The sequence below is a fragment of the Coregonus lavaretus genome (genome assembly GCF_964263955.1).
Source record: "Coregonus lavaretus genome assembly, chromosome: 22".
Taxonomy (NCBI): Eukaryota; Metazoa; Chordata; class Actinopteri; order Salmoniformes; family Salmonidae; genus Coregonus; species Coregonus lavaretus.
In genome coordinates this window covers 32,752,697-33,041,054 of record NC_140009.1, presented here as the reverse complement: position 1 = coordinate 33,041,054, position 288,358 = coordinate 32,752,697, and the positions used below count along the sequence as shown (strand labels likewise).

Sequence of the window (288,358 nt, the reverse complement as noted above, 5' to 3'; positions counted from 1 at the left end):
CCTCTCGCTATGTTTATGGCTACTTGTTTGTTAGTGTTGTCACACAGGACTCTTATGGTCTGTTCACTGAAGAACAGCTTGAATAAGTTCAGAACTAAGAACAGATATAGCCCCTGGTTCACCCCAGACTTGACTGCCCTTGACCAGCACAAAAACATATTGTGGTGTACTGCATTAGCATCGAACAGCCCCCGCGATATGCAACTTTTCAGGGAAGTCAGGAACCAATATACACAATCAGTTAGGAAAGCAAAGGCTAAGCCTGTACTACCACGGCCACCAACTATGCACCCTACGCTGCAACTTGCCCATGCCCCCCCCCCCCCCCCCCCCCCCCCCGCTTCTCCTTCACCCAAATTCAGATAGCTGATGTTCTGAAAGAGCTGCAAAATCTGGACCCCTACAAATCAGCTGGGCTAGACAATCTGGACCCTTTCTTTCTAAAATTAGATGCCGAAATTGTAGCAACCCCTATTACTAGCCTATTCAACCTCTCTTTCGTATCATCTGAGATCCCCAGAGATTCAAAAGCTGCCGCGGTCATCCCCCTCTAGATCTAGATCCAAACTGTTACAGACCTATATCCCTCCTGCCCTGCCTTTCGAAAGTATTTGAAAGCCAAGTTAACAAACAGATCACCGACCATTTCGAATCCCACCATACCTTCTCCGCTATGCAATCTGGTTTCCGAGCTGGTCATGGGTGCACCTCAGCCACGCTCAAGGTCCTAAACGATATTATAACTGCGATCAATAAAAGACAGTACTGTGCAGCCGACTTCATCGACCTGGCCAAGGCTTTCGACTCTGTCAATAACCGCATTCTTATTGGCAGACTAATTAGCCTTAGTTTCTCAAATGACTGCATCGCCTGGTTCACCAACTACTTCTCAGATAGAGTTCAATGTGTCAAATTGGAGGGCCTGTTGTCTGGACCTATGGCAGTCTCTATGGGGGTGCCACAGGGTTCAATTCTCGGGCCGACTCTAGTCTCTGTGTATATCAATGATGTCGCTCTTGCTGCTGGTGACTCTCAGATCCACCTCTACGCAGACGACACCATTTTGTATACATCTGGCCAGTCATTGGTCACTGTGTTAACAAACCTCCAAACGAGCTTCAATGCCATACAACACTCCTTCCGTAGCCTCCAACTGCTCTTAAACGCTAATAAAACTAAATGCATGCTCTTCAGTCGAACGCTGCTTGCACCCGCCCGCCCGACTAGAATCACTACTCTCGGCGGGTCTGACTTAGAATTTGTGGACAACTACAAATACCTAGGTGTCTGGTTAGACCGTAAACTCTCCTTCCAGACTCACATTAAGCATCTCCAATCCAAAGATAAATCTAGAATCGGCTTCCTATTTCGCAACAAAGCCTCCTTCACTCATGCTGCCAAACATGCCCTCGTAAGACTGACTATCCTACCGATCCTTGACTTCGGCGATGTCATTTACAAAATAGCCTCCAACACTCTACTCAGCAAATTGGATGTAGTCTATCACAGTGCCATCCGTTTTGTCTCCAAAGCCCCATATACTACCCACCATTGTGACCTTTACGCTCCCGTTGGCTGGCCCTCACTACATATTCGTCGCCAAACCCACTGGCTCCAGGTCATCTATAAATCACTGCTAGGCAAATCCCTGCCTTATCTTAGCTCATTGGTCACCATAGCAACACCCACCCATAGTATGCGCTCCAGCAGGTATATCTCACTGGTAATGCCCAAATCCTTTGGCCGCCACTCCTTCCAGTTCTCTGCTGCTAATGACTGGAACGAACTGCAAACATCTCTGATGCTGGAGACTCTTATCTCCCTCACTAACTTTAAGCATCAGTTGTCAGAGCAGCTTACCGATCACTGCACCTGTACACAGCCCATCTGTAATTAGCCCACCCAACTACCTCATCCCCATATTGTTATTTATTTTGCTCATTTGCACCCCAGTATCTCTATTTGCACATCATCATGTATGGAGTAAAAAGTACACAAACATAAATAGTACAGATACCCAAAGAAACTACTTAAGTAGTACTTTAAAGTATTTTTACTTAGTTCTACATTTGTTTGTGTGCATTGAAATGGAATGGACTGTTCCACGTGTAAAATCCTTACTACACCACTGGTAGTTCTACATTTGTTTGTGTGCGTTGAAATGGAGTGGCCTGTTCCACATGTAAAATCCTTACTACACACACAATGCCTAGGCCTGACCTCCTGCACACCCAGTGTTACTATCAATCACCAACAGCAGAAAACGTACAGGTATTCGTCGGATTCCCCGTACATCGCCGTGCACTCATCCTCGTCGGATCTTGTCAGAATTTCGTACATTTCCTTTCCCCCGGTGCTCACCTCCTCCTTTACTACATTAGCAACCTTCCTCGCCCTCACAATCTTAAATGATCTATGGAGACATCTATCAATTTGCCAAACAACGTTTTAAAAGCATCATACCATCCTTTGAAATAAATATTGAATCATGAAACTGTAGCCAAAATGTTAGAAAACCGCTGCTAAGCTAAGACCACAACAATGGCGTTGAGTAGGCGTTTTGTCTAGTACGCATTCGCAACGCCAGCCTCCCTGGAAATGGACAAATAGCAGGTTGGCGCCTGATTTGAAGCTACGGAACGGAACGCAGAATGGGACAACACAGCACCTGTTTAGGATTCGCGGCGCGCACCCATGTGTACAGTAGTGATGGGCATTCGAAGTTTTTTTGGTGATCCGGCTCATTTGGCTCCGTTTACGTTAAAGAGATGGCTCATTTGGCTCCCAAACGGCTCTTCGTTCAAAATGCTTAAAAATCGACAAAGAACCATGATAAAAAAGTACATATCCTGTATAAAGCCCAAAGGGTAGGCTACCATTATGTCAGATCGTGAAATGTGCAGTCAAATACATTTTTACCTGGCCAAATTATTAGATGGCCTGAAATAAGTCACCCTCTTTAAATAATTATTTTCAAACTTATCTGCAGAAAATCTGTTGTTTTGAGGTCAAAAAGCAGTAGTAGCAGTATCAGGGAGCCAAATTAACGACTCTTTCACCGATGCGATTCAGCTCCCTACGTTCACCAAAAATATCTGTTCAAAAAGAGCTGTTTGTTCGCGAACAACCAATCACTAGTGTACAGTACAGCTAGCAGTGCCGAGGATACTGCCGCTAACTCCCAGTGACTAAAAGTTATACATGTCATCTTAATCATTGACATGAAAAACACTGAAATGTATAGCTAGCTTCTCTAGCTCTGGTCAGATAAAAAGCTGTTTGTGAGTTACTTTGTGCCTAGCTTCACCCCGCAACGTTAGCCATTTAAATTAACATTTATATTAAGAATTTTTACTTTCACTATTAATGTTACAGATGGCCATACAGAACATTAAATGTCAAAGTCAAAATTCTTAATATAAAGGTTAGTTTAAATGGCTAGTTACAGGAAGAAGCTACTTTGTGCCTAGCCCATTACTCCTTAAAGTCCAAGGACCTGTTATGTTCAGAGGCAAATTGGCTCTTGCAGCCAAAAAAGCCAAATACTCCATCTAAATGTGAATAAATTCTCAATTGTGGTATGGTTCTAGAAACATAAAGCTCTCTACTTTCATATCACAGCAAAATAATTTCGGAAAAATGCAAAAGATATACACTGTTTAACTGCAGCAACAGTAGTTTTCAGTGACAACACGTTTGTGGAGTCCGTAGTCCGTTTACACATAGGTGTTCGGAGACGCAGATAGCTAATTAGCGCAGATAGTCGACTGTGTTTTGTCTGTTTTCCATAAACAAGCGCTGTAACATGGAAATATGTCAGTGTGTTCTTGACCTTTTGTCAAAATTACAGCAGAATTAAATTTTCGGAGGCTGAAAAATAAAATGTATCTCAGCATCTACGCAAGTAAAAAGAAAAGTAATGCTTTATCGAAGCTGTTCTATGCAAGGTACAAAAACGACGTGTTACAATATATCTCTTTGTTATTGTTATTTTATTGTGTTCCTATTTCCTTTTTTTATTTAGCAAAAATGTCATACTTTTTAACTCTGCGTTGTTGCGAAAAGCCTCGTAAGTAAGCTTTTCACGTTAAAGTGTTGTATTCGGCGCATGTGACCAGTGGTGTAAAGTACTTCAGTAAAAATACTTTAAAGTACTACTTAAGTAGTTTTTTGGGGTATCTGTACTTTAATTTTTATTTTTGACAACTTTTACATTTACTTCACTACATTCCTAAAGAAAATTATCTACTTTTAACTCCATACATTTTCCCTGACACCCAATAGTACTTGTTACATTTTGAATGCTTAGCAGGACAGGAAAATGGTCCAATTCACGCACTTATCAAGACAACATCCCTGGAGTTAAAAAAATATACAGTGCATTCGGAAAGTATTCAGACCCCTTGACTTTTTCCACATTTTGTTATGTTATAACCTTATTCTAAAATTGATTAAATGGAGAAATAAATCCTCATCAATCTACACATAATACCCCATAATGACAAAGCTAAAACAGGTTTTTAGACATTTTTGCAAATTTATTAAAAATAAAAAACAGAAATACCTTATTTACATAAGTATTCAGACCCTTTGCTATGAGACTCGAAATTGAGCTCAGGTGCATCCTGTTTCCATTGATCATCCTTGAGATGTTTCTACAACTTGATTGGAGTCCACCTGTGGTAAATTCAATTGATTGGACATGATTTGAAAAGGCACACACCTGTCTATATAGGGTCCCACAGTTGACAGTGCATGTCACAGCAAAAACCAATCCATGAGGTCGAAGTAATTGTCCGTAGAGCTCCGAGACACAATTGTGTCGAGGCACAGATCTGGGGAAGGGTACCAAAACATTTCTGCAGCATTGGAGGTCCCCAAGAACACAGTGGCCTCCATCATTCTTAAATGGAAGAAGTTTGAAACCACCAAGACTCTTCCTAGAGTTGGCCGCCCGGCTAAACTGAGCAATCGGGGGAGAAGGGCCTTGATCAGGGAGGTGACCAAGAACCCGATGGTCACAATGACAGAGCTCCAGAGTTCTTCTGTGGAGATGGGAGAACCTTCCAGAAGGACAATCCTCTCTGCAGCACTCCACCAATCAGGCCTTTATGGTAGAGTGGCCAGACGGAAGCCACTCCTCAGTAAAAGGCACATGACAGCCCGCTTGGAGTTTGCCAAAAGGCACCTAAAGGACTCTCAGACCATGAGAAACAAGATTCTCTGGTCTGATGAAACCAAGATTGAACTCTTTGGCCTGAATGCCAAGCGTCACATCTGGAGGAAACCTGGCACCATACCTACGGTGAAGCATGGTGGTGGTGGCAGCATCATGCTGTGGGGATGTTTGTCAGCGGCAGGGATTGGTAGACTAGTCAGGATCAAGGGAAAGATAAACGGAGCAAAGTACAGAGAGATCCTTAATGAAAACCTGCTCCAGAGCGAAGGTTCACCTTCCAACAGGACAATGACCCTAAGCCCACAGCCAAGACAACGCAGGAGCAGTGACGCTCCCCATCTAACCTGACAGAGCTTGAGAGGATCTGCAGAGAAGAATGGGAGAAACTCCCCAAATACAGGTGTGCCAAGCTTGTAACGTCATACCCAAGAAGACTCAAGGTTGTAATCGCTGCCAAAAGTGCTTCAACAAAGTACTGAGGAAAGGGTCTGAATACTTATATAAATGTGATATTTCCGGGTTTTTTTTTTTATAGATTTGCAAACATTTCTAAAAACCTGTTTTTGCTTTGTCATTATGGGTATTGTGTGTAGATTGATTGGGGGTGGGAAACAATTTAATCAATTTTAGAATAAGGCTGTAATGTAAAAAAATCTGAGGGAACATAGAACTGAGGGAACATAGGGCTGAGTTAACATAGAGTTGGTCCCATGGCTTTATAGCTAACAATTTAGTCACTTGTTACCAGTACAATGCAGTAATTCTTTAAGTTAAATTTTCTGAAAAAATGGAGGCATGCATTTTGTTTTTTTTGTTTGCTAATGTAATAAATCTGCTAAATGTATTGTTACAGCATAACAAGTAGTTTTATTATGTATTATTGGTATATTGGATTGATTGGGTTACATAACAGTATGGGACACAGTATGGGACTGGGGCAGGCTACATAATCGCATGGCCTATAGGTGACAATCTAAGCATGAGGGATATTCAACTCTAAGGTTCAGAAGTAGGCTATACTTCAATGTAGCTTGATGCACTTGATGCACTTTGACTTGGCGAACAAGCTTCTCTTATAAATTCCCCCATCATGTCTTGTGTTTGGCTGTTGTTCTTGAAATCACTTTCAAATCTCAAGAATCCATGCCAGACTATACAGGCTGGGCTGGGTTGAGGTGAAATACTGGTGTTTTAAATGAAATGGTTACAGATTTCAATAATGTCTGGCAGAGGCAAGCACAGTTTGGAGGAAATATGCTAGTTACATTTGAACGTCCAATTGTAATCTTGAGTCAAATTTTTACCATGTGTTTGCACCGGCTCTATGCACACTCTGCCTGCACACTCACACATACTACACTGACACTCCAACACACACACACACACACACACACACACACACACACACACACACACATTACATACACACACACACAAAACACACACACATGCATATTGACGCCACGCACACACACACACACACTCACACATAGACACACTTTCACACGCTTTCACACTCTTCAAATACACTGCTACTACTCTGTTTATTATCAATCCTGATTGTCTAGTCACTTTTACCCCAACCTACACGTACATATTACCTCAATTACATCGTACCCCTGCATATTGACTCAGTACCGGTACTCCTTGTATATAGTCTCGTTATTGTTATTTTATTGTGTTACTATTTCCTTTTTTTTTTTTTTTTTATTGTCTTACTTTTTAACTCTGTATTGTTGGGAAAGGGTTTGTAAGTAATAATTTCAGTAAAATCTACACCTGTTGTATTCGGCTCTTGTGAGAAATACAATTTGATTTGACAAGCGTTACGGAATATTTTTCTATGTATTGCACATTGCCTCAACAAATCCAGTCAAGTCATTATTCAGATTGATTGCTCAAAATCATTGCAAACAAATTTAAAATAAACAAGTCAGTTGGACAAGAGTGGGGAGGGAAAACCTTTAGAAGTTACTCTGGAGTTTGAAAATGTTGAACAAATCCAGTGCAGGAGATGAAACATTGGATTCTGTCCTGCAGACATCTTGGCCCAATGATCAAGAGGGTCTGTACGTTCCTGGAGTACAAAACTTAGACAGTCAATTTTTTAAACAAACTCTCCTGACTTGCCCTCATAGGGTGCCAACTCTACAGGCATTCCCCCACAGGCATGATGGTTACTGTCTATTTTACTGTCCATGTGTTTATTGACTTCAGGCCAATATAAAAGCAGACCACACTTTGCCACAGAGTCTCCCCTGATTGATTTCGTTAAACAGCAACATGTGTACAAAGTACTACTACCAATTTTGTTTCTCTATTTGTGTACCATACTTGGAGAGCAAGGTGGCAACAGTGCTTTTTTTTCTTTGAATATGGAATATACAGTGGGGGAAAAAAAGTATTTAGTCAGCCACAAATTGTGCAAGTTCTCCCACTTAAAAAGATGAGAGAGGCCTGTAATTTTCATCATAGGTACACGTCAACTATGACAGACAAAATGAGAAAAAATAATCCAGAAAATCACATTGTAGGATTTTTTATGAATTTATTTGCAAATTATGGTGGAAAATAAGTATTTGGTCAATAACAAAAGTTTCTCAATACTTTGTTATATACCCTTTGTTGGCAATGACACAGGTCAAACGTTTTCTGTAAGTCTTCACAAAGTTTTCACACACTGTTGCTGGTATTTTGGCCCATTCCTCAATGCAGATCTCCTCTAGAGCAGTGATGTTTTGGGGCTGTCGCTGGGCAACACAGACTTTCAACTTCCTCCAAAGATTTTCTATGGGGTTGAGATCTGGAGACTGTCTAGGCCACTCCAGGACCTTGAAATGCTTCTTACGAAGCCACTCCTTCGTTGCCCGGGCGGTGTGTTTGGGATCATTGTCATGCTGAAAGACCCAGCCAAGTTTCATCTTCAATGCCCTTGCTGATGGAAGGAGGTTTTCACTCAAAATCTCACGATACATGGCCCCATTCATTCTTTCCTTTACACGGATCAGTCGTCCTGGTCCCTTTGCAGAAAAACAGCCCAAAAGCATGATGTTTCCACCCCCATGCTTCACAGTAGGTATGGTGTTCTTTGGATGCAACTCAGCATTCTTTGTCCTCCAAACACGACGAGTTGAGTTTTTACCAAAAAGTTCTATTTTGGTTTCATCTGACCATATGACATTCTCCCAATCCTCTTCTGGATCATCCAAATGCACTCTAGCAAACTTCAGACGGGCCTGGACATGTACTGGCTTAAGCAGGGGGACACGTCTGGCACTGCAGGATTTGAGTCCCTGGCGGCGTAGTGTGTTACTGATGGTAGGCTTTGTTACTTTGGTCCCAGCTCTCTGCAGGTCATTCACTAGTTCCCCCCGTGTGGTTCTGGGATTTTTGCTCACCGTTCTTGTGATCATTTTGACCCCACGGGGTGAGATCTTGCGTGGAGCCCCAGATCGAGGGAGATTATCAGTGGTCTTGTATGTCTTCCATTTCCTAATAATTGCTCCCACAGTTGATTTCTTCAAACCAAGCTGCTTCCCTATTGCAGATTCAGTCTTCCCAGCCTGGTGCAGGTCTACACTTTTGTTTCTGGTGTCCTTTGACAGCTCTTTGGTCTTGGCCATAGTGGAGTTTGGAGTGTGACTGTTTGAGGTTGTGGACAGGTGTCTTTTATACTGATAACAAGTTCAAACAGGTGCCATTAATACAGGTAACGAGTGGAGGACAGAGGAGCCTCTTAAAGAAGAAGTTACAGGTCTGTGAGAGCCAGAAATCTTGCTTGTTTGTAGGTGACCAAATACTTATTTTCCACCATAATTTGCAAAGAAATTCATTAAAAATCCTACAATGTGATTTTCTGGATTTTTTTTCTCTCAATTTGTCTGTCATAGTTGACGTGTACCTATGATTATTATAAATTACAGGCCTCTCTCATCTTTTTAAGTGGGAAAACTTGCACAATTGGTGGCTGACTAAATACTTTTTTTCCCCACTGTATATATATTTTTTAATTTAACCAGGCAAGTCAGTTAAGAACAAAAATTCTTATTTACAATGACGGCCAAACCCTAACCTGGACGTCGCTGGGCCAATTGTGCGCCGCCCTATGGACTCCCAATCACAGCCAGTTGTGATACAGCCTGGAATCAAACCAGGGTCTGTAGTGGCGCCTCTAGCTGCGCCACTCTGGAGCCCCATGCCTGTTTATGCTGTAGCCTACATTCTAGACTGTTGAAGAGTGTCTGGTGTGACAGAGGTGGAGCCTATATAAGCCTATATTTTACCTGCCAAACCTCTTCCCTGAAGGCACCAGCTGCTGATGTAGCCAGGGTGAAGAAGAGAGAGCTGGCTAACATGAATGCTGTGGCTAAGGGACCTCAAATATAGTTTTTGTAAGGTTTATTTTATGTTCCCTAAAGGTAAATACTGGGGCCATTCAGTGTGCAGTGATTTTCTGTGCTGTGCCTTTGGCACTACCTAGACACTACGAGGTCACAGTGTGCTTTTGTATGCAAGGCCACAGTCAGCTCCGTCTAGACCCAGACAGATGATGTCATATTGCAGGGCCAGGGGGTGGGATTGTCTCTGGCCTGATTGTTTGGTCTAGGGTTCATCCTCCCAGGCTTCAGTCCGACCCACTTCAAACTTTCCTGAAGAAAGGTCAGGTCAGATTTATTGGACAGTTAGCCATGCTTCAGCAGAGTTCCAAACCATAAATCACCAGTCCAGACCTGGGCTCAAATAGTATTTAAAATAATTTCAAATACTTGAGCTGTGCTTGATTGAGCTTGCCAGTTGCAATGGAACAAATAGAGAACACCCGAAAGTGCAAACCTCACCCACCTGCCACTCCAGACAGGCCAAAGTAAAATCTCAAAGTATTTGAAAGATTTCTAATCATTTGGACCAAGGTCTGTACCAGATTTAGAGCCTGGTGTTATTCATTGGTGTTTTAGGTTATCACCTATTTGACGACTAAATGACACAACTTTTAAAAGAGCAGTAATTTTAGCCTTAGGGATTGTGTAGTTTGATCATATATATGTAAAAAAATAAAAAATAATATTGTCACATACACCTGATAGGTGCAGTTTCACAGGGTCAGCTATAGTAGTACTGCGCCCGTGAAGCTAATTAGGGTTGAGATTTTTCACCTTGGGTACTCGAATCAGCAAACTCACGGTTAATGGCCCAAAGCTCCAACCAGTAGGCTACCTGCCGCCCTAGAAGTATGATTCGAGGGGGACTCAAAACAGCTTTAGCAGTGTGTGCCACCTAGAAGCGATGATAAATAAATAAATGAATTTCACACAGTTTGAACTTTTGGGACTATTCTGTTGGTTCCATTGTACCATGCCAACTAAATCAAGCACAGCTCAATTATTTGAAGTATTTGACATAATGTATTTGACCCAGGTCTGGTACACATTATAGCCTAAAATTATGCTGATTATTTCAAGTCCAAATGTAGCTTTCAACATAGTTTCCTCTCTACAACAGCCATTTACATTTTTGAGGTCAGTCTTAACACACACACCACCACACTGTCTCCAACTTGCGGTGTTGGGAATAACAGCGTCTTGTCTTTCTAAAGGTTACTGACGTACGTAAAACGTAAACAATAAATGTTGAAGAGGTAGGCCTTATTGTGTGCGAAGGATTACGTTCTATAACATTGTCATTTTTGGACCTTCTTAACACCTGTCAAACCATTTAATTGTGGCTACATGCCTGGCTGAAAGTGTATGCTAGAAAGCAGAGTTTTCAATTCTTTCAATTCCTGTAAATTCCATCAGGAACGCCGTTCCAATTGTCACTGTTTCCCTCAGTCCCTCTATGTATCACCGGTCGGTCCGGGAAAAGCTCACTGCTACAACACTGGGTACATTTGTTTTCTGGCTGCCAAAACAAAGTTTGGACAAAGTTTGCAGACATGAAAAACCAATGGCTCATTACATGGCAGCAGCAGGAGTAGAAAGAGCAGGCCTTTCTTGTATTTATGCTAAATGACGTGCTTCACGCAGAGACTGCTCATATGTACTGACTGAGGGAATTCGTTTATTGTCTGAGGACTTTTTCCCACAACCGTGTAGCCTACATTATACACAAACACACCAATAACACCATCACCCAACATTTCCAGTTCCATAGGCTACTACTGCGCAGGTTTGAAGGATCCATTTTATATTGCCGCTCAACATTTTTCCTCTCCTTTGATGTGTGATGACAGAACTGGTAACTCTGTGGTAGAACTGACATGGATGTGCTTGTTGCTATATATAAATGCTAGGCCTGAAAAGGCTTTGTTGTCAATCATAGACCTGGCACTCCTGTGTACTCATGGTCATCCATCATTCTATCATAACCAACACCAAAAAATGCCATTAATGGAACTCTAAAGATAACATTGATTATCAGGCCCTGTAAATGGAAAAAGCCAATAGTGTAAAAATGGTGTGCAGCAATAACTGTATCTTTGTTAAACAGCACTGAGTGACCAATAGGTCCGTGTCTATTGTATAATTATGCTGCTGTTTGGGAACTAAATTACATTTAGTTTTTCATTGCTCGATCTCATTTCATAGCAAGCCATTCAAACAAGCAAGGATGCTTTGTAACCACACAATTAATCAACCTTGAAGAGCACCAACAAGACGTGACTAGAAAATAAAAAATAAAAATTGCCTAGCTTAAACTCATGCGTAGATGCACGTCATCGTGTCTAACTGTGGTCTCGCTCCAACCTGCGCATGTGCAGGCCGTCGAATAAAAGGCACTCCTTTGATATAAAGTTGTTTTTGACGAAAATTTAAAAGTGTCAGTTTGTCACTTTCACGAGGTTGGAGTAATAACATCTTCAACTACTTAAGACATTGTCTCGAATCTAGGATGTGCCTTTAGATTAAAGAATAATTGAAGGAACAATTTTTCACTTCTACTCGACTTCACAAACCCCAAATTCCGCCCTGGTCTGTTTCTCAAGCATTCCTGGAAGTCTCGCGATGTTGCGCCTCTGGGTTTAGAAACTGTGCTTATACCATGGCATTGTTGAATACCCGATTCTGATTGGCTAGAAGGGCATTCTAGAGCGTGCATTATCAAATGAGGGGCTATTCGTTCTATGGAAAATAATGAAGGAGGTGTTCCAAGGCGCGCTAGAGGAGTGGAACTAACCTTCCACAGAGTTGCATTATTTTCCAGAGAACGCATAGAGCCCGAGTTGATTATCCCTTTTATACCATGGCTATAATTTAACACATTTGCCACTAGAAATGTGTTCATTTGAAGGTAGAAATGTGTTCAACATCGACTGAAGTAGCAAGTTTACTACATAGCTACAGTAGTTGCCTTGGTAACCAAACAAACCGAATGGCTAGTTTAGCTAACCAAACCATCAGTCCACTCCTCATACATTAGCTTGCTATTTATGAACATCGAATTCAACAATGCCAATAATGTTTTCAATTCATCTTTTGCTTTCAAAAGCAGCTCAAACATAGAACATGTAAGCGATAATCAAAGAGGGGCTACGTTCTATGGAGAAAAAAAAGTACGTTGTGGAAGGTGTTACACGAACAGTTTTCAATGCCAAGTCGAATTGAAAACATTATTGAATTCTATTTTTATAAATATCAAGCTACTGTACGAGGAGTGGACTGATAGTTTGGTTAGCTTAACTAGCAAGTTTGTTTGGTTACCAAGGCAACTACTTTAGCTATCTGAACTTGCCAGCTACTTCAGTGGAAGTTGAACCGTTCTTATTATACATCGGTGAGTTTAACACATTTCTACGGCAAATTAAGACATTTCTAGCTGCAAATATAGCCTTGGTATGTAAGGGATAATCAACGAGGGGCTATGCGTTCTATGGAAAATAATGAACGACGTGGAATGTGTGTTCCACGACGTGCTAGTTGACTGGAACTAACCTTCCAAAGAGTTACATTCTTTTCCAGAGAACGCATAGAGCCCCGAGTTGCTTGTCCTTTTTTTCAACAGGTGGGTCTAATCCTGAATGCTGATTGGTTAAAACCGCATTCCAGCCACAAGTTACCACCAACTACATCTATGAAGTTAAATTCCGATTTACTCTGTTCCATCAGCCCAGCCAGGAACTTTATAAAATTGATCTCCACTATAAAAAGCATCTAGACAATATCTCACATTTCTTTTAGACTAACATTTAGGGTGCATTCGTAAATTCACTCCGATTTCAGGGCGCTTTCGTCTGTGTGCCAGAGCGCAGAATAACTGATGAATTTACAAACGCTCAACAATCCTTGAATATGGCCGGTGTCAGTAAATGTAATTAAATTGTTGCCAGCAACACAGTTACAGCCAACAAAGCTCTGAATAACATGAAAACAGCTCTGCTAGGGCGAGTAAAATGGTCAGAGTGAGGTGTTCTCTCGTTTGGGTCTGGAAGTAGCTAACAAGCTAACCAGTTAGCTTGGATGCTTGACTGCAGTTGTGAGATCAGAACACTCGGATCAACCCTACTCCTCGGCCATAGCGTCCAGTAGTCCTTAGTTTTCAACAGCGGAGATTTGTATAAACCTTGATGTCTGTCTCTCCGACATTTGCAACATTGTTTCAATATTTTAATTAGATCTCCAACGGTCCCATAGTAATAATGGTATAGTAATAATCGTGTGGGGAGTCTCTGGACGAGACAGGCAGGCAGCATTTTTCAGCCAGTCGAAATCATGAATCAGCTGGCATCATTTTTATGGATATATACAAAGAAATGTCAATTGAAAAAAGGTAAACGAAAGGAAGTGCAGCTAGCTTGCAGTCTTTCCAGCTTCGTTTTGAAGTGATTGTGTTAGCTGTGTTGTTGGCTAGCTCCTCTGAACAAGTGTCCTGATGAGAGAGCACATTTTATACGCCAGGCGAAATCGCTATGGATGTGTCCAAATAAATGTCACTAGAAAACAGCTTAAACAAATGCAAATGCGGCTACTTTGCTGTTATTCTGGCTGGACTTTTTGACGTGACTAAATTAGCCGTAGTTGGCTAGCTAGCAAGCAAGGGATAGGCACGTTGCCAGCCATTATTGCAATGGATAATTTAGAACGAACGACATAGATACAGAACTAAAAGACTGAATGACTGGATCGCGTCTCTAGCAACCGAACCGATAGAACGAACGACCAGCCGGCTTGGGTAGCAACCCTAGATATTTGTCAGGACTATATCTTGTGGAAGGATGAAATAGTATGAATACATTCATCAAAATAACGTTTTTAATGAAAATATGTCAATTATTATTTGAATATGTTGGTAACATATTGTATAAAGTGATAATGCCTTCGAAGCCGGTGTTTGGAGGATATATTGGCACGGTTTGCCGGGCCTCGACAACAACACCCTTGCCAATATATCCTCCAAACACTGGCTTCTCGGGCATTATCACTAAAATACCATGGCTATAATTTAACACCTTTGCTGCTAGAAATGTGTTAATTTACAGGTAGAAATGTGTTCAACATCCACTGAAGTAGCTAGCAAGTTTACTAGAGAGTTACAGTAGTTGCCTTGGTAACCAAACATACTTGCTAGTTAGCTAACCAAACCATCAGTCCTAGCTTGCTATTATGAAAATCAAATTCAACAATGCCAATAATGTTTTCAATTTTACTTATGGTTTCAAAAGCAGCTCAAACATAGACCATGTAGGAATGAACTATAGACCCCTTTCCAGTACAGGACACACTCACAAATGCGTGAAAGCCATTGCCACCTGCGCCCATTCAACAAAGCCTAGATTTACGTTTGGTATTACTTCTAAACAAAATAACTTTTTTAGAATCTCATATGCTTACAATTATGTTTTGATTCTTGCTTGAACAGTAGCTAAGATTATATTTGTTTGTGATCTTTGCAAAATAACTATTTTGGATGCAGCATTTAGCTAGAATGCTAACGCTCATTGACATAGGCTGTAGCAAAAGCTAGCCAAAGAGCAATTTAACTGGTTTAAGTTGAAGTGTTTTTTAAGTATAATGCAGTTGATTTGCGATGAAGACACAAACATTATATTAAGCAGGACATTCATATGAGCCTTAAAATCCAATTATAATCCCAAATTAGTGTGAAATGCACTCATAAACAACATGTAAATAGTAGCTTTTTTTTTGCTGGCATTCTATAAGAACTCCCCCGAGTTCTGCCACCAACTTGCGCGCATCGCCCTCATGCGGCAATGTTTGCAAACACAAAAAAAGGGGTCTATAGCCATGGAATTCTACCATGCTGGTATACCGTGCGTTATAGGAACATTATGTGCTCTCTATAATGCCCTTTAAGCCAATCAGAAACAAGTATTAAACAATGCCAAGCAGGATAATCAACTCGCTAATGTGTCATGCATTTTTTCCATAGAACACATAGCCCCTTGTTGATTATATAACCCTTAAAGCCATTTTATGCCATATGGAGGGTGTGACGCAATAGCAGCGCCCACAGAGGCAGAGGCTTAAATTGAGCTCAGTACGGCATTGCTGTGCACCTCCGACATTTTGTAACAATGTGGATGGCTCCGCATTGACGTGATTGGTTGACACCAGGTGGGGGCGGGTGGTCCTGTATAAACACAAACTCACTTCCTTGACAACTTCCTTCACACCAGCTCTGCTCAACAGCTCTGCTCTGTTATGCAAAGCGCAATAAGTATGAATGCCCTGCCTTCTGCAGAGGCCGTATTGCAGTAAATGCTGTATGCTGTAGGTCACTACAGACGTCAGATTGACCATGCAGAACCTTTTACTTGACTCACAGATAGTTCATCTATTGGCCACTAGGGTCCGACACAATAGCAACACATAAATCACATATCTCATAAGAAAAAAAGAGCAGAATATAAACTATTTACAATGCATACACAGGAAAAATACATTTTAACGTAGGAAAATGGAATAGTTTAAATTCTCATTAAACAACCTATATATTTTGAAACAGACAGACAATATACTGAACATTTCTTCACAAGCATTATTCTAAATTAGAGACATACAGTTGAAGTCGGAAGTTTACATACACCTTAGCCAAATACATTTAAACTCAGTTTTTCACAATTCCTGACATTTAATCCTAGTAAAAATTCCCTGTCTTAGGTCAGTTAGGATCACCACTTGATTTTAAGAATGTGAAATGTCAGAATAATAGTAGAGAGAATGATTTATTTCAGCTTTTATTTATTTCTTCACATTTCCAGTGGGTCAGAAGTTTACATGCACTCAATTAGTATTGGGTAGCATTGCCTTTAAATTGTTTAACTTGGGTCAAACGTGCTTCACGGTTGGGATGGTGTTCTTCGGCTTGCAAGCAACCTCCTTTTTCCTCCAAGCATAACGATGGTCATTATGGCCAAACAGTTATATTTTTGTTTCATCAGACCAGAGGAAATTTCTCCAAAAAGTACGATCATTGTCCCCATGTGCAGTTGCAAACCGTAGTCAGGCTTTTTTACATTTACATTTACATTTACATCATTTAGCAGACGCTCTTATCCAGAGCGACTTACAAATTGGTGCATTCAGCTTATGATAGCCAGTGGGACAACCACCTTTTATTTATTAGTATTTTTTAATATTATTTTTTTATGGGGGGTGGGGGAAGAAGGATTACTTTATACTATTCCAGGTATTCCTTAAAGAGCTAGGGTTTCAAGTGTCTCCGGAAGGTGGTCAGTGACTCCACTGTCCTGGCATCGTGGGGGAGCTTGTTCCACCATTGGGGTGCCAGAGCAGCGAATAGCTTTGACTGGGCTGAGCGGGAACTGTGCTTCTGTAGAGGTAGGGGAGCTAGCAGGCCAGAGGTGGATGAACGTAGTGCCCTCGTTTGGGTGTAGGGTCTGATCAGAGCCTGAAGGTAAGGAGGTGCCGTTGATCTCACAGCTCCGTAGGCAAGCACCATGGTCTTGTAGTAGATGCGAGCCTCAACTGGAAGCCAGTGGAGTGTGCGGAGGAGCTGGGTGACATGAGAGAACTTGGGAAGGTTGAACACCAGACGGGCTGCAGCGTTCTGGATAAGTTGTAGGGGTTTAATGGCACAGGCAGGGAGCCCAGCCAACAGCGAGTTGCAGTAATCCAGACAGGAGATGACAAGTGCCTGGATTAGGACCTGTGCCGCTTTCTGTGTAAGGTAGGGTCGTACTCTGCGAATGTTGTAGAGCATGAACCTGCAGGAACGGGTCACCGCTTTAATGTTAGCGGAGAACGACAGGGTGTTGTCCAGGGTCATGCCAAGGTTCTTTGCACTCTGGGAGGAGGACACAATGGAGTTGTCAACCGTGATGGCGAGATCATGGAGTGGGCAGTCCTTCCCCAGGAGGAAGAGCAGCTCCGTCTTGCCGAGGTTCAGCTTGAGGTGGTGATCCGATATCCACACTGATATGTCTGCCAGACATGCAGAGATGCGATTTTGCTACCTGGTTATCAGAAGGGGGAAAGGAGAAAATTAATTTTGTGTTGTCTGTGTAGCAATGATAGGAGAGACCATGTGAGGATATGACAGAGCCAAGTGACTTGGTGTATAGAGAGAATAGGAGAGGGCCTAGAACTGAGCCCTGGGGACACCAGTGGTGAGAGCACGTGGTGCGGAGACAGATTCTCGCCACGCCACCTGGTAGGAGCGACCTGTCAGGTAGGACGCAATCCAAGAGTGAGCAGCGCCGGAGATGCCCAACTCGGAGAGAGTGGAGAGGAGGATCTGATGGTTCACAGTATCAAAGGCAGCGGATAGGTCTAGAAGGATAAGAGCAGAGGAGCAGAGGAGGAGGAGCGAGAGTTAGCTTTAGCGGAGAACCGTTTTTATGGCGGTTTTGGAGCAGTGGCTTCGTCCTTGCTGAGCGGCCTTTCAGGTAATGTCGATATAGGACTCGTTTTATTGTGGATATAGATACTTTTGTACCCGTTTCCTCCAGCATCTTCACAAGGTCATTTGCTGTTGTTCTGCGATTGATTTGCGCTTTTCGCACCAAAGTACGTTAATCTCTAGGAGACAGAACGCGTCTCCTTCCTGAACATGATACCTTCAGGCGTTTGGAAATTGCTCCCAAGGATGAACCAGACATGTGGAGGTCTACAATTATTTTTCTGAGGTCTTGGCTGATTTCTTTTGATTTTCCCATGATGTCAAGCAAAGAGGCACTGAGTTTGAAGGTAGGCCTTGAAATACATCCACAGGTACACCTCCAATTGACTCGAAAGATGTCAATTAGCCTATCAGAAGCTTCTAAAGCCATGACATAATTTTCTGGAATTTTCCAAGCTGTTTAAAGGCACAGTCAACTTAGGCGTATTTAAACTTCTGACCCACTGGAATTGTGATACAGTGAATTATAAGTGAAATAATCTGTCTGTAAACAATTGTTGGAAAAATTACTTGTGTCATGCACAAAGTAGATGTCGTAACCGACTTGCCAAAACTATAGTTTGTTAAAAAGAAATTTGTGGAGTGGTTGAAAACAAGTTTTAATGACTCCAACCTAAGTGTATGTAAAGTTCCGACTTCAACTGTAGTTAGTGCTTCAAAAGGAGAAACACCTATTTTGGGACTAGGGTTTGAGGTGAACCTTACATTTACATTACATTTAAGTCGTTTAGCAGACGCTCTTATCCAGAGCGACTTACAAATTGGTGCATACACCCTATAGCCAGTGGGTTAACCACTTCACAATAAATAAAAATTTTTTTTTTTTTTTTTTTTTCTATTTATTTTTATTTATTAATGTACTTTTATCTATTTTTTTTATTATATTTTGTTCTTTTTATTTATTATTATTATTATTTTTTATTTTTTATTTTTTATTTTATGGGGGGGGGGGGGGGGGTAGAAGGATTACTTTATCCTATCCCAGGTATTCCTTAAAGAGGTGGGGTTTCAAATGTCTCCGGAAGGTGGTGAGTGACTCCGCTGTCCTGGACCCATATGCGGGCCAATAGCTCTCTGGTGACCTCCTATGCCTTCTTGAGCTTACACAGACTCTTTGAAGGAGCACACTGCACATTTTAGACACTCAATGACCAAGTCTGATATACTGTAGGCTATATCTGAGTGATCCGGTTCTAAACACATATGAAATTTGCTTTGGTTCAAGAATGTGGTCCTCTGTAGCTCAGCTGGTAGAGCACGGCGCTTGTAACGCTAAGGTAGTGGGTTCGATCCCCGGGACCACCCATACACAAAAAAAAAATGTATGCACGCATGACTGTAAGTCGCTTTGGATAAAAGCGTCTGCTAAATGGCATATTATTATATTAATGTTTATTTTGCATATATTTGACCATTGCTGAAAAAAAAAAAGGAGGAAATATTTAATAAAGCAACAATTAATGCACCTTGCTTTTCATAACCTACATACTAACATACAGGTAACTGCCAAAATAGAGGAATCACCAACATAAAGTGTCTTAATAGGGCCGACACCATTCTTCCACAAGAAATTCCATAATTTGGTGTTTTGTTGGTGGTGGTGGAAAACGCTGTCTCAGGCGCCGCTCTAGAATCTCCCATAAGTGTTCAATTGGGTTGAGATCTGGTGACTGTGACAGACACACACCCACACACACACACACACACACACACACACACACACACACACACACACACACACACACACACACACACACACACACACACAAACACACACACACACACACACACACACACACACACACATACATACACACACACACACACTTTAAACCCCTCTTTCAAAATGGTAACCATAATAATGGGAAACTGGGCATTTTTATACATGACCCTCAGCATGGTGGGATGTTATTAATTGCTTAATTAACTCAGGAATCACACCTGTGTGGAAGCACCTGCTTTCAGTATACTTTGTATCCCTCATTTACTCAAGTGTTTCCTTTATTTTGGCAGTTACACGTAGATCACAAGAGCATGTAAGATGTAACTTACTAACTTAGAATTTTTCAATTTAAATTATTATATAAAATTCTTGCTACCAATAGAATGTGATTTATATGGGGGATACAATCTTCCCAGCTCTGTAGATTTTGCTGCGAAGAAACAGAATCATTAGATTATTTGTTTTGGTACTGTCCATTTGTAGCTTGTTTTTGAACACAGGTCCAGGAATGGCTAAAGGATTGCAATATTTACCTGGAGCTAACCCTGCAGATAGCACTACTGGGTGACCTGAAAAGTCATAGTCAATCGATCAATAATATAATAATACTTTTAGCAAAAATCTTTATTTTCAATTTACAATCTGTAGAAACAATGAGAATAGAAGGGTTCAGAACTTTTGTAAAACATCACAGTACAGTTGAAATATATATGGCAAATAGAAATCCAATATGGACGGTGTTAAGAGATAGATGGGTGGTGTTGAATGGAGTTGAAGGATGGGACTTATAACAACTAACAACAACTAATAACAACAAGATAACTAATGTAAAGCATACTGTGTCCATAATAAGTATATAGGTTATAGGTTGAGAGCTTTTGTGACAGAGCACAGTTAGAAAGATATGGCATATAGAAGCAAATTGGATGGACATCATGAAAATGATCGGAGAGGTTGAGGGTAGATAGAGGAAGTTCATGAGTAAAAACAAACCAAATATAATTATTGTAAAATTGACTGTGTCCATAAAATGTATATAGTATGTATAAGCCGGAAGTAGAGGCCTATGCATTGTTGTTCACTAGTTTACTCCAATTCTAGCAGTGTCTGAATCCTGGCTTAGGAAGGACACCAAAAATTCAGAAATGTCCATCCCCAACAACAACATTTTCCGTCTCGATAGAACTGCCAAAGGGGGTGGGTGATATCTATGAGGGTGCCCATGTTTACAGATTTTGGGTTGTACCTGGTAGGTTCGTTGATAATTTGTGTGAGATTGAGGGCATCTAGTTTAGATTGTATGTTGTTAAGCATATCCTAGTTTAGGTCACCAAGCAGTACGAACTCTGAGGATAGATGGGGGGCAATCAGTTCACATATGGTGTCCAGGGCACAGCAATCTACTGTAAAGATAGCCTGCAGAGCTCTATCATACTATCCAGGTCTGTGCCCAAACAGTTTTAGCTTCTACTTCTAAAAATCCATCTTTCGAGAAATAAGTCTCTCACTGTTGCCGCTTGCTACAGACCCCCCTCAGCCCCGAGCTGTGCCCTGGACACCATATGTGAACTGATTGCCCCCCATCTATCCTCAGAGTTCGTACTGCTTGGTGACCTAAACTGGGATATGCTTAACAACCTACAATCTAAACTAGATGCCCTCAATCTCACACAAATTATCAACGAATCTACCAGGTACAACCCAAAATCTGTAAACATGGGCACCCTCATAGATATCATCCTGACAAATTTACCCTCTAAATACACCTCCGCTGTCTTCAACCAGGATCGCAGCGATCACTGCCTTATTGCCTGCGTCCGTAATGGGTCCGCGGTCAAACGACCACCCCTCATCACTGTCAAACGCTCCCTAAAACACTTTAGCGAGCAGGCCTTTCTAATTGACCTGGCCCGGATATCCTGGATGGATATTAACCTCATTCCGTCAGTAGAGGATGCCTGGTTGTTCTTTAAAAGTGCTTTCCTCTCAATCTTAAATAAGCATGCCCCATTCAAAAAATTCAGAACTAAGAACAGATATAGCCCCTGGTTCTCCTCAGACTTGACTGCCCTTGACCAGCACAAAAACATCCTGTGGCGTACTGCATTAGCATCGAACAGCCCCCGCGATATGCAACTTTTCAGGGAAGACAGGAACCAATATACACAATCAGTTAGGAAAGCAAAGGCTAGCTTTTTCAAACAGACATTTGCATCCTGTAGCACTAACTCCAAAAAGTTTTGGGACACTGTAAAGTCCATGGAGAATAAGAGCACCTCCTCCCAACTGCCCACTGCACTGAGGCTAGGAAACATTGTCACCACCGATAAATCTACAATAATCGAGAATTTCAACAAGCATTTTGCTACGGCTGGCCATGCTTTCCACCTGGCTACCACTACCTCGGTCACCAGCTCTGCACCCTCCGCTGCAACTTGCCTTGTTCTGAAAGAGCTGCAAAATCTGGCCCCTACAAATCAGCTGGGCTAGACAATCTGGACCCTTTCTTTCTAAAATTAGCCGGCGAAATTGTCGCAACCCCTATTACTAGCCTGTTCAACCTCTCTTTCATAACGTCTGAGATCCCCAGAGATTGGAAAGCTGCCGCGGTCATCCCCCTCTTCAAAGGGGGTGACACTCTAGATCCAAACTGTTACAGACCTATATCCATCCTGCCCTGCCTTTCGAAAGTATTTGAAACCAAGTTAACAAACAGATCACCGACCATTTCGAATCCAACCGTACCTTCTCCGCTATGCAATCCGGTTTCCGAGCTGGTCATGGGTGCACCTCAGCCATGCTCAAGGTCATAAACGATATTTTTACCGCAATCGATAAAAGACAGTACTGCGCAGCCGTCTTCATCGACCTGGCCAAGGCTTTCGACTCTGTCAGCCACCACATTCTTATTGGCAGACTAAATAGCCTTGGTTTCTCAAATGACTGCCTCGCCTGGTTCACCAACTACTTCTCAGATAGAGTTCAATGTGTCAAATCGGAGGGCCTGTTGTCTGGACCTCTGGCAGTCTCTATGGGGGTGCCACAGGGTTCAATTCTCGGGCCGACTCTATTCTCTGTGTATATCAATGATGTCGCTCTTGCTGCTGGTGACGCTCGGATCCACCTCTATGCGGACGAAACCATTTTGTATACATCTGGCCCTTCATTGGACACTGTGTTAACAAACCTCCAAACGAGCTTCAACGCCATAAAACACTCCTTCCGTAGCCTCCAACCGCTCTTAAACACTAGTAAAACTAAATGCATGCTCTTCAACCGAACGCTGCTTGCACCCGCCCACCCGACTAGAATCACTACTCTCGGCGGGTCTGACCTAGAGTATGTGGACAACTACAAATACCTAGGTGTCTGGTTAGACTGTAAACTCTCCTTCCAGACTCACATTAAGCATCTCCAATCAAAAGTTAGATCTAGAATCTGCTTCCTATTTCGCAACAAAGCCTCCTTCACTCATGCTGCCAAACTTGCCTTCGTAAAACTGACTATCCTACCGATCCTTGACTTCGGCGATGTCATTTACAAAATAGCCACCAACACTCTACTCAGCAAATTGGATGTAGTCTATCACAGTGCCATCCGTTTTGTCACCAAAGCCCCATATACTACCCACCATTGTGACCTGTACGCTCTTGTTGGCTGGCCCTCACTACATATTCGTCGCCAAACCCACTGGCTCCAGGTTATCTATAACTCACTGCTAGGCAAATCTCTGTCTTATCTTAGCTCACTGGGTACCATAGCAACACCCACCCGTAGTCTGCGCTCCAGCAGGTATATCTCACTGGTCATCCCTAAAGCCAACACCTCCTTTGGCCGCCATTCCTTCCAGTTCTCTGCTGCCAATGACTGGAACGAACTGCAAAAATCTCTGAAGCTGGAGACTCTTAACTCCCTCACTAACTTTAAGCGTCAGTTGTCAGAGCAGCTTACCGATCACTGCACCTGTACACAGCCATTCTGAAATTAGCCCACCCAAATACATCATCCCCATATTGTTATTTATTTTGCTAATTTGCACCCCAGTATCTCTATTTGCACATCATCTTTAGCACATCTATCATTCCAGTGTTAATGCGAAATTGTAACTATTTTGCACTATGGTCTATTTATTGCCTTACCTCCATAACTTACTACATTCACACACACTGTATAAATATTTTCTGTTGTATTTTTGACTTTATGTTTTGTTTACCCCATATGTAACTCTGTGTTGTTGTTTTTATCGCACTGCTTTGCTTTATCTTGGCCAGGTCACAGTTGTAAATGAGAACTTGTTCTCAACTGGCTTACCTGGTTAAATAAAGGTGAAATAAAATAAAAATAAATAAAATTAGGGAAGGGGTTGGAAAGTAATAAAGGGAAATATATTTTTAAAAAGGATATGTATATATATGTATGCATATGTTTTTGTATGTATGTATATGTATATATATATAAATATATATATATATATATATATATATATATATATATATATATATATATGCGAGAGAGAAAAAACATATGGGGGATTGGAAGTGATGCAGACAATTACATTGATGGAAGTTACAATCTATCTGCAATATTAAAGCTGATCTACCCCCTAAAAAAAAGGAGAAAAAAAAGAAGAAAAAATAAAGATGTAACTTACAGGTGCACACAGTGCAGAGTTCTGGAACTCTCTGGAACCTTATCCAGAACCTAATCTGTCACCATGGTGATCCAACTGGTCTATATCAACCTGGAGGTAAGTCTTGATTTACAGAATAAATAAAAAAAAACTCTGAAGTCAATCGGACACACATCAAGTCAAAATATGATGAGAACACTGAATGTAGAATGCTGATTCTGCTTTCTGGTATTGTACCAAATTCTGCTACAGTGGGGAGAACAAGTATTTGATACACTGACGATTTTGCAGGTTTTCCTACTTACAAAGCATGTAGAGGTCAGTAATTTTTATCATAGGTATACTTCAACTGTGAGAGACGGAATCTAAAACAAAAATCCAGAAAATCACATTGTATGATTTTAAAGTAATTAATTTGCATTTTATTGCATGACATAAGTATTTGATACATCAGAAAAGCAGAACTTAATATTTGGTACAGAAACCTTTGTTTGCAATTACAGAGATCATACGTTTCCTGTAGGTCTTGACCAGGTTTGCACACACTGCAGCAGGGATTTTGGCCCACTCCTCCATACAGACCTTCTCCAGATCCTTCAGGTTTCGGGGCTGTCGCTGGGCAATACGGACTTTCAGCTCCTTCCAAAGATTTTCTATTGGGTTCAGGTCTGGAGACTGGCTAGGCCACTCCAGGACCTTGAGATGCTTCTTACGGAGCCACTCCTTAGTTGCCCTGGCTGTGTGTTTCGGGTCGTTGTCATGCTGGAAGACCCAGCCACGACCCATCTTCAATGCTCTTACTGATGGAAGGAGGTTGTTGGCCAAGATCTCTCGATACATGGCCCCATCCATCCTCCCCTCAATACGGTGCAGTCGTCCTGTCCCCTTTGCAGAAAAGCATCCCCAAAGAATGATGTTTCCACCTCCATGCTTCACGGTTGGGATGGTATTCTTGGGGTTGTACTCATCCTTCTTCTTCCTCCAAACATGGCGAGTGGAGTTTAGACCAAAAAGCTCTATTTTTGTCTCATCAGACCACATGACCTTCTCCCATTCCTCCTCTGGATCATCCAGATGGTCATTGGCAAACTTCAGACGGGCCTGGACATGCGCTGGCTTGAGCAGGGGGACCTTGCGTGCGCTGCAGGATTTAATCCATGACGGCGTAGTGTGTTACTAATGGTTTTCTTTGAGACTGTGGTCCCAGCTCTCTTCAGGTCATTGACCAGGTCCTGCCGTGTAGTTCTGGGCTAATCCCTCACCTTCCTCATGATCATTGATGCCCCATGAGGTGAGATCTTGCATGGAGCCCCAGACCGAGGGTGATTGACCGTCATCTTGAACTTCTTCCATTTTCGAATAATTGCGCCAACAGTTGTTGCCTTCTCACCAATTCTTACTGGTTGGTAGGTGATCAAATACTTATGTCATGCAATAAAATGCAAATTAATTACTTAAAAATCATACAATGTGATTTTCTGGATTTTTGTTTTAGATTCCGTATCTCACAGTTGAAGTGTACCTTTGATAAAAATTACAGACCTCTATGTCACGAACGTCTACTAAGTGAGTGGACCAAGGCGCAGCGTGCGATACGAACATGACTTTATTTACTTAAAGTACTCAATGCAAAACAACAAACAATGACGAATCGTGAAGTCCTCAGTTACAATGACTGATACGGAACAAAAACCCACAACACTAAGGTGAACACTGACAGTTTAAATATGGCTCCCAATCAGAGATAACGAGCCGACAGCTGACACTCGTTACCACTGATTGGGAGTCACACGACCAAACAAGGAAACACAACCAAATACAACACAACCAATACCAAACACAACCAAATGAACACACCCTGGCTCAAAATACACAGTCCCGGAGCCAGAGCGTGACACTCTACATGCTTTGTAAGTAGGAAAACCTGCAAAATCGGCAGTGTATCAAATACTTGTTCTCCCCACTGTATATACCCTGTGTTTCCATCATCTCACATCTACTATTAACGGCAAAGTTAACAGACATTTAAACTGTCACTTAATTATATAAGGTTTTCATGAGTAACGGCTGTACATTTGAGTGTTTAGATAGTGACCTCAAGTATCTGAAACTTCACCAAAAAGATCCCCCTTATGTTACGCCCGTGAAAAAGGGGAGAAATAATCACGAGAGTGATGCAGTTATGTTTCCTCAATGAAAACTTTAGTATAATGAGGAAAAAGACTGCAATTTCCCCGGGAAGTTGGGTGGAGACCAGAGCAATCGATCTCAGGCTCATAGATTAAGAGCATTTAGTAGATCACAGATTAACACTTTTACCCTTAAATTAGGCACCACAAAATAAAGTAGTCAATATAACGTTTACACATTCCTCTTACAATTTTTACCCTTTGTACACTTGATGGATTTTAACCTTTTAACACAATTATGAATTTTATCAATCTCTATGAACTAGTACTGAATGCATGATCTTTTTAACCTTAGATATTTTAAGATCCTTACATACCATGAACTTACTAATACTTTTTAGTGTATAACAGGCTATGAATATGTCCTTTAACCTGTCACACTCTCCCCGACAAAATAAATGTTGTCCCAACATTACCAACATTGTCTTCTTAAAGTCTATAAGCACTGGACGTAGAAAATCCTCTTCTGTAAGCTAGTCCTTGAGCAGAGGTCAAAGTTCACAGTTCAAATAGAACCAATAAGTTATATTCACAGTCCATATCTGTTGACCAGCTGTATAAACAGTCCATAAGCAGTCTTTTCTCATACTATTGTCAACAGTCCATCAGTTTTAATGATCTATATGCATAGTCTGCTAATTGTCTCGTGAAAGTCTGTGAAATCAGTCAGTAGTCCATGGTGAAACATGTCAACTCTGTAGCCTCAAGTTTGCTGAAGTCCATACATGTAGGGTGGCTGAAGATAATATCGCTGTAGTGATGGCAGCCATGGAACCAATCCTGGTGCAGGGTAGACAGGGAACAACTGTGGCTGTGGCTGGATACTGTAGCAGGAAGGGATACCAAGCTGATCATAGGTGATACGTCTTGGAGGGTGTCTCTGTCTTTGTGGCAGCTGGTAAGCTGGTTCCTCAGGTTCAGCAGCAGCAGTTAATGAAGGAAAGGCACTTAGTGAACGATCATCAGGCACATTTTCAGCAGGCAAGTTCATCTCCTCAGCAGGCAGTTCTTTAACTGTTGTTGTCTCCTCCAGCTGATTTTCAACAAGAGGCTGTGCTGGTAGCATATCAGGAACTGGCACCGCAACTGTCTGTTTCACTGGTGGGGGCCTGTTTTCCGACTCTCTCGCTGGTTCAGCATACCTCTCCTCAGGTACTGTAGGAGATGTGGGGACCTGTAGCGCCTCACGATGAAGGTCATATTCATCCCCGCTGTCTTCATCAGAATCTAGAGGCTGTGATGCAGGCTGATGTCTCTTTTTCTTACTTTTGTCATCTTTAGTCATTTCTGGTTGTCTCTCAAAAGGTAAGTGGTCACAGGACAGACATGAGCAGGTTTCTGTGCAGGACCCGGGAGCGTCCCCTACCCTTTTCTGGTCTCAACTCATAAATCGGCAGGTCTGAACCCATTTGTCTCACTACTGTGTGAATTTGATCTTCCCAATAGTTACGGAGTTTGCCTGGTCCTCCTCTTGGTGTCAGGTTTTTAATCAGAACTCGCTCGCCAGGCTGTAGCACTGAACTCCTAACTTTAGTGTCATAGTACTTCTTACTTCTTTCAGCAGCTTTCTGAGCATTTTCATTTGCAATGGCGTATGCTTCTTCCATTCCTCGTTTCCAGTTCTCCACGTAGTCTCGCTGGTTACTGGAACCTGCCTCTGTGCACAATCCAAAGAACATATCAACTGGAAGCCTGGGTGATCTCCCAAACAGAAGATAAAATGGTGAATAGCCAGTCACTTCGCAACGGGTGCAGTTATAGGCATAGACCAGTTTGTTTAGAGACTCCTTCCAGTTTGACTTTTGTGTCTCAGTTAGTGTCTTTAGCATTTGCAACAATGTTCTGTTCATTCGTTCCACTTGACCGTTCCCCATCGGGTGGTAGGGTTTTGTTCTGGACCCCGCCATGCCACTGAGTTTCTTTAATTGATGGAACAACTGATTTTCGAATTCTCCCCCTTGGTCATGGTGGATGCGGGAGGGGAACCCAAACTTCAGGGCAAAGTCATTGAAGATGAGATTTGCAGCAGTTTTTCCTGACTTTGATGTGGTGGCGTAGGCTTGAGTGAAACGTGTAAAATGATCAACAATCACGAGGATGTACTCATATCCCCCTTTGCATCTGTCGAGATAGAGGAAATCTATACATACCAGTTCAAATGGCTGTGTTGTCACAATGTTTGTCAGAGGAGCTCTTGTTTCATGGCCTGGCTTTTTCTGCTTGACACAGCTACAAGTTTTAGTCACATAGTGCTCGATGTCAGATTGCATATATGGCCAGAAGAAGCGGTCACGTACTAGTGATACAGTGCAGTCAGTACCTTGGTGTCCCATGTTATTGTGCAACTCTTCCATCACTTTACCTTTGTACTGCTCTGGTAGAACTAACTGCTTGCGGGCTGTAGTGATTCTGTACAGAATACCATCACTGTCGATTGTCAATTTGTCCCATTCTCTGAATAGGCATTTTGTCTTTGGACTGAATTCCTTTTGCTCTTTAACTGGCGGTTTGGAACCAGACAGTTTGAAATCGAGCACAGGACGGATGACCGGATCAGACTCTTGTGCTTCTCTTATCCCCTCTTTTGGGATCGAGCTGATTGTTGCAGTAGTTGTCTCACCTTCAGCTGATACTGACATAGATGCAGCTGAAATTGACCAAGGCACAAAAGGCTCTTTCTGTACCTCTACTGCTTGTATCGTGGCGGCAATGGTGTCTGGTGGAAGCTCCTCAGAACATTCTCTCATCAGTGACTCTACATCCAGTGGCATCCTCGACAAAGCATCTGCATCACTGTTCTCTCTGCCTGGCCTGTACTTTATTGTAAAGTGGAAATCAGCCAATTCTGCAACCCACCTGGAAGTGGTTGCGTTCAGTTTTGCAGTAGACAGAATGTAGCTGAGCGGGTTGTTATCGCTGTATACAGTGAAGGTCGGAGCATAGTACAAATAATCATGGAACTTATCAGTGATTGCCCATTTTAGAGCTAGAAATTCTACCTTGCCAGAGTGGTAGTGATAGTTCTTCTCAGCTGCTGTTAAGGTTCGAGAGCCATAAGCAATGACCCTAAGCTTCCCATCTTGCTCTTGATAAAGAACTGCTCCCAAGCCTTGGTGTGACGCATCAGTGTGTACAACAAATGGCTGAGTGAAGTCAGGGAAACCTAAAACTGGTGGGTGAAGCAGACACTCAATCAGCTGTTCAAGTGCCTGTTGATGCTGGTCAGTCCACAGGATTGGCTTGTTTGAGGGCACCACATGACTTACTTTCTTTGTTTTTGCTTTCCGTGGGTGGTCAGGTAATTTCTCTGAATCTGCTTTCAGGAGGTCATACAGACAGCTGGCCCTCCTAGAAAAGTATTTGATGTACTGTCTGTAGTAAGTGAGTAAACCAAGCATTTTTCTGAGCTGGCCCACAGTCTGTGGTCTGATCTCTTTCAATGCTCTTACTGCTTCAAAATCGGCTGGGTCAACTCTGCTGCCGTCTGCAGACACTATTCTGCCCAAATAACGGACCTGGGGTTTAAAGAGATCACACTTACTTGGCTTGAGTTTGATGCCATACTCTCTGAGACGCTGCAAAACTTTTTGCACATCATTCACATGGCTGTCGAAAGTTTTACTGAAAACTAGCGTGTCGTCCAGATAAGGAATGCAGATGTTGTCCCGGAGCCCTTCCAAACATTCCTCCATACAACGCTGAAAAGCTGCAGGAGCGTTCATGAGGCCGAATGGCATACGTATCCACTCATAGAGTCCCCATGGGGTCACAAATGCTGTCAGTGGTCTGCTTTCTTCAGAGATGAACCCTTGGTGATATGCTTTTCCCTGATCTAAAAGGGAGAACCAGGAATTACCACCTAAACTGTCCATGATGTCCTGGACCCGAGGGATGGGCTGGCGGTCGGGATGTGTCTTTCTGTTCAGGTCTATACACAACCGGAGGGTCCCGTCCTTCTTCCTAACGCACACGACAGGTGAAGAATATGAAGAGTTTGACTTCCTAACCCAACCCTGGGCTATGAGGTCATGAAGGTAACCCTTCATCTCCTGATACAGTGGCCTGGGCACTGACATGTATGTGCGCTTGACTGGTTCAGAGTCCTTTAGAGAAATAGTCATTTTCAATCGTTCAATGCAGCCAATGTCATTGTCTGATCTGGAGAAGGAGTGACACTCTTCTCTAAGCATTTTCCTAACAACCTCTCTCTGTTCTTTGGTTAGGTGACTTAAACCTACTGGTGGATCCCACTGTTCAGTAGCAGTACATGGGGTTTGAACACTAGTGTGATTCACTGTGGCTGGGGTGACAGCTTTTTCAAAGACTTGGGCAGGTAACACAGTCATAATGGTTTGTACTGTACCGATTATGGTGCGTCCTAGCAGGGCAATGTCGTGGTCAGTGGGGTTAGAGACATCAAGCATGATAACTGGAAAAACACCTTTCCTAACTCTGACTAGTGTGTCAAAGAACTCAAGTTCATCTGGCCACTGCGGGTTCAGGTCTGGCTGGAAAAGCATTGTCATGTCGTCTTTGAAAGGCTGGGAAGCTACACAGCACTCAATCTGAATGCTACTGTGTTTTGGTACAGCAACCTTCTCTTTCTTGGTTTTCACTGCGTATTCATCTGTCTGTTCTGCGCTAACAGCCTGTATAAAAGCTCTCACCTTATTTCTTTTGAGGCTTGGGAAAGCTTTTTTCACTGTACTGTACCGTTTAGTCTTTTCGGTCATTGTCAGGATGTGCTCAATAACATTGAAACCTATGATGGGATGAGATAGGTGACAGCCTTTCATTACCAGCACTGGGATGATCAGTTCCTTCGTTTGGTCAGTTTCAGAGGCTAGCCGAAAAGTTGTTTCAATCCATCCCAGGTACGGCATTTCAGTCCCATTTGCTGCCGTCAATCTTAGATCATCAGGTGAGTCCAGAATTTCTGAAACATCCCTCAGCCTTGCGTTTGGGAGAGATTCCGCTTTCCATCGTTCATCAATGACCGATACCTGAGAGCCTGTGTCCCATAGGGCTTGGAGGTGGTGGCGATTCAGGTGACACTCAACAAGGCACTGTCTACCGACTAGCGAGGTGACCTTATGGGGGTGGCAACCTTGAGCTAGGGATGGTAAAGAGTGGGCATTTTCCTCTGTACAGGAAAGCTTTTCACAGGTAGAGTCAAATTTCAGGTGAGTGCATTTTTCCTTATGTTTAGTCCAATGTTGGTTTTGACATCCTTTGGAACAGTACAGTGTCTCTTTACATGATGAACATTGTTTCAGGTTCTCAAATGAATCTTCTCTGGCACAATTTGCACATTTCTGGGACTTTTTGGTAGCTACGGTTAACACTTGTCCCTCAGCGGTAACCCTTCCCCGTTTAAAGGGGCCTCTTTTGATGGTCTGACTCCCCGGATTTTACATCCAGCTTGAAAATGTTCTCCACTCCCACATCGGAAGCAGTGTGTGCAGTGTGCATCTGTTCTGGCCTGCTGGCAGACAAAACACCTCCTTGGAGCGTGAGCAGAGCGGTTGGTATACAGGTTAGGTGCATATTGATGCTGCGCAGGGTCAGGTGCTTTGGGCTGACTGTAGTTGCTGTAATACTGCTGCTGGGAAACAGGTGGCTGGGGGTCCCTATCTGGCCTCCTAACTGGAAGTGGGGCATGGGCATAAGGCGATGACTGAAACATAGGCTGCTGTAATGTCTCCTTAATCTGAGCAATCTCTGCAATGAGACCTTTTAGGGAAGCTACACCTGTCTTAAGTTCAGCTAACTCTGTTAACAGTTCTGCAGGTATCTTAGCTTTGGCTTCCTTCACAGGACACTTTGCAGATGGCGTATCTTCTAACTGGACTACACTTACAGTTGTAGCAGGCTGTGGGGCATTAAAACGCTTTTTGTTTCGTCTTTCTATCTCATTAGCACAAGCAATGTGTCACGGTTTCGGCCGAGGCTGCTCCTCCTCCTGGTTCGGGCAGGCTTCGGCGGTCGTTGTCCCCGGAGTACTAGCTGCCACCGATCTATGTTTCATGTTCGTTTGGTTTTGTCTTGATGTTGTACACCTGTGTCTTGTTAGTCCTCGTTAGTGTCCTATTTAGTTCTCGTTGGTTGTGTTTGTCTTTATGAGTGATTGCTCTTCTGTTTTGTGTTGGAGCTACTATTTTCCCTCCAGTGTTTTGGAGAGGTTCTTTTTGCACATGTTAGTGCGCCGTTTATTTGACGCCTGTGTGCGCCGTGTATTCGCCTTCGGGCTTATTGTGCTTATTTCTTTTCGTGAATATTGCACTAAAGTCTTTTGGACTGAGCCTCTGCGTCCTGCGCCTGATTCATACACCACACCCACCTTCAGCACCCATTGACAGAATCACACACCCCTTTATGGAATCAGCAGGATCGGCAGTTACGCCTGAGTCGCTCGAGGAGCATATCCGTGGGCAAGATGACCAGATAAGACAACTGGAGACCGCTCTACAGGACGTAATCAACACCTTGCACCGATGGGAGGCCAGCAGGGTACCCACACCTCCACCTACCCTGCCCACCCCATCGGCCGGTCCACCAGTCCCAGGTTCGGAACCCAGGGGGATTCAGCTCTCGCTCCCGAGGGCGTATGACGGAACAGCTGCCGGGTGTCAGGGGTTCCTCCTGCAGGTGGAGCTCTACCTGGCCACTGTACACCCGGTGCCCTCGGGACACGAGAGCGTTTCCGCCCTCATCTCCTGTCTCACGGGCAAGGCGTTGGAGTGGGCTAACGCCGAGTGGAGGAAGATGGACGCCAACACCATCTCCTACGCCGAGTTCTCCCGTCGCTTCAAGGCCGTGTTCGACCATCCACCTGAGGGCAAAGCGGCGGGGGAGCGTCTAGTCCACCTGAGACAGGGGAGGAGGAGCGCACAGGCGTTTGCTTTAGAGTTCCGGACTCTAGCGGCGGACGCAGGGTGGAATGAACGGGCCCTCATCGACCATTTTCGATGTAGCCTACGGGAGGACGTTCAACGTGAGTTGGCCTGCAGGGATACCCATCTTACCTTCGACCAGTTGGTCGATATGTCCATCCGTCTGGACACCCTGCTGGCCACCCGTGGACGTCCCGAGGGGGGTCTTTCCATTCCGCCCTCCGGCACCTCCGAGCCGAGCCCTATGGAGCTCGGGGGTGCCGGCGCTAGAGAAAGGAGGAGGAGGAGCCCGAAGGGGCCTGTCTCCTGCACCAAGTGCGGTCGTGGAGGGCACACTGCGGCCAGGTGCTGGGGAGGGTTCTCCGGGGGAGAAGACAACAGGCCACGCACTGGGGGGGCCTCCCAGGTGAGTAGACGTCCCACTTACCCAGAGCTTTCTGTTGCGCACTTTTGTATACCTGTTTGTTTTCCACAGGTTGCACCTCATTCCCAGCATAAGGCGCTAGTAGATTCAGGCGCAGCTGGGAATTTTGTTGATCGGAAGTTTTGTTTAGATTTAGGGATCCCTCTCCTACCTGTTGAAAACCCTTTTCCCGTTCATGCCTTAGATAGCCGCCCGTTGGGGTCGGGGCTGATTAGGGAGATCACAGCGCCACTTAGGATGTGTGCGCAGGGGGGTCATGAAGAGACTATACAGCTGTATCTGATCGACTCTCCTGCGTACCCGGTGGTGCTGGGAATTCCCTGGTTAAGCACCCATAACCCTGCTATTTCGTGGCAACAGAGGGCTCTCGATGGGTGGTCTGCTCAGTGCGAGGGGCGATGTCTGGGTGTTTCCGTGGGGGCGACTTCGGTGGAAAGTCCAAACCAAGTGCCCGCACTGCACATTCCGCCTGAATATGGGGATTTAGCTCTCGTGTTTAGTAAAACTAGGGCGACACAGTTGCCTCCTCATAGACAGGGGGATTGTGCGATTGATCTCCAGGCAGGAGCAGCGCTCCCATGGAGCCATGTGTATCCTTTGTCTCAAGAGGAGAGAAAAGCTATGGAGACTTACATAGCCGAATCTTTGAGATAGGGATACATTCGGCCCTCCACTTCTCCCGCCTCCTCGAGCTTCTTTTTTGTGAAGAAGAAAGATGGAGGGTTGCGCCCGTGCATTGATTACCGTGGTCTCAATCAGATTACTGTGAAATACAGTTATCCACTCCCTCTGATTGCGACCATGACGGAGTCATTGCATGGAGCGCGGTTTTTCACAAAATTGGATCTCAGGAGCGCATATAACTTGGTGCGCATAAGGGAGGGCGACGAATGGAAGACAGCGTTTAGTACCACGTCAGGTCATTTCGAGTATCTGGTCATGCCTTATGGGTTGATGAATGCTCCATCAGTCTTCCAATCCTTCGTAGATGACATTTTCCGGGATATGCAGGGACAAGGGGTGGTCGTGTACATTGATGATATTCTGGTGTACTCGTCTACCCGAGCCGAGCATGTAACCCTGGTGCGTCGTGTATTGAGGAGGCTGTTGGAGCGCGACCTATATGTCAAGGCAGAGAAATGTCTGTTTTTCCAGGAGTCGGTCTCCTTTTTGGGTTATCGGTTGTCCGCGTCAGGGGTGAGAATGGAGGTGGATCGTGTGTCCGCTGTGCGTAATTGGCAAACCCCAACTACTGTAAAAGAGGTGCAGCAGTTCTTGGGCTTTGCGAATTACTACCGGAGGTTTATCCAGGGTTTTGGACAGGTGGCAGCTCCCATCACGTCCCTTCTGAAAGTGGGTCCGGTGCGCCTGCAGTGGTCAGCTGATGCGGACAGGGCCTTTGGGAGACTGAAGGACCTGTTTACGTCGGCTCCGGTGCTGGCGCATCCGGATCCCGCATTACCCTTTCAGGTTGAGGTGGACGCGTCTGAGGCAGGTATAGGGGCCGTTCTCTCTCAACGGTCTGGCACGCCACCTAAACTCCGCCCCTGTGCTTTTTATTCTAAAAAGCTCAGCCCGGCGGAGCGTAACTATGACGTTGGGGACAGGGAGCTGTTAGCTGTAGTTCAAGCCCTTAAGGTGTGGAGGCATTGGCTTGAGGGGGCTCAACACCCTTTCCTCATTTTGACTGACCATCGGAACCTGGAGTACATCCGGGCAGCGAGGAGACTGAACCCTCGCCAGGCTCGATGGAGTATGTTTCTCACCAGGTTCGTATTTAAAATCACGTACATCCCTGGGTCCCAGAATGGTAAGGCAGATGCGCTGTCCCGGCGGTATGACACGGAGGAGAGGTCCGTTGAGCCTACTCCCATACTACCGGAGTCTTGCCTTGTGGCACCGGTGGTGTGGGAGGTCGATGCCGAAATCGAGCGAGCGTTGCGTACCGACCCCAGCCCTCCACAGTGTCCTGAGGGTCGGAAGTACGTTCCGCTCGAGATTCGGGATCGACTCATTTACTGGGCTCACACGTCCCCCTCCTCTGGACATCCGGGTATTGGCCGGACAGTGCATTGCCTTAGCACTAAATACTGGTGGCCTACTTTGGCTAGGGATGTGAGGGTTTATGTCTCCTCCTGCTCGGTGTGCGCCCAGTGTAAGGCGCCCCGACATCTGCCCAGGGGTAAGTTACAACCCCTGCCCGTTCCACAACGACCATGGTCCCACCTCTCGGTGGATTTTGTGACAGACCTTCCCCTCTCTCAGGGGAATACCACCATCCTGGTCGTTGTGGACCGGTTCTCTAAGGCCTGTCGTCTTCTCCCTATGTCGGGTCTTCCTACTGCCCTACAGACCGCTGAGGCCCTATTTACCCACGTCTTCCGGCATTACGGGGTGCCCGAGGATATAGTGTCTGATCGAGGCCCCCAGTTTACCTCCCGTGTTTGGAGAGCGTTCATGGAGCGTTTGGGGGTCTCGGTTAGCCTTACCTCAGGGTACCACCCGGAGAGTAACGGGCAGGTAGAACGTGTCAACCAGGATGTGGGTAGGTTTCTGAGGTCGTATTGCCAGGACCGGCCTGAGGAGTGGTCAAGGTACCTTCCCTGGGCCGAGATGGCCCAGAACTCTCTCCGCCACTCCTCTACCAACCTAACCCCCTTCCAATGTGTATTAGGTTACCAGCCGGTTCTGGCACCGTGGCAGCAGAGCCAGATCGAGGCCCCTGCGGTGGATGATTGGATGAGGCGCTCGGAAGAGACGTGGAACGCTGCCCACGTCCACCTGCAGCGGGCCGTCCTTCGTCACAAGGCGAGCGTCGATCTCCACCGCAGTGAGGGGCCGGTGTACGCACCCGGAGATCGAGTCTGGCTCTCTACCAGAAACCTACCCCTCCGCCTGCCCTGCCGGAAGCTGGGTCGGCGGTTTGTGGGGCCCTTTAAAGTCCTGAGAAGATTGAACGAGGTGTGTTATAGGTTACATCTACCTGTTGAGTATAAGAATATTAACCCCTCGTTCCATGTGTCTCTTCTCAGGCCGGTGGTAGCTGGTCCACTCCAGGACAATGAGATAGGAGAGACTCCTCCGCCCCCACTGGACATCGAGGGGGCTCCGGCGTACACCGTTCGGTCCATCTTGGACTCCAGACGCCGGATGGGGGGTCTCCAGTATCTCGTGGAGTGGGAGGGGTACGGCCCGGAGGAGCGGTGCTGGGTGCCGCGGAGGGACATCCTAGACCCATCTCTCCTGTCGGAGTTCCACCGGGACCATCCCGCGCGCCCTGCTCTGCGTCCTCCTGGTCGTCCCCGAGGCCGGGGTCGGCGCACGGCTGGAGCCGCGCGTCAAGGGGGGGGTACTGTCACGGTTTCGGCCGAGGCTGCTCCTCCTCCTGGTTCGGGCAGGCTTCGGCGGTCGTCGTCCCCGGAGTACTAGCTGCCACCGATCTATGTTTCATGTTCGTTTGGTTTTGTCTTGATGTTGTACACCTGTGTCTTGTTAGTCCTTGTTAGTGTCCTATTTAGTTCTCGTTGGTTGTGTTTGTCTTTGTGTGTGATTGCTCTTCTGTTTCGTGTTGGAGCTACTATTTTCCCTCCAGTGTTTTGGAGAGGTTCTTTTTGCACATGTTAGTGCGCCGTTTATTTGACGCCTGTGTGCGCCGTGTATTCGCCTTCGGGCTTATTGTGCTTATTTCTTTTCGTGAATATTGCACTAAAGTCTTTTGGACTGAGCCTCTGCGTCCTGCGCCTGATTCATACACCACACCCACCTTCAGCACCCATTGACACAATGTTAAGCTTCTCTAGCAAAACCTCATCTGATGTTTCGCTATCAAGCAGGAGAGGCTGCATGTCTATCCTGATACTGTCACTCTGGAGACCTGTAAGGACTGTGTGTAAACACATGCGCTGGACTAGAGCAGGGTCATACTTAAGCCCTGATTCTGACTCCTGGGACGCAAATAGTACTTTCTGCCTCAAATCTAAGATGCGCATCAGGAAGCTTTGAGGGGTCTCCTTGCTATGCTGTGCTTCTGAAGCTAGCTGTTTGTAAAGCTCTGTTGCACTCTTCTCTTGGAAGTGGGAACGCAGGATGCATCTAAGTGTGGGAAGAGTTAGCTGGGGTTTACCTTCCAAGTAGCTGCGTAGCTGTGAGCCTGGAGAAATAGCCCTGATTACTGCGTCTACTATTTCTACCTCAGGATAGCCTCTGTTAAGTCCATTGTCAATCTGATGGGCAAGGCTGGAAAAAGTCAGTTTATCTTTCTGGCCCGGTTCACCTATCTGACCAGAAATGTTTAACTCTTTGCGCCAGTATGAGCCGGGCTGTGCACTGGGTGAAAGCTGCATGCTCCTCTGAAGATGGGCAGGGGGTTGGGGCTGGCGCAGAGAATCACTGTCTTTGTCTGCAGTACTCTGCTCAGTTCCCACCCCTTGTTGTGGGGTTACAGTTCTCAGTTCCTCTATTCTGTGATGTGTTCTGGCTGTTTCAATATCATGGTCAGTTTGCCCTGTCTTGCTATCTATGCCACTGGTCATCTCTGTCATTTTGTCTTTAAGTAGCAATAATTCCGACATGCCGCCATCTTCTAACTCTGCAACTTCCTCTCTTTCAAGGAACATCATAATGTGAGTCATCAATGATATGCGGGATTTGTCTTGAACATCTCTTCTCTGTTCGCCTGATATGTCAAGGAAATCACATACGTCTAGTAACTTGTCTTTAGTCAGGGTGTGCAATTCTCCTACTACCTCTTCCTGTAGTTCTTCCAAGGCGGTTGTCATGTTGACAGGACAGGAGGAACCTTTACTGTGCAGGAGTTGACTCTGAATTAGATGGTCCTTACTGTCTCTGATGGTCTCTCAACGGCCTCAGTTGACACGTACTTAACCACCAACTTCCAGCTCCCCTCGAACAGCAACACTTTCCTCACTGCAGCCTGCCTGGGTTGTTATGTAGGGATTTAGCTGGCTCGGAATTCAGCGACCAGGATGTGGAAGCCGGACATCTGAGCAGCAATCTCAGCGGAGCCTCCAAAATGTTACGCCCCTGAAAAAGGGGAGAAATAATCACGAGAGTGATGCAGTTATGTTTCCTCAGTGAAAACTTTAGTATAATGAGGAAAAAGACCGCGATTTCCCCGGGAAGTTGGGTGGAGACCAGAGCAATCGATCTCAGGCTCATAGATTAAGAGCATTTAGTAGATCACAGATTAACACTTTTACCCTTAAATTAGGCACTACAAAATAAAGTAGTCAATATAACGTTTACACATTCCTCTTACAATTTTTACACTTTGTACACTTGACGGATTTTAACCTTTTAACACAATTATGAATTTGATCAATCTCTATGAACTAGTACTGAATGCATGATCTTTTTAACCTTAGATATTTTAAGATCCTTACATACCATGAACTTACTAATACTTTTTAGTGTATAACAGGCTATGAATATGTCCTTTAACCTGTCACACTTACAGGTTCCAAACATCTTGTGCACACCTGAGGTAGAGAGGTCACAGAAGTTCCACAACAGCTTTACTGTATTTTGGTTTCTAAACACCATAGCTTTGTTGAATAGAAAGGAAAATGGGGATTACATACATACAGTGCATTTGGAAAGTATTCAGACCTTATTTACAGAAATACCTTATTTACACAAGTATTCAGACCCTTTGTTTTGAGATTTGAAATTGAGCTCAGGTGCATCCTGTTTCCATTGATCATCCTTGAGATGCTTCTACAACTTGATTGGAGTCCACCTGTGGTAAATTCAATTGATTGGACATGATTTGGAAAGGCACACACCTGTCTATATAAGGTCCCACAGTTGACAGTGCATGTCAGAGCAAACACCAAGCCATGAGGTCGAAGGAATTGTCCGTAGAGCGCCGAGACAGGATTGTGTTGTGCACAGATCTGGGGAAGGGTACCAAAACATTTCTGCAGCATTGAAGGTCCCCAAGAACACAGTGGCCTCCATCATTCTTAAATGGAAGAAGTTTGGAATCACCAAGACTCTTCCTAGAGCTGGCCGCCCGGTCAGGGAGGTGACCAAGAACACAATGGTCACACTGACAGAGCTCCACAGTTCCTCTGTGGAGACGGGATAATCTTCCAGAAGGACAACCAGGTCTGCAGCACTCCACCAATCAGGCCTTTATGGTAGATTGGCCAGACGGAAGCCACTCCTCAGTAAAAGGCACGTGACAGACCGCTTGGAGTTTGCCAAAAGGCAACCTAAAGGACTCTCAGACCATGAGAAACAAGATTCTCTGGTCTGATGAAACCAAGATTGAACTCTTTGGCCTGAATGCCAAGCGTCACGTTTGGCGGAAACCTGGCACCATCCCTATGGTGAACCATGGTGGTGGCAGCATCATGCTGTGGGGATGTTTTTCAGCGGCAGGGACTGGGAGACTAGTCAGGATCGAGGGAAAGATGAACCGAGCAAAGTACAGAGAGATCCTTGATCAAAACTTGCTCCAGAGCGCTTAGGACCTCAGACTGGGGCGAAGGTTTACCTTCCAATAGGACGACGACCCTAAGCACACAGCCAAGACAACGCACAAGTGGCTTCGGGACAAGTCTCTGAATGTCCTTGAGTGGCCCAGCCAGAGCCCGGACTTGAACCCGATCAAACATCTCTGGTGAGACCTGAAAATAGCTGTGCAACGACGCTCCCCATCCAAGCTGACAGAGCTTGAGAGGATCTGCAGAGAAGAATGGGAGGAACTCCCCAAATACAGGTGTGCCAAGTTTGTACCATCATACCTTAGAAGATTCGAGGCTGTAATCGCTGCCAAAGGTGCTTCAACAAAGTACTGAGTAAAGTGTTTGAATACTTATGTCAATGTGATATTTCAGTTGTACATTTTGTTTTGCAAATTTATTTTTGCAAACATTTCTAAAAACCTGTTTTTGCTTTGTCATTATGGGGTATTGTGTGTAGATGGATGAGGGAAAAAAACAATGTAATCAATTTTAGAATAAGGCTGTAATGTAACAGAATGTGGAAAAGTGAAGGGGTCTGAATACTTTCTGAATGCAATGTATATTCGCAAGCTATGCTGCCATGCTCCTGGACAGACGGACCACCTGTTTTTATGATACCAAGAATCTTCTTTCTCAAGCTTGCTTTATTGAATTTGACATCCCATATACACACACTACTTTCATACTGTCTGGCCTATTCTTTTGGCCAGGTCACTCATTGGGAAAGTATATGTCCATATACCATAAATACCCTATGTACAAATGTATGGGGTTTATTTTCATTTTCTATTCATTTTTCCATCATATGGTCTGGATACTTCTTGTTCCATGAGTCTGTCACATTCCTGCCATACCAATATGATGTCAAGATGAGCCAATGGAGCCAAAGTTTAGGGAGAGTCAATAATGTCACCACAGAGTTCACTGGCTTAGGTCTGGTTAGTACCTATAGCAGGCATCAGTACGGTTGTACCTGAATGATTCATTCGAAAGGGGATGTTTTTGATACTAAAGTGAGTTTATAAGCTTTTCAGGAAGTCTATTATATTTGCCTGAGAGAATTGGGTGCCTGACAAAATGATGGGTTTTTATCTGCATGAAAAATCTAAACTTATTCCAGTTTGCATTTAGGCCATTTTGACTGAAATCCTGTGGTGCTTTCCCATCCACTCAATGTGAGAGAAAGACTCATTGGAATGCCTAAGTTAAAGAGTGCTGGTCATTCTGTACACAGACCATCTTTTTCGTTGGGCATGGCATGGGGGTAGAGGGTGGATGGATCCTCCACAAAGTAAAGACTTTTCCATAGGATTCCATGGCATACATCCAGGGTATTTCCCAACGGTGACATTCATTATTCATCGCATACATTCAGAGGTTTGGGTGGTCAATGGTTAGACTATGATGGTTTTTTAAACTAAAGTATTGAAACTAAAGTTATTGAAACTAAAGTACAGTGTAGTGATTCTTGAAAGCAATTCATACCATCACACACAATACAGTACTTAATGTACCATATACTGTAGACCAGGGGTGTCAAACTCATTTTAGCTCAGGGGCCACATGGAGGAAAATCTATTCCCAAGTGGGCCGGACCGGTAAAATCATAGTATATATAACTTAAAAACAACAACTTCAGATTGTTTTCTTTGTTTTAATACTATCAACATAAAACATAAAGCTGGAGCCTGAGGACAGTGTGTCCAAAATAGTACAAGCACAACATCACTATTAATCATAAAACACCTCAAGTTTATTTGAAAATTCTAAAGAAAAAGAACACATAAACACACAATGCCTCAGTGATTCACATAACTGTTTCACAGATCACAGAACTATATCAGGGTGTCATTTCTCAGGCAGAAATGTAGATACAAATAATGAAATCCTGTTCCCCAAACAAGTGCAAGAACCACAGAGTCAAGAATAGGTTAAATATACAAATAAAATAAAATCAATTAAAAACAATAGCACATCAACATAAAAACATATAAACATAAAGCTGGAGCCTGAGGACAGTGTGTCCAAAAGCACAACATCACTATTAATCATAAAACACCTCAAGTTATTTGAAATTCTGAGGACAAACAACACACAAACACACAATGCCTCAGTGATTCACAGAAGTATATCACAGATCACAGAACTATATCAGGGTGTCTCATGCAGCACTTTAAGTGGGGTTGCATAGTTTATTTGACTCATGATACCTGGCATCTTTTAGCTTTCACCAGCGCATCAATATCAGGCGTCACATCCTGAGTGGCAGCCAACTTCAGGATGTGATTCAAGTGCTTGTGCGTGAGCCTTGAGCGCAGCTTTGTTTTATTTATGCTCATTACAGAGAACTTGCTCAAAAAGATATGTGGTTCCAAACATGCACAACAGTTTTGCAGCGAGGGCTGTCAAGTTGGGGTAACCTGGCAAGAGATTCTGATAAAATGTGTCCAAGCCAGCTGCGGCAAATTTGCCCTTCAAATCCGAGTCACACTGCAAGTCTATTATTTCAAGTTGGATGCTGACGGGCAGATCAGAGGGATTCACGGTGAATGGCGAACAAAAAACTTTGAAGTCTTTCTCCAGTTCACCAAAAATCTGAAAGCGTTGCTCAAACTCCCTTAACAGTCCCGTTATTTTATCTTTGAACCGCTTCATGTCTGCCACATGTTGGGTCGCGCACACATTTTTCAGACAGGGGAAGTGAGCTGCATCACCACCGGCGAGTTGCGTCTCCCACAATGACAGCTTCAACTTGAAAGAACGTATGCTGTCATAATACTGCGTGGCAACTTTGTTGCGCCCTTGCAGCTGTTTGTTCAAGTTATTCAGGTGCTCTGTAACATCCACCATAAATGCAAGGTCCTGCATCCATTCTGCGGAATTAAATTCTAACACTGGTTTGCCCTTTTCTTCCATGAACTGTTCAATTTCTTCTCGTAAATCAAAGAAACGCCTCAGCACAGCACCTCGGCTTAACCATCTTACCTCAGTGTGGTATGGCAGGCCATAGATGTGGTCTTTCTCTCTGAGAAGGCTGTCAAACTGACGGTGATTCAGGCTTCTGGATCGGATGAAATTAACAGTTTGGATGACCACCTTCATGACGTTATCCATCTTTAATGACTTGCAACACAAAGCCTCCTGGTGCAAAATACAGTGAAAAGTCCAGAAATCACGTCCTCCATTTTTAGATTGCACTTTCTCTCTGAACTTTGTCACAACGCCTTCTTTTTTCCCGATAATTGAGGGCGCACCATCTGTAGCCAGGCTGACAGCGCGGGACCAGTCCACTCCGACCCTGTCCAGCGCGCCAACGAGTGCAGTGAAAATATCAGCTGCTGTCGTTGTATCTGTCATCGGCACCAACTCCACGAACTCCTCGTGACGGTCAATGTGTCATCAACTCCGCGGATGAAAATGGCCAGTTGTGCAACATCTGTAATGTCCGTGCTTTCATCAATTGCAACCGAAAACGCAATAAATGACTTTACTTTTTGCTTCAACTGGCTGTCCAAATCCACTGAAAGATCGGAAATCCTGTCTGCAACTGTGTTTCTTGTCAGGCTGATATTTGCAAAAGCCTGGTGCTTTTCAGGGCACACAATCTCTGCTGCCTTCATCATGCATGTTTTTACAAATTCACCCTCACTAAATGGTTTTGAAGCCACTGCGATTTCATTAGCAATGAGGTAGCTAGCTTTCACTGCAGCATCACTGATGTCTCGGCTGTGAGTAAACACAGACTGCTGTTTCTTCAGACCCACCAACAGTTCATTCACCTTCTCTCTTCTCCGCTGTCCTTGAAAGTTGTCATATTTGTCGGCATGAAGACTCACATAGTGGCGACGAAGGTTATATTCTTTCAGCACTGCAACATGCTGTGAACACACCAAACATACAGCTTTCCCATTCAATTCCGTGAATAAATAGAAGGATGACAATTTTTTTTGGAACACTCTGCACTCTGCGTCCACTTTTATCTTTTTTGACAGAGACATATTGGGGCAATGAGGGTGCCAAAGCACATAATGTTAAAAGTAGAAGCCGTAATAAATATCGCGGGCAAAACAAAGTAGCTCATCCGGACTGGCTGCACTTGCTTGACCTATTTGCTCTGCCCCGGTATAAACAGTTTGCTTGCTTAACACAATTGCTATTGCGCCATCCAGTGGACACAATTGGAACAGCAGTTTCTTTTATTGAAAAATTGCAGCTCATTTTTATACTTTACAAAATCATCTCGCGGGCCAGATTAAACCCGTTTGCGGGCCTGATCCGGCCCGCGGGCCGGACGTTTGACACCCCTGCTGTAGACAGTCTCCTAGAGAGAAATATAATATGCAATTGTAACCATTTGACATGCTAACTGTATGTGTATAGATGGTATCAAAACCTTTTGATTTAGTGCCTAAATACCACTGAATTAATCAGAGTGCTCCCACTGGACAGTTACTGTACCTCTCTTTTGCCATTATATATTTGCTCCACTGAGGAGGTGTGTCTTGGCGATGTGTCTTGGCGATGTCTTTGACCCCACGCTGCTGGTAGAGTTTTGCCAGTTGGTGCTGTGTACCTTGGCAGTGCCATGGCAGTCGAGAGGTATAGTATATTACAAATGGCAGAGGTTCTAGGAACCTTCTTTCCTGGAATCCACTAGGACAGCTGGAGATGAACGCTGACTCCGCAGTGTCAGGGACTTTCAAAATGGGACCTTTTAATGCTTAATATGCATTATTCTCTCCTTTCATTCCCTGAAGGCATGCTTCTTATTTATTTAAACGTTTTATTGTGTTTTATTAAAACAACTTGGGGATAGCTGGGGAGATAGAGGGGCAGCCAAAGCATGTGTTCTATGATTACAAACGGCTCTTTAGGCAGACCTAAGCACTCAAATAAAATATCACTCAAATAAACATGTCCCTAACCCCCAATTATTTTGATGGAAAACTCTCATTGTATAGTTCATCTATATGGAATGATGAACCACAAATGTTGATTTAAAAAAACAATCTTTATTATTCAGGGCTAAAAAAATTCCAAGTAATACAGTATTAACAATACATCAAAACAAGAAAATAAAAGAGAAGAAGCGATATTAATGTGCAATGAATTCTATAGAAACAGAATATATAAATATATATAATTCAATGATTACTAGAAAATCTTTCTTGTGTATTTTACAGGGCTGGGAAGTTTTCATAATGAGTGTATTAAGAAAGCTAAATCACCTATCAAATTGTTTTCTGGCTCCTGGGTAGGAACCCCCTGTGAGAGAGAAAAGAGAAGGAGAAGACAGGAGGGCTTGTGAGTGCGTCAGATACCCTGTGAGAGAGTTGGCCCAGTTCAATTTCCCTGCCACATATGTCAAACGGTCTTGTTTGCAAAGGCTAGTGTTTAAGTGTGGATCTGCTGAGCTTCTCATCTCCTAGCTGGCTGCTCTACTCTGCTCTACTCTGCTGGGCTGGAAGAACTGATGAAGGTATGTACTGTCTGGGTCTGGGGCATTGCTGCTTTGTGTACATGGCATTTTCTATTTATTTAATATAATAGACTATGATACATTTTAGATTAATTAAGCATTAAGAATGGTAATTGTACTTTTTCATTGATGCTAGTAGAGAATATTACATGTATAACTTTCCATTGTGAATTCAATTGTCAAATTCAATTATTATATTGATTACAGATACTTGTGTAAAAATATTGTTTCAGCTATAGGCTTCCTATAATTTTTTTCACAGTTTAGGCATGACTATGTGTGTTAAAATGGAAAAGTTTCATGATAACATTCTTACTGTACAATTTACATATTAATTAAATATGAATAGTTATATGGATATATTATATTGTCACTATATAAGGTTCTATGTATCGGTATCTACTGTATATTTTTTGCCTAACTACAAACAAACTTCAGTTAAGAATGTAACATTTTTATTCTCTTGATCTCCTCTGTAAACTTGATTCTGACTTATAATCATTCATTAATTCTACATTGATAAGTATGTTCATAGAGTTCAACACTTTGCACAGGAATTAGAAAAACGACTTAATAGACGCTTTCTCCCCAATAATTGTAGCCCTTTTGACTCCTAATATTGTAGCTTATGACATTCTCTTTAAAAATATATATTTATTCAACATGCTTTCCATCCTCTCCCCACTCAACAGAAGTCTACTAGAACCCTGTGCTGTCAGAACCCCATCCAGAGGGTAGAGATGGGTGCTGCTTGTGCTCAGCTCCTCTTCGCTGCCATCTTCTGGTCAATGCCTTACACTGGCGCTGCTGTTGTGCTGTCCGTATCCAAATCCAACCAGACAGACCTTCTCTACCTAACCAGACCTGGCTTCGAGGCAGACCCTGACTCTGACTGGAGTAATCTGAATCTTATCAGCATCAACGTGCCTCGTAGCCGAAAGAGGCGAGCCATCTCTTCCAGAGAAATGAATGCCTTGTTGGATTATCACAACCGTGTCCGCTCCCAGGTCTTCCCTCAAGCTGCCAATATGGAGATCATGGTGAGGCCCCTGCATAAACTGTACCAAGGCAGGAAAACAAGGGACTGATGCATGACTGACTGACACATGCTAAGGCAGGGAATACTAACACTCAATCAAATCTGAAACATAACTTTGGTGTTCTTGCTCTACGCTAGATTTTATATTTTAGAAATATTTTTTTGTTTGTTTAATCATGTATATTTATTGAATAAGTCAAACCTCGCGTAAGTATGAGCACACAAGTAAAACAATGTGGCGAAGAGACGCTAGATAGATAGGACCAGCGGACATCTGTAAAGCCTTCCTCATTTGAGAGGTGTTAAACTGCAGCTCTCTCTCCATGCTTTAGGTGTGGGATGGGAAACTGGCAAAATCCGCAGATTCCTGGGCCTCCCGCTGCATATGGGATCATGGACCCTCACAGACCATGAGATATATGGGCCAAAACCTGTCCATCAACTCTGGCAGGTACTTTTGAACTGTCCCTCTTCTTTCCATGTTAAGAACTGGTTGCTTATGTGAATGTTTGGTTCAACAATGACTGCTATAGGAACACTGTCTTACTGTATATCTGGTCAAATATGAAGTAGGGTGTTATTTTAAGAAACATGAGAGTGAAAATCCGAAATGTCTCTTCCTTCTCCTAGATACCGATCAGTCATTGAGCTGGTGAGGTCCTGGCAGGATGAGAAATACTCCTTCTCTTACCCCAACACATGCAGTGGACCAGTTTGTTCCCACTATACACAGGTGTGTGGCTTAGATATTGCACTAAATGTGAATGTATTGACTGTGGTGTGTTCTATCCATAGTCTTCTATTTACAGAAGATAAGTACTATGCTGGTATAGTTGATATTTTTATTGGTAAGAAATTGGGTGACTGTGTGTGGGAACTTGTCTGCAATTAATCATGTTGACCATGAGAACTACACATTGCATCAACAAATTGATACACTGCATCTTTCTGTTTCAGATGGTATGGGCCAATACCAATCGGATGGGATGTGCCATCAACAAATGCTCAAACATGAACGTGTACGGGAGCTCTTGGAGGACAGCAGTGTTCCTGGTTTGCAACTACTCTATCAAGTAAGTAGTGTACACACGAATCCTTCTCTGTTCATAGCAAGAGCAAGCTGTCTTGTTATAATGAACACAAAAAAGCCAAATCTATAGTATATACCCAATATAGATTAAAATGTTTCTTTTTCATTGTATAAGCTAAATTCATCAGAGCCTTATATTGAAATGAATATTATTTAATAATGAAAGGAAACAAACAAATAAACAAACAAGATCAGTAGTTAACCATGTTTTATTGTTCTTCCAGAGGGAACTGGGTTGGAGAAGCTCCCTATAAGAGTGGCAAGCCATGCTCTGCCTGTCCATCAAAATATGGAGGTTTGTGTAACAGAAACCAGTGTTCCTCCGCTGGTTCAAAAGCCAAAGCAAAGAAAATAAAAAGATATTAGAAACATATTGCACGTCAGTCACATTTTCCCTGTTTTAATGGAAGACTTTAAATAATTAATTGTTTCTGTTGAATCATTCCATTTATCTCATCAACAAAAAACAACTGCAAGAGAAGATGTGTGAGAAACGAAGAATTTCTAAATTAAAAAACAATAACTGGTTTTGCAAAGTTGGAAATTACAAAAAAATACTAAAAAGTTTCAGTGATTAAATTACAGTACCACTATTTCTGTGTTTATTATTAACAAATGTTTGATGCACCATCCACTGGATGTTTAGGCATCCCCGGTCATGATGATGTCGATTCTCCCCTCTGCATGGAAATAAGCCTAATTATAAGCCTAATGAACTTAAATCTACATAAACTCTTGGGTTGCAAAGCTCCATTTGGGACCAGAACATACAGAACCCAGCTACCTAAAACCAGACAGAAATTATGTTTTATTCATTTGATTATGTCCTTTATTGAAAATGTTGAGAAGATGAGTTCAACGTATTTGTAGGTCTATGCCAATGTGTTTGATAAGTCCACAAACTGTTTGCACTGTTTTTGGTAGATTATTTGGCTCTTGAGTGACATTTTGCGAAACTATTTGTATTGAAAATTAAGCACTTTTATAGTTCACTGTTTTCTATTTGTTAGTTTTTTTAAATTGTATAATACATTTGTTTACTGTAAATTTAGGGACAGATAATGTTGGTTATTTGTTCTGTTGTAGACCAATTATCTTTTATAACATTCACTTATTAGAGCTCATGATTGGTCTGAAAAGGACATCACTGTCAAGCATTCTTTGAATAAAAAAGAAAAGAGTTTAACTCAGCAGTGGGTGTTTTAATAAACCTTACAGTTCCTGGGTGCTTTTTCACCTCTATCTGTCTTAAAAGGAGGACTTCAAGAGACAACTACTTTTAATAGATTTTCTTCCGATTTTCTTCGTATGGCCGTTTGTTACTAGCAACAGCCAATCAATCCCATTACTTACTTTTACAGTTGTGAGATGGAAATTCATGTACAGTATATTCAAGTATGCATGACAGCATAGATATTATCTCATTGTGGACACAGTGACAGGCTATATTGTGCATATTCTCTCAAATGGCTCCTGGCCTGCATCTGTGCTTATTTAACTAGGAGGCTAAGGGAGGCTAGGGGATCTGCTCTGCTGTCATGTTTTTCCACCTCATTGAGTCTCCATATTCATCCGGAGAGAGAGTCCATCTCTGCTATAAAACTGGACTAATGAGGCTTTTATGGTCATAATTACAGGGAAATCTGCGCAGTGGACCCTCCGGAACTATACAATTCAATTGGTTCATAGCCATTAACAATGAGAAACTGGGAGGCAAATATAAAGTGATTTGTATCTATTATTTAATGGCCACAATGGTTCATATTAATCCAAATATTCTACCACGTAGTCTGTGTCACAAATGTCAGTTTGATGAATATGCACTGCATGCATCATTCCTCTTTACATGTTCATGCTCATAAAATATTATTGAGGAGTGAAATTATATGACACATACTCAATCAATAAATATTTCAATGTTTTCAGAGGACATCTGATTCCGTGGGAAAACTCCTTTTCAGGACAGCAACATGGGAAACTCCTTTTCAGGACAGCAACCGATCCATACATGCAACCAAAAGTGAAAGTTCCCACAAGGGAAACAAATGCACTATTTTGAAATAATATCAGTGTGAAGCCTGTACATGTTGTCAACTTGCTGCTATCCACAGGGATATTTGTATCATAATGTATTTGTGCAGTGTTTGTCTGTGCATTGCATAACCTGGACGGATGATTTGTTTTTTCAACCAAGACATTAACTTCATTCACACTCAGCATCTGAGGTGGTGAGGTAACACCCTCTGTACATGCTCCAATCCAGCTTTCTCTTTCATGTCCCTCTCTCCGCCTTCCCCCTTCCTAGGGGGTGGTTGAACAAATGCAGTCTCCCATTCTTCCTAACTTCCTTTACTCAATGCACACTAATAAAATGTTTGGATATTGAATAAAGAAAAAATACATAACTTGTCTACAGACAGTGTTTGAGCTTCTATCATCTAGTTGCTATAGCGACAGCTGCCTGTCATATAGATCTGGTCTCTATACGAGCCTGGTTACTGTTTAACCTCTCCACCCACATTTGCCCAGATTAGGAAAATCAATAAGATAACAGCTAGGAGTACCTACCTACCTACGGCTGGGGCCTTACCTTGCATCAACACCACCTTTCTCACTATAACGCAGGCGGGCGCTAACTTCCATATTTGAAACCCTAGAAATTGAGGAATACAGGAGAAAAAGAAAGATACATTTGAAAGAAACAGGGGGAGGAGATGGTCAATGTAAACTCACAAGTCAGTACAACCATGGAGATTCCATTCACTGATGGTGAGTACACAGTTTCTTTTATCATCTCACGGTTTCGGTGCATATGGTGGAGCTCACACCAGCTGTTGACATTGTTTAAACTGTGGTTTGCAATACTCACTGCAGAGGGTTTCTCTTTTGGCAGGCAGGTCCATTCAATGTAGAAAATATAATCGCCATTTGTGTCTGTGTTTTTGACACGACTGCAATCTAGGAGGTGTGGAGAAGATATGAAGGTTGTTAAAAAGGGCCCCATAATAAGCTGAGACTGACTGATGAGACACCATTCAGACTGATATGAGCCTGGGGAGCTAGAGAGTAGAATGATATGAATAAAGACCCACTATAGGCAGTTGATTGTATTTGATGATTGTTAAAGACTGAGTCAGAGTGAATCAGAATGGAATCATTGCCAGGATAGTAGAAAGGTGTGAAGAAGAGCAGACTGAAACACTGGGCTTTCACCTGAAAAACACATGGGAACCACCTGGGTAAAACTGGAAAAGCATCCAACTACATTAGCAACCTCTGCATGATCCAGTTACACTACAAAGTTGCCAAAACATGCCTTTTCAGGAGTGTACTGTGTAAATGGCTTGGGGTTGGTTTTCATTATGTCATTCACCACACATCGTATGATTTACATATGACTCGGGGAGATGTAAAACTCCCCAACCAAACTGGGTATATTAGTTGCCCTAAGAAGGGCACACAAGAGTAGCATCATTGTTTATTCAAAACTGTTGGGTTCGTTCTGGTTTTATATACTTTTACATTTTCATTTTAGTCATTTAGCAGACGCTCTTATCCAGACTGTATATCTTTATACTATGTTTCTTTGTGCAGACATAAGAATGCTGCAAATCACAATGTTTGATGAGGTCACTCCCCCTAATTTGAAATAGTGCTGACATAATGTCTCTCATGCATCAGGAGATTTATGAATAATGACATTAGCATGTCACAGGCATGACCTGCAGTTATGAGTTCTTTTCCCTGGTGGACATTACCTGGGCTGCACCTTATTCCCTACAGCAGTGTCTTCAGCCTTTTCTTGCCCAGGCAAACTCGCGACCCAGGGACTCCCATCATGTTGTCTTATCTTCCGGTGAATTATAATGGCAAGGACAAGTAATCAACATTTCAAAATGAATAGATTTGGTAGATCGTTTTTCATTATTTTGACCTCCCCACATTCTAACTGGAAGAAGTGTAAACTCTAAGATCGCCAATTAGCTAGAAAGGTAACTCGAAACTAGGGCTGTGATGATAATGGAATTTGGGGTAATGATGAATTGTCATGCAAATGGTCAGTTTCTGTCATAATTGTGTTATTTATTTTTATGTTTTCAGCTTGTAATGCATCATAATGCATCTTTGAAATACATACCTACTGAATACAATTACGACATACAGTACTTAATTAATAAAACACAGCTTTGGTAACACCAGTCTCAAAAAAAAAATGGTTTTGAACGCTTAGAACTTTTGGAAATGAAGCTTCTCCTCCCAACGGTGCCGTTCTGCTCGTAAAATGATTACTTTACCCACTTCATGTAAAAATGGAAAAACTGCTATTGGGTAAACTATATCTACTTGAATATAAAGTTGAATCCCCCCTTCTCCTAAAATGAATGTATTAAGACGATTATGACGACTATTATACAATAATTGTGCCAGCCCTACTACAAATATATTCGCTAATAGCAGCTGTTTAGCTGGTTAAACAATGGTAAGCAATGTGTTGGCAAAAATGTATGTCCAAGTCAGCATCACTTGCCACTACTGGTACTTTTTCAAAGCCTATGTTATTTACTCCAGTGAGTGTAATTAGCTCCAATGAATGTAATTTGATCAATATTAGAAGTTGAGAAATAAAGTTCACATAATTAGAAAGAAGATATTCCCCTCTTTTCTACTGTAGGTATGCAATTCAAAATGTGTTTATTCTGTATATACAGTACCAGTCAAAAGTTTGGACACACCTACTCATTCCAGGGTTTTTCTTTATTTTTACTATATCCTACATTTTAGAATAATAGTGAAGACATCAAAACTATGAAATAACAAATATGGAATCATATAGTAACCAAAAAAGTGTTCAACAAATCTAAATATATTTTATATTTGAGATTCTTCAAAGTAGCCACCCTTTGCCTTGATGACAGCTTTGCACACTCTTGGCATTATCTCAACCAGCTTCATGAGGTAGTCACCTGGAATGCATTTCAATTAACAGGTGTGCCTTGTTAAAAGTTAATTTGTGGAATTTCTTTCCTTCTTAATGCGTTTGAGGCAATCAGTTGAGTTGTGACAAGGTAGGGGTGGTATACAGAAGAAATCCATATTTGGTAAAATACCAAGTCCATATTATGGCAAGAACAGCTCAAATAAGCAAAGAGAAACGACAGTCCATCATTACTTTAAGACATGAAGGTCAGTCAATCCGGAACATTTCAAGAACTTTGAAAGATTCTTCAAGTGCAGTCGCAAAAACTATCAAGCGCTATGATGAAACTGGCTCTCATGAGGACCGCCACAGGAAAGGAAGACCCAGAGTTACCTCTTCTGCAGAGGATAAGTTCATTAAAGTTAACTGCACCTCAGATTGCAGCCCAAATAAATGCTTCACAGAGTTAAAAAAAACAGACACACCTCAACATCAACTGTTCAGAGGAAACAGCGTGAATCAGGCCTTCATTGTCAAATTGCTGCAAAGAAACCACTACTAAAGGAACCAAATAGAAGAAGAGTTGCTTGGGCCAAGAAACATGAGCAATGGACATTAGACCGGTGGAAATCTGTCCTTTGGTCTGATGAATCCACATTTTAGATTTTTGGTTCCAACCACTGTGTCTTTGTGAGACGCAGAGTAGGTGAACGGATGATCTTTGCATGTGTGGTTCCCACCGTGAAGCATTGAGGAGGAGGTGTGATGGTGTGGGAGTGCTTTGCTGGTGACACTGTCTGTGATTTATTTAGAATTCAAGGCACACTTAACCAACATGGCTACCACAGCATTCTGGTTTGGGCTTAGTGGGACTATCATTTGTTTTTCAACAGGACAATGACCCAACATACCTCCAGGCTGTGTAAGGGCTATTTTACCAAGAAGGAGAGTGATGGAGTGCTGCATCAGATGACCTGGCCTCCACAATCCCCTGACCTCAACCCAATTGAGATGGTTTAGGATGAGTCGGACCGCAGAGTGAAGGAAAAGCAGCCAACAAGTGCTCAGCATATGTGGGAACTCCTTCAAGACTGTTGGAAAAGCATTCCAGGTGAAGCTGGTTGAGAAAATATCAAGAGTGTGCAAAGCTGTCATCAAGGCAAAGGGTGGCTATTTGAAGAATCTCAAATATAAAATATATTTTGATTTGTTTAACACTTTTTTGGTTACTACATGATTCCGTATGTGTTATTTCATAGTTTTGATGTCTTCACACTATTATTCTACAATGTAGAGAATAGTAAAAATAAAGAAAAACCCTTGAATGAGTAGGTGTGTCCAAACTTTTGACTGGTACTGTATATATACAGTTGAAGTCAGAAGTTTATATACACCTTAGCCAAATACATTTAAACTCAGTTTTTCACAATTCCTGACATTTAATCCTAGTAAAAATTCCCTGTCTTAGGTCAGTTAGGATCACCACTTTATTTTAAGAATGTGAAATGTCAGAATAATAGTAGAGAGAATGATTTATTTCAGCTTTTATTTCTTTCATCACATTCCCAGTGGGTCAGATGTTTACATACACTCAATTAGTATTTGGTAGCATTGCCTTTAAATTGTTTAACTTGGGTCAAACGTTTCGGGTAGCCTTCCACAAGCTTCCCACAATAAGCTGGGTGAATTTTGGCCCATTCCTCCTGACAGAGCTGGTGTAACTGAGCCAGGTTTGTAGGCCTCCTTGCTCGCACACATTTTTTCAGTTCTGCCCACACATTTTATATAGGACTGAGGTCAGGGCTTTGTGATGGCCACTCCAATACCTTGACTTTGTTGTCCTTAAGCCATTTTGCCACAACTTTGGAAGTATGCTTGGGGTCATTGTCTATTTGGAAGACCCATTTGCGACCAAGCTTTAACTTCCTGACTGATGTCTTGAGATGTTGCATCAATATATCCACATAATTATCCTTCCTCATGATGCCATCTATTTTGTGAAGTGCACCAGTCCCTCCTGCAGCAAAGCACCCCCACAGCATGATGCTGCCACCCCCGTGCTTCACGGTTGGGATGGTGTTGTTCGGCTTGCAAGCCCCCCCTTTTTCCTCCAAACATAACAATGGTCATTGTGGCCAAACAGTTCTATTTTTGTTTCATCAGACCATTGGACATTTCTCCAAAAAGTACGATCTTTGTCCCCATGTGCAGTTGAAAACCGTAGTCTGGCTTTTTTATGGCAGTTTTGGAGCAGTGGCTTCTTCCTTGCTGAGCGGCCTTTCAGGTTATGTCGATATAGGACTCGTTTTACTGTGGATATAGATACTTTTGTACCAGTTTCCTCCAACATCTTCACAAGGTCCTTTGCTGTTGTTCTGGGATTGATTTGCATTTTTCGCACCAAAGTACATTCATCTCTAGGAGACAGAACGCGTCTCCTTCCTGAGCGGTATGCCGGCTGCGCGGTCCCATGGTGTTTATACTTGCGTACTATTGTTTGTACAGATGAACGTGGTACCTTCAGGCGTTTGGAAATTGCTCCCAAGGATGAACCAGACTTGTGGAGGTCTACACATTTCTCTCTGAGGTCTTGGCTGATTTCTTTTGATTTTCCCATGATGTCAAGCAAAGAGGCACCGAGTTTGAACGTAGGCCTTGAAATACATCCACAGGTACACCTCCAATTGACTCAAATTATGTCAATTAGCCTATCAGAAGATTCTAAAGCCATGACATCATTTTCTGGAATTTTCCAAGCTGTTTAAAGGCACAGTCAACTTAGTGTATGTAAACTTCTGACCCACTAGAATTGTGATACAGTGAATTATAAGTGAAATAATCTGTCTGTAAACAATTGTTGGAGAAATTACTTGTGTCATGCACAAAGTAGATGTCCTAACCGACTTGCCAAAACGATCATTTGTTAACAAGAAATGTGTGGAGTGGTTGAAAAACAGGTTTTAATGACTCCAACCTAAGTGTATGTAAACTTCCGACTTCAACTGTATGTTTGTCTACATTTTTATAAATGAATTACAAATGAAAAGCTGAAATGTCTTGAGTCAATAAGTATTCAACCCCTTTGTTATGGCAAGCCTAAATATACTGAACAAAAATAGAAACGCAACATGCAAAGTGTTGGTCCCATGTTTCGTGTGCTAGTCCCTCATCAACAGTCATATCAACATTATAAACAGTTATCAACAGCCACATAACAATAACAAACAGCGAAGATGGAGGGTTTTCTTGTCATTTATGATCCCTCCTCTCAAGCCGATCTTACTGCTGCCTGAGGCAACAAGCCACCATACAATGTGTTCAGTGTAAAATTCAAATGTACATTGCCTTCAGAAAGTATTCAGACCCCTTGACTTTTTCCATATTTTGTTACGTTAGTCTTATTCTAAAATTGATTAAATTGTTTTTTTTCCCTCATCAATCTACACACAATACCCCATAATGACAAATTTTTGCAAATGTATTAAAAATAAAAACAGAAATACCTGATTTACATAAGTATTCAGACCCTTTGCTATGAGACTCAAAATGTAGCTCAGGTGCATCCTGTTTCCTTTAATCATCATTGAGATGTTTCTACAACTTGATTGGAGTCCACCTGTGGTAAATTCAATTGATTGGACATGATTTGGAAAGGCACACACCTGTCTATATAAGGTCCCACAGTGGACAGTGCACGTCAGAGCAAAAAACTATCCATGAGGTCGAAGGAATTGTCGATAGAGCTTCAAGACAGGATTGTGTTGAGGTACAGCTCTGGGGAAGGGTTCCAAACATTTCCTGCAGCATTGAAGGTCCCCAAGAACACAGTGGCCTCCATCATTCTTAAATGGAAGAAGTTGGGAACCACCAAGACTCTTCCTTGAGTTGGTCGCCCGGCCAAACTGAGCAATCGGGGGAGAAGGGCCTTGGTCAGAGAGGTGACCAAGAACCCGATAGTCAATCTGACAGAGCTCCAGAGTTCTTCTGTGGAGATGGGAGAACCTTCCAGAAGGACAACTATCTCTGCAGTACTCCACCAATTAGGCCTTTATGGTAAAGTAGCCAGACGGAAGCCAATCCTCAGTAAAAGGAACATGACAGCCCACTTCGAGTTTGCCAAACGGCACCTAAAGACTCTCAGACCATGAGAAACAAGATTCTCTGGTCTGATGAAACCAAGATTGAACTCTTTGGCCTGAATGCCAAGCGTCCCGTCTGGAGGAAACCTGGCACCATCCCTATAGTGAACCATGGTGGTGGCAGCATCATGCTGTGGGGATGTTTTTCAGTGGCAGGGACTGGGAGACTAGTCAGGATCGAGGGAAAGATTAATGGAGCAAAGTACAGAGAGATCCTTGATGAAAACTTGCTCCAGAGCGCTTAGGACCTCAGACTGGGGCGAAGGTTCACCTTCCAATAGGACGACGACCCTAAGCACACAGCCAAGACAACGCACAAGTGGCTTCGGGACAAGTCTCTGAATGTCCTTGAGTGGCCCAGCCAGAGCCCGGACTTGAACCTGATCGAACATCTCTGGAGAGACCTGAAAATAGCTGTGCAGCGACGCTCCACATCCAACCTGACAGTGCTTGAGAGGATCTGCAGAGAAGAATGGGAGAAACTCCCCAAATACAGGTGTACCAAGCTTGTACCGTCATACCCAAGAAGACTCAAGGCTATAATCGCTGCCAAAGGTGCTTCAACAAAGTACTGAGGAAAGGGTCTGAATACTTATGTAAAATATTTCAGTTTTTAATTTTTAATACATTTGCAAACCTTTCTAAAAACCTGTTTTTGCTTTCTCATTATGGGATATTGTGTGTAGACTGAAAACAATTTAATCAATTTTAGAATAAGGCTGTAACGTAACAAAATGTGGAAAAAGTCAAGGGGTCTGAATACTTTCCGAATGCACTGAATATTTCACTTAGCTTCAGGTCATATATTGAGATTAATTGCTCAACCGTCACAACTTGGACAAACTACTACTGGTGCTCGTATGCTTGCAGAATCAGTTGGCAAATGTAAACACAACAAAAGCCATAGAACAGCCCTTCAGCGAACGGATCTGTTTACCCAAAATACTGAATGACTTTGTGGTGGGCCCTGATTGGCCAAACCAGTCATCTCTCTGCCCTATCAGTGACAGGAATAGAATGAACTAAAGCAACTAAAGTCAACAACAGGCCAACCCTCCCCTTTGCTAACATATAAATAAAGTGAGTGGAATGCAATATAATTCACCTCTCTATTGCTTAGGACTGGGTGCAATCTGCAATTTCTGTATGTTTACTGTCAGTCAGAATAAGGTTTGGCATACAGGCCATACATACAGTATGACCCATATACACCTTGTTGTCTGCTAAGAGGCAGTGCTTGTGAATGCTGATAGTGTCAATCACTTCAGTTTACAGTAGTACACACTGTCATCAATCAAAATAAAAACAAATCTCTCTAACGAGACTGATAGGATGTGAATGCAAGTGAAGAATTTTTGGAAAGAGACACCTTGGGCTCAACCCAGTTCTAAGGTAGAGAGAGTTTTCTAATCTGGGGCAGTAGATGAATGCTTTAGGTCACAGACAGACAAATCCTGTTTCTCTCTATTCATCATCTCTAAACCATCTCATTTGTCATTCTTCAGCTATTTCATGACAGCTCTCTATGCTTGGATAGGCTACATGCTAGAACTTTTCCTCCTCATATATATGTTTTATTGATCCTTTATTTAACCATAGAAGTCACATTGAGATTGGCATCTCTTTTTCAAGACCTGGGCTCAACTCATATAATGAGTTAACACGGTCTAGATGTTTTTATTTATTTCTGTTTATTTTACCTTTATTTTACAAAATGAGTCTCATTGAGATTAACAATCTCTTTCGCAAGAGAGACCTGGCCAAAATAGCAGCACACAAAGTTGCAGACATATTTACATTTAGATGTGTTTTAGTGTTAAACCCAGGTAAGTAGTGCTGCCCATTAGCAGTGTGCGTTGACGAGGCTATTACACACTCAATACACTTGACACTATGAAGCCCAGTGTTCAAGACTCCAATCAAATCTCATTGTGCCAGGCATTATAGGATTATCCCGGCTGCTACAGCCCCTGCCCCCCCCCCCCCCACACACACACACACACACCACACACAAAATCGTATTTTCCCTAAACCTAACCTGTACTCTTACCCTTACCCTAACCCTAACCTTAACCCTAACCCTAACCCTAACCTTAACCCAAAAACATTAACCCTAACCCTAAACCTAACCCTAGCTCCTAACCCTAACCCTAGCTCCTAACCCTAACCCTTAACGTAATTCTAACCCTACCACTAATTCTAACCTTAACCCTAAACCCCCTAGAAATAGCATTTGACCTCGTGGGGACTAACAAAATGTCCCCAGTTGGTCAAATTGTTGTTAGTTTACTATTCTTGTGGTCCCCACAAGAATAGTTAAACACGTCCACACACACACACACACACACACACACACACACACACACACACACCCTCTGGGTAAGTGGCTTAGAAAGTTTACGGCCCTACATCCCCACCGGCTACATCCCCCTAGCTCTCCGTCCCTCACACACACACTCCCACACACACTCTTTCACCCTCACTCTGCTCAGGCCGGGCCGGGCCTGGGTGAGCACTGCAGCGTGCTCCCAGTGAAAGGGGAGAGAGAGGCTGATTGGCCTACGGTCTGGTCACTGGGCCTGGTCACTGTCAGGGCTCAGCTATCCACAGTCAGGAGGATGTATGGAGAGAAGCATGGGACACTGCACGGTCACTTCACCACTCCAGGTACAGTCAGGAACACATGTAACAGGGAGGTATTCTGTAGTTCTATAACTGTTGTGCTATAACTGTAGTACCGTAGCACTATAACTTTCAGAATACAACCGTACAACAGATATTGACCATATGACCTGTTACACATACTTTTACATAGCTGATGGATACAGGGAGAGGAATTTCATTAGTGCGTACAGTAGATTAACTCCACCACACAACAAGCAACTTGGTTGTTTGTTTACGTTTCAAACCATGGGACTATATTCCAAGAGCAGTCGAAGTAAAGCGGCGGACGGACTGCTCACAGAACGAAGCTTTGTGTTGTTCATTAGTTGAATTAACACATTCTGATTTTATCATTTGATCTGTGTCTGAAAATGGACACATTATTATAGATCCATACTTATTGATGTGGTGATACCATATTGGTAATGTAAAAGGTACAGTTATACAGTGTATTATTGTTGCTGTGTATCAGTTTACCTTCTATGTTGAGATTATTCATACAAAATTGTGAAAACAGCCGATTAATTAATTTGCTCTGAAAATTGAAAGTCACCCACAAAGTTGTATTTTTGGGCAACTATCACCTACAAAAATCATAGGATACTGCATATTTTGTCCACAAGGTGACACTGCAACCCAGTGATTCTCTTCCCTATTATCAAAATCAAAAAAATCCAATCAAATTTGATTGGTCACATACACATGTTTAGCAGATATTATTGTGGCTGTAGCGAAATGCTTGTATCATACGGGTCAGCCTGTGACATCTACCTCATCATTAGGCCTACATTAGGCCTTCTCATCATTAGGCCTGCTCTTTCAACTCCCAATAGAGTTGAACTGTTCATCAAGCTCAGTCAGTCGAATATAGGTGGAAGGGTGATGAACTGTCATACTGGTGCCAATGAGTTTGTTTGAATATTGAAACTGTCCTATAAGATTATATAGAAGGCAAATAGCAGAGTTTATGAAAGAGGCACCAATGTCCGTTGCTGTCTAGCTTCTGCTGCTACGTATTTGTTTATTTTAAAACAATTATTGTGACGATTAAGGATATGGTTGAATTCCTTCTCTTATAGTATCTTGTGATTCCTTCCTGATCATGAGGTCAAATGACTATTGATTGGTTGATGACAGAAGAGCCTATTACAGCAGACAGAGATAACTGGTCACGGCAGCAGTGTGCTGACAGATAGGATTGAGCTAGGAGGAGGCAAAATGAATTCTCAGCAAAACAGCAGTTAATGATTAAAGGGCTTTATCAAGACACTGTGATTGATTTACGTGGAGCATCGGGCTAAATGTTTATTGATGCAATTGTTTACTTATTTAGTGTACAGACATGGGGCTACTTGAGTTTTCCTCTCGCATGGTGGAAAAAACCACTAGGGGTGGATGTGTAAGAAAATATTCCAATGGTAGTCTAAGTTTTAGTTTCTGAAGTTTTGCATGTAGACGGTAGTCTACATTTTATATGTAAAATCCTTGATTGTTGAAAGTTATCTACAGTGAAGAATATTCCCTCACAAGTTTTATAACTGCAACTGTTATAAATGTTTTCTTTTGTAGAGAATGATTACCTAGTGAAAGTCTAAACCTTACTTTTACAATAATATGAGTCTGTGTATTGTTTAGAGATTTCCAGTGACAAACAAATAGAATTTCTCTGTGGTAAATTGGAGTGTGGGACTGTGAGCAAAGAATAATCTTTCTCAATTCCTAGCTAATTTTAACCTCTATTTGCAAATGTCTTTATTGCCCAATAATTTTGGGGTTATGGGGGCTGAGCAAAATTAGACCCTAGTAGTTTATCGTTACCCTAAGAACAAACAGTCATGGGTCAGGACTATGATAACTTTTCAGTTGTTTCAGATAACTATTTTAACAATCTCAGTTGTTTTTCATTTGAAGATGTATGGATTTTCACCTTTTCTTGCTGTAAATTCACAAGGAGGCTTTGAGTACTTCAAGTTTGTGAATTTTATGAGTAATTGAAAGGTCTATCATGTGGATAGCACTAGGCCTACATAGCATTATTTTGATTGTGGCTTCCTCCCCTGTACCTGAATCAATGATAAAGCTCTGGACCAAATTATAGACGTTCAAATCTCTGAAGTCGACTATTGGTGCCACAATCATAACTCTCTGTTGTTCTCTACTCCAACCTGAGGTGGCAGACTAAAAGCAGTCTAAAAATAAAGGCACATTGAAAAGAGTGTAAGTAACATGTTCCTACAGTGTAGGCTCTGAGAGTCTACTACCACTTCAAGTTTTAGCTTCAATGTTGTTCCAGACATTTGCACAAAATTATTTTGAGTCAAAACATTGATTTCACCTCAGCTTATCTGGAAAAATGAACTTTTTCTTTACTGACATCTGTTTTAACAAACAAGACACAAGAGGTATATGTGTTGGTCAGTGCTAGCTAAAACAGAGGGGAGGAGAATCAAGTCAACAATGTTACTTTCACTGGTAAACATAACATTTCAATTTTAACATCAACACTAAAGCAACCACTAAAACAGCAAATATATGAATCATTTCAACCAATGTCAACATGAAGACATGCAGTCAACAATTTTCCAACAGTACAGACACAGTGATAATCCTACTGGTCAGCCAAAGGGGCTTGTAGTTGCACAAGATGTGTGATTTGCAGATAGTTATCATCTGTTGACATGGTCTTCGCCTGCCATGACACTACTACTACTCACATCATATCTCCTACATCTAACACAAAGACAGACAGAGCAGGCCTAAAATATGCTGCAACAAGCACATTGCCTCCTTGTTCTCACTCTTCTTATCAATATCTACAGCACTGTATCGTACACACATCATAAACACTTACATTTTCCCTGCGCTGAAGCTCTCCTAAAAATAATATGTTCCCATATAGTATATTCCAAATATCATTGACTCTTGGTTTCCCCCCAGTTGTTGCCTCCAGTTATTTGTTTTTTTTCCCCACTAGCTCTTTCCATTGGGATCGAACGTGTGGAATGAAAAAGAGTCATTCAGTGGAAGGTACAAATAGGCAGTGGTTAACAAATGGAGTTTGGTCAGTGGTCGGACTATTCAGATTCCTATTCAGAAGACAGACAGGACTTTGTTCACAAACTGGAGTTTGAAGTTAGTTTCAAAGGGGAGAATCACACTAGTGTTACATCAGGTCTCAGCTGCAGTCAGTCCTTTGACTTTTAGCCCCGGGCTGTTTCGGTGACTGATTATAAGACTGACTTGACAGGACTTCCATACACACGTCATACACAGATGAACATGGCTACTTCATACACTACCGTTCAAAAGTTTGGGGTCACTTAGAAATGTCCTTGTTTTCGAAAGAAATGCAATTTTTTTGTCCATTAAAATAACATCAAATGGATCAGAAATACAGTGTAGACATTGTTAATGTTGTAAATGGCTATTGTAGCTGGAAACGGCTGATTTTTAATGGAATATCTACATAGGCGTACAGAGGCCCATTATCAGCAACCATCAGTCCTGTGTTCCAATGGCACGTTGTGTTTGCTAATCCAAGTTTATCATTTTAAAAGGCTAATTGATCATTAGAAAACCATTTTGCAATTATGTTAGCACAGCTGAAAACTGTTGTGCTGATTAAAGAAGCAACAAAACTGGCCTTCTTGAGACTAGTTGAGTATCTGCAGCATCAGCCATTTACAACATTAACAATGTCTACACTGTATTTCTGATCAATTTGATGTTATTTTAATGGACAAAAAATTTGATTTTCTTTCAAAAACAAGGACATTTCTAAGTGACCCCAAACTTTTGAATGGTAGTGTATGTGTGTAACGAGGACTGCCTGTGTCAAAAGGGAGCGTGAGGGAACATGTTATGTCATGTTAACCCTTCATAAATCTTTTTGAATAACCTTGTTCAATACATTTTTCTGTGTGTTCCACAGAAATAAACTATTTGTCTAGAATACATTTCACTTTGGCCGTTATATGGACTGCATGTTACTGCTAAAGGTCTAGTCTTCTGACTGTTGTGTTAGGTCTGTGCCCAGTGCAGGTTAAAACAGGTTAAAGTGAACTAGTTAAATCAGCAGGCTTCTCTGATTACTCTGTGATAAGGTACTCAGGAGGCTACTTTGGCTGCTCTATGATAACCCCCTGCTCTGCCCATCCCATCGTTGCTGTTTGTGTGCCGTGGGAATGTACGACATACAGGTTAACAGGAACTATTGTTAAACATACAACCTCATATAATAGCACTCTCCATATTTGAAAAAGCATGACAGATCATATAGTTATACTAAGATGATATATTATCATTGAAGATTATATTTAGCATACTATGACATGGAATCCTGTTAGCATCATGTAAATGATATGGAAGCCATGCAAATAATCAATATTATCCAGAACTCCCACATTTAGTTAAAAATCTCCCATCTGCATAAATGATCATTAGTAAAATACTGAAAGTTACTAAAAACGTAGACCAGTTATGTGAGTTTAAGGTGATGATCCAAAAAGTTGCTATCAGTATCTTTCTAAACCTGAACAGTCTGTCACTGCCTGAGTGTGAATACGAAAGCCTTAACCTTGCAGATTACACTTTATAGAGCAGTATATGACTGTTCTTGGACGAGTTCACAGAAAAGGAAGATGTGAGCTGGCGATAACAAAGACGTTTAATGGCTAAGGAGATAAGATTTGTTCTAAGTGGCTCATTCCCCTCATCCCTTCACACAGATTTCCCTCTAGCTACTAGGTTCTTCACCATCATTACTGCCGTGGTGACTGAGCAAATATGGGCACTTAGGGGGCGTTCCAACAGAGTCTTTGTATGTGACCCAAATGGCACCCTATTCCCTTGTGCAGTACTTTTGACCAGAGCTCTATGGGCCCTGGTCAAGAGAGTGCACTGTATAGGGAATAGAGTGCTGTTTGGAACTCAGCCGAAGTGCTTCATGATCATTACTGCAGTGGTGCTCAAGCAAACATGAGCAAATATGGGCACTTGAGGGGCGTTCCACTAGAGTCTGTGTCTACCAAAGATGTGGAGAAGTAATCAATTGTAATGACCTCTGTTCAGACTTACTTGTATGATATACACCCAAAAGCTCTGGCGAGGCCCTAGATTACTTGCATGTTCTATTTGACCACCTCTTGTCATCCATTGATAAAACAATTTGTGACAGGCTACAAATATTCCTATCTAAAGCTCAAAGAAAAGTGAAGATTCTTTAGTGACATTTTCTTTGTGATTCTAAATCGATGTTCATCCATCTGACTGGTTGTACTGTACTCTCTACACTCTCAGGCGGATCACGGTGACCGACTTAACCACAGGAATGTTATGACTCGGAAGGAGAGATTTTATTTGTTGAATCCTATATATGCTCTGGGTGGGTGATTATCAACTTCACCAGCCTGCGTTTTACTGCTCTGAGGTCTAGGTGAACCCAAGATCATTGACCTATCGCTTTGTACTGGCACCTTCCCTTCTTCAAATACAACACTTCTGTTTGCCATGACACATTTACTTACACAGTGGGGCCACCTTATTTGCGTATTCTGCAACATTTTATTTTTTCTAAAATCAGTTGCTTTATATAAGTGTTGACTGTATTAGACCTTTAAAGATGATGTCATCTTATGAACTTATAATAGTAATACTTTAGAGTATTATAATACTTTTCTCGCAGCGCATTCTGTTCTCAAATTCTTGTTAAGCCACTTTCATTTGGTAAATCCTGCTGAAAGCTTTCTAGTAGGTAGCTTAGTGGTTAAGAGCGATGTGCCAGTAACCGAAAGGTTGCTGGTTCTAATCCCCGAGCTGACGAGGTGAAAAATCTGCCGATGTGCCCTTGAGCAAGGCACTTAACCATAATTGCTCCTGTAAGTCGCTCTGGATAAGAGTGTCTGCTAAATGACTAAAATGTAAATGTAGTACAGTGCTTGCTTTCCTGGAGTCCCCAAAATGAACCTGTATGGCTTGAGACTCATATCCCAATCCCAATGTGTTCCTAAAAACATACCTCCTACCAAATTAAAACACATTTTTGTTGGGTTCCAAGCTCCAACAGTGCAGTAGTATTTAACAATACACAACAATACACATGATTCTAAAAAGTAAAATAATGGAATTTAGAAATATATAAGTATTAGGAGTCCGGAGTATAATATATCTACAGTGAGGGAAAAAAGTATTTGATCCCCTGCTAATTTTGTACGTTTGCCCACTGACAAAACCCAGCGCCGTCCGGGTTTGGCCGGTGTAGGCCGTCATTGTAAATAAGAATTTGTTCTTAACTGACTTCCCTAGTTAAATAAAGGTAAAAAGAAAAAAAAATGTTTTGTAATGATAAAATGATCAGTCTATAATTTTAATGGTAGGTTTATTTGAACAGTGAGAGACAGAATAACAACAAAGAAATCCAGAAAAACTCAGTGTCGCAAATGTTATAAATTGATTTGCATTTTAATGAGGGAAATAAGTATTTGACCCCTCTGCAAAACATTACTTAGTACTTGGTGGCAAAACCCTTGTTGGCAATCACAGAGGTCAGACGTTTCTTGTAGTTGGCCACCAGGTTTGCACATATCTCAGGAGGGATTTTGTCCCACTCCTCTTTGCAGATCTTCTCCAAGTCATTTAAGGTTTCGAGGCTGATGTTTGGCAACTCGAACCTTCAGCTCCCTCCACAGATTTTCTATGGGATTAAGGTCTGGAGACTGGCTAGGCCACTCCAGGACCTTAATGTGCTTCTTCTTGAGCCACTCCTTTGTTGCCTTGGCCGTGTGTTTTGGGTCATTGTCATGTTGGAATACCCATCCACGACCCATTTTCAATGTCCTGGCTGAAGGAAGGAGGTTCTCACCCAAGATTCAGTCCTTCACAGCGTAGTGTGTTACCAATTGTTTTCTTGGTGACTATGGTCCCAGCTGCCTTGAGATCATTGACAAGATCCTCCTGTGTAGTTCTGGGCTGATTCCTCACCATTCTCATGTTCTTTGCAACTCCACGAGGTGAGATCTTGCATGGAGCCCCAGGCCGAGGGAGATTGACAGTTATTTTGTGTTTCTTCCATTTGCGAATAATCGCACCAACTGTTGTCACCTTCTCACCAAGCTGCTTGGCGATGGTCTTGTAGCCCATTCCAGCCTTGTGTAGGTCTATAATCTTGTCCCTGACATCCTTGGAGAGCTCTTTGGTCTTGGCCATGGTGGAGAGTTTGGAATCTGATTGATTGATTGCTTCTGTGGACAGGTGTCTTTTATACAGGTAACAAACTGAGATTAGGAGCACTCCCTTTAAGAGTGTGCTCCTAATCTCAGCTCGTTACCTGTATAAAAGACACCTGGGAGCCAGAAATCTTTCTGATTGAGAGGGGGTCAAATACTTATTTCCCTCATTAAAATGCAAATCAATTTATAACATTTTTTACACTGAGTTTTTCTGGATTTTTTTGTTGTTATTCTGTCTCTCAATGTTCAAATAAACCTACCATTAAAATTATAGACTGATCATTTCTTTGTCAGTGGGCAAACGTACAAAATCAGCACTGTATGTGTATACACTACCAGTCAAAAGTTTGGACACATCTACTCATTCAAGGGTTTTTCTTTATTTTACTATTTTTTACATTGTAGAATAATAGTGAAGACATCAAAACTATGAAATAACACATATGGAATCATGTAGTAACCAAAAAAGTGTTAAACAAATCGAAATATATTTTATATTTGAGATTCTTCAAATAGTCACCCTTTGCCTTGATGACAGCTTTGCACACTCTCTCAACCACATTCATGGGGTAGTCACCTCGAATGCATTTCAATTAACAGATGTGCCCTCTTAAAAGTTAATTTGTGGAATTTATTTCCTTCTTAATGTGTTTGAGCCAATCAGTTGTGTTGTGACAAGGTAGGGGGGGTTTACAGAAGATAGCCCTATTTGGTAAAAGACCAAGTCCATATTATGGCAAGAACAGCTCAAATAAGCAAAGAGAAACGACAGTCCATCATTACTTTAAGACATGAAGGTCAGTCAATAAGGAAAATGTCAAGAACTTTGAAAGTTTCTTCAAGTGCAGTCGCAAAAACCATCAAGCACTATGATGAAACTGGCTCTCATGAGGACCGCCACAGGAATGGAAGACCCAGAGTTACCTCTGCTGCAGAGGATAAGTTCATTAGAGATACCAGCCTCAGAAATTGCAGCCCAAATAAATGCTTCACAGAGTTCAAGTAACAGACACATCTCAACATCAACTGTTCAGAGGCCTTCATGGTCGAATTGCTGCAAAGAAACCACTACTAAAGGACACCAATAATAATAAGAGACTTGCTTGGGCCAAAAAACATGAGCAATGGACATTAGACCGGTGAAAATATGTCCTTTGTTCTGGAGTCCAAATTGAAGATTTTTGGTTCCAACCGCCGTGTCTTTGTGAGATGCGGTGTGGGTGAATGGATGATCTCTGCATGTGTATTTCCCACTGTAAAGCATGGAGGAGGAGGTGTTATGGTGTGGGGGTGCTTTGCTGGTGACACTGTCTGTGATTTATTTAGAATTCAAGGCATACTTAACCAGCATGGCTACCACAGCATTCTGCAGCGATATGCCATCCCATCTGGTGTGGGCTTAGTGGGACTATCATTTTGTTTTTCAACAGGACAATGACCCAACACACCTCCAGGCTGTGTAAGGACTATTTTACCAAGAAGGAGAGTTATGGAGTGCTGCATCAGATGACCTGGCCTCCACATTCCCCCGACCACAACCAAATTGAGATGGTTTGGGATGAGTCGGACCGCAGAGTGAAGGAAAAGCAGCCAACAAGTTCTCAGCATATGTGGGAACTCCTTCAAGACTGTTGGAAAAACATTCCAGGTGAAGCTGGTTGAGAGAATGCCAAGCGTGTGCAAAGCTGTCATCAAGGCAAAGGGTGGCAATTTGAAGAATCTAAAATATAATGTGCTTAGGGTCGTTGTCCTGTTGGAAGGTGAACCTTCACCCCAGTCTGAGCACTCTGGAGCAGGTTTTCATCAAGGATCTCTCTGTACTTTGCTCCATTCATCTTTCCCTTGATCCTGACTAGTCTCCCAGTCCCTGCCGCTGAAAAACATCCCCACAGCAGGATGCTGCCACCACCATGCTTCACCGTAGGGATGGTGCCAGGTTTTCTCCAGATGTGACGCTTGGCATTCAGGCCAAAGAGTTCAATCTTGGTTTCATCAGACTAGAGAATCATGGTCTGAGAGTCCTTTAGGTGCATTTTGGCAAACTCCAAGCGGGCTGTCATGTGCCTTTTACTGAGGAGTGGCTTCCGTCTGGCCACTCTACCATAAAGGCCTGATTGGTGGAGTACTGCAGAGATGGTTGTCCTTCTGGAAGGTTCTCCCATCTCCAAGGAGGAACTCTGGAGCTCTGTCAGAGTAATCATAAGGTTCTTGGTCACCTCTCTGACCAAGGCCCTGCTCCCCCGATTGCTCAGTGCCCAGCTCTAGGAAGAGTCTTGGTGGTTCCAAACTTCTTCCATTTAAGAATGATGGAGGCCACTGTGTTCTTGGGGACCTTCACTGCTGCAGAAATGTTTTGGTACCCTTCCCCAGATCTGTGCCTCGACACAATCGTGTCTCGGAGCTCTACGGACAATTCCTTCGACCTCATGGCTTGGTTTTTGCTCTGACAACTGTGGGACCTCATCTAGACAGGTGTGTGCCTTTCCAAATCATGTCCAATCAATTGGATTTACCACAGGTGGACTCCAATCAAGTTGTTGAAACATCTCAAGGATGATCAATGGAAACAGGATGCACCTGAGATCAATTTCAAGTCTCATAGCAAAGGATTTGAATACTTATGTACACTAACGTTCAAAAGTTTGGGGTCACTTAGAAATGTCTTTGTTTTCGAAAGAAAAGCAATTTTTTCTGTCCATTAAAATAACATCAAATTGATCAGAAATACATTGTATACATTGTTTATGTTGTAAATGGCTATTGTAGCTGGAAATGGCTGATCTTTAATGGAATATCTACATATTCGTACAAAGGCCCATTATCAGCAACCATCAGTCCTGTGTTCCAATGGCACGTTGTGTTTGCTAATCCAAGTTTATCATATTAAAAGGCTAATTGATCATTAGAAAACCCTTTTGCAATTATGTTAGCACAGCTGAAAACTGTTGTGCTGATTAAAAAAGCAATAAAACTGGCCTTCTTGAGACTAGTTGAGTATCTGGAGCATCAGCAATTGTGAGTTCGATTACAGGCTCAAAATGGCCAGAAACAAAGAACTTTCTTCTGAAACTCGTCAATATATTCTTGTTCTGAGAAATGAAGGCTATTCCATGCGAGAAATTGCCAAGAAACTGAAGATCTCTTACAACGCTGTGTACTATTCCCTTCACAGAACAGCGCAAATTGGCTCTAACCAGAATAGAAAGAGGAGTGGGAGGCCAAATACATTAGAGTGTCTAGTTTGAGAAACAGACGCCTCACAGGTCCTCAACTGGCAGCTTCATTAAATAGTACCCGCAAAACACCAGTCACAACGTCAACAGTGAAGAGGCGACTCCAGGATGCTGACCTTCTAGGCAGAGTGGCAAAGAAAAAGACATATCTCAGACTGGCCAATAAAAAGAAAAGATTAAGATGGGCAAAAGAACACAGACACTGGACAGAGGAAGATTGGAAAAAAGTGTTATGGACAGACAAATTGAAGTTCGAGGTGTTCGGATTACAAAGAAGAACATTTCTGAGACGCAGACCAAATGAAAAGATGCTGGAGGAGTGCTTGATGCCATCTGTCAAGCATGGTGGAGGCAATGTGATGATGTGGGGGTGCTTTGGTGGTGGTAAAGTGGGAGATTTGTACAGGGTAAAAGGGATCTTGAAGAAGGAAGGTTATCACTCCATTTTGCAACGCCATGCCATACCCTGTGGACGGCGCTTGATTGGAGCCAATTTCCTCCTACAACAGGACAATGACCCAAAACACAGCTCCAAACTATGCAATAACTATTTAGGGAAGAAGCAGTCAGCTGGTATTCTGTCTATAATGGAGTGGCAAGCACAGTCACCGGATCTCAACCCTATTGAGCTGTTGTGGGAGCAGCTTGACCGTATGGTACGTAAGAAGTGCCCATCAAGCCAATCCAACTTGTGGGAGGTGCTTCAGGAAGCAAAGGGTGAAATCTCTTCAGATTGCCTCAACAAATTGACAACTAGAATGCCAAAGGTCTGCAAAGCTGTAATTGCTGCAAATGGAGGATTCTTTGACGAAAGCAAAGTTTGAAGGACACAATTATTATTTCAATTAAAAATCATTATTTCTAACCTTGTTAATGACTACATTTCCTATGCATTTTGCTATATTTCCTATTCAAACTCATTTCATGTATGTTTTCATGGAAAACAAGGACATTTCTAAGTGACCCCAAACTTTTGAACGGTAGTGTAAATACGGTATTTCTGTTTTTTATTTTGTATAAATATCTTAAAATTGCTGTAAACGTAACAAAATGTGGAAAAAGTCAAGGGGTCTGAATACTTTCCGAAGGCACTGTATATATAAATATATATATATTATACTACGGACTTCTAATATTTCTATATTTCTTAATTCCACTATTTTTCTTTTTAGAGTTGTGTGTATTGTTGTGTATTGTTAGATATTACTGCACTGTTCGAGCTTGGAACACAAGCATTTCGCTACACTTGTGATGGGATGAATAGACATTATGGACAGTATGTGGATAGAATATATAGTATACCTGAAGAATATGTAGGATAGAATAGTATATGTACAGCAATAGCTAAATAGGATGGCCTAGAGTAGAATACAGTATATACATATGAAGTGGGTAAAACAGTATGTAAACATTATTAAAGTGACCAGTGTTTCATTATTAAAGTGACCAGTGTTCCAAGTCTATGTACATAGGCAGCAGCCTCTAAGGTGCAGGGTTGAGTAACCGGGTGGTAGCCGGCTAGTGACAGTGACTAAAGTTCAGGCCAGGGTACTGGGTGGAGGCCGGCTAGTGGTGACAAACCAATGATATTAGTGACCAAAAAGTGTTCTAAAAAGCATTACATTTGACTCTACGGAGCAATTTCTTTGAACAAAAATGTTTCTGAAGAGTTGGGTCACATGCTTTGTTATGTAACGTGCGTACAGAATTTTATGAAACAATGAACTCTTTAACATAAAGGCAACAATTTGTTATCAGCAATAGTTATTTATCTTGTTTATTATGCAAGAATTAACTGAAATTTACCAGAGACATATTACACGTGGACATAGGTCTGAATCTAGACTGTTGGCCGAGGCCCCCTCATGATACACTACTTCCAGTTGAGCTGCACCTCTCTTCATGTTGAGTATAGATTTGATTAAAACATCTAGCTAAAAGGCAAAATAATCGGTTGTGCTCTCAGATTGCAATAATAATTAATATGATAAGATGCTCTTTGGTGCCCTGATTAAGGCGTTGGCTAAGAGTGCCTTGGCCTACAAGTTGAGCTTCCAATTCTTTGGTCAAAGACATTTAGTTATCTGATGGTTATAACTGGCAGGAAACAACAAGAGGATTTCAAGCAAGTAAAGCACAATGATTTGGCTGAGATTCAACATTAATTTTATGTCTCTCATGATATAATTGTTGATCCATTACTGACAGCAGGGTGGAAAGAGAGAGAGTGTGAGAGAGAGAGAGAGAGAGAGAGAGAGAGAGAGAGAGAGAGAGAGAGCGAGAGAGAGAGAGAGAGAGAGAGAGAGAGAGAGAGAGATAGTGAGAGAAAGAGAAAGAGAGAGAGAGAGAGAGAGAGATAGAGAGAGAGAGAGAGAGAGAGAGAGAAAGAGAGCGAGAGAGGGAGAGAGAGAGAGAGAGAGAGAGAGAGAGAGAGAGAGAGAGATGAGAGAGAGAGAGGAGAGAGAGAGAGAGAGAGAGAGAGAGAGAGAGAGAGAGAGATGGGGAAAAGAGTGTGAGATCCAAGTTATGTTTGAGAGAAAAACAACCATGATTTACCAATAGAGGAGTCTAGTTAATCATCAACCAGACTTCCACCCCACCCCTCCTCTGGATAGAGGGCCAGCCTGTGAGGAAGCTTCTCCTGTCAGTCAGACCCGGACTTATCATGGCCACCTCCAGAGCTCTGGAGGAGAGACTGTCCCCATCGCATACTCAGGGGTATCTCTATCTACTTTTAGGAGGAGGAGCTTGGCCAAATATGGGGGGGGGGGGGGGGGGGGGGGGCACTTAGCTTCTTGGACAAGTCTTTTTGCCCAGCTGTCAGGTAGCTGAGAGGGCATTTGTTTGTCCAAAGCACTGGAGGAAATGGAAATGGCAGACTATAGTGACACCCTGGACCCAGCCTACACCACATTGGAGTTTGAAAACATGCAAGTGCTCTCCATGGGCACAGGTGAGTCAGAGTCATACGTTGCCTGGTTGAACTTTGAGACTTTTGGCTACTAAACGTTTGGACAGAGGGTTTTAGTTGATGTTATCAAGAGTAGCTGTCATTTGCCCATCTTGTATTGGATGCAAAAGGATGAGAATGTGATTCTTTCCTGATAATATGATCACCTCTTGTTGCAGTAGTAAAACATTCAGGGGTTTTGGACAATACACTTAATGCATCTGGATGATTTGGTGGTGAAACAATTGTTTGGTAGAGAATTACCTTATCCTGTTTAACTTGTACTGTTATGGTATATTGGTCATATTTCACCTAAGATAGAGTTACAACGAATAGATATTCATTCTCGGCGATAGTGACTTAAGTGACATGGACATCCATCTCTTGTTACCTACATCTATGTTCCCACGCATTTTGAGGTCCATACAATGAGAAAAGCGTTTCTCAGAGTTCTTTGACAGCATGATAGGCTTTTTGAAAGTGAAACATTGGCCTTTCTAGTCTCCCATGACGTTTGGCCGTGAACTTGATTCTGAAATGAAACAATTTCCTCTGAGGAAGAAAAGGCAATGACCCTTGAAAGATAATCACATTGCATGGCCAATATCATCTTTGCTAGCCCTTACTAATTGTACTGGCTTATCCACATAAATATTCCGATTTTTTATGATACGTAAACAGCATACAGTTCAATTGTATATGTGTTGTTTATTTCAACAATAAATGTTTTTACTAGTGTAATTACAGCTTTACTACACAGGTATAACTAAGAGTAACTTAATGTAAAGTGTTAGCAGAAACGTTCCATACTGTATGATTGATTGAACCAGTCATCTCATTGATGACTTTGAGGGAGGGTGAGACTGAGATTAAGACTGTCTGTCTCCAGTGATTGCCTTTTCTGAGGTAATCAAGCCTAGATCAGTTACTGTTTACCTTGACTGGGCTTTCAGCTACTACTCAGATAGGCAGTATATACTACTGTAATAGACCATAGCCTGATCAGAGCCGTATTAGCCCATTTGATCAATCAGCAATGACACTGACTGACTTTAATGTAATCACTTGATGCCTGTCGTTCTCACCTTTTAAATGAAACCAGTATGTTAAGTTAATGACTGAATATAATATTCAGTCATTCTATTGACCAATTAGTCAATAAATGAGGACTGAGAGAGCTAAGAGTAGAAACGTGACTTTTTCACATTTTATAGCAGTAACAAATATTTCAGGATCACATAACATTTCCTTCAGTTCTATCCCTTCTAACTGTTTTCAACTAGTCACTCCACACCATCCATCCCTATCCTCACAGGATACCTTCCACCAAGTTCCAAGCTGTGAATTATTTCATACAGTCGTCAAAAATGTCTAGTAACTACTAATACCACTGCACACATACATATCCTCTTTCCTAAGTCAAACATTGATGACCCAAAGACCTCCTGACCTGATGAGGAAGATTGAATTTATATAGCACTTTTCCACAGCTCAAAATGCTTTACATAATGTAGCACCCACAATATCTCTCTGTCTGTTGTTTCAGACTCCTCACCGGCTGAGAGTGCCAACATGAACACAGCCAACCACCTCGGGGCGACCGCCCTGTGTGCCATCTGTGGGGACAGGGCCACGGGCAAGCACTACGGGGCCTCTAGCTGTGACGGCTGCAAAGGCTTTTTCCGCCGGAGTGTTCGCAAAAACCACATGTACTCATGCAGGTGAGGATCAGGCTTACAGTACATTATACACAAGGGTAAACAAAAGAACCACCATATTCTGGTCTATTTGGTAAGAATAATGACAAAGTTGCAATTGCTGATTTATGCCTCTAGAGCCAGAGATAACAATGAAAGCATGACATACAGATGGTTGCAATAATGATACTGACATATTCAACAACAGTTTTCTCTCTACTGCAACACAATTCATCATAAAGCCTTCTTCTAACTCCCTTCTCCAGGTTCAACAGACAGTGCATTGTGGACAAAGACAAAAGGAATCAATGCAGATACTGTCGATTGAAGAAATGCTTTCGAGCTGGCATGAAAAAAGAAGGTATACAATTAATTCCACTTCATTCAAATGGTAATTTATAAGAGTGAAAGAGTGAAAAAATGATTGAGATGATTGAGATGACTGAGATGATTGAGATGATTGAGATGATTGGAGATGATTGGAGATGACTGAGATGATTGAGATGATTGAGATGATTGGAGATGATTGAGATGATTGAGATGACTGAGATGATTGAGATGATTGAGATGATTGGAGATGATTGAGATGATTGGAGATGACTGAGATGATTGAGATGATTGAGATGATTGGAGATGATTGAGATGACTGAGATGATTGAGATGATTGAGATGATTGAGATGATTGAGATGATTGAGATGATTGAGATGACTGAGATGATTGAGATGATTGAGATGATTGGAGATGATTGAGATGATTGGAGATGACTGAGATGATTGAGATGATTGAGATGATTGGAGATGATTGAGATGACTGAGATGATTGAGATGATTGAGATGATTGAGATGATTGAGATGATTGAGATGATTGAGATGACTGAGATGATTGAGATGACTGAGATGATTGAGATGTTAGAGATGATTGAGATGATTGAGATGATTGAGATTGAGGTAGTACGTATTATGCTCAATCTCTACTTTTTGTACAAGAATGTGATGACACTAGCAGTTATTATTTCATAATCTCTGGTAAAGGATATCCTAGAACTAGAACGTCCCATTGTTATCAGCCAGTCCCTATCATAGTGTTGTAGAGCCAAGCAGAGCCTTGTCATGAGGTATGTTGCAAGAGCCAGGAGACCAGCACTTTGTTAATGTTGACTCCATGATGCACTGAAGTCTATGACCGGCTTATGCTAAGCAAACAGTTCTGTGGGGGAATTATAGCCACACATACTGATAAACACATCTACCTTGGGAGACTTTTGTCTCCCTCAGAGTCAATGCTAATATGAGTCAATGATAATATCCCCCTAAGAATTATTAAAGACTGTCAGATAATATTGTATGCACCGTTGATTACATGTGTTTTACTGTGTATGAAAGGAATGGCATATTTGAGTTGTATGACTTTGTAGGTTTGTCAAGTTGAGTCAGAATGACAGTATGGGGAGTGTTTTGACTGAACAGTTTCTGGTGAACAATAGATAATAAAATATATACTCTATTCTGATAGCCACGGTTTATTTGTTTCTCAGCTGTACAGAACGAAAGAGACAGAATCAGCACCAGGAGATCTAGCTATGAAGACAGCAGTTTACCATCTATCAATGCACTCATCCAGGCAGATGTACTCTCAAGACAGGTAAGGCCCATGGATATGGCTATTTCGATCGAAATCATGTAAGCATTTTAAAGTAATTTTTAATTGCCCCAGAGGGGGTAAAAAGTTGTATTGAACGGAATGGAATTGAATTTATTTGGGTTAAATAAGTGGTGTTTATAATTAGGGCACACATTTATTTATTATTGTGTGTGTGTGTGTGTGTGTGTGTGTGCGTGCGTGTGTGTAGATATCCTCACCTGGGCCCATACTGAATGGTGACATCAGGACGAAAAAGATAGCGACCATCACAGATGTGTGTGAATCAATGAAACAGCAGCTGCTGGTGCTGGTAGAATGGGCCAAGTACATCCCTGCCTTCTGTGATCTGCCTCTGGATGACCAGGTAAGACATTGCACTAGACTTTACAGTGATAGACTAAGGTTGGACTAAACCATACTACTCTCATTCTAGGGTATTGCACTTTATGGCCCATTTTGTCTTGGACTAAAAAGCCTGCAATATAGGGCAGGAAACCAGTCTGATAGATAATGAAAGTATTTTATTTAACCTTTATTTAACCAGGCAAGTCAATTAAGAACAACAATTATATTTACAATGGGGGCTTAGCAAGATGCAAAAGGCCTCCTGTGGGGACAGGGGCTGGGATAAAAAATAATGTAGGAGTTAAATATAAGTATTATTGTCATTCTTAAAAATAACAACTTAAAGCTATGTGTCCAGGGAATATACATCTTTCCAATCAGCATTTTGAGTAGGGAGTGCTGCTGCGGTTTTTAAAGACCTCAGAATCCAAAGAAGTGGTTAATGTATTTGAATCACCAGTTAGAATATGATGAGCTGGTTTGAAAGTTCTATCTGTGCTCAGAACCATTCCAGAATCATTAACACCATGATCACCAGGGCTTGGTAACTGATTTGCTGATGTTGAATTAGTGAGGGATCCAACAAGTGTATCTTCACACACTTACTTGACTCTGGTCAGCTCTTCAGTGACCTAAAAGGTGGTGGGAAAGCTTCCTTGTTTAATGGTTAGGTATAAGTGGCATAAGTGGTATAATATTTCCAGGGTTGGGTAGGTTACTTTCTAAATGTAATCCGTTACATTTACTAGTTATCTGTCCAAAATTGTAATCAGTAACGTGTAACGTCATCAGATTACTTTCAGTTACTTTTTGATTACTTTCCCCTTAAGAGGCATTAGAAGAAGACAAAAAGAAATCCATCAAACTGTGAAGATATTCCTCCTAAACATAATTACAGGGCTCTTCTGTAAAAGAGACATTGGTCTCAGCATGACTCCCTGCTGCTAAAGGTTCAATACATTTTTTTAAATAAATCAAATGCATTTGGTGTGTCATCATAGTGGTCTCTGACTTGTGGTCAGACTCGCTCAGGTGGAACAAACAAAAACTTTCTCAATGCTGAATTCAATGTAATTGAGAAAACAGAAAGGTGTCATAATGTATTCTTTCCACAAACATCCTTTCTGAATGTAAAAGTAATCCAAGAAGTAATCATCTAGTTTTTCACAAGTATTTGTAATCCGATTACAATATTTTTTGCTGATAACATAACTGATTCCAGTAACAGTTATTTGTAATCAGATTACATGTAACTGCCTACATGTAATAAGTTCCTCCCCAACCCTGAATATTTCCCACGTCTTATCAAATAAATGGTTTTGTAGAAAAGACAGTTAACATGGAGACTAGCATGTATGCTGGTAAGAGGTGTTTTGCTGCAAGACAGTGTCAAGGTTAAAGCTAATCATTAAATGACTTTACTTTGTTTCAGGTGGCGTTGCTGCGAGCTCATGCTGGAGAGCATCTTCTGCTTGGAGTTGCAAAGAGGTCTATGTTGTACAAGGACATCCTGCTGTTAGGTAAAGTCAAGATAACATCTTAGCTACAGTACATCACATATGTCATATAATAGACTAGTTATAATAGTCATAATAGTTTATGCTAGCAATTATATATGATACTTGTTTGGGGGGGGGGGGGGGTGATCAAACACAGAGTGATCCTGCCCTACAAGACAGTTATTTGTTTATGTTCTTTATAGGAAACGACCACATTATTCCCCGGAACTGCCCAGAGTTGGAAGTGAGCCGGGTAGCAGTGAGGATTCTGGACGAGCTAGTGCTGTCCTTCCAGGAGCACCAGATAGACGACAATGAATACGCTTGTTTGAAGGCCATTGTTTTCTTCGATCCAGGTACTACATGAAACACAACATCACTTTTAAAATAAACAGACTATCATCACATTCAAAGTGAGACATCATATGACACATTCTAGGGCAGTAACGTTTGTGTTGCAAAATAAAAATTATGTTACCCGTGAGTAACAAAACTATTGACTAGAAATGGTTGTTCTATGAGCAATATGACCAGGCAGTGAGTGACCAAGCTATTGACCAAACACCTACTCTCTCCTGCTCCAGATGCCAAAGGTCTGAGTGACCCCAGTAAGATCAAGCGGATGCGTTACCAGGTTCAGGTCAGCCTAGAGGACTACATCAACGACCGGCAGTATGACTCCCGGGGACGCTTCGGAGAGTTGCTCCTGCTGCTGCCTACACTACAGAGCATCACCTGGCAGATGATCGAACAGATACAGTTTGTCAAGCTATTTGGGATGGCCAAGATTGACAACCTGCTCCAAGAGATGCTCTTAGGAGGTTAGCCTTCTTGATATTGTTACTAAGAAAGAAAAATTCTAAATCTATGGCCAAAAGTAATGCCAAAATAATTGAGTACAAACAAGTTTCCATGAGTTCTATTGGCTAAAGAAGTTTACACTCTTCAATAGGATAAAATGCTAGTTGGTTATCATACTGTATTACCAATGGACAGTGTCACAGTGAATGAGGAAACTAACTGTTTGTGGTATTTTTGTATGTTGCGTGGTTTTCCTCAGGTTCTGCAAACGAGGCACCTCACACACCTCACTCTCTGCATCCACATCTGGTTCAGGAACACCTCAGCAACAATGTCATCGTGGCCAGCAATATGGCTACTCCCATCCATAACGGCCAAATCTGTGAGTACCAATAACATCATATGCCTCACTCTAAATGTCCAACTCTGAGGGCAGGTTCCCCAAAAACAGATTAAGCCTAGTCCTGGACTCAAAAGCACTGAAAGTTGTGTCCGGGACACCGACCACAAAATGTACCTAAAAATGCTTGAGACTCTCAACGAACGATGGGCTCAGTGGCATCAATCCACTCCCATTTGCAACAGAGTCAGGTAGTTGGAAGGACAAACAAGCTTGGCAGAATAATCCACTAAATTCTTCAGAGAGACTAATCAGGCTTACTTTGTCAAAGAAAACGTCTGTTATTTTTTCTTAACATTTTTAATGCCCTCAGAAATTTCACAAAAGTGCTTATTCCTTGTCTGAAAAAAAAAGTGTTTTCTTTCCAAGTAATGTCATGCCACAAGGTAAATATGCTGCTTTGTTGTGTACCTGACTGACTGTGTAGTTTAGTGAATTCCTCCAATAACTGAATCTTTCCGGTTTGTTGCAGCCACTCCTGAAACCCCAATTCCCTCTCCTCCCACAGCCTCCAGCTCAGAACACTATAAGATGGCTCAAGGGGTTATAGCCACTGTGCCCAAGCAATCTAGCTCCATCCCTCTGCCAACCATCACCAAACAAGAAGCCATCTAACACAGAACTGGACCCCACAAACCCCATCCAACAAAGCATTCACAATTTCAAAATCTTCACTAGTATCTCTGTTTCTTTATACATACTCAGTATAAAGGTGAAAAACAATTCAGATGTGAGAAATACGTATTCTCAACAAATCTCAGGAGTGTACTGTACAGTTGGGATACATTAGTCAACTGACCCCCACCAGAGGTACATAGGCCTACTTATATTATTGCATGTACAATGTAGTATCAAGCAGACTAGAGATGAGAGCGACATTGTCATGTTTTTAAATAATGTAATTATGTGACAGACATAGCTATATAATAGGTAGTCAATTGGTTCAGATTTCTTTCTTTTTTTTTATTCTTTTTTTTTTATAGTTCTCTTCAACTTGCTGTATGACAGTTGTGTTTCATTGAAATCCAGGTTTAATATGTCCCTGTCTATATGTTTTAGAAATCGCTATTTAGTTCTGTAGTAACATGCTTAAAGGTTTGAATTAAAACAGCTCAGTCCATTTAATACTGTATACTTTCTGTGGAGCCACTTTATAAAAGCTTAAGGCATTCACAAGTTGAGGAATTCACAATGTTTTCCAATTTCAAATAAATGCATTGCATTGGTGTTTAGATATAACAAATATTTACAGTTTTACTGTAAAGACATGCTAGTGTATTTTGTTTGACCATAGAATCCTTTTGTGTAATGGTATTATAACTACTAAATGACTGAATAAACTGCCTTTCATTGAATACTGCCTTACACTGGAAAGATTGGCAATATGTTTCACCTTACAATGTGAAGATGAATAAAATGTCAATGTTTATTTTTACATCACATTGCACTGCCCGTTATTTAAATTACACAATACATGTACTAATGGAACATATGGAACCTTAACTTATATGGTATGAGACCAATAACATCAAAATGTAAATGTAGACAGCATAGCCTTTCCACTGTTAAACCCTGATTTTATGTCAGTAGGAAAAATATAATTTGCTACATTATTTCAGAGGTCTCCTCCTGTCACCCTCTATCTATCACACACTTTGCTGGCGAAGTCAATATTGTACAAAAAGTTAAGTGAACGAGCAAACTAGATGGTTTGTTATCTTCATTTTACTGTTCTTAGTTATTACTAAACTTTGATATTGAAGATGAAGATAGCCTACAATCATGAAGATGTGTATTTCTCAATTATTATTAGCATACTATTATAATATGGATAATGGTCAATGACCATAATGCTATTCAATGTTTCTTTACCGAGGACAGGTTAACCCTGGCTAAAGAATTAAAGTGACATTTCAAAACCAGTTCGAATTGCTTGTAAGCAGTTTTAGTCTCTGACGAATGAAAAGCTGTGGCCTACGTGGCAGTGCATGGTCAGGATAAATAGTACATGGGGTGTTTCTTCAAGCTGATAAAATGTCATAAAGTAATTGCAGATAACTGTGATTAAAAGCTTCTCATAGCTTATTTTTCTACTCGAGTAGGCTAAAGAAAAAGTCAGTAATATCTTCATCGATGGGTTCAAGACACACGTTTTTTTTGCACACATTTCTAGCATGTTGTATTGGTTATCTCTGCCACCTCCCCTCCATTTCTCGTTACAGTAATACGCCAACTTCGAGTTTTGTGAACAGGTGTAGTGAAATAAAGAGTTTACCAGTTCATTGCGGTCCAATGTGTGGAGTAGTGTGGTCTTACAGGCATGTTTAGGAGCGTGTAGAAGCGACAGTGCAATAGAAAAGGCTACTGTCTATTTATCATTTCTATGATCTGTCCATTGAAGCCAAAAGAGTACAGCTGTAACGCAAACGTTTAATACAATTTGCTCAATCTCTAGGCCTACCAACCGACGTTTGTGGTGCAATTGCACCATCTATCGGATGCAATGACCGCAGAAAACCTGTCCATTATCAGGCGTGTATATCATAAATTATATTTTAATTTCATCTGCATAAATATGTAGGCTAATTGAAAATAAAAAACTAAAGCCAACACAATTCATAATAGCCTATTTAGGGGTAGATATATACTACAAAAGACAAACCAAGAGATTCAATACAGTAGTAGGCTACCAAGATCGCAATGTAGTAAGTTTTGATGATGATTTGTTGTTACAATGAAGCAAGTACTGAATGACGCAGCTCATCACATGCTACAGAGTAACCAAAGAGAGAAAGAATCTCGAGCCACCCGGAACTGGCTGCGGAACGCTCCAGAAATGTGGTCGTCACTAGTTATTACAGCCACAAAGTTATTAACCCCGCCCATTTCTACAATTTATCTTCTCAAAATGTGATTTTAAACCTAACCCTAACCTTAACCACACTGATAACCTTATGCCTAACCCTGACCATAAATTAAGACCAAAAAGCGAATTTTGGTTGAAATGAATTTTTACGATACAGCCAATGTTGACGTTGTGGCTGTGGTAACTAATGGAAACCCAGAAAGGTTTGTTTGTTTTTGGCAGCTTCTGTTATGGTTTGCCAAGCAGTCGTCTGGATAACACTTTCGACCCTGGAAATCCAAAGATTATTTATTTTTTTACCCTGTGGAAATACTAATTCAATTGTCGTTCCGGTTGGTATTCAGAAGCTGCAGTGTCTTGTAAGCACAGCTTCTCGAGTGCAGCGCTGTCAAAAGCAGAATTTATGGGAAATACAGGATAATGTTTACAAGACAGTGTTTTCAAGATATTGTCGTAACATTTATGTTGTTTAGGTCACTGCTGTTGCTGTAGACTAGACTAGAGAATACACACCATTTTGTGGCTACAGCGTATGACTAATTGCTGATAACAACCTTAGAGATGGCCTGTGGTAATTGTGGTATTTCTCATGTGGTTCTACTGTCTTGTGATGCTCTCCAGTCCAGGTTTTCTTGTACCATGACTATTTCTGCTGTATTGTTTTATATTTGTTTATATTTTAGTGGCCAAAATGATGTCTGAAGAAAGCGCGCCTATGAGGCACATTGATCTTGGGTCTCCGCCTCCTCTGGAACCACCAGTGGCTGGTTACAGGTTCCCCGGCCCTCCGCCACCCATCTACTCCTGCACTCTGACCCCTGAGCTGGTGGCCAAGGCCCGGGAGGAGCTACAGGAGAAGCCAGAGTGGAGGCTGAGAGACGTGCAGGCCCTGAGGGACATGGTGCTGAAGGAGCAGCCTAACCTCCGGACCAGGCTGGATGATGCCTTCCTCCTACGCTTTCTACGGGCCAGGTATAGCATGATGTACTACAGTACCTACCCATAATGCTCTGTGCAATGCTCTGGGAAACTGTCCCTAAGCGTCTCAGAGTAGGAGTTCTGATCTAGGATCAGGCCCCCCCTGTCCATATAATCATATAATTATGATTTGAAAGTCAAAACTGATCCTAGATCAGCACTCATACTCTAAGACTCTTTATGAATACAGGCCCTGGTTTCTTCTTATTCAAGATGTTCTATCTTAATGCTAACATAATGTTGCTCTGTCCCATCTCCTTGTCCAACCACCAGGAAGTTTGACTATGACCGTGCCATGCAGCTTCTCCTTAACTACCATACCAGTCGGCGGGCCTGGCCTGAGGTCTTCCAGGACCTGAAGCCTTCCACTATCAAACATGTGTTAGACCTGGGCTTCCTCACTGTCCTGCCCCATCCAGACCCTAATGGACGCTACATCCTCTGTCTCAGACCTGGTCAGTGTGTTAGCTTGCACTATTTACTGTCTTTCCATGTCGAATAAGCTTTCTATGTCCAAGAAGAGCTCTAACTCTATTTTTTTTCCATCTTTATTTGGTAACAGTTCATATGAACATACTCTTCATAGAAGAATAGAACAATATAATAAAATATTATTTAATCCATAGGAGACGGAAATTGGTCTTCTGCTTTACCCAAACCTGCATTATAAGCGCATTTACAATGCCCTGTGAGCTATGTATAATTAAGCAGTAAGGCACGAGGGGGTGTGGTATATGGCCAACATACCACGGCTAAGGGATGTTCTTAGGCATAACGCAAAGCGGAGTGGCCATATACCACAAACCCTCCGAAGTGCCTTATTGCTATTACAAACTGGTTACCAATGGAATTAGAGCAGTAAAAATAAATGTTTTGTTATACCCTTGGTATACTTAAGCAATAAGGCCTGAGGGGGTGTGGTATATGGCCAATATACCACGGCTAAGGTCTGTTCTTATGCATGACGCAACGCAGAGTGCTAGGACACAGCCCTTAGCCTTGGTATATTGGCCATATATCACAAACCCCCCGAGGTGCCTTACTGCTATTATAAACTGGTTACCAATGTAATCAGAGCAGTAAAAATACATGTTTTGTCATACCCATGGTATACGGTCTGATATGCCACAGCATTCAGCCAATCAGCATTCAGGGCTCGAACCACCCAGTTTTTAATGTCTGATATACCACGCCTGTCAGCCAATCAGCATTCAGAGCTCGAACCACCCAGTTTATAATACACTATAATGCATGACATAGGAGCTAATAGCTGCTCATAAACATCTATAGCAACAACAAAAAATCTGAATCTTGAAAACATGTCTGCCAATAGCAATAGCCTAACAGATTAAGATTGTCCTATGCTTGACCTTTTTCAGTGTTACTATATACTCATTATTTTACAACAGGAAAATGGAAAGCGAATGATTATCCATTTGAGGACAACATCCGGGCCATTTACCTGACTCTGGAGAAGCTGATTCAGCCAGAGGAGACTCAGGTTAATGGGATCGTCATTTTAGCAGACTACACTGGGGTGGGCTTGTCTCAGGCATCCAATCCGGGCCCATTCCTGGCTAAGAAGGTTGTCAGCATCCTTCAGGTAACCTTATTACTGTTCTGATATTTAAGTTTTTATATTATCACCCATAACAGTGTGATCAAAGTACATTCAGATCAGATCTCAAATATTGATCTTATCAAACCCCCTTAAGAAAGATACTATTGGCTTGTGTATTGTGTCAATAATATAAATAGATTTTAATTTCAATGTTGCATTTTAGGATAGCTTCCCAATAAGAATCAAGGCTGTTAACATCATAAATGAGCCCCGGATTTTCAAAGGGATCTTTGCAATAATGAAGCCTTTTTTGAAGGAGAAGATGGCAGAGAGGGTGAGTCTTTCTTCATATCCTCCTTTTTCTCTACACAGTAGCCTGTTGAATTTTGATCACTGTATTCAGATTAAATGTATCTCATATCAAATCAAATCAAATTGTATTTGTCACATGCGCCGAATACAATAGGTGTAGACCTTACCGTGAAATGCTTACTTACAAGCCCTTAACCAACAATGCAGTTTTAAGAATATAGAGTTAAGAAAATATTTACTAAATAAACTAAAGTAAAAAATAAAATAAAAGTAACACAATAAAATAACAATAACGAGGCTATATACAGGGGGTACCGGTGATATGATTTTCAGTGATTTCAAATGTATTTAAAGCCATTATGAATAAACTTTATCAAATGAACAGGAGTACTTGAAGTACTGTATGCTCCTTTGTGATTCTGTGACACATCAGCCTAACATAATTCCCTTTATTTTTCATACAGTACGTTCTCCATGGGTCAGACCTGCGCTCTCTTCACCGCAACATCCCTCGATCCGTCCTGCCAGAGGAGTATGGTGGGGTGGCCGGCCACCTCGACATGTCAGCCTGGTCAAAGACATTACTGGACTCTGAGGAGGAGTTTATAGTGGAGTTCTGCCAGCCAGATCCTCTAGAGGGCCTAGTTCTCCCAGACTCCATGCTGTTAGAAGGGCAGCAGCCCAGTGGTGCTGCCCAGGATGATGACACCTTCAGGGGGCTACGCTCTCAGCTCTACTACTGTTACTGATACTGACCATTACGTCTCTCTTGTTTAACTATTGTGAGGACACTAGCCTGGTCCCAGATGTGTTTGTGCTGTCTTGCCAACGCCTATAGTCATTTATGTGACAATGACCATAGGAGTTGGTAAAACAGCACAACTAGATCTGGGACCAGGCTATGAGGACACTACTGTTCCTTTTGAACAATGTATTTATGTTTTATCGTAGTCCCATGGGGCAAGTTGTCAATGTTATTTAGTAGAAATCACTACAGGAGGAGCTAAAGAGTCGTCTGGGGCCATAATCAAAAAGCGTCTCAGAGTAGGAGTGCTGATATAGGATTAGTTTTACCTTTGAGATCATAATGAATAATATTATATGGACACAGGGGACCTGATTCTAATTACTGCTACTCTGAGACCCTTTACGAGTACAGGGCCTACTACATGGCCAAGCATAAGGCAGCTTTAGGTTCTGGCAAAGAGGCTTTATAGGAGCTGCCTCTCGGTTTTAAACAATTTCCAGTGTTTCATTTATTTCCTATAGAGGAAGACGATCAACTGTGCCCATTTGAAATGCCACTCACTTCCGCTTTCTCCTTAATTTCTCAGAATACACGTACTGAGGCTGTTCCTATTAGACTTCCTCTGCATGGTCATATTCAAACACCATGTTGTAGCAATACCGGATCCATACTTTGCCTTAATCTATTTTCGATAATGATAGATGTGCAAGGGGTTATGAATGGGGTTTAATTTGTAACCATACAAGGTTGCCACTTTTATCCAAAGCAACTTACAGTGCAGTGAGTGGATAGCCTACAATTTTAGCATGTGTATGTGATCCCTGCAGGAATTTAAACCAGTGATGAACTTGCCATTGCTGGTGCCACGCTCTTACTAACTGAGCCACTCAAGACCAGTAATGTCAGAGTTACTGAGAGCCCTAGCCTACAGTATGACACGAAAAGCGATATTGATGTGCATTCGTTCTTATTAACGTTTACGTTTACGTCATTTAGCAGACGCTCTTATCCAGAGCGACTTACAAATTAAGACTCATTTTACTAGCCTGGCTTCAAAGACGTAACATAGTAAACATACATCTGTGACCCTCCAATTAGTATGATATGTTACATTTGGTATGGTTACATAAGACAGAAGGTTACTTAAGGCAAAAACAAAAGTAGGGAGGTTGGTCAGGGAGGATGGGTGGACGTATAACGCAAACATCTAGCAACCCAAAGGTTGCGTGTATCGAACCACATCACAGACAACTTTAGCTAATTAGCAACTTTGCAACTACTTACTACTTTTTAGATACAGTGGGGAGAACAAGTATTTGATACACTGCCGATTTTGTAGGTTTTCCTACTTACAAAGCATGTAGAGCTCTGTAATTTTTATCATAGGTACACTTCAACTATGAGAGATGGAATCTAAAACAAGAATCCAGAAAATCACATTGTATGATTTTTAAGTAATTAATTTGCATTTTATTGCATGACATAAGTATTTGATACATCAGAAAAGCAGAACTTAATATTTGGTACAGAAACCTTTGTTTGCAATTACAGAGATCATACGTTTCCTGTAGGTCTTGACCAGATTTGCACACACTGCAGCAGGGATTTTGGCCCACTCCTCCATACAGACCTTCTCCAGATCCTTCAGGTTTCGGGGATGTCACTGGGCAATACGGACTTTCAGCTCCCTCCAAAGATTTTCTATTGGGTTCAGGTCTGGAGACTGGCTAGGCCACTCCAGGACCTTGAGATGCTTCTTACGGAGCCACTCCTTAGTTGCCCTGGCTGTGTGTTTCGGGTCGTTGTCATGCTGGAAGACCCAGCAACGACCCATCTTCAATGCTCTTACTGAGGGAAGGAGGTTGTTGGCCAAGATCTCGTGATACATGGCCCCATCCATCCTCCCCTCAATACGGTGCAGTCGTCCTGTCCCCTTTGCAGAAAAGCATCCCCAAAGAACGATGTTTCCACCTCCATGCTTCACGGTTGGGATGGTGTTCTTGGGGTTGTACTCATCCTTCTTCTTCCTCCAAACACGGCTAGTGGAGTTTAGACCAAAAAGCTATATTTTTGTCTCATCAGACCACATGACCTTCTCCCATTCCTCCTCTGGATCATCCAGATGGTCATTGGCAAACTTCAGACGGGCCTGGACATGCGCTGGCTTGAGCAGGGGGACCTTGCGTGTTCTGCAGGATTTTTATCCATGACGGCGTAGTGTGTTACTAATGGTTTTCTTTGAGACTGTGGTCCCAGCTCTTTTCAGGTCATTGACCAGGTCCTGCCGTGTAATTCTGGGCTGATCCCTCACCTTCCTCATGATCATTGATGCCCCACGAGGTGAGATCTTGCATGGAGCCCCAGACCGAGGGTGATTGACCGTCATCTTGAACTTCTTCCATTTTCTAATAATTGCGCCAACAGTTGTTGCCTTCTCACCAAGCTGCTTGCCTATTGTCCTGTAGCCCATCCCAGCCTTGTGCAGGTCTACAATTTTATCCCTGATGTCCTTACACAGCTCTCTGGTCTTGGCCATTGTGGAGAGGTTGGAGTCTGTTTGATTGAGTGTGTGGACAGGTGTCTTTTATACAGGTAACGAGTTCAAACAGGTTTAGTTAATACAGGTAATGTGTGGAGAACATGAGGGCTTCTTAAATAAAAACTAACAGGTCTGTGAGAGCCGGAATTCTTACTGGTTGGGTAGGTGATCAAATACTTATGTCATGCAATAAAATGCAAATGAATTACTTAAAAATCATACAATGTGATTTTCTGGATTTTTGTATTAGATTCTGTCTCTCACATTTTTTTTTGTATTAGATTCTGTCTCTCACATTTGAAGTGTACCTATGATAAAAATGACAGACCTCTACATGCTTTGTAAGTAGGAAAACCTGCAAAATCGGCAGTGTATCAAATACTTGTTCTCCCCACTGTACTTTGCAACTACTTAGCATGTTAGCTAGCTAACAATTTGTTGTAGCTAGCTAACCCTTCCCCTAACCTTAACCCTAACCTCTAGCCTAGCTAATGTTAGCCACAACAAATTGGAATTCGTAACATATCATACGTACTGCCGATTTGTAACACATTGTACGAATTGCAATCATTAACATATCATAGAAATTGTAATTCATAACATATAAGAAATTATCCACAAATGAATTCATACCATACTAAACGTAACATATATTAAATGGAGGGAGACAGATTTACATTTACTATGTTACGTCTACCCCTGAGTCCAGGTTGGTTATTTCTCTTCATCCTGATTTGATGTCACCCACAAGCATTGTAAATAGTGGATAGTTGTAAAATAGTAATAACTAACTACAATATTACATATTAACGTCAACATAGCTGACATTTATCTACATGAAACGGCCTTGTTTATGCATTGTTCTAGACAAGTTTGAATCCACAGACAGATAATTATTTTCATATGTACAAATAGATACCTGCTTTATGTTTTCTTTGCATTATACCAATATAGACAACACTTAGGGCTGGTTTCCTGGACACAGATTAAGCATAGTCCTAGACTAAAAAGCATGTTCAATGGAAATTCTCCATTAATACAGAACTAGGCCTAATCTGTGATTGGAAAACCGGCCCATAATGTTCTGTTTTACCTATTTTAATCTCAACCCAGGGTACAGAAGCCAGTTCTATTGGGATACCCACCCAGCAACACTGGAGCTATATGTCATTCTTTGCCAAATATTTTATTATTACCACAGGTCATTTAGAGATTAGGTAATATTGTGCAGATGAACTTTCTCTCTCTCTCTCTCTCCCTCTGTCTGTCTGTTGGTCTGTCTGTCTGTCTCTCTGTCTGTCTCTCTCTGTCTCTCTCTGTCTCTCCTCTCTCTCTCTCTCTCTCTCTATATATATATATATATATATATATATAGGCCTATAATTCATTATTTTAGGAAAGGCCAAAGTGTTTTATAAATATATTTTATTTTGTCATTGTTACATTGCACAATGTTATATTGTAATTAACTAAAACATTTCTTTTTCTAAGTATGTCTGCAGTATCCTCCCTCATATTACAGAGTAGGCCTATATTGATCAAGAGATTAATAAACTAATTTCAAATGCAGATGTTGTGTATTCTGCAAAACCCTTACATGTCCATTAGGCCTAGAAAGGATGGTTTGCACATAGAGATCCTAGGGCAGTGTTCCCCAACTATCGGCCCACGGTACGAATTTGGCCCCCGGGTTATTGTATTTGGCCCCAAAGTATTCTGAGCAAAAAAAAAGTGTTTTATTTTATTTTATTGTTGAACATAAAAGACTGTAAAAACACCAGCAAATCCTCTCCAAGTGATTTTAATTTTGGAAATCGGTTCCAAAGTATTCCCACACATAATAGCGAGATATATGTGATCGTATACAAATGTAAGCAAGGTTTGAAATGATTATGTTTTAGTCAAATCTTATATATGTTTGGGCTTCTTGCAGTCAATTTGCAGTCTACAAATTATTTGTAATTATGTTCTGGCCCCCTGACCATCCACTCAAGTAAAAATTGTCCCGGGGCTGAATCTAGTTGATGATCCATGTCCTAGGGAATGCATGGGTAGAATAGAACAGGGCCCGGCTTCCCAAAAGCATATTAAGGCTAAGTTCATCGTAAGAACCTCCATAGGCACATCATTAAATTCGCTGAGCTGTTTCCCAAAACCATCATTAACGTTGCACTTGAAAACGTCATAATCTAATGAAAACCGAGATGAATGCATTAAATTATTAACAGTACACTATAGGCCTATTTCAATCATATTGAAATACATTGCATGTTGAATTGAGTTCTATTTGAAGTTTCTCGTTTTAATGTCAGGTGCACAAGTAGGCCACACTGAAATGCCTTTCTTTCTACTTGTAGGCTACTGTCTGTAATTTGTCTCAATAACATGTGCGCAATGATGTGCCAAATCGGGAAACCAGGCCCAGAACGATCCATATCGGGAAACCGGGCCCAGAACACAATAGAATAGAATATAAAATTCTATATTTTTAAATATAATAATCAATGTAATCACAATAGGCGACCATTTACATGCGATTTGAGAATTAGTCTAAAACTTTGTTGTCACATTCTACTCGTTTACATATTTGAAGTTCTGAAGAGTTGCACTGAAATTATTGGCAGTGACAACGCTTGAGTGAAATTTAAGCCTGAATCTGCACACGATGTTTGATTGGCTATGGGATGGCTAACTCCATTTTGGAAACAGCTGTTTGAAGACGTACCCTTCCTTCATTGTTTCCCGAGGTTGCCAGAGAAACATCCCGCTTTCGGATACTTTTTATCACTAATCCAGACCAACATCGTTACAAGATTTATACTACGTGTTGCAGATGAGCCCGGAAACTTAATTGGTGTTTGATCCGATTGTAACAAGTGGATAAGAAAGGCGAGCGAATCAAGGTTAGTCATGTCTTTTTGTTACAGTATAACAAATTGTTGTGAAAATAATTGTAGCGGCACGACCTCGGCCGATGCGCATTTGGACTACGAGCAATTAGCCTACAATTCTGATTTTGATGCAGGCCCTGTGTTCTTCTAAGTGGCCAACATTTTGGGACTTGAGGGACGTTTTATTTGATTCTTTGCTCATTGGAATTCATATCTATAGCGTACATGAACAATGTAGGCTATATTCTCTGACCCGAAAATACTGTATCGTCTGGTGAAATAGATAGCCTATCAATGCCTAAATCCCTATTATTCTCCTTTTAGTATTCTGGGCGATTTATGTAAAACTGTATTGTCCAATATTTCAACCTTCGATTCAGTTTTGCGTATTGCGCACCATAATCAGATAAATACATAAATAAGTTCAGCACTCATCAGCACCAATAAACTGATCCTGTAAAATGACCATTTCAAAAGAAAGGGCGTTTTCACACTTGGTCCCTTTCAGCCAATTTGTTTGTTAGCCAATTTGTGAGTAATTTTTTTGTGCAGCGTGAACATTCCAAAGGAGCTCAGAAAAAACGTGTGCTGTTTTGGGTTATTGATTAGCGACTGTCAAGGATGCACAGAAATTCCAAAATATGTGTGGAGTTTTGATTAATACATTCAGATTATTTGTTTGCAATATTTGTTGTATTGGCTAAACGAGCTTCATAAACTGTTTATTCGATTGTGGGGTTTAAATAGTGTGAGAAGACGACAACATATTTGGTGAGAATCACAACATCGGGTACAAAATAAAGGTAATTGCTATCTGGATCCCAACTCTGACGTTACCACATTTGAAGTTGACATTTTAAATGGTTAGAGTTAAGGTAAAATAACCTAGGAAGAAACCTAGAGGAACCAGGGGGTGGCCAGTCCTCTTCTGGCTGTACCGGGTGGAGATTAAGAGTACATGGCCATTAAGGCCAGATTGTTCTTCAAGATGTTCAAACCTTCATAGATGACCAGCAGGGTCAAATTTTTTATTTATTTTTATTTCACCTTTATTTAACCAGGTAAGCCAGTTGAGAACAAGTTCTCATTTACAACTGCGACCTGGCCAAGATAAAGCAAAGCAGTGCGATTAAAAACAACAACACAGAGTTACATATAGGGTAAAACAAAACATAAAGTCAAAAATACAACAGAAAATAGAAAATATATATACAGTGTGTGCAAATGTAGCAAGTTATGGATGTAAGGCAATAAATAGGCCATAGTGCAAAATAATTACAATTAGTATTAACACTGGAATGATAGATGTGCAAATAGAGATACTGGGGTGCAAATGAGCAAAATAAATAACAATATGGGGATGAGGTAGTTGGGTGGGCTAATTTCAGATGGGCTGTGTACAGGTGCAGTGATCGTTAAGGTGCTCTGACAACTGATGCTTAAAGTTAGTGAGGGAGATAAGAGTCTCCAGCTTCAGAGATTTTTGCAGTTCGTTCCAGTCATTGGCAGCAGAGAACTGGAAGGAATGGCGGCCATAGGAGGTGTTGGTTTTGGGGATGACCAGTGAGATATACCTGCTGGAGCGCATACTACGGGTGGGTGTTGCTATGGTGACCAATGAGCTAAGATAAGGCGGGGATTTGCCTAGCAGTGATTTATAGATGGCCTGGAGCCAGTGGGTTTGGCGACGAATATGTAGTGAGGACCAGCCAACAAGAGCGTACAGGTCACAGTGGTGGGTAGTATATGGGGCTTTGGTGACAAAACGGATGGCACTGTGATAGACTACATCCAATTTGCTGAGTAGAGTGTTGGAGGCTATTTTGTAAATGACACGCCGAAGTCAAGGATCGGTAGGATAGTCAGTTTTACGAGGGCATGTTTGGCAGCATGAGTGAAGGAGGCTTTGTTGCGAAATAGGAAGCCGATTCTGGATTTAATTTTGGATTGGAGATGCTTAACGTGAGTCTGGAAGGAGAATTTACAGTCTAACCAGACACCTAGGTATTTGTATTTGTCCACATACTCTAGGTCAGACCCGTCGAGAGTAGTGATTCTAGTCGGGTGGGCGGGTGCCAGCAGCGTTCGATTGAAGAGCATGCATTTAGTTTTACTTGTGTTTAATAGCAGTTGGAGGCTACGGAAGGAGTGTTGTATGGCATTGAAGCTCGTTTGGAGGTTTGTTAACACAGTGTCCAATGAAGGGCCAGATGTATACAAAATGGTGTCGTCTGCGTAGAGGTGGATCTGAGAATCACCAGCAACAAGAGCGACATCATTGATATACACAGAGAAAAGAGTCGGCCCAAGAATTGAACCCTGTGGCACCCCCATAGAGACTGCCATAGGTCCAGACAACAGGCCCTCCGATTTGACACATTGAACTCTATCTGAGAAGTAGTTGGTGAACCAGGCGAGGCAGTCATTTGAGAAACCAAGGCTATTTAGTCTGCCAATAAGAATGCGGTGATTGACAGAGTCGAAAGACTTGGCCAGGTCAATGAATACGGCTGCACAGTACTGTCTATTATCGATCGTGGTTATAATATCGTTTAGGACCTTGAGCGTGGCTGAGGTGCACCCATGACCAGCTCGGAAACCGGATTGCATAGCGGAGAAGGTACGGTGTGATTCGAAATGGTCGGTGATCTGTTTGTTAACTTTCAAAAACTTTCGAAAGGCAGGGCAGGATGGATATAGGTCTGTAACAGTTTGGATCTAGAATCTCACCCCCTTTGAAGAGGGGGATGACCGCGGCAGCTTTCCAATCTCTGGGGGGGGGGGCATGGGCAAGTTGCAGCGGAGGGTGCAGAGCTGGTGACCGGGGTAGTGGTAGCCAGGTGGAAAGCATGGCCAGCCGTAGCAAAATGCTTGTTGAAATTCTCGATTATTGTAGATTTATCGGTGGTGATAGTGTTTCCTAGCCTCAGTGCAGTGGGCAGCTGGGAGGAGGTGCTCTTATTCTCTATGGACTTTACAGTGTCCCAAAACGTTTTGGAGTTAGTGCTACAGGATGCACATTTCTGTTTGAAAAAGCTAACCTTTGCTTTCCTAACTGCTTGTGTATATTGGTTCCTAACTTCCCTAAAAAGTTGCATATCGCGGGGGCTATTCAATGCTAATGCCGTATGCCACAGGATGTTTTTGTGCTGGTCAAGGGCAGTCAAGTCTGAGGAGAACCAGGGGCTATATCTGTTCTTAGTTCTGCATTTTTTGAATGGGGCATGCTTATTTAAGATTGAGAGGAAAGCACTTTTTAAAGAACATCCAGGCATCCTCTACTGACGGAATGAGATCGATATCCATCCAGCATACCTGGGCCAGGTCAATTAGGAAGGCCTGCTCGCTAAAGTGTTTTAGGGACCGTTTGACAGTGATGAGGGGTGGTCGTTTGACCGCGGACCCGTTACGGACGCAGGCAATAAGGAAGTGATCGCTGAGATCCTGGTTGAAGACAGCGGAGGTGTATTTAGAGGGTAAGTTGGTCAGGATGATATCTATAAGGGTGCCCATGTTTACGGATTTAGGGTTGTACCTGGTAGGTTCCTTGATAATTTGTGTGAGATTGAGGGCATCTAGTTTGGATTGTAGGATGGCCGGGGTGTTAAGCATATCCCAGTTTAGGTCACCAAGCAGTACGAACTTTGAGGATAGATGGGGGGCAATCAATTCACATATGGTGTCCAGGGCACAGCTGGGGGCTGAGGGGGGTCTGTAGCAAGCGGTAACTGTGAGACTTATTTCTGGAAAGGTGGATTTTTAGAAGTAGGAGCTCAAACTGTTTGGGCACAGACCTGGATAGTATGATGGAGCTCTGCAGGCTATCTCTACAGTAGATTGCAACTCTATCCCATTTGGCAGTTCTATCTAGACGGAAAATGTTGTAGTTGGGGATGGACATTTCTGAATTTTTGGTGGCCTTCCTAAGCCAGGATTCAGACACTGCTAGAAGATCAGGGTTGGCAGAGTGTGCTAACGCAGTGAATAACTCAAACTTAGGGAGGAGGCTTCTGATGTTAACATGCAAAAAGACAATGCTTTTATGGTTACAGAAGTCAACAAATGATAGCTCCTGGGGAGTAGGAGTGATACTGGGGGATGCAGGGCCTGGGTTAACCTCTACATCACCAGAGGAACAGAGGAGGACTAGAATACGGATACGGCTAAAGGCTTTAAGAACTAGTCTTCTAGTGCGTTGGGTACAGAGAGTAAAGGGGGAAGATTTCCGGGCGTTGTAGAATAGATTCAGGGCATTATGTACAGACAAGGATATGGAAGGATATGAGTACAGTGGAGGTAAACCTAAGCGTTGGGTAACAATGAAAGAGAGAGCATCACTGGAGGCACCGATTGAGCCGGTCTCCGCGTGTATTTGAGGCAGTTTGAGAGGGACTTGGTGCTTTACAGTGAAATTGTATAATAAGAACTAACTGGAACAGCAATAGGCAAGGTATATTGACATGGGAGAGAGGCATAAAGCAATCACAGGTGTTATTCGAGAGAGCTAAGACAACAACTGGTAATGGTGATGAAAGTTTGGGCTGGGGCTAAACAGATAAACAGGACAGGGTACCGTGTAAAGGAACAGTCCAGCAGGCATCAGCTGTGCAGGTGAGTGATCATAAGGTCCAGTGAACAGCAATATGTGAGTCCGAGAGCAGTTCGAATTGATGCTACAGCACTGGCTAGCAGGAAACAAGGCTGTTGTTTGCGTGTGCTAGTGGGCCGGGGCTAGCAGATGGATCTTCGTGGTCGTCGCAACGGGAAGCCTGTTGAAACCACAGACGATTACGTCGGCAGACCAGTCGTGATGGATCGGCGGGGCTCCGTGTCGACTCTAGGAGGTAGAGTCCGGTTGACAGAGAGGTAGATAGCCGGGAGATGGGCCTGACTCGAGGCTAGCTCAAGGCTGATTAGCCAACAACAACATCCATTTGGTTGCAGCTAGCTAGTTACGATGATCCAGAGTTAAAGGTTCAGTGATTCCGGCAGAAAAACCGATATGTTCTGGGTCGATAACGCGCTGTGAAGACAGTGCAGACTGGCCGATAATCTCCCGAGTGGCGCAGTGGTCTAAGGCACTGCATCGCAGTGCTAGCTGTGCCACTAGAGATCCTGGTTCGAATCCAGGCTCTGTCGTAGCCGGCCGCGACCGGGAGACCCATGGGGCGGCGCACAATTGGCCCAGCGTCGTCCAGGGTAGGGGAGGGAATGGCCGGCAGGGATGTAGCTCAGTTGGTAGAGCATGGTGTTTGCAACGCCAGGGTTGTGGGTTCGATTCCCACGGGGGGCCGGTTTGAAAAAATAAATAAATAAATAATGTATGCACTAACTGTAAGTCGCTCTGGATAAGAGCGTCTGCTAAATGACTAAAATCTAAAATGTTAATGTAATAATAGTCCAGGCTAGAGCTGGCTGGTAGGTAGTGCAGTCCACGGACAATGGTGAAAAACCGCTAACGGTGGCTAATAGCAAGTAGCTAGTTAGCTGGCTACTCCCGTCCGGTAGACAGAGAGGTAGATAGCCGGGATATGGGCCTGGCTCGAGGCTAGCTCAAGGCTAACTGGTGCTTGCTTCAGGGGCAGTGGTGATTAGCCAACAGCAACATCCATTCTGTTGCGGCTAGCTAGTTGCGATCCGGTGTTAATGTCCAGTGATTCAGTTATTCCGGCAGAAAATCCGATGTTCTGGGTGAAAACCGCTAACGGTGGCAAATAGCAAGTAGCTAGTTAGCTGGCTAGCTAGTTTCAACTGGAGATTCTAGATAAAAGGTAAGTCAATAATAGAATCCATTCCACATTGAGTGAGGCGGGTTGCAAGAAAGTATATTTAGTAGAAGGATGAAAAGAAAAAACAGGCTATTTACATGGACACACACATAGTACACCACCGCACTGCTACGCCATCTTGGATACATCTTGGATACAATAATAAGTGCAATCTATTAGCTTCCAAAATGTAAGTAGGTATATCTAGCTGTCCAATTACACGTTCTGATGGAATAGCTTGTTCTGCACTTTAAAAAACCCAGAGTGCATTGAGTGAATGTTGGAAAAAGATATTGGTTTCTTTCTAAACATAGTAAATGCAAAGGGTACTCGGCCCACAAAATAGGTGAAGTGAACTCGGAAAATAGTTGAGTCCTCATTCAAAGGCCAGGGCAGCGTGAATGCAAAGAGAACTGAGTTTTTTATATATTTTTTTACCCCAGAGTTCACTTTAAAGAGGATTGAGATCAGTTATTTTAAAGAGGACTATATGTGAAAACACCCTTCTCAACAAATACCCTCTGTTAAGATCATGATCATCACATTTTCATATGCAGTTTACAATGGTCTTGACAGAGGGATTTCTCAACAAAAAAATAATGGTTATCAAGAAAATACATGCAGTTTACAATTTGTCTTGAAAGAGGGATTTATTGTGACCAGGTGCTGCTGTATCTGATTATCTGTATGAACACATGATTATGTTGCCTATTGACCCAGTAGTAGATGAAGGGGGGCCCCAGTGGACCTGGGGGTGTATTAACTAGTGCAAACCGTAAACCAAAAGAAGTTCACTTGTCGTATATATTGCCCTCTTGCTTTGGTCAATGTTCTCTCCTGGTCCTGTAGGGATTTATTTTGTATTTGCAGGTTTTTTGTTCAAGGCCAGCGGTGCAATCACTTGATTAACAAGACCATTAGCTGAATCCGATGATATTTTATTTTTTATTTAACCTTTATTTAACTAGGCAAGTCATTTAAGAACAAATTCTTATTTACAATGACGGCCTACACCGGCCAAACCCGGACGACGCTGGACTAATTGTGCGCCACCCTATGGGACTCCCAATCACGGCCGGTTGTGATACAGCCTGGAATTGAACCAGGGGGTCTGTAGTGACGCCTCAAGCACTGAGATGCAGTGCCTTAGACCGCTGCGCCACTCGGGAGCCCATGAGCTTAGACAAAAGCCTGCACACACCTCTAAGACCAGGGGTGAAAAACACTAGCATGAGAACTTTATCTGCAAGATCAAAAATTAAAGGCTCATGGATCAACAATAATGATAATGTACTGTATATCTGCAGTAGCACCAGCAGCACCACTCTATTATTTATTTTCCAACTCCCACTTTAGCTAATGGATGTCATATCTGCGTGTGTTGATAGCTGCCAAGGCAACAATAACATTATTAGTCAGGACAAATTCTGATTGAATCCCCTGTAGAGTAGGCCTACTCTGGATGAGTGTAAAGTACTGTATGTGTGTGTTGTTGGGTTGGCTATGAGGGTTGGTTGTTGTGTATGGTTGTTTATCGTCTTGGGTGTGGTGGTCATTACTTTCTTCCCTCAGGAGGTACATTCTTTTAGTCTCTGGTGCAAGTCTGGTTACGTGGGCGATTCTACGCCAGGATAGGCCCTTTTTAGAGCTATACATGCAAGACCCTATGATCCGTGAACCGTACATGATACAGACAACATCTTGGTGTCATTATATTCCTTATAGTGTGCTCTCAAATATGGAGTATGTCTAGATTGTGAAATAAAACATCTCACATCAATTTATTAAATATTAATATTACTATCTTGAAAGTACCCTTTTTTGATTTAGCTTATTTTTAGACATATTGTTTGGAACAATATACTCAACACGTTACATTTCCAGAGTGGGCTCTCTGGTACTTTTAAAGATACTGTATGTCAATTTCTATGTATAAAGTTTGGCATATGTCATTAACCAATCACAGCCCTCTTTTAGGAGTGCACATTCAGCAAATCACCAGCAGAGTTCCCTTTGAATCCATTTTCCCATTCACTGTATTGGTGGTGCTCATAATTTATCATACCTTCAAAATTAGCAGAGAGCCCGCTCTGGAAATTTGATGTACTTGTAGAGTATATTGTTCTAAACAATATCTATTAAAATGAACAAAATCAAAAAGGGTACTTCTGAGATATTATTTGTTATGTTGAATAAATCAATGTGACATATTTTTTTCAGAATCTAGACATAGGTTACGCCATATTTGAGAGCACACTATAAGGAATATAATGACACCAATATGTTGTCTGTATCATGTACAGTTCACAGATCATAGGGTCTTAAAGGAGGCATGTATAGGTTTAAAAAGGGCCTAAAATGGCCACCTTTATCATTACAAATGTAAGAAGCATGTCAAGCATCCTTCTTCCTAATTTAAGTTTCTATGTGAAAATTGCCAGAACAATCTGAGTTACCAAAAATATTTCTGGGCTGACCAGGTGTGGAATCCGCCAACTCCTACTGAAGTGCTCAGCACATTCTACAGCAGACCAGTGTCCCTACTCTACAGGTGGCATACCATTAAGAGTATCCAGGACTATATTTCGTTAGCCTGACGACTCACACTCAATTCTTCTGCTGCTCTGTCGTTCGCTACATACTTTAGTCTGAGACTGCCGTCATTGGCATGATGGACTTTGTACATGATGGACTTTGTACAAAACAAAGTCGTCAGTGATTGGAACATCTCAAACCAATCAGAGTATCAAAGCCAATGATGAATTTTCAAACTGCCGCTTTACCCACGTGTGTTCTGGCTTTGGCCCAACCCATCGGTTTCTGGACCAATCAGACGGCCCTGAATGTGTTTGCATTCGGTGAAGGGTCTGGGAAGTACTTGGATCCAGACTCATTGTGGAGAAGAAACTAATGTCCATGGGTGTGGCATAGCGTTTGGACAGAGCAAGGAGTCTGGGTAGCCAGACAAATATTTCTTACAGAAGAAAAAAACGTTTAAAAAGATGTTACTGGTCGGTGTGAAGCAATCCAGCACAGACCTCTGTCTAAAATGCATAATGGAAAATGGTTGCTATATTTTGAGCTATAGAAATACAGCTTTAGAAATATCGAGTATTTGTGTGCACATTCTTCTTAACTATAAATGGGCATTATATATATATATATATAATATTCTTCTCCCCTCTTCTCTAATTATGGGAGATGTGTTTCCACATTTGCAGGCTGTACTTTTTGTCAGTAGTAGCCTACTCAGTACTTCAATGACCTCTAAGCACGTTCCATGCTCTGTAAGACTAGGCTGGAGGACATTTGGTTGTGTGTCTGTTTTTAGCTCCTTCACTTTCTCATGACCAAATGACTGGCAGGAAGATAAATGTCTCTTACTGCACAAATACATTATAGATACACACGTACACCTCGTCTGTAGACCAGACTTTAGATTTGTCAGAATGTGCTTGTGTGCTGCTTCTTAAGTCTCTAACTTAATCGTGGCATTACTTTAGTTAAGTTGAGTCCTGATTTTCATATTACCCATCATTTTGTGTTTTCAAACTTCTGCTTTTTCTGGAAGTCAAGAAGATGTTAATTGGTTTTGCAAAATAACCGTGTAGGCTTAGTCATTAAGAACATGTAAAGGGTTAGTTTGTGCTAAGTGGGTATGATTGAGGCCCTCTTAGAATAACGTTAATGATTTACTTTAACTCATTAACATGACTGGGTAACCTGGGGAATCAACTAGCAACTAAGATTACATTTCTCAATAATCTTCATGTACTACATTAGTAGTTATTATAGTGCAGAGCTGGTTTCATTATTTATAACAAACCATAATGATTACCCGAGTTTGCTGTTTCAAAGCTTGCTGCTTACGGGGAATATTGTGCCTTCACTTCCACCCTCCTTATTCTGTACAAAGCAAATCGAATCACTGGACGCCCACATCCTGGTAGATTTATGGGAGAGGACAAGGCTGAGGTTGCGAGACCTGATGCAGCTGTGGATATGTTTTAGCCCTGGTAAATGATTGAGATGTGTTCAGTTTGAACATTATGTTATAGTTGTCTGATGATGAGGGAGACATGGTTGGGGAGGAAATTTACTGTAACAGGTGTTCCAAAAAGCTGCACCCTACTAGTTGTTTTGTTATGTTGCAGTTAGATACCAGTGCAGTCGCTGTACGCATACATGTATAACAGGGTGTTTTCCAGGGTTTTTTCAGTTCTAAAAACGGAAAAACAGGAGGATCCAGTAACAGATTGCCTTATTTAGCCACAACCACAGTAATAAACATGCATGCATTCTTTCCTCTCCTCTCTTCCCTCCCCTGTTTATTCTCAGAAGTAAAGCATGGTGGTCCTATTCCAGGGTTCTTCAATTCCGGTCCTGGAGGGCCGAAACACTTCTGTTTTTTATTTCTACCTGGTAGTTAATTGCACTCACCTGGTGTCCCAGGTCTGAATTAGCCCCTGATTAGAAGGAGAGGATGAACAGAGGTGTTTCGGCCCTCCAGGACCGGAATTGAAGAACCCTGTCCTATTCAGTCCCATCCTTTTTTTACTTTTAAGTCTGACGTTGAGGTTTGGAGAAGGCAGGCCATAAACAACTCTAGCAGACAACCCACCTGCTTCCTGTCTTATGTTGTTAAATATGGGAGCAGAAATATACTTAGTCTGTCACCATGATCCCTGTCTACCACCATGGTAGTGAACAGAGCTAAAGAGACTTCTAAATATTCCCACTCTCTAGATCCTTCTCAAAGAGTTATCTGCTTGTCTCGTCTTTGCAATGTGGCCTGTGCCCGGTTTCCCAGAAGCATCTTAAGGCTAAGTTAATCGTTAGAACCTTTCGTAGGAGCATCATTAAATCTCAGAGCTGTTTCGCAAAATCATCATTATTAAAGGGACATTTCAAAATGTTTCAACTTCATATTCATAATCTCCAGCACCACCCCAACATCAACATATGTGAAAATGGCGCGTTTCTATGTTTTGTAGTAAAAAGGATAGAGGATGATAAACGTGTGTGCATCATGTGATTTTAACCAATTATGAGTAGGCATTGCCTACAAATTGCGTACTAATTGTCTACTAATTGGTTGATGATGTCATTGGAAACACTTATCTTCCTCTCTTTTTTTACTACAAAACATAGAAACATGCCATTTTCACATACAGTATGTTGATGTTGGGGTAGTGCTGGAAATGATGAATATGAAGTTCACCATTTTTGAAGTTTCCCTTTAACATTTCACTTGAAAACGCTCGTGATCTAACGCCTGCTTCAGGCCACTCGTAGAACAGCTGTGCGTCATTAGATGCTTATTATACACAGAAGATCTCCGCTAAATATTGAATCAAATGATTTATCCTTCTCTCTGTGACCGCTGATCAAATCAAATCAAATTTTATTTGCCACATGCGCCGAATACAACAGGTGTAGACCTTACAGTGAAATGCTTAGTTACAAGCCCTTAACCAACAATGCAGTTTTAAGAAAAATAAGTGTTGAGTAAAAAATAAAAAATAAAAATAATTAAAGAGCAGCAGTAAAATAAAAAACAGTAGCGAGGCTATATACAGGGGGAACCGGTACAGAGTCAATGTGCGGGGGCACAGGTCAGTCGAGGTAATTGAGTTAATATGTACATGTGTGTAGAGTTAAAGTGACTATGCATAGATAATAAACAGAGAGCAGCAGCAGCATAAAAGAGGGGATGGGGTGGGTTGGGGGGGCAGTGCAAATAGTCCGGCTAGCCATGATTAGCTGTTCAGGAGTCTTATGGCTTGGGGGTAGAAGCTGTTAAGAAGCCTTTTGGACCTAGACTTTGCGCTCCGGTACCGCTTGCCGTGCGGTAGCAGAGAGAACAGTCTATGACTAGGGTGGCTGGAGTCTTTGACAATTTTTAGGGCCTTCCTCTGACACCGCCTGGTATAGAGATCCTGGATGGCAGGAAGCTTGGCCCCAGTGATGTACTGGGCCGTACGCTGATAACTTTAGAACAAAGTTGACTGCAAATACAAAGTTGACTATCTTTGCAATTGATACAAACAAGCGACATATAAAAATATGCTTCATATGAAAACCGATATGACTGCATTAAAATATAAACAGTAGACTATAGGCCTTTTTCAATCATATTAAAATACATTTAATGTTCAATCACTATTTTGCTACTTGTAGGCTGCTGTCTGTAATTTCTCTCAATATTTTTCATAGTGTGTAGCCTAACGTGGGCAAATATGTGCCAAATCTGTGATTTTGTGCATTTTTATTGGGTAAGCATTAGAATAAGCCACCTCAATTTTTGCAGCCGTAGGTGGTAATATCTCTCTAGGAGCTGAACCGTCATCAGTATTATGAAATAATTATACTGTTAAGGTAAGATTTGAATGGAGAAAGCTGATCCGAGAGCAGCACTCCCTTTCTTTCGATCCTATCAGTAGGGTAACTTGGGGGAAACTGTCCCCTTAAGGGAAATGTATTTTCTGACAGAAAAAAAGCTACGTTTGGTAAGATTTAGACTGGCTATCCTTAGGCAAACACATTTTGAAGGGAAATAAGTGGACAATTTTTTGTTGTTGTTATTCAATAAAAACATAAACCTTAGAACGGGGGCATTTTGCACCACTATAAGGGCAAAACGCCCCCGTCTATGGGGCAAAATGCCCCCTAAAGATTAGTGTGTGAAAATGAATTTTATACGTTTTATTTGGGCATTTTGGGGTAATTGACTCTTAAAAACCTAAAGTCTAGGTGACTTATTTTAATTAAATAAATCAAATATTGGAACAAAAAGACATTAAACATGTCACTATTAATATTGATGATATACCCTACCGGTCAAAAGTTTTAGAACACCTACTCATTCAAAGGTTTTTCTTTATTTTTACTATTTTCTATATTGTAGAATAATAGTAAAGACATCAAAACTATGAAATAACACATATGGAATCATGTAGTAACCAAAAAAGTGTTAAACAAATCAAAATAGATTTTTATATTTGAGATTCTTCAAAGTAGCCACCCGTTGCCTTGATGACAGCTTTGCACACTCTTGGCATTCTCTCAACCAGCTTCACGAGGTAGTCACCTGGAATGCATTTCAATTAACAGGTGTGCCTTCTTAATTTGTGGAATTTCTTAATGCGTTTGAGCCAATCAGTTGTGTTGTGACAAGGTAGGGATGGTATACAGAAGATAGCCCTATTTGGTAAAAGACCATGTCCATATTATGGCAAGAACAGCTCAAATAAGCAAAGAGTCCATCATTACTTTAAGACATGAAGGTCAGTCAATCCACCAGTCTCAACGTCAATAGTGAAGAGGCGACTCCGGGATGCTGACCTTCTAGGCAGAGTTGCAAAGAAAAAGCCATATCTCAGACTGCCCATCTTAATCTTTTATTTTTATTGGCCAGTCTGAGATATGGCTTTTTCTTTGCAACTCTGCCTAGACGGTCAGCATCCCGGAGTTGCCTCTTCACTGTTGACGTTGAGACTGGTGTTAAAACACTTGTAAATTGATGTCGGGAAACCGGCCCCTGCTTGACACCTATACATTTGCATTCTGCTTAAAGTAAACAAAAGGGGATTATTAGTAAATGTTTGGAAAAAACATGTCATACTCAACATTACTCTTGCACATGTTCAACATTGTTAGGTTAGGTAGGCCATATCACATTCCATTATGCTGAATCAGATCTGTGTTTGTTTAGCTTGCTTAGAAAGATATCACGATGACAGTTACTCTAAATAAAAGCAGCACAAATTTGACCTTCTGTCACAGTTGTTTTAGGAACATTGCTTCAGGAGAACTTCAGAGCTTTTTTCCATTTAATATCAGGAACATTATCTTCTCCAGTGAGTCCCTGGTTGCATCCAAAATGGCACCCTATTCCCGATATAGTGCACTACTTTTGACCAGTGCCCTATGTGGAATAGGGTGCCATTTCAGACGCACTCCTGTGCCTCACCATATGGGTGTCCTGGCTCGTTAGCTTTTTCCTATAAACTCATTCTGCACCAGTAAAGAGAATAATGTCAGTGTGTGTGCCTTTGCTTATCCTCCCAGTCTGTCTCAAATTATATAATTTTTTTTATCCTCATTAAACTTGGTTTGATTTACAATGGTAAATCAATGGTGATTTAGCAGCAATAGAAAGACCAGTTCCAATATGCAAGTGGCTTTTCTATGACGTCCAGAGTTCTTTGGACTACTGACTCAGCCTCAGCTGTGATTTGTGGCTGAGTACTCCACACATGCACACGCACACACAGACTGGGGTATCCCATTGCTGTATAGCGGGCAGGCCATGTTGCTACAGTACATTTATAGAGCTCGCCAGCTTGTAGTCCTAAAAAATTGAAATAAGTTAGCATTTTCTACCTCTGGTTCGTTGGCTATTCATATGGGGGAAATGAATGGGGAAAATAATGGTGTTTTGGGATATATACGCCGAAAATAAGATCTGAGGTTAACACAAGCTTAGAAGATCTTGTATGTTTTGTTCTATGAGATATCAGTCAGTTAACATGAACTTTTTATGAATAATGAAGCCTTTATGTGCTCAAAATAAGTTATTTACTAACAAGTCGCTAACGGTCAGAGAAATGGAACTACAACATTAGTAGTCACACAATTTTTCACATTACTACACCGACCACGCAAACAAGTCTACGCTACACTAGTCTGCCAAAAAGCTAGTTAGCTTAGTTAGCTTTCTGCTTACCAGCTTGAACGAAATGCAAGGATGGTACAGTGGGGAAAAAAAGTATTTAGTCAGCCACCAATTGTGCAAGTTCTCCCACTTAAAAAGATGAGAGAGGCCTGTAATTTTCATCATAGGTACACGTCAACTATGACAGACAAATTGAGAAAAAAAGATCCAGAAAATCACATTGTAGGATTTTTAATGAATTTATTTGCAAATTATGGTGGAAAATAAGTATTTGGTCACCTACAAACAATCAAGATTTCTGGCTCTCACAGACCTGTAACAACTTCTTTAAGAGGCTCCTCTGTCCTCCACTCGTTACCTGTATTAATGGCACCTGTTTGAACTTGTTATCAGTATAAAAGACACCTGTCCACAACCTCAAACAGTCACACTCCAAACTCCACTATGGCCAAGACCAAAGAGCTGTCAAAGGACACCAGAAACAAAATTGTAGACCTGCACCAGGCTGGGAAGACTGAATCTGCAATAGGGAAGCAGCTTGGTTTGAAGAAATCAACTGTGGGAGCAATTATTAGCAAATGGAAGACATACAAGACCACTGATAATCTCCCTCGATCTGGGGCTCCACACAAGATCTCACCCCGTGGGGTCAAAACGATCACAAGAACGGTGAGCAAAAATCCCAGAACCACACGGGGGGACCTAGTGAATGACCTGCAGAGAGCTGGGACCAAAGTAACAAAGCCTACCATCAGTAACACACTACGCCGCCAGGGACTCAAATCCTGCAGTGCCAGACGTGTCCCCCTGCTTAAGCCAGTACATGTCCAGGCCCGTCTGAAGTTTGCTAGAGTGCATTTGGATGATCCAGAAGAGGATTGGGAGAATGTCATATGGTCAGATGAAACCAAAATAGAACTTTTTGGTAAAAACTCAACTCGTCGTGTTTGGAGGACAAAGAATGCTGAGTTGCATCCAAAGAACACCATACCTACTGTGAAGAATGGGGGTGGAAACATCATGCTTTGGGGCTGTTTTTCTGCAAAGGGACCAGGACGACTGATCCGTGTAAAGGAAAGAATGAATGGGGCCATGTATCGTGAGATTTTGAGTGAAAACCTCCTTCCATCAGCAAGGGCATTGAAGATGAAACGTGGCTGGGTCTTTCAGCATGACAATGATCCCAAACACACCGCCCGGGCAACGAAGGAGTGGCTTCGTAAGAAGCATTTCAAGGTCCTGGAGTGGCCTAGCCAGTCTCCAGATCTCAACCCCATAGAAAATCTTTGGAGGGAGTTGAAAGTCTGTGTTGCCCAGCGACAGCCCCAAAACATCACTGCTCTAGAGGAGATCTGCATGGAGGAATGGGCCAAAATACCAGCAACAGTGTGTGAAAACCTTGTGAAGACTTACAGAAAACGTTTGACCTGTGTCATTGCCAACAAAGGGTATATAACAAAGTATTGAGAAACTTTTGTTATTGACCAAATACTTATTTTCCACCATAATTTGCAAATAAATTCATAAAAAATCCTACAATGTGATTTTCTGGAAAGAAAAATCTCATTTTGTCTGTCATAGTTGACGTGTACCTATGATGAAAATTACAGGCCTCTCTCATCTTTTTAAGTGGGAGAACTTGCACAATTGGTGGCTGACTAAATACTTTTTTTCCCCACTGTATATTGTTTTACTCCAGGCTGCAACCATATTTCTTCAGCGGGAAGGTGCTTGTTTTATCGGTTCCCGAACGATGTTGTCCAGAGGAGACTGGGTCCGTCTGATAAGGCAAGCTAAGCCTGTTAGCTAGACGTGAAAGGCATGCGACCCAGAGGTATAGTTGTATTTTTTTTAAATGTTAGCACATTGTTAGCATTTTATTTGTTTTGATTACATAAATGCTTACACAGTGATGTTAGCTGATGAAGATTATCTCATAGAACAAAACTTATAAGATCTCCTAAGCCTGTGTTTACCACAGGCTTTATTTTCGGCATTTATCCAAAACCCCCATTCATGTCCCCATAGGCTTTGGCCACTGAGCCATGGTGGAGTTAGCCTTGTTAGTGCCTACAAAAATACGCCATTACAATTGCTCTCTATTCTCATGTGTCTGGCTGACAGGGTGGAGCAGGGTTATAGGGTGATCGACACACTTATCTCTCTAGTGTATTCTGGAGAAGAGAATAGAAAAGCTTATTTAATTGTACAGCTCCTTTCTCCTCTCTATTTCCACTCATGGACGACATTCATTCACCAGAGGTCACTTTACTTTCTGATTTTGTGCTGTTTTGCCCTCAAGATGGAAGTCACTTTACTCCATTGTGGTCATGTGGTGTGGTTACATTGTGAGAAGACAACCATTATGTATCTCCACGGCCCTACATTGTTATAATGCATTAAGCCTGTGGTCCACAGGGACTGATATTGACCCAGCTTTAGGCAGCATGGAACACACTGAACTAGGCCAACATAGAGAGCAGAATGGCCTACTGTAAAGAATGTATTCTCCTGTATTGTGAGACGATTTATTCTTGTTCATGACGTTAACTTTGCCTTCTGGTTTTGGGCGTCAAGGAGGATTCTGATTTGCCTTGAAGAACCTATGAAGCAAGATTAATATTAAAATCTGTGTTAGTTCTTTCCGCATTACGTATGGGGTAAAAATCGATGTCCTCAGGATCTTTGGCCTACTAGGATTTTAAAAGATTCAAAAGGCTGTTTAGATGTTAATTAATGTATGAGTTTCCGGGTAGTAAAAAATTGATAACAACGTGAGTGGATGTCAGGCCTGGCATTGGTGTGTTAGAGTAGATTATGTTGATTTTTATTCAGTGGGCCTGGGAGCAGCAAGTTTTTAGGGAAGCAGTGAGTTAGTTGAATAGGTGCCATGAGAATATGTGGAAGTTATGAAGGACTTCCTGAGATGTGGTGAGTCATGTGAGGGATGACGGGTGAAGCCCCAGTGATGTCATCCTCCAGCTGAAGGTCCTAAAGCAGAAGGGTTGTGTTGTTCAGTAGAGTCCCTTTGAAACAGTAAATTACCAGCTGAACTTGTCAAATAAGAACAGATTTTGTTTACTGTTGCAAAATGTTTTGCTACAGTGTGCGCTACTGAACACGAACCAGGCTGCCCACTAGGACTCCACATCCCCTGGGTCTCCCTGTCCCGGTTACTTCCTCACAGCACTGCTCAGCTCACCCCACCACTCATTGCCAACACACAATGATCCAAATCATCGTTCAAGAAATGCAAATTGAAAATTGCCATTCAACATTGTTTCTACAGCATCAAAAGAGGGAGAAAACAGAGGAGAAAACAGATTGCATTAAGTATTGTATTATCCCTTAATGATAGGCTAGGTCTGTACTCTGTAGCTATGGGAACGATTTGGCTAGATTTACATAGAGATTTACATAGTGAGCCACAGGGAGCAATGAGGGCAACTGCAGTTTGAGGTACTGAAAGTCCCTAGTGACTCTTCTAAATTAAACTTGGCAAAGATGTTAGAGCCTAAGCCTCCCTCTCAGTCAGTCAGGGGAATGCCTTACTTCACAAACGCAAACTGCTGCAAGTTCTCCCTCAACTCACACCAGGCTATCTTTCTGTCTCATAACTTTTATGCTACTCACTACTACCAGGGGAAATTAAGTATTCACACCCAAGTCCGGCAGTCTCATAAAAACAGGAAGGATATACTGAGCCGGGGCACATACTCACCACTAGTATTCAATAGACACTGTTTTATTGATTTATTTATGAAAGAAACTGAAGAGCTGTGTAGAACAACAATGCTAATCCTGTTGCTGGAGGAAATACAACTCCCCAGTGTTGTGGAGTGGGCTGGTAGTCCACACAGGCAGGCAGCAGCTGCTGACGGCATGAGAACGGCCAGCACCCAGACTCTCCAAGTGTCTCTGTGAAGCCCTGGTTTAGAGGAGAGGAAGGAGTGGCGGCTCTGTGCCATAGCTGAGCCACACATGGCTATCTTTCCCAGAGAGAGCCTCTATGGACTGCTGTCTGCTTTACACACACTGAGTTTGGAGTTCTAAAATTGTTTGTGTACACTCTTCTTTAGATTATTTTACCATCTTTCTCTTTCTGAATGAATGTGGCATATGGTTTGATTATAAAGGCTCTTTGGTGTTTGGCTGGACTTGGCATTCCTGTTTAACAGGAATATTAGGGAAGTTGAGTGTCATATTTCTACTCAGCTGGTTGCGCATGGTTTCCTATGGTTTCACCCTGTTTGTTGTTGTTTTGCATCCATATTTCAGCAAAGACCCTTTGTTCTGCTTTTAAAAGGGAAGGACTCTTGTTTTGATCATTTGTATTGTCAAGCTAACGTGTAGCCTATAATAATGATATCTTAAAACATTTTACCATTACTGTAGCTTCAATATAATGAACAGATCCCCAAAGCAACCAGGCAGGAGAGAAGAATAGTCACAGAAGATTAGCTTGTTGCTATGAGATAGAGTTGGATTAAGTCATGTGTAGCCTAGGCCTTCTCTCCTCCATCAATAAATGCAGTGAAATTAGTTGACAGACTTCCAATTGGGCAGGAGAACGCCCTAATGGGTTTAGAAGACAGCAAGGCGGCTTTCCTTTGTGCAGGTTATTGCAGATAATGTAGAGTTTATTACAAGGATCAGGCTTAAAAGGCTCCGGTGTGATTGGACCAGCATCTCTCCCTAATGGCCCAGTGAAAGCACTATGTTTGTTCTGCTGACTCATATTCATTCTGTTCCCTGACTGATCTCACAGGCTTTTTTTGTTGATGATGATATTGGTGTGTTTGTGAGCGGCTGCGTGCATACGTGTGTGGTCCTATTACATCATGTTGTCTTGTCGGTGATGTTCATATACTGTAAACAAAGCCCTTTATCCAATCAAGAGCCTTCTCTCTCTCCAGCCTGGTCTCATAGACTAGACGTAACATAGTAAATGTAAACTCAGGACACTCAAATTAGTATGAAATTGTATGTTACGTTTGGTATGGGTGCATAAGACAGAAGGTTACTTATTGCAAAAACGAAAGTACGGTGGTTGGTCGGCCGTATAACGTGAACGTCTAGCAACCCAAAGGTTGCGTGTTCAAATCTCATCATGGACAACTTTTGCATTTTGGCTAATTAGCAACTTTGCAACTACTTGGTACTTTTGAGTTACTTTGCAGCTATTAAGCATGTTAGCTAACCTTTCCTGTAACCCTTTAACCCAGGGGTGTCAAACTCATTTTAGCTCAGGGGCCACATGGAGGAAAATCTATTCCCAAGTGGGCCGGACCGGAAAAATCATGGTATATATAACTTAAAAACAACAACTTCAGATTGTTTTCTTTGTTTTAATACGATCAACATACAACATAAAGCTGGAGCCTGAGGACAGTGTGTCCAAAATAGTACAAGCACAACATCACTAGTAATCATAAAACACGTCAAGTTTATTTGAAAATTCTAAAGAAAAAGAACACACAAACACACAATGCCTCAGTGATTAACAGAACTGTTTCACAGATCACAGAACTATATCAGGGTGTCATTTCTCAGGCAGAAATGTAGATAAAAATAATGAAATCCTGTTCCCCAAACAAGTGCAAGAACCACAGAGTCAAGAATAGGTTAAATATACAAATAAAATAAAATCAATTAAAAACAATAGCACATCAACATAAAAACATATAAACATAAATCTGAAAGCGTTGCTCAAACTCCCATAACAGTCCCGTTATTTTATCTTTGAACCGCTTCATGTCTGCCACATGTTGGGTCGCGCACACATTTTTCAGACAGGGGAAGTGAGCTGCATCACCACCGGCAAGTTGCGTCTCCCACAATGACAGCTTCAACTTGAAAGAACGTATGCTGTCATAATACTGCGTGACAACTTTGTTGCGCCCTTGCAGCTGTTTGTTCAAGTTATTCAGGTGCTCTGTAACATCCACCATAAATGCAAGGTCCTGCATCCATTCTGCGGAATGAAATTCTAACACTGGTTTGCCCTTTTCTTCCATGAACTGTTCAATTTCTTCTCGTAAATCAAAGAAACGCCTCAGCACAGCACCTTGGCTTAACCATCTTACCTCAGTGTGGTATGGCAGGCCATAGATGTGGTCTTTCTCTCTGAGAAGGCTGTCAAACTGACGGTGATTCAGGCTTCTGGATCGGATGAAATTAACAGTTTGGATGACCACCTTCATGACGTTATCCATCTTTAATGACTTGCAACACAAAGCCTCCTGGTGCAAAATACAGTGAAAAGACCAAAAATCACGTCCTCCATTTGCAGATTGCACTTTCTCTCTGAACTTTGTCACAACGCCTGCTTTTTTCCCGATCATTGAGGGTGCACCATCTGTAGCCAGGCTGACAGCGCGGGACCAGTCCACTCCGACCCTGTCCAGCGCGCCGACGAGTGCGGTAAAAATATCAGCTGCTGTCGTTGTATCTGTCATCGGCACCAACTCCACGAACTCCTCGGTGACGGTCAATGTGTCATCAACTCCGCGGATGAAAATGGCCAGTTGTGCAACATCTGTAATGTCCGTGCTTTCATCAATTGCAACCGAAAACGCAATAAATGACTTTACTTTTTGCTTCAACTGGCTGTCCAAATCCACTGAAAGATCGGAAATCCTGTCTGCAACTGTGTTTCTTGTCAGGCTGATATTTGCAAAAGCCTGCCGCTTTTCAGGGCACACAGTCTCCACTGCCTTCATCATGCATGTTTTTACAAATTCACCCTCACTAAATGGTTTTGAAGCCACTGCGATTTCATTAGCAATGAGGTAGCTAGCTTTCACTGCAGCGTCACTGATGTCTCGGCTGTGAGTAAACACAGACTGCTGTTTCTTCAGACCCGCCAACAGTTCATTCACCTTCTCTCATCTCCGCTGTCCTTGAAAGTTGTCATATTTGTCGGCATGAAGACTCACATAGTGGCGACGAAGGTTATATTCTTTCAGCACTGCAACATGCTCTGAACACACCAAACATACAGCTTTCCCATTCAATTCCGTGAATAAATAGGATGACCATTTTTCTTGGAACACTCTGCACTCTGCGTCCACTTTTCTCTTTTTTGACAGAGACATATTGGGGCAATGAGGGTGCCAAAGCACATAATGTTAAAAGTAGAAGCCGTAATAAATATCGCGGGCAAAACAAAGTAGCTCATTGGCTGCACGTGCTTGACCTACTTGCTCTGCCCCGGTATAAACAGTTTGCTTGCTTAACACAATTGCTATTGCGCCATCCAGTGGACGCAATTGGAACAGCAGTTTATTTTATTGAAAAATTGCAGCGCATTTTTATACTTTACAAAATTATTATTATTTTTTTTTATCATCTCGCGGGCCGGATTAAACCCGTTTGCGGGCCTGATCCGGCCCGCGGGCCGGACGTTTGACACCCCTGCTTTAACCTAACTCATAAGCTTAACCCTAATCTTAACCACTAACCCAGCTAATGTTAGCCATCTAGCTAACAGCGTTAGCCACCTAGCTGACGTTAGCCACAACAAATTGGAATTTGTAACATATCATACATTTAGCAAATTTCATAACATATTGTACGAATTGCAATTCGTAGAACTTATTGTACGAATTGCAATTCATAAAACATATTGTACAAATTGCAATTCGTGAAACATATTGTACAAATTGCAATTCGTAAAACATATTGTACAAATTGCAATTCGTAAAACATGTACGAATGGCAATTCGTAACATATTGTACGATTGCAATCCGTAACATATATTGTACGAATTGCAATTGGTAACATATACCATATGAAATGGACATCCACAAATTAATATATGCCATACAAAACGTAACATATCATACTAATTAGTATCCAGGATTTACATTTTTCTATGTTACGTCTACCCCTGATTCCAGGTTGCTCTGTCCCCCACTACCACAAATTCAACTAGTGATGTATTGTACATGGAGCCAATGAAGGCACAGCCTCTTTTTCTGAGAATCACAGCTTGTTCAGAGATTCAAAGAAAATTGTAAACACACAGTAGTGTCTTGCAGTAGAGCGAGCACTGGGCTAAACTAACAGATCACACTGACTGTACCGCACTCTACAGTAGTGATTTCCCGTAGAGAGTTAAGGAGGTGTTTGTCTGGGATGAAAGCACACCTGTGACATTTGACCTCTTGTAGTGTTAGAAGCTGCAGCTAGGTATAGTTTCATCTCCTCCCCTGCTCTACCCTTTCAGGACATAAAGAGAGACCTTTATAAAGTGGGCCGTTGGCTAATATATTGAGTTACCATTGTGACTTTTAAACTGTAACACTAGGAAAACAAACTGTTAAACCATAGACTACAGTAAAAGTAAAGTGGGAAACTGAGGTAGAACTTGGTTACAGTAATAAACTGCTTGCCTCAAGCAGTCAGTGCTATACATTATAATAAGACGTCTATGTATACTGTATGTAGATTACATTCCCTGGAGTGCTGTCCTCTCCTGGAGGGGAGGATGGATAAAACCCTTCAGACCATGACAATTTGACTAATATGGTCGCCGGTCCACCCATCACGGAGTGTTGACTTGAATGGAAATGTCTGTTCTAGTAATCTAATTCTATGCGGCTCTCTCTCTCCCCTGCAGTCCATTCCTCATTCTCAAGCAGCACAGACACAGCTTCCCTGGCCCCATACTGACTGACACTGGGTACTTCCCATTTGGCATGGTGGATAATATTCTGTAGAGAGGAAGCCAATTCTGAGTGATTCAGCGTTCCTCTGAGTGATACTGAAGGAATGTGAATGTGAGTGAAGTGTTTGACAACCACCTGACCCAGGGTTACTGTGTCACTGCTCAAAGAGAAAGAGGGAAGGCTTTGGCTGCCAACTTAGTTTTTCTCCAGGAATTCTTCATGGTTCAAGGTTTTGTTGAATCTGTTGACATGTTTATTTTTTTTGCAGGTTAAGTGGCTTATGTGTGGCCTTTACTATCAGACTATGTAGCGCTTGGTTATGCTCTATGTTTTATCAACTCTTTGTAATGCTGTTGGCCATGCCACGACGAGGCTCTTGACTGTGGGCCTACCATGCCTGATTCTTTTCTTTTAATGGTGGTTGGAGGAGAAGGGGAGTGTGGGAGTAGGATAGGTCTACTTGTAATTGTCAGACACACCGGGCCGACAGATTCATAGGCTGGCATCCAATGATTTTGCTACATGTCACTGTTGTTTCAAACAATGGTGAGCACAGCGTTCAGTCTGGTTTAACCAGCTAATCGATTCAGTCGCCCTCATCTCTTTTCCAGAGGAAGGCCCTACTTTGAAAAGTAGCAGATTGTCTTTTCTTTCTGGAGCAGCTTGTTTCTCCTCCACCCTCCTTTTCTCCTAGGAACCACCAATTGTATAGTGTTGTAGTCCCTGGCAGGATTCATGACCCAATTTAATATGGCCTAAGAAGAAAAAGAGAGCAGGGAGGAATCAATAGCTAATGTGAGCTGATCTCAATACGGTCTTTACTGGAACTCATTATTTTCTGTATTTCTCTCCCACGGCCGGCCTTTGGGTCATATTGATCACATCTTGTGCTTTTACTTCAATAAAAGCTCCTTATTGCCTATAAAGAAGACCTTCCTGCAAGCTTGCATTGTTCGTGTGAGTCGTTTTTAGACGGCCGACGTGAGTGAAGGGCTTGAAGGTTTGATGAGTCCCAGATCAACGCTCCTGTTTTGCGTTTTGTAATTAGGTTGGTGAATTAACACTAACACTAGCTCCATTAGCCCCTTTGCAGAAATAGAAATGGTAATAATGAAATCCTTCACTGTTGCAATGTCATTTCACATTTGACTCAGAACTCTGAGCTCTGGAGATAGTACAGAATGGCACAGATTGTATGGCTCAACATTAACATAGTCATACCCCTCACACTATTGTGTCAACCTGAACCAAACTGTGGTGCCTTTTTTCCTTTTGTACACAGTTTCAGCTGCTATGGTGGATGCATAACCAGGCCAGCTCCATACAGCTTGGTTTTGCTCAGCTTGGTTTTGTTTGGCACAGTAGTAGGACTTTGAAAAGCCCAAGTGTGTATTAATGTCCTATGCATCATGTGTTCTCTCTCTCCCTCTCGCTTTCTTTACCTCTCTTGCTCTCTCTCTCACTCACTCACTTTCTCCATCCCTCTCTCTGCAGGTGTAATGAGGTTTCTGGTCATGGACAGATGATGGATGTGGAGACAACAACGTCGTACTCTGACTTCATCAATTGTGATCGTACAGGCCGCAGGAACGCAGTACCTGACATCCAGGGACAGGGGGCAGGAGCCAGCACCAGTGAATTAACCAAAGACATGGAAGGGATGGACCTGAAGGCTGCAGGTGAGCATATATGCTATATAACCAGGAGGTGTCTTATGGTTTTATGATTTTATTAGGATCCACATTAGCCGACGCTGATGGCGACAGCTAGGCTTCCTGGGGTCAGACACATAACGAAAAATACATTATAGACAAAGATACTTTACAATTGACATACATGTAAAACATTAACATAGACATTAGACTTATACAGTGCATTCGGAAAGTATTCAGACCCCTTCCCTTTTTCCAGACTTTGTTACGTTACAGCCTTATTCTATAATAGATTAAATAAATAAAAAATCTACCCACAATACCCCATAATGGCAAAACGAAAACAGGTTTTTAGAAATGTTTGCACATTTATTACAAATAAAAAGCATACCTTATTTACATTTACAACAATACAACTAAAGCATAAGTGTGTGTGTGTGTGTGTGTGTGTGTGTGTGCGCGTGCGTGCGCGCGTCTATCGGTTACACATACAGTACCAGTCAAAAGTTTGGACACATCTACTCATTCAAGGGTTTTTCTTTATTTTTACTATTTTCTACATTGTAGAATAATAGTGAAGACATCAAAACTATGAAATGACACATATGGAATCATGTAGTAACCAAACAAATGTTAAACAAATCAAAATATATTTTATATTTGCGATTCTTCAAAAAGCCACCCTTTGCCTTGATGACAGCTTTTCACACTCTTGCCATTCTCTCAACCAGCTTCACCTGGAATGCTTTTCCAACAGTCTTGAAGGAGTTCCCACATATGCTGAGCACTTGTTGGCTGCTTTTCCTTCACTCTGCGGTCCGACTCATCACAAACCATCTCAGTTGGGTTGAGGTCGGGGGATTGTGGAGGCCAGGTCATCTGATGCAGCACTCCATCACTCTCCTTCTTGGTAAAATAGCCCTTACACAGCCTGGAGGTGTGTTGGGTCATTGTCCTGTTAAAAAACTAATGACAGTCCCGCTAAACCCAAACCAGATGGGATGGCATATCGCTGCAGAATGCTGTGGTAGCCATGCTGGTTAAGTGTGCCTTGAATTCTAAATAAATCACAGAGAGTGTCACCAGCGAAGCACCATCACACCTCCTCCTCCATGCTTTACGGTGGGAACTACACATGCAGAGATCATCAGTTCACCCACACCGCGTCGCACAAACACACGGCGGTGGCAATCAGAAATCTCCAATTTGGACTCCAGACCAAAGGACACATTTCCACCGGTCTAATGTCCATTGCTCGTGTTTCTTGGCCCAAGCAGGTCTCTTCTTCTTATTCGTGTCCTTTAGTAGTGGTTTCTTTGCAGGAATTCGACCATGAAGGCCTGATTCACACAGTCCCCTCTGAACAGTTGATGTTGAGATGTGTCTGTTGCTTGAACTCTGAAGCATTTATTTGGGCTGCAATTTCTGAGGCTGGTAACTCAAATGAACTCATCCTCTGCAGCAGAGGAAACTCTGGGTCTTCAATTCCTGTGGCGGTCCTCATGAGAGCCAGTTTCATCATAGCGCTTGATGGTTTTTGCGACTGCACTTGAAGAAACTTTCAAAGTTCTTGAAATATTCATGTCTTAAAGTAATGATGGACTGTCATTTCTCTTTGCTTATTTGAGCTGTTCTTGCCATAATATGGACTTGGTCTTTTACCAAATAGGGCTATCTTCTGTATACCCCCCTACCTTGTCACAACACAACTGATTGGCTCAAACGCATTAAGAGGAAAATAAATTCCACAAATTAACTTTTAACAAGGCACACCTGTTAATTGAAATGCATTCCAGGTGACTACCTCATGAAGCTGGTTGAGAGAATGCCAAGAGTGTGCAAAGCTGTCATCAAGGCAAAGGGTGGCTATTTGAAGAATCTCAAATATAACATATATTTTGATTCGTTTAACACTTTTTTGGTCACTAGTGTAAATGTCAGTACACTGTGCACAGTACACTTCAGTACACTGTGCACAGTGCATAAAAAGTAGGTCACATGGGGAGAGGCATTGTGCCGTGAGGTGTTGCTTTATTCGTTTTTTGATACCAGGTTTGCTGTTCACTTGCGCTATATGAGACAGTTTATGTGGAAAAGGTTCCTTTTGTGGTTGCTGTGTTTTTAATGGACCATGTTTCCTCTGTCTTTCAGAAGGAGACTCTGGTGCATCACCAGCCCCTGAGGGTGAAGGGTCGACCAGCCAAGAGGCCCAGGGAGGCAAGGGCCCATCGTAAACCACCTCACAGGAGAGGAGAGAGGGACACACGGAGAGAGGATCTACTGGTTGTCCTGCCTGACTGAACCCTACTCCTCTCCTAGCCCAACAGTGATGACATCAAAAGTGATGACATCATCTCTCACCGTGTTGCTCTGATGGAGCTTTGCTGGTCCAGTTGCATGATGCTTCTTCTCCTTTATCAATTGGCATTGTGGGAAATGGAGTTGACAACTTGACAGTTGACAAGTAGGACTACATCTGATCCTGGCCTATAGTTGCTGCAGGACTACAGTGGTAAAGGAAACGTTCTCAAATCACTATCAGAAAGCACAGAACTTTGGATCGAACTCCCATCAAGAAGCAGAGCTATACAGAATATATAATCATTTGTTACTCCTTTTGTTTTGTGTACGTTTGTGACCCAGTTAACATTTTTCATTAGTTTACTCCTTTCTTTTACAATAACACATGAAGTTGCAATTACAATGTACTGTAATGGAGGTCATATTTATTTCAAATGGTTCTCTGATACCTTTGTAATAGGAATTTCTTTGTGTAATAAAATGTGTAATATGGGTCTTCTGTAACAGTTGTTTTTGTTATGGTAGGCCTCTGTGTATACTTTGGCTGTTGGAACACCTTGTCTCATCTTCAGAATACACAGCATTGCTATTGATAGACTACCGAAGGCCCTCCTGGAATATTTAATTTCCTTCAGTGAATGGTTTGAAATTCCATTTGTCCTTTCAGTGCTCAGAATACAGCTAGTTGGATTTATGTTGTTCTCAAGGAAATTCGCAGTTTTCTATTGGTTTTTAACCCATTACAGTCCAAGCTATATGGAATTGTTTTAAGAAAGTCATACCAAGGATCATTTAGTTATTTGATTTTGAATTCTAAGACCCCAGAAAATGTGACCTTACTGCTATTAGCCCACTCATTGAATAACATATTCACTACATGGAACAACAGTCCCCCAAAAAAATATAAAGGAAGTTTGTTCTGATGTGCCTATTCTATATCTGAGAGATATAAAGAAAGATCAGGATTATTTAAAAATTATATATATACAGTGGGGAGAACAAGTATTTGATACACTGCCGATTTTGCAGGTTTTCCTACTTACAAAGCATGTAGAGGTCTGTAATTTTTATCATAGGTACACTTCAACTGTGAGAGACGGAATCTAAAACAAAAATCCAGAAAATCATATTGTATGATTTTTAAGTAATTAATTTGCATTTCATTGCATGACATAAGTATTTGATACATTAGAAAAGCAGAACTTAATATTTGGTACAGAAACCTTTGTTTGCAATTACAGAGATCATACGTTTCCTGTAGGTCTTGACCAGGTTTGCACATACTGCAGCAGGGATTTTGGCCCACTCCTCCATACAGACCTTCTCCAGATCCTTCAGGTTTCGGGGCTGTCGCTGGGCAATACGGACTTTCAGCTCCCTCCAAAGATTTTCTATTGGGTTCAGGTCTGGAGACTGGCTAGGCCACTCCAGGACCTTGAGATGCTTCTTACGGAGCCACTCTTTAGTTGCCCTGGCTGTGTGTTTCGGGTCGTTGTCATGCTGGAAGACCCAGCCACGACCCATCTTCAATGCTCTTACTGAGGGAAGGAGGTTGTTGGCCAAGATCTCGCGATACATGGCCCCATCCATCCTCCCCTCAATACGGTGCAGTCGTCCTGTCCCCTTTGCAGAAAAGCATCCCCAAAGAATGATGTTTCCACCTCCATGCTTCACGGTTGGGATGGTGTTCTTGGGGTTGTACTCATCCTTCTTCTTCCTCCAAACACGGCGAGTGGAGTTTAGACCCAAAAGCTCTATTTTTGTCTCATCAGACCACATGACCTTCTCCCATTCCTCCTCTGGATCATCCAGATGGTCATTGGCAAACTTCAGACGGGCCTGGACATGCGCTGGCTTGAGCAGGGGGACCTTGCGTGCGCTGCAGTATTTTAATCCATGACGGCGTAGTGTGTTACTAATGTTTTTTTTGAGACTGTGGTCCCAGCTCTCTTCAGGTCATTGACCAGGTCCTGCCGTGTAGCTTGGGCTGATCCCTCACCTTCCTCATTATCATTGATGCAACACGAGGTGAGATCTTGCATGGAGCCCCAGACCGAGGGTGATTGATCGCTATCTTGAACTTCTTCCATTTTCTAATAATTGCGCCAACAGTTGTTGCCTTCTCACCAAGCTGCTTGCCTATTGTCCTGTAGCCCATCCCAGCCTTGTGCAGGTCTACAATTTTATCCCTGATGTCCTTACACAGCTCTCTGGTCTTGGCCATTGTGGAGAGGTTGGAGTCTGTTTGATTGAGTGTGTGGACAGGTGTCTTTTATACAGGTAACGAGTTCAAACAGGTGCAGTTAATACAGGTAATGAGTGGAGAACAGGAGGGCTTCTTAAATAAAAACTAACAGGTCTGTGAGAGCCGGAATTCTTACTGGTTGGTAGGTGATCAAATACTTATGTCATGCAATACAATGCAAATTAATTACTTAAAAATCATACAATGTGATTTTCTGGATTTTTGTTTTAGATTCCATCTCTCACAGTTGAAGTGTACCTATGATAAAAATTACAGACCTCTACATGCTTTGTAAGTAGGAAAACCTGCAAAATCGGCAGTGTATCAAATACTTGTTCTCCCCACTGTGTGTGTATGTATGTATGTATGTATGTATGTATGTATGTATGTATGTGTATATATATATATATATATATAATATATATATATATTTATTTATATTTTACATGTATTTAACCCCTTATTTTTGGCACTAAACAGTCTCCATATATACTTCCATTCATTTTTTTCAACTGGTACCGGGGGACCTTCAGACAAGTCTTGTGGGCATCCTAGATCAAAACAACCGACATGTTTGTGAGAGTCTCACCTTTCGCCAGAGGGGTCATATTGGTGTGTAGCCCAAACGGTTCGGACGCTACCGATAGAAGTTGGCAGATCGGCTGTACCGACTTCAGACGAGTCCCAAGACGCTTGTGGGGGCCGTAGAGCAAAACTGAGACATGAGTCTCATCTTTCCATAGAGGGGTCATAATAGTTTTGCGGCTCTGTCACCTTTCACCGCAGATGCGGAAGTGCGATATCGGCGCATGAGGTGGATTGAGACACATCCAATGCAAAAAAACTGATGCACTACATGACCAATGCAAAAAAACTGATGCACTACATGACCAAAAGTATGTGGACACCTGCTCGTCGAACATCTCATTTCAAAATCATGGGCATTAATATGGAGTTGGTCCCCCCTTTGCTGCTATAACAGCCTCCACTCTTCTGGGAAGGCTTTCCACTGGAAAATTGCTGCGGGGACTTGCTTCCATTCAGCCACGAGCATTAGTGAGGTCGGGCATTGATGTTGGGCGATTAGGCCTGGCTCGCAGTCACTGTTCCAATTAATCCCCAAAGTGTTCGATGGGGTTGAGGTCGGGTCTCTGTGCAGGCTAGTCAAATTCTTCCACACTGATCTCAACAAAACATTTCTGTATGAACCTTGCTTTGTGCACGGGGCCAATGTCATGCTGAAACAGGAAATTGCCATCCCCAAACTGTTGCCACAGTATGCTGTAGCATTAAGATTTCCCTTCACTGGAACTAAGGGGCCTAGCCAGAACCATGAAAAACAGCCCCAGGGCATTATTCCTCCTCCACCAAACTTTACAGTTGGCACTATGCATTGGGGCAGGTAGCGTTCTCCTGGCATCCGCCAAACCCTGATTCGTCCGTTGGACTGCCAGATGGTGAAGCGTGATTCATCACTCCAGAGAATGCGTTTCCACTGCTCCAGAGTCCAATGGTGGCGCGCTTTACACCACTGCAGCCGACGCTTGGCATTGCGCATGGTGATCTTAGGCTTGTGTGCGGCTGCTCGGCCATGGAAGCCCATTTCATGAAGCTCCCGACGAAAAGTCATTGCGCTGACGTTGCTTCAAGAGGCAGTTTGGAACTCAGTAGTAAGTGTTGCAACCAAGGACAGATTATTTTTACATGCTAAGCGCTTCAGCACTCGGCAGTTCCAATCTGTGAGCTTGTGTGGCCAACCACTTCGTGGCTGAGCCGTTGTTGCTCCTAGACGTTTCCACTTCATTATAACAGCAATTACAGTTGACTGGGGCAGCTCTAGTAGGGCAGAAATTTGACTAACTGACTCGTTGGAAAGGTGGCATCCTATGACGGTGCAATGTTGAAAGTCACTGAGCTCGTCAGTAAGGCCCTTCTACTGCCAATGTTTGTCGATGGAGATTGCATGGCTGTGTGCTCGATTTTATTAATCTGTCATCAACTGGTGTGGCTGAAATAGCCGAATCCACTAATTTGAAAGGGTGTCCACAGTTTGTATATGTAGTGTATATCTATCTTAAATTGACAGATATTTATGGGGATTTTTTTTATTCTGCTAATTATACTAAACAAAAATATAAACGCCACATGCAACAATTTTGAAGACTTTAATGAGTTACAGTTCATATGAGGAAATCAGTCAATTGAAATAAACTCATTAGGCCCTAATCTGTGGATTTCACATGACTGGGAATACAGATATGCATCTGTTAGTCATAGATAACTTTTTTTTTATGGTAGCGGCGTTGATCAGAAAACCAGTCAGTATCTTGTGTGACCACCATTTTCCTCATGCAGCGCAACACATCTCCTTCGCATAGAGTTGATCAGGCTGTTGACTGTGGCCTGTGGAATGTTGTCCCACTCCTCTTCAATGGCTGTGCGAAGTTGCTTGATATTGGAGGGAGCTGGAACACGCTGTCGTACACGTCGATCCACAGCATCCCAACCATGCCCATGGGTGATATGTCTGGTGGGTATGCAGGCCATGGAAGAACTGGGACCTTTTCAGCTTCCAGGAGAGATCCTTGCGACCTGGGGCCATGCATTATCATGCTGAAACATGAAGTGATGGCGGTGGATGAATTGCATGACAATGGGCCCCAGGATCTCATCACGGTATCTCTGTGCATTCAAATTGCCATTGATAAAATGCTATGGTGTTCGTTGTCCGTAGTTTATGCCTGCCCGTACCATAATCCCACCGCCACCATGGGGCACTCTGTTCACAACGTTGACATCATCAAACCACCCGGCCACACGCCATACACGTTGTCTGTGGTTGTGAGGCTAGTTGGACGTATTGCCAAATTCTCTAAAACAACATTCGATGCGGCTTATCGTAGAGAAATTACAATTAAATTATCTTGCAACAGGTTCTGGTGGACATTCCTGCAGTCAGCATGCCAATTCCACGCTCCCTCAAAACCTGAAAACAAAACGTTTGAGTGGCCTTTTATTGTCCCCAGCTGTTATGAGCATGCTGTTTAATCAGCTTCTTGAAATGCCACACCTGTCAAGTGGATGGATTATTTTGGCAAAGGAGAAATGCTCACTAACAGGGATGTAAACAAATTTATGCACAACATTTTTGTAATTATGGAAAATGTCTATCTTTTATTTCAGCTCATGAAACAGGGGACCAACACTACATGTTGCATTTATATTTTTGTTCAGTGTAGATTTAGGGGGTTCGACTCTAGGGTTTTTTAAAACAATGGCGTTAGCCCGTTCAAAGAAACATGACTGATGGAAGTTGAATATTTGCACTTATCATAATTATGACCATATGCAGCTTTGTGTACATTGGAGTGGTCACAGGAAGCCAATGTTTACATTTTGGCCTATAGGAAGGCGCCCCTGCACTTCCATTTACAGTAAGTCTTTATTCGATAAAGGAGAAGAAGAGCCATGTTTTAGTGAAGTGTTACTCATTAGGAGGCTCTCCAAGTGCCTGGGTCCTACTGATTCTCCATAGCTGTGCTTCTCCAGTTAGAGATTCAATATATAAGTTGCCATTAAATGTGGTTTTACATTTGAATTACATTGTGTATGTTGTAGTAATTACAGGTGATGTCCATGTTGTAGTTTTATTCTGATACTTTTCAAGAATGACAATTTAAGATGCAAAAGTGTTTTATTGTAGACATTGCTCATATTTTAACGTCATTGTCCTCCACAGAAGATATGTAATAAATTGAATTACTTTCAAATTAGTAAAATGCAAAAATTTATAAAATGTTTTACGCTATAAATCAGAGAAAAATATATAAGTTGTTATTCTTAAAACTAAGACCACTTTAGTAGGCGTTACTCTCCACCCAATGAGATGACAGTACAGTAGTAGATACAGTTCGCCACCTAGTGGTCACAACTAGGACTACAACAGCATTACATGTTTAGAAAATATTTGGTATAGAGTTAGTAAACCTGATGCATCCCCACATTTTTTACAGTAAGTTGTGGGCATGGTGTGGGAAAGGTTCAGAACTTTTGTAAAACATCACAGTACAGTTCAATCCTATATGGATGGTGTTAAGAGATAGATGGGAGGTGTTGAATGGAGTTGAAGGATGGGACTAATAACAACTAACAACAAATAATAACAAGATAACTAATAATGTAAGCATACTGTGTCCATAATAAGTATATAGGTTGTATGTTGGGAGCTTTTGGGAAAGAGCACAGTTAGAAAGATATGGCATATAGAAGCAAACCGGATGGACATCATGAAAATGATCGGAGGTTGAGAGTAGAAGTAGTTCAGGAGAAAAAACAAACAAAATATAATTATTGTAAAAATGACTGTGTCCATAAAATGTAGATAGTAAGTATAAGCTGGAAGTAGAGGCCTAAGCATTGTTGTTCACTAATTTACCCCAAGTAGGGAAAGGATGGCGGGGTTGAAAAGTAATAAAGGGGAGTATATATATAAAAAACATGGGGGACTGGAAGTGATGCAGACAATTACATTGATGGAAGTTACAATCTATCTGCAATATTAAGCTGATCTACCCCCCAAAAATTAATAAAAATAAAAACATTTAAAAAAAGAGTTGTGGGCATGGTGATTCGAATGGTCTATGGGCCTATCTCACTTGGCCTAGGCATAACTGATGGATAGTACACAATAGCTTTCCTTTACCACCAGTTGATGAAAAGTACTTTCCTTCAAGCATAAATGCATAGTACACATCTATTACATTCCATGAATGATATATACCGGATGCAAAAAATACTTTGAGAATTGACTGTGAGGCATACAAAGTGCTTGTTGTTTGATGAGGCAAGGTAAGTTATAACTGTGTTTCACTATGAGAAAGACCAAACTGGTTGAAATAACAAATTATTTAAGACCACCTTTACATTTCTGCACCAATTCACAGTGGACTAAACAACTGCTTTATCAGTGGGATCCACAGTTAGATGGAATACTGATTAACAGTTTTCTTCATTGCGATGAGAGTGTTTGAGCTATGTACAGCAGTACAATAATGTATTGCTGGTTCAATCTATGTACGCATAGGAAGGAGCATAGACATTCCAGAGTGCCAAGTGGGGGAAGTAAGAGTTTAAAGTGGTTGGTTGCTGGTTTGTTGTATTGCCATTTAAGCGAATCTGATCAGTGCTTCATTTAAAAGCCAGTGTTCTCCACCATTCCATAGGCTTCATACAACTTGTTCACAAGATCCTTCTTCTCCTTCTCAGGCAAAAAGCTGGAGTTAGCTGAGTTTATGTTCTGGAAAACAAGGTGAGTGAGAGAGAATCATTAAACCATCCAAAGGTGAGGATACTGTAGTATTTTACATACAGTGCATTCAGAATGTATTCCGACCCCTTGTATTTTTCCACATTTTGTTACGTTACAGCCTTATTTTAAAATTGATTACATTGTTTAATTCTCAATCTACACACAATACCCCATAATGACTAAGCGAACACAGGTTTTTCAATTTTTTTTGCAAAAATAAATAAAATAAAAACGGAAATATCACATTTACATAAGTATTCAGACCCTTTACTGAGTACTTTGTTGAAGCACCTTTGGCAGCAATTACAGCCCCGAGTCTTCTTGGGTATGACGCTACAATCTTAGCACACAGGTGGGCTCCCGAGTGGTGCAGCGGTCTAAGGCACTGCATCTCAGTGCTTGAGGCGTCACTACAGACCCCCTGGTTCGATTCCAGGGTGTATCACAACCGGCCGTGATTGGGAGTCCCATTGGGCGGCACACAATTGGCCCAGCGTCGTCCGGGTTTGGCCGGTGTAGGCCATCATTGTAAATAAGAATTTATTCTTAACTGACTTGCCTAGTTAAATAAAGGAAAAATTAAAAAAAAAACTGTATTTTGGGAGTTTCTACCATTCTTCTCTGCAGATCCTCTCAACCTCTGTCAGGTTGGATGGGGAGCGTCGCTGCACAGCTATTTTCAGGTCTCTCCAGAGATCTTCAAAACGGGTTCATGTCCGGGCTCTGGCTGGGCACTCAAGGACATTGAGACTTGTCCCGAAGCCACTCCTGCGTTGCCTTGGCTGTGTGCTTAGGGTCGTTGTCCTGTTGGAAGGTGAACCTTCGTCCCAGTGTGAGGTCCTGAGCGCTCTGGAGCAGGTTTTCATCAAGGATCTCTCTGTACTTTGCTCCGTTCATCTTTCCCTCGATCCTGACTAGTCTTCCAGTCCCTGCCGCTGAAAAACATCCCCACAGCATGACGCTGCAACCATCATGCTTCACCGTAGGGATGGTTCCAGGTTTCCTCCAGATGTGATGCTTGGCATTCAGGGAAAAGAGTTCAATCTTGTTTTCTTCAAACCAGAGAATCTTGTTTCTCATGGTCTGAGAGTCTTTAGGTGCCTTTTGGCAAACTCCAAGCGGGCTGTCATGTGACTTTTACTGAGGAGTGGCTTCCGTCTGGCCACTCTACCATAAAGGCCTGATTGGTGGAGTGCTGCAGAGATGGTTGTCCTTCTGGAAGGTTCTCCCGTCTCCACAGAGGAACTCTGGGGCGCTATCAGAGTGACCATCGGGTTCTTGGTCACCTCCCTGATCAAGGCCCTTCTCCACCAATTGCTCAGTTTGGCTGGGCGGCCAGCTCTAGGAAGAGTCTTGGTGGTTCCAAACTTCTTCCATTTAAGAATGATGCAGGCCACTGTGTTCTTGTGGACCTTCAATGTTGCAGAAATGTTTTGGTACCCTTCCCCAGATCTGTGCCTCGACACTCTACGGACAATTCCTTCGACCTCATGGCTTGGTGTTTGCTCTGACATGCACTGTCAACTGTGGGACCTTATATAGACAGGTGTGTGCCTTTCCAAATCATGTCCAATCAATTGAATTTACCACAGGTGGATTCCAATCAAGTTGTAGAAACATCTCAAGGATGATCAATGGAAACAGGATGCACCTGAGCTCAATTTCGAGTCTCATAGCAAAGGGTCTGAATACTTATGTAAATAAGGTATTTTTGTTTTTTATTTTGAATAAATTTGATACAATTTCCAAAAAACTGTTTTAACTTTTTCATTATTGCGTATTGTGTGTAGATTGCTGAGAAAAAAATAATTTAATCAATTTTAGAATAAGGCTGTAACATAACAAAATGTGGAAAAGGTCAAAGGGTCTGAAAGCACTGTACATGGTTTTATCAACAGTGGTAGATAGTATTTCACGGTATTAAACCACAATGCCAAATAGGAATAAGAGTTCAAATATGCTTTGTACCAGTCTCTTGAATTCCTCCTCAGTGAAGCCCATGTACTTCTGGGCAGTGCTGTAGTCTAAGTGCAGGGTGGAGTTGAAAATCAAAGGGTCATCTGTGTTCAGGGAGTAGTTGGCCTTATCCTCCCTGAACCTACACACCCACACACCCACACACCACACACACACACACACACACACACACACACACACACACACACACACACACACACACACACACACACACACACACACACACACACACGTCATTCAGAGGGGAGGAAGTAAACCCAAACCAAAATGAAACTAGCTAAACCTGTACTGCGATCTTTATGAATAGGTGAAACTTGATCCAAAGAAGTATCATTCTAATAATATACTGAGTGAAAGACCGCTTACGTGATGACAGGATGCTCTGTGAAGTCTGGATTACAGGCTCCAGTCAGTTTGCTGGATATGGGACACACCTGAAATCACACAGCATTCCTTCATGTACCTATAGGCTCCAACCTTTTCCAGAAGTGTGCCCTTGCACACTCCCACTCATTGGTTTAAAAAAACATACGATTAGTGTAAGTTAAATCCATGTTAAATTGTTAAATCCATGCCAGAAAGTGTACAAGTGCAGAATTCAAAATAAGGAGTGGTGAATCAGGACGGGGTCAGATGTACGGCTAGCGGACGAGACTAGTCTGTGTGATGTTTCTCCGTGACCACCAGAGGTCACTGTGCACTAGCTGCCATACAGGCCTCCATGGTACGATAGACACCGAGTGGACAAAACATTAGGAACACCTGCTCTTTCCATGACAGAGCAGGTGAATCCAGGTGAAAGCTATGATCCCTTATTGATGTCACTTGTTAATCCACTTCAATCAGTATAGATGAAGGGGAGGAGACAGGTTAAATATGGATTTTTAAGCCTTCAGACAATTGAGACATTGATTGTGTAGGTGTGCCATTCAGAGGGTGAATGGGCAAGACAAAAGATTGAAGTGCCTTTGAACAGGGTATGGTAATAGGTGTCAGGCGCACCGGTTTGAGTGTGTCAAGAACTGCAACACTGCTGGGTTTGTCATGCCCAATAGTTTCCAGTGTGTATGAAGAATGGTCCACCACACAAAGGCCATCCAGCCAACTTGACACAACTGTGGGAAGCACTGGAGTCAACATGGGCCAGCATTCTACACCTTATAGAGTCCATGCCCCGACGAATTGAGGGTGTTCTGATGGCAAAAGGGGGTGCAACTCAATATTAGGAAGGTGTTCCTAATGTTTTGTACACGGTCTATTTGACTTGTTTTATGAGGTATAGTGATACATCATGTAATATACTATGTCTACAAAGTTCAATGTAACTGTCATTACAGGTGAATATAAATGTGCACATTCTTACCTCAAAATGCATGTTCTGTTCCAGGAGCTGTTTGTACAACACTTGATCCTCCAGTGTGTTGTAACCATGTCCTACTCTCTCTGCTTTCAGGACCTCCACAGCCTGAAGAAGACATCAGATATGGGTCACCAAGCAATTCACAAAGGCATGTTAAATATGTTTTTTTGGGGGAGGGGTTATTTTTCTCCCCGCTCTGCTGACGAGTATATTTTTCTCCACTCATATGGGTGTAATAAAGGTCTAGTGACAAAATTGTGATTGTGATTTATTTTAATTTTATATAATTATTTTTTCATTGTGATTTATCAAGGGGTGCTGCAGCACCCTCAGCACCCCTACTTCCCACGGCTATGCACAAAGGTTAAGGTAAAAATATTTTCATATACACATGTTAGCAGAACTACTGGCTATTGGGGTAAATCCATATGAATTCAATCACATTTTGACAGCATCCCTATTGATTTAAACAAAACCTTCCATACATGTTTGCCCATGGAAAAAGTGGTCAGAAAGTGACTTTTTGGACCTGAATTTCAAAATATTCAGGAGATAGCGGTGCTCAAAGTTGACCCATTTTGCATACCCCACCATACCATGCTACAGTGCCTTCAGAAATTATTCACACCTCTTGATTTTTTCCACATTTAGTTGTGTTACAGCCTAAATTGAAAATTTATTAATAGCGATTGTTTTTCATTGACCTACACACAATACCCCATAATGTCAAAGTGAAATGATGTAAAAAAAAATATATATATATATATATATATATATATAATATACTTTTATTACAAATGAAAAGCTGAAATGTCTTGAGTCAATAAGTACTCAACCCCTTTGTTATGGCTACTGTAAATATGTTCAGGAGTAACAATGTGCATGGACTCACTCTGTGTGCAATAATAGTTTTTGAAGGACTAAGGTCCCTCAATCTAGCATTGAATTTAAAATACAGATTCAACCACAAAGACCAGGGAGGTTTTCCAATGCCTCGCAAAGGGCACCGATTGGTAAATGGGTAAAATAAAAAAGTAGACATTGAATATCCCTTTGAGCATGGTGAAGTTATTAATTACACTTTGGATGGTTTATCAATACACCCAGTCACTACAAAGATACAGGCGTCCTTCCTAACTCAGTCGCCGGAGAGGAAGGAAACTACTCAGGTATTTCACCATGAGACCAATGGTGACTTTAAAACAGTTGCAGAGTTTAATGGCTGTGATAGGCGAAAACTGAAGATGGATCAACAACATTGTAGTTACTCTACAATACTAACATAATTGACAGAGTGAAAAGAAGGAAGCCTGTACAGAATAGAAAATATTCAAAAACATGCATCCTGTTTGCAACAAGGCACTAAAGTAATACTGCAAAAAATTTGGCAAAGCAATAAACTTTATGTCCTGAATACAAAGTGTTGTGTTTTGGGCAAATCCAATATAACACATTTATTTATTTTTATTTAACTAGGCAAGTCAGTTAAGAACAAATTCTTATTTACAATGACGGCCTATACCGGCCAACGCTGAGCCAATTGTGCGCCGCCCTATGGGACTCCCAATCACGGCCGGCTGTCATACAGCCTGGAATCGAACCAGGGGGTCTGTAGTGACGCCTCAAGTACTGAGATGCTGTGCCTTAGACCGCTGCGCCACTCGGGAGCACATTACTGAGTACCACTCCATATTTTCAAGCATAGTGGTGGCTGCATCATGTTATGGGTATGCTTGTAATCGTTAAGGACTGGGGAGTCTTTCAGGATCAAAAATAAACTGAATGGAGCTAAGCATAGGCAAAATCCTAGATGAAAATCTGGTTCAGTCTGCTTTCCAACAGACACTGCGAGATGAATTCACCTTTCAGCAGGACAATAACCTAAAACACAAGGCCAAATCTACACCGGAGTTGCTTACCAAGAAGACAGTGAATGTTCCTGAGTGGCCGAGTTACAGCTTTGACTTAAATCTATACTGAACAAAAATATAAAACGCATAATGTAACAATTTCAAAGATTTTACTAAATGACAGATCATATAAAGGAAATCAGTCAATTGAAATAAATAAATTAGGCCCTAATATATGGATTACACATGACTGGGCAGGGGTGCAGCCATGGGTGGGTCTGGGAGGGCATAGGCCCACCCACTTGGGAGACTGGCCCACCCAACGGGGAGCAAGGCCCAGCCAATCAGAATACGTTTTTCCCCACAAAAGGGCTTTATTACAGACAGAAATACTCCTCAGTTTCATCAGCTGTCCGGGTGGCTGGTCTCCGACGATCCCGCAGGTGAAGAAGCCGGATGTGGAGATCCTGGGCTGGCGTGTTTACAAGTGGTCTGCGGTTGTCAGGCCGAATTCTCTAAAACGACGTTGGAGGCGGCTTATGGTAGAGAAATTAACATTACATTATCTGGCAACTGCTCTGGTGGACATTCCTGTAGTCAGCATGCCAATTGCACGCTCCCTCAAAACATCTGTGGCATTGTTGTGTGACAAACCCCACGACGCTGGGCCAATTGCAGCCTGGGATCGAACCTGGGTCTGTAGTGACGCCTCTAGCACTGCGATGCAGTGCCTTAGACCGCTGCGCCACTCGGGAGGCCCTGATCAACAACAAATTTGACAGGGCTTGAAGATTTCTTTTAACGAATAATGGCAAATGTTGCACAATCCACTTAGAGACTCACAGCAGTAATCGCTGCCAAAGGTGCTTCTACAAAGCACTGATTCAGGGGTGTGAATACTTATGTAAATGAGATATTTCATTGTCAATACATTTGCTACAATTTCTAAAAACGTGGTCATTTTGTCAGTATGTAGATGGGTGGAAAAAAAAACAATTTAATTCATTTTGAATTAAGGCTGTAACACAACAACATGTGGAATAAGTCAAGGGGTATGAATACTTTGAAGGCACTGTATCATTTAAAAGCTTACAAACAGGGTTGTCAAATGATTTGATCATTTCAACAACAACAACAAAAAGATTAGAAACTGACATTTTTTTACCTTTAAAATGTTTTTGATTAAATGATCTTAAAACGCATAAACTCACAACTTTCTCCCACTGATCTTTGTCGATAGCGCTTGCTAAATTCTGGGCAGCAATGTTGTTGAGAGCAGTAGCAACACCTTTGCAGATTTCCATGTCTAACGTTATATCTTTTAAAAAAGCTGTGTGTGCTGTGTGTACTAAGTTGTTCAGTTGTTTATGTCTGAAATACATATTTAAGTTGTTATTAAAGGGGAGGGGAGATGTTTTCACAATGCAGTCACTTATAACGTAGTTCAGTGTATGACGTGGGTGTTGCTGCTGTGTGTTGAGTAGTAGAGGAAGTCTTGGGTCAAGTTGATCTGCCATTAGACATATAATTTAAAATGGACATATTTAGTGTTCCCCAAAGACTGTACAGGAAAGGAAAGCTCACCTCTTTCACCACAGAGGCAGGGCCCACCTCTCCAGCATGGACTGTTCTATGGATCCCACATCTCGCTGCTTCCTGTCAACAAGGTCGGTCATGAAAGCATCAACGCCAAGTTAACCACAGAACTATATGGGTTTTACATTAGCAATGCAGTTAGTCCCGACTGAAATACATTTCATTGTCTTGAAACTATGTAATTATACATGGATGAACCTACAGTCACAACATTATTCCAAGACCTCCGAGATTCCAAGAGCTCATGCTGCTGTCACGAGTAGGGAGCTTTTTTTTTGTTGCCAAGGGCTAGACTGAAAATAACTACATCTCACCAACAACATTTGAGAAATGGCTGATTTTGACAAAACCCAGCATTGCTTCTAAAAAATCTGAATCTAGAGCTTGTTCAGTTATGTTAACTGTCTGTATTAGTGCAGTGGTCTCTTTTAATACTCTCTTAAGGCCAGTTGCCCAGACGCAAATTGAGCCTAGTGCTGGTCTAAAAGGCATGCTTATATTCAATGAAGATTCTCCATTGAAAGTGCCATTTAGTCCAGGACCTAGTATTTTGCCCTGGCATGTCCAAATGTATCACTCCAGCCTTTGGTCAACCTTACCACAGTGTCCCCGATGTTGTCCTGAGGGAATGATTTAACGGTCTTGTATGTAAATCCATCACAAACCACCATAAACAAGGAAAATAGATCTATGTGCGCAGTCCGAACGAAATGGTTGTTGAAATGACGTATGCCAACTTTTTATTATTACATTTATTACCAATGTATAGTGTTTCTAAACTACAGCACAAATAGTTTTATTGCTCTGAAGTCATTTATTATTCTTGTTACGTTATTTTGTTTCAAGAAATGGCTCACAAGAATGATCTCTCCATCAAATGTGTCTCTAAAGTGACCTTAAGGTCTCAATGTACTGTATGGGTTCTACTACAGAGTAACTCAATTAGTTATTATGATAAGAAAGGTACAAATAATTGTCTAGTTGTCAAATAAATCAACCAATTGTAGGACTTAAATGTCTGCGGTTCTGCAACATGCCTTGTAAAGATTGGTTGTATGTTAACTTTGTTATCTGAAAACGGGTAGCCAACAGTGTCAAATGTGAAGAATTTGTATAGTATTTTCAGCACACCTTTGCTCTATGCTCCCAATCAATCAATCAAATTGTATTTATAAAGCCCTTTTTACATCACCAGATGTGTCATGAACCCTGCGTCCTGAGTCTGTTCCTGCCTGTGTTGCCGTTTTTCTGCTCGGTATCTCCTGTTTCCTGTAGGTGCCTGAACGCACCCTGTCTGGTTGCCGGGCGACGTTGCTAGGCGGGTGATCTCTCGATTAACCACACCTGCTTCTCATCAGCCTCGGCACACCTGGTCCTGATCATCACCCCTTCTTAAGCTCTGACCTGACATCCGTTCCCTGCCGGATCGTTAGCCATTAACAGTATGTTTTGTCAGCGTATCAGCCTCTGAGTACTAGCGTTAGTTTTGTTGTTTTTGCACCTTGTTGACCTGCCTTGTACTTACCTCTGTTTTTTCTGTCTACAGTCATTCTCCCGGAAACTTCACCCAACCCCTGCCGTGCCATCATTTAATCTGCCACTTCACCTCCATCTACTCATCTCCACCACCCGCTCCGTCTCCTGGATTATTCTGCATCTTTTGAATCTGTAAATAAACCCTCACCTTCGTTCAACTCACTGTGTCCTGGTCTGCTTCTGGGTTCTGTCTTAGAGAACCGTGACAAGATGTCACAAAGTGCTATACAGAAACCCAGCCTAAAAACCCCAAACAGCAAGCAATGCAGATGGAGAAGCACGGTGGCTAGGAAAAACTCCCTAGAAAGGCAGAAACCTAGAGAGGAACCAGGTCCAATTCATACTGTATGTGCTGTAGTCAACTCTTTTATCATTGTCACGCCAGCATGCATGGTTTATGGTAATGATAAAGGACTTGAGTTGGAGTGGGATCTCTCAACTTTAAGCCATAAAACTGAGCATGGTATGCTGCATGATAGTAGGACAGTGGTTAGCCTCATATCCTGCATACTATGTGCTAAAGCCAACTCTAGTCCTTTATTGTTACCATAAACCATGCATGCTGGCGTGACAATGATAAGAGTTGACTACAGCACATACAGTATAAATTGGACATGAAGGTTCAAAGTTAGGAAGTTACCTCATAGGCCATCCTATGTCCTTGTAAGGCCTCACAGTTGAGTGACTCGTCTCCTGCCAGATCAATAGCCACCACTCCATCCTTCTTATACTTCTTACACAACTCCACCACGTCCATGGACCAGCCTGCGCAACGCAACAACACACACATCTATCAGCAATAGCATCCCAGTAAGGTCAAACAGATTTGATTTTAAAACGCACAATGTTTGATTTGTGGGGATGTTTCTGAAATGTTTTCATGCTAGATTTTATGACCTAATGGTTATCTAAATGGTACGCTGCAGTCCACGATTGAGAGACAATGTGAATCATGCCAATCATCCCAGTAAAAGCTCATGGAAAGTAATGGTTGAAAAGGTCAAATTGTCCTGTTAACTTAAAAGCAGAATACAAATAAAAAATCTTACTACAGAACTGTTCACTGGAATGTCTGCCTAAAATAGCCACTGACATTTTGTTACATGTAATTACAAAAACAGATACTATGCTCTGGGAAGTCAGAAAGTTACATCCATCCAAATGACTTAACTAATACGCAGCGTTTCCATAACTCGGTCCCCTGGACCCGAAGGGGTGGACGTTTTGGGTTTTCCCCTAACACTACACAGCCGATTCAAATAATAAACTAATCATCAAGCTTTGATCATTTGAATCAGATGTGTAGTGTTAGGGCAAAAACCAAAACGTGCTTGGGATCCCGAGGACCGAGTTTGGGAAACCCTAAAAGGAGATCTCTTGTATGAGAGACAATGCTAGCTCTATTCTGTACTGTAACATAGGAGATGAGACTTGCAATTGTTCATTTAGTGATACAATTTAAAAACAAGAGCCCCTTTTTAGTGTCTGCATGCAGTCAGCAAATGGTGACATTAGCTAAGGAGAAAACTCACTAATGTGCACAGTATCACACCATCGTCAAGTATAGATGGAATGAAACGGGACACAATCAGAAAATGACCACAACAGGAAGTGTGGACAGTGTTTTAAAATGTGAGATGTTTGGCCTGCAACCTTCTACAGTGTGATAAGGATCACAGAGAGCCACAGACACAGAACTATAGACAGAGCCACAGACAGAGAGCCACAGACAGAAAACTACAGACAGGCCTCCCGAGTGGTGCAGCGGTCTAAGGCACTGCATCGCAGTGCTAGAGGTGTTTCGCAGCCGGCCGCGACCAGGAGACCCATGAGGTGGCGCCCAGCGTCGTCCGGGTTAGGGGAGGGTTTGGCCGGCTGGGATGTCCTTGTCCCATCGCGCTCTAGCGACTCCTTGTGGCGGCCGGGTGCATACACGCTGACTTGGGTTGCCAGCTGTACGGTGTTTCCACCAACACATTGGTGTGGCTGGCTTCCGGGTTAAGCGAGCAGTGTGTCAAGAAGCAGTGCGGCTTGGCAGGGTTGTGTTTTGGAGGACGCATGGCTCTCGACCTCTCGACCAACTCCGTATGGGAGTTGCAGCGATGGGACAAGACTGTAACTACCAATTGGATATCACGAAATAGGGGTAGAATGTACAACAACAAAAAGTATACTTTTTTAATACAGACAGAAAACTTCAGACAGAGAACTACAGACAATAAGGAGGGGATGAGCCAGACAGAGGACAGGAGCATGAACAGGACAGTGAGGGCATTACTTGGCATGTGGCGCATGCAGCACAGAATGGACCTGGCTTTGATATTGAACGCCTTCTCTCCATCAGCCAGTCCCTGGTTCACCAAGTGAACCACCTCATCTGGGCTCAGGTCACCTCTGGGAGAAGAGAGACAGTGAAATCAACACAGAGAGAATTCTTGAATGCATTTATATGTTTAATGTTATACGTTTGATCTCTAAGAACAAGAACAGATACCTACACAAGGAACTCAAAGAAGTACTGTATTGCACATGTCCATATATTGACAGTCCATAGTGTGACAATCACACATGCAGTATGTTTCAAATTCACACCTTTCTGTCAGCTACCTTACCGACTATGCAAAATATCATAATATCATCCACTTACTCTTTCTGGTTCCATGGAATGGGTTCTACGTCAGTGTTAGCCAGGTAGTGTGGGCTGTATCTGACTTCAACGTAGATCACCCCCTCTTTGGCTTTGTCCTCCACAAACTCATAAGCTATCCTCTTGATCGCCTCTCTGTCACCACTGGAAAAGTAATCCAAAATCATTGGAAGACCAAGAGAAACAACAAATATTTACTCAACTATGGCAGGTAATGCAAATGATTAGTCACCAACAAAGGCTCTACATTTTTTTTTTAGATTTCCTCAAGTTATGCTTATCCAGGTACAAATACATTTTTGGGATAAAGCTATATTTTAAAAACAACTTGATTTAGGAAAACACCGGAAACGTTCTAGGAACAGCCAACTGTTCTTTGCATTGTTTCCCTCTTTGCCTGCAGGGTTAGTACAGGGTTAGTACAGGGGTAGTACAGGGGTAGTACAGGGGTAGTACAGGGGTAGTACAGGGGTAGTAGTGTTTCTCTGAATAGCAGAAGGGTAATCTGATGGTAAATCCTCAGCACACCACACCAGGAGGACTATTACAGTCACAGAGTCAGAGCACAGCAAGCCATTGGACAAACACTCCCTGTGACCTCTGAACTGCACTTGACTTGCACTGAGCCCTTCACTGCTACTGCCAATAGGACTGACTGTCTGGAGGAGAAAATGACTATCATTATCCCTGTAATTATCATTTCCCTGTAATTATCCTTATCCCTGTAATGAAGAAAGAGGACATAAGATCAGCCTGTGTATTAGTTTCATTGGATTTCGAGTGCATATCATTCTGTTTTATAGTACACATTTCTGTAAAAGTCCCTGTGGAGTAATGGGTATGTTGGAGGAGTGGGAAATGTCTGCAAACTCACTCAAACAGATGTGCCTAGAATCGCTTCCCTTTCTGTTGCTTTTTGACTTCACAACACAGATTCTGTTTCACATCACATGATTGGAAAAAAGACTGCTTCCAGCTTTTACACTGGAAGTGAAATAGTGAATGCTTGTTCCTAACTGGCCTGGTCTGAATGCTTGTTGTTCCCCCACCCCCATGCTCATCCATCCACCTACATACACAAAAATCCTGCATGAGCCAAAACGCAGCTAGCAAGTTCCCCATTTTGTTGTTGTCGTGTAGGGGGGTAGCACCAGATGCAACAACAAGGCTTTCAAGGGAAGGACTTGATAAAGAATGCTTTATTCAGCATAACTGCTAGCTAGCAGCTGCTATGCCCTGGCTAGAGGCTACCACTACAAACCATTATTGTTTATTTTCATACTTGTGGGAGGTTACTGGTTAGCCTGGCAGAGAACTGAAACATCACATGACCCTTTAAAACACTGTATATTCTGAGCAGTGGGTGAGGTTTGAGTTCAGATTTTTACTAGGATTGTTGCTTTTTTCAATTGTACCACCTTGGGGTCAAAATGTGAAATATGTTGGTAGCCTTTGGGTTAAATATAAGGTAGTGTTGTAATGGGAACAAAATCCATAACAACCTAGACTCTGTCTGTGAGTTTAGTTTGTTGCCAAAGAGACACCTGCTCGCATCATGACGTGCTCCTCTGTGCAGCATGATCTGCATTTCAACTAACCGACCCCCTAGTCTTGCCACCAGAGGAAACATGGCATAATACTGTCTCTGTCTGCATTTCATTCACTCACTAACCAGGAAGAAGACATATCAAGCCCTGGTATTAAAGTGAAGGTAGCCCAATTGGGCTGCTATTTAACACACACAATCCACGATCATTACAAATAACAGTCCCAATCCAAAATTCCCTCTCACTTTCATTTTTTAGCCGTAATGTAACAAATTAGGTGATCACGTGTTCTTTAAAAGTTTGTTGATTGCATTGCGTGTCATGCAAATACATTTAGACTCTAGACTCCTAACACACTGTACAGCAGTTATGATTCTTGTTGAAATAAAACAGAGGTATAGTACATCCAGTACAGTGCATGTCATCTCCCTGTCATGTCTCTCCACAGATTGAACGTTCATCTCAATCTAAGAGCTATCTGCAATATTAACTCTGATTAAAGAGCTTGGTGGAGCACAACATCCTGTAAACTGAACTTGACACAAACACAAATGAGTTGTGTAGCACCTTGACGCCATCTTGTGCTGTAACACTACCAGTATAAAGTAAACTCACCCTGGCCTAACCCTAACACTCATTTATCAAGATATTAATCAAACGCTCACTTTTGAGCAGTGGTGTAATGTACTTAAGTAAAAATACTTTAAAGTACTACTTAAGTCGTTTTTTACTCCACTACATTCATAAAGAAAATAATGTACTATTTACTCCATACATTTTCCCTGACTTGTTACATTTTGAATGCTTAGCAGGACAGGAAAATGGTCCTCCCTCTGATCTGGCAGACTTACTAAACCCAAATTATTTGTTTGTAAATTATGTATCAGTGTTGGGTTGTGCCTCTCGCTATCCATACGTTTTAAAAACAAGAAAATCGTGCCATCTGATTTGCTTAATATAAGGAATTTGAAATTATTTGATACTTAAGTATATTTTAGCAATTACATGTACTTTTGATACTTAAGTATATTTAAAACCAAATACTTTTAGTCTTTTACTCAAGTAGTATTTTACTGGGTGACTTTCACTTTTACTTGAGTTGTTTTCTATTATGGTATCTTTACCTTTACTCAAGTATGACAATTGGGTACTTTTTCCACCACTGCTTTTGAGTTTGAAGTCTTGAGACAACACCTCCCTGTGATAATTATGAAACCAAAAGCTCAGGTGATTAGTGCAGTAGTCAGCATCTCATTATCTCAGCCATCTTCATGTTCAGAGTACTTACGCAATAACGTGCATGTACTCTGCGAACTTGCCAAGGAACTCTGTGAGGGTGGCAGGCTGGTGCATCACACAGATTTGTGTCATGTCCTCCACTGTGCATGCAGGCAGGGTGATCCCACGTCGCCTGGGACAGACATACAGACAGAAACAGAGGACTTTAAAAGTACAACCAGCAATAGTTAGCTACATCTGTTCAATGTTCATTTCAATTAATTACAGTGAGGGAAAAATTTATTTGATCCCCTGCTGATTTTGTACGTTTGCCCACTGACAAAGAAATGATCAGTCTATAATTTTAATGGTAGGTTTATTTGAACAGTGAGAGACAGAATAACAACAAAAAAATCCAGAAAAACGCATGTCAGAAATTTTAGAAATTGATTTGCATTTTAATGAGGGAAATAAGTATTTGACCCCCTCTCAATCAGAAAGATTTCTGGCTCCCAGGTGTCTTTTATACAGGTAAGGAGCTGAGATTAGGAGCACACTCTTAAAGGGAGTGCTCCTAATCTCAGCTTGTTACCTGTTTAAAAGACACCTGTCCACAGAAGCAATCAATCAATCAGATTCCAAACTCTCCACCATGGCCAAGACCAAAGAGCTCTCCAAGGATGTCAGGGACAAGATTGTAGACCTACACAAGGCTGGAATGGGCTACAAGACCATCGCCAAGCAGCTTGGTGAGAAGGTGACAACAGTTGGTGCGATTATTCGCAAATGGAAGAAACACAAATGAACTGTCAATCTCCCTCTGTCACGGTTCAGACAGACGACCAGAGGACCACAATTGCGTCACACCAGAAAGTTTATTAAACTTAAGGGAAAAGGGAAGTAGGGAGTGAATGAAGGCTCCAGGGGTAACAGGGATCCCGTCCAATGCGCTGGGTCTGTGCCCCCCCCAGTGGCAGCGATGCGTCCTATGAAGCCGGTGGTGGGTGGTCCAGAAGTCCTGGGGGGGGGGAGACACAGACACAACAGGGCGGAATGAAACCAGGCAGCAGTACAGTTCAAGGGAAATCCAAAATACGTAGTAGCAAGGCAGAAGGCTGGTCAGAGTTACCGGGATTGAAGAGTAGTCAGGAGTCGTAATGGCAGAAGCAGGTCTGGTTTTCCTGGGGCAGAAGAGTATCCAAGAATCAGGCAGGTCCGGGGTCACAAAACAAGGGTGAGCCAGAAGCGCGAGCAAACAGGTTCCGGGTGTGAGCTTTGCAGACGATCTGACACCGGAGAGCTGAAAGACAGGGCCTTAAATACTGGGAGAGGTAGTGGGTAATGCAGCGCAGCTGGCAGAGTAATTAGAGCAGAGCAGAGCAGGGACAGGTGGAGCTAGTTAGGCTGAGTAGAGAGAGTGGTGAGCAGAGTGGAAGAAAATTAAGGTGGTAACCCGGTGGAGTGAGAGGCCCATGACAGAACCCCCCCCCCAAGGGACGGCCCCAGAAGTCCCAAGAGCAACACCACGCCGGGCGGGAGGAGGGGAGCCGGAGGAGGGCTAGAACTCCTCCGAACGGTCCGAGTGAACGTCCTCATCCTCGGAGGAAGCCGGAGGGCCGTGGTCGGGAGATGGGACAGGTCCCGAGACAGGATCAGGCACAGGACAGGAAGCCGAGCGGGCCGGACGGTTAGGGACCCCTCTGGGGCGGCCCCTACGGATTGCAGGTTGATCAGGATGCCGTTGGTGGAAAGCGGTGATGAGAGTCCTATCCACAATCCGACTAGCTGGCACCCAGGTCCTTTCCTCAGGTCCATAGCCCTCCCAGTCAATGAGGTACTGGAGACCCCTACCCCTCCGTCTGGACCGAAGCAGGCGGCGGACGGTGTAAACCAGACCACCATCGACGAGCCGTGGAGGAGGAGGACCAGGCGCAGCAGGGACCAGCGGACTCTCATGGATGGGCTTAATCTTAGACACATGGAAAGTGGGGTGCACCCTCAGGGAATTAGGCAGTTGGAGCCGGACAGCAGTTGGGCTAATCACTCTTATGATAGGGAATGGGCCAATGAACCGAGGTGCCAGCTTCTGCGACTCCACCCTGAGTGGCAGGTTCTTCGATGACAACCACACCCTTTGACCAACATGGTAGGTGGGAGCAGGAATTCTCCGACGGTTGGCCCCGGTAGTGTAGCTGGCAACGGACCTGAGGAGTGTGGCTCGGGCTTGTGACCAGGTGCGGCGACATCGACGGGCAAAAGCAAGTGCAGATGGGCAAGTAACCTCCTCCTCCTGGCTGGCAAATAGAGGAGGCTGGTATCCATAAACACATTGGAAAGGGGACATACCGATGGCAGAGCAGGTCAGAGAATTGTGTGCGTACTCCACCCATGTCAATTGCTGCGACCAGGAGTGGGGGTTGCGTGAAGTCATGCATCGCAGTGCCTTCTCGAGCTCCTGATTAGCCCGCTCTGACTGCCCATTGGATTGGGGATGGAATCCGGAAGTCAGACTGACTGTGGCTCCCAGCAGGTGACAGAACTCCTTCCAAAAAGCGGAGGAGAATTGTGGACCACGGTCAGAAACTACATCCTTTGGCAGTCCGTGGATCCGGAAGACGTGTTCCAGGACCACCTGGGCGGTCTCCTTGGCGGTTGGGAGCTTGGGGAGGGGAATGAAGTGTGCCATCTTGCTGAAACGGTCAACGATGGTGAGAATGACGGTCATGCCACTTGAAGGGGGCAGCCCCGTGACAAAGTCAAGGGCGATGTGAGACCAGGGACGTCTGGGCACAGGCAGGGGCTGCAGCAATCCGGCTGGGGGCTGGCAGGACGACTTGTGTTGGTTGCAGATGGGGCAGGCTTGGACGAATTCCCGTACATCCTTCCTCAGAGAGGGCCACCAGAACCTCTGGGCGAGCAGGTTGTAAGTGCGGGTGGAGCCAGGGTGACAAGCTAGGCGGGAGTCATGTCCCCACTGAATGACCTGGGACCTCAGGTCTTCGGGGACAAAAAGGCGGTCAGCTGGGCAAGTGCTGGGACCTGGCTGGTTACGGAGAGCCTCCAGCACCTGTTCCTCAACAGCCCAGGTCAGAGCTGCAATGATGCAGGGACTTGGCAGAATCGACACAGGGTCCTTGGAGGGGGTGTCATCCTTCTGGAATTGACGGGAGAGGGCGTCTGGCTTGGTGTTGCGTGATCCAGGCCGGTATGACAGAGTGAAATTAAACCTGGTGAAGAACAGGGCCCAGCGGGACTGCCTGGAGTTCAACCGTTTGGCCGTGCGGATGTACTCCAAGTTCTTATGATCGGTCCAAACGAGAAATGGAATGGTGGACCCCTCCAGCCAGTGACGCCACTCCTCCAAGGCAAGCTTCACAGCCAGCAGCTCACGGTTCCCTATGTCGTAATTGCACTCAGAGGGGGACAACCGACGTGAGAAAAAGGCACAGGGATGGAGCTTCCTATCCTCCGCAGCCCACTGAGAAATCACAGCACCAACTCCCACATCCGAGGCGTCCACCTCCACAATGAATTGCCGGTCCACATCAGGCATCTGGAGGATGGGAGCGGAGGTGAACCTCACCTTGAGGGTACTGAAGGCTTTGTCGGCTGCTGGGGTCCAGGTGAAGGGTTGCTTGGTGCTGGTTAGAGCAGTGAGAGGGGCAGCAACGGTACTGTAGTTCCGGATAAACTTCCTATAGAAGTTAGCAAACCCCAGAAACTGTTGCAGCTTCTTTCTGTTCTCCGGAACTGGCCATGAAGTGACTGCTGATACTTTGGCAGGATCCATTTGGATACTTCCCTCTGCCACTATGTACCCCAGGAAGGCCACTGTCTTGACGTGAAACTCACATTTCTCTGCCTTGGCGTAGAGGGAATTCTCCAGAAGACGATGAAGGACTTGCTGGACATGGCGGGTGTGTTCAGACAGGTTTCTGGAGTAAATTAAGATGTCATCCAGGTAAACGAAGACAAACTTGTTTAACATGTCCCGCAGTACATCATTCACTAGAGCCTGGAACACAGCAGGAGCATTGGTGAGGCCAAAAGGCATAACCAGATACTCGTAGTGGCCTGTTGGTGTATTGAATGCGGTTTTCCATTCATCTCCCTCCCGGATCCGCACTAGGTGGTAAGCGTTTCTGAGATCCAACTTGGTAAAAACAGTGGCTCCCTGGAGCAACTCAAAAGCAGAGGTGAGCAGAGGCAGAGGGTAACGGTTTTTCACTGTGATGTCGTTGAGTCCCCTGTAGTCGATGCAGGGGCGAAGAGATCCGTCCTTCTTCCCCACAAAGAAGAAGCCAGCACCAGCAGGAGATGAAGATGAACGGATTAATCCTGCGGACAGAGAACCATTGATGTAGTCCTCCATGGACTTTCTTTCAGGAGCAGACAACGAATAAAGACGACCCCTTGGAGGAGCTGTTCCAGGGAGGAGGTCGATGGCACAGTCGTACGGTCGGTGAGGGGGCAGAGATGTGGCTCTTGCTTTGTTAAACACCTCTCTGAGACCATGGTAGCATTCTGGGACATTGGAGAGGTCAGGAGCGGAGTTAGTAGGTACTGGCCGAGGGGGTAGTGCGGCAGCAAGCAGGCAGGTTCGGTGGCAGTCCTCTCCCCACTCCCTGATCACCCCGGTCACCCAGTCGAGCTGAGGGTTGTGCCGGCGGAGCCATGGGTAACCCAGGATGAGGGGTTGGCCTGGAGAGGGGAGCAGGTGAAACTGGATAGTTTCTTGATGGTTTCCGGACAGACCCATCGAGACCGGGGCCGTGACATGAGTGACCGATCCGAGTAAGTGTCCGTCCAGTGCCCGGGCAGAAATAGGAGGTGTCAAACGGAGGTTCTCCAGTCCCAGTTGGCGTGCCAGCTTGATGTCCATTATGTTGGCTTCGGCGCCAGAATCCACCAGAGCAGCCAGGGTGTGAGTTGAGTCAGAGAGGCGGAGGTGAACTTGCAGCAGGGGTTTGCGGTCGGAGGACTGGATGGTCATTGAACTCAACCGGACTCCCCCTACGCCCGGTGAGCTTCGGCCCTTTAAAGGGCAGGTTACCACACGATGTCCATCACCTCCACAATAGAGGCAGAGGTTTGAGGTGAAGCGGCGCTGGCGCTCTGCAGGAGTGAGGGAGGCTCGCCCAATCTCCATAGGCTCAGACTGATCAAGCTGACCTGGGTGAGTGGCAGTAGATGACAGGAGCCCAGTCGGATCTCTCCGAATGCCGGTAGTAGGTGGACCTTGGCGCCCCCTCTCACGACGACGGGTCTGTATCCTTCTGTCGATCCTGACAGTCAGTGCGATGGCTTCATCAAGAGTGGAAGGCAGTTCATGGGAGACCAACTCGTCCTTGATATAGTCAGCCAAACTATGGAAGAACGCGTCCACCAACGATGGTGTGTTCCAAGAACTTCGTCTAGCCAGGGTTCGGAAGTCGATGGAATGGTCTGCGACTGTACGTCTGCCTTGTCGAATACTGAACAGTTCACGAGACGCCTCTGCGGTGGGTGAATCCAGGTCAAACACCTTCAGCATCTCCTCAGCAAACAGGTCGAAGGTTGCACATGCGGGGGTTTGACGTTCGAACTCTGCTGTTCCCCAGAGTCGAGCTCGGCCCGTCAGGTGAGTGATGGCATACCCAACTTTAGCCCCCTCCGTGGCGAAGGTCCTTGGCTGCAAGGAGAACTGAAGTCGGCAGCTAGTCAGGAATGGCCGGACCTGGGTTGAATCGCCGTTGAACCGCTCGGGGTTTCCAATCTTGGGTTCCGGAGCAGCGGCTGCAATGACCGGGGTAGGTAACTCGGGGGCTGGGCTGGTGGGCAGACTGGCTGGGGTAAGGTTGGTGAGGAGTTGAATGATCATGGCGAGTTGTTGTTGCTGCTGCTGGAACTGCTGCTCATGCTCATCGGTTTCCATGTCGGGGAAAGTGTGCGCTGAGTCCATAATGGTCAGATCGTACTGTCACGGTTCAGACAGACGACCAGAGGACCACAATTGCGTCACACCAGAAAGTTTATTAAACTTAAGGGAAAAGGGAAGTAGGGAGTGAATGAAGGCTCCAGGGGTAACAGGGATCCCGTCCAATGCGCTGGGTCTGTGCCCCCCCCAGTGGCAGCGATGCGTCCTATGAAGCCGGTGGTGGGTGGTCCAGAAGTCCTGGGGGGGGGGAGACACAGACACAACAGGGCGGAATGAAACCAGGCAGCAGTACAGTTCAAGGGAAATCCAAAATACGTAGTAGCAAGGCAGAAGGCTGGTCAGAGTTACCGGGATTGAAGAGTAGTCAGGAGTCGTAATGGCAGAAGCAGGTCTGGTTTTCCTGGGGCAGAAGAGTATCCAAGAATCAGGCAGGTCCGGGGTCACAAAACAAGGGTGAGCCAGAAGCGCGAGCAAACAGGTTCCGGGTGTGAGCTTTGCAGACGATCTGACACCGGAGAGCTGAAAGACAGGGCCTTAAATACTGGGAGAGGTAGTGGGTAATGCAGCGCAGCTGGCAGAGTAATTAGAGCAGAGCAGAGCAGGGACAGGTGGAGCTAGTTAGGCTGAGTAGAGAGAGTGGTGAGCAGAGTGGAAGAAAATTAAGGTGGTAACCCGGTGGAGTGAGAGGCCCATGACACCCTCGGCCTTGGGCTCCATGCAAGATCTCACCTCATGGAGTTGCAATGATCATGAGAACGGTGAGGAATCAGCCCAGAACTACACGGGAGGATCTTGTCAATGATCTCAAGGCAGCTGGGATCATAGTCACCAAGAAAACAATTGGTAACAAACTACGCCGTGAAGGACTGAAATCCTGCAGCGCCCGCAAGGTCCCCCTGCTCAAGAAAGCACATATACAGGCCCGTCTGAAGTTTGCCAATGAACATCTGAATGATTCAGAGGAGAACCTGGTGAAAGTGTTGTGGTCAGATGAGACCAAAATGGAGCTCTTTGGCATCAACTCAACTCGCCGTGTTTGGAGGAGGAGGAATGCTGCCTATGACCCCAAGAACACCATCCCCACCGTCAAACATGGAGGTGGAAACATTATGCTTTGGGGGTGTTTTTCTGCTAAGGGGACAGGACAACTTCACCGCATCAAAGGGATGATGGACGGGGCCATGTCCCGTCAAATCTTGGGTGAGAACCTCCTTCCCTCAGCCAGGGCATTGAAAATGGGTCGTGGATGGGTATTCCAGCATGACAATGACTCAAAACACACGGCCAAGGCAACAAAGGAGTGGCTCAAGAAGAAGCACATTAAGGTCCTGGAGTGGCCTAGCCAGTCTCCAGACCTTAATCCCATAGAAAATCTGTGGAGGGAGCTGAGGGTTTGAGTTGCCAAATGTCAGCCTCGAAACCTTAATGACTTGGAGAAGATCTGCAAAGAGGAGTGGGACGAAATCCCTCCTGAGATGTGTGCAAACCTGGTGGCCAACTACAAGAAATGTCTGACCTCTGTGATTGCCAACAAGGGTTTTGCCACCAAGTACTAAGTCATGTTTTGCAGAGGGGTCAAATACTTATTTATCTCATTAAAATGCAAATCAATTTATAACATTTTTGACATGCGTTTTTCTGGATTTTTTTGTTGTTATTCTGTCTCTCACTGTTCAAATAAACCTACCATTAAAATTATAGACTGATCATTTCTTTGTCAGTGGGCAAACGTACAAAATCAGCAGGGGATCAAATACTTTTTTCCCTCACTGTATATTAATGACTTAAATGAAATTACTAGTTCAAAATAGCCCCATAACTAGGCCTACATGTTCCAAACATAGATACTGAAAGAACAATGTATGTCACATGAACCTAATAAACCATATCACTTGAGTCTAATAGCCCTTTTACCAAAGGTAATTGACAGTTAATGTTTAAAGAGAACTTGCAAAACCTGTTATAACACACTATTTAAACAAAATACAAATGCTAAGAATTCAACAGGTTTATGAACTTACTTGGCAACGTCTAGGATGGTCTCCACTCGGATAGCGCCATCAAGATGCACATGCAGCTCAATCTGAAGATAAGACAAAATAATTAATAAAAAAACGGAAAGTACTTTAACCCAATGACCTATAGAGTAATTTAGTTCACAGGCCTGCATTGAAGTACAGACAATCTGAATGAACTCACAAATAAATCAATAGACTAAACATTGGCAAATGAGAGAGCAGGCAGGACACATCCTTGTTTTGTGATGTGGTTCAATGCAATGTGTTGGCTGGACATTTTAGTTATTTAGCAGATGCTCTTATCCAGAGTGACTTACAGTTAGTGAGTGCATACATATTTTTTTTTTTTCATACTGGCCCCCTGTGGGAATCGAACCCACAACCCTGGCGTTGCAAGCGCCATACTCTACCAACTGAGCTACACAGGGCTCAGTTGTGGCAAGGACCACATCTATCTCGAATGCAGTGTGCATGACTGGGCACCGTAGTTATTGCAGTCGGTGAAAAGGCCAGGGATGCCAGAGAAGGTTCAAAGAAGAGCAACTGAGTGCTCGGCTCTTATCCCATCAGCACTGAACAGAGAGCCATGAGTTACAGAGCCCAGCTACTCTACACCAGCTGACTACAGGGCAGATTGACTGTGGTCACCCCAAGCCTCAGTTACAACTAATAAAACATGAGGGGATTCGATTGTAAAGGGAAGGTATGTATCGATTTTGTTATCTTTTGACCGTCTGAGGCACACACTGGATAAGATTCAGAATATAGGTAATGTTGGGGAAATGTATTCCTAAGAAATAACAAATCTTCCAAGAAGAGCAGCAGGAAAGAACCTTGAAAAGTTCTTAGCATCGTTATCATCTTACAGTTACAGGTGTAGGATCTTAATTTGATCACTCTGTTGTTCCTGAGAATTTTCCCTGCACCATAGGATTTAAATACATTTACTGAAAACCCGCACTAACAAATGGTTATATTAACAGTATTGCACTTTTCATGTAGCCTAATAATAGCCTAACCACTGATCAAGCAACATTACGTCGGCGGAAAAGTATGAATGGACTAAACGTTAAAATCCTGTTGCTGCAGTACTATTTTGCTATGACAATACTGGTAAAATTAAGATCCTACACCTGTACGCGTCTGACAGGTTGGCTCTTGAAGGGAATACCATTACGGTTATTACATATTGAGTTTAGCATGAGTGTGTCACGACTTCGGCCGAGGCTGCCTCCCCTCCTTGTTCGGGCAGGCTTCGGCGTTCGTCGTCACCGGCTTACTAACCACTGCCGCACCAATCATCATCACAATTGTCTTATCTTGTCAATCACACACACCTGGTTCTTATCCCCTCATTAGTCCGTGTATAAGTGTTCCCTCTGCCCCCTTGTCCTTGTGGGTGATTGTTAGTTGTGAGAGTAGTGTAGCTCGGTGGAGCTACTCGTACATTTTGTGGCCAGGGTAGATTTTCCCCTGTGCCTATGTATTATGGGATATCCGTTACAGTGTATTTGCCAGGGATGAGAGTTTCCCCTGTGCCTGTTTCGTTGATCGCTATTTGAGCGCATTTGTGTGTCTACGAAGGAATAAACTCTGTATTCGGTGATTACCCTCCTGCGCATGACTCCTTTCCATCACACTCATCACAGAGTGTGATAATTATGGTGTGACATGACCCCAGCCACTAACAATGGTATGGCAGGAAACCAAGGCCTTGAAAGAGTGATATCTTTACTATAGGAAATGTCAAGGTAGTCTATTCTTCAGTATAATTTAATGTATGTAATCAACAGTGTGAAAATCACTGTAGGCCCTATGTTGTGTTTTTCTAGCACAATCTCTTGGACACACATGTACAGTACTGTATGTTCACATAAATAAAATATGTTTGTGTCTCCAACAGGGTTCTTTGGCACAGCATTGGCCTGCTGTATAATTGCATTGCAACCAGTAGCATGCAGGCTAAACCCTAGCTAGTTGAACACAACAGCTATTTCTCTCTAGATGTCACCTTATGGAATGTAGGGAAATAATCAGTTCCTGTGAAACATTTAAATTATGTATCAAACTCATTCCACAGAAGGCCGAGTGTCTGCGGGTTTTCGCTCCTCCCTTGTACTTGATTGATGAATTAAGGTCACTAATTATAAAGAACTTCCCTCACCTGGTTGTCTAAGTCTTAATTAAAAGGAAAAACCAAAAGCCCGCAGACACTAGGCCATCATGGAATGAGTTTGACAACCCTGATTTAGATCCTTAGAAAAAAATTTAGAGCCTGTCTGAACACGTTATGACTTGGTAGACTTCAGTGTTCTACACACCCTAGTAAAACTACATCAGAGTACACTGAAAGACCTTCATGACATCATTACAGCAACAGCTGTGCTCTTGTCTCACAGAGCCATTAGATGTTGTGTTAGGTTTCAGGTCTCAATCATATCAGTAAGTCAATACACATGTATTATTCCATTTCCAGCCCCAGAGTGGCTTAAATACAATACTTGGCAGACTGAGTATGATGTGGTTAATTACCACCCATGTGCTCTTCAGGTTCCTATAATAAATAAGGTTCTTTGTCAACAACCACTTTTCACACTGACAACATGCCCAGGGTGTAGGTCTCACATGACTGTTACAGCATCTCTATTCAATACACTCCTCCATGCGTGCGAGCATTTGCCTGTGTATGTGTACATGCCTATGAGAGAAAGAAACAGGCAAAGGAAGAGTGAGTGTGTGCTTAGATAATGTGTAATTTGTGTACTTTGTTCTGAAGAATGAGTTATACATTACAGTTTTGAAGAAGACAGTGTTTAAATAACGTTAGTGAGTCATGAGTACAGGTGTTCTCCTGTCTCTGTTGTTTAGGCCCATTACAGCTCTATCAAGGCTGGGATGCAAACAATCTTACAGATACTTTCAAGCAGAAAGCTTCTCTATCTCAACAACAACATAGGCAATGATGTCAGAACATCAATGCACTCTAGGCTACATACACAGATCAGGTCTAAGACATCTGTTTAAGTCATTTACAGGTGAAGTCATCTTCTGGCATTGTAGGAACAACTCATTTAATTTACATTTACATTTTTTCATTTCCTCATGGGCTATTCTTTTGTGTTTTCCTACTTTACTAACCATGAGCAATATCAACAGGGACATACAGCTGTGGCCAAATATATTGGAACCCTTGCACTTTGCTGCATCTTTCAACTGGCAATTTGGCCCACTTTTAAGCAGCAAACTGCTCTAATTCTTCAACGTTTGAAGGGTGCCCTCCGCTAACTGCTGTTTTCAGATCTCGCCATAGGTTATGGATATGATTCAGATCTGGACTCTTCGCTGGCCACTCCAGTTCTTCTTGAACGATTCCTGGGTCGTTTTTTTTATGTGTGTTTGGGGTCGTTATCCTGCCTGAAGACCCACAACCTTCAATGGAGACCCAGCTTTTGGACACTAGGTTGAACATTGGACTCCAAAACACCTGATAATCTGCTGATTTCATGATACCTTGCACATTTTCAAGGTCTCCAGTACCAAAGGCAGCAAAGCAACCCCACAGCATTAGCAAACTTCCCCCATGTGTGATTGTAGGGAGGGTGTTCTTTTCATTGAATGCTTCATTTGGTTGTCAGTAAACACAGCGCTGATCTGTATTGCCAAAAAGCTCTAATTTTATTTCATTGGTCCACAGAACATTTCTCCCAGGATTTAGGCTTGTTTAAGTGGGTTTTTGAGAAGTACAATCCGGCCTACTTTTGTCTCCTTCAGCAGTGGGGTCTTCCTATGTTTACCAACGACCAAATGAACCATTCAAAGATAAGCACACTCTCCCTACAATCAAACACAGGGAGGTTTGATAATGCTGTTGCAAAGAGAGTACAGTATGAAGATAGGCTGAATCTGCTTCTCCAATAGAAATCCCAGATCACACTAGGCGTAATCAAGGCCACGTTGGCTAGCTAAGCTCAAACGCAGAAACACGTCATCGGTCTAACGGACGTCTCACGCCGAACTGCGTCAAATCAAAGGCACTCCTTCAATATAAAGTTGTTTTGACTAAAATTAAAATGTGTCAGTTTGCCACTTTCACGAGGTTGAAGTAATAACATGTTTAACAACTTAAGACATTGGCTCGAATCTAGGTCTAGATATAGAGAAAATTAACAACTAAGGAAGAATGTTTCACTTCTCTCATTGACTTTTCAAACCCCAAACCCCGGCCTCGTCTGCTTCGCAAGCATTCCTGGAAATCTTGCGATGTTGCGCCTGGGTTTAGAAACTCTGTGGCTGTTGGGTCACATTGCTGCCTCTGTTACTGGGGGCCTTGAATGTGTGCAAGACATCATGAAATCAGCAGGTTATCAAGGTGTTTTGGAGTGCAATGTTCAGGAATTATTTAGGAAAAGTGCAAGGGTGGCAGGTAGCTTAGTGGGTAAGAGCGTTGGGCCAGTAACCGAAAGGTCGCTGGTTCTAATCCCCGAGCCGACTAGGTGAAAAATCTGTCGATGTGCCCTTGAGCAAGGCACTTAACCCTAACTGCTCTTGTAAGTCGCTCTGGATAAGAGCGTCTGCTAAATGACCAATTATTATTATTATTAATATATTTGGCTGCAATTGTACATGTAATGGAAAAGACAGTTATTTATAATCTGTGTTCTTGTCACTTAAATAGATACAGGAACTGAAAGAAATGTCTATAACAACTTTATTTTGTTAGCTTGTATAACAGCCAGGCACGGCAGTTACACAACACACAAGCAAGGCTCATCAAACAATGCAACATGCTATATAATGCACAGTATATGTTTCATCACATGGATAGTTGACCTATGATAGATAAGAGAAAGAGTGAATGTATGAAGTCATCACACCCCATGATACAATTACAGTGCCTTGCAAAAGTATTCAACCCCTTTGGCGTTTTTCCTATTTTGTTGCATTACAACCTGTAATTTAAATGGATTTTTATTTGGACATACACAAAATAGTCCAAATTGGTGAAGTGAAATGAAAAAAATTACTTGTTTCAAAAAAAGTACAGATCAGGGTTGGGTTATAAAAAAATATCCGAAACTCTGAACATCCCACGGAGCACCATTAAATCCATTATTATAAAATGGAAAGAATATGGCACCACAACAAACCTGCCAAAAGGTGGCCGCCCACCAAAACTCACGGACCAGGCAAGGAGGGCATTAATCAGAGAGGCAACAAAGAGACTAAAGATAACCCTGAAGGAGCTGCAAAGCTCCACAGCGGAGATTGGAGTATCTGTCCATAGTACCACTTTAAGCCGAACACTCCACAGAGCTGGGCTTTACAGAAGAGTGGCCAGATAAAGAAAGAAAATAAGCAAACACATTTGGTGTTCGCCAAAAGGCATGTGAGAGACTCCCCAAACATATGGAAGAAGGTGCTCTGGTCAGATGAGACTAAAATTGAGCTTTTTGGCCATTAAGGAAAACACTATGTCTGACGCAAACCCAACACCTCTCATCACCCCGAGAACACCATCCCCACAGTGAAGCATGGTGGTGGCAGCATCATGCTGTGGGGATGTTTTTCATCGGCAGGGAAACTGGTCAGAATTGAAGGAATGATGGATGGCGCTAAATACAGGGAAATTCTTGAGGGAAACCTGTTTCAGTCTTCTAGAGATTTGAGACTGGGACGGAGGTTCACCTTCCAGCAGGACAATGACCCTAAGCATACTGCTAAAGCAACACTCGAGTGGTTTAAGGGGAAACAATTAAATGTCTTGGAATGGCCTAGTCAAAGCCCAGACCTCAATCCAATTGAGAATCTGTGGTATGACTTAAAGATTGCTGTACACCAGCGGAACCTGTCACGGTTTCGGCCGAGGCTGCTCCTCCTCCTTGTTCGGGCAGGCTTCGGCGGTCGTCGTCCCCGGAGTACTAGCTGCCACCGTTCGATGTTTCATGTTTGTTTGGTTTTGTCTGTTTGTACACCTGTCCCTTGTTAGTGTTTGATTTGGTTGCCTATTTAGTTTTTGTGTGTGGGGGCAGGTGTTATGTGGTATTGTTTATTTGTCAAGCTGTTGCTCTTTGGTATTACTCTCAGGATTGTTGTTTTTCCGAGAGTCCGCACTGTGTGCGCTATCGTCATTTTTACGCACTGTGTGTGTTGTGCGTACTTTGTATTTTGCCTCCCGGTTGGGTTGGCTGTTCGCCTGTTTGGTGCTGTTATGTTTGTTACTAAAGTCTGTTGACGAACGCCCGTGTTTCCTGCGCTTGATTCCTCACCGCATCTACACTCAGCTACTGACAGAATACCACATCCCACCATGGAGTCAGCAGGAGCACCCGCGCCGACAGAGGTCATGGAGGACCGTCTTCGTGGACAGGAGGACCGGATTAACCAGATCGGGCACGCCTTGGATCGGGTGATGAACACTCTCCACCGATGGGAAAGCAGCGGGGTACCCACGCCCCCACCTACCGGACCATCCCCATCGGTCAGTCCTCCTGTCCACATTCCGGAACCCAGTGGGATTCGGCTCTCGCTCCCGAGGGCGTACGACGGCTCCGCTGCCGGGTGTCAAGGGTTCCTGCTACAGGTGGAGCTCTACCTCGCCACCGTACACCCGGCGCCCTCGGGACACGAGAGCGTCTCCGCCCTCATCTCCTGTCTCACCGGCAAGGCGTTGGAGTGGGCCAACGCCGAATGGAGGAGAATGGACGCCGCTACCATCACTTATGCGGAGTTCTCCCGCCGCTTCCGGGCCGTGTTCGACCATCCACCAGAAGGGAAGGCGGCGGGGGAGCGTCTGTTCTTCCTCCGACAGGGGATGAGGAGCGCACAGGATTTTGCCCTGGAGTTCCGGACTCTAGCGGCAGATGCAGGGTGGAATGAGCGGGCCCTCATAGACCACTTCCGTTGTAGCCTCCGGGAGGACGTCCAAAGAGAGTTGGCGTGCAGGGATACCTTGTTGACGTTTGACCAACTAGTCGACATGGCCATTCGGTTGGACACCCTGCTCGCCACCTGTGGACGTCCCGGATGGGGGTCGCCCATTTCACCCTCCAGCACCTCAGAGCCGAGCCCTATGGAGCTCGGAGGTGCTGGCGCTAGAGAAAGGAGGAGTAGGAACCCGAGGGGGGCCGTCCCCTGCACCAACTGTGGCCGTGGAGGGCACACCGCGGCTAGGTGTTGGGGAAGGTCCCCCGGTGGAGGTGAAGGCAGGCCACGCATTGGGGAGTCCTCCCAGGTGAGTAGGCGCCCTACTTACCCAGAGCTTTCTGTCGTTCACATAACCTTGCCTGTTTGTTTTCCACAGGTAGCACCTCGTTCCCAGCATAAGGCGCTAGTCGATTCAGGCGCAGCTGGGAACTTTGTAGATCGCCAGTTCTGTGTAGAATTAGGGATTCCTCTCCTTCCCGTTGATAAGCCTTTCCCTGTACATGCCCTAGATAGCCGTCCGTTAGGATCTGGGTTTATTAGGGAGGTCACAGCGCCCCTTAAGATGGAGGCGCAGGGGGGTCATGAGGAGACGATTCAGCTCTATCTGATTGACTCTCCTGCGTATCCGGTGGTGCTGGGGCTTCCCTGGTTGATTACCCATGATCCTACTATTTCGTGGCGAGAGAAAGCTCTTAAAGGGTGGTCTGCTCAGTGTGAGGGGCTGTGTCTGGGTGTTTCCATAGGGGCGACCTCGGTGGAAAGTCTGAATCTAATGCCTGCACTGCACATTCCCCCCGAGTATGAGGATTTGACACTGGTGTTTAGTAAGACTCATAGACAGGGGGATTGTGCGATAGATCTCCAGTTAGGAGCAGCCCTCCCGCGGAGCCATGTGTATCCCTTGTCTCAAGAGGAGAGGAAGGCGATGGAAACTTACATCGCCGAGTCTCTGAGACAGGGATACATACGGGCCTCCACTTCACCCGCTTCCTCAAGCTTCTTTTTTGTGAAGAAAAAGGATGGAGGTCTGCGCCCGTGTATTGATTACCGCGGTCTCAATCAGATTACAGTGAAGTACAGCTATCCACTTCCTCTGATTGCGACTATGACGGAATCATTACACGGCGCTCAGTTCTTCACCAAATTGGATCTCAGGAGCGCATATAACTTGGTGCGCATTAGAGAGGGCGATGAATGGAAGACAGCGTTTAGCACGACCTCCGGTCATTACGAGTATCTCGTCATGCCATATGGGTTAATGAATGCTCCCTCAGTCTTCCAATCCTTCGTCGATGAGATTTTCCGGGACATGCAGGGGCAGGGAGTAGTCGTGTACATCGACGATATTCTGGTGTACAGTTCTACCCGAGCAGAGCATGTAGCCCTGGTGCGCCGAGTGTTGAGGAGGCTGTTGGAGCATGACCTATATGTCAAGGCAGAGAAATGTCTGTTCTTTCAGAAGTCGGTCTCCTTTTTGGGTTATCAGTTGTCTGCGTCAGGGGTGAAGATGGAGGTTGACCGGGTGTCAGCTGTGCGTAATTGGCAAACCCCAACCACTGTGAAAGAGGTGCAACAGTTCTTGGGTTTTGCGAATTACTACCGGAGGTTTATCCGGGGTTTTGGACAGGTGGCAGCTCCCATAACGTCTCTGTTGAAGGGGGGTCCAGTGCGCTTGCGGTGGTCAGCTGAGGCGGACAGGGCTTTTGGGAGACTGAAGGACCTGTTTACCTCGGCGCCGGTGTTGGCGCATCCGGATCCCGCTTTACCATTCCAGGTAGAGGTAGACGCGTTCGAGGCCGGTATTGGGGCCGTCCTCTCACAACGGTCTGGCACACCACCAAAACTCCGCCCCTGTGCCTTTTATTCTAAGAAACTCAGTCCGGCGGAGCGGAATTATGACGTAGGGGACAGGGAGCTGTTAGCCGTGGTACAGGCCCTAAAGGTGTGGAGGCATTGGCTTGAGGGGGCTCAACACCCTTTCCTCATTTTGACTGACCACCGTAACCTGGAATACATCCGGGCAGCTAGGAGACTGAATCCTCGCCAGGCCCGCTGGACTATGTTTCTAGCCCGGTTTGTGTTTAAAATCACTTACATCCCTGGGTCCCAGAACGGGAAGGCAGATGCCCTGTCTCGGCGGTATGACACGGAGGAGAGGTCCGTTGAGCCCACTCCCATACTACCAAAGTCTTGTCTGGTGGCACCGGTGGTATGGGAGGTCGATGCAGAGATCGAGCGGGCGTTACGCACCGACCCAAGTCCTCCACAGTGTCCAGTGGGTCGGACGTACGTTCCGCTCGAGGTACGCGATCGCCTCATTTATTGGGCTCATACGTCCCCCTCCTCTGGACATCCAGGTATCGGCCGGACAGTTCACTGCCTTAGCACTAAGTACTGGTGGCCAACGTTAGCCAGGGATGTGAGGGTTTATGTCTCCTCCTGTTCGGTGTGTGCCCAGTGTAAGGCGCCCAGACATTTGCCCAGGGGTAAGCTACAACCCCTGCCCGTTCCACAACGACCCTGGTCCCACCTCTCGGTGGACTTTGTTACAGACCTTCCCCCCTCACAGGGGAATACTACCATCCTGGTCGTTGTGGATCGGTTCTCGAAGGCCTGTCGTCTCCTTCCCATGCCGGGTCTCCCTACTGCCCTACAGACCGCTGAGGCTCTGTTTACCCATGACTTCCGGCATTACGGGGTACCCAAGGATATAGTGTCTGATCGAGGCCCCCAGTTCACCTCCAGAGTGTGGAGAGCGTTTATGGAACGGTTGGGGGTTTCGGTGAGCCTTACCTCGGGTTACCACCCGGAGAGTAATGGGCAGGTTGAACGTGTCAACCAGGATGTGGGTAGGTTTCTGAGGTCTTATTGCCAGGGCCGGCCGGAGGAGTGGGCGAGATACGTTCCGTGGGCCGAGATGGCGCAGAACTCTCTCCGCAACTCCTCCACCCAACTAACCCCTTTCCAGTGTGTGTTAGGGTACCAGCCGGTTCTGGCACCTTGGCACGAGAGCCAGATCGAGGCCCCTGCGGTGGATGAGTGGGTGCGGCGCTCGGAGGAGACATGGAACGCTGCCCACGTTCATCTGCAGCGGGCCATCCGTCGGCATAAGACGAGCGCCGATCTCCACCGCAGTGAGGGGCCTGTATACGCACCTGGAGATCGAGTCTGGCTCTCGACCAGATACCTGCCCCTCCGCCTGCCCTGCCGGAAGCTGGGTCGGCGGTTTGTGGGGCCATTCAAAGTCCTGAGGAGGTTGAACGAGGTGTGTTACAGGTTAGAACTGCCTATTGATTACAGGAATATTAACCCCTCGTTCCATGTGTCTCTCCTCAGGCCGGTGGTAGCTGGTCCACTCCAGGACTATGAGATAGAAGAGACTCCTCCGCCCCCGTTGGACATCGAGGGGGCTCCGGCGTACATTGTGAGGTCCATCCTTGATTCGAGACGCCGGATGGGGGGTCTCCAATATCTCGTGGAGTGGGAGGGGTACGGCCCGGAGGAGCGGTGCTGGGTGCCAAGGAGGGACATATTAGACCTGTCCCTGCTGACCGAGTTCCATCGGGGTCATCCTACGCGCCCTGCTCCGCGTCGTCCTGGTCGTCCCCGAGGCCGGGATCGGCGCACGGCTGGAGCCGTGCGTCAAGGGGGGGGGTACTGTCACGGTTTCGGCCGAGGCTTCTCCTCCTCCTTGTTCGGGCAGGCTTCGGCGGTCGTCGTCCCCGGAGTACTAGCTGCCACCGTTCGATGTTTCATGTTTGTTTGGTTTTGTCTGTTTGTACACCTGTCCCTTGTTAGTGTTTGATTTGGTTGCCTATTTAGTTTTCGTGTGTGGGGGCAGGTGTTATGTGGTATTGTTTATTTGTCAAGCTGTTGCTCTTTGGTATTACTCTCAGGATTGTTGTTTTTCCGAGAGTCCGCACTGTGTGCGCTATCGTCATTTTTACGCACTGTGTGTGTTGTGCGTACTTTGTATTTTGCTTCCCGGTTGGGTTGGCTGTTCGCCTGTTTGGTGCTGTTATGTTTGTTACTAAGGTCTGTTGACGAACGCCCGTGTTTCCTGCGCTTGATTCCTCACCGCATCTACACTCAGCTACTGACAGAACCCATCCAGCTTGAAGGAGCTGGAGCAGTTTTTCCTTGAAGAATGGGCAAAACTCCCAGTGGCTAGATGTGCCAAGCTAATAGAGACATACCCCAAGAGACTTGCAGCTGTAATTGCTGCAAAAAGTGGTCCTACAAAGTATTGACTTTGGAGGGGGGAGGGGGGGGGTGAATAGTTATGCACGCTCAAGTTCTCCATTTTGTTTGTCTTATATTATATATAATATATATCTTATATATATATTTTGCATTTTCAAAGTGGTAGGCATGTTGTGTAAATCAAATGATACAAATCCCCAAAACATAAATGTTCATCCATTTCCAGGTTGTAAGGCAACAAAATAGGAAAAATGCCAAGGGGGGTGAATACTTTCACAAGCCACTGTATCTTCTGTATACCACCCCTACCTTGTCACAACACTCCTGATTGGCTCAAATGCATTAAGAAGGAAATAAATTCCACAAATTAACTTTTAACAAGGCACACCTGTTAATTGAAATGCATTCCAGGTGACTACCTCATGAAGCTGGTTGAGAGAATGCCAAGAGTGTGCAAAGCTGTCATCAAGGCAAAGGGTGGCTACTTTGAAGAATCTTTTTTGGTTACTACATGATTCCATATGTGTTATTTCATAGTTTTGATGTCTTCACTATTATTCTACAAATGTAGAAAATAGTACAAATAAAGAAAAACCCTGGAATGAGTAGGGTGTGTCCAAACTTTTGACTGGTACTGTATTTACATGAATAAATGGAAAATGGCATTACACTTACGACATGTCTATAAAGGGCTATAAACACAGCATCAACATAAACCTAAACCTAAACATTCACCTCTTGGAGAGAGAGAAACAAATTACTTGGATTGACAAAGGGTCAAGATTTATGGCACACTCTCTCTCCAGCCTGGTATGAGAATCTACCAGCTGAGATCTTATCAGATCTGGCCAGCTGCCACAGGGTCATAAATTACCCAGAGCATGAGCAAGCTCCAATAACAGTCTGGGATGACTTTAGAAGCTAGTCCATGGCAGCGCAATAAACCCCCCTAATAAAAGGCCACTATGGAAAACGCTGCGGTAACGTGTGCATGCAAAAGACTATGTTTACCAATACAACAATTAAACCACTTCTGCAAAAGTACTTGTGCAACCAATGCAATAATAATACTTATGGCAATACGGAATAATACTACATACGATAAACAATACACAAAGCAGTATTGGCAACTCTAACATTAATGAATAGTTACAGCCATACAGTAGAACATATGGCTGAAACTTATCCAATCAAATTGTATTCGTCACATACACGTGTTTAGCAGATGTTATTGTGGGTGTAGCAAAATGCTTGTGCTTCTAGCTCCGACAGTGCAGTAATATCTAACAAGTAATATCTAACAATTTCACAACATATACCCAATACACACAAATCTAGTAAGGAATGGAATTTAAGAATATATACATATATGGACAAGCAATGACAGAGCGGCATGGACTAAGATACAGTAGAATATTATAGAATAGAATACAGTATATACATATGAGATGAGTAGTGCAAGATATGTAACCATTATTAAAGTGACTAGTGTTCCATTTCTTAAAGTGGCCAGTGATTTCAATAGGCAGCAGCAGCCTCTAATGTGCTAGTGATGGCTATTTAATAGTCTGATGGCCTTGAGATAGAGGCTCTGTTGCGCCTTCTTCACCACACTGTCTGCATGGGTGGACCATTTCAGTTTGTCAGTGATGTGTACGCCAAGGAACTTGAAGCTTTTCACCTTCTCCACTGCGGTCCCGTCGATGTGAATAGCGGGGTGCACCCTCTGCTGTTTCCTGAAGTCCACGATCATCTCCTTTGTTTTGTTGACATTGAGTGAGAGGTTATTTTCCTGTCACCTCATCCTTGTAGGCGGTCTCGTCATTGTTGGTAATCAAGCCTACTACTGTTATGTCGTCTGCAAACTTGATGATTGAGTTGGAGGCGTGCTTGGCCACGCAGTCATCGGTGAACAGGGAGTACAGGAGGGGGCTGAGCACGCACCCTTGTTGAGGATCAGCGAAGTGGACATGTTGTTTCCTAACTTCACCACCTGGGGGCGGCCCGTCAGGAAGTCCAGGACCCAGTTGCACAGGGCGCGGTTCAGATCCAGTGCCTCGAGCTTAATGATGAGCTTGGAGGGTACTATGGTATTGAATGCTGAGCTATAGTCAATGAACAGCATTCTTACATGGGTATTCCTCTTGTCCAGATGGGATAGGGCAGTGTGATGACAATTGCATCGTCTGTGGATCTATTGGGGCGGTAAGCAAATTGAAGTGGGTCTAGGGTGACAGGTAAAGCAGAGGTGATATGATCCTTGACTAGTCTCTCAAAGCACTTCATGATGACAGAGGTGAGTGCTACGGGGCGATAGTCATTTAGTTCAGTTACCTTTGCTTTCTTGGATACAGGAAAAATGGTGGCCATCTTGAAGCATGTGGGAATAGCAGACTGGGAAAGGGAGAGATTGAATATGTCCGTAAACACACCAGCCAGCTGGTCTGCGCATGCTCTGAGGACGCGGCTACGGATGCCGTCTGGGCCAGCAGCCTTGCGGGGGTTAACATGCTTAAACGTCTTACTCATGTCAGCCACAGAGAAGGAGAGGCCACAGTCCTTGGTAGTGGGCCTCGTCGGTGGCACTGTGTTATCCTCAAAGCGGGCGAAGAAGGTGTTTAGCTTGTCTGGAAGCGAGACGTCGGTGTCGGCGACGTGGCTGGTTTTCCTTTTGTAGTCCGTGATTTTCTGTAGACCCTGCCACATACGTCTCGTGTCTGAGCCATTGAATTGCGACTCCACTTTGTCTCTATGTATCGTGAGATTTTGAGTGAAAACCTCCTTCCATCAGCAAGGGCATTGAAGATGAAACGTGGCTGGGTCTTTCAGCATGACAATGATCCCAAACACACTGCCCGGGCAACAAAGGAGTTGCTTCGTAAGAAGCATTTCAAGGTCCTGGAGTGGCCTAGCCAGTCTCCAGATCTCAACCCCATAGAAAATCTTTGGAGGGAGTTGAAAGTCTGTGTTGCCCAGCGACAGCCCCAAAACATCACTGCTCTAGAGGAGATCTGCATGGAGGAATGGGCCAAAATACCAGCAACAGTGTGTGAAAACCTTGTGAAGACTTACAGAAAACGTTTGACCTGTGTCATTGCCAACAAAGGGTATATAACAAAGTATTGAGAAACTTTTGTTATTGACCAAATACTTATTTTCCACCATAATTTGCAAATAAATTCATAAAAAATCCTACAATGTGATTTTCTGGAAAGAAAAATCTCATTTTGTCTGTCATAGTTGACGTGTACCTATGATGAAAATTACAGGCCTCTCTCATCTTTTTAAGTGGGAGAACTTGCACAATTGGTGGCTGACTAAATACTTTTTTTCCCCACTGTACTTGCTTGATATATGTTTTACAGTTTCTTGAAATACTTTGCAAATGCAACTTATTTCTATGTGAAAACTGAAATGGTCTATTCATCATTTTTCCATTTTAGTAGACACTCTTATCCAGAGCAACTTACAGTAGTGAGTGCATACTTTTCCCCCGTGGGAATCAAACCCACAACCCTAGCATTGCAAGTGACATTCTCTACCAACTGAGCCACATCATCACATCATCAAAAACCACTTGATGTCTCAATGTACTAAATTACTGTATTGTGTATTGTTTTTCTTCATGGTGATGGAAAGTCTACAGGTACAAACCTAGATGACCAGCCTATGTACAATACAGTAATGTACATTTACATTAAGTGGTTTGTAAGGATGGTAAACTAATACTGCACAAAAAGTTATGCAGAATTTTTTTAGGGCCCGTACTACAGAAATCTACTACAGACATCTATATTATTCCGCTAATACTAGTAAAGTCCCAGTGCACTACCTTTGTGAAATATATATATATTTTAAATCAGCTTAATAAATAAATATATATGTGTTAGATTTTTCAGGGGGTGCCGCAACACCCTCAGCACCCCTACTTCCTGCCGCTATGCCTAAGAACAGCCCTTAGCCTGGTATATTGGCTGTATACCACACCAACTCAGGCTTCATAGAGCTCCACAGTGGAGGTGTCATAATACCAATAAAATCTTGCAGTCAAACGGCAGGTAGCTTAGTGGTAAAGAGCATTGTGCCAGTAATCGAAAGGTCGCTGGTTCTAATCCCGAGCTGACTAGGTGAAAAATCTGTCGATGTGCCCTTGAGCAAGGCACTTAACCCTAATTGCTCTGGATAAGAACGTCTGCTAAATGACAAAAAAAAACAGGGAATTGGTTCCAATCATTTTTCCACCATTCATTTTTCCCATAGGGGAGTAAATACAGGCGACAATATTGATAAAAGTCATCTTGTCCTAGAGAGATATACATGGTTATCAAAACATCATGCCAGGGTAAGCCTACACAAAACAGCCATTATTTTAAGGGTTTCTAAAATCCTCTATGGGAAAAATGAATGGTGGAAAAACGATTGGAACCATTTCCCTGTTTGCACGCTGGCTTTTATTGGTACTATGACTCATACTGTGGTACTCTATTGCTTAAGTATACTGCATGCTATGTAAAACCTCAGTAAGTGACTTACTAAATATATCAATAGAAAATGTAGACTATCTAGGCTATCCATCGTTCTCCATTCAACGTGTTGCTCGGTGAGGCTTGTGCAAATGAATAGGTTAATTGCGCAAGGACGGGAGTTCTGCTATAGTTGTAGACTGGGCTTCCTTAAAAACACGCCACATCGCCGTAAGTGATTTTCGTAGCAGTGTTAGGAAAGCATTTTCTCTAACTTTAACCTAATTCTCCTAACCTGCTGCGTGAGTTCTCCTAACCTGTAGACTACCTTTCGTTTCTTATAACCATGTGCTTCCGGGGTTTTAGAATCAAACACATGAATAAGCGACGTAAAACATTATCATTTAAACAAAGTAGCCGAGTGAACTGGTATATTTCCTCAATACAATAACGTGGTTGAGTAATAAGAGTGAATCATTTACTGCAAAATTCGCTTTGCCCGATACATTATGTTCTTCATTTGCAACTTACCTTTGGTTTGTTAAATACTATTTGCTCAGTAAAGTGTTCTGCCATTGTGAAAGCTCTTCAGTGACTGCCGATGAATGTGAAACTGATTATGTGCTGATAGCACAGAATGAGTGGCGCGACTTCAAGCTTCTCCCGGTCAGGGCAGGCCTAGCGCGACACGCCTTCATACAACCCACCACGACACTGAATGTCAATTCAACGGCTATTCCACGTTCAAGTGGGCATTGCCATAAACGCGCATTTAAATGGAGTTTATCCACCTCTATACAGCTATTAAGACCTATGGATACATTTTATGGTTACAATGTTTCCACGATGTAACCAGTAGAATAGTTGTGGTGTGTAGGATTAGCAGCACAGGTTAATCCTATGCACAGATGTTTACCAATGACCTGATTAGGCCTATGTCCTGTCCAGAGCTACTGTAGCCAGGACTATATTTATGCTAAGGAAACACATAAAGGCTAATGATGATGATAAATAAATCAATGTTACATCAAAACCATTAAACTTGTATTGGTGGTGCCACACTGTGGTGTAAGGGATATGGGGACATCCATGGGACCCAGGTGTCAGGTTCCTCTTACAGGAGCTTGTGGGGCCTGCCCTGGGGCCACTATTGAAAGTGCTCCTCTTTGAGTTCAACATCAGCATGATGAGCATATTATGACAGGTTCCGTGTTTGTCTGTCTTAACTGCCAGTTACCCTTGATAAACTGACTGAGATGTCCATCAAGTGCTGGGCCACTTCCTGTCTCTGGGCCTCTGGATTTTTTTGTTGTTGTAGTTGCAACTTGCACTATTAGGGAACACTCAAAAAAATAACAAAATAGCTGCTCATTTATATCATGCAGTTGCATATTTTTTTGTAGTAGGCCTATTCTTTGTCACTGTGATTAATTAGGTTATAAAGATCAAGTGAAACAGTGTGGTGTTAGGGTACCACACTAACAGGTTGTTGAAATTCACAACACTATTAGGATGTAGCACCCCCCTGTGGTTGTAATCTGAAGGCTGCCTTCATTTATACATGGTTCTACAGTATATCCCGTTAGAAACCGGTGACTAATGTACAATAGGCAACATACACATTTAAGACACTAGACTGCCTATGACTTCAAACCTGCATCAAACCTCACAATTGTGTTGTTTTTTCTACTCCGGCACAGGTTGCTTCCTCCACAGTTCTGTCCATGTGTCACGGATCCCCCCGGTACTGCTGCTCATTCCGTTCACCAGCTCCGGAGGTCTACGTCACCCTCTTTCGAGGCGTCACTGACATGGATCACTACCACCAACCCCGGACTGTCTTGTCTCATTACGCACACCTGGTTCCCATTCCCCCTGATTAGTATGCGTATATATGTGCCCTCTGTTCCCCATTGTCCTTGTCAATTATTGTCCCATGTCCGTTGGTCTCGTGAGTACCGTGTGTTGTGCTCTTGTTGTTTACGGGTCTCGTCCCGTGTATTGTGTAGAGGTTACACCTCAGTCTTTGTTTGGGTTACATCCCTTTGGTATATATATATACGTGTTTGTGTTGGGTGGAGTAAATAAAACCCCTAATAGGTATTCCTGCGCCTGTCTTCTAATCATTATACAACATGACACCATGCTTCCTCCACATATTACATTAATTCCCTTGGGGCCTCCAAGATTCAACCATTAGGTTTGCAAGTTATGTTAACATAGATAAAAAGGTTGTCTAAAAACAAAATGCAAATATCCATGAGTAATGCAGTTAAAGGGGCAATCAGCAGTTGCTACATCCATTTTTGGATTTAATGACATGTACCCATTGATTCTTGAAGAATAGAACTCATAAATGCCTAATGAGCTTAGTTCAACTGAGGTACCCCATCATAACCAAAACAATAAACTGTTTTTACTCCAATGTTTGTCAACAAAGTAAATGTAAATAAATGCTATATAGCCTCAAAGCATGGTTAAAACTATAGTTTTGATATCATGTATGGTCAGTCCTTGTAGCCATAGCTCTGTCTATGAATTTGAGAGTGGTTACATTTCTCCATCCCCATTTCTTAGCTTTTTACTGAAACAGGGGTGGGGAGAACGCTTTGTTATGGCTTCTACTGCTGATTGACGCTTTAACATTTCTCTGAATGGTGAACAGGGTTTCAGTCATCAATTAGGTTCAAAGTTCAGTCATACTTACCTATGCAAATGTAAAGAGTTCCTGGTAGGACTAATAAGTAGTATTAGTATTAATGCTACTATTACTTAATACTACTACTACTTACAGTATTAGTCCTACCAGGAACTCTTTACATTTGCATAGATACAGTAAGTATGACTGAACTTTATGAGCCTCACTATTATGATAATCTTTAGATTGATTTGATCATTGTAATCTACTGTAGTATTCCTAACTATTTGATATACAGGTAGCCTACTGTATCACATTTTGTCAACATGAACTGATCATGATAGACTTCATATTCACAGTACGTGTTTAACCTGTGTTGTGTGTGATAAATCAAAGTGACAGTTGTATATGTCACATGTTGTTTCTGTTCTACCCAAAACAGAGATTTGGTTTGTGTTCAAGTTGATTGAGTCGGGTCATGTGTGTGATAGTGGTTGTAAATGTGGTCAAATCATACTATTTTTAAACCTCTTTTTACCCACTAAAAAAATCAAAAATAAGCTACAACTTCAAAGAAGTGAACTGTCCCTTTAAATAAAAAAATTCACACTTTACAATATGTATGCATGTTCTCATCCCTGGAGCAAGGGCTGAGACAAGAGAGAGCCAAAACCTCAAATAATCTGGATAGTTAAGTATTATGGCTGTTGATATTACTTCTGCCAATGGTTTTGCCAAATCAATTTAACAATTTTATGACAAAGGAATGCAAAACATGGCAAGAGATGAAGAACGTAATCTGTCATCTAGTGGATCTTATTTAGTTTAGCGTAAGGACAGCTTGTTCTGTAACCACAACTATGAGCATAATCCTAAAAGTAATGTATTTATTAATTTTCAAGGGGGGAAATAGTTTTAATAGATTTGATTCTTAGATTTCTGTATTAACTAATCTCATTGGTATCTGGGAAAATGCTTTCGGGGGGAATTAAAAACGTTCAAAAAATAGTTCCCACACTTCTCAAATCACCTGGCATCACTATATTAACAGAAAAATCCCTGACTGGCTGTGTCATAGCTAGGTCAGAGTAATAACACAGTGATAACACAGTGATGCGGTCCTCATTGAATGTGTATCCTTATTGAGTTCAAATTCACACAGTGAATGATTGAAAGTGGTTATCCCACTGGCTATAGGGTGAACGCACCAATTTGTGAGTCGCTCTGGCTAAGAGCGTCTGCTAAATGACGTTAATGTGCCCTTGAGCAAGGCACTTAACCCTAATTGCTCCTGTAAGTCGCTCTGGTTAAGAGCGTCTGCTAAATGACTAAAATGTAAAATGTAATGATAATGCCATTCAAATTGTAAATGAATTGATCACAAGTTGTATTCAATGCTGGTTTGTATCTTTCTGGGGCCCTCAGCAACAAAAGAGGTGTGATCCATCACACATGTTCCGAGCTGAGCTTCTCTCACAGTAAGTTTGTTGGTTTAAACATTCCACGTGCGTTGTGTCACACAATATGTCATCATGCATTTTCACAGCAACCCACTACTGTTCACATCTGTCATCACATATTCATTCATTTTAGCAGTGGTTTGCATTGTAAAAAAGGCCAAATCCAAGTTGAATTCTCAGTGGTTCTCAGTGTGTTAGATGTGTTCAGTATGCTGTATGCAGTACAGTATATCTCCACCACTGACGTAAAGGGCACAGTCTCAGCTAAAAAATATTGACACAGCTCACCACATGTTAGGAAGTGGTCTCATAGATGAATTGGGTCCTTGTACCATATTTATTTGTTCTCCAGTTATTTGTAGTAACTGCGACTAGAAATGGATGTGTTGTTGTTGGTTTAGGTGTGTCTGAATGCATTGCACATGGCTATTTCTACAGTATGTTGCTGCAATTATCTTTCCATAAACAGCTACCTTTGTGAACTAAAGGTTATTTGCGTAACCCCGGTTCTCTGATATTATGAGTGAGATATCTCACAGTGGGATTCTAAGCAGCTCGAACACCAGAGAAGACAGCATTCCCCGGAGTCCAGACGGATTAAGCATTGGAAAGGAATGATCTGTTTTTGGTCACACCAATTCTCAAAAACGCACCACCTGTTTCCATACAGTGAGCTTGTAGAAGGAACCCTAGCACTCTGGAAAGTCTCAATGACTGAGAGACAGGCCTGTCGCATCCAGATTTAAAATGCCTTGCCTTACCATCGAGGGGCTACCAAGATGAGGGATGAGCCTTCGTCCCTCACTCTGGCTAGAGTGGGGAGTATGAGGCTGAGGGAAGGAAAAGCGTAAAGCAATAACCTCAGCCAAGGGTGTGCCAGCGCATTCACCCCCAGTGGTGCATCTCCTGCTAGCGTGAAGAACAACGGGCAGTGCACGTTTTCTTTCGATGTGAAGGGATCTATGGATGCTTGTCCATATCTCTCCCAGATCTGTTTCACCACTTGAGGATGGAATCTCCGTTCCCCTGGTTGGGGATTCCCTCTGGACAATAAGTCCACTCCTACGTTCAGTATGCCTGGGACGTGAGTCGAGCAGTGTAGTGACAGTAGGTGTGCTTTCCTTAGCAGAATAATCCTGATGGATGGTCTGTGTAAGCTCAGGGTAGCGAATGCCACCCTGGCGGTTAATGTACGCCACCACAGTCGTATTGTCTGTTTTAATCAAGAGACTTGTGTGATTGGTTTTTCAAGCTGCTTAGAGATTCTGTGAATCCCACTGTGAGATATCAAAATGAATAATTGAAAAAGAACCATGGCTGCCCAAATGAACCCAAGGAGCAAATTACAGTAGACTATGCAAAATGACTTGTTCGTACTTTGGCGTCCAAGTTGTTTGTCCTTGTTTTGTAAGAGACTGAAGTTTTACCAATCCTGTTTCTATATACTCCCTCTATATTACAAGAAAAATCATAGTTTACACAGATTCTCATTCACAGGCATGAAAAACATATTTCCACCCATGTTGCTACTCAGACAGTGCCAGATGAGACAGACAGTTTTGCCTTTCTACCTTCCTAGATAATAAACCTGCCACTGCAGCTGTGAAGGTGGGTGGGTGCATCCCAGTAGTCTACAGAAGTTTCCTAGCATACAGACAGACATTGACTGCGTCCCAAATGTTTTTGACCAGGGCCCATAGTGGTGCACTATATGGTGAATAGGGTGCCATTTGGGACAAAGCCTGAGAGAGAGTGTAGTGCCTCACCCTACTGACGTCATCAGGTGACCTTCTGGTCAGGACACTGTCCTTATCAGAATGTTTAGTTGTTCTGGAGTGTCTGTGACAGCCCTATGTGATTTTCACACATTGATCTGGAATGCCTGGAATCTAGGTGTCATTTCCTCCCATAGCAAAACATATTGGCTGCCGGAGACTATCCCTCCATGTTGGAGAGTTGGAGAGCTCTCTGTGTCTACATAGCTGAACTGTCTAAGCACATCTTGACCACAGCTGGGATTAAAGACAGACCAAATGTGGCTTTATAAAACCTGTTTGATACTATATCATTGCATGTTTTGTTTTCCCTCTTCTTAGTTAATTGTCAGTTACTAGAAAATTATTTATTTGTGTTTTCTGACAGTACTGTGCCAATTTCAGATAATATACTTTAGCACGATGTTCCAAATATGCACCTGTAGCATTTCCTATGGATTTCAAGAGGTCAGCAAGCCATCTTCATGTAGGAACATATTTCCAGGGCCACATCTGTAGTACACTACAGTCGTGGTCAAAAGTTTTGAGAATGACACAAGTATTGGTCTTCACAAAGTTTGCAGCTTCAGTGTTTTTAGATATGTTTGTCAGATGTTACTATGGTATACTGAAGTATAATTATAAGCATTCCATAAATGTCAAAGGCTTTTATTAACAATTACATTAAGTTTATGCAAAGAGTCAATATTTGCAGTGTTGACCCTTCCTTTTCAAGACCTCTGCAATCCGCCCTGGCATGCTGTCAGTTAACTTCTGGGCCACATCCTGACTGATGGCAGCCCATTCTTGCATAATCAATGCTTGGAGTTTGTCAGAATTTGTGGGTTTTTGTTTGTCCACCCGCCTCTTGAGGATTGACCACAAGTTCTCAATGGGATTAAGGTCTGGGGAGTTTCCTGGCCATGGACCCAAAATGTCGATGTTTTGTTCCCCGAGTCACTTAGTTATCACTTTTGCCTAATGGCAAGGTGCTCCATCATGCTGGAAAAGGCATTGTTCGTCACCAAACTGTTCTTGGATGGTTGGGAGGTTGCTCTCTGAGGATGTGTTGGTACCATTCTTTATTCATGGCTGTGTTCTTAGGCAAAATTGTGAGTGAGCCCACTCCCTTGGCTGAGAAGCAACCCTACACATGAATGGTCTCAGGATGCTTTATTGTTGGCATGACACAGGACTGATGGTAGCGCTCACCTTGTCTTCTCCGGACAAGCTTTTTTCTGGATGCCCCAAACAATCGGAAAGGGGATTCATCAGAGAAAATGACTTTACCCCAGTCCTCAGCAGTCCAATCCCTGTACCTTTTGCAGAATATCAGTCTGTCCCTGATGTTTTACCTGGAGAGAAGTGGCTTCCTCGCTGCCCTTCTTGACACCAGGCCATCCTCCAAAAGTCTTCGCCTCACTGTGCGTGCAGATGCACTCACACCTGCCTGCTTCCATTCCTGAGCAAGCTCTGCACTGGTGGTGCCCCGATCCCGCAGCTGAATCAACTTTAGGAGATGGTCATGGCACTAGCTGGACTTTCTTGGGCGCCCTGAAGCCTTCTTCACAACAATTGAACCTCTCTCCTTGAAGTTCTTGATGATCCGATAAATGGTTGATTTAGGTGCAATCTTACTAGCAGCAATATCCTTTGCAAAGCAATGATGATGGCACATGTTTCCTTGCAGGTAACCATGGTTAACAGAGGAAGAACAACGATTTCAAGCACCACCCTCCTTTTAAAGCTTCCAGTCTGTTATTCTAACTCAATCAGCATGACAGAGTGATCTCCAGCCTTGTCCTCGTCAACACTCTCACCTGTGTTAACGAGAGAATCACTGACATGATGTCAGCTGGTCCTTTTGTGGCAGGGCTGAAATGCAGTGGAAATGTTTTTTGGGGATTAAGTTTATTTTCATGGCAAAGAGGGACTTTGCAATTAATTGCAATTCATCTGATCACTCTTCATAACATTCTGGAGTATATGCAAATTGCCATCATAAAAACTGAGGCAGCAGACTTTGTGAAAATTAATATTTGTGTCATTCTCAAAACTTTTGACCACGACTGTACATCCAGAACATAAAATAGTATTTCTCTCCAGGTGGTGTGCATTACTTTATGCTAATGTTAGAGCACTTTCTGCCCTGCCAAACTCTGCACCTGCAACCTCCTAATCCTTCTCTTTACATGTTTCCTAACCCGGTTGTTCAAAACCATGTGCAGTCTGAGACCTCCACCTTTCCTGCTGATGCTCTGTTTGGTGCACCTTTTAGCTTGGTGGAAAGACATGAAGAGAGGCTTCATGCAATGCATTGTAGTAATCATGTATTCTACAAAGTCTTGGTCGACAGTGATTTAGCCTTAGTCATTTGATAACATTTCAGAGCTGAAACAGTTGTTTCAATGTTGATGTTGGATGAATTTACAGTAAACCTTCGGAGGAAAACACATCTTTCACATCATTCATTGTAATTTATTCTTACAGATTGAGTGAGGAATGTGGAAGAGCTAAGGCTTATTTTCAATGAATCAGGAATACTCAGCCTGTGAGTTTCTCTTTAGTTTAGAAGTTGGCAGTAAGACTGCAATGTCGGGCATCATCTCTGCCATGAGCTTTACTAGAATAATGAGTCAATGTAAATCACAACATCAATCTACTGTATCTTTGACTTTTGGACACATGGACTGTAGCTAAACCACTTATTTTACTTACCTAACATGTGAAGTTGGACCACTTTTGCTATTTCTGAACTCATATTACCTCACACACACCGACACATGCGCACGCACACACTGGCATGTACGCAGGCACACAAGTATACACACACACACACACACACACACAGAGGCTGTCAGAGGTAATGTGTCCTCCACATCTCTAAGATACAAGCATATCTGCCAGTCTTTACAGCCTAAACGTGGCGCTGCTCGGAAGCCTGAGGCTCTTGGTTCAGAGATGCACCTGTGCCAAAACCTCAGACTGTCACACCCTGATCTGTTTCACCAGTCTTGTGCTTGTCTCCACCCCCCACCAGGTGTCTCCCATTTGTCCCCATCATCCCCTGTGTATTTATACCAGTGTTTTCTGTTTGTATGTTGCCAGTTCGTCTTGTCTCGTCAAGCCTACCAGCGGTTTTTCCATGCGCCTGGTTTTCCAGTCCCTGTTTTCTAGTCCTCCTGGTTCCTACCATTTCTGCCTGCCCGACCCTGACCCCGCCTGCCATACCATTCTGCCTGCCCTGACCTCGAGCCTGCCTGCCGTCCTGTACCTATCTGACTCTGACCTGGTTTACGAACTTCTGCCTGTCCTCAACCTGCCTCTTGCCTGCCTCTTGTCTATTAATAAATATCAGAAACTCAAACCATCTGCCTCCTGTGTCTGCATCTGGGTCTCATCCTGTGTCGTTATACAGACACCAATTACAGAGTGCACTTGGCGCCGTGTGTGTGCGTGCATGCGTGTGTGTGTGTGTCAGATACTGCCCTGGGGGAGAAGTTGGATGTATTATTTGTGACTGTTGCTGGCCACAGCTTATTGACTTTCAGTTACATTCAGATGACTCAGAGCACACCAACTGAGCACAACCCAAACCCATTAACCCTAAAGCTGGCAGACCTAAACTCGCTTGGTAAGCTGATGAAAGAAATATGAGAGGTGAGAAAACGTGATTTACAGTGGAGTAGACAGATGCAATTATGGATTCCACAACTCTCTTTTTCATTGTGAGGACAAAACGTCTACTTTGTATGTTACAGTGTTTTTATGTTTGACCATTATTGAGTATTCAATGCCATTTTTAGATATTTATTTAACGTTGGATGGACCTTTTCCTTGAACATACAATACCAGTCAAAAGTTTGGACACACCTACTCATTCAAGGGTTTTTCTTTATTTTTTACTATTTTCTACATTGTAGAATAATAGTGAAGACACCAAAACCATGAAATAACACATATGGAATCATGTAGTAACCAAAAAAGTGTTAAACAAATCAAAGTAGCCACCCTTTGCCTTGATGACAGCTTTGCACACTCTTGGCATTCTCTCAACCAGCTTCACCTGGAATGTTTTTCCAACAGTCTTGAAGGAGTTCCCACATATGCTGAGCACTTGTTGGCTGCTTTTCCTTCACTCTGCGGTCCAACTCATCCCAAACCATCTCAATTGGGTTGTCGGGTGATTGTGGAGGCCAGCTTATCTGATGCAGCACTCCATCCCTCTCCTTCTTGGTCAAATAGCCTTTACACAGCCTGGAAGTGTGTTGGGTCATTGTCCTGTTGAAAAACATATGATAGTCCAACTAAGCGCAAACCAGATGGGATGGCGAATGGCTGCAAAATGCTGTGGTAGCCATGCTGGTTAAGTGTGCCTTGAATTCTAAATAAATCACTGACAGTGTCACCAGCAAAGCACCATCACACCTTCTCCTCCATGCTGAACGGTGGGAACCACACAGGCGGAGATAATGCTCTGCGTCTCACAAAGACACGACGGTTGGAACCAAAAATCTCAAATTTGGACTCATCAGACCAAAGGACAGATTTCCACCGGTCTATTGTCCACTGCTCATGTTTCTTGGCCCAAGCAAGTCTCTTCTTCTTAATGGTGTCCTTTAGTAGTGGTTTCTTTGACAATGAAGGCCTGATCCTCTGAACAGTTGATGTTGAGATGTGTCTGTTACTTGAACTCTGTGAAGCATTTATTTTGGCTGCAATTTCTGAGGCTGGTAACTCTAATTAACTTATCCTCTGCAGCAGAGGTAACTCTGGGTCTTCCTTTCCTGTGGAGGTCCTCATGAGAGCCAGTTTCATCATAGCGCTTGATGGTTTTTGCGACTGCACTTGAAGAAACTTTCAAAGTTCTTGAAATGTTCCGTATTGACTGACCTTCATGTCTTAAAGTAATGATGGACTGTCGTTTCTCTTTGCTTATTTGAGCTGTTCTTGCCATAATATGGACTTGGTCTTTTACCAGATAGGGCTATCTTCTGTAGACCACCCATACCTTGTCACAACACAACTGATTGGCTCAAACGCATTAAGAAGGAAATAAATCCACAAATTAACTTTTAACAAGGCACACCTGTTAATTGAAATGCATTCTAGGTGACACCTCGTGAAGCTTGTTGAGAGAATGCCAAGAGTGTGCAAAGCTGTCATCAAGGCAAAGGGTGGCTACCTTGAAGAATCTCAAATATAAAATATATTTTGATTTGTTTAACACTTTGGTTACTACATGATTCCATATGTGTTATTTCATAGTTTTGATGTCTTCACTATTATTCTACAATGTAGAAAATAGTACAAATAAAGAAAAACCCTTGAATGAGTAGGTGTGTCCAAACTTTTGACTGGTACTTTATGTTAGCCATTCTAACTCCATAGGAGCAGATTTGGTACAGTAGGCTACATTTGTTTTTATTTCTCAACACTTTGATCAATGCTTTCTTTTCTACATTTATAGGCCCCATAATATTTTCATGGCATTGCCCTACAGTCCATGTGTGTTTGAATCAACATGGAATCAAATAGGACTGTATACCATTACATAGCAAAACAATATCCATCTTAAACTGAATGGGGTCATTGTGTTGAGCCCTGAGGGACTCAGTCACAGTAATATTTTATAATCCTTTGGCTTTCCAACCAAACCCTGTGGGTTTTGGAAAAATTGATTGTTTGTAGGGCTTGCTTAGCTTCCACAATCCTTTGGTATTTGTAGATATAAATGTAACTTTAGTATATCATTGATGATTTGATGCTCACTTTGGAATTCTTTTGCTCCTTTGATTGTATAAAACATTTTTAAGCAAGTATTTTTTGTCATCACTTCAATTAATCCTTTTATTACCGCATACAGTAGGACAAATAATGACATTTCTAACCAAACTTAAATGTAAACTTGAACATTGCAATATCTTTGCTCCACCTGTAAGTTTGAACAAGAATTGTTTGAAATATGCATACTTTATTACATAACAAAACAATATTCAGGGTTGGGTAGGTTACTTTCTAAATGTAATCCGTTACAGTTACTAGTTACCTGTCCAAAATTGGAATCAGTAACGTAACTTTTGGGTTACCCAAACTCAGTAATGTAATCTGATTACGTAATTGGATTACTTTACATGTAATCAGTTACTCCCCAACCCTGACAATATTGCCTCAAGTTGAATACTGTAGTCACGTTGTTTTCTGCCCTGAAGTAAGGTCTCCTCCAAATGTCCAATGTACACTGTGGAATGCGTCCTAAATGGGACCCCTATGAAATGCACTACTTTTGACCAGGACCCATAGAGCTCTGGTCAAAAGTAGTGGACTAAATAGGGAATAGGGTGCCATTTGGGACGCAGTCAAGGTCTCCTCCAAATGTCCAATGTGCACTGTGGGTTAAAGTATTCAAAATCTTGTATTTCTTGGACAGTATGAAAATAAATGTGTCAAGAACAAAGTATAGAGCAAACTGGAGATCAGTTCACTTCTGGTCTGCTGTGACTGGCTAACCACCTGGCTCCCACCTGTATTGGACATGCATACTTTCGTCTGTCTCATTCTATTTTTAAACCATCTCTTTTCTTTTCCTTTCACTCCCCAGTCCCCACCCTTCTTTCTCCATGTGAACTGTTATAATTCATTCTCATGATTGAACGGTATGTTGGACCAAGGAATTCATCCTGAATACTCATGCCCATGTAGTACTCAATGTATTATTTCATATTAGATCCATTTCCAAAAATATTTATATGGAATGCAGTGTTGGGGAAGCTACTCTGAAATCATAGTTGACCAAAGTACCAATTACTTCACACTGAAAGAAGTTAAGCTACACTAAAGCTACCCTTAAGAAACATATAGATTACTTAACTAAAGATACTTTGAAAAAGTAGTTCACTACATCCAAGCTAATTCGTAATGATGATTATATCTAAATCTGAAATGTCATAGACTACAAATTGCAAGAACAGATCACTCTGGTATCAGATGTTAAGAGAATGTGCATTAAACACAAAACATATGTTCCAAGTGAGAATTAGGAAGGTCTGATACCGAAAAAGAAAAGAAATTCTAGCCTATTTCACCCATATTTAATTTAATTTACGTTCCAGTAATTAGCTACACTGCTAATGGCAAAAAAGTAATTAACTCCTGAAAACCCTACCTAGATTTGAATTTAGTTAAACTATCACCAAGCTATTTCAAAATGTAGTTTAATTACTAGTCGAACTACATGTAGTTCACTACTCCCCAACACTGATGGTACAGTGAGGGAAAAAAGTATTTGATCCCCTGCTGATTTTGTAAGTTTGCCCACTGACAAAGACATGATCAGTCTATAATTTGAATGGTAGGTTTGTTTGAACAGTGAGAGACAGAATAACAACAAAAAAATCCTGAAAAACGCATGTCAAAAATGTTATAAATTGATTTGCATTTTAATGAGGGAAATAAGTATTTGACCCCTCTGCAAAACATGACTTAGTACTTGGTGGCAAAACCCTTGTCAGACATTTCTTGTAATTGACCACCAGGTTTGCACACATCTCAGGAGGGATCTTGGCCCACTCCTCTTTGCAGATCTTCTCCAAGTCATTAAGGTTTTGAGGCTGACGTTTGGCAACTCGAACCTTCAGCTCCCTCCACAGATGTTCTATGGGATTAAGGTCTGGGGACTGGCTAGGCCACTCCAGGACCTTAATGTGCTTCTTCTTGAGCCACTCCTTTGTTGCCTTGGCCGTGTGTTTTGGGTCATTGTCATGCTGGAATACCCATCCACGACCCATTTTCAATGCCCTGGCTGAGGGAAGGAGGTTCTCACCCAAGATTTGACGGTACATGGCCCCGTCCACCGTCCCTTTGATGCGGTGAAGTTGTCCTGTCCCCTTAGCAGAAAAACACCCCCAAAGCATAATGTTTCCACCTCCATGTTTGACGGTGGGGATGGTGTTCTTGGGGTCATAGGCAGCATTCCTCCTCCTCTAAACACAGCGAGTTGAGTTGATGCCGGGGCGGCAGGTAGCTTAGTGGTTAAGAGCGTTGTGCCAGTAACCGAAAGGTCGCTGGTTCTAATCCCCGAGCCGACTAGGTGAAAAATCTGTCGATGTGCCCTTGAGCAAGGCACTTAACCCTAATTGCTCCTGTAAGTCGCTCTGTATAAGAGCGTCTGCTAAATTACAAAAATGTGATGTAATGTAAATGTAATGCCAAAGAGCTCGATTTTGGTCTCATCTGACCACAACACCCCCAAAGCATAATGTTTCCACCTCCATGTTTGACGGTGGGGATGGTGTTCTTGGGGTCATAGGCAGCATTCCTCCTCCTCCAAACACAGCGAGTTGAGTTGATGCCAAAGAGCTCGATTTTGGTCTCATCTGACCACAACACTTTCACCCAGTTCTCCTCTGAATCATTCAGATGTTCATTGGCAAACTTCAGACGGGCCTGTATATGTGCTTTCTTGAGCAGGGGGACCTTGGGGGCGCTGCAGGATTTCAGTCCTTCACGGCGTAGTGTGTTACCAATTATTTTCTTGGTGACTATGGTCCCAGCTGCCTTGAGATCATTGACAAGATCCTCCCGTGTAGTTCTAGGCTGATTCCTCACCGTTCTCATGATCAACTCCACGAGGTGAGATCTTGCATGGAGCCCCAGGCCGAAGGAGATTGACAGTTCTTTTGTGTTTCTTCCATTTTCGAATAATCGCGCCAACTGTTGTCACCTTCTCACCAAGCTGCTTGGCGATGGTCTTGTAGCCCATTCCAGCCTTGTGTAGGTCTACAATCTTGTCCCTGACATTCTTGGAGAGCTCTTTGGTCTTGGCCATGGTGGAGAGTTTGGAATCTGATTGATTGATTGCTTCTGTGAACAGGTGTCTTTTATACAGGTAACAAATTGAGATTAGGAGCACTCCCTTTAAGAGTGTGCTCCTAATCTCAGCTCGTTACCTGTATAAAAGACACCTGGGAGCCAGAAATCTTTCTGATTGAGAGAGGGTCAAATACTTATTTCCCTCATTGTAATGCAAATCAATTTATAACATTTTTGACATTAGTTCTTCTGGATTTTTGTTGTTGTTATTCTGTCTCTCACTGTTCAAATAAACCTACCATTAAAATTATAGACTGATAATTTCTTTGTCAATGGGCAAACGTACAAAATCAGCAGGGTATCAAATGCTTTTTTCCCTCACTGTATGTAATGGTAGGCCTATTTCATTGAGAAATGAAGTGAATAATCTAGACTTTTACAGAAATAATTTTCACCCACCCCAAGTATTCTCTCCAGTCATGCTGCTATGTTTTATAAGTGACCTTTATAATAACAGCCTCTTATTTAGGCTAGATGTTAGCGTTTTTGCTGCTTTGCTGTGGTTGCTGGGCAATTCTACTTATTATGTGTCCTCATGTGCATCAGAAATGGCACCCTATTCCCTATATAGTACACTACTTTTAGCCAGAGCTCTATGGTCCCTGGTCAAAAGTAGTGCACTATATAGTGAATAGGGTGTCATTTCAGACGCACCTTTTGTGTCCTCATGGTCTCTGAGGATGGAACTCTCCGACAGTGTTTACTTTGACTTTACTTTACTCTAGTGTTCCTGTTTGAGTTCCTCAGGAGCGTAACCACTCTATCTCTTTCACAATGGGACTGGTCACAGCCATTCAAGTTCAGCCCCACATTAGACATACTGCTGGAGCACCATGGCAACCAGAGAACAGATGAGGTTGGAATTATAAGAGGCTAATTCTTACAACTGCAGGTTGACTTAGAATAATGAATTTAATTAGGTTGCATCTGATGAGGTTTCGAAATGAGGAAAAATGAACAACTACCTGTTTCAATCTATAACAGCTAGAGGGGGAGAGAGATGGGAGGGAGGGAGGGGAGAGGAGGGGAAAAAGGGCTTGAAGTAAAAATGGGCAACAAGGAGTAGGAATGTGAAGCATTTCTGCTCCTGCTCCAGTGACTGTTTACACGGCGGTCAGCCTGTGACATCACAGCAGAAACTTGATAAATGTCAGCCATGCCGAGGAATGAGCAGTTAGCAAACAGCAAGCAGCACTAGTAGCTAGCTAGCACCACTACCATCACACTTAGAGGTTAGACAGACAGACAAACAGAGCAGTTCAATCAACCTACAGACGTTCCAATGGAAATTTCAAGACAACTCAGTGACAATGTGATAGCCTTGGCTTTGCTGCTCTGTATGGGTGCACAGGTGAGGCCAAACTACTATTCTGCTCTTCTGCTCTTCTCTTTGTGTGTATCTGGAGGTGAACTGGACCTGTAGCTTACACCTGCTGCTCAGGATGTGGAGATCAATGAGACTGCATTCCGTTGATTGATTCCATTGATTCCACGGAAAGATCTATCAGAAGCTTTCAGGTGGCTCTGGTTGAAGATTAAACTGAATCTGAAGGGTTGATTGTTTTGATAGAACTGATTTGTATGTTGTTGTTGTTTTTATTTGTAACTTACTCTATAGCCAGTTTATAATATTTGTAACTTCATCTATAGCCAGTTTATAATATTTGTAACTTACTCTATAGCCAGTTTATAATATTTGTAACTTACTCTATATCCAATCTATAATATTTTTTAACTTACTCTATAGACAATTTATAATATTTGTAACTTACTGTATAGCCAATATGTAATATATGTACAAGGTGCTAGCTATTCATGGCATGATGTAACAGTATTGTACACTGCTAAGTACTTTAGCATTTTGTGTTTTGTCATCTAGAAATTGGCATTTATTACACTTTACACAGATCATCATGAATATTAATGATAAATATTTATAAATATTGATGAATGATGAATATTGTGAATGTTTGATGTTGTATTGCAGAGTTGCCATAGAGAATATTTTGAGTCCATGGGGGAATGACATTGCTCCACCAGTGAATAATTGAGTCCAGTATGTCCAAAGGCTGGCTGCTGTGGGTTGGCTCCATTAACTGCATGTAATTGAAAACAGGACTATTTTGACTAGACAATGTTGGACATAGTGTTCCCCAAACAAAGTACTTCTACCAAATATTACTGTGCTTGCAATTGGTCAAGGAAAGGCTGTTTTATTTCAGAACATAACTGCAGCATTTGTTAACTATGGTGATGAGGATGATGATGAAGACCATGATGATGGAGATGATGACAACAGCAACAACAACAACCAATTGTTCTCCTACTCCTCTTGCTCTAACCTCAGCCTGCTTTAACCTCTAACCTCCAACCTTTGCCCCCTGTGTTACTCTAGGTGTATTGTCAGCTGTGCCCAGGACCATGCCAGTGCCCCAGCCCCGTGCCCCAGTGCCCAGCAGGAGTCCCTCTGGTCCTGGACGGCTGCCAGTGCTGCCAGGTGTGTGCCCGGCAGCAGGGCGAGGCCTGCAGCGACCTGTATGTGTGTGACAGCCAGAGAGGACTGCAGTGTGACTACAGCGCCAGCTTCCCCAGCGACCCTGGAGAGTGTGTCAGTGAGTGCCACCCTTTCCCCCTGTTGTTTTAGGCTTTATTACTGGCAGTAATGTGAACAGAAGGGGGAGTTAGATGAGAGGGATAAACAGTGGGAAGGGTGGACACAGGGATTGAATCCTGCCTGGTCTCCAGGGTCATAACACATGTGCTTGTGCCGGAAGTGTTGCCACTGGACCACAGGCTCTGCACAGTGCCACCCTTTTCTAAACAACCAGGCTAGCAGACAAAAAACGCAGAAAGGGACGGGATACGGAGCTGAAGTCTATGTCTGACTGTTTGTATGAGAGGGACAAACAGACACTCTGTTTAGGGCATAAACTCATCCAGCCAGCTGTAGAGCGCAGGGGCTTTAGTTTGACTATACTCCAAAACATTTTAAACTCTGTTTTCAGTTGTGCTGTTGACACATTTCCGCTGATGATGTCATGAGCCTCTCACTCCACCGGGTTACCACCTTAATTTTCTTCCACTCTGCTCACCACTCTCTCTACTCAGCCTAACTAGCTCCACCTGTCCCTGCTCTGCTCTGCTCTAATTACTCTGCCAGCTGCGCTGCATTACCCACAACCTCTCCCAGTATTTAAAGCCCTGTCTTTCAGCTCTCCTTTGTCAGATCGTCTGCAAAGCTCACACCCGGAACCTGTTTGCTCGCGCTTCTGGCTCACCCTGGTTTTGTGACCCCGGACCTGCCTGATTTTTGGATACTCTTCTGCCCCAGGAGATCCAGACCTGCTTCTGCCATAACGACTCCTGACTACTCTTCTATCCCGGTAACTCTGACCAGCCTTCTGCCTTGCTACTACGTATTTTGGATTTCCCTTGAACTGTACTGCTGCCTTGTTTCATTCCGCCCTGTTGTGTCTGTGTCTCCCCCCCCCAGGACTTCTGGACCACCCACCACCGGCTTCATAGGACGCATCGCTGCCACTGGGGGGGGCACAGACCCAGCACATTGGACGGGATCCCTGTTACCCCTGGAGCCTTCATTCACTCCCTACTTCCCTTTTCCCTTAAGTTTTAATAAACTTTCTGGTGTGACGCAATTGTGGTCCTCTGGTCGTCTGTCTGAACCGTGACAGTACGATCTGACCATTATGGACTCAGCGCACACTTTCCCCGACATGGAAACCGATGAGCATGAGCAGCAGTTCCAGCAGCAGCAACAACAACTCGCCATGATCATTCAACTCCTCACCAACCTTACCCCAGCCAGTCTGCCCACCAGCCCTGCCCCCGAGTTACCTGCCCCGGTCATTGCAGCCGCTGCTCCGGAACCCAAGATTGGAAACCCCGAGCGGTTCAACGGCGACTCAACCCAGGTCCGGCCATTCCTGACTAGCTGCCGACTTCAGTTCTCCTTGCAGCCAAGGACCTTCGCCACGGAGGGGGCTAAAGTTGGGTATGCCATCACTCACCTGACGGGCCGAGCTCGACTCTGGGGAACAGCAGAGTTCGAACGTCAAACCCCCGCATGTGCAACCTTCGACCTGTTTGCTGAGGAGATGCTGAAGGTGTTTGACCTGGATTCACCCACCGCAGAGGCGTCTCGTGAACTGTTCAGTATTCGACAAGGCAGACGTACAGTCGCAGACCATTCCATCGACTTCTGAACCCTGGCTAGACGAAGTTCTTGGAACACACCATCGTTGGTGGACGCGTTCTTCCATAGTTTGGCTGACTATATCAAGGACGAGTTGGTCTCCCATGAACTGCCTTCCACTCTTGATGAAGCCATCGCACTGACTGTCAGGATCGACAGAAGGATACAGACCCGTCGTCGTGAGAGGGGGCGCCAAGGTCCACCTACTACCGGCATTCGGAGAGATCCGACTGGGCTCCTGTCATCTACTGCCACTCACCCAGGTCAGCTTGATCAGTCTGAGCCTATGGAGATTGGGCGAGCCTCTCTCACTCCTGCAGAGCGCCAGCGCCGCTTCACCTCAAACCTCTGCCTCTATTGTGGAGGTGATGGACATCGTGTGGTAACCTGCCCTTTAAAGGGCCGAAGCTCACCGGGCATAGGGGGAGTCCGGTTGAGTTCAATGACCATCCAGTCCTCCGACCGCAAACCCCTGCTGCAAGTTCACCTCCGCCTCTCTGACTCAACTCACACCCTGGCTGCTCTGGTGGATTCTGGCGCCGAAGCCAACATAATGGACATCAAGCTGGCACGCCAACTGGGACTGGAGAACCTCCGTTTGACACCTCCTATTCCTGCCCGGGCACTGGACGGACACTTACTCGGATCGGTCACTCATGTCACGGCCCCGGTCTCGATGGGTCTGTCCGGAAACCATCAAGAAACTATCCAGTTTCACCTGCTCCCCTCTCCAGGCCAACCCCTCATCCTGGGTTACCCATGGCTCCGCCGGCACAACCCTCAGCTCGACTGGGTGACCGGGGTGATCAGGGAGTGGGGAGAGGACTGCCACCGAACCTGCCTGCTTGCTGCCGCACTACCCCCTCGGCCAGTACCTACTAACTCCGCTCCTGACCTCTCCAATGTCCCAGAATGCTACCATGGTCTCAGAGAGGTGTTTAACAAAGCAAGAGCCACATCTCTGCCCCCTCACCGACCGTACGACTGTGCCATCGACCTCCTCCCTGGAACAGCCCCTCCAAAGGGTCGTCTTTATTCGTTGTCTGCTCCTGAAAGAAAGTCCATGGAGGACTACATCAATGGCTCTCTGTCCGCAGGATTAATCCGTTCATCTTCATCTCCTGCTGGTGCTGGCTTCTTCTTTGTGGGGAAGAAGGACGGATCTCTTCGCCCCTGCATCGACTACAGGGGACTCAACGACATCACAGTGAAAAACCGTTACCCTCTGCCTCTGCTCACCTCTGCTTTTGAGTTGCTCCAGGGAGCCACTGTTTTTACCAAGTTGGATCTCAGAAACGCTTACCACCTAGTGCGGATCCGGGAGGGAGATGAATGGAAAACCGCATTCAATACACCAACAGGCCACTACGAGTATCTGGTTATGCCTTTTGGCCTCACCAATGCTCCTGCTGTGTTCCAGGCTCTAGTGAATGATGTACTGCGGGACATGTTAAACAAGTTTGTCTTCGTTTACCTGGATGACATCTTAATCTACTCCAGAAACCTGTCTGAACACACCCGCCATGTCCAGCAAGTCCTTCATCGTCTTCTGGAGAATTCCCTCTACGCCAAGGCAGAGAAATGTGAGTTTCACGTCAAGACAGTGGCCTTCCTGGGGTACATAGTGGCAGAGGGAAGTATCCAAATGGATCCTGCCAAAGTATCAGCAGTCACTTCATGGCCAGTTCCGGAGAACAGAAAGAAGCTGCAACAGTTTCTGGGGTTTGCTAACTTCTACAGAAAGTTTATCCGGAACTACAGTACCGTTGCTGCCCCTCTCACTGCTCTAACCAGCACCAAGCAACCCTTCACCTGGACCCCAGCAGCCGACAAAGCCTTCAGTACCCTCAAGGTGAGGTTCACCTCCGCTCCCATCCTCCAGATGCCTGATGTGGACCGGCAATTCATTGTGGAGGTGGACGCCTCGGATGTGGGAGTTGGTGCTGTGATTTCTCAGTGGGCTGCGGAGGATAGGAAGCTCCATCCCTGTGCCTTTTTCTCACGTCGGTTGTCCCCCTCTGAGTGCAATTACGACATAGGGAACCGTGAGCTGCTGGCTGTGAAGCTTGCCTTGGAGGAGTGGCGTCACTGGCTGGAGGGGTCCACCATTCCATTTCTCGTTTGGACCGATCATAAGAACTTGGAGTACATCCGCACGGCCAAACGGTTGAACTCCAGGCAGTCCCGCTGGGCCCTGTTCTTCACCAGGTTTAATTTCACTCTGTCATACCGGCCTGGATCACGCAACACCAAGCCAGACGCCCTCTCCCGTCAATTCCAGAAGGATGACACCCCCTCCAAGGACCCTGTGTCGATTCTGCCAAGTCCCTGCATCGTTGCAGCTCTGACCTGGGCTGTTGAGGAACAGGTGCTGGAGGCTCTCCGTAACCAGCCAGGTCCCAGCACTTGCCCAGCTGACCGCCTTTTTGTCCCCGAAGACCTGAGGTCCCAGGTCGTTCAGTGGGGACATGACTCCCGCCTAGCTTGTCACCCTGGCTCCACCCGCACTTACAACCTGCTCGCCCAGAGGTTCTGGTGGCCCTCTCTGAGAAGGGATGTACGGGAATTCGTCCAAGCCTGCCCCATCTGCAACCAACACAAGTCGTCCTGCCAGCCCCCAGCCGGATTGCTGCAGCCCCTGCCTGTGCCCAGACGTCCCTGGTCTCACATCGCCCTTGACTTTGTCACGGGGCTGCCCCCTTCAAGTGGCATGACCGTCATTCTCACCATAGTTGACCGTTTCAGCAAGATGGCACACTTCATTCCCCTCCCCAAGCTCCCAACCGCCAAGGAGACCGCCCAGGTGGTCCTGGAACACGTCTTCCGGATCCACGGACTGCCTAAGGATGTAGTTTCTGACCGTGGTCCACAATTCTCCTCCGCTTTTTGGAAGGAGTTCTGTCACCTGCTGGGAGCCACAGTCAGTCTGACTTCCGGATTCCATCCCCAATCCAATGGGCAGTCAGAGCGGGCTAATCAGGAGCTCGAGAAGGCACTGCGATGCATGACTTCACGCAACCCCCACTCCTGGTCGCAGCAATTGACATGGGTGGAGTACGCACACAATTCACTGACCTGCTCTGCCATCGGTATGTCCCCTTTCCAATGTGTTTATGGATACCAGCCTCCTCTATTTGCCAGCCAGGAAGAGGAGGTTACTTGCCCATCTGCACTTGCTTTTGCCCGTCGATGTCGCCGCACCTGGTCACAAGCCCGAGCCACACTCCTCAGATCCGTTGCCAGCTACACTACCGGGGCCAACCGTCGGAGAATTCCTGCTCCCACCTACCATGTTGGTCAAAGGGTGTGGTTGTCATCAAAGAACCTGCCACTCAGGGTGGAGTCGCAGAAGCTGGCACCTCGGTTCATTGGCCCATTCCCTATCATAAGAGTGATTAGCCCAACTGCTGTCCGGCTCCAACTGCCTAATTCCCTGAGGGTGCACCCCACTTTCCATGTGTCTAAGATTAAGCCCATCCATGAGAGTCCGCTGGTCCCTGCTGCGCCTTGTCCTCCTCCTCCACGGCTCGTCGATGGTGGTCTGGTTTACACCGTCCGCCGCCTGCTTCGGTCCAGACGGAGGGGTAGGGGTCTCCAGTACCTCATTGACTGGGAGGGCTATGGACCTGAGGAAAGGACCTGGGTGCCAGCTAGTCGGATTGTGGATAGGACTCTCATCACCGCTTTCCACCAACGGCATCCGGATCAACCTGCAATCCGTAGGGGCCGCCCCAGAGGGGTCCCTAACCGTCCTGCCCGCTCGGCTTCCTGTCCTGTGCCTGATCCTGTCTCGGGACCTGTCCCATCTCCCGACCACGGCCCTCCGGCTTCCTCCGAGGATGAGGACGTTCACTCGGACCGTTCGGAGGAGTTCTAGCCCTCCTCCGGCTCCCCTCCTCCCGCCCGGCGTGGTGTTGCTCTTGGGACTTCTGGGGCCGTCCCTTGGGGGGGGGGTTCTGTCATGAGCCTCTCACTCCACCGGGTTACCACCTTAATTTTCTTCCACTCTGCTCACCACTCTCTCTACTCAGCCTAACTAGCTCCACCTGTCCCTGCTCTGCTCTGCTCTAATTACTCTGCCAGCTGCGCTGCATTACCCACAACCTCTCCCAGTATTTAAAGCCCTGTCTTTCAGCTCTCCTTTGTCAGATCGTCTGCAAAGCTCACACCCGGAACCTGTTTGCTCGCGCTTCTGGCTCACCCTGGTTTTGTGACCCCGGACCTGCCTGATTTTTGGATACTCTTCTGCCCCAGGAGATCCAGACCTGCTTCTGCCATAACGACTCCTGACTACTCTTCTATCCCGGTAACTCTGACCAGCCTTCTGCCTTGCTACTACGTATTTTGGATTTCCCTTGAACTGTACTGCTGCCTTGTTTCATTCCGCCCTGTTGTGTCTGTGTCTCCCCCCCCCAGGACTTCTGGACCACCCACCACCGGCTTCATAGGACGCATCGCTGCCACTGGGGGGGGCACAGACCCAGCACATTGGACGGGATCCCTGTTACCCCTGGAGCCTTCATTCACTCCCTACTTCCCTTTTCCCTTAAGTTTTAATAAACTTTCTGGTGTGACGCAATTGTGGTCCTCTGGTCGTCTGTCTGAACCGTGACAGATGACTGCCCATTGAGAATGATACATTGCAGAGACAACACACACGGATTGGAAAACAGACTCCTCAGTCTCCTCAGGCCTGGGTTCCCAAATGGCACCCTATTCCCTGCATAATGCACTACTTTTGACCAGAAGTAGTGCACTAAAAAGGGGAAAAGGGTCCCATTTGGGAAAGCCTGGTTTCCCATAACATCACATAACAACCCAGAGGCTTGGCAGTAGACACGAGCCTCTTGTGTCCTTACCTCACTCTTACACAAGCTCTATTTTTCTCTTGCTCTCGCTCTCTCTCGCTCTCGCTCTCGCTCTCTCTCGCTCTCGCTCTCTCTCGCTGTCTCTCTCTCTCTCTCTCTCTCTCTCTCTCTCTCTCTCTCTCTCTCTCTCTCTCTCTCTCTCTCTCTCTCTCTCTCTCTCTTTCTCTCTCTTTCTGTGAGGTTTCATTTCCTAATTGTATTTTCTCCAGAGTCCAGAACAGAGCAGGGGCAATGGTGCAGGGTATGTGTTAGGGTTAAGGTTAGAGTGGGGCTGCCAGTCCAGGGTAAAGAGCCTCTAAGAGGGTCTCTCCATCCTGTTCCCAGACCTGGGTTCAAATTCTATTTTAAATCCTTTCTAATATCTGTGCTTGACTGAGTTTGCCTGGCTTGATGAAGCAATAGAATAGTCCCAAAATGTAAACCCTTCCCATCTGGCACTCCAGGCAGGCAAATAGTATTTGAACCCAGGTCTGTTCTGTTTCCACCCTTCCAGGTCAGGAGGAGTTGGGCTGTGAGCTGAACGGGGTCTCCTACCAGGATGGCCAGGTGTTTCAGCCCTCCTGTGCCACCCAGTGCCGCTGTCTGGGGGGAGGGGTGACATGCGTGCCTCTGTGCCCTGAGGACGTCCATCTGCCCAACCCAGACTGCCCACACCCCCAGCGGGTACAGCTGCCTGGGAAGTGCTGCAAGGAGTGGGTCTGTGAGAACATGGACAACACAGTAATTCAGGATGCCATCACAGGTAACTGAGACATCAGTCTAGTTTAACAGTCATATTCTACCCTGGTTCCAGATATGTTTGTGCTGTATAGCCAACTCCCTATGGTGGTTGGCATTAGCTACTGTATGCAGATCTGGGACCAGGCTAGTCATCCTCTGTTCTGACACAGGTTTCTGCTACTTCTTTAGATTGGACCATCTTGAGAGGGAACCAATAAAATGCTTCCCTGTGGATCCTAAACCATTATTTCTGGTGTTAGCTAAACAGCTTGACATTCATTAGGAATATGGTTTTGGTCCAGCTCAGATGTTAGCTCAATCAATCAATCAATCAATCAAATGTATTTATACAGCCGTTTTTACATCAGCAGATGTCACAAAGTGCTATATAGAAACCCAGCCTAAAACCCCAAACAGCAAGCAATGCAGATGTAGAAGCACTTTACATAGCACTTTTACACACCATTGAATACAAGGATGACAAATGCTGTTCCGTTGATCAAGCTGTAGGACAATATTTAGCTTCCCACGTTTATATGATATCTGTCACTGACGCTCATAGTCTGAGGTCTTTTATTGAGGGATCTTTTGCATTTTATTGAGGTGAGTCTGGCCAAATGAAAAGACACTATGTCCAAATATAACCCCCGCATTTCATTGGAAAAGTCTGGCCAGATGAAAATGCACATTATTGTCAAAATAACAAGCCCTGTTCCAACCGACCATGTTTCCAAGGTTGCGTCCCAAATGGCCCCCTATTCCATATGTAGTGCACTACTTTTGACCAAGTAGTGCATTATATAGGGAATATGGTGCCATTTGGGACAAATCCCTAGTTTCATAACAAGACCCATGGCTAGGCGACGCAACAATTAAACACAATAAGCCCAAGGTGTCTGAAATAGTGCCAAAAACGAGTTAGGAAAATAAAACCACTAAGAAAGAAATAACATCTGGAATTTCTGACACTGTCACCCAGTCAAGCTATGTCAATAGCAATGGAACATTTTGTTCTAAGTGTTCTTGAATTCAAAGCCTAGACCTTTTTTCATGCTGTGTTACAGAAACAACCCCAAAAAACTGCTGATTATTATGACTCAGATCCGATTGAAGATGCTGTCTTAGGAATTGATCTCCATCCAGATAGCACTGCTTTTCCGTGATATGAAAAGACAGAAAGTTCCTTTCCAAACTGAGGCCAATTGAGTTATTTAGAGACATTATGACATCTGAGACGCTGATAAAAAAAACTAAAAACTATTAACCAGGGAAGTCATGTCAGATGAGTTTATTTGGCTCTGATTGAGTTGTTAACAGCTAGATGTCGTGACAAGTCACTCATTCCTCATTGTCCTATTAGTGTGCTTGCTCGAAACACACTACTGTTATTCCCCATACTGATTATTCTTATTTTAGACAGCTGAAGCAAGTTCTCAACTTTCCTTCAGGAAATTCACCATTCAGCCTCATTTTTCTCCTGGCCTCCTCTCTCCAGCCTCCAGTTTGTGGCCAGGCTTGTCGGATCCCTCTAACTGTATAGACCAGAGTACAGAGTGGAGCGCATGTTCCCAAACCTGTGGCGCTGGGGTCTCCACGCGGGTTTCCAACAAGAACCCAGCCTGCCGGCTCGAGATGCAGAGCCGTCTTTGTAAGGTCCGACCCTGTCAGACACTCCAGCCACGCAGGAACCCCATGGTGAGTTGATATCTTCCCAAACTCTCTGCCCCACGTCTCTACCCCCCTACCCTAACTCCATATCTCTACCCCATCCTCAAGTGTATTTGGGGTTAATAGGTTATGTTAACAGGACCCATGCATAAGCCTCATGTATGTGCTAAAATGTGTGTTCCTGTCACCTAGACTCTACTATATGGGTGCAAAGTGCCCACTGCCCAGTCTGTGAAATGGTCATACTGGAATACGCTTGTGGTGGAAAAAATACTTCTCACAGATTTAAGAATGTGTACAGTAGATGTATAATGGTTAATGTATTTTCTTCAGTAAGTGCATTTGAGTTCATTCCTAATCTAATAATGCATACATGAACCTCTATTCTCAGCAACCATGAGCTCATCTAGTAGCCTAACACTGATTATCTGTTTTTCAAGTGGGCCCGTCGTTGTGAGCCCAGCTACAGGTCAGTGGTGCCAGTGAGACTGGTGCACCAGGGCTGCTACAGCACACGGGTCTACCGGCCCCGGTACTGCGGCCAGTGCACCGACGCCCGCTGCTGCACCCCCTACTGGACCAGCACGGCCACGGTAGCCTTCCGGTGCCCCACTGGCAGGCTCCTTCACCGGGCAGTCATGATGATCCAGTCCTGTGTCTGTCACTACAACTGCCCCTACTCAGCTTCATGGCCCTATGCAGCTGGACCCTACTCAGGCTCCTCACGCTCTCACAGGAGCCATGCCATGTGGGGCTAGACTTGACTTTCGATTCAATTCTCTAGGCCCTATGCCCCCTTGAGAACCTAGGGCGTCCACCGTGGCTCTCCACCTCAATCTTTTCTGAATGGCTTTTGCCTCTTGCCAGGAGATCTCCACTTTACTAAGTTCTTGTAGAGATCTAGAGCCCTATCCTACCCCTCTCCATGCACTGACACGCCCATACTGAGACCTGTCTACACAGGACCTGGGAGCAACACTTTTGCTATGTTCCAATGTCCATACAAGTACACTCCTTCTAAGTAGTATACCAGTATGAATATTTGAATGGAGCCTCTGTCTATCATGGCTGCATCCAGCAGGTGTAGCCCACTTCACAGGATAGATAGAGGAAGTGAAAATATCTTCTAGGTAATAAACTGTGACTGAGTCGGGGGAATAAAGCCCTGATATGACTGGACAAGCTCCGCCTGCACTAAGAACTTCACTCCATTCCACTCTATCACATCTCATAAGGTGACCTCATGAGGAATAGAATAGGTCAGGAAACCCTAGTTAGCTAGCCTGATCTCAGATATTAGCCTGGTTTTTCTCTACAACATGGTCACTGTCAAGCCAAACATTTGGCATGACAATTCCATAAGGAGTTGGCAAGGGAGCAGAAACAGACTAGCCTCTATTTAGCATATATAAGTGAAATACTGTAACCCAACAAATGTATTTTTGACTAATTGACCAACTGTCGTCTTATACTGTATGTAGAAGACTATATGACACCTGACCAAAGCCATTTGTTGTCTTTCGTGACTAATTTTAGGCCCCAGAGTTTCTCCTGACCACATGACCTGACTTAGTTGAGAGGATAAGACTCAAGTGTTGTTACTTACATTTTAGAGAATTTATTTTACAGAATGACACCAACCTTTGAGTTGATAGATACTGTATCTTGACATGCAAATGCCATCTGTTATATTTGTTTGTTTGTTTGTTTATAAATGTGTCTATTTTGTGTTCTTAGTCAGATGAAATTGCACTTATTTTCAATGTTGCTGTAAATATAAACTATTGTTATGCTTTTTGAAACATTATACAATTGTATCACTGATTTTATACTTTGTCCAAACTGTTTTCCATTCACAATGACTTTTTATGTAAAGCTTGAGCTCCTTTGTATATTGTATATTATTCATTAATGATATTACTACATTGAGATGCGATTGTTGTAATTTGTGCTGTAACTTTCCCATAAAACTCCTTAGGACTTATTAGTGATTTGTGTGCTGATATTTGATAGCTTTCAACATCCACAATATACACCGTAGCTTCCCAAAGTCAGAAAGCCATGTATCTTCATATTTGCAGTATGTGCAGTATCTAGTGACTTCCATTGGACTCACAGTATCAATGCTAATATAGTTACAATGAGATATGAGTCAAAAAAAGTTTGTGCAAAAAGGGTCAATGCTGATAGTCCGGGTAGCTATTTGGTAACTATTTAACTAACTATTTAGCAGTCTTATGGCTTGGGGGTAGAAGCTGTTCAGAGTCTGTTGGTTCCAGACTTGGTGCATTGGAACTGCTTGCCATGCGGTAGCAGAGAGAACAGTCTATAACATGGGTGGCTGGAGTCTTTGACCATTTTTAGGGCCTTCCTCTAACACCGCCTGGTATAGAGGTCCTGGATGGGAGGGAGCTTGGCCCCAGTGATGTACTGGGCCGTACGCACTACCCTCCGTAGCGCCTTGCGGTGGGATGCCAAGCAGTTGCCATACCAAGCGGTGATGCAGCCAGTCAAGATGCTCTCAGTGGTGCAGCTGTAGAACCTTTTGAGGATCTGAGGACCCATGCCAAATCTTTTCAGCCTCCGAAGGGGGAAGAGGCGTTGTCATGCCCTCTTCACGGCTGTGTTGGTGTGTGTGGACCATGATAGATCCTTAGTGATGTGGACACCGAGGAACTTGAAGCTCTCGACCCGCTCCCCTACAGCCCTGTCGATGTGAATGGGAGCGTGCTCGGCCCTCCGTTTCCTGTAGTCCACGATCAGCTCCTGTGTCTTGCTGACGTTGAGGGAGAGTGTCACGATCGTTAGACGGAGTAGACCAATGCGCAGCGTTAGTTGCAAACATACTTAAACTTTATTATCTTCAGTGATAATATGAACAACAAAACAACAAAACGAAACGTGCAGTCCTACGGTTTAACACAACCAACAAGGAACAAACCAAACGGAAACAAGATCAGGGGCGGTGTGTTCAATAGGGCGATATGGGCGACGCACTGCCAAACGGGAAAAGGAAGGGATTTTTTTTCTAATCAATTATATCACGGCAACAGTAGTTATCAGTGTTGTAATCTAGACGTCTGATCTGCCACAGTGCCACTAAATGTCCAATCAGGCTAAAGTCGTGCTTCAAATGCCCCCCCCCCCCCTTTTGGGGCGATTTCAGTCAGGTTGAAAATCGCCCAGAAGTCTGTCATAGACTCCCATGTAAAATCTATTTTTTTCAAATATCAGAGCTTTCAATACAATCTCTATGGGTTTCTGAGGGCTTGCACTTACGCGCTTTCGTCATACGTAACATAACCATGAACGTAACTAAGAAAAGAGCGGGTAGCAGCGTCAATCAATTCACTATTACTGTCAAAATGGCTAGGCTTCAGTGCAACTCGATTGTGTCTTTGAAAGAAGTTCCTTTTTGTCGGCGAACAAATGAAGATAAATTGGCAACGAAACAATTAGGACCTCCCAGACCAAATTTAATAATTCAACAGGTTTCTACTAAAGGGGGGAAGTCCTACACCCGAGGATTTTCCAAAAATTGGTACGAACGAAAAACCTGGCTAGCAGGCTGCGATGTAGCTAATGCAGTCTTCTGCTACCCCCTGCTTACTCTTTCACCCTGAAGGCGGCACGGCAGACAGCACCGCTTGGACAGCGACTGGTGTGTAACGGACATGCACCATCTTTCAGGAAAGATTAAGAAACATGAGCTGTCAAAGACCCACATGGATAGCTGTTTGAGATTGTCTGCTTTGGGGAGAGTGAACATTCCCACTCAACTGGATGAGGGATACAGGCTAGCTGTCCGCCGCCACAACGATGAGGTTAGTGTTGATAATCACAAGTTTACTGGAGAACTGAAACTGACAAGGCTGACAAGATAGGACCCTTTTGTCCATTGTTATTGGATAGGAACAGAACTTATAACCAGCTCCTGACCTAAATAGATCTTAGCACAACATTTTACTCAACATATCATATTCCATATTCACTATAACAAATATATTTACTACGACATTAGCAAGAACCGCCACATCCTCAGCCGGCTAATCCAGTGTGTGAAGTTTTGCGGAGTGTTTGAGTTAGCTTTGCGAGGCAAAGATGAAACTGAGGGCTCCACCAACCCTGGTAAGCCAACACTTTTGAGATCAGTCAATAAATGCTTCTGGTATTGACTTATATGCTGCCCCTGTCTTCATGTTGTTGCTGGACATATCTTTTTTAAAATGTGTGTAGGTCACCTAAATCATCAGAAAAATTGCCCCCCCTGAGAATTTTTTCAGGAGCCGCCACTGAACAAGATCCCACAAACACTAAGGGAAACAGACTGTTTAAATATGGCTCCCAATCAGAGACAACCAGCAACAGCTGACACTCGTTGCCTCTGATTGGGAGCCACTCTGGCCAACATAGAAAATCAACAACTAGAACTCCCACACAGAACATAAACACATAGAATCTACACACCCTGGCTCAACATATAGAGTCCCCAGAGCCAGGGTGTGACAGAGAGGTTGTTGTCCTGGCACCACACTGCCAGGTCTCTGACCTCCTCCCTATAGGCTGTCTTATCATCGTTGGTGTGTGTGTGTGTGTGTGTGTGTGTGTGTGTGTGTGTGTGTGTGTGTGTGTGTGTGTGTGTGTGTGTAGACATGAATGGGTTTCCTGTTTGTAGTTGGGTGCGTCTGCTCTTCTGCATGTCTACTGAGAAACAGGAAAGCAGCCCCTACTGATGTTCTTATCATTCTAATGTATGGTGAGTCAGTGATACAGTTTGTCACATAGACCACAAAGCAATGTCAAACAAGCTTAAATAGAAAACACCGATATGGAGCACTGAGAAGAACTGAGGAGTGCTAGGCAACTGAGAATCTGACTTCATTCAACTTGAAGTGAATACTTTTATTATCATCTAAGTAACCTTTATTTATACAGGTTATTCTCATCCAGATAAAATATATTTGGTAAGAGAGACCTGTTTATAATCATATATTTTTTTGAGGGAAGTAAATGAAGACAAACTTTTCTTGTGGACACGTTAACATGGACTTTACTCACACATTCTTACCTACAGTGTATAGCTCAGTATTTATTGTTGGTCTTGTTGCTAACTGCAGGGGACTAAAATCCTTGTTTGCGAACTGGAAGAAATTCGGAAATATCAACGTTTTTGTTCTAAACCTTGGAGTTGCAGATATTCTGTATTTGCTCACTCTTCCATTTCTGTTTGCGTACTACTCAGCAGACAGTCACTGGGCCTTTGGACAAGTCTTCTGCAAGATTCTGCTTCAATTTGAACTTGTATGGCAGTATTGATTTCCTCACGTGTATTAGTGTATACAGGTACCTGAGCATTGTCCACCCACTGAGAGTGATGGGCAGGATAACTAGGGGCCACTCTGTAGTCATCACAGCTGTAGTTTGGTTTTTAGTCTGCATTGAGAGTATTCCTGATATGTTCTTTGACAAAACATTGCCCAACTCTTCTTCAAAGACAGTCAAATGCTTTGACACCACCTCCAGCTTCTCTACCAAGGATTACCTGGACTACAGTATTGCGTGGACTGTATCTGGATTTTGCATCCTTCTGCTCATCATATTGGGTTGCTATGGACACGTGGCTGTGGTCCTCTCCAACAAACCCAACATTGACCAAGTGATGAAGCAGAGATGCCTTAAACAGGTGTTCATTGTGACTTTACTCTTCTCAGTTTGCTACATACCGTATCACATATTCAGAAATGTAAACCTGAAGACTAGGATTTTGAAAAGTGAAGACACGTGTCAGGATTGGTTTGCTGGTATCTACATTGCTCACCAAGTCAGCTGAGCCCTTGTGTGTCTAAACAGTGCCATCAACCCATTGGTTTACATCCACAGCTATGAAGACCTGCTTGTACAGATCGCCAGGCTTTGGGAACGAGCTCGTCGGTCTGTGCCTCAGTTCTTCAACCATCGCATCGAGGAACAAACCCCACCGTTATGAATTCCCATTGCAATAACAGAGTAGCTTTGTTTGCTTTCTTGACACTCATTCTGCTTTTCTCTCCCACTCATTCAGCAATTTCTAGTGTTTATTACTGTGCATATTATTGTTTGAATAGGGAAGTTCAAAGTACAGTTCCCAGAATTCTATAGGTCTCTTGTGTGTTTGCTGTGTTTACTGGGCTGTACTGTAAATATGATGATATGGAAAGTACATTGTATTCCTTGTATGGTAATCTGCATGAATGTACATGCCTGGTTATTCATTGTATCTAAGAGATGTAAATATATTCTAAATATACAGTATATTCAACTGATAGATGTAAAGATGTTGTAAATATATAATATTTTCAGACAGTTGCAACAAACACACTGTACACTGTTTTGGTTTATGGCGCCTTGTATTGAGGAAACAATAAGAGCCATGTGAAAACACAAAGTGCTGTGAATGCATGTACAGAGGAATAGGACATTGAACGTTATCACCACATGATTTGCTGTGTGGTGATCTGCTGCACACCCAACCATAAGGTTTTAAAAAGTTGCATGTGAAGTATTCTAAAGTGAAAATGGAAAGTTATCAAGAAGAGTTTCGCTGTTTATTCTACATCATTTGAATGTATTCTCACTTCATAAATAATAATAATATGTCATTTAGCAGACACTTTTATCCAAAGCGACTTACAGTCATGCGTGCATAATTTTTTTTGTGTATGGGTGGTCCCGGGGTTCGAACCCACTACCTTGGCGTTACAAGCGCCGTGCTCTACCAGCTGAGCTACAGAGGACCAATAAGATATCCCATCCTTGACTGTATGGAATCAAATGTCACAATTTACACTGTATATTACAAAATTGATAACATGAGTGAAAAGACATGGCGAATGCAGGATTTAATCATAATAACTTAATAAAAACTTGACTCAAAAAGTGCATGTAATAACTATATGTGACCTATATTTTTGACATATTAGGAAGGTTCTCTACATAAAATACCAGAGACAGACACACTTTGGAAATCCCATTATAACAACATTCAGGTTTTTGCAATTGCTTTCCCCATATCTATCTACTGTATGGTTGGATTGTCAGCAGTGTAATCACTAAGTAAGTAGGCCATAAGTAACATAATCACTCCAACTTGGACTTTCTCCTCCTTCATAATCCTCTTACCAAACACATACAGGAGACCACAAACAACACCAGAACAAGCAGAGCAGAGCCCAGCAGCAGTGCTAGAACATCCACATTATGATAGACATACCATGGCATCTTATAAGACTGTACGTGGGTGAGCTGCCCCCTTGTGTCGCATTAACAAACTCCAGCCAGAAGATGGCGCTGTCCAAAGGTTCTATAGGCCGGTCGTGGTGCAACCATGATAGTCTTCTCATATTCTCTCTGTAGGGCTTCTCTTCATCCAGAATGTCCCTCAGAGTCTGTGTTAGGGATTCCACCTCTAACGTTGTAACCCCCATAACCTCAGCCACTCCTCTGGCCTTCATATGCACCATGTTGTCAAACTGGTCAAAGATGAGAGGGATACCCAACACTCAGACTCCGTGATAGATGGCCTCGTAGATCCCGTTGGTGCCCCTGTGTGTGACGAACACTTTGGTTTTGGGGTGACCTAGGAGGTCGTTCTGAGGCAGCCATTTCACCAGCAGGGTGTTGTTGCCTAGAGACGAATGCCTCTCTCCCAGGTGTCTCCACGCCACCTTCTGGGGAAGCCGGGCGAAGGCTGAGGCTATGACCTCTGTTATCTCTGGACCCAGTCCTCCCAACAGAGTTCCCAGTGACAAACTCCTCTAAAGCTGCAGGCAAAGGCTTGGAGGGTTTGCACTGGAACCCGCCCACTTAGACTACGTTCGGCACGGTGGGTCTTGGGAACTCAAAGATTAAGTCCACCCTCATCAGCTACAGATCAGCTCCCTGGATAAGGGATATGACGTCCACCCTCATCAGCTACAGATCAGCTCCCTGGATAAGGGATATGACGTCCACCCTCATCAGGGCCGAAGAAGCGGTAACACACGGCCTGGTAAGGCGGGTTGGAGACGTAACGATACATGTAGTAGCTGAGACCGTGGTAGAACATGTTATTCAGCCTCTGTGCAAAGTGTATCTGGTCAGAGTTGCGGGAGAACAGTTGAGGGATATAGGATAATGGCGAGGGAGCGATGGCAAAGTGTCCCTCCCCGCTGAGGAGCCAGCGCACGTTTAGGACCAGGGGGAGCTAGAGGTAGTGGGCCACCAGGACCCCGGGAGGGAACACTGGGTCAGTCAGGACCAGGTCATACTCAGCCTCCTTCAGATCTCTCATCAGTCTGGTTCTCAAACATGGTGACGACCAGCTCGGCCACCGTTTCTTGGTTCTGCCTCAGCATGCTGAACAGATAAGATCAGAATAGAAAACGTTAATTTCCTCAATGAGGAATTTCATTCTCAATCTCAGACATACAATGTACATACAAAGTAAACAGACAAAAACACAATTTAAACATCAGACATGTATCAGCATTAAACAATAAAGTAGCTTGTGCAAAAATGCAAATTGGCCTCAATTTGATTGCTTTGGGGAGGAATGAGGTTTTGGCTCTGTTAGTCCTGCCTTTGGGGTATATCTGTAAATGAAGAGGTTCCCACAGAACTGCAGGAAGGCCCAGGGTGAGCCCTCGCCCCGCTGGATCTCCAGCGACCTCTTCAGGAAGTCGGCCATGAAATCCTGGCTCTCAATGTTCTGAGGCTGGGACTGGGGCACAGTGATGGAGGTGTAGTGGGGGGAGTGCTCAGCCACATACCAGCTGGTGGAGGAGCGCAGAATGGTCACCTGTAGTGGAGAGACGGTACACTCAGCTCTTGGTTCGGTACGTTCCTCTGTATTTTGATTTCAATTTCAAATGTTTCTCAACAATGGCAAGTCATAAAGGCCCCGTGTAGCTCAGTTGGTAGAGCATGGCACTTGCAACGCCAGGGTTGTGGGTTTGTTTCCCACGGGGGGCCAGTATGAAAAAAAAAATGTATGCACTCACTAACTGTAAGTCGCTCTGGATAAGAGCGTCTGCTAAATGACAAAAAAAAAGGAAATAATAATAAAAAAATATATATATATAATAAATCCTAATATCAATGTTTATTCAACTGCATTTTTCTATGGGCAGTCATGCGATAAATACTATTGCAGTACATTTTTAAAAGTCCATTGTACATATCGCTTTGTTCTCATATCATGAGATTGTCTCATGCTTAGTGACCTGGTGACCCTGGGTGTGAAGCGCCTCCACCAGTATCCTCATGTTGAGCCAGTGGCTGCCGTCCACAGGGTAGACCAGGACCCTCCCAGCCTCACTGGAGGGCTGCAGGGAGGACAGGAGCAGTAGGACAGGCACTAAGGCCACACAGGACCCTGTCACTGTGGAGAGAGACAGTGGGATAAATACATTGACATACACTGAGATACACTTTAAATAAACTAAAATACTGTACATTGTAAAGACACTGAAATACACTTAAACTGGGACGCAACAGTAATGATAGGCCCGCTGTCACTAAAATGAGTACAGAACTGGTAAATTGGCATCCATAAACTAAGAACTTACTTCACACACCATAGTTCTTTGTCACGTCAGTACACATTTTGCTTACAAGGGTCAGTAAGTCCTTAGATCAGGGCCTGCCCTGGCATAAGTGACATAAGCTGTTTTTTTTTTTTTTTTTTTAAATGTACAGTGAGGGAAAAAAGTATTTGATCCCCTGCTGATTTTGTACGTTTGCCCACTGACAAAGAAATGATCATCTATAATTTTAATGGTAGGTTTATTTGAACAGTGAGAGACAGAATAACAACAAAAATATCCAGAAAAACGCATGTCAAAAATGTTATAAATTGATTAGCATTTTAATGAGGGAAATAAGTATTTGACCCCCTCTCAATCAGAAAGATTTCTGGCTCCCAGGTGTCTTTTATACAGGTAACGAGCTGAGTTAGGAGCACTCTCTTAAAGGGAGTGCTCCTAATCTCAGTGTGTTACCTGTATAAAAGACACCTGTCCACAGAAGCAATCAATCAATCAGATTCCAAACTCTCCACCATGGCCAAGACCAAAGAGCTCTCCAAGGATGTCAGGGACAAGATTGTAGACCTACACAAGGCTGGAATGGGCTACAAGATCATCGCCAAGCAGCTTGGTGAGAAGGTGACAACAGTTGGTGCCATTATTCGCAAATGGAAGAAACACAAAAGAACTGTCAATCTCCCTCGGCCTGGGGCTCCATGCAAGATCTCACCTCGTGGAGTTGCAATGATCATGAGAACGGTGAGGAATCAGCCCAGAACTACATGGGAGGATCTTGTCAATGATCTCAAGGCAGCTGGGACCATAGTCCTACAAACCTGACTCAGTTACACCAGCTGTGTCAGGAGGAATGGGCCAAAATTCACCCAACCTATTGTGGGAAGCTTGTGGAAGGCTACCCGAAACGTTTGACCCAAGTTAAACAATTTAAAGGCAATGCTACCAAATGCTAATTGAGTGTATGTAAACTTCTGACCCACTGGGAATGTGATGAAAGAAATAAAAGCTGAAAAAATCATGCTCTCTACTATTATTCTGACATTTCACATTATTAAAATAAAGTGGTGATCCTAACTGACCTAAAACAGGGAATTTTTACTAGGATGAAATGTATTTGGCTAAGGTGTATGTAAACTTCCGACTTCAACTGTATATACACCTTGTAGTAATCATGGCCGAATTACTGACCAGGCACGCAGGGCATGTGCCCAGGGGCCCTGACCTTCAGGGGGGCCCCATTGACTTTGTTAGTCACTCTCACTCAGATATCTATGAACAAGGCAAAATGTATAGAATTGCCAGTAAATTTGTTTAAAAAACTGCACAATTCTCTCCACCCCATGGCAAAATGTGTAGAATTGCAGAAAATGTGCTTTAGAACCACAACATTTTCTCTACACCTCATGGCAAAATGTGTAGAATTGCATGAAATTAACTTGCTTTTCTTTTCTCCCCCTCAAGAGATGAACCACTAAAACATTTGACCCATGAGGTGGGGGGCCCCCCAACCAAATCTCGCTAGGGCCTCCAAAATGCAAGGACCGGCCCTGCCACAGATCAAAGATGAAACAGTTGTTCTGCCAAGAAGAGGTTTGTAGTCCTCAGTAAGAATTGTGTAAAGTACACCCCACCCTATTCCTTACCAGTCATTCATCAGCAGATAGGAACACAACCTTTTTAAGCTGCAGGATGTGGCCTTATCCCAAACGATATCTATTGACGCACAGTATTACTGTATAGGATACTATGTTTAAGTTTCAACACAAACCACCTGCTTTAGAGAGAGAGACCTGCAGGATCAGATACAAGCAACATTTTGGAAAGTTATCAAAAATATTGACATTTTAAACAAATGATTGGCTCCAATACATTTCAAAATGTCATGTACAAAGAACTTTGATCTTGCTAAAATATTACATGACCCAAACTACAAGGTCACAGGGACTCATCAGTCATTCAAGTAATATCAGTCATTCAAGAAATCCTTACCTCTAAAATCCGTATTTCTGCTTCATCTCGACCAAACAGCTATCCTATGTCTGAGCCTCACTCACAGTGAATGAGTAACTACACTGAAAAGTGAATATGTAATCTATGGATGCCCCTAAGTATACTATAACTGTACCATTGCACTTTGTTGAGGCTAGTCAAGTACGTCACTCATGAGGGTCCTCCTAGTCAGTAGATCCAACGGTCAGAGAGCACAGAGCAGCCCATCAGTTGTTATTTCCCTTTCCCTTCTCATCTGCCTTTCTTTCTTACTTTCTTACTCTCTTGTACTCTCTTGGATGGATGTTGTTTTGAAAAGGTTTCACACTAATCTTCAGACTTCAACATATCCAAACCCAGGGCCTCTTTTCAGTTTCTCTGTTGATATATATTGTGGACCCCAGGAAGACTTGCGGTCGCCAAGGTGTCTGCTAATGGGGATCCAAACAAATAATAAAAAATACCTTTCCTTCGCTTTCAACCCTCGCCAAATGAAATCTAATAAAATCTAATGGCAACACTTGTGTGGTGACCCAAAGGATCATTACAGTGCTGTAACACATTGTGCAGCCAGCAAGTGTTTACATCATTACAACATAATACGCCCAACAGTCTTAATGAGATTAGGGAGGCAAATTCCTGAGTGAGTACTGAGTGTGACTGGGATTAAAATCAAACAGATTATTATTTTTGATTGCTTTGGTGCTCTGTTCGGTTACATAACTACATGTTTGATCAACAGAAGGATTATCTTGAAAAGCCAGAGGCTTTTACTCAGTAATGCTATGATGATACATTTGAGTTTTGCTGGCTGCCATCCATGGGTGTGTGGGAGATAGGGATGGTGGTAAATGTGATGTTGACAAACGAAGACAGACATGTTTAGTGAAGAAAAAGGCCCATTCATAATCCAAAAAGGTAACATAATGCAAAGGCAATACTTTACTAAACTATTTACAATAGGAGCTGCATATTTGCCTCTTGGTTATAAAGCTAGGCATGGCTAGATGTTTTGCTTTCCTGCCAAACTAAACCACCATACATTGCTTTCTGAATTTCACTGGATTATTTTGGGGCCTCACATCAAGAATATAGCTTGGGTATGCTACTGGCTGTAGAAATACCATGCTTTTGTCGAAAACGTTACACGTACAGATAATGGTAGCCTATGCATTTCAATGTGCATGCAGTAATATGCTGTATAATGCAGTATGACATACGCTGAGTTTATAAAACATTAAGGACACCTGCTCTTTCTATGACATAGACTGACCAGGTGAATCCAGGTGAAAGCTATTATCCCATATTGATGTCACTTGTTAAATCCACCTTAATCAGAGTAGATAAAGGGGAGGAGACAGGTTAACCCCCTAGAGTCAATTGACGCACCAGTGCGATAAAATCCCTATCAAAATCCATCAGTTTAAGCTAGAGATATCTGTTTTTTTGCATTTGCGTCTGAATCCACCGCATCCGCCAGTGTCACACTTCCGCATCTGCAGTGAAAGGTGGCAGAGCTAGAGCGATGTTTGTCAGACCATGAGACATCCCGAAAATCGGTCTTCTCACGTAAACGTCTGTAGCGTCCGAATGGTTTGACCTAGAAAATATTACCACTCTATGGAAAGGGAAGACTCTCACAAACACGATGGTGTTCTCCATTTTGCTCTATGTCCCCCACAAGTGTCACGGGACTCGTCTGAAGGTAACCGGTACCTGTTTAAAAAAACTAATGGAAGTATGAAGGTAGTTTGTGCCTACCCAAAAAAAGGGATTAAATATGTGTACACATTTTTTTTAGGACAGACACTTCAAAAGCTTGTTTCTTATGATTTATTTTTTACTGTCCTTTTTGCCATATATGAATGTTATTCAATGCGTTTCTATGGTCTTTAGTAATAAAGGCCAAAATCTATATTTTATCAAATATTTTGTATATATTTTTTTTTCCCTAAATTTCAAATCAAATAGCTAAAGGATCCATAGTATGACCATCTTAAAACAATTCCATATGTCAGCTTAGTACCGGTTTGACTGTGTCAAGAACTGCAACGCTGCTGCATTTTTCACGCTCAACAGTTTCCCTTGTGTATCAAGAATGGTCCACCACCCAAAGGACATCCAGCAAACTTGACACAACTGTGGGAAGCATTGGAGTCAACATGGGATCGCTCTCGACACCTTGAAGAGTCCATGCCCTGATGAATTGAGGCTGTTCTGAGGGCAAAAAGGGGTGCAACTCAATTTTAGGAAGGTGTTCTTAATGTTTTGTACACTCAGTGTATATAATTACAGTTTTAATATAGTTTTTTGTCTACTGCACAACACTGTCAGTATTGGTTGGATAGAAAGTATTGATTGTGTTTAGTAGGTTTAATGATAGCAGCACTGATAAAGATTAGCCTATTGACTACCAGTTTTGCAAGCACATAGTAGTCATTTAGAAAATCCAGACCTCAAACTTTGACTAAACTTTTTATGTAACACAGCCTTTCCCACTCCATGAATGTAGTATATTGAACACAATAACAAGAGTTCATGACATGGCCTTCATGTCCCTAGTTGTCTCATTCTCCTATAGTAATTGCTGTGTATTAACCCTCTTTGACACACCTGTGCATAATTTCAAATACTTTAGCTGGGCTTGATTGAGCTTGCCTGGTGCAATGGAACCAAAAGAAGAGTCACAGAAGTGTAAACCCCGCCCACCTGGCACTACAGGCAGGATGAAGCAAACGCTAATAGTATTTAAAAGATAATAAATATTATTTGAACCCAGGTCTGAACGATAAATGGAGCAACAGAGTTGAAAAGGTTAAAACCCCCTTGGTGACCTTTGCTCCTGTTATGAGCTCACTCCCCTGACTGTGTGTGTGTGTGTATGTGTGTGTCTGTGTTTGTATGTTGTGAACTGTGAACCCAAGGCCTGGAAAGCCTTAAAGGACAAGCAACAGAGCCACTATCATATGTCCATGTGTCGTAGAAAGAGGGAGGAGGGGGTGAAGGGGGAGAGAAGGCTTTGGCTGAGTGGTTTGGTTACATTGATAAGAGCATCTGAAAGCAGCTCTATAGCCATCCGCTAGTCTTCTTCAGACCGTGCACTCTGCTTTTAGACACGCTGAGAATATTGGCAGGGATGGAACTGCCCAATATGGAATACATGATGAGGCGCCGCTGTGACAGTGCAGGTGAGACCAATCATTGATAAACAAGCAATATCTCTTTTGAGAGAGAGGAGTAGGAAGCTCTATGATAGTATAGTTAAGTCCAACTTTACTCTGCTGGTTCAGTGCTTTCTATACACATGTTGTTACGAGCACATGTTGTTCAGGGGACTGAGTGCAGCAGCACAGAAGTACATGCGAGTAAAAATAGACTTGGTGGATTGGTGTTGCACTCTGTGATGCAGACAGTACAACATACAGGAGGACAACAGACAGGACAACATGTTCACTGGGTTTCAAGTTGAGCTGCCTGGATTGAAAAAGAATGGACACACAGACCAAATGAGAAAGGACTTGGGAAGGTCTGTCCCTCTGGTAACTCTGGTAACTCTGTTGTTTCCTTCTATTTCCTTATACAGTAGTAGGGTTGCTCCACCAATTCGGTGCCGTTTGAGAAGTGTAACTTGATTCCACCTGATTTTACAATTCTGCAATAAAGAGCACATGTTCAACTTTTTAAAAAAAAATACTATAGTGGTGCCTACTCACTGGGCACAGACTGGTTGAATCAACGTTGTTTCAACGCAATTTGTCAATGTATTGTGACGTGGAATCTACATGGAAAATACATTAGATTTGAAAATACATTGGATTTGTTGTTTTGACTGTGAAATTTAAACCACGGGTTACTGTTATCACTGTAACCAATTTTCAACATAGACAAACCTATCAAATCTGTTGAATTTTTACCTTTGAAACAAAGTCAAATCTTCAATGTTATATCCACTATCAGAAAGAAATAGCCCTGCTTAGCTTTTATATTTGTCACTGACTACTACCAATGTGCTATTGTGTGAATCATTATTGAGAGATCTCTTAATAACTAAATATATTCACTGTTACTATCGAAGTCATTCCAAAGGGTAGGTTTAACAGAGCAAATGAAATGCAGCCATACTTTTTAAGTCATATATCATCAATGATACTATTTAAGCCTATATAGCATTTGCAAAGTCATCAACAGGTATTGTTTCAATTCAACCCAGGGTTCAACTAAGAATTGGCAATACATAAAGGCCTAGGTTTTCAAGCTTTGGTTGATTTCAAATGTAATCTTCAAGTTAATCATTAATATGTTGGATTCACTGTCAAGGCGTGCTGAAGGTGGGTGTGGTGCATGAATCAAGCGCAGGACGCAGAAGCTCAGTCCAAAAGACTTTAGTGCAATAATCACGTAGAACATAAGCACAATAAGCCCGAAGGCGAAATCACGGCGCACACAGGCGTCAAACAAACGGCGCACTAACATGTACGAAAACCCTCTCCAAAACACTGGAGGGAAGTACGTAGCTCCAACACGAAAACAGAAGAGCAATCACACACAAAGACAAACACAACCAACGAGAACTAAATAGGACACTAACGAGGACTAACAAGACACAGGTGTACAACATAAAGACAAAACCAAACGAACATGAAACATCGATCGGTGGCAGCTAGTACTCCGGGGACGACGACCGCCGAAGCCTGCCCGAACCAGGAGGAGGAGCAGCCTCGGCCGAAACCGTGACAGTACCCCCCCCTTGACGCGCGGCTCCAGCCGTGCGCCGACCCCGGCCTCGGGGACGACCAAGAGGACGCGGAGCAGGGCGCGCGGGATGGTCCCGGTGGAACTCCGACAGGAGAGATGGGTCTAGTATGTCCCTCCGCGGCACCCAGCACCGCTCCTCCGGGCCGTACCCCTCCCACTCCACGAGATACTGGAGACCCCCCATCCGGCGTCTGGAGTCCAAGATGGACCGAACGGTGTACGCCGGAGCCCCCTCGATGTCCAGTGGGGGCGGAGGAGTCTCTCCTATCTCATTGTCCTGGAGTGGATACGACCTCAGATACGACCTCAGAAACCTACCCACATCCTGGTTGACACGTTCTACCTGCCCGTTACTCTCCGGGTGGTACCCTGAGGTAAGGCTAACCGAGACCCCCAAACGCTCCATGAAAGCTCTCCAAACACGGGAGGTAAAGGGGGCCTCGATCAGACACTATATCCTCGGGTACCCCGTAATGCCGGAAGACGTGGGTAAATAGGGCCTCAGCGGTCTGTAGGGCAGTAGGAAGACCCGACATAGGGAGAAGACGACAGGCCTTTGAGAACCGGTCCACAACGACCAGGATGGTGGTATTCCCCTGAGAGAGGGGAAGGTCTGTCACAAAATCCACCGAGAGGTGGGACCATGGTCGTTGTGGAACGGGCAGGGGTTGTAACTTACCCCTGGGCAGATGTCGGGGAGCCTTACACTGGGCGCACACCGAGCAGGAGGAGACATAAACCCTCACATCCCTAGCCAAAGTAGGCCACCAGTATTTAGTGCTAAGGCAATGCACTGTCCGGCCAATACCCGGATGTCCAGAGGAGGGTGACGTGTGAGCCCAGTAAATGAGTCGATCCCGAATCTCGAGCGGAACGTACTTCCGACCCTCAGGACACTGTGGAGGGCTGGGGTCGGTACGCAACGCTCGCTCAATTTTGGCATCGACCTCCCACACCACCGGTGCCACAAGGCAAGACTCCGGTAGTATGGGAGTAGGCTCAACGGACCTCTCCTCCGTGTCATACCGCCGGGACAGTGCATCTGCCTTACCATTCTGGGACCCAGGGATGTACGTGATTTTAAATACGAACCTGGTGAGAAACATACTCCATCGAGCCTGGCGAGGGTTCAGTCTCCTCGCTGCCCGGATGTACTCCAGGTTCCGATGGTCAGTCAAAATGAGGAAAGGGTGTTGAGCCCCCTCAAGCCAATGCCTCCACACCTTAAGGGCTTGAACTACAGCTAACAGCTCCCTGTCCACAACGTCATAGTTACGCTCCGCCGGGCTGAGCTTTTTTGAGTAAAAAGCACAGGGGCGCAGTTTAGGTGGCGAGCCGGACCGTTGAGAGAGAACGGCCCCTATACCTGCCTCAGACGCGTCCACCTCAACCTGAAAGGGTAATGCGGGATCCGGATGCGCCAGCACCGGAGCCGACGTAAACAGGTCATTCAGTCTCCCAAAGGCCCTGTCCGCATCAGCTGATCACTGCAGGCGCACCGGACCCCCTTTCAGAAGGGACGTGATGGGAGCTGCCACCTGTCCAAAACCCCGGATAAACCTCCGGTAGTAATTCGCAAAGCCCAAGAACTGCTGCACCTCTTTTACAGTGGTTGGGGTTTGCCAATTACGCACAGCGGACACACGATCCACCTCCATTCTCACCCCTGACGCGGACAACCGATAACCCAAAAAGGAGACCGACTCCTGGAAAAACAGACATTTCTCTGCCTTGACATATAGGTCGTGCTCCAACAGCCTCCTCAATACACGACGCACCAGGGTTACATGCTCGGCTCGGGTAGACGAGTACACCAGAATATCATCAATGTACACAACCACCCCTTGTCCCTGCATATCCCGGAAAATGTCATCTACGAAGGATTGGAAGACTGATGGAGCATTCATCAACCCATATGGCATGACAAGATACTCGAAATGACCTGACGTGGTACTAAACGCTGTCTTCCATTCGTCGCCCTCCCTAATGCGCACCAAGTTATACGCGCTCCTGAGATCCAGTTTTGTGAAAAACCGCGCTCCATGCAATGACTCCGTCATGGTCGCAATCAGAGGGAGTGGATAACTGTATTTCACAGTAATCTGATTGAGACCACGGTAATCAATGCACGGGCGCAACCCTCCATCTTTCTTTTTCACAAAAAAGAAGCTTGAAGAGGCGGGTGAAGTGGAGGGCCGAATGTATCCCTGTCTCAAAGATTCGGCTATGTAAGTCTCCATAGCTTTTCTCTCCTCTTGAGACAAAGGATACACATGGCTCCGTGGGAGCGCTGCTCCTGCCTGGAGATCAATCGCACAATCCCCCTGTCTATGAGGAGGCAACTGCGTCGCCCTAGTCTTGCTAAACACGAGAGCTAAATCCCCATATTCAGGCGGAATGTGCAGTGCGGGCACTTGGTTTGGACTTTCCACCGAAGTCACCCCCATGGAAACACCCAGACATCGCCCCTCGCACTGAGCAGACCACCCATCGAGAGCCCTCTGTTGCCACGAAATAGCAGGGTTATGGGTGCTTAACCAGGGAATTCCCAGCACCACTGGGTACGCAGGAGAGTCGATCAGATACAGCTGTATAGTCTCTTCATGACCCCCCTGCGCACACATCCTAAGTGGCGCTGTGATCTCCCTAATCAACCCCGACCCCAACGGGCGGCTATCTAAGGCATGAACGGGAAAAGGTTTGTCAACAGGTAGGAGAGGGATCCCTAAATCTACACAAAACTTCCGATCAACAAAATTCCCAGCTGCGTCTGAATCTACTAGCGCCTTATGCTGGGAATGAGGTGCAACCTGTGGAAAACAAACAGGTATACAAAAGTGCGCAACAGAAAGCTCTGGGTAAGTGGGACGTCTACTCACCTGGGAGGCCCCCCCAGTGCGTGGCCTGTTGTCTTCTCCCCCAGAGAACCCTCCCCAGCACCTGGCCGCAGTGTGCCCTCCACGACCGCACTTGGTGCAGGAGACAGGCCCCCTCGGGCTCCTCCTCCTCCTTTCTCTAGCGCCGGCACCCCCGAGCTCCATAGGGCTCGGCTCGGAGGTGCCGGAGGGCGGAATGGACGGACCCCCCTAGGGACGTCCACGGGTGGCCAGCAGGGTGTCCAGACGGATGGACATATCGACCAACTGGTCGAAGGTAAGATGGGTATCCCTGCAGGCCAACTCACGTTGAACGTCCTCCCGTAGGCTACATAGAAAATGGTCGATGAGGGCCCGTTCATTCCACCCTGCGTCCGCCACTAGAGTCCGGAACTCTAGAGCAAACGCCTGTGCGCTCCTCCTCCCCTGTCTCAAGTGGACTAGACGCTCCCCCGCCGCTTTGCCCTCAGGTGGATGGTCGAACACGGCCTTGAAGCGACGGGAGAACTCGGCGAAGGAGATGGTGTTGGCGTCCATCTTCCTCCACTCGGCGTTAGCCCACTCCAACGCCTTGCCCGTGAGACAGGAGATGAGGGCGGAAACGCTCTCGTGTCCCGAGGGCACCGGGTGTACAGTGGCCAGGTAGAGCTCCACCTGCAGGAGGAACCCCTGACACCCGGCAGCTGTTCCGTCATACGCCCTCGGGAGCGAGAGCCGAATCCCCCTAGGTTCCGGACCTGGGACTGGTGGACCGGCCGATGGGGTTGGCAGGGTAGGTGGAGGCGTGGGTACCCCGCTGGCTTCCCATCGGTGCAAGGTGTTGATGACGTCCTGTAGAGCGGTCCCCAGTCGTCGTATCTGGTCATCTTGGCCGCGGACATGCTCCTCGAGCGACTCAGGCGTAACTGCAGATCCTGCTGATTCCATTCTGGTGTGTGATTCTGTCAAGGTGTGCTGAAGGTGGGTGTGGTGCATGAATCAAGCGCAGGACGCAGAAGCTCAGTCCAAAAGACTTTAGTGCAATAATCACGTAGAACATAAGCACAATAAGCCCGAAGGCGAAATCACGGCGCACACAGGCGTCAAACAAACGGCGCACTAACGTGCGAAAACCCTCTCCAAAACACAGGAGGGAAGTACGTAGCTCCAACACGAAAACAGAAGAGCAATCACACACAAAGACAAACATAACCAACGAGAACTAAATAGGACACTAACGAGGACTAACAAGACACAGGTGTACAACATAAAGACAAAACCAAACGAACATGAAACATCGATCGGTGGCAGCTAGTACTCCGGGGACGACGACCGCCGAAGCCTGCCCGAACCAGGAGGAGGAGCAGCCTCGGCCGAAACCGTGACATTCACGTCTCCATTTCAACCCAAAATCTAAGTTAAAGAATAGGACTAAATCAAATCAAACTTTATTTAAAGTGCATTTAAAGGTGGATTAGATGTTGTCCTATTCTTTAACTTTGATTTTTGGTTGAGATGGAGACATGAATCCAACATATTGATGATCAATTTGTAGACAAACTGGATATTGATTTGTGTTTGGTTGTCAACACAACCAAATATCAACATTTGAAGGAGATCTTCTGCTTGGATCATTCCATCTGTGCCACTAAATTAGTCTGGCTATAATTCCAGCTTGTCTACAAATTAATAATTTATATGTTGGATCACTTCTCCATCACCATTTTTTTTGCTAAAGAATAGGACTAAATTAAATAAAATCAAACTTTAAATGAATTTTAAATAAAAAATAAGAATAATTTGGAGTTAAAGCCAGATTGTCACATTGAGGTTAGCCTACTGTAACTACTTATGTAATCAAAGCGTGCATGTTCAAGATAGCATGTAAAGGCCGCAGGTCTGTGGAGATCTTCACAATTGCTATGATAATCTGCCAGAATCTTGAACAGCATTGATCACTTGCACCATGTATTTTTTATGTAATCTCAACTGCAATCCAGGTCATTTGGTTCTGCTATTAAATGAAGCACAGTGATAACACAGTAAATTGTTACATAAATACAAAATATCTGACTTTGTATTCACATTTGAACTTTGTTGTGCTTTTAAATGGTTGAAAGCGCAGTGCTAACACATTTGGGAATTCATCAAACTTCTGGCTACATTTTGAGTGGGTGAATAAAAGTTGAAATCTCATTGATCAACGTCTCAACCAAATATTACCCACATTTCCACATTGAAATTACTTTGTGTGCCCAGTGGGTATTAAGTGCCAAATAAAGTAACAGGGTTGACCGTAACAGGGTTGACAATTTCATCTTATATAAGCCATGAATCCCATTTTGAAAGGGGGAAAGGAAGCTTGTTGTGTGCAACAGGGAGTGGCAATTGAATGCAAGCTTCACACAAAAAAATTTAACTGTTAAAACATTTCCAGCCTGTGTATGTATGGGTAACAGGGTTGACGTGTTATGCTTGACCCGCTTAGCTTTCTACCATAAAACATCCTAAATTTGCCAAAAAGTGTAGAACCAGCTCACCTGCTTTTACACTATGATTTGACTATTAGATGTTCAATGTTTCTTTTGAAAAAAATATTTTAAAAGGAATAGTTTCAACATATTAAAACGAGAGTTCAGTTCACGATTAACATGGTCCGGGTCCAGTATAGTATGCTAGTAGACTATCTGTGAATGAATGGTTAGCATGAACTCCAGTTTTCTGCTAGCAGCCATTATGTGAATGAATGAAGGCAGTCAGCAGCACTGGCCCAGTTGCCCAACCAGGATCCTTCAAGCTCACTGGAAACATGCTTGACATGTTGATGCTTCCTCGTATGGAACCTGATCAGATAATTGGGGCCTGTTCGGGGATGGGACGGTCTGTCTTCTAAAGGAGTCTTGCTCAACCAACTGCAAAATGTCATGAACCCTCTTGCCATCCTCATTCCTCGTGCCGTCATGTGGAATGGAACCTCAACCACCTTAAGTAGATTATGTTCCAAGTAAACGTTTCGTATGCTGTTTACAGTTCCTTAGAGAGAGAGGGAGAGAGAGAGAGAGAGATCAGTCCCACACCAAGCAGCTCAGCCTGCAGTCTGTCATAGGCAACACATGCGAGGAGGGAGAGCAACACAGCAGCAGAATATCATTCAGGACTGAATAGATGTGAAATTCATGCAAGTCAGAACCACTTCTAGCAATATCCAAAGGTTATGATGACAACTCAGTATGTGACACAGAGATGTGAGACGCAAGATGGGAACAGAGGGTTGTGACCCCATGTTGCCTCAGCAGGAAGCTGCCCCAGTGAGACGTTTCCGCTGTAGGTACCAGCTCTGAATCCAGAGCATGAGGCAGGCTGCCTCTGGTCCAGGGAGGGGGGGACGGGGTGACGCGGTGAGTGGTCTGGTCTGGACGCAAACTGAGGAGTGATTGACACCTGCCTGTCACCTCTCATCTTTAGAGACCTGGGATGAACACATGTCTGTGCCCACAAACATATTTGCAAAATTAGAGCACATACACCAGATACGTATGTAAAGTCATATCCCAGCAGGCTGGTTGTAATGTCATTACCACCAGAAACCAGGTTGCTTTGACATCATTGCAACCAGTTTTGCTCACTGGGATAGGGATATGCACATGCAACATTATACAGACATGCTTTTCCTCTTTTCAAATAGACTGGTGTGTTTCTACACTTTTCCCTGTGCCACAGTGTCTGTCCAATGTGTGAAAATTCTGGTTACTCTCTATGGCTCTCTGATCTTGGGTTCTCTTCTTTTGGATAATGGGCTAGGATTGTTTCTGTCAGCCTCTGAAACTCGAGCACTGGCAAAATGTGGGAATTTATCTACAAGACTTAGTGAAGTCAGCTCTGGTAAATATCAAAGAGTTCAAGAGCATTAAAACATCTTGATGGATAATTATGCATTCTCTCTCAATCTCACCCCTCTGGCTCCCTCCTCCTCTTTCTTCTCTCCATTCTCTCTCTCCTCTCTGTCTCTCTCTCTCTGTCTCCATTCTCTCTCTCCTCTCTGTCTCTCTCTCTCTGTCTCCATTCTCTCTCTCCTCTCTGTCTCTCTCTCTCTCTGTCTCCATTCTCTCTCTCCTCTCTGTCTCTCTCTCTTTCTCCACTCGAAGATAAACTTTTCAATAGTGGTCCTTCAGAACAGTGTGTTGTGAAAGGCTTACTGAGACAGCACAGAGAGAGAGAGAGAGAGAGAGAGAGAGAGAGAGAGAGAGAGAGAGAGAGAGAGAGAGAGAGAGAGAGAGAGAGAGAGAGAGAGAGAGAGAGAGAGAGAGAGAGAGAGAGAGAGAGAGAGAGAGAGAGAGAGAGAGAGGTCCCAGTGTTTTCAGGAACACACTTGCACTTAGCTGTGGTTTACAGCTGCTGACCAACCATAGCTCATTGCTCAGCTGCTACAGTACTGTCTATCCCTGTCACTCTATTTGGAGCAGGGAGGCCAGGCTAAATTCCTGCTAGGCCAAACTCTCAGCCGGCAGGAATAGCATGTTCCTCTCTCTCCTGTGCTCTACTAACAAAAACATATCTAGACACTGTGGTCATTACCGTAGCTGAAAGGCATAAACACTGTCTGTCTGTAGGCTACTGCTGAATATCACATTTGATACATAACCTTTTTAACATGCCAACTGACAATAGGCATACAGTACTATTTGCCCAGAATGTGGCCGATAAGGTAACTCAGTAACAGTTGGTCTGAGGTCTGACACTAAAGATACAAGAATGTCCAGCTGTGTTATGGGCATGGCATTACCTGTTGGGGATTACTGGCACAGGCCAAGATGCTGTCAGACTAACTGACAAACTAACTGTCTGTCTGTCTCTGTTAGAAATGTACCACTAAGTTATATTGAAAAGTATCCTGTTTTTATGCCCATTTCAGCCTTGCTAAGTTGTAAGTCACAATTGTTACAGCAAACCCCACAGTGGAAATGTCTAAATAATGTTGCCAATGAATGTAAGACTTGCTACTAAACTCTCTGGTGTAAGATACTGTATATATCAGCAGCCAGAGGATATAGGACAGTGGGCAAAGCTGGTTGAAAATGTCAGTTTACAACTGGTTGTAATCTTGTTGTAATGAAGTCATTTCAAACAGTTTTCCCGCCTGCTGAGAGGATTTATGATCTATTAATCACATGATCTAATCCATGATGCCTCTTCCCTTTAAAACTCCACTGGATTAAATCAAATGAAATTGTATTTGTCGCATACACATATTTAGCAGATGTTATTGCGGGTGTAGCAAAATGCTTATAAATGAGTAATTGAGTTGTAATGAGATCAGATCAGGGACTGTACATGTCTCATATAAGGCTGTCAGCTGTCTAACTCTTTAATCTGGTTAGTACGTTATTCAGGCAGGTCACCCATGATCCTGGTAAGGCATTGTGGACAGGGATGGTGGATGGGCATAAGCATCTGTCTCTGGTTTCAAAAAATTGCATGTATGAATCCAGCGATAGAAAGTTGTTTTTGATATTTTTGTTTTAAGCCTATCCCAAACCTTAACCCTTACCTGAACCATTGGGAGTTAATGCCTAAACTTAATCTTAAACACTTCGAAATTTGAAGATTGGAACAACTTCGAAATTTGACATTTGAGAAACATGGATGAACGTCAAATTCTAACGTTGTTGCCTTATTACCTTAGTAACTTGTTGAACTACTGTCAACAAAGTCAGATATCAACTGAATGAGAATGATTGCACCAGAGATGAAAGACAGCAGCAAACATAGGAAGGAACAGTTTTTATTTTTTATTTTACTGCTGCAGACTACAGACAAGTGAGTGTCAGTAACCATAGAGCCAGTTTATCTTTGAACTCTGACTTTCAACTGCCACCTTGTGGTGTAATTGAGGAACACCACATTGTTTCTAAATGCAAATACACAGTGCACTACTTTTGACCAGGGCCCATAGGGCTCTCAAGTAGGGAATATGTTGCCATTTGGGATGGACACTAGCTATGTAGCTTAGCCATGCTGTTTCACTGCTACTCAGCAGTTAGTGAGGAACATGGCCAGAGGGGAACTACTTTAGAGGAAACTCAAATCTCCATCCAATAGAGAGGAGGAATCACACAGTTACACAAGTCTGTGTTGTGGTGGTGACATGGCACTAAAGATAGCAAAATAAATTAACAAAACCATTCCTTCCTGTGTTTGCTGCTGCAGGCTACAGACAAGTGAGTGTCAGTAACCATAGAGCCAGTTGATCATTCCTCTAGATTAACGTTATAAAGGGGAGCTGTGAACTCTGATTTCTGACTGCCACTTTGTGGCAAAATTGAGTAACACCACACTGTCTCTAAGTGCAAATCAAGTGACATATATACAGTATGTATCAAGTGAAATAGATCAACTATAGCTTCACAACATACATTATAATGTTTTGATCAGTTCATCATACAGTAACAGTTAACTTTGGTTAAACTGTTCATTTTTGATGAGCTTGTTCTCAAAAGGGCTGATATATTTAATGCTTTAGTGCCATGTCACCACCACAACACAGATTTGTGTAACTGCGTGATTCCTCCTCCCTACTGGCTGGAGATTTGAGTTTCCTCTAAAGTAGTTCCCCTCTGGCCATGTTCCTCACTAACTGCTGAGCAGCAGTGAAACAGCATGTCTAATCTACAGAGCTATTTCAAGATACCAAATGGCACCATATTCACTACATAGTGCACTACTTCAGAGCACTATATAGGGAATCGGGTGCCATTTGGGGTTAAGAACTAGAGGTCCTCCCCTTCCCACTAATTCTCCTTGGCAACAGTCAGGTGACCACACCAGAATTCATTGAGGCAAGCTGCTGTGTTGCTCCTCTTGTCTCCCTCGCTCACACTCTCACTCGCTCTGCTGCACAGGGCCGGGAGAACTGTGCTGTGTTGCATGACTCTGTCTATCTGTCTGCCTGGGTTTTGCCGAGTGCCGACATGACCACAGACCAGGAGAAGAATGAGCTCACACAGACTCCGCTGCTCAAGATCTGGGTGCCATGGTTGGGGATGGGGGGCTACAAGCTAAATCGCAGGAGAGGCTGTAAGTGAGAAGAACCACTCAGCCTGGCCTTATGTCTAGCTCTCGCTTTTTCTCATTCTCTGTTTCTCTGTTTCTGTCTCTCTCTCTCTCTGTGTATGTGTCTCTGTCTGTCTCTCTCTTTCCCTTTCTCTCTCTTTCCCTCTCTCTCTTCTTCTGTCTGTTTTATCTTGTCTTTCCTCTCCAGTTCAGAGGCACACTTCAACACTCAGACATTAATTTACAAATGAAGCATTTGTGTTTAGGTAGTCCACCAGATCAGAGGCAGTAGGGATGACCAGGAATGTTCTCTTGGTAAGTGCGTGAACTGGACACTTTTCCGGTCAAAATGTAAGAGTACTTTTGGGTGTCATGGAAAATGTATGGAGTAAAAAGTACATTCTTTTCTTTACTTATTTAGTGAAGTAAAAGTAAAAGTAGTAAAAAATATAATAGTAAAGTACAGATACCCCAAAAAACTACATGTGTTTAAAGTATTTTTACTGAAGTACTTTACACCACTGGATACTGTATGCCGACGCTGCAGTCAGTCACCATTCATAGCGACGCTGCAGTCAGTCACCATTCATACAAAGCACACAGGGAGGACCTGGATCCTGGTTCTCCTGCAGTATATCATCCCTCTTAGGGGCCAATTGTGACCCAAGTGAAGCTTATGTAAATATAACATAATTTTTCTCATTATGCTTATTCTGACCTTGAATTTAAGCACGAGAATAGCATGCTATTCACCCGCTATTCGTTCGGGGTGGAGATCTAAGAAATGAAGGTGTGGTGGAGGTGTGTCTACAGATACGCCGTATTCTGACCTTGACTTAATTCCCTGAGAATTCCACCACCTTTCTGTGAGAGGAAACCATGAATATTGTTGTTTTTTTTCAGATAGAAATAACACCATTCTCCATGCAATGTCATGTAATTTACAACTTGATAAGAGCTATTGATAAGGTAAATGAGTAATCCGTTTGGAAGGGAATAGTAAATATAAATGGCATATTGTTTTAGATCTATTTGACCTTATAATCGCTAGAGACAAATGGGAATCAGTCATATGGCAGCAAACTGAAGCATATCAACATTCCCACATTAAAGTTTATGAAACGCTGTGCCGTTATGCAGCATTTAAATTGTACAGCCTTTTAACTTGCAGGGATGGGCACTCTCAAATGTATTTATTATAGGCTATCCAGACTTTCTATGTTGTCTATTTATATCATGTTAAATATTAGCCACTATCAGTATCGACCGTCAGTAGGCCTAATAACCACACATATTCAACTAGCAATTTACTGTTAGTTCCATTCAGTTGGTATAGCCTACATTATCATTCCATTTAATTACATTGTTTCGTTTACCTTAATTTGCTTCCTCTGTAAACACCATCACGGCCGTGTGGTTGTTGCTGAGGATCATTAGTAACAGTTAGTAATATAAAAAAAGACAGAACTGAATAAGGTAAGTCTGAATACCAAAGTGATTAGGAAAGGCATAAGTAGGAAAGGCATAAATTCCTATATCTGAATCAACCCCTTATTGCCTACTGTACTAAAAGTCTCCGCTGGAGTAAGTGGAGCTGCTTACATTTCTGATATGAGAAAGGATATCTGGAGTTTGTGGATATATGCAGTTTGAACATGACTTTATTGAGAGGTCTAATTTATCCTGCAGAATGCTTCTGTTCCAGTTTTTGTGTTTCTATGATGAAATCTCATGCTGAACAAGATGCTGGTACTGTACTGTCCTCAGGGTGGTGTTGTCACCCATGTCACTGGCTGCATGGGATACTCTGTGGTGCTCAGGGTATTGTGAGGTAGGCCTACACTCTCAAAGGAGTTGACTAATTACTTGGGCCATGATTATTATGCAGAACACATTTGTATACCTCTGGTAAGACATAACATGGTAGCAATGATGACTCAACCAATCCCATTGGGAGATCTGATAGGTGTGCCCTGGTTAGCTGATATTTCAGCTATGTGTCCCCTGGTGCCCTCTCTCTTGATGAGATGGTGAGCATTACGTTTGCACACATACACACTTGAATGTAGTCTTTACTCTCACCATTGATTTGTGCCATTGTTAAAGTGTTCATAGATAACCCTTCTATTTACCCACCAGGCATGTACAATAGATTCCTATGGTGTTTGTCTTGTTTTTCCCCAGCCTCCGTGCCCCAGTTTACCAACTCCCCCACTCTGATTGTGATGGTTGGACTGCCTGCCAGGGGGAAGACATACATATCCAAGAAGCTCACCCGCTACCTCAACTGGATAGGGGTTCCCACAAAAGGTGAATTTACACACACTAGCCAAGTTCAATGATCTGAGGTGTGCTTGAGTACCCATGTACATCACTGAGGACTGGAGTTGATGGTCTTTCCCTCTCTGTCTATCATCTATCGTCTAGTCTTCAACTTGGGCCAGTATCGCAGGGAAGCAGTCCAGAGCTACAAGAGCTTTGAGTTCTTCAGAGCGGACAATGAGGAGGCCATGCAGATTCGCAAGTAAGAGATGCTGCGGGTTTGAGGGGTTGCTCTATCTATGTTATGAAGCTATGGCCGGGGCTGCGTCTGAAATGACACCCTATTCCCTTTAATGCTCTACTTTTCCACTACCTTTTGGGCATGGTCAAAGTAGCAGTGCACTACAATATATAGGGAAAAGGGTGCACAGCAAATATGCAAGTGTTAAAATCTCAGTGTTGAGGTAGAAAGTGTTGTGAGTGTTACATTTGACATTTTAGCAGACACTCTTATCCAGAGCGACTTACAGTTAGTGAGTGCATACATTTTTCATACTGGCCCCCCGTGGGAAACGAACCCACAACCCTGGCGTTGCAAGCGCCATACTCTACCAACTGAGCTACAGTGTTATATCTGAGAGTTTATTCTAATGGGGTTAACGCCAGGGGGATTGAAATTGACACCACATGTGGTGAATAAATGAAGTGTTATTTGAATCACAGTGGAATCAACAGTGTGTGGTGCTGTTGTTACTCGACTGTGTTGAGTTCATTTCCGTTAACTCTCTCAGTGAAAAAGATGTGGGAGGGGCCTCATTATCATATTTCCAAGCATGCTTTGTTGCAGGTTGATTCTTATAATAATTTGTTTTAATATCTGTGTTTCCTCATGCACATTGATTATTTGGCGTTGGACTTATTGCACCCGTTACTGACATGGGTTGGGTTGGGTAGTCTTATTTGTCAAGTGGTCCTCTGTAGCTCAGCTGGTAGAGCACGGCGCTTGTAACGCCAAGGTAGTGGGTTCGATCCCCGGGACCACCCATACACAAAAATGTATGCACGCACGACTGTAAGTCGCTTTGGATAAAAGAGTCTGCTAAATGGCATATTATTATTTATTTTTTTATAAGTCCTTCACCATAGCAGTCATTTTGAATGCAGATCGTGGGTGATAAAATATTCCAATTGATGGATATCCTTCCTCTGGCTGTATTTCGATAGGAATTACTAATCAGTTCACAAACCAGGGTATTGTGACTTGCAGGTCTGATGTGGCCCATGAGCCAAGATTTTCAGACCACAATGTTGAGGATAACTAGGCCATAACTAAAGGCCTTATGAAATGTATAATATATGGTCATAAAGGGTTTACTTTTAATTCAAACACATTCACTTAGGCAGTCACTTGGTGAAGGCTTCAGGACTAAAATCGACCATGTCTCTGTCACTAACAAACACAGTCATGGGTGGGTCTTTCTCACATTCACTCGAAAGACTTGCTGTGAAATATGCAAATAAGGCTTTACACCCAACAGTGTTAAAACAACACCCCCCCAAAATACAAAAAAATGTTTTCCCCTAACACTGAGAAAGTTTAATAGCATCAACTCTAATAAAGTGTTAATTACATTTGTTAGGGAACCAACACTCTAGGGGTGTTAGTTTATGAACACTTTGGAAAGTGTTAGTTTTTTAACACTATTTAGGTGGGTCACGTATACACACTAAGAAAGTGTTACATTTAACACTGTGGTTGTTAAAATTCTGATCTCAAATTTGCGGTGTGACAATTCAGATACAGTCTATAACAGCGTTCTCCTACTCAGACATTGCATGCATCAACCAATGTTTGCGTGCCACGTCATCAGCTGTGTCATCGACTGACAGATTGCTATAATATATTATGTGGTTAGCTGATACATAAAATACCTGTCCAGGCATTGTAAGATCTGGCATGCATCGGCAACGCCTGGGCAGAGGAACGCGCCCTAGGACTGTGGTGGTGTGTTTGTAGTATTATGTAACAACTGACTTGCTATGTCCTTTTGTGTTGTGCGATTTATCTTTCTGTGGTTTGTTAATCCAATGATTTCGCCCTGTATTTTCTTTCTCAGGGCCTGTGCTTCAAATGCCCTTAAAGATGTAGTTTTCTACTTCTCTAAGGAACATGGACAAGTAGCTGTGAGTAAGAGGACAACTTAAAACTGTCCCTCTGAGCGGACTGTCGATAGACAAACACACCATACCTCTTATATATGACTGAGACATACAGTACTCAGGGCGACAGGGTATTGAACTTCACGCATACTGTACAGACACACTGAACATCAAATACAGGACACTTCAAGGTCCCCCTGGGTAAAAAGGGCTTATGACCTCTATGGGATTTACAGATTAAATAATGGTTAAATAAATATAAACTTTGCCCACAGTTCCTCCTAGCATCAGACGTCCACAAAGTTCTGCAATAGTGAGTGGAATGTCCTCTTCCCTCCAGGTGTTTGATGCCACCAACACAACACAGGAGAGGAGGGTATCCATTGTGAGCTTTGCCAAGGAAAAAGGCTACAAGGCAGGTTCAGGTGCAGGCCGACTGACAGTCCTGTAACTTCTACTATACTGTACATCATTAATAAACACTGCCACTGCACCAGCTAAATACATATTCAGATGGCGATATACATGAAACCTCAATTTTGAACTGTACAAAACCCCTTTGGAATAATGAACACTACTCACTTTGAACAACTGAATGTTCCTCACAGGTATTTTTTGTGGAGTCCATTTGTGATGATCCAGACATCATTGCACAGAATATCACGGTGAGAAAGTCTCCTGTCAAACTTCACTCTCAAATACCAGAGGGCTCTCTGTTCTTAAGATGCCAAACTCTACAAAATGTTAAACTACACTGTGACACTGACCTTTGTCCCAGGAAGTAAAGGTGAGCAGCCCAGACTATGTAAACTGTGACAAGGATGAGGCACTGGCAGACTTCCTGAAACGTATCGAGTGCTACAAGCAAACCTATGTGCCATTGGACGATGAGAAAGACAGGTAGAGTTCTGTCATTGATGCCTCTCCGATTATACCAACTAGCCTGGTCCCTGATCTGTTTGTGATGTCTTGCCAACTCCTGTATGGTCATTGCACAAACAAATCTGGGACCAGGCTTTATGCCAACAGCTTTTCTCCATGAATTAGAGAAAGAGTAACTAAACTGAAAAAAAATACTTGCTTAACAAAAAATCCATCTCTCCTTCTGTGTCTCCCTATATTTCCCCTACATGTTATCGTGTCATGCACCTGTCTTAGAGAATAATTGTCTCCATATGTGGCTCTCTCTATATTTCCCCTACCAAGGCACCTGTCTTACATCAAAATCTTCAACGTGGGCTCTAGGTACCTGGTGAACTGTGTGCAGGACCATATCCAGAGCCGGATCGTCTACTACCTCATGAACATCCACGTCACGCCGCGCTCCATTTACCTGAGCCGCCACGGGGAGAGCAAAATGAACCTGCTGGGTCGCATCGGGGGAGACTCCGGACTCTCTCCCAGGGGTCACAAGGTCAGTAGGCTACAAAGGCTCTGTCTTTATGACATTCATCTCGGCACCCAGAACCTAATCAGCTAACATTCTAATGTTAAGGCTGTCACTAGAGACTAATATGACATCATTGTTTTAATCCAGATATACAGTGCATTCGGAAAGTATTCAGACATCTTCCCTTTTTCCACATTTTGCTACGTTACAGCCTTATTCTAAAATTGATTACATTGTTTTTTTCCCTCATCAATATACACACAATATCCCATAATGACAAAGCAAATTTAGAAAAAATAAAATTATGAAATATCAAAGTTGTGGAGAAGTACAGATCAGGGTTGTGTTATAAAAAAATATCAGAAACTTTGAACATCCCACGGAGCACCATTAAATCCATTATTAAAAAATGGAAAGAATATGGCACCACAACAAACCTCCCAAGAGAGGGCCGCCCACCAAAACTCACGGACCAAGCAAGGAGGGCATTCATCAGAGAGGCAACAAAGAGACCAAAGATAACCCTGAAGGAGCTGCAAAGCTCCACAGCGGAGATTGGAGTATCTGTCCATAGGGCCACTTTAAGCCGTACACTCCACAGAGCTGGGCTTTACAGAAGAGTGGCCAGAAAAAAGCAATTGCTTAAAGAAAAAAATAAGCAAACACGTTTGGTGTTTGCCAAAAGGCATGGGGGAGACTCCCCAAACATATGGAAGAAGGTACTCTGGTCAGATGAGACTAAAATTGAGCTTTTTGGCCATCAAGGAAAACGCTATGTCTGGCGCAAACCCAACACCTCTCATCACCCCGAGAACACCATCCCCACAGTGAAGCATGGTGGTGGCAGCATCATGCTGTGGGGATGTTTTTCATCGGCAGGGACTGGGAAACTGGTCAGATTTGAATGGATGATGGATGGCGCTAAATACAGGGAAATTCTTGAGGGAAACCTGTTTCAGTCTTCCAGAGATTTGAGACTGGGACGGAGGTTCACCTTCCAGCAGGACAATGACCCTAAGCATACTGCTAAAGCAACACTTGAGTGGTTTAAGGGGAAACATTTAAGTGTCTTGGAATGGCCTAGTCAAAGCCCAGACCTCAATCCAATTGAGAATCTGTGGTATGACTTAAAGATTGCTGTACACCAGCGGAACCCATCCAACTTGAAGGAGCTGGAGCAGTTTTGCCTTGAAGAATGGGCAAAAATCCCAGTTGCTAGATGTGCCAAGCTTATAGAGACATACCCCAAGAGACTTGAAGCTGTAATTGCTGCAAAAGGTGGCGCTACAAAGTATTGAGTTTGGGGGGTGAATAGTTATGCACGCTCGAGTTTTCATTTTTTTGGTCTTATTTCTTGTTTGTTTCACAGAAAAAATATATATACAGTGGGGAGAACAAGTATTTCATACACTGCCGATTTTTCAGGTTTTCCTACTTACAAAGCATGTAGAGGTCTGTAATTTTTATCATAGGTACACTTCAACTGCGAGAGACGGAAAAATCCAGAAAATCACATTGTATGATTTTTAAGTAATTAATTTGCATTTTATTGCATGACATAAGTATTTGATACATCAGAAAAGCAGAACTTAATATTTGGTACAGAAACCTTTGTTTGCAAATACAGAGATCATACGTTTCCTGTAGGTCTTGACCAGGTTTGCACACACTGCAGCAGGGATTTTGGCCCACTCCTCCATACAGACCTTCTCCAGATTCTTCAGGTTTCGGGGCTGTCGCTGGGCAATACGGACTTTCAGCTCCCTCCAAAGATTTTCTATTGGGTTCAGGTCTAGAGACTGGCTAGGCCACTCCAGAACCTTGAGATGCTTCTTACGGAGCCACTCCTTAGTTGCCCTGGCTGTGTGTTTCGGTCGTTCTCATGCTGGAAGACCCAGCCACGACCCATCTTCAATGCTCTTACTGAGGGAAGGAGGTTGTTGGCCAAGATCTCGCGATACATGGCCCCAACCATCCTCCCCTCAATACGGTGCAGTCGTCCTGTCCCCTTTGCAGAAAGGCATCCCCAAAGAATGATGTTTCCACCTCCATGCTTCACGGTTGGGATGGTGTTCTTGGGGTTGTACTCATCCTTCTTCTTCCTCCAAACACGGCGAGTGGAGTTTAGACCAAAAAGCTATATTTTTGTCTCATCAGACCACATGACCTTCTCCCATTCCTCCTCTGGATCATCCAGATGGTCATTGGCAAACTTCAGACGGGCCTGGACACGCGCTGGCTTGAGCAGGGGGACCTTGCGTACGCTGCAGGATTTTAATCCATGACGGCATAGTGTGTTACTAATGGTTTTCTTTGAGACTGTGGTCCCAGCTCTCTTCAGGTCATTGACCAGGTCCTGCCGTGTAGTTCTGGGCTGATCCCTCACCTTCCTCATGATCATTGATGCCCCACGAGGTGAGATCTTGCATGGAGCCCCAGACCAAGGGTGATTGACCGTCATCTTGAACTTCTTCCATTTTCTAATAATTGCGCCAACAGTTGTTGCCTTCTCACCAAGCTGCTTGCCTATTGGCCTGTAGCCCATCCCAGCCTTGTGCAGGTCTACAATTTTATCCCTGATGTCCTTACACAGCTCTCTGGTCTTGGCCATTGTAGAGAGGTTGGAGTCTGTTTGATTGAGTGTGTGGACAGGTGTCTTTTATACAGGTAACGAGTTCAAACAGGTGCAGTTAATACAGGTAATGAGTGGAGAACAGGAGGGCTTCTTAAAGAAAAACTAACAGGTCTGTGAGAGCCGGAATTCTTACTGGTTGGTAGGTGATCAAATACTTTTGTCATGCAATAAAATGCAAATTAATTACTTAAAAATCATACAATGTGATTTTCTGGATTTTTGTTTTAGATTCCGTCTCTCACAGTTGAAGTGTACCTATGATAAAAATTACAGACCTCTCAAGGTCCTGGAGTGGCCTGGCCAGTCTCTAGACCTGAACCCAATAGAAAATCTTTGGAGGGAGCTGAAAGTCCGTATTGCCCAGCGACAGCCGCGAAACCTGAAGGATCTGGAGAAGGTCTGTATGGAGGAGTGGGCCAAAATCCCTGCTGCAGTGTGTGCAAACCTGGTCAAGACCTACAGGAAACGTATGATCTCTGTATTTGCAAACAAAGGTTTCTGTACCAAATATTAAGTTCTGCTTTTCTGATGTATCAAATACTTATGTCATGCAATAAAATGCAAATTAATTACTTAAAAATCATACAATGTGATTTTCTGGATTTTTGTTTTAGATTCCGTCTCTCGCAGTTGAAGTGTACCTATGATAAAAATTACAGACCTCTACATGCTTTGTAAGTAGGACAACCTGCAAAATCTGCAGTGTATCAAATACTTGTTCTCCCCACTGTATATTCGAAGTGGTAGGCATGTTGTGTAAATCAAATGATACAAACCCCCAAAAAATCAATTTTCTTTCCAGGTTGTAAGGCAACAAAATATGAAAAATGCCAAGGGGGTGAATACTTTCACAAGCCACTGTATAGACAGGTGTGTGCCTTTCCAAATCATGTCCAATCAATTGAAATTAGCAAGTTACAGAAACATCTCAAGGATGATCAATGGAAACAGGATGCACCTGAGCTCAATTTCGAGTCGCATAGCAAAGGGTCTGAATACTTAGGTAAATAAGTTTATATATATATATATATATATATATATATATATATATATATATATATATATACAGTGAGGGAAAAAAGTATTTGATCCCCTGCTGATTTTGTATGTTTGCCCACTGACAAAGAAATGATCAGTCTATAATTTTAATGGTAGGTTTATTTGAACAGTGAGAGACAAAATAACAACAAAAAAATCCAGAAAAATGCATGTCAAAAATGTTATAAATTGATTTGCATTTTAATGAGGGAAATAAGTATTTGACCCCCTCTCATTCAGAAAGATTTCTGGCTCCCAGGTGTCTTTTATACAGGTAACGAGCTGAGATTAGGAGCACACTCTTAAAGGGAGTGCTCCTAATCTCAGTTTGTTACCTGTATAAAAGACACCTGTCCACAGAAGCAATCAATCAATCAGATTCCAAACTCTCCACCATGGCCAAGACCAAAGAGCTCTCCTAGGATGTCAGGGACAAGATTGTAGACCTACACAAGGCTGGAATGGGCTACAAGACCATCGCCAAGCAGCTTGGTGAGAAGGTGACAACAGTTGGTGCGATTATTCGCAAATGGAAGAAACACAAAATAACTGTAAATCTCCCTCGGCCTGGGGCTCCATGCAAGATCTCACCTCGTGGAGTTGCAATGATCATGAGAACGGTGATGAATCAGCCCAGAACTACACGGGAGGATCTTGTCAACGATCTCAAGGCAGCTGGGACCATAGTCACCAAGAAAACAATTGGTAACACACTACGCCGTGAAGGACTGAAATCCTGCAGCGCCCGCAAGGTCCCCCTGCTCAAGAAAGCACACATACAGGGCCGTCTGAAGTTTGCCAATGAACATCTGAATGATTCAGAGGAGAACTGGGTGAAAGTGTTGTGGTCAGATGAGACCAAAATGGAGCTCTTTGGCATCAACTCAACTCGCGGTGTTTGGAGGAGGAGGAATGCTGCCTATGACCCCAAGAACACCATCCCCACCGTCAAACATGGAGGTGGAAACATTATGCTTTGGGGGTGTTTTTCTGCTAAGGGGACAGGACAACTTCACCGCATCAAAGGGACGGTGGACGGGGCCATGTACCGTCAAATCTTGGGTGAGAACCTCCTTCCCTCAGCCAGGGCATTGAAAATGGGTCGTGGATGGGTATTCCAGCATGACAATGACCCAAAACACACGGCCAAGGCAACAAAGGAGTGGCTCAAGAAGAAGCACATTAAGGTCCTGGAGTGGCCTAGCCAGTCTCCAGACCTTAATCCCATAGAAAATCTGTGGAGGGAGCTGAAGGTTCGAGTTGCCAAACGTCAGCCTTGAAACCTTAATGACTTGGAGAAGATCTGCAAAGAGGAGTGGGACAAAATCCTTCGTGAGATGTGTGCAAACCTGGTGGCCAACTACAAGAAACGTCTGACCTCTGTGATTGCCAACAAGGGTTTTGCCACCAAGTACTAAGTCATGTTTTGTAGAGGGGTCAAATACTTATTTCCCTCATTAAAATGCAAATCAATTTATAACATTTTTGACATGCGTGTTTCTGGATTTTTGTGTTGTTATTCTGTCTCTCACTGTTCAAATAAACCTACCATTAAAATTATATACTGATCATGTCTTTGTCAGTGGGCAAACGTACAAAATCAGCAGGGGATCAAACACTTTTTTTCCCTCACTGTATATACATTTGCAAAAAAAATTTAAAAACCTGTTTTCACTTTGTCATTATGGGGTATTGTGTGTAGATTGATGAACATTTGTTATTTAATCCATTTTAGAATAAGGCTGTAACATAACAAAATGTGGAAAAAGTCAAATGCGCTGTAATTCTAATGTCCCACCCAATGACTTAATGTATTGGTCCCACCCTTGTGTAGACAAGAAAAAGCCATGAAGCTTGGTGCATGTGACATTTAAAGTATGTCTCAGGGAGTTGGTTTGAAAGAAAAATGATACCATTTAATTATCCGCAAAGAAAATGGACAATAAAGCAAGTTATTACGGAAACAATCACCCCCACTCCCTGTGAACATGGTATGTCCCTGCAGTATGCCACTGCCCTGGGAAGCTTCATCAAGAGCCAGCATATAAAGGATCTAAAGGTGTGGACCAGCCATATGAAGAGGACCATCCAGACTGCAGAGCATCTGGGGATCCCCTATGAACAGTGGAAGGCTCTCAACGAGATTGATGCAGTAAGTCAATGTTTACTGCTGAGTTTAAGCATTCACTTTATGTGAGTTTGTATCGCACGTGTATATACAGTTTACAGTGAATGTGTGACTAACTGGGGTTCAAACCCTGGTCACCTGCACACCACAATACTGTATGTAGTAGCCTACTGAGCTACTACCTCGAAGATCTAACGCATGTTTTCGGTTCTCAGGATAGGTTACTCATCATTGTGCATGCCTGTACCACTCATTGACATCTTCCCTGCACCGTCTGTTCCTCATCAGGGTGTGTGTGAGGAGCTGACGTATGAGGAGATCCAGGACAACCACCCAGAGGAGTTTGCACTGAGAGACCAGGACAAGTACCGGTACCGTTACCCCAAGGGTGAGGTAGGACCCGTCTTAATTCACCACAGATTGCTTACCAAATACACACAAAATATACATGCACTGTACATTACTCTCAGACATACTGTAGCGACCTTAGTACTGTACATCACCTAGAGTACAACATCTAGCAATATTAGTATAACACCTAGCGATATTAGAACAGCACCGAGCGATCTTAATACAACATCTATCAAAATTAGTACAACACCTAGCGATCTTAGCACAACACCTAGCGATCTTAAAACAACACCTAGCGATCTTAGCACAACACCTAGCGATTTTAACACAACACCTAGCGATCTTAGCACAACACCTAGCGATCTTAGCACAACACCTAGCGATATTAGTACAACACCTAGCTACCTTGTCAAGAGATTCGAATCTGCCGGTGTAACAGCTAAGGTGTTGGACTGACAGTTGCCAGAACCCGCTGGGTTCGAGTCCCGGTCGGGGCTACCATTCTAATTTGCAACAATATTGTAATTAAATATTTCAGGTGACACTCGTAAAGGTGGATCTGAGTGACTGGGGAAGATAATTCATAACATACCCATATTATGTGTCTCTGGGTTGATTCACAATAATAATAATAATAATATGCCATTTAGCAGACGCTTTTATCCAAAGCGACTTACAGTCATATGCTGAGACAAGCCGAGCTGGAAAGGAAAGAAAGAAAATATAGTGCATGGTATGGTTCAGGTTGGTGCAATAGTGTGAAAAATGTAGATTTCTTGGTCCGATTCTTTTTCCTCTCTCTACTAAAGTCGTATGAAGACCTGGTCCACCGTCTGGAGCCAGTGATCATGGAGCTAGAAAGACAGGAGAATGTGCTGGTCGTGTGTCACCAAGCTGTCATGCGTTGCCTGCTGGCCTACTTACTAGACAAAACTGCAGGTACAGTAGGACAACTGTTCAACAATACATGGGTTTATTTGGCATTGTCTTGTGATGATCTCAGCACCCAGAACCAAATCTTGCATGTGCGCTCGCTGCAAGACTGTCAGGAGAGACTAGGTCTAAGACATACAACCTTTTTCCCCCACAGATGAGTTGCCATACCTAAAATGTCCTCTTCATACAGTGCTCAAACTTACACCAGTGGCCTATGGTAAGTTGTTGTCAAATGGGACTTTTCACATGCTTTAATGCTTTAATTTTATACATCAATTTCACTCATGGCTCTTTCTCTCCTGGTACAGGATGTAAAGTGGAACATGTTTTCCTAAATGTTGAGGCAGTCAACACGCACAGAGAGAAACCTGTGGTGAGCTTTACAAAACATGTCAATTTATTACAAGCACAATATATTGTCTAACACTGTGACTCCATTTGTGTTGATGTTGTTGTTGTTGTTGTTGTAGAATGTGGACGTAACCAGAGACCCAGAAGAAGCCCTGAAGACTATTCCTGACCACTTTTGAATATGATTTAGAGGATATGGACTCTAGAACCATAATGATGCTGCAATATGATATTTTCATGTTTTAACTTTATTTTCAATCAATTATGACTACCTTTTCAGATGAAACCTTGTCAAAAGCAGCAAGTGGCAAAGGGGATCAAATATGACAAACCCCACTTCCTACGGAAACACTGAGGGGAAAATTGACTAATTTCTGTCTCCTCCATGGCAACATAGGCTAAAGCCAAGTACTGAATAAGCATGTGTTGTTGACTGACCTATAATGTACAATAAATATGCCTCGGTCTGCTCTATCTGACCCTGGTGTCTCGTACCAGCCATTTAGTGAAGCGCAGTCAGACAGGTGGTGTCAGAGGTGGTTTGGCACTAGTGTGAAAGTGGCCCAACATATTGAGGTCAGTCAAACGGCTGCAGGATAAATTATCATATTTAAGTGAAAGTAAAGTTCAAAAGGTCATCCATTCTAGTGAACTGTTATAAGTCCAATGCAGCTGTTTTTATTTTTTTATGTACCTTACTGTGATTGGTAAAAAAAGAAGAAAAAAGTCAGAAAGTAACAAAAATAGCTTCTTAGCTAAGAGCAATTTCTCAAGCAAGAATTTTGATAGGACTGTCTGCGAGTTTTTATTTTATTAATTTTTATTTCACCTTTATTTAACCAGGTAAGCCAGTTGAGAACAAGTTCTCATTTACAACTGCGACCTGGCCAAGATAAAGCAAAGCAGTGCGATAAAAACAACAACACAGAGTTACATATGGGGTAAAACAAAACAAAGTCAAAAATACAACAGAAATAAATATATATACAGTGTGTGCAAATGTAGCACGTTATGGAGGTAAGGCAATAAATAGGCTATAGTGCAAAATAATTACAATTAGTATTAACACTGGAATGATATATGTGCAAGAGATGATGTGCAAATAGAGATACTGGGGTACAAATGAGCAAAATAAATAACAATATAGGGATGAGGTAGTTGGGCGGGCTAATTTCAGATGGGCTGTGTACAGGTGCAGTGATCGGTAAGGTGCTCTGACAACTGATGCTTAAAGTTAGTGAGGGAGATAAGTGTCTCCAGCTTCAGAGATTTTTGCAATTTGTTCCAGTCATTGGCAGCAGAGAACTGGAAGGAATGGCGGCCAAAGGAGGTGTTGGCTTTGGGGATGACCAGTGAGATATACCTGCTGGAGCGCATACTACGGGTGGGTGTTGCTATGGTGACCAATGAGCTAAGATAAGGCGGGGATTTGCCTAGCAGTGATTTATAGATGGCCTGGAGCCAGTGGGTTTGGCGACGAATATGTAGTGAGGACCAGCCAACAAGAGCGTACAGGTCACAGTGGTGGGTAGTATATGGGGCTTTGGAGACAAAACGGATGGCACTGTGATAGACTACATCCAATTTGCTGAGTAGAGTGTTGGAGGCTATTTTGTAAATGACATCGCCGAAGTCAAGGATCAGTAGGATAGTCAGTTTTACGAGGGCATGTTTGGCAGCATGAGTGAAGGAGGCTTTGTTGCGAAATAGGAAACCGATTCTAGATTTAACTTTGGATTGGAGATTCTTAATGTGAGTCTGGAAGGAGAGTTTACAGTCTAACCAGACACCTAGGTGGTCTAGAGTGGTCTGACTGGGGAAGTGAAAACTGAAAACTAGTTGTTATTGGCAGAGAGGTTTGAAACTCTATTTGTTATTGATCTATTAACTAATTTATTACCTGGTGTTGTCACCAGGCAGGCCAAACTCCATCCCACCAAAACAGGCTGAAATTTCAGGCAGTCTTTTCAAACAGCTGTTACACTAAAAGGGCATTTTCATCTAGCAGACACTCTTTTCCAGAGTGACTTACAGGAGCAATTAGGTTTAAGCGTCTTGCTCAAGGGCACATCAACTGATTTTTCACCTAGTCGCCTCAGGGATTCAAACCAGTGACCTTTCGGTTACTGGTCCAACACTCTTAACCGCTAGGCTACCTGCCGCCTCATTTTCACAATTTCACAGTATTATTCCAACTTCATAGTGTGGAAATATATAAAACACAGGGGAATCACGTTTTTGACTGTACTTGGCCTTTAAATGAATAAACAAATATTCTGTTTGGAGACATTCTGTGATTATTGATGATACTCATGTGGTAGCTAGGAGTCAGCACCATGAACAGCTCCCAAACAAACACAATGTTGGTTGCGATTAAACTTTGCTGCAGGAGTCCCTTGTCTTGGCTAGATGTGCAACAATGTACTGATCACATATTTTTGAGTTGACAATAAATACATTTGTGACAAACGTATAAAATAGCACAATTGTTAAGACAAAGAGCTTATTAAACTGAATGACTGGAACTAGATTTGTGAAATAAATAGTTAAATTAAAAGAAATTGCACAACCAATTTTAAAGATCTGTTTTACAGGTCATTGATACTTTCATTTATAGGGTCACAATTGAGCTTTTATATTCTGACTATTCAAGAACGAGTGGGGTAGCCTATGTTGGAATATATGTCATTCAAATGGTAAAGAGTTGTTTTCTCATATGTCTCATTTGTATGTCAGGGTGGGATATCCTATACCGTATTGGGTCCCATTTTGGAATTGAGAAAGGGGCGACAGCAAAGAGTTTGGGATGTTTTTCTTTCAAATTGTCGAAATTCATGGGTTATTCTCATGCTCACTAACCGATGAACACGCAAGGAGGGGTACCCTATTGAACTCACAGGTACTCCTGCAACGTTTGCGCGCACTGATATTCTTTTACATTTTCATCTCTCTGTCAGATATAAATTATACTTCTACGTTATATTTTCTGTTATTATATACAAGGTTTCAAAACTATTAAAATAAAGTGGAGGGAGATGAACGAGTCGACTGCTCCATGCAAAAATAACTTGTAAAATGTGAGGTTTGTCCTACCTCGTCTTTCGTACATGCACTGGATCTCTCACTGACTGGCAAAGTGAGACCGCTGGCAACAGAACATTTTTCATCTCGGGAGACCATGGGGAAAGTGGATTTAAAAATCCATTGTATTTTATTTTTCTTCGTCATCTCAGTGCAGGGTGGATTTTCAGAGGAATATGGAGCACACCTGGGAGAAAAATACATACTTTTACAGGTGAGAATGATTTTATCTTCCTATTGGGACGGGAGTAAAACTGGAAAGTCTTGGAAAAACAAAACAATCATGACAGCCTCACAAAATCATGTTTTTTTTCCTCAAATTAATGTATTCCTCATACAAGGCTACATTTCTTTTTGCACGCAATATGTATTTGTTGCTCTCAATCAAATGAGGGGTAAACTTTTAAGTGGTAGATGTTAAGCACTGCACGTTACTATAGGATGTATGGCAGATGTGAAAACAATTATGCATTGGAAACAAACACATGATATAGCCTACACTATACATTAAAGCCTACATTTACATTAATTACAAATAACGTGTCTATCACCTTAAAAAATCTATAAAAAATGGTCACTTCAGAATGAATTCCTGCACATTAAATTGTTTTCCTGTCTTTAAAGGTCAACTGCCCATTAGAACCAACTTCTCTGGTTTTAAACGGCCTATGTGGCATCGATGTGAGTCAGAAAAATGAATAGCCTAGAGTCAAAATTCACCAGAAAGTGTAAATAGGATACTTTTGATCATAAAGTCAGTCTCATCCAAAACTGAGTTTTGTGAGTTCTTCACGATTTACTGGAGGGTTGGGTATGGATTACGAGTTTTGAGGATATGGGGAAACTCAATTGGAATCGTATTTATGCCCAATATACGTTGCCCATGCGTCCACTGTAAAGGGGTTACCATGAATTTGACAGTAATTTACTGGCAGTTTGGTGGCAAGTAAAATTAATATACAGTATATGGTATCAAAGCATGTACTGTGTATTGACATACAGTACGATACCGTAAAATTGACTGTATTATACTGTTAAAAGTAAATGCTACCATAATTCGAATGAATGAATGAATGAAATTAATTGAGGGGAGGGTTTGTATTTCACAGTATGTTACTGTAATTACAAGGGATTGGGGCAAGCAGGTTGGCTGCTAAGTAAAGTGTTTACATATGAATGAATATTTGGTGTTTTATATTAAATGCACTTCTAGAGTCCTTAAAAGCTTCCAAACTGGCAGTGACTACAGGAAAAAAACAGACCAAAAGGACAAGGCAAAATGCTCAACCATTTAAGGTTCAAGACTAGCTGCCTCTCCAATCTATCCCCTATACATTGAAAATGATGGGGCACTATAGCAAAATACTGTAGGAGTTAAATTGGTACAGCATTTCCATTTACGGTTGCAACAAATATAGCCTCTTACAAGGCACGCCTCAAAATATGTTAATGATCCAAAAAAAACAATACCATGCACCTGTAACCGGTGTGAAATGGCTAGCTAGTTAGCGGTGCGCACTAGTAGCGTTTCAATTGGTGACGTCACTCGCTCTGAGACCTTGAAGTAGTTGTTTCCCTTGCTCTGCAAGGGCCGCGGCTTTTGTGGAGCGACGGGTAACGGTGCTTTGAGGGTGACTGTTGTCGATGTGTGCAGAGGGTCCCTGGTTCAAGCCCAGGTAGGGGCGAGGAGAGGGACGGAAGCAACACTGTTACACACCCACTAATGGTCAAAAGGTTTTTGGCGCTCCCAAGATAAAGTATGGTACTGCATTCTGTGGGGTGGAATTACAGTATCATTCGAAATACAGCAATTGTCCCACAATGCACCACCATTTACAGTATGCAGCAGTAAAACGTTTCAGAGTTTTTTACTGTTGCTAATATCTACAATTACCGTAAAAATTACAGTTTTCCATTACAGTGTCGTCAATGGGCCGCACAGTGCATTCTGGGCAATTCTGGCTCAAGGAGATCACTCCTTCAAGGAGTGAAGTTGAGTCAAAAGGGGGTGAAATGTAACCGAGGTCCACGCTTTTTTTTGAAGACTTGTGTTAGCTTCCTGAACTAATCCCTATGGGCTTTAGCTAAGTGGGCTAACACAGTCTTGTGACATGCAGGAGATCCAGTTCAAACCCAGTCAGTCACAAGAGCAAGATTAAATAGGGAGTGGAAAAGTTATCCTTGGAAGGGCTATGACAGGGCTATCAAACTATATTCTTATGGGGGCCAAATCAAATGTTTTGTCACACTCCCTGCTAATGTGTCCTGCACGTCATAGAGGAGAACAGAAGGCCTGACCATGTTAGAGAAATAGTCTTAGCTTTCAGGAATGGGATCATGATAGCTTATTGCCCAAACAGTTCAATCTCTAGAGCCACATTCGTGGAAGAAAATAAATATAACATGCCACATTGGCTTCAGAAACCGCCAGAAACCTGTTTAACAAAGATAGTGTTTGATTCCAGCGGTTCTCTTCTACCATTCCTTGCTGACAAAGTACCAGGATGTTGTCTCTGGTTTTGAATCTGAATTTAAAGTACTGAATTTGAAAACTGAATCTGAATGCATCTGAGAAGTTGAATATATGAAACTTTGGTAAACTTGAAATGATAGTTTGTAAACTTGATACACAGTCAATGAATGCAATATATACCATATTGAAACTGAATATAAAAAATATTAATTAAATCCAGTTTTAAGTCATGATATACAAGTTCAATTTATTAATTCAATGATTCAATTTGTGCATTAGAAATTCAAAAATATTGGATTTAAATACTGTTTCTGTTGGCACTGAAATTGCTCCCTTTGTGAGATGTAATCTACACCTCGATTAGGATGATATAAATCCTTATTATTTAGTTTAATGATTTTTCAATTTTAAAGTAAATTAAAATATAGCCTACACTTTCTCGCTCTGAACTTCTAACTCGAGTGGGGCGGGTGTGGCTTTGTGACAGTGATTACAAGAGCAGCCCAATGCAGTTCAACCACGACACCGCCAAAACATCCTCTATGAGGATGTCTGCTATTGTCGGTTAATGTTTGATCTGATTAAATCTTGGCCTTTGTTAGATAGCAAGTGATTTTGGGCACTAATAAACAGCGTGTAACTTGTGCTTTATTTACGATAGCTTGACAGCTTGCAGATTATGAAGTTGTACACATGTTATTGTTCTCAGATATCAGTCCTGAGAGTGCAGATAGACTTTCCCGACTCAACTGTATGCAGTGCACTGACTAGTTTTTCATGCTCATTTTGTTACTTGAGAAATACTGCACCAAACACCTTAGCTACAGTAGATGTAAAATTGCATGACTAAGACCTCCTCTGCAAAAACGTCTAAATTAATTACAGATATTTTTAATCTGACTATTTTGATGAAGTGGCTATGTTGTTGCTATGGTGACTCAGGAGGGACAAACAACAGTACCTGCCACGGTACGACATGTGAAGATAACACACCCACATCAAACCACACCCCCAAGATAACTCTCATTTTGGCTTCAGTCATGGCCACTAGCATTTCTTAATGAGCAATCTTCAAAACGAGGCCAAATCAGGAAGTGCAGTCACCCTCTAAAGTTATTTGTTTGTGTTGTATCTCCAGGATATGTGATAATGGATTTACACAGCAGTGATTTGTGAGCAAAAGGAACATTTGAAACCGAACCTGTGCACTGTGCACCTCACTACCCCTCTGTGTACAGTGAAAGTATTTATTTCCAGTTTCCCCTTCATTCATGAATAGCTGTGATTCAGCCTATTTTGACACAGAAATCTTGACCCAAACCCACACATAGATTCTGGAGATGAATTTAAAAGGAAGGGATTTTGTAAGCTAACTACAGTACTTGGTAGTATTTTGTCACTTTTCCAAGACAAGTTGTCCTCTTAAGTACAACTTATTATATTAGATAATGACATAAATGTACTACATTTTAAATCATAATCTTTCCCGAGTACAGTAGTACAAATGTGGGTACACAAAATTGGGTGGAAGGTTAAATGACATAATAATGGTGTGGCGGGTTGAAAGTCTTTGAATGAACAATATACCGTAAATCTACTTTAACTCAATACTTTTCAACCCGCTACAATGGCTTTAGGGCAACTGTGTGATCTTAAATCACTGCTATAAAGCTGTTATAAATCTATTAAAGGCCCAGTGCAGTCACCAACGTGATTTTCCTGTGTTTTATATATATTTCCACACTATGAAGTTGGAATAATGCTGTTCAATTGTAAAATGATGATAATGCCATCTTTGTGTAAGAGCTGTTTGAAAAGACTGCCTGAAATTTCAGCCTATTTTGGTGGGATGGAGTTTTGGCCTGCCTGGTGACATCACCAGGTGGTAAATTAGTTAATAGACCAATAAGAAAGAGAGTTCCAAACCTCTCTGCCAATAACAGCTAGTTTTCAGTTTTTCCCTCCCAGACAGTCCTAGCAAAATTCTTGCTTGAGAAATTGCTCTTTGCTAAGATGCTATTTTTGTTTATTTTTGACCATTTTAATTGAAAACAATCACAGTAAGGTACTTAAGGTACCTACAACTTCTCCCTCAACGTGAGCAAGACAAAGTATCGTGGACTACAGGAGAAGGAGGGCGGAACATGCCCCCATTCACATCGACGGGGCTGTAGTGGAGCGGGTCGAGAGTTTCAAGTTCCTTAGTGTCCACATCACCAACAAACTATCATGGTCCAAACACACCAAGACAGTCGTGAAGAGGGCACGACAACGCCTTTTCCCCCTCAGGAGAATGAAAAGATTTGGCATGGGTCCCCAGATCCTCAAAAAGTTATACAGCTGCACCATCGAGAGCATCCTGCCTGGTATAGCAACTGCTCGGCATCCGACCGTAAGGCGCTACAGAGGTAGTGCATACAGGCCAGTATATCACTGGGGCCAAGCTTCCTGCCATCCAGGACCTACAGTTGAAGTCGGAAGTTTACATACACCTTAGCCAAATACTCTTAAACTCAGTTTTTCTCAATTACTGACATTTAATCCTAGTAAAAGTTCCCTGTCTTAGGTCAGTTAGGATCACCACTTCATTTTAAGAATGTGAAATGTCAGAATAATAGTAGAGAGAATAATTTATTTCAGCTTCTTTTTCTTTCATCACATTCCCAGTGGGTCAGAAGTTTACATACACTCAATTAGTATTTAGTAGCATTGCCTTTAAATTGTTTAACTTGGGTCAAACGTTTCAGGAAGCCTTCCACAAGCTTCCCACAATAAGTTGGGTGAATTCTGGTCCATTCCTCCTGACAGAGCTGGTGTAACTGAGTCAGGTATGTAGGCCTCCTTGCTCGCACACACTTTTTCAGTTCTGCCCACAAATGTTCTATAGGATTGAGGTCAGGGCTTTGTGATGGCCACTCCAATACCTTGACTTTGTTTTCCTTAAGCCATTTTGCCACAACTTTGGAAGTATGCTTGGGGTCATTGTCCATTTGGAAGACCCATTTGCGACCAAGCTTTAACTTCTTGACTGATGTCTTGAGATGTTGCTTCAATATATCCATATAATTTTCCTTCCTCATGATGCCATCTATTTTGTGAAGTGCACCAGTCCCTCCTGCAGCAAAGCACCCCCACAGCATGATGCTGCCACCCCCGTGCTTCACGGTTGGGATGGTGTTCTTCGTCTTGCAAGCCCCCCTTTTTCCTCAAAACATAACGATGGTCATTATGGCCAAACAGTTCTATTTTTGTTTCATCAGACCAGAGGACATTTCTCCAAAAAGTACAATCTTTGTCCCCATGTGCAGTTGCAAACCGTAGTCTGGCTTTTTTATGGCGGTTTTGGAGCAGTGGCTTCTTCCTTGCTGAGCGGCCTTTCAGGTTATGTCGATATAGGACTTGTTTTACTGTGGATATAGATACTTTTGTACCTGTTTCCTCCAGCACCTTCATAAGGTCCTTTGCTGTTGTTCTGGGATTGATTTGCAATGTTCGCACCAAAGTATGTTCATCTCTAGGAGACAGAACGCGTCTCCTTCCTGAGCGGTATGTCGGCTGTGTGGTCCTATGGTGTTTATACTTGTGTACTATTGTTTGTACAGATGAGCGTGGTACCTTCAGGCGTTTGGAAATTGCTCCCAAGGATGAACCAGACTTGTGGAGGTCTACAATTATTTTTCTGAGGTCTTGGCTGATTTCTTTTGATTGTCCCATGATGTCAAGCAAAGAGGCATTGAGTTTGAAGGTAGGCCTTGAAATACATCCACAGGTACACCTCCAATTGACTCAAATGATGTAAATTAGCCTATCAGAAGCTTCTAAAGCCATGACATCATTTTCTGGAATTTTCCAAGCTGTTTAAAGGCACAGTCAACTTAGTGTATGTAAACTTCTGACCCACTGGAATTGTGATACAGTGAATTATAAGTGAAATAATCTGTCTGTAAACAATTGTTGGAAAAATTACTTGTGTCATGCACAAAGTAGATGTCCTAACCGACTTGCCAAAACTATAGTTTGTTAACAAGAAATTTGTGGAGTGGTTGAAAAACAAGTTTTAATGATTCCAACCTAAGTGTATGTAAACTTCAGACTTCAACTGTATATACTAGGCGGTGTCAGGGGAAGGCCCAAAATATGGTAAAAGACTCCAGCCACACAAGTCATAGACTGTTCTCTCTGCTACCGCACAGCAAGTGGTACCGGAGCGCCAAGTCTAGGTCCAAAAGGCTCTTTAACAGCTTTTACCCCTAAGCCATAAGACTGCTCAACAATTAATCAAATGGCCACCCAGACTATTTGCATTGACCCCCCCCCCCCCCCCCCCTTGATTTTACACTGCTACTACTCACTGTTTATTATCTATGCATAGTCACTTTACCCCTACCTATGTACAAATTACCTTGACTAACCTGTACCCTTGCACATTGACTCGGTACCAGTATCCCCTCTATATAGCCTCGTTATTGTTATTTTATAGTGTTACTTTTTTTTAAAACTTTAGTTTATTCAGTAAATATTTTCTTAACTCTATTTTCTTAAAACTGCTTTCTTGGTTAAGGGCTTGTAAGTAAGCATTTCACGGTAAGGTCTACACCTGTTGTATTCGGCGCATGTGACAAATAACATTTGATTTTATTATTTATTTACCTTTAAGGTTTTAAAGCTTTGCACAATGTTCAGAAGGCCTCAACTTGTTTTGAGAAAATTTCCAAACTACAGGAGTTCAGCAATCTGTTACTTTCAGGGCCCTGGTGTGTACATAACAAACTACAACTTTGTGTTCTGCTCTGCTGCGCTCAAACCCTATAGCTCTGCTGAGCTCAACTCTATAGTTAGGATTCATTACACTTTTATTAACTTTCTCTGTATTATTTTTCCCCCCAGAGAGTGAGACGCCAGAGCAAACCAGCAAAATCTTTGGTGGGTATGAGCTACATGGAATGTATCATTACCGAAACACAACATTCAAACCAGGGATATCTTGTCATAGGGCGGCGCACAATTGGCCCAGCGTCGTCCGGATTTGGCCGGTGTAGGCCATCATTGTAAATAAGAATTTGTTCTTAACTGACTTGCCTAGTTAAATAAAGGTAAAATAAATCAAATAAAAATCTTCCTGGTACGGCTTCGCACACGTGCAGCAACTGCCTCTGTAGATGGGCTGTGATAATATTGGATAGCATTCCCTGAACATTGATCCCCTTCTAAATCATATCAATAGTAGCAGTCACTATTCCGTGTGACATTAACCTCTGTGTGCTAGAGATTATTTTTGCTAGTTGTATAACCATAAGGGGGAAGACAAAGCCTACAATGTTTTACTAGCAATACAAGAAACACTTCACATAAAGCTCAACCGAGCTACTCTCTCCACACATTAAACAATCACCCACAAGGACAAGGGGGCAGAGGAAACACTTATAAACTTACTAATGAGGGGATATGAACCAGGTGTGTGTAATAGACAAGACAAAACAAATGGAATGATGAGATGTGATGCGGCAGTGGCTAGAAGGCCGGTGACGACGAACGCCGAAGCCTGCCCGAACAAGGAGAGGAGGCAGCCTCGGAGGAAGTCGTGACAGTACGTCCCCTGACGCGCAGCTCCAGCAGCACTCCGACACCGGCCTCTGGGACTTCCAGGAGGACGCGGAGCAGGGCGAGCAGGATGGCGACGGTGGAAATCCCGCAACAGGGACGGATCGAGGATATCCCTCACCGGGACCCAGCACTGTTCCTCCGGACCGTACCCCTCCCACTCATTCTGCCAGTGTAGATCTAGCTATCACTCATTGCAATCTGTATTTATAACCTGTGCGCCACACAGAGTGAGAAACCCTACGCTAGTACTGTATCGCTATGGAGCCAACATTTTATTTGATGCTTTGAATGTTGCCAAAGATAGAATGTAGATCATCAAGCAATAGGTCTCTGGTGTATCAGAAAGCTTGTCCACTGTTTTTGATACCAGTGAGTATCGAGAAACAGGTCTGTTTGTCTCTCTGTCTGTGTCCCGGCCTGGCAGGAATGTGGCCCAGCTGACCAGATCGGTCCCAGCAGGGCCCAGAATTAGCCAAGTAAACAAGGGGGTGGGAGGGATATCTTGCAGAGTGTGCCTTTGTATCATTTGTCTAAACTTGTCAAGCCACTGAAGCCTGTTTTAAAAAAGCCTAGTAATACTTGGATTTTCATTCACAAAAGAGCCCAACCAGTACTCAAACCTTGGTCTCTACAACTGTCAGTCAAACACCTTAGCAATTACACCAAGAGGTCCAAAGCTCTTGATGAGGTTGCTATTAGCTTTGTACTAGGGTAGCTACAGTATATAACGATTTCATCAGATCAAATGTATAAGTTCTTTGCTGACTGTTTGTTGGATTAATCTGTTCCCAGCTGAAGGTGACAGACTACCATGTGAGGTGTTCTGTCATGTCTCGCTACGCCCACACCACCGTCCAGAGCTCTGTGTGGAACCAGCTAGCTGTCACCAAGGAGGCAGCCTTCGAGGTAGACCTGCCCTCAGCTGCATTCATCTCCAACTTCACTATGTGAGTCAGTCACACACTTCAAGTCAAGTGAAGTTGACTTTATTATCCCAAGAGTAGGAAATGCTGTTTTTTGTACCCCTCACTTACACAAGCTCACAGGTAGCAGGAGAGGCTATGAGTGAGAACCAGCCAGACAGCTCTCTCTCTCTCTCTTTCTCTCTTTCTCTCTCTCTCTCTCTCTCTCTCTCTCTCTCTCTCTCTCTCTCTCTCTCTCTCTCTCTCTCTCTCTCTATCTATCTATCTATCTATCTCTCTCTCTCTCTCTCTCTTTCTCTCTTTTCTCTCTCTCTTTCTCTCTTTTCTCTCTCTCTCTCTCTCTCTCTTTCTCTCTCTCTCTCTCTCTCTCTCTCTCTCTCTCACTCTGTGTTTCACCTCTATTGTTATTTTAGTCACTTCATCGAAGGTAGTGGGCCTATAATCAAATTAATTGTTCCTTCCCTTGGAATGATGTAATTGTATCCCTCTATCCTGGGTGCCAGTATGTTTCTGCTCTCTTGCCAACTCTTGATGCTTGATGATGAGTAACAAGGAGCTGGCATGATAGCACAAACAGAATGGCATATTCTTCAGCATCAAAAATACATTTATTTTTGGCTGTAAAGGTGAGTAATGTATAAAATAAGAGAAGTCCTAGATTTTAAAAAAGGAGGGTAAAGCTTGATAGTAAATAAACAAAACAAATCCCTAATGCCAGTCAGGTCGGTGGTTTCCGGACAAACTCCCAGAAATAAAAACTTCAGAAAAATGATGTCAGGAACTGAGATTCCGTCCAGTGTGGAGAGGAGACACATCATTTGATTACTAAGAGGGCTGGAAACCACTGCCACTCTCCTTTTAAAAAACGCTAAATATAAACAAGATAAATAAGTCAACATTATAGAACCAACGAGGAGCCGGAGCCTGGGGTTGGGTTTGGGTCAGAAGGGGGAGGAGTCTGGGGGATAAATACCAGGGTTTGTAAATATGTCAGAAAGTTAATAGAGAAAATGACAGAAGCTTGCCCTGTTTTCTCCCCCCCTCTCTCTCCTGCAAAGTTTACCAAGGTACATATAAACAAGCCAAGGTACACATGCTACGCACACACATGCAAACACATACTGACACACATAGCCTACAAACGCCACGCACATACCCATTTATATGTAGTCAAATGGGGGATGTAAACTCTTGACAGTTTTATATGCGGACTAACTCTCTGACACATGCATATAATCTCACACATCTCTCTCTGTCACACATACGCGTGCGCGCACGCACACACACAAATGCGCGCGCACACACACAAGCTAGCACATTTGGTTCCTTCGAAGTTGTGGGAATGTATGTTTTTGGTTTCCCATTGGTTCTGGGAACGAAGCCATACGTTTCCTGACCGGTAAAACTGGTTTTTTTTTATTCGTTCTGAGAATGGAAGTAACATTTTGCCTGTTCTAGGAACATTAATCTTTAGGTTGCAGGGATGTTTTGAGAACATTTTACTATGGTTCCCTGAAAGCGTTCTGAGAATGGAAATTATAGGTTATTTTGAGGTTTTTGAATAACTTCCTTAAAACTTTCATTGAATGTTTCAATAAGACTTTAATAACACTTCTAGATTAGTTTGTGTTAACTGTTTTCAACTCCATAGGACACATGGACATTCATTTGCTTAAACATTAATCATGCAAACACATTTATTTTTTATTGAGGTTCAAACCTATGATCTTCTGTTCTTTATCCATGGATGGAGCTAGCATGCCATGTTTCTTTTTAAGCAGTTCATTTTATTCTATTCAAACATACCCCATTTCGATGGAAACAAGCACTCATTAACACACTTAACAAGATTGAAGACGGTGAGAACGGAATGTATATGTTTTTCAATAACATTCTTAGAACGTTCTTTGAACGTTATTAATGTTTTCTTGCGGTTTTTATGGAATGTTTTCTTAATGTTCTGAGAACATGACTTTAACTAGAACCATGAGGAAATCTGCAGAAAACGTTATGCTGAAGTACTGAAATTCCCACATAAGAACTTTGTTTCTTAACATTCTCTGAACGTTCTGAGAACATTACTTTAAATAGAACCATGAGGAAACCTGTAGGAAGCGTTATGCTGAAGTATTGACATTTCCACAGAAGAACGTTGTTTCTTAATGTTCTCGGGACAATTTGAGAACATTACTTTAAATAGAACCATGAAGAAACCAGTGGAAAAGTTATGCTGAAGTATGGAAATTTCAACAAGAGTACGTTATTTCTTAACTATTTGAGAATGTCAAACCAGTTGGAGAACGTTCCAAGAACGTGTAATTAAATGTAACCATGTTTGAAGTAATGAAATACCAAGAAATTAAAGTTATTTTGTGAAGTTCCGTAAATGTGCTGAGAATGTTCCAAAGCCAAGCAACTATCCATAACTATTCCCAGAAAGTTGTGGGAAGGTTGTATGCAAAATAACCATAGGACAACCACGTTCTCACCAAGCTCTAAGAAACATTTGGTTCTCAGAACATTATGTGCTAGCTGGGACACACACACACACACACACACAACACTTCACTAACTAACCCAGAAGGAAAATAGCTGTGGTGACTGTGTTTCTGTAGTTCGGTGGCGTTTCTCAACGTGGGACTGAGGGCCTTGTGTTCTGTGTGTAGGTCACTCATGTGCAGCCGTTCCCAGTTCCCACTCCCTCTCAGCCATACATACATACAGGCCCCTCTATTTTCCACCCTGCTAAACCCACCATTTCATTCTGCTCTGTGTCCGAAACAAGACCTGCTTCATGGCTGGAGATTTATTTTGGTTGGTCCCTGTTGGTTTTTATTTAAATATATTTGTTCAAAGGACATGACCTTATTTTAGCACATCATCATATGATGACAGAAAGCCAATGAGAATTTAGGAATTTACAGTGCCTTGCAAAAGTATTCATCCCCCTTGGCGTTTTTCCTATTTTGTTGCATTACGACCTTTAATTTAAATGGATTTTTATTTGGATTTCATGTAATGGACATACACAAAATAGTCCAAATTGGTGAAGTGAAATGAAAAAAAGAACTTGTTTCAAAAAATTCTACAAAATAAATAACGGAGAAGTGGTGCGTGCATATGTATTCACCCCCTTTGCTATGAAGCCCCTAAATAAGATCTGGTGCAACCAATTACCTTCAGAAGTCACATAATTAGTTAAATAAAGTCCACCTGTGTGCAATCAAAGTGTCACATGATCTGTCACATGATCTCAGTATATCTACACCTGTTCTGAAAGGCCCCAGAGTCTGCAACACCACTAAGCAAGAGGCACCACCAAGCACCATGAAAACCAAGGAGCTCTCCAAACAGGTCAGGGACAAAGTTGTGGAGAAGTACAGATCAGGGTTGGGTTATAAAAAAATATCTGAAACTTTGAACATCCCACAGAGCACCATTAAATCCATTATTAAAAAATGGAAATAATATGGCACCACAACAAACCTGCCAAGAGAGGGCCGCCCACCAAAACTCACGGACCAGGCAAGGAGGGCATTAATCAGAGAGGCAACAAAGAGACCAAAGATAACCCTGAAGGAGCTGCAAAGCTCCACAGCTGAGATTGGAGTATCTGTCCATAGGACCACTTTAAGCCATACATTCCACAGAGCTGGGCTTTACGGAAGAGTGGCCAGAAAAAAGCCATTGCTTAAAGAAAAAAATCTGTGGTATGACTTAAAGATTGCTGTACACCAGCGGAAACCCATCCAACTTGAAGGAGCTGGAGCTGTTTTGCCTTGAAGAATGGGCAAAAATCCCAGTGGCTAGATGTGCCAAGCTTATAGAGACATACCCCAAGAGACTTGCAGCTGTAATTGCTGCAAAAGGTGTCTCTACAAAGGATTGACTTTGGGGGGGGGGGGGGGGGTGAATAGTTATGCACGCTCAAGGTTTCTGTTTATTTGTCTTATTTCTTGTTTGTTTCACAAACAAATTATATTTGCATCTTCAAAGTGGTAGGCATGTTGTGTAAATCAAATGATACAAACCCCCCAAAAATCAATTTTCATTCCAGGTTGTAAGGCAACAAAATATGAAAAATGCCAAGGGGGGTGAATACTTTCGCAAGCCACTGTATGGTTTGGATTAGGGTGTGTGAGCTCTGGTCCAGTTTGGTTGGGAAATGGTTGGGTATAGGTTCTCCAGGGGCCATGGAGGGGGGTTCCGAGTGTTATTTTTCAGTTATCATGGGTGCGTCTCAAGTTCAAACACATAAGGGTCTGGTCAAAAGTAGTGCACTAAGGGAATAGGGTGTCATGTGGGATGCAACCATGATTACTGAAAAGAGATCTTGTAACACCCTGAAATCCTTCCATGGCCTCCGCAGAACCTACACTGAACCATTTCCCAACCAAATCATGGACCAGAGCTCAGAGAGCTAATGTTTTCAGAGGAAAGTGACTCCTTCCTCTCACCCTACCTTTCCTCTCTAGCATGTTTTGAACTTAATCTGTAAACCAACACGATTCATGTTTGTCCTCCATGTGAGTCCAACACAAATGCTGTGAAGTATATTATTGCTTTGTAACGTGTCACTAATAATGCAAATAGTTGCTATAACATTTACAGTAAAGGAAAGTTTGCTTGCTGCAAATAAACCTAGATATTTCCCATCCATGAGCCCAAGTTTCTTAACATAGTCTGACCATAGTGAGTTACACAGAGGGCTGTTTCACCTCATTCTTTCCTCTTACCCCCCAGCACCTCCAATGGCAAAGTGCACATCGCCCAGGTGAAGGAGAGGAGTGCCGCCAGGAAGATCTATGACGCAGCCAAGAAGCAAGGAAAAACAGCTGGACTTGTTGCCACCAAGTCAGTCTGAAAAAGTATTTGATACCACAATCACTCTTTGATATGTGTTTTATTCTGATTTCTTGGTTTTGCTTGTGAAAGTACAACAAACCACATCTATATTCTATTTGGACACCCATCACCCACCACAACCATTTAAATCATTTAGCACTTCTACTCAGATCAGTTGTCCTTGCCTGCTTCAAATTCTATTCCATTTCCCCACGGTTTCCAAGTCATTCTTTCACCAGTTACCACCACCATCACTCCAATACCTCTCTCTTACTGTTGTTTATCTCCCCTGCGGTGTCTTTGTCTCAGGGAGAGGGAGATCGAGAAGTTCCGCATGGCGGTGAGTGTTCCCTCTGGGACCCGGATGTCCTTCTCGTTGTCCTACGAGGAGCTGCTGCCCCGCAGGTTGGGTCGCTATGAACTGACCCTGGGCCTGAGGCCTGGAGGACTGGTCACTAACCTCACCCTGGATGTCAGCATAGCAGAGAGGACAGGATTCAGCTTCGTCAAGGTCCTCCCGCTGAAGTCCAGCCGACTGCTCTCCAACACTGTCACAGGTAACATTGGAAAAGACAGCAATTATTGTTCATTGTCAAAGTAATAGTGCTAGTTTTGATACAACCAGCATGTTTGAGGGGATCAGTTTGAGCAAGGCAAGTCACATAATCACTCATCTGGATCACAACAATGAGTAGTTATTGTATAGTAGGATGCAACATAACATGTAGAATATCTCAAACATGCACAATGACAGGGTGTTTTCTGGCCTTCCTCTCCCATCCAGGTGAGACAGAAGCCCCAGCCTCCACTCAGATCCAGCAGAACCCTTGTTGTGCCCATGTTCATTACCACCCCAGCCTGCAGCAGCAGAGCAGTGTCTCCTCTAAGGGACTCAACGCTGACTACATCATCCAGTACGATGTAGAGCTGAGCGACCTCATGGGAGACATCCAGGTCAGCACACGCACACACATACACAAGCACTACACACTGTGTAGGACCAAACTCTTACACAACAAATACTGTACAAAGACGGTATCTAGTGAGGCAATAATCTAATCCAATGAGGGATTACTCTCTTCTGTTGGCCTCTCTCAGGTGTTTGATGGATACTTTGCCCACTACTTTGCACCTCGGGGGCTTCCTGTGGTCCCCAAGGATGTCATCTTTGTCATTGATGTCAGTGGCTCAATGATTGGCACCAAGATCAAACAGGTACAGTATATATTTTATCTCTCTCACATTGCATCCAGCTACACCTCATTAATTTAGACAAGAATGACAACATTGACACTACATTATATCGATAAAATGATAATTTATCTTCTCACTCTGGATTGGTGTGGACCAGACAAAGCAGGCAATGTCCACTATCCTGGAAGACCTTCGTGAAGGGGACCACTTTAACATCATCACCTTCTCAGACAAGGTCCTCACCTGGAAGAAGGGTCGCACAGTGAGGGCCACGCGGAATAACGTACGAGACGCTAAGGAATTCGTCAAGAGGATCATCGCTGAGGGATGTGAGTGGGATTGAGTCTGATGTGCTTAGAATTGCATTCAATCTGCAGAAACCTGACAAGACCACTAAAACGCTGTCTGTATTTCTCTCTTCTTCATTTCATTCCATCTTCTGCCTCCTCTTCAGCATCCTCTCTCCTCCTCCATTTCTTCCACCTCCTCCACACCTCCCTCTCTTCTCCACACCTCCTTCCCTCTCTCCTCCTCCAGGGACCAACATCAACGCGGCCCTCCTCTCAGCCGCCCAACTAGTCAACCCTTCCGTCTCTTCCCCCTCCTCGTCCTCCTCCGGTGGTGCCCGCCGGGTCCCACTAGTCATCTTCTTGACGGACGGTGAGGCAACCATCGGTGTGACGTCCGGTGACGCCATCCTTAGCAACGCTAAGAGCGCCCTGGGCTCCGCCTCTCTGTTCGGCCTGGCCTTCGGTGACGACGCCGACATCACACTGCTGCGGCGCCTGGCACTGGACAACCGTGGCATGGCGAGGATGGTGTACGAGGACGCAGACGCCGCACTCCAGCTGAAGGGATTCTACGATGAGGTAGCCAGCCCGCTACTGTCAGACATCCAGCTGACCTACCTGGATGACCAGGCCTTCGACGTCACACGCTCCCTCTTCCCTAACTACTTCCAGGGCTCTGAGCTGGTGGTCACTGGGAAGGTCAAGCCCGGGGTCAGGAATCTGAAGGTTGGTATCACATCATGTTGTAATTGTCCATTGAGCTGATATTTATAAAGTTTTCGCTTATCTTTTCTTCTCCTCTCTTCCCTTCTCTTATTTTCTACTCTCCTCTCTTCTCTTCTCTTCTACTCTCTTCATTTCTCTTCCCCTCTCTTCTCTTCTCTTCTCTTCTCTTCTCTTCTCTTCTCTTCTCTTCTCTTCTCTTCTCTTCTCTTCTCTTCTCTTCTCTTCTATTCTTAGGTGTCTCTGACGGCCAGTGACTACAAGCAGAAGGTGAAGGTTGAGAATGACGTGTTGGTGTCTAAAGGAGAGGAGAATGGGACAGCGTCCTGCATGGGCTGCCCTGGGGGCATGGATAGGATCTCCAGCTTCGTACATCGTCTCTGGGCTTACTTCACTATCAAAGAGCTGCTGCTGGCCAAACTGAACAGCACCGACCCGGCCATGCAGAAACTGCTGGGCGAGAAGGCCACCAACCTCTCCCTCAAGTATAACTTTGTCACGCCTGTTACTTCCCTCGTTGTAGTCAAGCCTGATGCGGATGAAATTCCTACCAAAGCGTCAACTACGACAGCTCAACCCACCACCACCACCACCAAGCCCACCACCACAACTAATACAGCTACTACAACAACCACAGTTGCCCACACTACTGCCACCAAAATAGCCTCCCCCATCCCTGTGAAAAAACCCAGGACTAACGAAGCTAGACCGGACCCTCTTGTCACCAAGCCTCCACCTCCCCAACCTCCACCTCAACCCAGAAAGGCCTCCACCCCACCCAGCCCAGCGAAAACAGTGGCTCCAACATCCCCCAAGAAAACCACTACGACTAGCACCCCCAGCCCCAGTGCAGTCAAAACCATCCCTGCCCCTCTCTCAGCAAAAACCCCCACTCCTCCTCCCAGCTCTCCTAAAACTGCCCCTGCCCCTCCCACCAGGATAGTCTCTACACCCCTGGCCAACTCGCTCAAAACAGCTGCTGCTCCTACACCTGGGAAAACCACCACCAGCCCTCCATCCAACATAGTAAAGACAGTCCCTACCACACCACCCACCACAGTTAATCCTACAGTCCCTACAACTGTGAAAACCACCACCTCCACTACCACCACCTCAGTCAGAACCGATCCAACCCCTGCTCTACAGCCTGGGAAACCCGCTACGCCCCTGCCCATCTCTGTTAGAACAGTCCTCCCTCCAGTTAGAATATCTCTCTCCTCCTCCTCTTCAGAGAACACCACCATGTCTGCCACTGCTGCCCACCAACCTCAGGTCACCACACTCCTGTACAGTGTTCTGTCTGTCTCCCCTACTCCAGCTCCACAGGGCAGTAACACAGACCTAGACTCAGACGTAGACCAGATTGCCACCTTTGTCTCTGCAACATTTGCCCCCATGCCAGGCGTCACAGACAGGCCTAAACTGTTGGAGGCTGCAGGACTATTGGGTAAGTATTCCTCTAATCTTGGAAACCCAGAACTAAAATCTCACGTAATTCTGTCCGGTGCTCGATTAAGTTCTGGGGGTAGATGTGTTAGAAAAGAGCGGAAGAAGGGCGGTAGCTCCAGCCCTCTCTCTCTGCAAGTTGCGGGCAAGTCTATTGGCCGAATGTCCCCTCCTCTTCCAAAATTCGAAAGATGTGAGCCACTGTGAAATCGTGATTTGTCCAAATCATCAATTACAAAAACCAGCGCACCGGAACAATGTTCCTTGTTAGTCACCGCATCCCAGTCTGTTGACAGATGCTACGATACCATTTATGTTACGAGATTAATCTTCCACTGACTGTCTATCTCACTTGGAACTTCAACTATATATTTTACATTTAGCAGACGCTCTTATCCAGAGTGACTTATAGTTAGTGAGTGCATACATTTTTTTCATTCTTTTTTTTTATACTGGCCCCCTGTGGGAATCGAACCCACAACCCTGGCGTTGCAATCGCCATGCTCTACCAACTGAGCTACACAGGGCTCAGTATAGTTGAATAATAATTGTCTAAGGATACAATTTTACTGAATACCAGTATTGCATATCATATGAATTGTGTTGCATCAGGTATTGAACTTAAAGTCCATATCTTGTACCTGTCTATCAGAGAAATACTAGAAAATCGAAATCCACCCTTTCTGGCTTAATTGTGACATGTTCCTCTTCTCTCCACCAGATGTCTCCACTTCCATCCAGATCCATAGAAAAGGTGAATCAACCACACCAGAATATTTCATCATTCTGTTTCAGCTCTGTTGCACAAATGTCATGAAATATCATTATTGAAAGGGATACATGCTGTATTTGAATACAGAGATAATGGATATGAGGTTAAAAAATGATGAAGTAGTCCTTTAGTTTATCACTGTGTCAATCTGTGTTTTCTCCCTGTCTCTACCTTAGATATGGACCTGGTTAAAGGTGAGTTCCACTCTTACTTCCCTGCCATCAAAAAACGATTCATTGTAACAACATGTATGTTGTTGTATCTTAAAAGCTGTTGTTTCCTCCTATAGAGATTCTGATGAAAGCCCCCAGACCAGCTCAGGGAGAGGATATGTTTTACCCTCTGTCTGGTGTCTAATGATGTCCATGTGATTGAATCTTTCAGATTATGATGCAACCTACGAATACGACTACGACCTCAACTATGATTCCTGTAAGTCATAGTTGACTAATATGTATAACTATTTAGTTGTGTTGGCAAAAGGGATACTTTGTATGTTTCTAAGTTAATACAGATGTTTAACATGTTTTCGAAATGTGTATGTTTTCAGGGGATGAATCAGCATCAGATCTTCGTAAGTATTTAATTGTATTTCTGTGTAGTCTAGCATAAGATCGATGTACTTCAGAGATGTTGGTAGGCTCTGATCTGTCATTGGTTTCAGTGCTTCAGACAGATAAGACGTAGTCTCAGTTGTACCTGTTGTCCTTCCAGGGCCGGGCCCCCCCTCCATACTGAGTTCTGTCAGAGTCTTCTCCTCGTCTGGTAAGGGGCCTACACTTTAACAAATAACATAACATGACATAACATATAACTTTGAAATCTGTTTCTCACCTCTGTCTTCTTTATGTTCAATGTTTTTTTGTGCTTTTTTAAAAGTTGATGGAGACCCTCATTTTATGGTCCAGCTCCCCAAACTGAAACAGAATCTGTGTTTCACGGTGGATGGCAGGGCCAACGACGTACTGAGACTGCTGGAAGACCCAGAGACAGGTTAGTCAGAACAGACTACTACCAACAAAAGTCCAGAACTGTAATCTTATATTAGTGGCATGTATAATCTACTTGAGAAGCACCATAACATTTTATAGGCATATATTAAAATGGGAACACATTAAATAGGCATATATTAAAATGGGAACACATTAAATAACATATACATTCTGTAACTGTTGGAATGCACGCACATGCACACACACACACAGTTAACCCATGCCTTCCTCTTCCCCTCAAGGTATCACGGTGGACGGTCATCTAATATGGGCTCCGTCCAAGCAAGACAAAGAGGACCGCTCCCGCACTTACTTTGACCAGATAACCATCTCTGCCATGGGCGGGCACGGCGGGCTGGGTGGCATAGTGATCACACTCTCATTGGACGCTGTGGTGGTGGAAGGGGAGGGACGGGACACCCTACCCACTAATCAGCAGGGATCTGTGACAAGGCAGGGTGTGGTGGTTTCCATGGACACCAGAGATGACATCCATCAGAGCTGTTGGATCGAGCTGGCGAAGGATATTCGTTTCCTGGTTCTGTTCCACCACTACAAACACCCCAGCTACCTGCAGATGGCACACCTCGGATTCTACATCACTGATGGACAAGGGCTCTCTACTTCAACCCAAGGCCTACTGGGTACATTCACTTTTCAATCTTTAATGTCTTTAAACCGGTTTCTTTGTCTTGTTACATACACCTGGCCCTAAAGCACTTTTTGACAAGTGTTGCTGTATAAAAGCCCATGGGAAAATACTATACATATGTGGTGATTGATTTCCCTCTCACTGTCCCCCCGTCCCAACAGGCCAGTTCCAGCATGCTGACATGAGTGTGATGCCGGTGAAGGACCCTCGTGACACACTGCCCCAGCCTAGTAAAGAGGGGGTCCTGTCCAGGGGGGTGCTGAGGTGGGGGGCGATACACGTACCCATCACCCTACAGGACAAGACCCTGAAGGACACAGTGAGGAAACGTCACCTGGGCAGGTGTTGGGTAGTGCCCAAGGCACAGGTGGAGAAACTGTTGGGTCATCCATACCAGAGCTACGTGGTGGATAACATGTAAATACTCAGTTGCGCTTTTCAAATGTCCATCCAGTATTAGCACACTACTTAGAATATACATGCCTAATACATTGCTTCATACTAAGTGTTATGCTAGTATGGAGATTGGAACCGAGCCACTCATCTAGCTACCATCTCCACCTCAAAGCTGGGCAGCTCAGGCCATGGGAAACTACAGTGTTTCTGCAAGGACAAACAGCACTGGGACTAGGGTGCTGCTGGCTAGCCTTCAATACCAACATCACATAGTGGGTTATTACTCTCTCCTCTGAAAGCGTCGATGGCAGTGTGCATGAATGCATATTCATGATAATGAAAATGAGAGACAGAGAGACAGAGAGCGGGACACAAAGAGAGAACAAGAGACAGATACAATGATAAACAAAGACAAAAGAGCGAGAGAAATAGAGAGAGAGATAGAGTCCAGTAACTAAGCTAAAGAATGATGAGGTAATTCACAGAGGTGTCAGACATGATAAGATAATGTAGGAGATGGGATGATGTCATTGCACCAGTGTCTTTCTGAAACAGGGACAGACTTCGACTTCTGCTGTTAACATGGCAAAAGTAAGATTGTTAATTGTCTCTATACTTCTGTAGACAAATGCTGCTTGATCTTGACATACAGCTAATTCCAAACACTTGTTCGCAAAAATCATATGCTTCATTAGGACTTATATCATTCCAATGTCATAACAAATATATCAATAGATCATTTGATTTGAGCAATTTTGTATACAGTGTCAGAGTTGTATTTTAATTGTTTAAGTTTTATTGTGAAGTATAAGTTATAAAATGACTACATCTTATAAAAATTGGCTATGGAACTCGTTGTGGTCTTATTGGAATAGTTTTACACATACAATAATTTACTTTACATTGTAGTCATTTAGCATATTTTCATACTGGCCCCCCATGGGAAACGAACCCACAACCCTGGCATTGCAAGCGCCATGCTCTACCAACTGAGCTACACGGGGCCACTTCAGTTGAAACACATTGACACTCAGACACTTTGGATTTGACTTTTTAGGTTTGCCATGTGCTTTTTATTTTTTCTGTCATATCGTTCATAGTTTCATTCATTTTATTTGTTTGTTACACAAGACATTATTAGGCATTGTTCACATACTAGTGATCAAACAAAGGACTGTAAGTTGTCTACTACTCAGACTGACCTATGTTTTCCTCAATTTCAAGGGATATCATCAATATAATATTTGTCAAAGGCAAAAACTCTTAAATGAATACAGTACAACCACATTTTAGGCTTTTGTTTAAATAAATAAAAAAGAGATAACAGCGTCTAGTGGTGAGGAAGGGAAAAATGTCAAAATATAACTAGATAAGCTTGCAGAGTAAACTCAACACTATTCCAGTATCACCAAGCTAACATGATTCCAGAATGAAATTCACACAAAGTGTAAAAATGTGCACAGTCTGTAGAAATTAGTCTAAAGGGTTAAAAGCTTGAAATGAACCCCAACCTGTTATAAGACCTGTTAATAATGTTTAACCCATGTAACACTAATAATAACCACTAAATCAGGTGAAACATGACACATGACACAGCAAATAACAACAAAGCAAAATCAATGACATCTGAATATATGCATCACTTTGAGATCAGTTACGTTATGATAATATAACAAACTAATAGCAGAGAAGCATAGTCAGCATTTCACGTAAACCTTCCATCACAATAACAAGTGAAATTAAAATTTAAAAAATACCATTATAATAATAAGACACATAAAGCCACCCCAAACATGTGATAACGTGTAGTTTAGAGATATAGTTATGGAGGGACTACAGGAAGGAATAGGTAATAATTCACACTAGCTTCCACCATGTTACAGTAATAATGTTTGAAGGGATAGGTTGTGGCATCTATCTCACCATGGCTGCCCACCATGATATGTAATGTACTGTAAATAAGTAACCACACTGCAGATCCAAACCTCAAAACAATGTCATGCATGGAAACATATAGATGAAGAGAACACAGCTAACTCCAAAGGGTCAGACAGAATGGAGGTTAAGGGTAGCTACAATGGGGGAGACTGACGTAGGGCCCAGCCAAGTCCACAGAACCACTGGCGTTACTAGACCATAGAAATAGATTGACTAGAATTCTAAGATTTTATCTCTATGTAATAATATACTATGTGGGTAGTAGTTAGTGGAAATACAATGATCACAGTTAGCAGTCATGAAATACACAGGACATTTGCTGCATCAAGTCAATCAACTGACATCAATATCCCTCGAAGGACAGGAATAATCTGCAGATTACATTGTTTTTAAATATAATGAAATGATCACATTTTTAGAGAACCCGAACATATTGAATAAGACCCCAAATTAAGGCTAAAACCAAGTAAAAGCATATTGGTTCATACTCTGGGGAGGCACTTTATACCGTGGCCTCGGGACTTTTTGTAATACTGCATTCTGTTAAGTGTTTTACAGTTTTTCCCTCCACTAGCTACTGTAAGGTTGCCTAGCAGGAGTTCAAAGGGAATGAGTCTCTCTGTGTGACATACGCAACAAGGGTTAGTTAAACCATAACATGGTAACAACTTTCACTACAAGCCGAGAGTTCAGTCTGCCTTCTTTAAAACAAAAGTGACACTCCTCATCTCAAGTCTGCGACATACCCTAGCTACATTGGTTCTTATCACCTTGGCGCCTTCATCGCAGCTCAACATGTAGTGATCTGATCTGACCTCCCTTTTGATTAAAACTCTCTGATTCCATGACAAACTCTTCCATACTTATTCATGTAACCTCACCAACATGCCTAACCTCCAGACAGACCCTCACAGTTACATCTCTCTCGCTTTTCTATAAAACAAATGACCTTTTCAGTGTTTGACCTCATAAAGTCCACTTCAGAGTATCAGTCCGTGTTTCCATTTCAAATTCAGTAAACTTTATAACATCAGCAAGTGAAAATGTGCACTAAATCTTTTTTTTTTACAACTCAGAATGGTGTAAATATAAAGAATATAAACAATTGAAATCGTATCTTTGACATCACACAACAGACAGAGAAACAAAACGTGGTTTTAGGGACAATAGAACAGTTAGCCACCGGTTAGCTTGTCTGCTAGCACAGAGAACTCAACAGCACTGCAAAGTGAGCACTATCAGTTTGACCGAACAGCCCATTGATATATTAATAACTTTTCATTTTGAAACATTTTGTCTGACCGAGAGAGAGAGAGATTTGCTGAAAAAGGAGCAATCTATGTAAATAAGTAACATGGGTAGAAGACCAGTAAGTAAGAAGAGAGTGAAAGCAGGGTTGACAGGATGGAATGATCAGTGTGAGAATGGCCCAGCCTTCCGAACGCTGCCGTGTCATCATGTTCTATGTACAATCCTACTGTGTGTAAAATATGCATGCATGTCGATTAGAGGTGACACATCCAGAGCAGAGGCAAATCACTCTTTTTGACCAAACTGTCTTTTCACAAACAGTTTCCACTTCAAATCTTCTGCATTTTCTACAGTTGCGCATTCATTCATACACTTTTACATCAGAATTGAGACATTCTTGCAATGTCATTGACCTTGATATGAGAAAAAGACTTTGAAATTGCCACGACAATGAATCAGTCTACCTCTAATGATAACAGTTTAGACATGGAATGAAAGACCATATCAACCTTGCTTTTCAGTGAAAGATAGATATAGGGAATGTGAGTCTTGGAACGATGTGTGTGTGTGTGTGTGTGTGTGTGTGTGTGTGTGTGTGTGTGTGTGTGTGTGTGTGAGTGAGTGTTTTAGATGTGTTTGAGTACAGAGACCTCAGGAAAGGGAGGGACACGAGCAAAAGGAAGCAGAACCACACCCATGGAACATAGAACCTTCTAGAACTCCCTAGATCCATCACCACCCACTACCTAGAACCTTCACTTACTCAGACTCTCCCACTATCTCCCATATACAGTACCCTGCTTAGTACCCTGCCCCTACAGTACCTTAGCCCTATCTGTGTACTGCCCTACCCTCTACCATATGATCTGCCCTTTCTATGAAAAACTATTCTCACTCCTCCCTCTGCCTCTCCCGTTCCCTGATGCTCCTCCCTCCTCATTGCTCATCCTCCCCAAACACATCGTTCTGTTTGCGCTTCATGTTCTCAAAGTCAAAGTCGCTGCCTGTCATACGCTTGTAGATGTCCTTGATGTCGTTGCAGGTGGTCTCGAAGTGAGTGGTGGCGTCGTAGGCCGACGAGGTGAATATCTGAACGAGACACAAAATCCCACATGGTTTCTTTCACTCCAATGCCTTGTCCTAAAACATGTCTCATAAAGGTGGTCTTGTAGAAATATAGAAGGTACTGTATATCTAGATGTGTTTGACTCACCTGGCTCTCAGTACCGTCATCTGTTGGCTCATAGAGGTCACTGAGGGACACAAACCTGCAGATAAAGAGGGAAGACGTCAGTTATTAACTCACAAAAACCTCCTTACTGCTATTAATTTCATTAATTTGTGATAGCACACATCATACGAGCTGAGACAGTTTTGGAGAGTGATGAAACAATACAAGACAATCAGAGAAGGAGAAGAGAAGAAGAAGAAGAAGAAGAAGAAGAAGAAGAAGAAGAAGAAGAAGAAGAAGAAGAAGAAGAAGAAGAGGGAGAACAGTAGAAGAAGAGGGAGAACAGTAGAAGAAGAGGGAGAACAGTAGAAGAAGAGGGAGAACAGTAGAAGAAGAGGGAGAAGAGACGTACTTCTGGTCAATGGGCTCCAGCAGCTCCAGAGCAGGTTCTATCTCAGCCTCAGGCTCGCTGGTCTCCACGGTGGTGCTGACGATGGCGATGTATTTCCCCTGGGCCGCCACATTGTGGGCGTAGGAGATCATACACACGTAGATGTCTGGAGGAGAAAACACAAGTTAGAACATTGAGAATTGAATTTAGATTTTACAATTGGAGTTTCCTCTCTTTCACTCTCCAAAAACTGCTTTTATTATAATCTCTGTGAGGTAAACTTACTGTTAGAGAGAAAATCTCTATGCCATGACAAAAGGAAGTCAGAAACATCCCATCTTAGTAAACCTGTACTTGGTCCACTCACCTGACTTGCGGTTGACCTGGTTCTGAGGGATGATGATCTGACAGGAGTTGGCGTCGTTGGTGTTCTTGATGGGGTGGCTGAGGATGCAGATGACCCTGATCACCTGACCTGCCTTACGCACTCGGTCCTGGATGTAGCTGGGGTCACAGATCAGCTGTTTGCACCGAGCCACCTAACAGGGGAGGGACAATGTGTAAGACAATGTCAATCTAATATATTCACATAATGTATTTTCCCTCTTCTACCAATTTGTATAATGTGCAGGTATTGATCCATTTTCTCAGTGTATTATCAACAGTCTTGACTACTTTACTACATAGTAAAGAGATTGTGACTTTATAAAACAGATTAGATTGCAAGTTTACCTCTCCCTCAGACTTCACTCCCACCACATGGCCATCCTCCATCACTATCTCCTCCACTGGTTTGTTGAGCATGTAGGTTCCTCCATAAATTGCACTCAACCTAACAATGTATGAGAGAGAGACTATGATTTATACTATATTATAAAATATGGTAAAAATACTCTCTACACTATTGAAGAAATTTCACATTTACAATTTAGTCAGTTAGATTATTGTATCCTTATCTAATGTGATCAGAATTCAACATGAAGAGCTTTGTCTAACTAAAGAAAGGCCATAAGGATTTAGGGAATACACATTTTACACACAGACCTGGCGAATCCTTGAGGCAGCTCCCCAAGGCCATAGAGGGGGTACAGGTAGGGGCTCTTCCCATATCGGGCCAGGGATTCACTGTACAGCTTGATGCGGTTGATGGTCTCCAAACAGGGCACATCAAGGTAGCTAGAGTTGGGGAAGAGAGAAGGAGCCACATCATCAATATGAGTCAGGGTTGGGGTCAATTCCATTTCAATTCAGGAAGTAAACTGAAATTCCAATTTCCTCAATGCTTTTCAATGCAGACATTTTAGAATGTCAGTTTACTTCCTGGTAGGGGTGATAGTGCCTAATCTTATTAGGTGATTAGTGATTAGTAAAATAACTGTAAGCGCTCTTACTCGTCTGTCCTGTAGAGGGCCAGGGCGTGGCCAGTGAAGTCGATGACATCCTGACCAAGGTCAAACTTCTTGTACACATCTCTCATGGTGGTGACTTTGGGGTCGACGCCCTCGAAGGTCTTAGGGTCGTTCTCGTCAAAGTTAGCCACAAACACTAGGAATTTCCGGAACCTTCTCTTCTCAAACATACCCATAAGATCTGGACAAGTGGTGAAGACAAAGACTCAGCATAATATACTATACTGTACAAAGCAGAACAATATTGATTAAATATAAAAAATCTAATATCACAGATTTTATGGTACATACACTGCATTCAGAAAGTATTCAGACCACTTGACTTTTTCAACATTTTGTTACGTTACAGCCTTATTCTAAAATTGATTAAATTGTTTTTTCCCCTCATCAATCTACACACAATATCCCATAATGACAAAGCAAAAACAAGTTTTTAGAATTGTTTACAAATTTATAAAAAATATTACATTTACATAAGTCTTCAGACCCTTTACTCAGTACTTTGTTGAAGCACCTTTGGCAGCGATTACAGCCTCGAGTCTTCTTGGGTATGACACTACGAGCTTGGCACACCTTTATTTGGGGAGTTTCTCCCATTCTTCTCTGCAGATCCTCTTAAGCTCTGTCAGGATGGGGAGCGTCGCTGCACAGCTAATTTCAAGTCTCTCCAGAGATGTTTGATCGGGTTCAAGTTCAGGCTTGGCTGGGCCACTCAAGGACATTCAGAGAATTGTCCCGAAGACACTCCTGCCTTGTCTTGGCTGTGTGCCTAGGGTTGTTGTCTGAGGTCCTGAGCGGTCTGGAGCAGGTTTTCACCAAGGATCTCTCTGTACTTTGCTCCATTCATCTTTGCGTCGATCCTGACTAGTCTCCCAGTCCCTGCCGCTGAAAAACATCCCCACAGCATGATGCTGCCACCACCATGCTGCACTGTAGGGATGGTGCCAGGTTTCCTTCAGACATGACGCTTGGCATTCAGGCCAAAGAGTTCAATCTTGGTTTCATCAGACCAGAGAATGTAGTTTCTCATGGTCTGAGTCCTTTAGGTGCCTTTTGGCAAACTCCAAGCGGGCTGTCATGTGCCTTTTACTGAGGAGTGGCTTCCATCTGCCCACTCTACCATAAAGGCCTGATTGGTGGAGTGCTGCAGAGATGGTTGTCTTTCTGGAAGGTTCTCCCATCTCCACAAAGGAACTCTGGAGCTCTGTCAGAGTGACCATCGGGTTCTTGGCCACCTGCCTGACCAAGGTCCTTCTCCCCGATTGCTCAGTTTGACCAGGCGGCCAGCTCTAGGAAGATTCTTGGTGGTTCCAAACTTCTTCCATTTAAGAATGATGGTGGCCACTGTGTTCTTGGGGACCTTCAATGCTGCAGACATTTTTTGGTACCCTTCCCCAGATCTCGACACAATTACAAGAATTTCTAAAAACCTGTTTTCGCTTTGTCATTATGGGGTATTGTGTGTAGATTGATGAGGAACATTTTGTATTTAATCAATTTTAGAATAAGGCTGTAACGTAACCAAATGTGGAAAAAGGGAAGGGGCCTGAATACTTTCCAAATGCACTGTATAGTGAACACACATCACAATCTACAGCACATTAAAACTTACTTGAAGCTAGTGCCTCAGTCTCAGTTGAGGGCACCTTGTAGATCTTTCCTCCCTTGTACACAAAACTACCCTCCACTACTTTGAAGTCCAGGTATCTTGTCACCTCTGTGTATAGCAGCATCTTCACAAGCTGACCTGTTTTTATTGGATTCACAGACAGAAAGGGTGGTCTTTATTTAATGACTTCAAGATTTCCCCATGTTTCATCAACAGCCACGATGGAGATGGAGATTGGCATTTATTTACTGTGTAAATTCTGCTTCCATCTTATCCTTATGATGTTGGTACGGTCTGCATATGGATATGGTGAGTAAGGCTAGTAGCTAAGGTGACCAAATTTTGGAAATGAAAATCTTCAGAAAAACATCCATTTTGTTTGTATGGAACTATATTTAACAATCAATTTTCGCTATAGGACTTTCAAATAGTTGTATTATTTATAACACAGAAATGGATTACCCCTCGACAGTTTTCTTAATCTTAGCTTATCTAGTAATTTTAGAATCCCCCAAGTTTGGTAGCCTATGCTTATTGATGCAACACTTTCTGGCCATGACCATGGTTGTTCATGTGGTGGTTACAATGTATCACTGATCAAACATTCTCATAAGGTCACGACGAAGCTGCGGGAGCAAACAAGTTTGTTACAGGGACAGGCAACATTTTCCACATGCATGCCTGACTGGATACAGCTTTTGATGATTGAAAAAGCAGCCTCAATATAACTTTCTTTCTGAGGGTTAATCGGGGACATTTCCAGGTACAGCTCTAGCAGGGGACAGGACACCAAAATCGGGGACTGTCCCCAGAAATCGGGGACGTCTGGTCACCCTATACCAGGGTCCCCCAACTGGAGGGTGATTTTTGGACACACCTACTCATTCAAGTTTTTTTTTTTTTTTTTTTTACTATTTTCTACATTGTAGAATAATAGTGAAGACATCAAAACTATGAAATAACACATACGGAATCATGTAGTAACCAAAATAAGTGTTAAACAAATCAAAATATATTTTAGATTTGATATTCTTCAAATAGCCACCCTTTGCCATGATGACAGCTTTGCACACTCTTGGCATTCTCTCAACCAACTTCACCTGGAATGCTTTTCCAACAGTCTGAAGGAGTTCCCATATATGCTGAGCACTTGTTGGCTGCTTTTCCTTCACTCTGCGGTCCGACTCATCCCAAACCATCTCAATTGGGTTGAGGTCGGGGGATTGTGGAGGCCAGGTCATCTGATGCAGCACTCCATCACTCTCCTACTTGGTAAAATAGCACTAACACAGCCTAGAGGTGTGTTGGATCATTGTCCTGTTGAAAAACAAATGATAGTCCCACTAAGCCCAAGCCAGATGGGATGGTGTATCGCTGCAGAATGCTGTGGTAGCCATGCTGGTTAAGTGTGCCTTGAATTCTAAATAAATCACAGACAGTGTCACCAGCACATAACACCTCCTCCTCCATGCTTTACGGTGGGAAATACACATGCGGAGATCATCCATTCACCCACACCGCATCTCACAAAGACACGGCGGTTGGAACCAAAAATCTCAAATTTGGACTCTAGATCAAAGGACACATTTCCACCGGTCTAATGTCCATTGCTCGTGTTTCTTGACCCAAGCAAGTCTCTTCTTCTTATTGGTGTCCTTTAGTAGTGGTTTCTTTGCAGTAATTCGGCCATGAAGGCCTGATTCACACAGTCTCCTCTGAACAGTTGATGTTGAGATGTGTCTGTTACTTGAACTCTGTGAAGCATTTATTTGGGCTGCAATTTCTGAGGCTGGTAACGCTAATGAACTGGCCTTCCATTCCTGTAGGGGTCCTCATGAGAGCCAGTTTCATCATAGCGTTTGATGGTATTTGCGACTGCACTTGAAGAAACTTTCAAAGTTCTTGAAATGTTCCCTATTGACTGACCTTCATGTCTTAAAGTAATAATGGACTGTTGTTTCTCTTTGCTTATTTGAGCTATTCTTGCCATAATATGGACTTGGTCTTTTACCAAATAGGGCAATCCTCTGTATACCCCCCCCCCCCCACCCTACCTTGTCACAACACAACTGATTGGCTCAAACGCATTAAGAAGGAAAGAAATTCCACAAATTAGGGTGACTATTTTGAAGAATCTCAAATATAAAATATATTTTGATTTGTTTAACACTTTTTTGGTTACTACATGATTCCATATGTGTTATTTCATAGTTTTTATGTCTTCACTATTATTGTACAATGTACAAAATATAAAAAATAAAGAAAAACCCTTGAATGAGTAGGTGTGTCCAAACTTTTGACTTGTAGTGTATATATATATTTTTTATTATTATTATTATTTCTGGACATAAAAGACTGTCAAAACACCAACAAATCAGCTCCAAGTGATTTCGATTTTGGAAATCTGTCCCACATTTTCCCCATACATAATAGAGAGATATATGTGATCGTATACAAATGTAAGCAAGGTCTGAAAATATTATGTTTTAGTCAAATATCATATCTGTTTGGGCTTCTTGCGGTTAATTTGCAGTCTACAAATTATTTGTAATTATGTTCCAGACCCCTGACCATCCGCTCAAGAAAAAAATTGCCCCCCGCCTGAATCTAGTTGATGATCCCTGCCTTGTAGTGAACAACATGAGTCATGATTGAGGCTATTGGTGTACTGGTTGGTTATGTATGTATGGACTGCTAATGGTAATATTCATGAATCTAATGGTTTAAATGGTATCTCTCACTCATGTGTAAACAAAAAACAAATCCCACAACTGACCATTGGCCATAAGAAATTTGGGGATGAGGTCCACATTCCAGTCTCTTCCACGACCCATAGACTCTGGAGGGCTGTCAGGCAGCTCAAAGCGCTTGTACAGCTATGGAAGGAAAATATATGCATGAGTGAAAACATCAATAAAGACTATTACTACTCTAACAAATTGAAAACTATTAACCTGGGGGCAGAAATAAAAGTACAATACAGGAGAATCAAATATTTGACTTAGACCATACAGGGTTGGGTGAAACATTGGAATACATGAAATATTATTAAATATTTGAGTAGATATTGACACACAAAATGATGACCATTAGATCCACAATGTTCCCAGCCCTTACCTCTTCCAGAGGGGTGATGGAGGAGCTTTCACCGCCATAGTAGGGGTTCCTGTCCATGTGCAGCACTTTCTTTCCATTCACAGACATGATCCCAGAGAGGATGCATTCCTAAAACAAAATGAAAAGCAAAATATGAAACAACATTCGTATTGAAAAAGCAATTGTGTGTGTGTTTGTGTGAGAGAGAGATAGAGATAGATAGAGAGAGAGTGAGAAAGAAAGACAGTGAGTGTGTGTGTGTGTGTGTTTGTGTGTGTATGTGTGTGTATGTGTGTGTGTGTGTGTGTGTGTGTGACAGACAGAGGGGAGGGAGAGTGAGAAAGGAGGGGTGTAGGAGGGAGGGACAAGATGTGTGCACACGTGAGCCGATGGCTCATCCATGTCTCATCCATAATAATAATACTAATAATCCTACTCATAAAAACAAATCATTGTTGTATAAATAAAGAAAATAAACATGTGGTCTCCATCGTACATCACGTTTGATGTCGGCTTTGTCATTGTAAAGTCGGTACACATTTTCCTCGAACAGGGTGCGACAACAGGCGACACGACGAAACATTATACAGTTCTAGGGAGAGGTTCTATTAATTAAAACCGTTCTCAGCCTGCTCAAATGCTGTTCAATGAAGGCCCACTACACCATCACACAGGGGTTACGCCTAAAGAAGCTGCACAACGAATGAAGAATTCATTGACAACACAAATGTATCCAAATAAATAGCCTAGCTATATCGTTTTATTTATTATTCAAAGATATCGTATCAGCTTTGGTACAGATAGGCTATTTATCATCACATTTTCCTAAAGTCAGCCATGGACGCAGATGCTCCTATCGATTGCATTATTGGATGAATAAGGAAACATAGGCAAACTTCATAAATATTAAGTTTACTATGTTACATCACCAAGCAAAGCCTTAATATGAAGCACATAACATGTATTACTTACTGTGAGTCCTGTGCCCAAAACGATCACGTCATATTCCTCATCCATGTTGTATCACCGCCTCTCCTGTCTCGCCCTCTTTTGCCTTGTGAAATTTCAGGGAATTGGCAGGAAAGGAAACCCAGTGGCAGAGCGAACGCAATTTATCTCCGTTACTTTTGAGCAAGTTTATGCCGTTTGTAGTTTGTATTTATTTATTTATAATCAGTTTTAATTGATATGTGGAATATAGTCCACACACTGTCACTGGCGAGAACTCCCAAAGATTGCCCTAACCGTGGAACGCAGTGGAACAGCAACGATACCTTCGCGTCGGAAAGTAGTGCACATCCCTTGCGTCTGCTCCTCACACTACACCCACAGTACAGTCTATGTGAGACAAACAGAAAAATCCCAAACCGCCCCTCCTCACGTTGAAATACTTATGCTATTAAAGCCTTGTGTATTCATAAATAGGCTATGATGTTCCCGGATGTTTTACATTTGTTAATGATCTTCTATTGTCTGATTAGACTTTTAATTTGTATTTCTCCATTCAGTCCTTTTTTTCAATGAGGTGCAGCAATTGCGGATGCAGTGGTATTCCTCCGCCAACACTGCTGTTATGAAAAAGCTCAGAGAGAAGACTATGAAAAGAGTTATGTATTCCATAGACAATTTAGCGTGTGTATAACATCAGTTGTGTGAAGTGTTACATAACATTAATCTTGCTTATGGAGGCATTATGTTGGCTACATTGTGTAGCCTGTTAATCGTTAACAACCTGATTTGGGTGGCATATAAAAGCCATTCATTTTAGCCCTATAGGCTATATCCTCAACATTCGACACGCCTGAAAATATCCAACTGCCTAGCCTACTTACCCTATGTATAGCCTACCATATGGCCTATTCCATTTGATGGACCGAAAATGAAGGCCGGAAACATGCGCACGCTAGCTATCACTCATATCAGCACCATGGACAGATGCCAGGTTTATTGTTTGAACGTTGACCCCTTCTGACAGGCCACTCAGGTTCAAATTACAGGACCACGGAGAGCGAAACAGGTTTCTCGGAGAATAAAGCGTCCGTTTTACTTTGAAAGTCTCATATCATATTCACCAATATTCTGAGATTAGCCATAAACAGCCTTGCAATTACTTTGTCAGATGTTCACAGATAGACAATTGATACAATCACAGGCCTATACGTCTGCTACGAATCAAATAAACTAACCATAACCTAATGAGATTATATAATGTCACAGATCTTTATCTAATTTAATTAGATTAAATATAGAATATTGTGGTGCTAAATAAATTGCAACAATCAGGCTTTATTGGGCAGTTTTTTTCTTTGCATATTGCAACTTGTGACAATGCTTGGCCCCAAAAACGGTTAACATTGAATTGCGTTATTATTTCCCATCCCTGTAAATAGTTTATAAAAGCTCAATGTGCCCTTTGTAAAGAGATTGGTCTGGGCAGGCTGCGTGAGCAGGAAGTGTTCCATTGACTCACATGACAGTCAGCTGATTTACCCCACGTGACTTGGACTTTACGGAAAAGAAAACCCATCATGGCAGGATCCGAGTCGTCAATTAAAATGCGTACTATCATGGCCTTTATTGCTATTTTATTTGCCCTATTATCTTCTGGACATTGTAGCAGTCAAGTACCACTTGTAATGTGGTCCAGTGAAGGGTAAATATGTATTATTAGTTTGAAAGCGATGGGATTTTAGCTAGCATGCTAAACTAGCCATTCCAGCTGAATCGCTATCTAGCCTTGTAGCTATACTCACTTTTATAAGACGTTTAACGTTATCAGGGTAAATGTATTTATCCTTTCTAATAAAATTGGGTCTTAGGTATTGCTAATCATTGCCATGTTAGTTGTTGATATGTGTCCAACTGTGGTAGATGTCTTGTTATTCTATAAATATAAAACTATTTTGTTCATATTTCCAGGTACACCATGCCACCCGTGGTATCTCCATCTGCTGGTCACATACTATCTAATGTCCAGCTGATGTCCTACCTAAACTCTGCTCTGGGGTCTGCCCCACACAACGTGCTGCTCTTCCTACAGGACAAGGTCAGGCCTGAGATAAATCATAATTGTATTCAGTTGTACCATTTAAAATTGTCTACTACTTGGCAAATACTATTTGAAGCTGGATCACATAGTATGCAATGCCAGTTATAGACTGTAATGTCAAAGCTGAATAGCCTACTGTACTCCTGCTTTAGGGAGCAGTAGTGCAGAGCTAGGACAGCTACAGTACAGTATGCTTTTTCACTGTAATAAGTTACGTTTTTAAAGTCACGTGCACAAGTACAGTGAAATGCCTTTCTTGCAAGCTCTAAACCCAACAATGCAGTAATCAATAACAATATAATACTAAACATAACATAAGGTACAACAAAAACACACGATAAATAAAAATAAGAAGAACATGAGAAAGTAAGTAAGCTATATACAGGGTCAGTCAATTGCAGTACCATATTAACAATGTGCAGGGATACTGGAGTGATAGAGGTAGACACTAGTGTATAAACCCTTATGTTATACTAGGGAAATTGTTTCCATAGCTAGGGCTGTCTGTGAGGACTTTTGAAGAGTTCACAGTTAGCCATTGTTCACAGTTAGCCATTGTTATGTAAATGCCAGCGGAAAAGTACCAGTGGCCTGTCTTTGGCCCCAAGTGAGAGCAGGTCCGCCGGAGCCATGGCACAGTGAGACACTGGTGCCGGCCCACGTAGATGGAAACAGACAAGTCTGAGCCTTTTGGGTAAAACACTGGGGTGAATCCTGTATGGAAATGCAATTAAGCCTTGTGATGCCCTGGCCTGGTGTTTCTCACTCTGGTGTGACAATGCGCCACAGTCCCACTTCCCCTTTACTACTTCCCATTCTCAGACCAACCCGTTTTAGATATGTAGTAATAATGAGACTATGTTAAAGGGTTTTAGCTTTTTATATTGTATTGTTTTTAATTAATCTCAAATTCAGAAGCAGATGACACTGACGTTGTTGATATGTGTTATTTTTTTTTTTTACATAGCTGAGCAAAGATGACTTCACAAGGTATGGAGGAGTTTTTGGAAACAAACAAGACAGTGCCTTCCCCAACCTGGAGGTAAGTATTATATCCTTTGAGGTGAGGCTGGGTATTGAGATACTAATATGATCAGGGCCCATATTCATTTACATTTACATTTTAGTCATTTAGCAGACGCTCTTATCCAGAGCGACTTACAGTTAGTGAATGCATACATTTTCATACTGGCCCCCCGTGGGAAACGAACCCACAACCCTGGCGTTGCAAGCGCCATGCTCTACCAACTGAGCTACAGGGGACTATTTCTAAAGCGTCTCAGTGTAGGAGTGGTGATCTATGATCAGTGGTTCTCAAACCTCTACTCTGGGACCCCGAGACGTTTTACAATTTTGTTGTAGCCCTGAACTAGCTCAACTGATTCACCTATTCAAGGACATGATGATTAGTTAACAAGTTTAATCAGGTGTGGTAGCTTTGGAATAGATCATACATGGAACAGCTGGGGGTCCCTGAGGAGAGGTTTGAGAACCACTGTTTTAAATCACAATGAATAAAATTACATGGACAGTGGGGATCTAATCCTACATCAGCACTCCTACTTTGAGGTGCTTTAGAAATTCAGACCCAGATGTAGGTTGATAACTAACTTTGACCTTTCTTTCTCTCAGTCTGCATTGCAGTCTTCCCCTTCACCGTTGGTGCTGCCTGCACTATCATGGCTTGATGCTAGTGCAGTCCCAGGTCTTCTACGGGAGAAGCTGGGTGTCTCCCCACTCAGCGTAGACTCAGACACACTGGAGCATCTCCGACTCAATGCATCAGACAACACTCTACTGCTTATCAACCTGCCCTATCCTACTGGGTAATACGGTCCATTGTTTTGGAAAAATACTATTTGATTGATTGGTTCACAATCGTACAGTAACTTAAGCATGTATTGTATATTCATGCACTTTGTTTGTGTTCCAGTGCTTACCCATCCTGTAAGGAAGTCCTGCGTAGCAATGGTAAGTTGAAGTTTTGGCCATTTATTGTTCTTGTCCAGATCGTGTTGTTATTTTATGTATTGGTATTTATGTATTCAATAACTACTTATTTCTGTGACTCAAACGATGTGTCATACAGTATGTCTGAGTGATACATTTTCCTCTCTCCCTAGATGAGGTCATTGGTAAGGTTCTGAGCATCATGAAAGCCCAGGGTGTTCCCTACACTGCTATTTACACTGGACTCAAGCCCTCACGAGTAAGTCACTTTAAAAATAATCAAACATATGCTTCTTATCTACATGATGTACAGTGAGGGAAAAAAGTATTTGATCCCCTGCTGATTTTGTACGTTTGCCCACTGACAAAGACATGATCAGTCTATAATTTTAATGGTAGGTTTATTTGAACAGTGAGAGACAGAATAACAACAAAAAAATCCAGAAAAACGCATGTCAAAAATGTTATAAATTGATTTGCATTTTAATGAGAGAAATAAGTATTTGACCCCTCTGCAAAACATGACTTAGTACTTGGTGCCAAAACCCTTGTTGGCAATCACAGAGGTCAGACGTTTCATGTAGTTGGCCACCAGGTTTGCATACATCTCAGGAGGGATTTTGTCCCACTCCTCTTTGCAGATCTTCTCCAAGTCATTAAGGTTTCGAGGCTGACGTTTGGCAACTCGAACCTTCAGCTCCCTCCACAGATTTTCTATGGGATTAAGGTCTGGAGACTGGCTAGGCCACTCCAGGACCTTAATGTGCTTCTTCTTGAGCCACTCCTTTGTTGCCTTGGCCGTGTGTTTTGGGTCATTGTCATGCTGGAATACCCATCCACGACCCATTTTCAATGTCCTGGCTGAAGGAAGGAGGTTCTTACCCAAGATTTGACGGTACATGGCCCCGTCCATCGTCCCTTTGATGCGGTGAAGTTGTCCTGTCCCCTTAGCAGAAAAACACCCCCAAAGCATAATGTTTCCACCTCCATGTTTGACGGTGGGGATGGTGTTCTTGGGGTCATAGGCAGTATTCCTCCTCCTCCAAACACGGCGAGTTGAGTTGATGCCAAAGAGCTCCATTTTGGTCTCATCTGACCACAACACTTTCACCCAGTTCTCCTCTGAATCATTCAGATGTTCATTGGCAATCTTAAGACGGGCATGTATATGTGCTTTCTTGAGCAGGGGGACCTTGCGGGCGCTGCAGGATTTCAGTCCTTCACGGCATAGTGTGTTACCAATTGTTTTCTTGGTGACTATGGTCCCAGCTGCCTTGAGATCATTGACAAGATCCTCCCGTGTAGTTCTGGGCGGATTCCTCACCGTTCTCATGATCATTGCAACTTCACGAGGTGAGATCTTGCATGGAGCCCCAGGCCGAGGGAGATTGACAGTTACTTTGTGTTTCTTCCATTTGCGAATAATCGCACAAACTGTTGTCACCTTCTCACCAAGCTGCTTGGTGATGGTCTTGTAGCCCATTCCAGCCTTGTGTAGGTCTACAATCTTGTCCCTGACATCCTTGGAGAGCTCTTTGGTCAAGGCCATGGTGGAGAGTTTGTAATCTGATTGATTGATTGCTTCTGTGGACAGGTGTCTTTTAAACAGGTAACAAGCTGAGATTAGGAGCACTCCCTTTAAGAGTGTGCTCCTAATCTCAGCTCGTTACCTGTATAAAAGACACCTGGGAACCAGAAATCTTTCTCATTGAAAGGGGGTCAAATACTTATTTCCCTCATTAAAATGCAAATCAATTTATAACATTTTTGACATGCGTTTTTCTGGATTTTTCTGTTGTTATTCTGTCTCTCACTGTTCAAATAAACCTACCATTTAAAATTATAGACTGATCATTTCTTTGTCAGTGGGCAAACGTACAAAATCAGCAGGGGATCAAATACTTTTTTCCCTCACTGTATCAGCACGTTTTCAGCATTGTAGTTTCTACTGTCCCCTCACCTGATTTAAAATAAAGTGACGTGGTGTTATTTTGTTATGTTCTACTCACCTTATCAATAAAGTTGTAGTTTTATTGATTTATTATTGTGTTCTACTCACCTTCTTGATCCCTAGGTGATTGAGGAGAAATCCATGGTTGGCCAGTCTTCTATAGGCCGGTCCTTGCTGCAGACGGTTGTCAATGAGGTCAAACCTCCTTTGACGTTTAACACTACTAATGGCCCTTGCATCATGCTCTGGGCCCAGAATCTCAACGTCAGCTTTAATAACCAGGAATGGATTGACCTTGGTCCATTGACCTTTGCTCCAGGTGGCTCTGTGAGCACGGCTAGGTCCTTCTGTAATGGAACAAACTCACAGTGAGCCTGATATCCTTTTTACTATGACATGACACTTTTTATTATGTACTACATAGTATAGTCCCACTGTTGATTAGTGTCTTATGGTACAAGTGTTACATCTCTTAGCACTATCAAATTACCCAATTGTGTGTTGACTTAATACATTGGGATTTGTTTATTGGTGACATTATTACTATTATGCTATACAATAATGGCGGATTTTTTGAATCCAACGTGTGCTTGTCTTTCTCAGGCTTGTCCTTGATTATGGAAGTTCTGTTCCAACGTACAACCCCTTCCGTCTCATGTAAGTATTATAATGTAGTTTTATCATGATAATACGCAAAACAAGTATTATAAAAGATTACGCTAACAAAGTGCAGAGCGTCAGTTCCTATGAAAATACACCACCTTGCTCCTGCATGTATCGATCTGCTCAATGTATAAACAATTAATTCCTGTACATTCTCACTCCTATATTAAGCGTGAGGTTACACACATTTAGATGTGTCTTGTTATATATTATAAACTGGGTGGTTCGCGCCCTGAAAGCTGATTGGCTGAAATCATTTATTTGTACTGCTCTAATTGCATTGGTAACCAGTTTATAATAGCAATAAGGCACCTCAGGGGTTTGTGGTATATATATATACCAAGGCTAAGGGCTGTATCCATGCACGACGTGATGCAGAGTGCCTGGATACAGCCCTTAGCCGTGGTATATTGGCAATATACCACAAACCCCCAAGGTGCCTTATTGCTTAATTAAAGCATGACACTCACCAAGTCTCATCTTCTCCAGCTTCTCCATGAGCCAGCGGCGCTACCCTGTATCTGCACGAAACTGGTTCACCCTGGACACAGTGGAACTGCTATTCAATGCCGATACAGCCGTCTACAATGGCAGCCGGGGCATCTATGCCCCCGCAGAGTACTCTTTCCACTGCCAGAATGTCAACAACTTCCGTAATGCACTGCTTGTGCCCCGCACTCAGAATGCTACCCAGTGGAGGATCCTCTTCACTGACTTCCAGGTACTGGTGCATGAATGTCAGAAAAGAAAGAGCCTTTCAATAAGCAGTGTTCTAGAGGGTTCTTTGAACAAAAAGTGTTCAGTCTCTACTCTCTAATTCATTGTTACTAATTTAGCTTATGTCTGTTTCCCCTCATTCCCCATCTAGATCCAAGGCTTCAGTATACTGAACAGGACAACAGATTTCTCCTATGCCAGTGACTGTGCTGGCTTCTTCACACCAGGGATCTGGATGGGCCTGATCACCTCTCTGCTGATGCTGCTAATCCTCACCTACGGCCTGCACATGATCATGCAGCTACGCTCCATGGACCGCTTTGATGACCCTAAAGGCCCCTCAATCTCCGTGCCTCAGTCGGAGTAATGAAGACAAGAGAACGCCCCCGAGCTTGGTCCCAGATCTGTTTGTGCTGTCTTTCCTTACCCCTATGGTAATTATCGTGTGACGTTGACCATGTGACAATGTGAGTTGGCAAGACAATACAAACAGATCTGGAACCAGGCAAACCCCTTCACTCCCCTAACTTATGTTCCATCCACTTTGATTTGCTCATGAGTTGTTCAATATATTATGTTGTCATTTGCTTACTTGCTTTAGCCACCTCCACCCCTGTTCTCTGATTGTCAGCATTGAGCATTCCCATCCTCTTAGCCTTTATCAAATCACATTTTATTTGTCACATGCTTCGTAAACAACAGGTGTAGACTAACAGTGAAATGCTTTCTTATTGGCCCTTCCCAACAATGCAACAGTAGCGGCACCTTATGTGATGAGTCAAAACAGTTAGTTCAAAAAGGGTCAATGCACATAGTCCGGGTAGCTGTTGGTTAACAATTTAACAAACCATTTACAGTCTTATGGCTTGCGGGTAGAAGCTGTTCAGGGTCCTGTTGGTTCCAGACTTGGTACATCGGTACCGCTTGCCGTGCGGTAGCAGAGAGAACAGTCTATGACTTGGTGGCTGGAGTTTGACAATTTTTTGGGCCTTTCCCTGACACAGCCTGTGTTCCTCTGACACCATCCATGTGTTTCTATGTCGGTGTTACCCTTTTGTCTTGCAAGGTGGTACATTCCATAGCCTCTCTCCTAACCTAGACTTGCCCAAAGGAAACTGCATGATGTACTGTCAATACTCCCCTTTTGCCTTGATACCTTCTCGGATCACGCATGTGCCAATGAGTCAATGAGTGCCAATTAAGGTTGATTGTTTATACAAGTAATACCGATGATCGTCAGAGAGAAGCTTTTGTTGCCAATTTAATGAATGTGATTGTAGCATGTTGGGGGACTGATTTATTTGTATTTCGCTTGCCTTGTTTGTAAGTTTCTCAGCTGTGTAATTTAAAGACTAATAATAATAATGAAAGAATTGCATGTATATATGAAGGTGAATGTATGTGTGCAGACTTATGCTATTGACAATGCCTACCCTAAATATTGCTGTTGGAAATGCCAGTGGGATGTCTTTGAGATCACAGAATGCTGTGCAAATTATGTTTTGTATCACTTCCAAAAAGACAGTTCTGCTCAACAATGCTGGCCTGTTTTTTTAAAATTATTGACATCTGTAAAGTTATGCTGAAATTACATGAAATGTCAACTATCAGGGACCTTCATGACCCTACACATACAGTACCAAATGTATGCTCAAATCCAATGCTTTGCCATCATGAAGCGACTAATGTAATTTATTAAAAAGAAAAAAATTGCCTCTTAAACACTATCCTTTAAGGCCCAGTGGAGTCAATAACGTTTTTCCTGTATTTTATGTATATATCCACTATGAGGTTGGAATAATACTGAAATAATACATGCCCTTTTAGTGTAAGTGCTGTTTAAAAAGACTGCCTGAAATTTCAGCCTGTTTTGGTGGGATGTAGTTTTGGCCTGTCTGATGTCATTAGTTAATGACCAATAAAGAGAAAAAGAGAGTTCCAAACCTCTGCCAATAGCAGCTAGTTTTCAGTTTCCCCTCCCAACTCAGAACATCCTATTCTTGCTTGAGAAATTACTCTTTGCTAAGAAGATACATTTTTATTCTTTTTGACTTAATTGTTACCTTAACATGATTTCATATTGAGATAAAAACGGCTGCATTGGTAGTTTAAAATGTCCCACAACCTTGGCTTAAACAGGTGTAACCGTTTTTTTATTTGTCTGGTCACACTGTCCAAACATTGCCTCCAAAGAACATCTTTTTTATTGTAATTATCATCATGAATATTGCATTACGGTCACATTATTAAATTGCAAAAGTAAATTAAACAAGTTCATTCTCATTCGTTGAAAGTGGAGAACAGAGTAGCCAATCATGTCAACCTGAAGTTTCCAGCCAAATACTTGCATAATTTACACGCATCCATCATGTCAAAAATAACCTGTTTTGACTTTTCGTAGCAGGTTATAGCAGGTTAGGAGAATTTACGCAGCAGGTTAGTAGAAGGTTAAGAAAAGGGTTAACCCCCCCCCCCCCCAATTAAAAAAAAATAATAATAATATATATATATACCTTTCACGTTAATTTGACAAAAGCTGGATCGTTTCTATACCCATCCAGCCACCTGGTTACCATCGTTACCGGGTAAGAAGGTAAACAAAAGGAAGAGGGAACATGGCGGCGCGGGATGCAGGTGAGATTATTAGCAACCACCCATTCCGATTTTTTTATGTGTCGCAGTTTTTATCTATTAGCGTCTATTAAAAATGTCCAATCTTATCTTTGAATGTAAAGCGTCCCTGCGGAGCGTTGCGTTTGGCAGCTGCCAGGAACGGAAGTTGTTTCCGACCCACTGTGCACCTAACCGGCTGGGCAATAAACTGTCACTGGAGGGAGCCCCACACCGTGGCCCCGGCTGCTATGATAATCATGTGAGTTTTTCCGAGTAGCCTACTGTTATGTTCTTTCAACGACCTTCTATCCATACACTTCATAAAGATCTGTTATCCTGTTGATCTCAAATAAACCAATTCGGTTGTTTTCCGCATTGTAATAAATAGTACATTGCAGAAGCTACTCAAACAGCCAGTTCAAATAATATTAGGATCTCCTTACCTTCTCCGGTGAGGTTTTCCATGTTGGTCATTGTTCCAACAGGTTGGCACCATTCTGTATGATGTACAGAAGAGACCTGAGAGTAAGAAAGGATACACTCTTGCTGCAAGGACTTCTGCACGGTTTCTGCCCTTTGCTCAGGTATGATGTTAAAGCCTTATGAGAATATGCATGATTTATGTTGATAGCAACCTGTTTTGAAAAAACCTGAACATTTATCTAATGAAGTGAGAAATTAGTCAACCTATTGGCATGACATTGAAAGCAATTTTAAATATATATATATATATGTAAAGCTTACTTCTGTTTTTAGGTCTCTGAATATCCTTCTCTCATGAAATGTTTTCCTCCAACCACCCAGACAATCACTCCTTCCCCTCAGAGGTATCAGCAGGACAGAACCTGGTCTAAAGTGTACCCTCCTGGCAGAATCCCCTTCAGCTCCACCACACAGAGGTTCAGGACCAAGCCTGTTACAGCTGACTCCAACCCAGGGTGAGTGAATGCTACTGGAGTGGCACCCTTTCCAAACTGTCCATAATAGGAAAACACTGATTATCTATTGCAGGGGTATTCAACTCTTACCCTACTAGGCCCGGAGCCTGCTGCTTTTCTGTTCTATCTGATAATTAATTGCACCCACCTGGTGTCCCAGGTCTAAATCAAATCAAATCAAATGGTATTTGTCACATGCGCCGAATACAACCGGTGTAGACCTTACAGTGAAATACTTACTTACAAGCCCTTAACCAACAATAGTTTTAAGAAAGAATACCCCCAAAAATAAATAGATAAAAGTAACAAATAATTAAAGAGCAGCAGAAAAATAACAATAGTAAAATAACAATAGCGAGGCTATATACAGGGGGTACCGGCACAGAGTCAATGTGCGGGGGCACCGGTTAGTCGAGGTAATTTAGGTAATATGTACACTACCAGTCAAAAGTTTGGACACACCAACTCATTCATAGGTTTTTCTTTATTTTTACAATAAACAGGTGTGCCTTCTTAAAAGTTAATTTGTGGAATTGATTTCCTTCTTAATGCATTTGAGCCAATCAGAAGATAGCCCTATTTGGTAAAAGACCAAGTCCATATTATTGGCAAGAACAGCTCAAATAAGCAAAGACAAACGACAGTCCATCATTACTTTAAGACATGAAGGTCAGTCAATACGGAACATTTCAAGAACTTTGAAAGTTTCTTCAAGTGCAGTTGCAAAAACCATCAAGCGCTATGATGAAACTGGCTCTCATGAGGACCGCCACAGGAAAGGGAGACCCAGAGTTAACTCGGCTGCAGAGAATAAGTTCATTAGAGTTACCAGCCTCAGAAATTGCAGCCCAAATAAACAGACACATCTCAACATCAACTGTTCAGAGGGGACTGTGTGAATCAGGCCTTCATGGTCGATTTGCTGCAAAGAAATCACTACTAGCCCCCCGTGTAGCTCAGTTGGTAGAGCATGGCGCTTGCAACGCCAGGGTTGTGGGTTCGATTCACACGGGGGGCCAGTATGAAAATGTATGCACTCACTAACTGTAAGTCGCTCTGGATAAGAGCGTCTGCTAAATGACTAAAATGTTAAGGACACCAATAAGAAGAAGAGACCTGCTTGGGCCAAGAAACACGAGCAGTGGACATTAGACCGGTGGAAATGTGTCCTTTGGTCTGGAGTCCAAATTGGAAATGTTTGGTTCAAACCGCGTGTGTGGGTGAACAGGTGATCTCCATATGTGTATTTCCCACCGTAAAGCATGGAGGTGTTATGGTGTGGGGGTGCTTTGCTGGTGACACTCTGTGATTTATTTAGAATTCAAGGCACACTTAACCAGCATGGCTACCACAGCATTCTGCAGCGGTACGCCATCCCATCTGGTTTGGGCTTAGTGGGACTATCATTTGTTTTTCAACAGGACAATGGCCCAACGCACCTCCAGGATGTGTAAGGGCTATTTTACCAAGAAGGAGAGTGATGGAGTGCTGCATCAGATGACCTGGCCTCCACAATCCCCCGACCTCAACCCAATTGAGATGGTTTGGGATGAGTCGGACGGCAGAGTGAAGGAAAAGCAGCCAACAAGTGCTCAGCATATATGGGAACTCCTTCAGACTGTTGGAAAAGCATTCCAGGTGAAGTTGGTTGAGAGAATGCCAAGAGTGTGCAAAGCTGTCATCAAGGCAAAGGGTGGTTTTTGGTTACTACATGATTCCAATTTGCTTACCGCCCCAATAGATCGACAGACGATGCAATCGCCATCACACTGCACACTGCCCTATCCCATCTGGACAAGAGGAATATCTATGTAAGAATGCTGTTCATTGACTGTAGCTCAGCATTCAACACCATAGTACCCTCCAAGCTCATCATCAAGCTCGAGGCCCTGGGTCTCAACCCCGCCCTGTGCAATTGGGTCCTGGACTTCCTGACGCTGATCCTCAACACTGGGGCCCCACAAGGGTCCATGCTCAGACCCCTCCTGTGCTCCCTGTTCACCCATGACTGCGTGGCCAAGCACGCCTCCAACTCAATCATCATCAATCGACGGGACCGCAGTGGAGAAGGTGGAAAGCTTCAAGTTCCTTGGCGTACACATCACCGACAAACTGAAATGGTCCACCCACGCAGACAGTGTGGTGAAGAAGGCGCAACAGAGCCTCTTCAACCTCAGGAGGCTGAAGAAATTCGGCTTGGCACCTAAAACCCTCACAAACCTTTACAGATGCACAATTGAGAGCATCCTGTCGGGCTGTATCACCACCTGGTATGGCAACTGCACCGCCCGCAACCGCAGGGCTCTCCAGAGGGTGGTGCGGTCTGCCGAACGCATTATCGGGGGCAAACTACCCGCCCTCCAAGACACATACAGCACCCGATGTCACAGGAAGGCCAAAAAGATAATCAATGACATCAACCACCCGAGCCACTGCCTGTTCACCCCGCTATCATCCAGAAGGCGAGGTCAGTACAGGTGCATCAAAGCTGGGACCGAGAGAATGAAAAACAGCTTCTATCTCAAGGCCATCAGACTGTTTAATAGCCATCACTAGCACATTAGAGGCTGCTGCTGCCTATTGAAATCACTGGCCAGAAATGGAACACTAGTCACTTTAATAATGTTTACAGTCACTTTAATAATGTTTACAGTCACTTTAATAATGTTTACATATCGTGCACTACTCATCTCATATGTATATACTGTATTCTATTCTATAATATTCTACCGTATCTTAGTCCATGCCGCTCTGTCATTGCTTATCCATATATGTATATTTTCTTAAATTCCATTCCTTACTAGTTTTGTGTGTATTAGGTATATGTTGTGAAATTGTTAGATATTAATTGTTAGATATTACTGCACTGTCGGAGCTAGAAGCACAAGCATTTCGCTACACCCACTATAACATCTGCTAAACACGTGTATGTGACAAATAAAATTTGATTTTATGTGTTATTTCATAGTTTTGATGTCTTCACTATTATTCTACAATGTAAAAAAATAGTAAAAATAAAGAAAAACCCTTGAATGAGTACGTGTGTCCAAACTTTTGACTGGTACTGTACATGTAGGTAGAGTTATTAAAGTGACTATGCATAGATAAAACAAAGAGTAGCAGGAGCGTAAAGGGGGGTGGAGGGGCAATGCAAATAGTCTGGGTAGCCATTTTTATTAGATGTTCAGGAGTCTTATGGCTTGGGGGTAGAAGCTGTTTAGAAGCCTCCTGGACCTAGACTTGGTGCTCCGGTACCGCTTGCCGTGCGGTAGCAGAGAGAACAGTCTATGACTAGGGTGGGTGGAGTCTTTGACAATTTGTAGGGCCTTCCTCTGACACCGCCTGGTATAGAGGTCCTGGATGGCAGGAAACTTGGCCCCAGTGATGTACTGGGCCGTACGCACTACCCTCTGTAGTGCCTTGCGGTCGGAGGCCGAGCAGTTGCCATTCCAGGCAGTGATGCAACCAGTCAGGATGCTCTCGATGGTGCAGCTGTAGAACCTTTTGAGTATCTGAGACCCTGATTAGAGGGGAACAATGAAAAAAAGTTGAGTTTGAGGGATATTGTATCAATGTTTACATTTACATTTACGTCATTTAGCAGACGCTCTTATCCAGAGCGACTTACAAATTGGTGCATTCACCTTATAGCCAGTGGGATAACCACTTTACAATATGTTTTTATTTTTTATTTTATTTATTTATTTTTTCTTTGGGGTGGGGTAAGGGGGGGTAGAAGGATTACTTTATCCTATCCCAGGTATTCCTTAAAGAGGTGGGGTTTCAAGTGTCTCCGGAAGGTGGTGAGTGACTCCGCTGTCCTGGCATCGTGAGGGAGCTTGTTCCACCATTGGGGTGCCAGAGCAGCGAACAGTTTTGACTGGGCTGAGCGGGAACTGTGCTTCCGCAGAGGTAGGGGGGCCAGCAGGCCAGAGGTGGATGAACGCAATGCCCTCGTTTGGGTGTAGGGACTGATCAGAGCCTGAAGGTACGGAGGTGCTGTTCCCCTCACAGCTCCGTAGGCAAGCACCATGGTCTTGTAGCAGATGCGAGCTTCAACTGGAAGCCAGTGGAGTATGCGGAGGAGCAGGGTGACGTGAGAGAACTTGGGAAGGTTGAACACCAGACGGGCTGCGGCATTCTGGATGAGTTGTAGGGGTTTAATGGCACAGGCAGGGAGCCCAGCCAACAGCGAGTTGCAGTAATCCAGACAGGAGATAACAAGTGCCTGGATTAGGACCTGTGCCGCTTCCTGTGTAAGGCAGGGTCGTACTCTCCGAATGTTGTAGAGCATGAACCTACAGGATCGGGTCACCGCCTTGATGTTAGCGGAGAACAACAGGGTGTTGTCCAGGGTCACGCCAAGGCTCTTCGCACTCTGGGAGGAGGACACAACGGAGTTGTCAACTGTGATGGCGAGATCATGGAACGGGCAGTCCTTCCCCGGGAGGAAGAGCAGCTCCATCTTGCCGAGGTTCAGCTTGAGGTGGTGATCCGTCATCCACACTGATATGTCTACCAGACATGCAGAGATGCGATTCGCCACCTGGTTATCAGAAGGGGGAAAGGAGAAGATTAGTTGTGTGTTGTCTGCGTAGCAATGATAGGAGAGGCCATGTGAGGATATGACAGAGCCAAGTGACTTGGTGTATAGTGAGAATAGGAGAGGGCCTAGAACTGAGCCCTGGGGGACACCAGTGGTGAGAGCACGTGGTGCGGAGACAGATTCTCGCCACGCCACTTGGTAGGAGCGACCGGTCAGGTTGGACGCAATCCAAGAGTGAGCCGCACCGGAGATTCCCAACTCGGAGAGGGTGGAGAGGAGGATCTGATGGTTCACATTATCAAAGGCAGCAGACAGGTCTAGAGGACAAGAGCAGAGGAGAGAGAGTTAGCTTTAGCAGTGCGGAGAGCCTCTGTGACACAGAGAAGAGCAGTCTCAGTTGAATGACCAGTCTTGAAACCTGACTGGTTTGGATCAAGAAGGTCATTCTGAGAGAGATAGCAAGAGAGTTGGCTAAAGACGGCACTCTCAAGAGTTTTGGAGAGAAAAGAAAGAAGGGATACTGGTCTGTAGTTGTTGACATCGGAGGGATCGAGTGTTGGTTTTTTGAGAAGGGGTGCAACTCTCGCTCTCTTGAAGACGGAAGGGACATAGCTAGCGGTCAAGGATGAGTTGATGAGCGAGGTGAGGTAAGGGAGAAGGTCACCGGAGATGGTCTGGAGAAGAGAGGAGGGGATAGGGTCAAGCGGCAGGTTGTTGGGTGGCCGGCCGTCACAAGTCGCAAGATTTCATCTGGAGAGAGAGGGGAGAAAGAAGTCAAAGCATAGGGTAGGGCAGTGTGAGCAGGACCAGCAGTGTCATTTGACTTAACAAACGAGGATCGGATGTCGTCAACCTTCTTTTCAAAATGGTTGACGAAGTCATCCACAGAGAGGGAGGGGGGAGGGGGGGGGATTCAGCAGGGAGGAGAAGGTGGCAAAGAGCTTCCTAGGGTTAGAGGCAGATGCTTGGAATTTAGAGTGTATTGCATGTATCAATCTTCAAATAGATTGACTACTAACAGCTGTTTTTATGATGCAGCTCTGGGACATATGCTCATGATACTACTCGAAACCGGAAGGTGTCATGGCCTATGAAATTTGGTTCCCCAGACTGGGGTAGACTGCCCACATTAGAGAGGAAAGCCTTGAGGACAGAGGTGGGTTTATAAGTTTGACTTTGCGTTACTATACAAAGTAATATGGAGATGTAACTGTATACTGGTATTGTCAGCAATAACATCTGTTTAATTTTTGTCTTACATAGCTGCTTTGTGACAAGGAGTTTGCGAAGCAAAGGAGTCGGGTGGCATATCTACAGTTGTTCTACTCCTGACTCTTCTGGAGGTCAATCTGATGTAAGCATAAATAAAGTGCTTTTATTTCTCAATTTTAATTTTGTCTCACTATTGACCAATCTCTCGAGGTATATGAAGAGGGGAGTGAAGTTGCCCAATTTTTGCCCTCATGTACGCTGAACAAAAATATAAATGTAACATGCAACAATTTCAAACATTTTACTGAGTTACAGTTCATATAAGGAAATCAATCAATTAAAAAAAATTCATTAGGCCCTAATCTATGGATTTCACGACTGGGAATACAGATATGCATCTGTTGGTCACAGATACCTTAAAAAAGGTAGGGCCATGGATCAGAAAACCAGTCAGTATCTGGTGTGACCACCATTTGCCTCACGCTGCGCGACACATCTCCTTCGCATGGAGTTGATCAGGCTGTTGATTGTGGCTGTGGAATGTTACCCCACTCCTCTTCAATGGCAGTGCGAAGTTGCTGGATATTGGCGGGAACTAGAACATGCTGTCGTACACGTCGATCCAGAGCATCCCAAACATGCTCAATGGGTGACATGTCTGGTGAGTATGCAGGCCATGGAAGAACTGGGACATTTTCAGCTTCCAGGAATTGTGTACAGATCCTTGCGACATGGAGCTGTGCATCATTCATGCTGAAACATAAGGTGATGGCGGCGGATGAATGGCATGACAATGGGCCTCAGGATCTCGTCACGGTGTTCGTTGTCCGTAGATTATGCCTGCCCATACCATAACCCCACCACCACCACCATGTGGCACTCTGTTCACAACATTGACATCAACAAACCGCTCGCCCACACAATGCCATACATGCTGTCTGCCATCTGCCCGGGAAGAGCACACTTTTCCAGCGTGCCAGTGGCCATCGAAGTCGATTACGACGCCGAACTGCAGTCAGGCCAAGACCCTGGTGAAGATGACGAGCACACAGATGAGCTTCCCTGAGACTGTTTCTGACAGTTTGTGCAGAAATTATTGGGTTGTGCAAACACAGTTTCATCAGCTGTCCGGGTGGATGGTGTCAGATGATCCCCCAAGTGAAGAAGCCGGAGGTGGAGGTCCTGGGCTGGCGTGGTTACACGTGGTCTGCGGTTGTGAGGCCGGTTGGATGTACTGCCAAATTCTCTAAAACGACATTGGAGGCAGCTTATGGTAGAGAAATGAACATTCAATTCTCTGGCAACAGCTCTGGTGGACAGTCCTGCAGTCAGCATTCCAATTGCTTGCTCCCTCAAAACTTGAGACATTTGTGGCATTGTGTTGTGACAAAACTGCACATTTTAGAGTGGCCTTTTATTGTCCCCAGCACAAGGTGCACCTGTGTAATGATCATGCTGTTTACTCAGCTTCTTGATATGCCACACCTGTCAGGTGGATGGATTATATTGACAAAGGAGAAATGCTCACTAATAAGGATGTGAACACATTTGTGCACCAAATTTGAGAGAAATAAGCTTTTTGTGCGTATGGAAAATGTCTGGGTTGTTCTATTTCTGATCATGAAACATGGGACCAACAAGTTACATGTTGCATTTATATTTTTGTTCAGTGTATATTTGGGTAAATGAAAGGTTTTCATGTTAAAATACAAATCAAAACATGTTTCCTGCTCATTATTCACAAATGATTTTAATCATCATTTGGAAATGGGTAAAAATAAATAACATCACATTTTAGCAAATGTTCCAACCATTCCACAAATGTGAAAAATATGAATTGCAAAATGTCTGTTTGCTCATTAATGTACTTGTGAAGGATGTCATAATGAGCAGTATTTGCCATGTAGAAAGTTGAGAGGTTGGAGTCCCTGACCCCAGATTTCCACGTGGGTCCACTTCTCAGAGGCACAGAGCTGTTGACTGCTTCTTACGATTCACCCTTCGTTGTGGCTAACAGATTAAGTCCAAATTAGTGCTACGTGTAGTAGCTCTCACTTCTTCCTCCTCACTTTGGGTTTCTTGACCGGCCTCAGGTATGGGTTGTCAATCATGTTTTCTTCACTGACCTTCATCAAGGGAACCACGCCCCCAGGGGGTAGCACAGAATTCTCCTTATCAGCTCCAGGATCATCCTACATTTGATGAAAGGCATAGATGAGAAAAACAAACTTAATTTAAAAAATATGTATTTTTGTAAATTAATAAGTAGCAATCAACACCAGGTACATTTTAATATAGATTTGCTCTTAACAATGAATGGCTTTGGAGGGCCTTGATTTTTCTAATGAAAAGTTATTTCTGTATAGGCCTACCACATTGCACTGCAGATTATAAAGAATCGGGGTTAAATATGTCCCTGACTCACATTGAGGTTGTTGCCTGGCGTGTTCTCGCTGTCGGTCTGGTCGTCCTGTTCAGAGGAGTCTGTCTCCTCCAGAGTCTGCAGCTCCAGTTCTGAGGGCAGCAAGGCACTGAGGTACGGGATGGAGCTTGGCCGCGCTGCGATCACTGGCAATCACAATCACAAAGGCATCAGTATTATTACATATGTAAACACAGGTATCCAACACTCTCTCGTAGGAAATAAGATCAGCGGGAACAGTAAACTTCTGTTCCATAATAGAAGCATCTTTGTGCAGATTATGCAAAACTGAAGGGACATTTTTTCAAATTCAACAGCATGAATGAGAATCATGCTTGACAACAACAACGAGCACTCGCTCACATGGGAAGGCAGTGATATCATCCTTGAAGAGGCTCTGTGTTTCTCAGGTCTTGGCCATGAAGCATGTGAGTGCTCGCTCTACATCCCTTTTCTGAGAAGCTGCCTTCTCTCGCACCACCTGGTAATCTGACACAGGCCCCCGAAACGTCTGACAGAAAGGAAACTCACTCATTTATTCATCTTAAAAATCTTTTCACTAGACTACTGGGAAAAGTTTAAAAGTGTATAAATACTAAGTCAAGTATGTGTCTGGCTGGGAAAACTGTAAGAAGTGTGGTTGACTCACTGGAGTCTTGATGTAGGTGTGAGGATCGGGGAACTCGGGGAAGTGGCTGGGGATGTGGGAGGGATGAGTGTCCAGCGATCAAGGCCTTTGGGATCACAGGAGCATTTGTCACTGGAGCTGAAAAATACACAGATGGTCAGTTAAGCGTCATACCTACTTTCATTCTAGGACCAGTTACCAGCTTGCTCTGTAGTGTTCTTGTGTTTTGTGCTCAGTTCTAGTCTAAATGCCACCTTCCTGAGGGTCTACTAACAGTAAAGACTCACAAGCAGTTATAAACATCCTCTGTGATCTCTTGGCATACCCTGGCAGAGTGTCGACATTGAATCCTGTGGTGGTACGTGAAACAAATAAGTGAATGAAGGCAAATTAAATTGAGATTTCATATTCAAGCTGTATTTCTTTTGCATTTTTCCTTAGGTTAAACTAACCCATTTCAATGAGTGTGACCACAGCGTCAGCGAGGGTGGGTGTGATTCGGGCTGTGTGTTCACAGTATGCCTTGGCACAACGACCTACTTCAGATATGTCTGAAAAAGTACAGGGAATAGACACAGATGAGAGGTCAGCAATACAGACAATTGTGGTGATTTCACTTATAATATAATATAATATGCCATTTAGCAGACGCTTTTATCCAAAGCGACTTACAGTCATGTGCGCATACATTTTTACGTATGGGTGGTCCCGGGGATTGAACCCACTGCCCTGGCGTTACAAACGCCATGCTCTACCAATTGAGCAACAGTTTAATTCAAGCCAGCAAAGGGTTATTAGTTTAATCCCAAACTCAAAACATGTATGAATTACATCAAAACACAATGGTTACATACAGCTCTGGATAATCTCAGTGATTCCACGGCAGCCTTCTCTGCACTCTCAAACCCACACTGTCAGCAGAGAGCTCACCACCACTTGGAGGGTGCGACGCCTTGAAAGCTGGTAGTTCTCTGTCAGGCTGGACGTCGCCTTCCCACCCCCTGAACGCTGTAAAACATTGAGATGTCAGTGAGAAAACACTTTCTCTCATGGTTAGCCAACTAGCTACCTACACGTTAACACAGCATTATTGACAACGAAGCCAGTATGCAAATGGAATGACATGATTGTGAACAGCAAGTCAACAACATTAGTTTAAACTTAACTACTGTCAAGTTGCGTCAATTCAAATCTGGTATAGGAACAAAAAGAGGTCAATACACGTCTTCTAAAATAGACTAGTATTTTAATTAATGCAAACACTTGAATGGTAAATATGATGTTCGTATATACGGGCCCACTGAAAAACCACGCAGGGCAGTCAGAGAACTGAGCCATTGTTATAAGTTCTTCTTTAAATACTCTGACAGAGATAGTTCCCGCTCCCTGCTGGGCCTGTTAGAGTAGAGGCCGGGTGTGGTTTAAACTTACCCAACCTATCGATGGCGCACAGGCTGGTCCCAGCCCCTTGGCGCTTCACGGTTGCCAGGCATTAGTTGTTATCTTTACAACTTGTCTCGAGTCAGCAACCTCAGACATAGTTTGTCCTTCTTTGTAGCAGAACACATGTCCTTGAGCAGTTTAACAAAGAGGCTGTGTGTGTGAGTCACAAGCCTGTCTCAGCCTACCCCCTAACGGTTCCTCACATTAATCACAGCTTGTTATGTTAAACAATCTATATCAGTACAGCACAAACCTATTATGTTTAATCATTAATGTATTCTTTCTAAGCTAGGCATCACATCTAGTTATAAGAAAATAGATCCCCACACTACCTAACGTTAAATAGCTAATGGATTTCATTTGATGAGGCAAAACTCTGGAAAAATGTCTAGTGTATTTTAATGTGCTACTTTAATTTGATTTACAATCATTGTAGTTAGCTAATGTTATTTCGACAAGCCAGCCTGATAGCTAACGTTACATATGACAACTTATTTACCCCTACTACGGCACTGAATCCGCCCGCCATCTGCACGGTAGGTTGTTTATTTGTTCCCAAATAGTTATTTAACAAAGTTACATCTTTCTGACAAAAAAATATCTATGCACACTACAGCCAGAAAAACAGTACTGACATCATTTCCGGTAGGACAGGCCGTTTCCGCTTCTGAGATAGATTTGCCGCCATTTACTGCATGAACTGTGTAAAAGCTAGTATTTGTGAGAAATAACTCTGTGGCATATTGCATAAACGAGGCTCAGTAAAATGCTTCATTCAAGATCATTATGAAGGCTTGTGAATGTGAGTTAAACCTTAGTTCAACTTCAAGTCTTTCAATATTGTATGACACTTTTGTCCTCTTTATTGTTACACCAATTAATGAGCATTTCAGCATTCCTGGCCCTTTTCAATATGTGCATCCTCTGAAACCCAGAGCAGCCTACTAATACCTTATTCTTCTCTTCTATAATATTATGGCAGTCCATAACTAGTAACACCTGTTAGTCACAATTATGTATATAAACCCTGGATTGCTGATGAGAGGCTTTGAAGCCATCAGCCGCAATATTGGTCTTCAGAAGGAGCAGTCCTCCATAGGAATGAATAGAATTCTACAGTATTTCAATTAAATGTATTTATCTATTGTAGTGGAGTCAGTAACATCAGTATTCTCAACAAACAAAAAAACTCCTTTATTTTTTGTTTTTATGTTCAGTTCACATAATACAATTTAAATGTATCTCATTATGGTATGTGATTAAATATGTATAGCCAGTTATAATTGTAATGGCTTAGTAGATAATAACAAAAGAAGAACAATATTTACATGACTCAAAGAGAAGGAATATAATGTCTATTGTTTACAGGAAACTCATTCAACAATTCTAGATGAAGTTGCGTGGAAAAAGGAATGGGGTGGGTGGGGGGGGGGCGAAATATACTTCTCCCATGGGCAAAGAAATTAAAATGGGTGTTTGATATTAATTAACAGTAATTTCGATCCGAATGTGCAAACTGTCCAAACAGATCCGCAAGGTAGATGGATTATTTTAAATATGTTATAAACAGATATGGCTCATTAACCTTTACGGACCAAATAATGATGATCCACACTTCTTTGACAATATATATAATAAATCATCAACCCTGCAAGCAATACAAGACTCTATTATTATGGTGGAAGATTATAATACTGTTTTAAATAGCTCAATGGACCGTAAAGGAAATCACACTACAAACTATCACCCTCATGCTCTTAAGGAAATTGTGCATGTCATGGATACATTAGAACTAGTAGATATATGGAGGCTTAAATATCCTGATCTAGTGAAATATACATGGCGGAGACTCAATCAAGCTAGTCGTCTTGACTTCTATCTTATGTCATTCTCGTTGGCACCAAAAGTTTAAAAAGTGTTGATAAGAACAGAATGCGGTCGGACCATCATATAATTGGCATATACATTACTCTTACTGAATTTCCACGTGGGCGAGGATATTGGAAATGTAATCAAAGCCTATTGGATGATAATTTGTTTTTAACTAGGACAGAGGAATTTATAACATAACATAGGTACAGCAAATCCCCTTATTGTATGGGACACATTTAAATGTGCCTTTAGAGGCCATGCAATTCAGTACTCATCTCGAAAACAAAAGCAATTTAGGTCAAAAGAGTCCATACTAACAAAGGAAATAGAAGGTCTAACAGAACAGAAAGATAGCAATAAAAACTGTAACATAGAGGCTCAGAATAAATTAGAGGAAAAACAAAAAGAAATGGAGAAACTTATTCAAGAAAGATCAAGCGTAATATATTATAAAAATAAAGCAAACTGGATGGAATATGGGGGAAAATGCAGCAAATTATTTTTTATCTTCATAGAAATGCTACCAAAAAGAATTTAATGAAACTGGTTACAAATGATAGAGTCACCCATGATTCACCAAATAATATTTTGAAGGAGGAAGCAAAGTACATTAAGCATATGTTTTCGTTTCAGTCGCTTCCATCTCACTGAAGCTAATGGTAGAGATGTCTTTCTATTGATAATGTAAAATTAACAGCCATACAGAAATACTCATGTGAAGGTGAAATTACAGAGGAGGAACTTATGGATGCAATTAAAGACTTTAAGTCCAGGAAAACTTCAGGGTTGGATGGCATACCAGTTGAGGTATACCAAACCTTTTTTTATATACTCAGAGGACCGTTATTAGCATGTTTTAACCACTCCTATGTAAATGGTAGATTATCAGACACTCAAGAAGAAGGTCTGATTTCATTATTACTGAAACAGGATACAAGTGGAAAATATAAAGATCCAGTCCATTAAAAAAATTGGAGGCCCCTTACACTTCAGTGTTGTGATGCAAAAATTATAGCAAAAGGTATTGTCGTACATTATTCATTCTAATCAGACAGGTTTTTTACATGGACAATACATTGGAGATAATATAAGGCAAGTACTGGAAACAATAGAACACTATGAAAAATCTGGGAAACCAGGCCTG

General features: G+C 43.1%; 11 protein-coding genes and 3 pseudogenes across 20 annotated transcripts; 10 read left to right on the top strand and 4 right to left on the bottom strand.

The window, feature by feature from the left end:
- Nucleotides 1-46,555: 46,555 nt before the first annotated feature.
- On the top strand, nucleotides 46,556-50,597 carry LOC311149933 (peptidase inhibitor R3HDML-like; the record flags this gene model as incomplete). The annotated part of the gene is made up of 5 exons (XM_084187158.1): nucleotides 46,556-46,924; nucleotides 47,256-47,374; nucleotides 47,554-47,656; nucleotides 47,881-47,996; nucleotides 48,238-50,597. Coding segments are annotated over 5 exons (849 nt in total), but the record flags the coding sequence as incomplete, so codon positions are not given.
- Nucleotides 50,598-72,968: 22,371 nt separating this feature from the next.
- hnf4a (hepatocyte nuclear factor 4, alpha) lies at nucleotides 72,969-80,962 on the top strand. Of its 3 annotated transcripts, none has more exons than XM_084187346.1 (10): nucleotides 72,969-73,146; nucleotides 74,690-74,864; nucleotides 75,107-75,201; nucleotides 76,376-76,482; nucleotides 76,691-76,846; nucleotides 78,260-78,347; nucleotides 78,530-78,682; nucleotides 78,911-79,147; nucleotides 79,387-79,509; nucleotides 80,000-80,962. In XM_084187346.1, exons 1-10 carry the CDS (start codon nucleotides 73,059-73,061, stop codon nucleotides 80,140-80,142), a joined length of 1,365 nt encoding a protein of 454 aa, XP_084043472.1. In that variant the 5' UTR covers nucleotides 72,969-73,058; the 3' UTR covers nucleotides 80,143-80,962. The 3 variants fall into 3 exon arrangements, with proteins under 3 accessions (XP_084043472.1, XP_084043473.1, XP_084043471.1); XM_084187347.1 differs by having other exon boundaries at nucleotides 75,107-75,231; nucleotides 80,036-80,962; XM_084187345.1 differs by having other exon boundaries at nucleotides 75,107-75,231.
- Nucleotides 80,963-82,537: 1,575 nt separating this feature from the next.
- On the top strand, nucleotides 82,538-87,506 carry LOC311150082 (alpha-tocopherol transfer protein-like). 3 transcript variants are annotated; one of them, XM_084187352.1, is made up of 6 exons: nucleotides 82,538-82,596; nucleotides 83,077-83,365; nucleotides 83,645-83,826; nucleotides 84,781-84,974; nucleotides 85,156-85,266; nucleotides 85,709-87,506. In XM_084187352.1, the coding sequence occupies exons 1-6, from the start codon at nucleotides 82,581-82,583 to the stop codon at nucleotides 85,991-85,993; spliced, it is 1,077 nt and encodes a 358-aa protein (XP_084043478.1). In that variant the 5' UTR covers nucleotides 82,538-82,580; the 3' UTR covers nucleotides 85,994-87,506. The 3 variants fall into 3 exon arrangements, with proteins under 3 accessions (XP_084043478.1, XP_084043480.1, XP_084043479.1); XM_084187354.1 differs by lacking the exon at nucleotides 82,538-82,596 and adding an exon at nucleotides 82,611-82,725; XM_084187353.1 differs by lacking the exon at nucleotides 82,538-82,596 and adding an exon at nucleotides 82,611-82,752.
- Nucleotides 87,507-91,265: 3,759 nt separating this feature from the next.
- Nucleotides 91,266-118,988, top strand: LOC311150086 (cAMP-dependent protein kinase inhibitor gamma-like). The gene is made up of 3 exons (XM_084187357.1): nucleotides 91,266-91,434; nucleotides 116,035-116,219; nucleotides 118,344-118,988. Exons 2-3 carry the CDS (start codon nucleotides 116,063-116,065, stop codon nucleotides 118,424-118,426), a joined length of 240 nt encoding a protein of 79 aa, XP_084043483.1. The 5' UTR covers nucleotides 91,266-91,434; nucleotides 116,035-116,062; the 3' UTR covers nucleotides 118,427-118,988.
- Nucleotides 118,989-124,416: 5,428 nt separating this feature from the next.
- On the bottom strand, nucleotides 124,417-164,018 carry LOC311150080 (adenosine deaminase-like). Its single transcript, XM_084187351.1, has 11 exons — nucleotides 163,834-164,018; nucleotides 147,716-147,777; nucleotides 139,848-139,970; nucleotides 137,013-137,156; nucleotides 136,644-136,759; nucleotides 135,006-135,130; nucleotides 132,818-132,889; nucleotides 129,387-129,488; nucleotides 128,390-128,457; nucleotides 128,015-128,144; nucleotides 124,417-126,034 (listed from the first exon to the last, which is right to left on the bottom strand). Exons 1-11 carry the CDS (start codon nucleotides 163,876-163,878, stop codon nucleotides 125,930-125,932), a joined length of 1,092 nt encoding a protein of 363 aa, XP_084043477.1. The 5' UTR covers nucleotides 163,879-164,018; the 3' UTR covers nucleotides 124,417-125,929.
- A 15,179-nt stretch (nucleotides 164,019-179,197) lies between these two features.
- LOC311150083 (CCN family member 5-like) lies at nucleotides 179,198-191,478 on the top strand. Its single transcript, XM_084187355.1, has 5 exons — nucleotides 179,198-179,376; nucleotides 180,421-180,637; nucleotides 187,600-187,848; nucleotides 189,322-189,521; nucleotides 189,935-191,478. The coding sequence occupies exons 1-5, from the start codon at nucleotides 179,308-179,310 to the stop codon at nucleotides 190,250-190,252; spliced, it is 1,053 nt and encodes a 350-aa protein (XP_084043481.1). The 5' UTR covers nucleotides 179,198-179,307; the 3' UTR covers nucleotides 190,253-191,478.
- Nucleotides 191,479-194,537: 3,059 nt separating this feature from the next.
- LOC311149932 (P2Y purinoceptor 1-like) lies at nucleotides 194,538-195,480 on the top strand (annotated as a pseudogene). The gene has a single exon. The product of its transcript is annotated as a P2Y purinoceptor 1-like (transcript).
- Nucleotides 195,481-196,610: 1,130 nt separating this feature from the next.
- LOC311149931 (UDP-glucuronosyltransferase 2B20-like) lies at nucleotides 196,611-199,115 on the bottom strand (annotated as a pseudogene). Its single transcript has 5 exons — nucleotides 199,088-199,115; nucleotides 198,734-198,891; nucleotides 198,110-198,309; nucleotides 197,445-197,867; nucleotides 196,611-197,396 (listed from the first exon to the last, which is right to left on the bottom strand). The product of its transcript is annotated as a UDP-glucuronosyltransferase 2B20-like (transcript).
- Nucleotides 199,116-204,009: 4,894 nt separating this feature from the next.
- On the top strand, nucleotides 204,010-231,233 carry LOC311150075 (6-phosphofructo-2-kinase/fructose-2,6-bisphosphatase-like). Of its 3 annotated transcripts, none has more exons than XM_084187343.1 (14): nucleotides 204,010-204,231; nucleotides 217,888-218,013; nucleotides 218,131-218,227; nucleotides 220,083-220,149; nucleotides 220,466-220,540; nucleotides 220,734-220,790; nucleotides 220,904-221,025; nucleotides 221,332-221,539; nucleotides 227,194-227,340; nucleotides 227,605-227,709; nucleotides 228,477-228,606; nucleotides 228,758-228,820; nucleotides 228,912-228,976; nucleotides 229,074-231,233. In XM_084187343.1, the coding sequence occupies exons 1-14, from the start codon at nucleotides 204,180-204,182 to the stop codon at nucleotides 229,131-229,133; spliced, it is 1,374 nt and encodes a 457-aa protein (XP_084043469.1). In that variant the 5' UTR covers nucleotides 204,010-204,179; the 3' UTR covers nucleotides 229,134-231,233. The 3 variants fall into 3 exon arrangements, with proteins under 3 accessions (XP_084043469.1, XP_084043470.1, XP_084043468.1); XM_084187344.1 differs by having other exon boundaries at nucleotides 204,230-204,569; XM_084187342.1 differs by lacking the exon at nucleotides 204,010-204,231 and adding an exon at nucleotides 215,541-215,727.
- Nucleotides 231,234-232,132: 899 nt separating this feature from the next.
- On the top strand, nucleotides 232,133-252,370 carry LOC311150068 (inter-alpha-trypsin inhibitor heavy chain H6-like; the record flags this gene model as incomplete). The annotated part of the gene is made up of 18 exons (XM_084187334.1): nucleotides 232,133-232,249; nucleotides 239,396-239,431; nucleotides 240,905-241,059; nucleotides 245,779-245,889; nucleotides 246,190-246,437; nucleotides 246,665-246,834; nucleotides 246,979-247,095; nucleotides 247,232-247,403; nucleotides 247,612-248,090; nucleotides 248,325-249,534; nucleotides 250,255-250,287; nucleotides 250,482-250,499; nucleotides 250,690-250,737; nucleotides 250,856-250,879; nucleotides 251,020-251,070; nucleotides 251,185-251,298; nucleotides 251,540-251,941; nucleotides 252,111-252,370. The coding sequence occupies 18 exons, from the start codon at nucleotides 232,133-232,135 to the stop codon at nucleotides 252,368-252,370; spliced, it is 3,765 nt and encodes a 1,254-aa protein (XP_084043460.1).
- Nucleotides 252,371-253,392: 1,022 nt separating this feature from the next.
- On the bottom strand, nucleotides 253,393-264,425 carry LOC311150078 (rab GDP dissociation inhibitor alpha). Its single transcript, XM_084187349.1, has 11 exons — nucleotides 264,183-264,425; nucleotides 263,232-263,339; nucleotides 262,891-262,990; nucleotides 260,118-260,252; nucleotides 258,488-258,686; nucleotides 258,141-258,272; nucleotides 257,829-257,928; nucleotides 257,464-257,635; nucleotides 257,118-257,262; nucleotides 256,748-256,802; nucleotides 253,393-256,623 (listed from the first exon to the last, which is right to left on the bottom strand). The coding sequence occupies exons 1-11, from the start codon at nucleotides 264,225-264,227 to the stop codon at nucleotides 256,471-256,473; spliced, it is 1,344 nt and encodes a 447-aa protein (XP_084043475.1). The 5' UTR covers nucleotides 264,228-264,425; the 3' UTR covers nucleotides 253,393-256,470.
- A 1,284-nt stretch (nucleotides 264,426-265,709) lies between these two features.
- LOC311150077 (V-type proton ATPase subunit S1-like) lies at nucleotides 265,710-273,267 on the top strand. The gene is made up of 10 exons (XM_084187348.1): nucleotides 265,710-265,863; nucleotides 266,130-266,256; nucleotides 267,227-267,301; nucleotides 267,892-268,085; nucleotides 268,193-268,230; nucleotides 268,383-268,468; nucleotides 270,284-270,528; nucleotides 270,764-270,817; nucleotides 271,313-271,544; nucleotides 271,692-273,267. The coding sequence occupies exons 1-10, from the start codon at nucleotides 265,739-265,741 to the stop codon at nucleotides 271,905-271,907; spliced, it is 1,392 nt and encodes a 463-aa protein (XP_084043474.1). The 5' UTR covers nucleotides 265,710-265,738; the 3' UTR covers nucleotides 271,908-273,267.
- A 980-nt stretch (nucleotides 273,268-274,247) lies between these two features.
- Nucleotides 274,248-280,969, top strand: LOC311150085 (ciliary microtubule-associated protein 3; the record flags this gene model as incomplete). The annotated part of the gene is made up of 5 exons (XM_084187356.1): nucleotides 274,248-274,412; nucleotides 274,639-274,737; nucleotides 274,958-275,091; nucleotides 280,676-280,793; nucleotides 280,901-280,969. 5 exons carry the CDS (start codon nucleotides 274,248-274,250, stop codon nucleotides 280,967-280,969), a joined length of 585 nt encoding a protein of 194 aa, XP_084043482.1.
- Nucleotides 280,970-282,900: 1,931 nt separating this feature from the next.
- LOC311150084 (transcription initiation factor TFIID subunit 8-like) lies at nucleotides 282,901-285,871 on the bottom strand (annotated as a pseudogene). Its single transcript has 8 exons — nucleotides 285,842-285,871; nucleotides 284,750-284,907; nucleotides 284,352-284,450; nucleotides 284,187-284,249; nucleotides 283,921-284,037; nucleotides 283,635-283,782; nucleotides 283,275-283,417; nucleotides 282,901-283,041 (listed from the first exon to the last, which is right to left on the bottom strand). The product of its transcript is annotated as a transcription initiation factor TFIID subunit 8-like (transcript).
- Nucleotides 285,872-288,358: the final 2,487 nt, after the last annotated feature.

Coding starts and splice junctions, on each gene's coding strand:
- LOC311150078 (XM_084187349.1), bottom strand. CDS start 264,227: ATGGATGAGGAATATGACGTGATCGTTTTGGGCACAGGACTCACA. Junction 257,636..257,828: donor GAGTGAAGTCTGAGGGAGAG/GTAAACTTGCAA, acceptor CTCCCCTGTTAG/GTGGCTCGGTGCAAACAGCT. Junction 256,803..257,117: donor CTGGAGCCCATTGACCAGAA/GTACGTCTCTTC, acceptor CTTTATCTGCAG/GTTTGTGTCCCTCAGTGACC.
- LOC311150077 (XM_084187348.1), top strand. CDS start 265,739: ATGGCAGGATCCGAGTCGTCAATTAAAATGCGTACTATCATGGCCTTT. Junction 268,086..268,192: donor AACCTGCCCTATCCTACTGG/GTAATACGGTCC, acceptor TTTGTGTTCCAG/TGCTTACCCATCCTGTAAGG. Junction 268,469..270,283: donor CTGGACTCAAGCCCTCACGA/GTAAGTCACTTT, acceptor CTTGATCCCTAG/GTGATTGAGGAGAAATCCAT.
- LOC311150082 (XM_084187352.1), top strand. Junction 83,827..84,780: donor CATCCTCTGTCTCAGACCTG/GTCAGTGTGTTA, acceptor ATTTTACAACAG/GAAAATGGAAAGCGAATGAT. Junction 85,267..85,708: donor AGGAGAAGATGGCAGAGAGG/GTGAGTCTTTCT, acceptor TTTTTCATACAG/TACGTTCTCCATGGGTCAGA.
- LOC311150083 (XM_084187355.1), top strand. CDS start 179,308: ATGGAAATTTCAAGACAACTCAGTGACAATGTGATAGCCTTGGCTTTG. Junction 179,377..180,420: donor TGCTCTGTATGGGTGCACAG/GTGAGGCCAAAC, acceptor GTGTTACTCTAG/GTGTATTGTCAGCTGTGCCC. Junction 180,638..187,599: donor CGACCCTGGAGAGTGTGTCA/GTGAGTGCCACC, acceptor CCACCCTTCCAG/GTCAGGAGGAGTTGGGCTGT.
- hnf4a (XM_084187345.1), top strand. CDS start 73,059: ATGGAAATGGCAGACTATAGTGACACCCTGGACCCAGCCTACACCACA. Junction 79,148..79,386: donor CCAAGAGATGCTCTTAGGAG/GTTAGCCTTCTT, acceptor GGTTTTCCTCAG/GTTCTGCAAACGAGGCACCT. Junction 79,510..79,999: donor CATCCATAACGGCCAAATCT/GTGAGTACCAAT, acceptor GGTTTGTTGCAG/CCACTCCTGAAACCCCAATT.
- LOC311150075 (XM_084187342.1), top strand. CDS start 215,622: ATGACCACAGACCAGGAGAAGAATGAGCTCACACAGACTCCGCTGCTC. Junction 218,228..220,082: donor GAGGCCATGCAGATTCGCAA/GTAAGAGATGCT, acceptor TTTCTTTCTCAG/GGCCTGTGCTTCAAATGCCC. Junction 227,341..227,604: donor CTCTCAACGAGATTGATGCA/GTAAGTCAATGT, acceptor GTTCCTCATCAG/GGTGTGTGTGAGGAGCTGAC.
- LOC311150086 (XM_084187357.1), top strand. CDS start 116,063: ATGATGGATGTGGAGACAACAACGTCGTACTCTGACTTCATCAATTGT. Junction 116,220..118,343: donor GATGGACCTGAAGGCTGCAG/GTGAGCATATAT, acceptor TCTGTCTTTCAG/AAGGAGACTCTGGTGCATCA.
- LOC311150080 (XM_084187351.1), bottom strand. CDS start 163,878: ATGGCAGAACACTTTACTGAGCAAATAGTATTTAACAAACCAAAG. Junction 137,157..139,847: donor GAGTACATGCACGTTATTGC/GTAAGTACTCTG, acceptor TTACTTTTCCAG/TGGTGACAGAGAGGCGATCA. Junction 128,458..129,386: donor AACAGAACATGCATTTTGAG/GTAAGAATGTGC, acceptor GTGTGATTTCAG/GTGTGTCCCATATCCAGCAA.